We start from the raw sequence: 247,520 nt of genomic DNA, 5'->3' as shown, positions 1-247,520 counted from the left end.
ACACACAGAGGGACATCACACACAGAGAGACATCACACACAGAGGGACATCACACACAGAGGGACATCACACACAGAGGGACATCACACACAGAGGGACATCACACACAGAGGGACATCACACACAGAGGGACATCACACAGAGGGACATCACACACAGAGAGACATCACACACAGATGGGCATCACACACAGAGGGACATCACACACAGATGGACATCACACACAGATGGACATCACACAGAGGGACATCACACACAGAGGGACATCACACACAGGGACATCACACACAGAGGGACATCACGCACAGAGGGACATCACGCACAGAGGGACATCACGCACAGAGGGACATCACTCACAGAGGGACATCACACACAGAGGGACATCACACACAGAGGGACATCACGCACAGAGGGACATCACGCACAGAGGGACATCACACACAGAGGGACATCACACACAGAGGGACATCACACACAGAGGGACATCACGCACAGAGGGACATCACGCACAGAGGGACATCACGCACAGAGGGACATCACGCACAGAGGGACATCACACACAGAGGGACATCACACACAGAGGGACATCACACACAGCGAGGGAACATACAGAGGAACATCACACACAGAGGGACATCACACACAGAGGGACATCACACACAGAGGGACATCACACAGAGGGACATCACACACAGAGGGACATCACACACAGCACACCGAGAATGGCAAACTGCACGGAGGCAAATACAGCAAGATGGGAGACGCGAAGTCAGCAAACCTTAGAAACAATGCGATGCAACCCAGTCGGCCAACAACACAGTTAGACACTAAACCTGGTTGAACACGTATTTCAAAAGACTGCTAAATCTTGTGTTCATCTTCTAGGTTGAACACACCAATGTAAAAGGAGGATAAGGACTCGTGAACAGACACGAGCTACAAGGTAGCAGAGATACACAGAGAAGACACAGGGACACAACGAACAACACCACACCAAGAGACATACACACACGGAGAGGCAGGCACAGAAAGACGCCCAGAGGGATAACGTCCAGGGACTTATATAGGCTGTAGAGGTAAGGGAAGGGTAACCGTGCATGGACATGCAAATACCAATGCAGGCAACAAATCGGGGGAAACACATGGGAAACAAACGAAAACGGAGACGAAGCAAAATTACAACAAGTAGAGATACACAGAACACAACACAGGCAATGATGTTTTGGACAGAATTGTAAGGACAACCTCTTTGTAGAGGTGGATGAATCTAGTTTTATATTTCTAAGGTTTGCTGACTTCGCGTCTCCCATCTTCTTGCTGTATTTGCCTCCGTGCAGTTTGCCGTTCTCGGTGTGCTCTGTGTGTGATGTCCCTCTGTGTGTGATGTCCCTCTGTGTGTGATGTCCCTCTGTGTGTGATGTCCCTCTCTGTGTGATGTCCCTCTGTGTGTGATGTCCCTCTGTGTGTGATGTCCCTCTCTGTGTGATGTCCCTCTGTGTGTGATGTCCCTCTGTGTCTGATGTCCCTCTGTGTCTGATGTCCCTCTGTGTGTGATGTCCCTCTCTGTGTGATGTCCCTCTCTGTGTGATGTCCCTCTGTGTGTGATGTCCCTCTGTGTGTGATGTCCCTCTCTGTGTGATGTCCCTCTGTGTGTGATGTCCCTCTGTGTGTGATGTCTCTGTGTGTGATGTCCCTCTGTGTGTTCCCTCGCTGTGTGCTCTGTGTGTGATGTCCCTCTCTGTGTGTGATGTCCCTCTGTGTGTGATGTCCCTCTGTGTGTGATGTCTCTCTGTGTGTGATGTCCCTCTGTGTGCTCTGTGTGTGATGTCCCTCTGTGTGGGATGTCCCTCTGTGTGTGATGTCCCTCTGTGTGTGATATCCCTCTGTGTGTGATGTCTCTCTGTGTGTGATGTCCCTCTGTGTGTGATGTCCCTCTCTGTGTGATGTCCCTGTGTGTGATGTCCCTCTGTGTGTGATGTCCCTCTGTGTGCTCTGTGTGTGATGTCCCTCTGTGTGTGATGTCCCTCTGTGTGTGATGTCCCTCTGTGTGTGATGTCTCTCTGTGTGTGATGTCCCTCTGTGTGTGATGTCCCTCTCTGTGTGATGTCCCTCTGTGTGTGATGTCCCTCTGTGTCTGATGTCCCTCTGTGTGTGATGTCCCTCTGTGTGTGATATCCCTCTGTGTGTGATGTCCCTCTGTGTGTGATGTCCCTCTGTGTGTGATGTCCCTCTGTGTGTGATGTCCCTCTGTGTGTGATGTCTCTCTGTGTGTGATGTCCCTCTGTGTGTGATGTCCCTCTGTGTGTGTCCCTCGCTGTGTGGTTTACGACATTTTCACCTGAAGACGAGCGCTTGTGTTGCGTTCGAAACGTCGTGATCATTTTTATTTTATTTCTACATACGTGACTTTACCGAAAGAACCAATGAGTATAGTAATTCCTGCAGTCACGAATGCTTCAATCCTAGATTAAATAAATAAAAAAGTTACCTGAGAAATGCCACCTTCCCCTCCCCCACATGACATTGTACAATGGGGAATTAGACCATTATTTATTAACATAAAATACGGATTTATTTATTTTTGTATTATGGTCGCTGAGTACAGGGCTCAAAGGCCAAAAATTACAAACACCGATTCGCACGGTTGGCTAAGTACGGTGCGAAGGAAGTTCAACATGCATACTACTGAATGTGTCAGCAATTTTTTAAAGTACTTTTTCGTGGATTGAGCAAGGTTGTGAGAACTTGGGAAAATAAACCATGGGAGGGAATTCACAAGTCGAGCAGTGCCAAAAAACTAAACTAAAATTTATCAGGTTAAGCTCACTTAGAGCTATGAGCTATTGTTCAGAAGCAACCTGGCCACACGTGTTGATAGCTCATCAAAGTGGCTTATACCTTTATATGTGGGAATGTATAGTAGTATCAGCCAAATAATCTAGACGCGGTTTTATAAATGTGGAGGGTACAACCCGGAGGACCTGGACTAAAATCCACACGACCTTGAGGAGAATTTGTAAACTCCAAATATACAGACATCGCCAAGGTGCGGATTGAACAAACCCACGATCACCTGCATACCATGCGAGGGAGATAACATCTGGACTTAATTATTGGTTCTTTCGGTAAAGTCACGTAGAAGGGAAATACGTGACTTTACCGAAAGAACCAAGAATATTAATCCCTGCAGTCACGAAAGCTTTAAATCGAAATCTGGACCTAACCTTGTTATCGCCTTGCACCCAGCTGAAAGAGAAGAGAGTTTGACCTGCAGTGTGGTGAGTGGGTGAGTTGCAGTATGATGGTTAAAAAGCATGCATGACATGAAACAGTCCTGGACATGGGTGGAGGAATCGATTGAAGTGCATTGGGGCCGTCCATAAATGACGTCACGCACCTCGGGGGGGGGGGGGGGTCAGACATTAGTGACGATGTGACGAGGGGGGGAGGTTGAGAAATGTGACGTCACATCAAAATGGGCAACTTTAAATAGATAGACAATACGTTATACTTAATTAAATAGACTTTTTAATAAATGTTTTTTTCCTACAACAGTGCAGTGCCACATTAAATACGCACTACAATAACAATAGTTTAAAGCGATTTGAAGCATGTTTTATATATTTTTGGGGGGGGGGAGGCAGAGCTTTGTGACGTCATATTTGAGGGGGGGGGTCTGAATTTTTGTGACGCCGTGTGACGAGAGGGGGGGGGGGTCAAAAATCGTCCAAAATCGCGTGACGTCATTTATGGACGGCCCCATAGCAACATAAACCATGGTTACGTGGTCAGATTTTCAAATAATAATAATGTTCAAGGGAATTACAAAACGAGTGTTATTTTAACGTTAACATTACAATTTGGGCTCAACCATTCACAACACTTAATAATGATCCCTGCCTAGATGACGTTTGTGTTGCATCGGAAACCTACACTGGAAATGGCTGCGGAATGAGTAGCGGGGTCGATGCAGATGCAGCGGCATTGTTACGCGCAACACGTATACTTACCTGCGTAGCAGTATTGCGTGAGTCACGACTACAATAACCGGGGTGAGGGGGCCACAGCCCACTGAGGGAGGGAGCTGGCGGGGGCCAACGGTTGGACCCAGGCCCTCTCGAGAGACAGGACGCTTGGGAGAGGAAGGATTTAAAGGGCAGCAGCAGCAGCAGCTCTCCCAGCGTGGGTCAGTCCGCACTCACCTCAAGACTCAAGACATCGAGATAGTTGCCCCCTGGGACTTCCGACCTCCGGCCCTTGTCGGTGCCAGGTCCGAACGTGCCCAGTGGCGCGGTGCCCGTTAGGCAGAGTATAGTGTGAGGAGGGCACACTTGAGTGTGAGGACGTATCATCATCTAGGCTATCGGGTGGGAGAGGCCGTGGCCTCTCTGTGTTAGGGGCGTTCTCTGACGTTAGAGTAAATAAACAGCGTTGCCTACGAAGAAGTCTCTGCTTCCCTTGTCAACACTACACAAGGATGCCAGGAGGATGTCACGCTTCCCGTTTCCTCAGTATATTGTCGCACGCGCTAACCCAGACATTTTCCGTCGCCTCTCGCCAAGTGTGCTTATATATAATAGGCGACGTTTTGGGCAATGCTTCTTCATGTCACAGAGGCCTGAGGGACCGTGAATTCGAGTTGAAGACTGCACCGTACACCATGGGGCCTGATGAGAATTGTTTTAATGTTTCCTGTTGAACAGTTAAATTGGCATATGGATAATTACGTATTAGATCATGAGTAACCGACAAACGTTTCGATAATAAAAAAAATGTATCAATACATAAACGCATTTTTATTAAAAGTAATATTGTCAAATGTTGCTGGCAGTGCATTATGGGTAACGTTATTGCAATGTGGTCTCATTATGTACTTAACACAATTTCAAAAAGCATAATCCACTTAGTGATTCATTTCTGGCAGCATTTATTGTTTCAATCAGATTAAGATTAAAGAGGCTCAAGAAATGTGTGGATCAAAGGGGGCTTTCAATTGGTTTACATTCCTTAGTCTTGTAAGGATTAAATTTTGATTTAAAGCTTTCGTGACTGCAGGAATTCATGTTCTTGGTTCTTTCGGTAAAGTCACGTAGAAGGGAAACAATGAAATAATAGTGAGAATTTTATTGTTTTATATTTTTATTTTATTGTTCCCCTTCTACGTGACTTGTAAGGATTGTCTTTTTAATAGGTCTCGTGCCATTTTACTTTGAAATCCGATGTGTTGCCAGGTCGCTTCTGAAAAAGAGCTATATAGCTCATTGAGCCTTACCTGGTAAAATAAAATACAAATTATAGTTTATTTAGTTTTGTAAACAAATGTGTGCCACGGTGGTGAGATGTTAACTACCTTGCCTGGTATACAGGAGGACATTTGTTCGATCCCGACCCCCGACGCCTGCTGTATATTTTGACTTTGCGTGTCTCTCTCCCCATGGTTGTGTGGATTTTTCCCTAGATCCTCCGGTTTACCCCTCCATATTTAGAATCAACATCACGCATTTAGAGTATTTGGCTGCTTTAAATTTCCACATAAGCCACTTCGTTGAGCTGTCATTTGTGGCCAGGTAGCTTCTGAAAAAAAATCTGCATAGTTCAGTGGGCCTTACCTGGCAGAATAAAAAATATAGTTTAGTTTAAGAACCTCATACAGTACAAGCTTTATACTCTTTGGTTCTATTGGGTAAAGTCACGTAGGTGAAAATAAAATAACAAAACATAACATTTATTATTATTTTCACCTACGTGACTTTACCCAATAGAACCAAAGAGTATGGATCCTAGCAGTCACGAAAGCTTTAAATCTAGAAGTACAAGATTTGTCGAGAACTCGATAATAAAACATTTTGAGACCAAAAAAATGAACAGAAGGCTGCCTCTCATACCGAATACCGTTCATCCGACAAGACTGAATCCTCACCCTCACTTTGTGGTGGCTTTGCACTATGAGAATGGTACGAATGCCAAATGTGCTGCTGATCTGGTGTGTGTACGTACGCACTTGCCGCAGCGTTGGTGCTTAAGTTCTGCTGTGGCCAAAGAGATACTGTACACGTCACACACCCAGTGCAACTACTCGCAGCCAAACGATAGAGCAAATCATGATTAAAATAAATCTCAGTGCTGTGGTTTATCAGTTGTGTTTTATTTAAAATATTTTCAAGTGCTGTGAATATACGTTTTTGTTCATTGCAGCGTTACATCATGGTGTCGATCATACGTAACATTAAAAGACAACATAAAAGGAAGTCGGTGTTAATCCAATTAACTCTTCACACACTACCCTATCTTATAGACATGACACCTTCAAATGTCAAGTTTATTTTGAGTAACTAGTTGAGAACTAAAAAGACCAGGAGCGAGTCGTTTAACAGAGTAACCTGAGTCGCCAAAATAACCGATGCTGCTATTGGTACGACCAGCCTGGACCCTGCTTTGTTCTGATTGAACAACCGACCCAGGTCACTCTCTGTAACTGACCCTACCCTGGTTTCTTGGGTCACGCCTGGTTTAACTAAATAAACGCGATATAAGTAAAAATGGCGTTTTATAATTGGCTAAGATTTCCAAGTGGCAGGAACAATTTGGAGTGTGAATGTCAGAAACGTTTGGGTGAAAAGGTCCGACCTGCGTAGCCAAGTTCTACCCCGTCTCAAATTTAGGATGTTTTACGCAAACACAACAATCCCCCGGATAGGTGTAACAGACTGCTGGGGCAAGTGCTCTTAGCGAGCATCTATGAAGGCCAGCATGGCACACGAGGGGGTGGGTGGCCAGCACCACGCCTGGCCGTCTGTCTTCCGAGTGGCGATGTTTACACACCGCACCAGGTACTCATTTGAGGCTGAGCCGACCTAGGGGAGGCCCAGGACCGGTTCAGATAATCACCACTGATGTTGGCCATGAGCAGGAATCGAATTCGGGTCGTCGGATTCGTAGCGCAATTCGCTAACCACTACACCACCGCTCCCTTAGCCATAGTCTCTCTACCAACTGCTGCCATCTCCACCCTTGCCATGTTTTACTTTTGCAATGTGCTATATATGTTTTAACGTGCTATAGATATTTAGGGTGGAGCAGTGTACTCGATGAACCAGAGTTAAAAGTCGCAGGAATGGTCTGGCGGGAAGTTTGGGTCAAAAACCACCACGGCCAACGAGGTGTCTCGGGTGACCTTCATGCTATTGTGGATTTACGAAGGGTTTTAATGATATTTTTAACGCATATCTATTTAACAGTACCAAGTATGCATTCATATAATTGTACTCGAAAAATGCAAGTCAATTGCCTCGTAGTTCCCCTGCCCAGAGGGATTTGTAGTGTGGGAAAAAAACTATTTAAAAAAAATGTTTTCTTGAAAGGCAGTAGTCTCTTGTTAACCACGCACGTCTTGCCAGGTGGAGGAAGGGACAAGAGCTCCTTGTGTCCTCCTCCTCCTGTGCCGCTGCCTGTGGCATGAATTACATTGCAGGAACACGTCTTTCTTTTCACCTGCCCTTTTACGGTTGGCTGCTTACCTGGCATTTATTTGACGACTATTTCTGATAGGACATGAACGCTTGCCATTCTCTTTAAAGATGCTGCCTGTATGAATCACACGTGCCTACTAAAAATAATAGTAAAAGGGGGACTGTTTTAGAAAAAAATAGCTTTTCACCCCTAAATCGACTTTCAAAGCTCATCGTATCACGTGGGATATTTTTGGTGGGAACAAAAAACTTCGTCAGCAATTTTCTGCTTTGAATATCGGTGTGCGGTAGAGCATAGAGGTTTAACACATCCGCAGCCTACCACGTGAACGGGCATAGCTGACAAGTACGTTTCATGACGGTTATGTGCACGTCGCATATGAGCAAATGAATGCAACTAGGCCCGAGGCTTCCTGCAAGGCTCCGTGAGCTCTCACATCTTCACACTCAATTTACTCTCGGCATGAGCACAAACTCTTACAGCTCCGCGTGGTGGCAGTCAGAATCACAATTCAAAACCTGCGTGGTCTAATGCAGCGTTGCGTACTGTGCCTCAGCAGTTCCTTATCCTCGCGTGTGTACGTGCGTATGTGTGTTGAACTTCTTTCGCACCGCATGTAGCCAACCGTGCTAATCGGAGGTTACATGTGAATCAAGCAGGGCAGATCACATTGCTTTCAAATGGGTCCGTGAACGAATTGATGCAGCTTCGTATCGATTTGAGCGCTCACGTCACCGCGGTTTAAATATGCAAAGGTGTACTATCGTGGTTTTCATCTTTGCCGACGAGTGCAGAGCGTGGTTCACAACACTTGGTGCTTGCGGCTTCGCGCGGCCGTCGCCTTTTCCCTGCCTTCAGCTGCGCGCTGATGCAACAGATCAATCAAGGCACTGCCCACCGCCAACCCTGCGCGCGCACACGGACAGAGAAATCACACACAAGCGTTGGAACCATCAAAACTAAATCGGAATAAAACTCTAATATAAATTTATTTGTACCAAGGCTCCCACAAGGCCATGCGGGAGGGCGTACGGCACAGTTTGGTGCCAGCTATCGAAGATTGCGGTCGTGTCGCTACAGTTCTCTGCGGTGAGTACAATGTCTTTAAAAACAACGACGCTATGCCTCTCTTGCATGTTTCGATATTCAGCGGTGAACGGGAGCCACACTGCAACTTGCAAACATCTGGGGAAAAGGTGAAATAAGGCATCTGGCACTGGCAAGTGCCGATCACTGAGCCTTAACTTCAGTTGAACAGTTCAGATGAACGTTGGCATGCAAAATTGCTGAGAACATGACCAAAAGGATCATTTGGAGCTCTAGCAGCCACAACTGTTGACAGCTGCTGCAGGATTTTCTGATGAATACTTGACCCAGTTCTTACATGCTTGTGCACATGTGCATTAATTGCTGTAAGTTCATGCATGGTACAGTGTCGCTTATCCAACCTTCGCAAGTCGGCCCAGACCAGTTAACCTGCTGAAACGAGTGAAGTGTTTGTGCATTTTCTAGAGGTGTTCACAAGTCCCACCTTTTCACAAATATTCCCATTTCTCAGTCCCCAGTGAGTTGAATATGCAACATGTCCGTATGTACGTTGAACTTCCGCACCGTACGTAGCAATCCGTTCGAATTGGAGGTGCGGGGGAAGGACAACAAACTAAACACAAAGAGCAGTTCTAAAGAAATGAGTTTCCAATCTAGATGAAGGTGCATAGTGGCTTCCTAATGAACGAGCATTCCAGACGGCACATCTGAAAACGCGTGATGCAGTGACCGTCTTTGTTCGATGGCGAGCCAAAAACATTGTGTGTGTGTGTGTGCACGCTCCACAGACCCGACTGTCCAGGGGGAGGTGCATTGTTGAGTCCGTGTGGCAGCATTATAGCGATGGAGACGATGGTGGCGCGGTTGTCGGTACATGGCTGCAGGGCGATGGGCTTTGGCAGCATCTGTTGGTGCAACAGCAGCAGTGGCGCATGCGTTCGAACGCACCTGTGTGGCATTGTGTCTGTCCGATTAGCACGGTAGGCTACATATACGGTGCCAAAGAAGTTCTGCATACATTCAGCATTATAAATGTATTGTGGGAGCAGTCAAGCAATTCACATCCAAGTGTCTAGCATGACAATGCTTATTACCATTAATTTGACCTCAGAATTAAGCACCGACGCTAAAATCTGTGGTGGAAGACTTTTTTCCAGGAGCAACTGATCAACTCATTCCACACCCTGGACGTCGCAGGGGTGTTATAGGGTTGTGAGAGACGAACCGGGAATGGCTCCGTGAAGGTGAGGAATGGCTCTTCCCGCAGGGGCAGCACCAGGCTGACAGAGGCAACAGGGCGGCTTCCCATCTGCTGCTTTTCACGCACCAGCATCTGGACCAGCACACACATACGCGCTCACACGCTGGATCTCACTGTCACCTGTGATGACTCATGCCGCTTTCGAATGTTTTCTAGGCTGTGTACCGTAGGTAGCTCTAGCACACTTCTTGCCTGCTCTGCATTCCTGTCAACCTGTATATCCCCCATGGTGCTCTTGGGAAACCCATGAGCTGTAATTTTCTGCAAGGGTATACAGGATTGTATGGCCATCGAATCATCTCGATCTTGCCCTCGCTTGGAAAAAAAAATCATCACTCATGACATCTCCCTCCCACTGGCGTCAAATCAACTTTCATAAATTACAAGCGGTCGCCCTCAGCATTGCGACAAAATACACGGACTTTCCTCCACCTGTCTTTCCCATCTCATGTTGTGCCATCCACTCCAGAATGAATTCCTTCTGTTGACATCCCCCGGGGGCGGCCTCATACCCTCCGATGCTTTATTTTCAAATCTGTCTCTAGAACGCAATTTGAAGCTGATCAGGATACAAGGCATATTAGCGATCAATATGCTATGAATGCAATGGATTGTAAACTGAGTAGACAGTAGAGAGAGGGATATGAGTAGGCACTGAATATGAACTTGAAACATAATTTTTCAAAGTCAATACAAAGATTCGTATTTATTTTCAGTATTAATGACAATCATTTTATGCCAAAATCCTTGTCATTAAACCACCAGTGCATCACTGCTACGTGTTCACTACCTAATAAGAGCTCACACACGGGTTAAGCCAAACATCGCCACGTGACGACGACGATGATGTTGTTGATGAATTCAAGTCGTGACAAATCTCGTCGCCGGTCTGCTTCTTTCATATGACGGGAGGACAATGGGACGCGTCGAGTTTTGGCGATCCGTGCTCGGTGGCTTCCCGAGATGCCGAGTGGGCAAATTAAGCTCCTCCCGCAACCTGTCTCAGTGCAGGGCCGGTCGATATGATAAGTTCCACGCTCCGATACTCGGGGGCCACAGTCGCACTTGGAGGTCACATCCCTCGTCGTCCGCTCGTGAAGCCGGGGGGCCCACTGCGTCATGCCCCCCCCCCTCCCCTATCGGGTCCTGTCCCTCCGTGTGGAGTCTGTTAAGTGTTTGTCTGTTGTCTTGGAGGGAGGTCAAAGCCAGGGAACTCTGATGTTAGGTCAGCGACAAGTTGTTGGTTTTTCGTGTTGCATGCATCCTACATGCTACGATTCCATCCCACGATTCTTAAGTCACAGGTGACGAGCTGGATTGGTTTTAGTTTGATTAGTACTTTGGGACGTAAAAATGTCTTTATAAAAGGGACAATGTTGTCGGATCATGGATTCATGACAATAATTTCGGCATAAATTAACCACATGGGTTAACCCAACAAATATGGATCATTTCTAAATGTTCTTGTACTGTTACTACCATTTAAAAGATAAATTATGTTACCAGGTAAGGCCCATTGAGCAATATAGCTCTTTTTCAGAACCAACCTGGCTATCACAAATAATAGCTCAACGAAGTGGCACATCACGTGGAAATTTATAGCATACTCTTTGGTTCTTTCGGTAAAGTCACGTAGGTAGAAAATAAAATAAATTAACTCACGACATTTTGGGCGCAACACAAGCGTCCGTCATCAGGTGGGACAACCACAGCAAGAAACAATTGCTGAAGTGGCAAAAGGGCTGCCGTGACAAGAGGCTTTATAGGTAAGAGGGGGGGAGGAGCCAGGGAGGACAGACAGAGAGGGGGGTGTGGGGTAGGGGCAGTGAAGACGTTGCTAGAGGGATTAGGAAACGAGCAAGAACAAAATGCCGGGGGGTGGGGGGGGAGTGGGCGGGGCTGGGAGTGGGAAGCTGAAGTAGCTGGAGATGCGGAAATGAAGGCAACACCATAAAGCATTTAAGGTTTAACTTAGTTAATAACATCCTTCCAATTATTATAGCAGCCAAATACTCGTCAAACTTACGTTACACTCCTTACCAATGTAACTCGGCACGCCAGCACACATTTAACCCTTTCGCTGTGTACCCATCATTCCCATCGTGGCACCTCTAATCCCCCTCTCTGTTCTCAAGTTCCCCAATGGGTACCTCTCTTCTGTGGGATGCCCAGCAGCTGTGCTTGATCTTCCACACAACGGCTGCTAGCAGCAGCAGGGAAAGGAAGCAGCTGCAACAGAACGGTGTGTGAAGCACAGCATCGTTAATAATAATATTAATACGACTTTTTATTTTATAGCACGGCATCATTCATGACAACAGCATCCCACAACGCTGTACATTGATCATATATAAAGACCAAATCCCACACGCGGTTGGCTACACACGGCGTAAAATAAGCCCAACACACACACACACCAAGCAAATGAAAACACTATTACCAAGAAAAATCAAAAATGAATAAAAAATTCAGAAATGGCACCAAAACAAAAAGCACAAACAACAAAAAAGTGATAAAATCACAGTCCCAACCTGCCAACCTCGCCAGGAAACATTCACAGGAGGAGCGGCGGTGGAGTGGCCAAAAAGTTACGACTCGATAATACCAATCGGTCCACTGTCCAAAAAGCGATTTCCTATTTTTCACCGTATGCCTCGATGAAGAATAAAAAAGGCCTTTAGTTCAGATGTGAATAATGATGTAGAGACGGTCATAGGGTCACTGTGGCGTGTGCGCCATCTAGGGTCACAAGCCGGTCTCTCTCTGGCACTGGCGTAGGTAGGGCAAAGAAGCGAGCCCTAGAGGACATGGCCCCGTTGATGGGTAGAGAGAGGACACGTGAAGACGTGACCTTGGGGTGATCCCGAGAGGGCACGTGACCGGCACAGGGTAGCAAGGGGGCCCAAAAGGGGGCTTGAGAGACACGTGACACTGACCCCAGATCCTTCGGGAAAGATCCCGAGGGGGGCGTGGCCGGAGACGCGGCAAAGCCACGCCCAGCAGGATAAGAGGGCGTGGCCAGAGAGCAATCGCGGCTGTATTGTGGAATCAACTCGACAGCCCTCGCTCTTCGGTCTTCCGGCGTCGGTCCGGTCTTCGGTTGTCGTCATGTTGCTGGCCTGACCCGGTTATCTAGTTACTCCGTTAAAGTGGATAAAGTGTGCGTTATGTAGTGACCCTGTTGGGGTCTAGTTAGCTACGTTCTAGCCTGTTCGGGTCGTTAAATAAACAGTGTATGCCTCCATAGATCACACTACAATAATAATAAGATGGAGTTGATTTGTCGGATGTGGAGTCGGGAGGGTATTCCAGACGGCATGGGCTGCGCGTGAGAAAGCTCGTCCACCGATGGTGTTAAGTTTCATTTTTGGGGTGGAAAGCAGAACCCGGAAAAGCTGAACTTAGGAACCCCGGGGAGGGGAGCACCACAAGCGCACTCCGGAACTAGAATCAGAATACTCCGTGCGGTTTCATTGTGCGCACAGGTGGGGTTAAGGTCAAGTTTGTTTTGTTTTTTTTACCAAGTGAGAACTCAAAAGAGACCACAGGAGTCTCACTTGCAGGTGACCTGGATCACCAAAATGACAATGTGAACATTTTACAAAACAAAGCACAGCAGTGAAGTAAGGCAATCAAAACAAAAACAATGTCAGCCCCAGTGGAATAACAGCATGAACATACTGGGACCAAGAGCAGCTAACAGCGGTTACAAAATAAACACGTGGCTATATGTGGCCAACAATCATCAATATCCTTAAGTACATATGTTGCCATTTCCGCACCTCACATCGTCAACCGTGCTCATTTGAGGTGCGGGGGAAGGACAACAAACTAAACACAAAGTAGTTCTCAATAAATGAGTTTTCAATCGAGATTATTTGAAAGTGCATAGCTTCCAGTGGCTTCCTAGAATTTAAAGCGCACGATGCAGTGACCGTCCTTGTTCGATGGGTCACCAAAAGCAGCTGCGAGGATGACTGGAGTTCACGTGACGATGGTTGATGCTCCTTGTGTGCAATGAGTGCGACCTTACAATGTAATTCATTCGGTAACCGGAATCCAATGCAGCTCGGCGAGCACTGGATGGGCATGGATCTTGCAGTACCCGTCACGACACGTGCCAAATAATTTTGTACACGCTGCAGCTTGCTAATGTTTTACCAAATGTCCCAGAGAATGGTGAGTTGCAATATCTGAGCCTTGTCAATACCCATGCTACATGCCACCGTGTTGGCAATGCCACGAATTAAAGCAGTAGTGGCCAATAACGGCATTGACAACGCATGCCTATTCACTCTATCCATGTTTATGCTTACGATGGTCGTACATTTTTGTAGTTTCTCATTAGAAACACCAGCTGGATGCCTCCTCGCAAAGTTCTGACAAAGTTCAAACGATTCTCTCGTGCGGCCAGAATAACCTAGCCGCCAGAGTGTGTGATTTACAATCACGAAGCGCACACTCTGTCTCAGCCAAGGCAACACAATGTCTTTCCCGAGCCACCGTCTGGTGCCGTCCACTTTCCAGAGGGTTGGTGGCCACGTGGCGCCTCACTCTGCCCTCCCACTTTGCAACGTCGGCCCCAAACTGGCAGGTTCCACTCGTCTGTGAAACGTAGCGCTTTCGTTTGGGCCTCGTGCTTTGATAACGGAGCGGGCACCAATTGTGATTTATATTATTACGACTGCAGGCGCTGGCGTGGCCTTGGCTGCGTGCGAGGATGCGATGCTGGGTCGCGTCTTCGTCTGGCACCATACCTGAAGAAAGTGACGAAGAACTGAACCAGATCCATGAAGTTACTCCGCTGGGAGAAGGAAATCTGAGAGAATGGAAGTGTGCTGAATTAATCAATGAAATAACATTAGTTTGTCAATCACATGTACAGTATGTATGAATGTTGAACTTCTTTCGAACTGTACGTAGCCAACTGTGCTAATCAGAGGTGCAGGGGATGGACAACGAACTGAACACAAAAAGCAGTTCTAAAAAAAAGTAGCTTTCAATCTAGATGATTTAAAGTGCATAGCTCCAGTGGCTTCCTAATATCAGAAGGAAGAGCATTCCAGATAGCCGCAAAAGCGTATTTGAAAGCGCGCGATGTAGTGACCATCTTTGTTCGATGGCTAGCCAAGAGCCGCTGGGAGGATGACCGGAGTTAGCGTGATGGTTTATGCTCCTTGACTAGATCAGCGAGATTTTGTGGTTCATTTGTGGCAAGCACTTTGCGTGGAATGAGTGTGAGCAAAACACCCCGAGTAAAACACCTTACAATGAATTCGTTGGGCAACTGGAAGCCAATGCAGCTTGGCGAGCGCTGGAGGGGCACGGTCGGATCTCGCAGTACCCCATCACGGCACGTGCCGAAAATAGTTATCCAAAAGTCCGACCACTCTTTTGTCTCCCAACAATTTTGAGGATTATTTTTGACAGACAGCTGTCATATTCATTTATTTGCGCCTCAACCTAAGATAACGGTGTTAAAAACCGATGTTTTTCACTGCGGGCACAAACGCGCGTGGCACCTGGATGGAGATGGGGGCTGTGAAGTTGCTGACGTAGACGTAGAAGGTGATGTTGGGGTTATCCTCGAAGTCGTACTGCTCGTCCGAGAAACTGTCCTCGTACTCCTTGATGTTGAAGAGAGAGACCACCACCACCTCCTCTCCGCTCTCTGTCGGACAACAACGTTCACGAACACGCACGCACGCGCACGAGTTTCCATGTGGGTAGCGCAGGTTCTTGAACGTCGAAATCGGTTTACAAACGCGGCGGTGATGAGATATTAACTGCCTCGCCTGGTAGGAAGGTCGCGGATTCGATCCCGACACTGATGCCTGTATATTTGGAGTTTGCGTGTCTCTCTCCCACTAGTCACGTGGACCTTTCTCCACGTCCTCCGGTTTTCCCCTCCACATTTAGAAACGTGCCTTTAGAGTATTTGGCTGCAATCCATGTTTACACAATGAGCACCTTTGTTGTTGAGCCATCATTTTTTTGTCCAAGTTGCTTCTGAAAAAAAACTCTATAACTACCAGGCCTTACCTGGCAAAATAAAAAAAGAGTTTTCAAGAAATAGTTTTAAATAAAGCAGTACCCCAATTTACGTCTCCCCCTTTTACGCCGTTTCGCAAATACGTCGTCACTTTATTAACACCGCTACCCGATTTGCGTTGCCTCAACCCACACAGGATCATCGTCCGTCCTTATCTCGTTATCCGTCGCCACTCGGCCTTCGTCTCCACCACCTACCCTGTAAATCCCTTTGATTTAGGTCGTTTCAATATTCATCGGCACATCTTTCACGTAAACCAGGGTGTTACCGTAGACACACAACTATAATATATAACAACACTCAGTGGGAAACGCGTAACAAGGGAGAGCGTGCGTGATGCAGAACCCTCAAAGGGTAGAACAAAAAGAATTGTAAAGGTTCAGCCCTGCAATTGCTCTGCTCACACAACTGCTATAGAGCAAATTTTCCTAGGCATTGGGGCTTCTCTTCCACATTGACCAGACGTATTTGAATGGATCCATTAAAAGGCGAGGCCTACCAATATTTTACCCCTCCACACACGTGACCTGCCAATTGATTGACTTGCTGAATCCATTTAGACTGCTGGGTGGATGGAGGCGATGGTGTTGGGGGAGGGGCGGTATGACGAGGTCGCGAACAATCTGCATGATTTGCGAACAGACACGGGGGTACGTACTTTGTAAACAAAAACTATTCTTTGAAACCTCTGAGGAAGACGGCATTACGTGGGGTTCATTCTACTCGCCGCTGCTCACCCCTCCTGTAGAGTAATCCCTTCTGAGGTTCACACAAACGTACGAACAGGGCACGGCGACCTTACCGGAGGAACGCGAGGACCACGTGATGTTGAGGTTGAAGCTCTTCGATGCATTGATAAACATGTCCATGTCTCGGTTCTGCCCAGCAATGAGATGAGATCATAACCATAGCACAGTGTTTCCTTCATACCCAAAAATCCACGTATGCTTAGACATTAACAAATACTCTCAAACGCGTCTACATGAAATTTTATCATTATTTAAAGTTTGCTACAATCTTATTCGCAGGGCTTAAGTTCAAGTCGGGTATGTCCGAGTCAGAAACCCATAATATATTTGTATGCCCAGTGGCACAAAGACAAAGATCCCCCGTATAGCCTTCACAGACTGTTGGGGCAAGTGCTGTTCGCGAGCACCTACGAAAGCCGGCACGGCACTCGAGTGAGTGGGTGGTCAGCACCACGCCCAGCCGCCTTTGTTTCCCCAGCGACAATGTTTACACATCGCACCAGATACGCATTTGAGGCCGAGTCGACCTAGGGGTGGCCCAGGACCGGTTCAGATAATCGTCACCGGTGTTGGTGGCCATGAGCGGGAATCGAGCTCGCGTCGCCGGGTTCGAAGTGCGGCGTAGCGCTTACCGCCGCGCCACCGCTCCCCACCCGGTGGGACACCGACATCCACCCACACGTCTCACGACTCCCCTTGCCGCCCGTCTCATTGCCACCTCCAGTCTTGCTCACGACCAGCAACATATTCCGTGGGAATTTAAGCCCAGTTTTTCGGGTAATCTTTACACGTCTAAAACATTGTTTGAGGAAACCCATTTTAGCAAAATGTTCCTTGAAAGAAATCCCAGAGTTTCAGTAAAGCCATGGAGTTTAAAAGCATTATTACAAACGGCAATGCGTATTGTGTGGCGAGCTCTCTCGCGGCAGCAGAGCTGTGGACGCACCTCATCGGGGTTAGCCTTGAAGTTGATAGCGGTGTAATGGCTGTCTTCCTCCAGAGAGAGGCTGAATGTGAACTGATAGTCGACCATTAGATTGTCTGTAACATGGGGCACAGACACGCAGGTGTAACGCACAGTGCATGCACGTGTGCTTGCAGGCAGACCGCCGTACGTTAACGAAGAGAGTTTATGAAGCGCCGAAGCATGCGAAGGCCTGAACCACACAGAAAACCACCGATGATCTCAACGTCCATTAATGACGGTCTACATTTACAGGGCAGAACGGATTAATTCATGCCACGCGCCCAGATGACATTTTACCTTTTCCCGTTCCGATGACGAACACGTCATCGGTTTTTGTTCCGATCCGTTCTACAAAACCGGAAGAAAAACTCACTTTATCGGTGCCGAGGCTCCCATAAGGCCATGCGGGACAGCCTATGGCACAGTTTGGCACCGGCTATAGTAGTGCGGTCGTGTCGCTACGGTTCTCTGCGGCGTGTATAGTGTCTTTCAAAACAACGACGCTACGCCTTTCTAAATAAAATGAACGCTAATAACCGCTTGCGCGTTCCGAGATTCAGCGGTGAACGGGAACAACCCTGCAACTTGCAGAAATCTCGGAACGGGAAAGGGTTATTAAGGAGCCTCACGTGGTAAATGGTGCCTCCTTGATGTCTCCTTGCACGAAATACTGTTCACGTTTAAATAAGTTTATTCATAACACAAACGTAAAGCCAGAATGTACATGTATACTATATCAACGGCATTCGCTCACTAAGCCCAATGTCACCAACATCACCTCTAACTGTGTCGTTGGCCGACTGGTTTTGCATCACGTAAATTTTTCTTAGGTTTGTTGAATTCTCATCTCTCATCTTCTTGTTGTATTTACCTCCGTGCAGTTTAACGCTCTCTATGTGTTGCATTGATGTCACCCTATGTGCTATTTGTGTTTTACACCTGATGAAGATCGCTTGTGTTATGGTCGAAACGTCGTGATTGATTTATTTTATTTTAATATAATTTTATGGTATTTCTACATACGTGACTTTACCGAAAAAAACAATGAGTAATTTATGCAGTCACGAAAGCTTTAATTATTTATTATCACCTCACCTCACTATTGCTTCCTCCCTTCAGTGATATCCTGCAACTGTTGTGCATTAAACAGCCATCTCTTATTTTTTCCCTGGGCTCCAATTTAAATACAGAACTTATATCCGTTTATTCTCCCGTTACAACAAAGGGCAAAACTAACTTGAGGCTGTCCATTCACTCACCCCACAGGTCACGTGACACCATTTAAGTAAAAAAATATTTTTTGGGGCTCAGCTGTAGCGCATTAGCTGGCGAGCCGCCCTGGTTAATACTGCGGGTGAATTACCCATACAAATGTAGTCCCGTCTGCTTCACCTACGATTAGTGCGGTTTGGCTATGTACGGTGCAAAAGAAGTTCCACATGCATGTATTCACAGTGGACGTTCAAGGTCCCCTGTCGTCATAAAAAAAATCAGGCCATCGTGTGCTGGCGTCATAGTCCAAATTGGCCAAATGACGCTGCAGATCACTTAAATGGGATTACACATCGTAGCAGGATCGCTCCGTATTGGCAGACGATACCCGTCTGTGAAATGTAACGCCTTCGTAAATAGCCCTGCGCCATTATGAGAACGGTGCGAATAGTAAATGCACTAAAATTGTATCGTGAGCTAATATAATGATTGTTTAAGAGTTCACAAATTTACAGTGCCCTATTTTTGTTTTCCATGTCCTTGTAAGTATTCTCATAGCTGTCAACCCACATGGTTTACCTGTATTCTTGTACAGGGAAATTGGGTTTTCAAGTCCATACAGCGTACAGCTATTTCAATATGGGCAAAAACATTATTTGTCTATTTGTTTGTGTTTCTCCCTTGTGATGAGACTTTGTAGGATGAACGTTGAGATGTATAAGGGCACGGGGTGATGAATAAGGTCTGAATTGGTCTGTAATAAGGCAGGGCACTGATAATGGGTTGACAGGGATGTAATCTACACACATCACTGGGTTTGACAGCAGGTCACGGAGCAAGTACTCACAGTAGCAGGTTCCCTTCAGGGAATTGCCCAGGTAGCGGTTCTCGGTCTCACACCTGAGTACACCAAACAACAAGTCGCCATCACTCTGAGGTGCTTTTAAATTTGAACAACTCTTAGATGTTGATAGTGCGACGATGCACGTGGTGAGACTATCCAAGCGCCAGAGGAGAAAAGGGGACATCGTGTGGTAGTTGTTGGGCAGTCGGTTGAGAATGCACACTGTTGGAGAGGGATGTTTGTTCGAAGAGAATAAGATTATTACATGAAAGCTATATATGATAAACACATTAAAGGCGTTTGCAGGCAATGATCGACACTTGGGTGAAGCTGAGCAGGTGTGTGGCAAGCCAGTGAATAAATGGTAGAGGCACAATGTGGTCTTTTTCAGGTGATTAAACAAACCACGAATTTGAGTTAATTTGTGCGTGAAGGTGCATGAGTGCGATTGTGTGAATAGACGTACACTTCACACTGGTCTCCACGGATGCCTTTGGTAGTACAAAAGCACTTCCCCGTCAGTGGGTTGCAGTTGGTCGCATGCCCGTTGCAAAAACACTCTGCAAGAGCAATATCGGCATCGTCAGCATCGCCATCGTCATGACCACAATATTCCACGCCATTCACTCCACAAGCGTGGAGTACATAGAATCAGAAGAAAAACTAAAATAAAATAACTTTATCGGTACCGAGGCTTCCAGAAGGCCATGCGTGAGGGTGTATGGCACAGTTTGGTGTTAGCTATCGTAGAGTGTGGTTGTGTCGCTACGGTTCTCTGCGATGAGCACAGTGTCTTTAAAAACAGCGGCGCTACTAGGCCTCTCTAAATAAAATGAACGCTAATAACCGCTTGCGCGTTCAGAGATTCAACGATGAACGAGACCCTCCCTGCAACTTGCAAACGTCTCGAAACGGGAAAGGGTCAATTAATTATCATTATCCTTGTCTGTAGCAGTAGTACTAACATGCCAATAATCACAGTCGCCCATCTATTTTGTGTGCATGCAATCGGTGGATAACTGCCACACGCATGAACCCCAGTGATCGTACAGCAGCCGTACTCTGTGCCAACGCAAAACGAACATGACCCGAGGGTGGAGTGTGTACCGTGAGGGGCAGCTCTCATCACGTATTCGTGGAGTCACCCTGCTCTCCACACTTACCAGTAAACTAAACAATTATTTTATTTTATTCTACCAGGCAAGGCCCACTGAGCACATGCCACGGTGACGAGATGTTAACGACCTCGCCTGGTATGCAGGAGGTCGTGGGTTCGATCTCGACCCTGATGCCTGCTGTATATTTGGAGTTTGCACGTCTCTCTCCCCGTGGTCACGTGGATTTTTTTTGCTCCGGGTAACTCCGGTTTTTCCCTCCACATTTAGGATCAACATGCATTCGGAGTATTTGGCGGCTATAAATGTCCACGTGATGCGCCACTTTTGTTGAACAGATATCGATTGTCATCGCCAGGACGCTTCTGAAAAAGAGCTACATAGCTCAGTGGGCCTTACACCTGGTAACATAAAGCATCGTTCAGTTTGGTGCGTGCGTGCGTGCGTTTCTCACCCTGACATTTACCCCCGTTGGTGGCGTCTCCGTAGTAGCCGACGATGCAGGTCTCGCAGTGCTTGCCCGTCGTCAGCTCCTGGCAGCTCTCACACAGGCTCCCGTTGACACAGTCGCTGTGTCCATTGCACTGGCAGGCTGCACACGAAGACAAAGACCACCCCCCCCCCCCCCTTCATGTAGCCTCAACAGACTGTTGGGGCAAGTTCTGTTAGCGAGTAGCACCGATGAAGGTCGGCACCGTGGCACACGAGGGGCTGGGTGGTTGGCACCACACCCGACCGCTGTGAGCGGGAATCGAATTTGGTTTTTGTTCGCGCAGTGCACGAACGGCTGCACTTTCCGCTCCCCCAGGCTGCACACACACACACACGTATGTATGGTGAACTTCTTTTACACACAACCGTGTTAATCAGACACGCGGCACACACGCGTATGGCATCTGCACAAATGGAAAATTAAAAACTCTCCAGGAGAGTGCGAATGTGGTCATCCTGAACAGAACGTACAACGCATAATGACGCAATGCCCGATCCACAATTACGAAGGAGACATCACCACAGCGATGATGCACAAACTCCGCTGCTCCTGACGCGGTTGTCTGGCTTGCCCACCTGAGTGTTAAATTGTAGTCGTTGCTCTGTTCTTCAGGAACTGCATAGAATTAAGACTCAGTTCCTTGCCGTGACGCACAAAGTATTCCCGCTGAACCACGCTGATGCTCAATCTATTTAGTGTTTATGTTTTTAACGCAACCTAAGATGCATTCTATACATGTGTAGGGGTGCTATGGGGAATAAACACATGACACGGGAAGGTGTGGTTCACCCACACCTTGGTGGCTACAACAACGTCCGCTAAGGCTCCAGTGGGTATAAAGTGCGGGGAGCCAGGGAGCTCGGGGCAGAGTGTGGGGCCCGAGGCTGAAGCAACCAGTGAAGAAAGAAGGCCAGCTAGGTGAGACCCTGGAACTCCTGTGACCGCTGCCCTTTTCAGGGCCGGCACAGCAAGCCAGTGGTGCGGCCCCAGAGCCCCAGAGTCAGAGTCCTTCTAAGGGCCGGTCTGGTCGGCGGGGTGCCGAGATCTGTGCCTAACCAGGGCCGGATCTGATAGCCTCCCTTAGAGCCCTACCAGGAGGAACTGGGAGCCTAGAGCTTAGGCCAGAGAGCCTGGGGTGTGTTCCTGAGTTATACGGGTGGAGGGGCCGCTACCCCTTCTAGTGTAACCCTTGTTAAGGTTTAAATAAATAGTGCTGCTTCTATTCTGCCGTCTCCGTGTCCTGGAACCCACTACACATGCGACGTTGTACAACAAAACTTTGCCAACCGCTGGTTTTCCCATTGCAGATGTTTGGCCATTCGCGGCAAATCTAGTGAGGTAGTTTGCCGCTCCGCGCCCCTGAAGCTCGGACATTCGCGGCTGACCGCGAGATTCCCGTACACATCGTAAACAAGGACCGTATAACTATATTCCTGGTTCTTTCGGTAAAGTCACGTAGAAAGGGAAAACAATAAAATAATTAAGTATATATAAACAATTAAATTCTCACGACGTTTCGACTGCAACACCAAGCAATCGTCATCAGGTGTGTGAAAAGCGCCACTTTTTTTTCAAATTTTCTTGCTGTGGTTTTCACACACCTGATGACGATTGCTTGGCGTTGCAGTCGAAACGTCGTGAGAATTTTATTGTTTCATACGTATTTAATTATTTCGTCGCTTCCCTTCTACTTGGTGACTTTACCGCGTGAACCAAGAATATGAATCGCTGCAGTCACGAAAGCTTTAAATCTAAATTTAATGACCGTACTCTTAACTGCGCTGCTCGCGATGATGCTGGCACACGAGAATACGCACGCAACATTGTCTCCCACGAAGCCCATCGCGATTCACGTGTGCTTCCAGCATCCAGTGAGGCAGTGAGGTTCAGCCACACCATTTCTATTATCGTAGTGTATGTGCAATGTAGCTGAATCAAAACCTGTGCACGCATACCTGTACTAATGTATTGTATGTATGTTGAACTTATTTTGCGCCGTACGTAGCCAACTGTGCTAGCCGTGTGTACGTGTACAGATTTTGGTGTCTCTGCTTACATTACTCAACGCCAAAGTCCCGCTATTGGGCAGCCTGTCAGAACAGGCTCTCTAAGCTAATGGTTCTCAACTTTTTTTTGGCTATGTGTTACCCCAACTTTTTCCCATGTTGAATGTTGTTTCAACCGAATTACCCCTCCTTACCTGACCCAACGTGGTTCTGAGAAATACATGTGTCGCCCGTGTATGAATAATGAACGTCAATATTTGAGCGAATTGCCCATTTTGTGAGGTTATCCTAACTAGCTGGTAACTGCAAGAGAATAAAAAAATGCACCGGACGCTCTGCACGCGTGAGGAAATTTGTTCGCACTCGCCGGTTACTCTTGGAAACCGCTTTGTTTACTATCAATGAGTTTAGAAGGGCCTTTTACATCGTTCGAGGCCACCATATGGATTTAAATGTTATCGTAGTTATTTTACATTGGCAGATTCGTACGTGATTATTCACCAATGACTCTCATGCACGATATAATCTCACACATGTATAAATCACCTCACGGTTAAAGACTCACACTGCCCTGAGGCAAAGTGGTTCTTAAATCACCTCACGGTTAAAGACTCACACTGCCCTGAGGCAAAGTGGTTCTTAAATCACCTCACGGTTAAAGACTCGCACTGCCCTGAGGCAAAGTGGTTCTTAACCTTCACTGCAGCCTTGCACCCCTTGGGTTCTCAATCGTAAAAAAAAATGTAGAATGTTAATAAATAAATACGTAGGGTTCATGAAACAAAGTTATTACGTGCCCGTGCTTAATTTGTGTTTTCGATGATTTACCTTCTAAAAAAATCCGGCCACGTCTCGCACCCCCAGAGAGGGCAATCTCGCACCGCCAGGGGGTGCGTGATGCGCCCCTAGATTAAGAACCACACTGCTCTCACGGAAACCCTCCCTGCCGTGGGGAATGCAAGCGAAGACTCACGTGGGCACTGTATGAAGGCCCACTCGTGGCCGTGGTCGGCGCGGCACAGCGCCGGGTCCACGGCGGAGTCGGCGCCCGGGGCGCTGCCCAGGCGCAGCGGGCCTCGCGACGAGCCCTCCAGGCACAGGCCGCGGCCCGTGCGGCTCGCGTCGTTGCACCAGCCGCACCCCGGCTCGTCGAGGCAGCGGCTGCACGTGCGGTGGCCTGCGCAGCTCTCCGCTGCACAGACGCGCCGATCGGCGGTTTACGCGAGGGCACAGGGCTGAAGCGCTTTTTTTTTTGTGCAATCAACGAAAAAACGACAACGATCACCAACAAACACTATTTGCCGTTCAGTGGTAGTTTAAACTTTTAATATTTTTTTTTATTTTACCGGGTAAGGCCCGCTGAGCTATAACGCTCTTTTTCAGAAGCGACCTGGCTATCACAAATCATAGCTCAACGAAGTGGCTTATCACGTGGAAATTTAGAGCAGTAGCCAAATACTCTAAACGTAATGTTTCTGAATGTGGAGGTTTCCCTCCATATTTTAGGTGGACCCGGAGAAAAAGTCCACGCGACCACGGGGAGAGAGACATGCAAACTCCAAATATACAGGCGTCAGGGTCGGGATCGAAGCCACGACCTCTTGCATACCAGGCGAGGGAGTTAACATCTTGCCACCGCGCCACGGCACTTGTGCTGAGTTAGGTGCATATTGAGGTCATGTGTAGTAGCGGAGGCTCGCTCGGTCACGGGACAGATCCGGATATCATGTGTGAACCACTCAACTCTCATACGCAGAATTCCGAAGTTTATTTGCGGAGTGAAGCTCAATGAGCTACAGCGCTTTTATTTCCGAATGCGTTTCGGCCAGGAGGCAACAGCGGCAGCAAAATGTTGCACACCATGAGCGCCACTCCTCTGCCTCACTTTGAGCCCAGCAGCTGCCAGCTACCCAGGAGTACCTCAGTCTTCCTTCACTGTGGCCAACCTGGAAAACCGCTGGTACCAACAATCAGCAAGGTCTGACTCGGGCTGAGTGTTTAGATAATGGCTGTAAAAGTGTATATAATGCGTTCGCCTTAAATAGGGACAAAATGTGAACCATGTTAGATGACAGTTTGGGCAAAGGCTCTCCCATTGGAGCAGAGATGACCTCATAGTAAATATGATTTCTATGCTATGCCCATTATATATTTATTCATGAATGTGTTGCGTATTTATGCTTGTGCACCACCGCCAATGCAGTATCCCGAAAAGCTTTCTACATTTTGCAAGTGGCCTGTGGAAATTAATATTTCTCCTTTAAATGGCTGGCTGGCACAGAACACCCGCCCCTCCGCCAAGCCCCTCCCACACGCCCCCCCCCAACCCCCACCCCCCGGAGCCTGCAGCTCACGTGGGCACGTGTTGGCGGTGTTCCACTCCATGCACTGGCCGTAGGGGAAGGACGGCACGTAGGCGTGCGACTCGACGCAGCGCTTGGCGTTGCTGCACCACATGCACTCGGAGCCACTGCTGGTGCACTCCCCGCAGGTGCGACGCAGCGCGCACGGAGGGCGGCAGCGCAGCGACGAGAGAGTTGGATGCACTGCCGGGGGGGGGGGGGGGGGCGTGGAGTGGGGGAGGATTGGGCCGGGAGAAATGCACCGCGGATTTGTCCTTCGCCCGCCACCTCCGATTAGCACAGTTTGCTACGTACGGTGCGAAGGAACTTCAACGCACATAAATACACATTACAAATAACATTTGTAGCATGAATTAAAATAAATATATACAACTATATGTGTGTCTTTAAAAATTACTCACACTGACACGTTTTAACAAGTCACCTGCTTACACTTTATTCACCTGTTCTTGCACCAGTTGTAGGCACTCCTATAACTATCTGTATGGTCACTTAGGTTTAACTCCTCCCCTCGTATCTACTTTACACCTCACTTATCCTGCACTCGGCAGCTCTGCTCTCAGCGACTCCGCACACAGCGTAGTCGCACACAGCATCTCTGCACACAGCGTCTTCACACACAGCGACTCCGCATACAGCGTCTTCACACACAGCGACTCCGCATACAGCGTCTTTGCACACAGCGTCTTCACACACAGCGTCTCTGCACACAGCGTCTTCACACAGCGTCTCCACACACAGCGTCTTCACACACAGCGTCTCTGCACACAGCGTCTTCGCACACAGCGTCTCTGCACACAGCGTCTTCGCACACAGCGTCTCTGCACACAGCGACTTCGCACACAGCGTCTCTGCACACAGTGTCTTCGCACACAGCGTCTCTGCACACAGCGTCTTCACACACAGCGTCTCTGCACACAGCGTCTTCGCACACAGCGTCTCTGCACACAGCGTCTCTGCACAAAGCGTAGTCGCACACAGCGTCTCCGCACTCAGCAGCTTCACACACAGCAGCTCTATAACTCCACCGCTGCCCTCACCTACGCTCCCTCAGACCCGCTCACCCGTGAGGGTTGAGGTTCGATGACGGCTCGAGCGGCAGCAACGAGATGTCTTCACTCTTGTCCCCAGCAACAACTCCCCGCTCCGCTCACGCACACGCCCTGACATCCCCCTGCCAATTATCCGAGACCCCTCGTGCGTCTCTTTAAGCTCTCGCCAGGCTGGCGCCTGTTTGCCAATAAATAAACCCTTATCTCCCGTCTCCCTGGCAACACCTCCGGTTTTGACTTGCACTACCAGTCGACCCCGTTTGCACCTGCTTTGCCCCTTAACAACTGGCAGTTTGTCCGTGCAAACCTAACGTTTGCACCCGCGCACCCATTTGCCCTCAGTTGCCCTCGGCTAACTGTGCGCACCGCGTATTTCATTCCTCTACACATACATGCGGAACCGTACCAAGGGTCTTCTGGCACACAGCGCCAAACACCTTGCTAGTGCAGGGGTGGGCGCGGAGCCCAGCGATGGTCGATTGGTCCAAATAGGCACAGAATCCAGAGTCGCTCGGTTCCCTCGGGAGCCACTGCAGACTGGAGTTGGCAAAAGGTGACATGTCGTCCCAAGACCAGTAGGAGACGTTAATCTTCCGCAGCCCCACCCAAGGAGTCAGCTGTGGAAACACAACAAGAGGACCAGTGCGGAGCGGTAAGGTGGTGAGAGGAACATTCAAGGGTATCCGCATTGGTGTAAATACGGAGTGGGGGACACAATGAAGGGGAAATGGCATTCTAAATTAATTCATAGGCGATATTGCAGAGTTGAGTGCCAGCGAAAAATTGGCAACTTACTTATCAGTTCTCAGACAATTACGCTACTTGCATAGGGCGTGGTGAAGCCGGTGCTTCTCCAAGATCTGATGGCCAAGGCCAGGCGAGGCCCTACCACTTGCCATTCCACGCATAAGACGCATCACGAGACACAGTTGTTTTAGTTATAATTTTTATTTGTTTTATTGCTGCATTTTATTTGCTTTGCTTTTGTAAGTTTTGGTGACCCAAGGTCGCTCTTGCAATTGAGACGATGGCGATCTTTTGAATTCTCGCCTAGCTAAACAAAGTAAACGTATCCCCTCTACCTCTGACATTCAAAGTCAACTTCCTCCCAGCCCAGCTTCCCCTCACTCCCAACGGTCGAACCGAACCTCCTTTGCTCCCGCGTGCCCGCCAGCATTGGTTGAGCCTCGCCCTCTAACTCTAAACACTCTAAACACATGTTTCTAAATGTGGAGCGAAAAACCGGAGGACCCGGAGAAAAATCCACGCGACCACGGTGAGAACACGCAAACTCCAAAAAAGCATTACGAAAAGAGGGTCAAGTCGTTTTTGCACGAAAATTCTCAAGACGCACGGAAAAATGTGCACAACGTCAACGCAGGAACTTTCGCCTCACGGGAAGCTTGCCACCTCTAGCCGTAGGACGCTGCCCGCGGGTAATACCTGCGGATGGTCCCGGCGTAGGGACGCGAGCAGGAAGTCGACGTGACGCTGCGAGGTGAGCGACGCGAGCGCCGCGTGCTCGTTGTAGCACTGCAGCTTGGCGTTGTCGTTGCTCACCGCCTCGGGCAGCACGCGGAGGCACTGGCCGCCCACGCGCATCCAGCGCTCGCCACACAGGTGCGCTGCGGCACGCGCGCACATTAACGTGCAGGGAACAAGACGGAGAGATATCCACCCCCACTCCCCACTGCTTACGACGAATATGATGGTCATCATGAAGGAGAAAGAAGAACTGGATTGGATATTTAAACTAAACTATTAAACTGTTTTTAAGTTACCAGGCAAGGCCCACTGAGATACGTAGCCCAACGAAGTGGCTTATTACGTGGACATCTATAGCAGCCAAATTCTCTAGACAGATGTTGATTCTAAACGCGTAGGAAAAAAACGGAGGACCCGAAGAAAAATCCACACAACCACGGGAGATAGACACTGCAAACTACCCACAACCTCCTGTATACCAGACGAGGTACTTAACATCTCACCACCATGGCACATTCTACGAGGATTGGGAGGTCGTGGGAGATGAAGTGAGGGGGCGTTTGTGGAAACGGAGAGGAGGCCAGAGAACAGGATGGAGAAGATGACAGCCAAGGACCTGCTTTTGACACAGAACACCAAGAGAACAAGTTAAGCTTAGCAGGCTGTTGGTGCTGTTAGCGAGCACCTATGGGGGCAACATTGTTTTGTAGAATCCGAATTGAGTAATTTGCGGCGTATTATTTTCGGCGCTGGCATGTTTAGGACAATGCCAGTGACATTGTGTGTTGTCTTAGCTATGGGGAAGAAGCAGGAGAAACCAGAGTAAGCCCGTGAAAGAACAGAAGGAGAGAGAGAATGTAGAAGCTTCACACATAAAGGTGCCCGAGGCAGGAATCGAACCCAGGAACTTGTTGCTGTGAGGCACAAGTGTTACTGTGCCACTATGCTGCCCATCCAGGAGCTGGGCGAGACCCCACCAAAATTAGTATTTATTTAAATAATTATATTTATCGGAGAAAATACTTTGGGAGTTTTCTTAGTGATGAGTGGAATCCATTAGAGTCCTCCCTGCAGTGTGAGTGGAGTCCGTTAGAGTCCTCCCTGCAGTGTGAGTGATTAGTGTAGTCCATTAGAGTCCTCCCTGCAGTGTGAGTGATTAGTGGAGTCCGTTAGAGTCCTCCCTGCAGTGTGAGTGGAGTCCGTTAGAGTCCTCCCTGCAGTGTGAGTGGAGTCCGTTAGAGTCCTCCCTGCAGTGTGAGTGGAGTCCGTTAGAGTCCTCCCTGCAGTGTGAGTGGAGTCCGTTAGAGTCCTCCCTGCAGTGTGAGTGATTAGTGGAGTCTGTTACAGTCCTCCCTGGAGTGTGAGTGGAGTCCGTTAGAGTCCTCCCTGCAGTGTGAGTGGAGTCCGTTAGAGTCCTCCCTGCAGTGTGAGTGATGAGTGGAGTCCGTTAGAGTCCTCTCTGCAGTGTGAGTGGAGTCTGTTAAAGTCTTCCCTGCAGTGTGAGTGGAGTCCATTAGAGTCCTCCCTGCAGTGTGAGTGATTAGTGGAATCCGTTAGAGTCCTCCTTGCAGTGCGAGCGATGAGTGGAGTCCATCCTCCATTACAGTATATGTCATTCACAGGAATCCGTCGGTCTTCCTTCGTTATCATTCGTCGTTCAGTTGAGTTAAAAGCGTACGTCGTTCTGTGGACTGAGTGAGTCTCTTGCACCGTGTCCGGGACTTCTCTACACAATGACGAATCCTATTCGTCGGATTAATCACCCGAGTCTAGTAACGTGGATAAATATGAATGCACCGTCCCTGTCGCGCGAGTACCTGCAATGGTGGTGCACTCCTGTTCCTTGGCATCCCACTGGCAGTTGGACTCGAGCAGGCAGGTGGTGCAGCTCGTCAGCTTGTTGCACACTTCCTCCGTGCTGGGCACGCACTCTGTGAGGTTCATCACCGCTTCACCCTGGACGGGCACACGGGGTCAGGAGACACACGGCACAAAGGAATGAGAGGCATTTGAGTGGAATATTATTATTATTTTTTTCAAAGTTCATTACACGCCGAGTGCTTGCCACTAATCAAGCACACGATACCTCGCTGGCCTGGTCAAGGAGCGGAAACCATTGTCACGCGAACTCCCGTGGTCATCCCTCGCAGCAGCGGCGGCGGCTTTTGGCTGCTCGCCGTCGAACGAAGACGGTGGTCATCGCATTGCGCGGCGCTTTCAGATGCACTTCTGCGGCCGTCTGGAACGCTCTTCTTTACACTGGGAACTGTGCACTTTTAAATCATTTAGATCGAATACTTATTTCTTTAGAACTGCTTTTTGCGTTAAGTTTGTTGTCCTTCCCCCGCACCTCTGCTTAGCACAGTTTGCCACGTACCGTGCGAAAGAAGTTCATCATACATATATACAAAGTAGGGGGCAATGATTGCTATGCAGATTCCAATTAAGTTATTTTTCACTGGCAAAGTGATCGTGCCACCAGGGTGCAACGCAAAGGAGTCAGAATCAGAATATTTATTTATATTGGAGGAATCCGAAAGCTCTTTTTAACAGATGTCCAAGAGTATTAACGGTGATCATCAAATGCACATACTTGTTTCAATATCTTAACTACTACCTCCTGTATTTATCGATGCTTTCAATCGCCAATTATCGATTATTAAAAAAATCCAAGGAATCGCTGGAATTAAGAAGGGCGAGAGTGAACGTGGACAAGGACAACCTCTGTGCAGTTGCTGCTGTCCGAGATGCACTGGTCCTCGCACCACAAGCAGCCGTTGGTGTTGGAGGTGCAGCTTGCGCAGTCCGTGTATTTGTCGCACCGCTCGTCGTCCAGCGCTGGAGTAGAGGGGAGCGCAGCAAGTGGCACGAGGCCAAGGCAGGTCAATCGATTGCATAGTTGGACTACATAGTTCGTACAATCGATCACATAGTTCGTACAATCGGTTGATAGTTCGATCACGTAGTTCGTACAATCGGCTGATAGTTCCATCACGTAGTTCGTACAATCGGTTGATAGTTCGATCACGTAGTTCGTACAATCGGTTGATAGTTCGATCACGTAGTTCGTACAATCGGTTGATAGTTCGATCACGTAGTTCGTACAATCGGTTGATAGTTCGATCACGTAGTTTGTACAATCGGTTGCATTGTTCGATGACATAGTTCATACGATTGATTACATAGTTTGGTAATTGTGCAATTCAGTAAGGATCCACCAAAATGCACCAAACAGTTTACAGCCTCCATAGAACCACACGCTGATTTCGGAGATGATTCCCTCAGTTTCCCCCAGCACTGTTCACATTCTTCTATAAATTCAATTGATCCGTTCACAGTGCTTAATCTCAGCGAGAAGAGTCTGGTAACCTGTTCCGGCAAATTATTTTTGGCAGGCCACATCCACCTTGCTTTCGGCATGCCTTGTACACTCTGACGGCAGTGCCTTACGCCGATAATCCCGACTCCAACCAAGCCCCTAGCAGTCTTCCAGAAAAGTATCAAGTGAGAATTCAGCACCGCCTGTTCAACATTTTGAAAGACCAATGAAAAGAATAGGACCTGTAAAACACGTCTGAGACTTCCACCTGTCAGAGTCCCCAACGGGCAATGTCAATACTTAAACTTGCACGTTGAAAATGTACTCTGGGGACTCATATTAACTACCTCGCCTGGTATTCAGGAGGTCGTTGGTTCTATCCCGACCCCGACGCCTGTGTATTTAGAGTTGTCTCTCCCCCCGTGGTTGCGTGGATATTTCTCCGGGTCCTCCGGTTTTTCCATTCACATTTAGAACCAACATGCATTTAGAGTATGTGGCTGCTATACATTTCCGCATGATAAGCCACTTCGTTGAGCTATCATTGACGATAGCCAGGTCGCTTCTGAAAAAAAGAGATATTTCGCTCAGTGGGTCTTACCCGGTAAAATACAAAATACTTTAGTTTAGTTTAAAGTTTAGTTTATCCGTTTCAATATCCACACGGCCGAGAAGTGAAATGAAACTCGATATGCCGCTGCGTCGTACATGGCCGAGTGTGGTTGATGCGGTACAGCTGCTCGGGCGGTGCGCTTGCGTATCCCTCCTCCCAGGAGACGCAGCGCTCCTGCAGCCAGAGGCAGCGCACGCCGGGGTGAGTGGACAGGCACGCGTGTTGGCTGCGTCGCGCCCCACACCCAGGGGGACGGTACTCCAGCACATCGCCCAGCATCAGGCTGTTGAATCCACCAAAGATGTACATGGACCTGCCAGGGAAAACACGTGGGATAATAGAGCAGGGTACGTGGGGCTTTTACACGTGGGATAATACAGCGGGGTAGATGGAATTTTGGTGCACAGGACGTGAGAGGAATGGGCCATAATGGGCAAAGAATACATGGAGCATTGGGCACCAAAAGCAGAGGGCACATGGACACAGGGAAATGAGTCACCGTGGTAAAAACTGATCATAGGACATTGGGATCACAATGCATGTCGGAATGCAAAGAACTGGGGAACAGGACACAAGGCATAGATGGCCTGCGATGACCAACACATGTTTTTCACATCTGAAGAGGCACACACTTAAAATGCTCTTTGTGAACACCAATTGTGAATATATGTGAACACCAATTTAAGTGTAGGGACGTCGAAAGACGTTCCTTATGAATTGTATGAATGATGCAATCCTTCAGTGTCTAAACTCACCAGCGTTGATGCTCGAACTGACCACAGAGAATCTTCAGAATCAGCATGTTTATAAATAATGGAGGAATCCAATGAGCTATAAAACCCTTATTCACAGATGTACACCACAGAGCCAATCTTCAATTGGCTCAGCGGCAGCCCAGACTTACTTCGATTGGTTGAGTGCGGCCAATCAAGTCTAAGGAAAAGACCCGGCCAGTGGCTCTCTCCATTTGGCCGGCGATTCAAATTTGAGGTGGGCCGGTGAGATTCAAACTCAACGGACTGTGGAGAGTACGAGAGGAGGGAGGCCCAGGGAAATATGAGGAGGAGGAGGTGGCGACAGGTATTCGAGGTTCTCTGGCACTTCACACTTCGCATCTTCACGCTTCCTCTCCCTATGCGGTGTTTCTGTCTCTCCGAGGTGGAATCAATTACCCACTGCCTGCGTCTGCACTGCGTCTTCTCTCCGCAAGTCACAGTCAATATATTGGTGGTGATGCGGTGGATCGCCAATAGGCATCAGGGCTGCTTATAATTCTCGGGTGCCGTTCGTGAATGTTTTTCACCTATTGTTCCATATCCTCGTGGCAGATTGATGAGTTCTATGTTTAACAAGTCATGGATAGAACGTTCCTATTGCAGTCAAGTATGACTGACATGAACTAAACTATTTTTATTTTACCAGGTAAGGCCCACGGAGCTACATAGCTCTTTTTCAGCAGCGACCTGACCACAAATGATAGCTCAACGAAGTGGCTTATCACGTGAACATTTATAGCAGCAAAATACTCGAAAGTCGTGTTTATAAATGTGGAGGGAAAAACCAGAGAAACCCCGAGAAAAATCCAGGGGAGAACATGCAAACTCCAAAAGGTTGGGATCAAACCCATGACCTCCCATATACCAAGCGAGGCAATTAACATCTCGCAATCGTGGCACCCTTATGCACATCACGATATTCCGCGTGCGACATGGCGCTGTGTACCGATGCTGCAGTTTACCCGTTGCTCACGACGGCAGAATGGCCGAAGCGGTTGACATCACGATGCAGGTTGGGCTTGGGAAGCACGGTCCACTCGTCAGAAGCTTCACCGAGCGCCACATGCACCGCCACCGCCGTCACCGCCAAGGTAAGCAGCCACAGAAGAAGTGCAACATCAGCGTTATTGAAGAATGTTGAAGAGTTTCTGTTGCTGTTTGTGCTTGTGCACCACTGCCAACATCAGTCATCAGTTCAACTAGGAAACAGCAGCAAGAACAATCTTCATGAGCAACAATTAGGGTCACCTTCTCTGGAGATGTTAACTAACTCGCCCCATGTACAAGGAGGTCGTGGGTTCGATCCCAACCCTGACGTCTGTATAAGTGGAGTCTGTATATTCTCTCTGTGGTCGTATGGATTTTTTCTCCAGGTCCTCCAGTTTTTCCCTCCACATTTGGAAATATGCCTTTAAGAGTATTTGGCTGCTATAAATGTCCACATGATAAGCCTCTTCGTTGAACTATCATGTGTGATAGCCAAGTCAGTGGGGCCTTATCTTGTAAAATATCAAAAGTTAAGTACAAACAAATCTGTGATGTCTCATGGGAAGAGGAATCTCTCACGACCAGCGGAAGAAGAGAGAACTCCACGTGAATGCATTGACCAAAACCGACAAGGTAGCGAGGCCTTTCGTCCTTCAGTGGACCGACAAATGACCGTGAATTCCTGTTGCTACGACCGGTTGCCATAACGTGAGAGCAGGTTGCAGGTGCCGCCACTAATCCATCACCAATGTCGTAGGCCAGGAAGTCGGCGGAGAAGCAGCGCGCGCCGTTACTCATGGACGTGTCGTTGTGAGCGTTGCCTCCGAACAGCAGCACGGTGCCTCCAATCACCACGGACGAGTGGAGAAAGCGGAAGAAGCCACTGTCCTTGAGTACCGTCCTGCGGTCGTAAAAAAGAGGACATCTTAGCAGCACGCTGGTCAGTGCGGGTTCGTGAAGGGGGCCACAGAACTGTTTCTCATCTCACCTTAACGTAATGTATAAGCTAAACTATTTTTTTTATTTGACCAGGTAAGCCCCACTGAGCTATAGAGCTGTTTTTCAGAAGCGACCTGGCTATCACAAATGAAAGCTCAACGAAGTGGCTTATGATCAGGTGGCAATGTATATAGCCAAATACTATAAATGCATGTTTATAAATGTGGAGGGGAAAACCAGAGGACTCGGAGAAAAATCCACGCGACAACAGGAACAGCATGCAAACTCTAAATATACAGCAGGCGTCAAGGTCGGGATCAAACCACGACTTCCTGCATACCAGGCAAGGGAGTTAACATCTAGCCTTGACCAAGGCATTTTACAGAGAATTAACAATGGTACGTATGAATGTAATGGTGAAGATGAGGTGAATAAAATAGATAAGAGACAGTAATGGGCGAACCTGTGGTGCGTCAATTAAATAAAAACAAAATGGACGTTAGCGAATGATGATGAATGGATTGGATGGTTGGGGAATGAGTGGAAGCCATGGAGAGAGATTATAGAGGGGGAGCAGGAACGGTGTTGGTTATAAGGGGGAGATTGAGGGGTCGCGGGGTGAGCGAGGGAAAAAAATAGTTTTGAGGAAAGGAAGCTAGTGAGCAAAACAAGTGGTTCAGATATCGATCACAACTGATGTTAGCCATGGTCAGGAATCAAGCGCAGGTATCAGGAGTTCAGAGTGCAGTGTGTTCATCGCTGTATCACTGCGCCTCCCTGTTATGTACGATGTATGATTAATGTGCCTTAAATATTTTTCTTATTATGTTTAATCAATTTGCATTTGGATACTGTGAATCCCAAGAGAGAATTGTATAACTGACTGGAAGTTCCACATTCATTATTCTAAACTCAACTCCGACAATGAGAAGTAAATGCTGGCTATGTTGGTCTTTAAAAAAAATCATCATCATATTCACTTCATGCATTGGTGGATAAAGATACAGCAAAATGCTGAAGGGAAGTTCATGCCACTCCATTGCAATACTGTGTCTCAGAGACTTTTACTCAAGGTTTTATTTTGTTATTAAATATGGTAAAAACAAATAACTAAAAGACTGTCTTAAACCGCAGGGTACAATTGAGAATGGAGATGTTTATTCTGTTTAGTTTTTGTACTGCATTGACTCATATGTATGTTGAACTTCTCTCGCACCGTACGTAGCCAACCGTGCTAATCGGAGGTGCGGGATATGTGTGCCCTCCCAAAGTGCACGTCCACATCCCATACCCTCCCACCGATGCCGTTGCCTCTGCCCACACACCAGGTGCGCGTGTCGACGTTGTACTTGTAGAGGTCGTCGACCAGGCCGTATTTGTTGGGACTGAACGCCTTGTAGCCCCCGTGGATGTAGATGGCGTGCGTGCTGGGGTCAAAGGCACTGCTGTGCCCGTACATGCCCTGCACCCGTGCGCCACTGCACTCCAGAATACGCCAGCTACCGCTATCTGAGAACACAAGGGGCAAGTGCACGTTTACTGAAGGAGGGCGCGCGTACGAATGCACGTGCACGCAGACAGGCAAATGACGCTGCCATGGTCTCATGGTTAGTGCGCTGGACTTGCAATCCAGAGGTGGCCGGTACGATCTCCTGGCACGGCCATTGAAACAGTGGTGCAAGTTCCCTAGCCCTTTCCATTCACCGCTGAATCTCGGAACGCGCAGGCGGCCCGGCGTTCACTTTATTTAGAGAGGCGTAGCGCCGTTGTTTTTTAAAGGCACTGCACTCGCCGCAGAGAAGTGTAGCGACACGACCGCGCTCTACGATAGCTGGCGCCAAAGTGTACCACACGCTCTTCCCGCATGGCCTTGTGGGAGCCTCGGTACCAAAAAAGTTATTTTATTTTAGTTTTTCATCATCGGAACGGAGTCTGAAGAAAAGCTGATGACGTACTGTGCGCAGGACAGCCGGAGTATATAGACGACACCCATGAATGGAAAAGCTGTGCCCAAAACGTGACAGGATTTTTTTACACTGCTTTTAATTCGTTTTTTTTATAAACGCTAGTTATTGTCTCTCCTGTTTGCACGAAGTTCTGGCGCACGTTTCATGTAAAATACTACTTTTGCTCTTGTTAGTTTGCACATTCCCTCCCTGCATTGTCCTGTAACTACCGCCACTACTGACAGTCTGAGCCTTACCAGCTGAAATAATAAAACCCGAGACACCTATTCATCCCACAAAAATTGGTGCAAGTATGTGTTCATCGTTTGAGTGTAGTGGCATTTTTCCGCAAACAGGAAAAGCTTTACTCGTGAATTAGAACTCCTGGTTACTAGTACAGCGGCTGCGACAGTCAAGCAAACAACGCTTTCATCGCGTGAGTGCCCATGGGCGCCATCAAACGTACTCCGGTTACACTCCTGCACAAAGGTGATGTAGCCACAAGTCAAGCAAATGACACCCTCATCGCGCGCGCGCGCGCGCCCATGGGTACTCTCTAACGTACTCAGGTTGTACTCCTGCACAAAGTTGACGTAGCCGTGGGTGGGGCAGTGTCCGAAGAAGACGAGCATCACGGATGTGCCGGCGCCCAGCGGCACGATGTGTGCCGAGTGCCCCACCACGGCAAACTGCTGCCGGCGGGGCCCCGGCGCCACCTGAGGCACCAGCCGCGTCCACGCCAGCGTGGCGACGTCCAGCCACCACAGTTCGCTGCTCACGTTCCCGCTCGATGCTTCCACTCTTCCCCCGTACATGTAGATGCCGCTCTGCACGGACGTGAATTTGTTCGTGATAAAGGTGTTTTTGGGTTAGGTCACGTAAATGTCATCTCAGCCAGTCAACCCGTGGCACCTGGGTCTGTCCCATGACCTCCGACACTTCACGTGGCCTTAAAGCGCGCGTAGCCTGGCACAAGTGCCGTGGTGAAGTCCCCCCACCACTTAGTGGCGAATGGCGGTTGTTGTTGTTGTGAATGTGTGTCGTTAACCCACCACACCACCACCATTAAGGCTTGCCCCGTGAACAAAATTTGCCAATTAGCGATTACTTCAGCACATCGGTGTAATGGCGAGTAAGCCCAGGACATTTACAATTTGAGTACGGCGTTTCGCTGGTGATTCATCAGGCGATTTGCCAGTATCATGAATAAGTCTTCCGTGTTAAATTGAATGTGAATTTGAGGCTGGTTGAGGTGCATGTTGTGTGAGTTGAGCAGGAAGCTAGCGTACAGTTTCAGAAGTCACTCTACGTAAGCAAGCATCATGACTTTTCATTCGGTGTGTGCGTAAATTGCAGTGGATCGGCTTTCATGACGCACCACCTGTCAGTACCCGTTTTATTATTTTTTTATTGGGTGCAATTGTGAAAAATAGCCACATCAGACATTAGTACATCTAATCGGCATAATCATTGGTTCACTGCAGCTCAAAGACTCCTGCAAGGCATGTTCACACCGGGGAAAATAAATTATCCCTCCAGTGAGCCAAATTCTTAGAATTTTTATTCAAGGAATCTCTAATCCCCATTGCCACCGACTACTCAGCATGATGATGTTTAGGCATAGTGGGAAAGTTGAAACATGGGCCTCTGTTGAAGCTGAGAAGAGCCTGGTGTATATATACCAAGCTGGGGTCATTATGTTGAGCACAGAACTTGGTCACTGGTTCGGTATATATGTGGCTACAAAGCTGTTGAAGGCCCATGCGCATTAACTGAGAAGGGGGCTGTAGGCCATGCAAGGAATCTTTGGACACGATTTTTGTTTATTTGAATGCCGTATAAACTTCCTTTTACGAAGGTTTGGAACCGTTTTCGTTTTGTTCAATCAAAGCAATATGATATTTTAATGGGTCACCTGATGGGAAGCAAGAGAGTGTCCATAGCGTTGGCTAGGGCCTGTCTTCCTGTCAGGAAGAGGGTCCCACATGTGCTTCCGAAGATTGTACCTTTGGAACACACAAATACAACAAAACAATCCCTTTCTGGCCTCGCTAAGGCTGGTCCACACCTGAAGGCAACCAAATCGCGCAACTCAAATCGCCTGCAACTTTCTTTGTCCACATCTCGGCGAGCGGTCGTGCGACCGCGAAACTGAATGGCGCATTTAGGATTGCAGCAATCAACCGTCGCCACGAAGCTCTACAGTGCAATCCGTAAAAAAGAACCTCGATGCAGCCGTGTCTCACCTGGTCACCATGTGGAAGGCAGTGTAGTTGAAGGTGTAACCGCCCACAACCCACATGTAGTCGCCCAGCACCACGGCCTTGTGCGAGGCACGTCGTGGCAGTGGGCGAGGTGGCGTCACGTCCGGCATGAGCCAGTACGCCTCCTCCGAGGGGTCTTCCAGGGAGCAGTCTGGGCCTGGTAAGAAACGTCACAGCCATACATCGGTATTGGACCATTTGAAAAAATCCACTCCCAGCAGTGTACATCAATGCTATGGGCAATACGTGTGCGTGGTACAAGGATGTGGAACTGAGTGGACTTGCCGAAGACCGTTACCAGCCGTGTCAAGATCGGCCTCTGTGGAGGAGGCTCGTGAAGGACGCTACTGGGCAGTTGGAGGCAGTCGCCCTCCAACAATGGAGGACGGAGGAGCGACGCTCACAACAACGAGCTTAGGGCTGGGTGGCTAAAACGCAGCAAGTTGGCACAGCAGGGAGCACAGCTGGTGCATCAGCCAGTCATCTCTGTAAGTCAACCCATGGCACCTGGGTTTGTTCCGTGACCTCCTGCCGGCAAGCCTTCCGATACTTCACGTGGCCTCAATGTGCACCTAGCCTGGCACACGAGCCCTGCGGTGACATCACCACCACTTAGTGGCGATTAGATGTCTGAGCGCGTACTGCGTACCTTGCCATCCAGGCTGGCACACGCAGCCTCGCTGGTTCTGCCGCTCGCAATGGCCGCGGTGCGGGGCTCCGCAGTCCTTGTTGCAGTAGGGGAAGTCACAGGCCTCACCCTTCCAGCCACGCTCGCACTGGCAAGTCACTCGTCTCTGGGGCCCATATGCCACGCACCGTCCATGGCCTGAACAATTGTTGGGGCAACTGTTCATCCTGTGACAAGACACATCAAGGTCACCGTCAACACATCAGAACATTTCAAATAACACTGCCAGCTAAGGCCCAGTGACAGCCAGGGACTATCTCGACAGTAATTCTTAGAGCCATTTTCGAGGGCCCAATGAATGAAGGGTTACCTAACCGCCCTGAAGTGGCAAAGAATCCTAAGAGCATCATAAGGTTTGGAAGCTACAGCGACATCAATCTCCGACGTTTCGATCACCTGAAGACGGCCGCTTGTGTCGTGTTTTATTTTTTTCTATCTACGTGACTTTACCGAAAAAAACAGAGCTTTATACAGTGAGGGAAAACAGTATTTGATCCCCTGCTGATTTTGTACGTTTGCCCACTGACAAAGAAATGAACAGTCTATAATTTTAATGGTAGGTTTATTTGAACAGTGAGAGACAGACTAACAACAACAAAATCCAGAAAAACGCATGTCAAAAATGTTCTAAATTGAATTTCATTTTAATGAGGGAAATAAGTATTTGACCCCCTCTCAATCAGAAAGATTTCTGGCTCCCAGGTGTCTTTTATACAGGTAACGAGCTGAGATTAGGAGCACACTCTTAAAGGGAGTACAAAATCAGCAGGGGGTCAAATACTTTTTTTTTCCCTCACTGTAGCTCGTCGGATTCCTCATGCAGTCTAAATATTCTGATTCTGATCGTGCAATGAAACACTGTTGTTTTAAACGCCGCGGCGCTGCTGCTGCTGCTGCTGTGTCGGGGAGCTCACGAGTAGGAGATGTTGAAGCCCGTGAGGTTGTAGGCAGCGTCACTGAAGAAGTGCAGGAACACGAACCCCGAAGTGGCCACCACCTCGGGGACAGTTTCATTGCGCCGTGCCTCTGGTACAATTAGTCCGCTGCAAACACAAAGACAAAGAGCCCCCCCCCCACCCCCCGTATAGCCTCAATGGACTGTCAGGGCAAGTGCTGTTGGCGAGCACCTATTAGGTCTGGCACGGCACACGAAGGGGGTTGGTGTTCAGCACCGTGCCCGGCCACCTTTGTCAACCCAGTGCTGATGCACGCACACCGAACCCGGGTGCTCGTTTCAGGCTGAGTCGACCTAGCGGAGGTCTAGGACCGGTTCAAATATCCCCTCACCAATTTTGTTCGTGAGCAGGAATCAAACCTGGGTCGTCGGATTCATTTTACAGTGCGCGAACCACTGCACTACCGCTCCCCACGACATAAACATAACTCGTACACACACACACGAGGGGTGATCCTCTTTTTCGTAATGTTACATTACCAGGACAAGTGACATTAGCAAAGACTCATTATTCTAGAGTCCAGGGGTCGGCAACCTGCGGCTCTTTAGGGGCCGTCCATAAATGACGTCACGCGATTTTGGACGATTTTTGACGTCACACGGCATCACAAAAAGTCAGACCCCCCTCAGCTATGACGTCACAAAGCTATGCCCCCCCCACCCAAAATAAAACACGCTTCAAATCGCTTTAAACGATTGTCATTGTAGTGCGTATTTAATGTGGCGCTGCATTCTGATGTTGTAGGAGATAACATTTATAAAAAAAGTCTATTTAATTAAAAGTTGCGCATTTTGATGCGACGTCACATTTCTCAAACTCCCCCCCCCCCCTCCACGTCACAATCGTCACAAATGTCTGACGACCCCCCCCCCCCCCCCAGGTGCGTGACGTCATTTATGGACGGCCCCTTAAGCACCGCTTCATGACGTTGATTATTAAGGACCACCGTCTCGTATTCACATGCATTGCGGCTCCTGGCCGAATTCAAAATAAATGTCTCTCCATGTTATTCCGGTTGCCGACCGCTGTTCTCGACACAACCCTTGGGGAGCAGACGAGCAATGGTGTCGGGCACGTGCAGCCCCGCTATCTCTCGCTCGATCTACCGCTGGCAGCCAGGCCCTCCACGGCGGGCAGCAGTAGAGAGTCCCTCTAGAACCAGCGATGGGCAACCCAGACGAGTCGGTGGGCCACGTGGGCGGCCCTCCTTCACCGGGGGTCGGCAAACTTTCAAAGAAGAAGAGCCACTTTTTTGTTTTTTTTGCCTCTGACCAAAATAGTTGGAGATCTGCATCACACGCAAAGCTACTTGTACACACACGCACAGCAGTGGGTATACAGCAGACGACAAACACATTATGACTTAAATAAACTAATATAGGTGATGGAATAAACTACGTTTAATTGGTTTTCCCCCTTAGTTATTCTTTAACGATGCAGTTTGACTGTACATTCAGTTGCCACCAAGGCATTCCACAGTGACCCATTCCCTGTCATATTTAATCAGTAGATCTTTGCGTTAAATCATGTTTAAGATTTACGCTTTAAAAAAAGAAATAAACAGCTTGCCCGCAAGAGGGCAGCCAAAGAGCAGCAAGGGAGGAGGCCAAAGAGCGGCACGCGCCGCAGGTGCCGACCACTGCTCTAGACACACTTAGACCAAATTTAGATTTAAAGCTTTCGTGACTGCAGGAATTAATATTCTTTGTTCTTTCGGTAAAGTCACCACGTAGAAGGGAAACAATAAAATAATAAAAATATAAAACAATAAAATTCTCACGACGTTTCGACTGCAACACAAGCAGTCATCATCAGGTGTGAAAACCACAACAAGACAATTTGTTTCCCTTCGACGTGACTTTACACTTAGACCAGGCCACCACAAGGGGCTCTACGGGATGCATGTGGCCTGCAGGCGGCAGGTTGCCCACCACTGCTCTAGAGGGTATTTTCGACCTCTTCCACACTGGCCATAGAACTGTGGGGGTATCCACACTTTACCCCCACCATACACGACATTCCAATCGACTATGGTGTACCCGTTTATACTACTGGATGGACAGAGGCAGGGGCATGTTCAGTAACGTGCCCCATTGTTTCGACTGCCGTGCCTTGGAGGTCGACAATCTCTGGATTGCAAGTCCAGTGTGCCAACCATCACATCACAGCAGCATCAATTAAAAAAAATAACGAAAAAATATTTATTCAGACGACACAGCACAAATACGTTTCAATTAAAAGGGGAGGAGGTAATTGATTTATATGCCTCAAGTGGCCTCCTCCCCATCAAGCCCGTCTCTTTAACCATCTGAAATTCACTCCCTCCTCTCTCACTGCGCTGCACATCGGTGTCCGTGTCATCCTTCTACCAGAATCTGAAGACTCCTCTCTCTCTCTCTCCTGTTCTATATATATATAAAACTTTACTCTCCCGCGCCTCTGAATATCCTTTTAAAGTTCAACTTGCAGCAATAAATGGAGGTCGTTCGTACTTCTTGCACGGGCATGCGTGGCAGTGGGCAGCACCTGAACGCAGCGAGCAGCGGGGAGTAGATGGAGTCCCCGTCGTACACGTACATGTGGTCCCAGCTGCACTCGGTTGCAAAGTGGTTGAAGCGAAGCCGCAGAACGGCGTTCGGGCTGCACGACGACCCCAAAGACAAAGAATCCCCCACGAAGCCTTTTAACAGACCGTAGGGACATGCGCCGTTAGCGAGCACCTATGAAGGCCAGCACGGCACACGAGGGGGTGGGTGGCCAGCACCACGCCTGGTCGCATTTCTCACCCTAGTGGCGATGTTTTACGCACCGCACCGAGTATTGATTTGAGGCTGAGTCGACCTAGGGGAGGCCCAGGACCGGTTCAGATAACCGTCACCGGTGTTGGCAGTGAGCGGGAATCGAACTTGGGTCGCCGGGTTCGTAGCGCTGCGCCCTGACCACTCCACTTCCACTCCACCAGTGCGACACCACAAGTGACCCCAATCGCTACCCCGCACACGCACACCGAGAAGTTCTACAAGATAACGTGGCAGAACCTTTGCGACACAAGATTAGTCCCCAGGACAATTAGAGTGCCCATGACTAAACACCGCATAAATAACTCGACATTTCTCTTTTACATAATATATGTTACGATATTTTATAATTACATGGAGTACAAAATGACATTTTCAAATGAAAATAAACCTCGTGGAGTGTGTAGGTTAAGTTATTTCATGATCTATCGCAGTGGCTGAAAATTTCAGTGGTTAACATAATTGGTTCTGCTTAAAAAAGCAAATCAGAAATGCAATGTTCTATACAAAGTGGATATTTACCATAAAATACTTTCAAAATCATATTTAGTGTTATGGCTGATATTTATACATTTTGAAACTGTGAGGGGAAAACAATGGTGTCTGAACTTCATCTGGGGATGCCACGGTGGCGAGATCTTAACTACCCCGCCTGGTATACATGAGGTCGTGGGTTCAATGCCTGTATATTTGGAGTTTTCATGTTCTCCCCGTGCTCGCAAGGATTTTTCTCCGGGTCCTCTGGTTTTTTCCCTCCACATTTGTAAAAATGCGTTTAGAGTATGGCTGCTTTAAATTTTCACGCGACAAGCCACTTCGTTGAGCTATCATTCATGGCCAGGTCGCTTCTGAAAAATACCTATATCATTCTTGACTTAAAGCTTTCGTGACTGCAGGAATTCATATTCTTTGGGTCTTTCGGTAAAGTCACGTAGATAAGTTCAAAGAAAATAACAAAAAAACTACTTGTATAGCCCACTGAGTCTTACGTGGTGCAATAAAACATAGTTTAGTTAATTTATTTTACTGCTGGTGGCAACTTCCACTCATCACACTATCTTTCCAGATGATGATCCAACGCAGAGTGAAAAGTTCTGCCTCTGCTTATCAGTCCTGCCCTCATTTTGACTGCCTATAATGCACATAAAAAATGGCAATACGGTATTAATATTATATCTTTTGGATGGATTAGTATCACCAGTTGAAATTCAAGCACAATCTAATTTTATCATACTCGATTGAGCAATTATCATTAACACGTTAAAACCAGGACACGAGAAGATGAAAAGACAACCACACCTGGTAACTGAACTGGTTTTCTATTAACTTGAGAAAAACAAACATGATAATGTTTTCAATTCACCTGCAAATCATACAGAGTACGGCTGAACTGGGCAACACAAGTGGATATTATCTACATGCCCTCTTAAATGACATCACCAGTATTGCGCCGTGCAAACACACATCTGCGCCAGGATACCAATTCATCTGACAGAGAGGGCAAGCATTTCCCATGGGACAGCTATTTCGACGTATTTATAAATTAGACTTTCCTCACTGGACTTTATATTTCGCAAACGTTACACAGGTGCAAGAAGTTGCAACTAAGCGCTGGCCCTGTAAATTCAAAGGTCCTGCCTCATGTTTAATGTCTCTTGCAGGCGTTATACAATCGAAGAAACGGCCCCGATCGTGTCCCTGAGCAATCAGCGCTTCTGGTTGTGTGGATAACTGGAAGAATCATGTAGGCCCCCACAGACAACATGACTCAATAATTAAATACTTACTACATGGCCAGAACATTGTGGCCTAATTCTGATATCTCAGCCAATTTCCTCCGAACGGCGCAGTAACAAAATCACCGTTTATACGTATGTATGTTGAACTTCTTTCGCGCCGTACGTAGCCAACCATGATAATGCGGGAGAAGGGCAAACCAAACACAAAAAAGCAGTTCTAAAAAAAATGAGATTTCAATCTAGATTTCAAAGCGCATTGCTCCAGTGGCTTCCTTTGACAGGAGAACTCCTCGCATCCACTTGAAAAACGCAGAGTGCCGATCATCAACGCAGTTATGCTTATCCGTGACTCCACTGAGCGGGTTTTAATGTATAATCTGCGAGAGATGCTCACACTACATCACATGTGACATGAAGCGTGCGACGTGGCTCTGCGGCCCTCACTCACAAGCCCTCGATGAGCCAAGTGCACTTCGTCTTGTATTTGTATTTGTTGGGGCCGTCTGTGATCATCCCCGAAGGCTCCGTCAGTCTGGGATATCCACAAGACACACAGCACAGTCCCAACATTGCCTACCGTTGTATCATGCACGTGTGTTGAAGTTCTTTCGCACCGTACGTAGCCAGACGTGCTAATCGGAGGTGCGTGAACTGGAACAAAGCGGATGTCCTCTGAAATGCACGCTTACATTTATCAATATACCTATCGATATTATCCGCCTTATTGCCTACGCTCTCCGATCTCGTCAGATCTCGGTGGCTAAGCAGGTTGGAGCCTGGCTCGTTGCTTGCATGCGTGGCCATACCGAGGCGAAAGAGTGGCACCTCCTACTTGAACATGTTAGTTGGTGCTTTCTTCAAGGAATCGCAGTGCGACGTCCCCGCGGCGTTCGTGCCAGGCTAGGTGCATCTTGAGGCCGTCACCTGGAAGGCTGTCGCTTGTGGCAGGTCACGGGACAATCCCACGCCTAATGAACTGACTCAGCACTTACCAAGATCCCACCCTCCCCCCCATATAACCTTGCACAGACTGTTGAGGCGGCCAGTTCTGTAAGCAAGCACCTGTACAGGACGGCACGCGATGGGTGGTCAACACCACGCCCGGCCGCCTTTGTCTCCCCAGTGGCGACGTTTACTACACACCGCACCAGGTACTCATTTGAGGCTGAGTCGACCTAGGGGAGGCCCAGAACCGGTTCAGATAATCGCCATCGGTGTTGGCCGTGAGCGGGAATCGAATTTGGGTCACCGGGTTCGTAGCGCTAACCACTGCACCACCGCTCCCCACAAGCAGCACCACTAACATTAACCAAGAGTCACCATGGCGTCTGTGCCAGGCTAGGTGCACTTTGAGGCTACCACGTGACGTGTCGAAGGCTCGCTGCTGACAGGAGATCCCCGCCACACGTCCACACACACAAAAGACAAGGATGCCCACTATAGCCTCAACAGACTGTCTGGGCAAGTGCTGTTAGCGAGCACCTATGAAGGACGACACACACACGCGTACACACGCGATCCCACACACACAAGCGCGTACAAGTACACACGCACACATACATACACACGTACACACACGTATACACACACACGTACACACACGTGTACACACACACGTAGACATACACCTACACACACGCGCGTACACACACATGTACACACACGCGTGTACACACACACACGTGTACACACACACACGTGTACACACACACACACGTGTACACACACACACGTGTACACACACACACACACGTGTACACGTGTACACACACACGTGTACACACACACACACGTGTACACACACACGTGTACACACACACATGTGTACACACACGTGTACACACACACACACGTGTACACACACACGTGTACACACACACACGTGTACACACACACACGTGTACACACACACGTGTACACACACACACACACGTGTACACGTGTACACACACACACGTGTACACACACACACACGTGTACACACACACGTGTACACACACACATGTGTACACACACGTGTACACACACACACACGTGTACACACACACGTGTACACACACACACACACGTGTACACACACACGTGTACACACACACGTGTACACACACACACGTGTACACACACACACGTGTACACACACATGTGTACACGTGTGTGTGTACACACACGTGTACACACACACGTGTACACACACACACACGTGTACACACACACGTGTACACACACACGTGTACACACACACACGTGTACACACACACGTGTACACACACACGTGTACACGAGCTCTCACTTGAAGCGCCCTGCGCAGTGCTGGCACTGGTCTCCCACCCAGCCGCGGTCACAGACGCACGCGTACACACACACACACGTGTACACACACACACACACGTGTACACACACACACACACGTGTACACACACACACGTGTACACGAGCTCTCTCTCACTTGAAGCGCCCTGCGCAGTGCTGGCACTGGTCTCCCACCCAGCCGCGGTCACAGACGCACGCGCTGTTCACGCAGCGGCCGTAGATGCACGCGGCGCGCGGACATCCGCGCGCTGCGCCTCCCGCCGCCCCTGCCGAGGGGGGGCTGCTGCTGCTGCTGCTGCTGCCCGCCGCCTGCACCCCCAGCGCCAGCGCCAGCAGCAGCAGCACCAGCGGCGGGATGATCGGCGGCCGCGACATCGACATCGCCAGTGAAAAGCTCCCCAACACCTCCGCCCCGGCCCCTCTGGTCTCTTCCTCGCGTTGCGGCGGAGCAAGCCGAGCCTGGGGGGTTGCGAGGTGGGGGGGGGGCGGCGGTCCGCGCTGAACGACCTCGAACTGACGATTGCACCACCAACACCACCGCCACCACCACCCCACTTCGATGGTCAGATCACGGCAGCAGCGCAACGCCGTGGGGTCTGTGTGGAGTGATGAAAACGATGATGATGCAGCAGCAGCAGGAGCAGCATGCGTCAAATGTCACAGTGGTGGAGGTGCGTGTGGTGGTGCGTGCAGGAACCCCCCACCACCACCACCACGGCACTGGCCGGCCGAGCCGGTGGATGAGCAACGCAGGGCCCCCCCCCCCCCCCCACTGCAATCCCTTCGGCTCGCCGCTTTAAGCTCCGCCCGTGCGTCTGTAACGGCGGCCCCGTGCCACTGTGCAGCTCGCCTTAACCCGTGAGATGCACGCGTCTCTCGCTGCTCTCCGTCTCTCTGTCTCTGTGTGTGTGTGAGAGATGTGCCAGTGGGGCAGCGTGCGACTGCGGTCATACGGAGGCAGAGGCCGCGCTGCGACGGACAACGACGAAGACGAAGACGCCGCGATCCACGAGTAGTGAAGAAGAAGACGTCGCAGCGACGAAGACGAAGACGCCCCCGGTAGTCTGCTGGTTTGGCCACCTCAATGTGACATTGTAGCTGTTTGCTGGTCAGTAGCCTTGTGTGTGGCCTTAAAGAGGACAACAATATCATAGGCGACGTTTCGGGCAAGTGGCCCTTCTTCGTAGCGTATAGGTGATGTTTTTTTTGGGATATCGCAATTCATAGCATGTGAAAAAGGGGCATTGCCCACAAAGTTGCCTAATATATGTTTTACGATACAGTACACGTTTTATAATGTTTCCTTTAAAGGCCACAGTGTTTATTGGTGAATGTGTCGAGTACCGTGCAATGTTTGCCTGTGCATCACTATCAACGCAGTAGGTATGGTTAACTTATTTCGCACCGTGCGTAGCCAACCATGCTAATCGGAGGTGTGGGACCAATGCCACCAATAAGCATAGAGATGCAGTGTGACCAATCCGTTGTTTGGTGAGAGTTTGCGGTGCTGTAGAGTGTGGGATGGATGATTTATTCAAGCCATGGCCAGGTGTTGAGCTCTGTGTGTGGTATGTATACAGGGCAACCTCTACAACTACCATTCGGGTGTTCATTCCACGCGTTTTACACTTTAAAGATTTCACAAAAATGTAAATGCAGAAATGTCAAGTCTCATGCATTTGGCAAATAACGTTGTCGTGCATTTGGCATGACAGGAAAATACCCAGGACTCAGTTAGATACGTGCAGGTACTACTATACATTGTGTCTTCAACCAGCGGTAGTGCTACGTTTCTTTAACGCGGGCACAATCTCTGCGGAGGCCGGAGGCGTCAGGGGGGTAGGAATGCAGGGCGGGAAGGTCACATTTCAGAATAATCAAGAATAATAATATAAACGGTGAAAGTTACATATTAGTGAATATGCGTATGAAGTGTGAACTTTCGTGTGTGCATGCACATCGGTGGCCTGGAGAGATCTGTCATGGAGGAGGCAGTCATCTGGTGTCATCCCAGATTTCCTAATCCTACAATTCCATTCATTTAGACAACGGCTTACCTACCCACCCACCCCATTCTCCTGATAGTAAAGAAGGTATGGAAAATTGCTTTTATTTATCTGATTATATTACATATTTCTTACATATATTTTAAAGATCTCATAATATTGTTTCTGAATTAAAGAGGATATATATACCCCCCAAAAGATGTGTGATATAACCTTTGTGCGTGTACTTGTATGCCTAGATTGGTGATGTAGAGGTTTAGTACATGGTACTCTATCAGAGCCTCAGGTTTGATCTCTGGCCATGATCATCGGTGACAATTATTATTTTAACAGGGTATAGAGCTCCTTCACTGCACCTGAAGCTGAGATAGTGGAGTGTTGTGTGTGAACATCACACACCACACTGGACGTCTTACTGGACATATGTGAAAAAGAGCTTCATAGCTCATCGGATTCCTCCAGTCTGATTCTTCTGCTCAGCATTTGGGATGTGAAGCATGCTGTGCTTGTTTCTGGCCACCACTCATGTGTGTTTTGTTGGCCTTAAGAAAAAGTGTTCCTGAAAGGGATTTGTCTAGACAGCCTTTAGCCATAAACGTGCAGTATATAAAAAGGGATTCTGCCGTGGTTAGCTAACTGGACTTGCAAATCCTGAGATCGTCAGTTTTATCTCTCAACGCAACAGTTGAAACGCTGAACAAGTATCTTAAATCCCCCCTGCCTCTGTCCAGCCATCATAAAACTGGGTACATCTCAGTTAATGACAACTGGTCTGCATGGGAGGGGGCGGCCAAATTCTCTCTAGAAGGGCATCTCTAGAGCCTCCTCTATAGGAGGCCCTTTTTCCAGCAGTTATTCATACACAACATGTGAGTAATATTGGTTGTATTCACACAACAACAAAATTACGAGTAAAATTGACGTTGTACTCTTCGAAAGTACTGCACGCTTTAAAAATAAATCCCCCGGCTCAGAGAGAAGTAAACCAGAGGTCACATTTTTGAGAAGCATGTAAGCCCATTTCAGAGGTTAATTCATAATTGGTACATGACTTGGCATTCATTAAATGCCGGGAGGCGGGGGGAGAGCTGAGTTTTTCATTAACAAAGGCAATTTGTTTAGGGTCCAAATAGCCGTTAAAGTAAATGTTTAAGAAATTACATTGCGTATTTAATTAATTAGCCCAACACTGCTGAAATGCTAACATTTTATTGAGGGACTGTGTGTTGTCTTGGTGTGGTTTGGGACTGTTTTGCTGTTATTTTACTGCCTTTCCCAAGCTTAGGAATTGAGGTACTGTATTGCACCAATGCAATTTGAACTTACATGCTTTATTTTTTGTTTTGTTTAAGGAGTCCCAGGGTGGTGTGATTGTATCTTTCTCGCCTGGTGTCCAGGAGGTTCTATCCCGACTAGTGGTGTAACTATATTAGCAGCTCAGGGGGTGCTGTAATCTGTCAGGTGGGTCCCCACTATTTGATTTGTGCAAATTGTGGAAGCCAATCGTTGCTGCTCTAATTTAATTAAAACGTGTAACGTAAATGAAACTATTTTCATAAAATAAATGAAAGCCGCGTTTGAAATCAGTTTGTGTTATGTTTCACTGTTGAAAACATATCTCATGGTGGTTGTTTCGAGGTATTATTGTGCATCTCCCATGCTGTTAGCCGGTGGTATCGGACACGTGCCAATAGGGGGCAGAAGAGGGCCTGAACCCCAGTGTTAAGGGACTATGGCCCATAGGGCCCAACGGTAACCCCTATGGAACTGCATGACCAGAGGTGCAGACCCCAGACCCCAGGAGGGGGCTGGGGGATGACATCACCCCCAGGTCCTGCTGGAAGGTTCGAGATAGAAGGTGTGGCCGGGGCGGAGTAAGCCACGGCTCTGTATGAAAGCCGGGCCTCTGAACGGTCCCGGCAGTCGTCGCTCGCCAGAAGATTGAAGAAGCCTCCTGAAGAGAAGAGCCCAAAGGGCAGAGCCGTACCCCTGGCTAGGGTCGGCTCAAGCTTATACCAGTGAAGACCAAGCTGCACTCGTGAGAGGTTTACGTTAGCCAGTGAGAGGCGCATTAGTCCGGAGGGGCTACCTCCCTAACATATCGGGTGTAAGAGGCCGTTACCCCTTTGTGTTACGCAGTTATTGTTAAGTGAAAACGTGTTGCCTCAGAGAACTCTCCTCTAGTTATTTACCCATTGCAATTGCAAAGGGGGCCTAATTCGTAGCGTTGGCCACCAGCTAGTTCCGCTACTAATCCGACCATGATGCCTGCTGTATATTTGGAGTTTGGGCGTCTCTCTCCCTGTGGTTGCGTGGATCTTTTTCTTTGGGTCCTCCGGTTTTTCCCTCCACATTTAGAAACATGCGTTTAGATGTTTAAGATTATTTCTGCTGCTATACATTTCCACGTAAGCTTTGTTGAGCTATCATTTGTGGCCAGGTCGCTTCTGAAAAAGAGCTGTACAGCTCAGTGGGCTTTACCTGCTAAAATAAAATATCTTTAGTATTAGGATATTTATTTTTAGTGATTTGCTTATCGTTCCGATAAAGTAGTTTACACTCCTTTGGTTCTTTTGTATTCTTTGTTGTTAAAACTTTCTGACCCACTCGTCCTGGACATCTGTGAAAAAGGGATTCATAGGTTATCGAATTTGTCCAGGATAAGTAAAGATTCTGACGTTTTCACTTGAACAACTGTATCATCTGAGTTTGTTTTTTAGCAAACCAGTGCATTGAAAATGAAGCAAAAGTTGATCATTACATGCTATCTTCTTGGTTCTTACGGTAAAGTCACGTAGAAGGGAAATAATAAAATAATAAAAATAAAACATAATACATTAAAATTCTCACGACGTTTCGGCCACAACACAAGCAGCCGTCCTCAGGTGAAGAAACAGAACTGTCGGGAAGACAACGCTCCAATAAAAACTGCTAAGCTTGGCAGTGTATTTTAAGCTGGCTGGGAGGAGCAGAGCGCCTTGACAAAGGAGTTTACATATAAACAGAATAATCTAGCATTGAAGTAGCTATGTTAATGTGAGAAATTAGCAGGATGTTACAGTCAGAAATTAGCATGTACTATACACTACCCTATACCTTAGATTATAATAACATTAGACTTGTAATATTACACTTCGTATTATTCTACCAACCCTACTGTATACCACACTGCTGTATATTCACTATACAATTATGATACTATATATTACCTTATAAATAATATTAAACATTACACTGTTATACTATTTATTATTATACAATATGCTATAAACCATACCATTGACCGTCGCGTGAAAGGTATGAAGAGGCAATGCCAGCGAATGGACTGCGGTCTGAAAGTCACCGTAAAAAATCAATCAAGAACCGAAATGGTTTATCACGTCCTTCCAATGATTACTGAGCCAGAATCCATTTTCTCGGTTGAAATTGTCTCTGTTCGTCCCATTGTCTCTACTATCAACTCCCCCACCTACAAACTGGCTCGTTTTTTGTCTGAAATCCTGCAGCCTTTTACTGGAAAAACCATCTCTGCGGTACTAAACTCTACTCACCTGGTATCGACAATCAAGGGTATTTCCCTGTCCCCAGACGACCTGCTTGTCAGTTTTGATGTGGTTTCCTTATTCACCAAAGTTACTGTACCTGACACCATCCCAATCATTGAAGACTTGGTTAATCAAGGACTGCATACTGATGTACCCCCCCTGGTGAGACACTGCTTAACCAACACATACTTCATCTGGAATGGAACTTTCTACAAACAAATATTATTATAGTCTAAAGTATTGGGTAGTGTATAGTAACGCAGTGTATAATTCAATGTTGGGGTCTGTCTATGGCAGTTTATAATACGGGGTATAGTCGTGAGATGTAAGAAAAAAGATTAGTTGGAGGCATATTATAATAATTTTTGCAACATAGAAGTGTAATGTATAATGACTTATTGTTTGTAGCTCAGCTTATTGGAGAGTATATTGAGTATATTGATGTAGTTTATATTTTAATTTTGTATCGGTTCACTATATGGTAGTCATTATATAGTGTAGTGTATACCCAGTTACTTAATGTTAATAGCTCAACTTATTGGAGAATATATTGAGTACATTGATTATATTGATGTAGTTTATATTTAGTTCTTTCACATCGGTTTATTGTATGATAGTTGGGTAGTTGCAGTTCTTTAGCGTTAATATAATAAATGCCTCTGTTGATATGTAAACTCTGACTTTAACATAGCCACTTCCGTGACCAGTTACATGCTAATTCCTCACATTAACATCATGCTAATCTCCCAGTTACATGCTAATTTCTCGCCTTAACATCCTGCTAATCTCTGAGTACCTTTCAGTGTAATGTTTAATATTATTTATTTGGTAATATATAGTATCGTAATTGTATAGTGAATATACAGCAGTGTGGTATACAGTAGGGTTGGTAAAATAATACATAGTGTAATATTACAAGTCTAATATTATTATCATCTAAGGTATAGGGTAGTGTATAGTAACGCAGTGTATAATTCAATGTTGGGGTCTGTCTATGGCAGTTTATAATATAAAGATTAGTTGGAGGTATATTATAATATTTTTTGCGACATACAAGTGTAATGTATAATGACTTATTGTTAGTAGCTCAGCTTAGTGGAGAACATATTGAGTACATTGAGTATAAGAACTGCAATATACTTAATGCCTCTGTTGATATGTAAACTCTGACTTTAACATAGCTACTTCCGTGACCAGTTACATGCTAATTCCTCACATTAACATCAAGCTAATCTCCCAGTTACATGCTAATTTCTGACTTTAACATCCTGCTAATCTCTCATATTAACACAGCTACTTCAATGCTAAATTATTCTGTTGATATGTAAACTCCTTTGTCAAGGCGCTCTGCTCCTCCCACCCAGCTTAAAATACGCTGCCAAGCTTAGCAGTGTTCATCGGAGCGCTGTCCTTCCGACAGTTCTGTTTCTTCATCTGAGGACGGCTGCTTGTGTTGTGGCCGAAACGTCGTGATAATTTTATTTTATTATGTTTTATTTTTAGTTTATTATTTCCCTTCTACGTGACGTTACCGAAAGAACCAAAGAATATGAATTCCTGCAGTCACGAAAGTTTCAATTAATTGCACGCTAGGTTTCGCAGATTACAACCCAAACAACTAATTATGAATCAGATTCGTCCTGACAGCCTGCGTATGAAATTAACAGTCAAGTAAATTCGGGAAAAAAATGCAGTACTATATACATACAACTACCAAGTTCAACACATTCGTCCATTACACTGCCTTATAAGGAAAACTGTAATATACGACGTTTCAGGCAATGGCCCTCCTTCAAAGTACATAAATAGGGAGGCCAAAGAGGTAATACGAGTTGAACACTGTACTTTACACCGTGGGGCTTGATGAGAATTACATTTAAAATTGTTTCCTGATTGAAGAGTTTTTAAATTGGTGTATTAATAGTTACATATTAGTAGTTGTTGAGAAACAGACACACCATTCAATGATCAATAATAAATATTGCAAGACAAACTCAATTTCCTTTGAAAGCTAAACTCATGAAATGTTGCTGGCGCATTGCATAGCTGCGTGTAACTGTATTCTGGTGTCCGCTTTACTGGTAGGAACCTCCTGGTGACACCAGCCCACAGGGGATTGTGTCCGTCCGTCGTGCATCCAAAAATGGGAGGGGTGGGGCTGGGTGGGGAGGGGAGGGTGGGGAGGGGTTAGGTGGGGAGGGAGGGGCTGGGTGGGGAGGGGAGGGTGGGGAGGGTGGGGATGGGTGGGGGGTGGGAGGGGTGGGGCTGGGTGGGGAGGGGCTGGTCACCCCGTGGTGCCCTTATAAAACTCAACGTTTAACCTACTCACACCGGCTTGTGCCCGCCCTCACAGTCGGGCATATTTGCGGAATACACCACGCCACCGTTGACCCTGGCCATTGAGCGAGCAACCCAACGCTCCTATCAGCTCCCTCCACAGGAATGTGTTATTTCAACTTCAAATCTGCAGTTAATGGAGCAAAAGTAAGGGTTCTCAAAGAGATTGTTGATGTAAGTGTTCTAACACTAGATTAGACTATGTTGATTCGCTATGCAATTCAGTTTATGCCTTTAAAACATTTTTACGTTGTCTGATTATATCATAGCTGCATTTAAGTGTATTCTGATGCTGTATTTCATAATAGATTTGATTCTGTGAAGTGTCAGATCTTATATTAAAATCCATTCAGTGAGTACACAAACGACTATTATTTTTCTGATGTCTTATTTCGTTTCAACTTGATTCTGTGTAATACTTTATCCAGTGACTAAAGCAAGGCTGCATGCTGATGTCCGATTGATCTTTGCCATGGATCAGTGTATTCCGAATCCAGGTTCATTTTTAATTCATTTTAAATGTCTTTCTTTTTTCGTCCGATCTTGTACAAACCTTAATTCACTGAGTGCACGCAAGACCATTGTGTTGTGGTGTTATTTCCTTTCAAATTGATCCTTGGAGTGTTCCATTTTATTTTTAATCAGTGAGTGCATACAACACCATTGTATTCAGATGTGAACTTTTTATAGTCATACTCTTTGGTTCTTTCGGTAAAGTTACGTAGGTATCAAATAAAATAAATCACGACGTTTCGATCGCAACACAAGCGGTCATCCTCAGGCGGAACAAATATAATCCAGAAGTGGAACTGCTGAACTAGCGAGAGAGCTGTTACAACAAGAGGTTATATACGTGGCGATGAGCAAGCAAGCGGGGTCTGAGCTGGAAAGGAATTCCATCCACGGACGTAAGTACGTCAATTGTGTTAATGGAGGAGATTCGGGAGAGAGGGATTAGGGAGGGAGATTAGCATGAATGAGCTTCCGTCGCCGCATAAGAGTATCATGCCCGCATATGCGCACAACAGCAGTGTTAATGAGAGATTAGCACCATGAGAGTGCAATCCAAAGGACGTGAACATGAGAGTGCAATCCAAAGGGCATGTGAGCATGAGAGTGCAATCCAAAGGACATGTGAGCATGAGAGTGCAATCCAAAGGACATGTGAGCATGTGAGTGCAATCCAAAGGACATGTGAGATATCTAAGAGAGAGGCATAGAGAGAGAGACACACACACAGAGTCGGAAATAACAGCCGACATAGGCACGTAGGATGGAAACATCACAGTAAGTTAAGACTTTACCTGGTTAATAATGTCCTTCCAATGATTTCTCAGTTTGTACCCATCTTGTTTCGGTTGAAGTTGTGTCTGTGTTTATATATCTGGATGGCTTCATGAACAAATCTCTGAAGGTAGCCGGTAGGTTTGCAGAGTACCTCCCACTTCGATAAATTAATTTCGTGTGAGCCCACTGCGTTATAACAATGATCAGCCATGGCAGAGGTATTGGTTCTGCCGTGTTTCAAATCTGCCTTGTGTTCGCGAACACGGTCCGAGACATGTCGTTTCATTTCCCCAATGTAACTGCTGCCGCAGACGCAACTTAGTTTGTAGACACCAGGGTATTGCATGTCAGGAATAACATCCTTCACAGATGGGATCAAATAATAGATTTTGTGTACTATATTGAATCGGACCTGGATCTTGTGTTTGTTTAAGATTTTGGAAAAAAAATTGGTAACCCCTGCTATGTATGGCAAGGTGATGGTTTTGATTGGGTCCTCAGATGGTTGTCTCCCCATGGTTGGGGCTACAGCTTTGCGGATTGTGCGGTCTGAGTATCCATTCATCTTGAGGGCTTGGTGTACGTGCTCCAGTTACCTGGCTAGGTGGCGCTGGTCGGAGATGCAGTGGGCCCTATGGTGTAGTGTTTTGATAAGGGAATTCTTCTGCGCCGGATGGTGGTGGGAATCAGGCTTTAGAGAGGAATCTGTGTGGGTAGCTTTCCTGCAGACGGAATGTCCCAACGAGCCATCAGGCCTCTTCTCGATCAAAACATCAAGGAATGGTAGCTTGCCATCATTTTCCACTTCCATAGTGAATTTGATGGATGGGTGTATGGAATTGATGTGGTTAAAAAAATGGTTCAGTGCTGGCTGGCCATGTGGCCAGATGACGAAAGTGTAATCTACGTTTCTCTTCAGGGAAGGAGATAGGGTGGATGTCAGGATGGCATCTGATTCAAATTTCTCCATGAAAACATTGGCTACAACTGATGATAAGGGAGAACCCATAGGGGTACCTTCATTTTGTTTGGAAAATGTGCTATTCCAGATGAAGTAAGTTTTGGTCAGGCAGTTTCTCGCTAAAGTTGGTACATCAGGATTCAGTCCCTGTTGAACCAAGTCTTCAATGATTGCTATGGTGTCATGTACAGGTACCTTGGTGAACTGTGAGACTACATCGAAGTTGAGAACAAATAATCTGGAGACATTTTGAGTTAAAGCTTTTGTGACTGCAGTAATTCATATTCTTAGCTCTTTCGGTAAAGTCACGTTGAAGGGAAACAATAAAATAATAATATATATAAAACAATGAAAATTCTCACGACGTTTCGACCATAACACAAACGGTCGTCATCAGGTGTGTTGGTTTGCATTAATGTATTAATTTTTAAACGGCGCATTTATTTATTTATTTATAAATAAAAAACACGTCAGCGCCACGCGCAGCGATTTGGCAGTTTATTTAGAAGGACGAGTCCATCTATGTTCTGAAAAGAGGAGGGGGAGACGAAAAATTAATGTATGCTGTCTGAAGGCCACTGTAAGCGTGAACAATCAATTAAGACCTGATATGGTTTATCAAATCTTTCCAATGATTGCTAAGCCAGAATCCATCTTCTCGGTTGAAATTGTCTCTGTGCTTGTATATGTGGATAGCCTCATGAACGAATCTCTCATGGTAGCCAGATGGCTTACAAAGAACCTCTGTCTTGGAAAGTCAATGTCATGTGAGCCTACTGAATTATAACAATGATCTTCCACGGCCGAGGTGTTGGTCCTACCGTGTTTAAGGTCTGCTTTGTGTTCACGAATGCGGTCCGAGACATGGCGTTTGGTTTCTCCAATGTAACTACTACCACAGAGGCAACTTAGTTTGTAGACACCAGGGTACTGTATGTCCGGAATCACAAGTAGACGTTGCTCTCAGGGGCCTGGGTCACATCGCTGCAGACGTAGCAAGATCTGAAATCGCTTCAACCCTCAAAAACGCTAAGATGCCAGCTAGCAACCTCAGCAAAGATGAGCGTTTTGAATTATATAAATTAAAAAAGAGGGATGATATTGTAGTCCTCTCAGCTGACAAGGGCAATGCTACTGTCATCATGGATAAAATAGAATACAACAACAAAATTAAATAATTACTCGACGATGGTAGTTATACAAAAATGAAAAGAGATCCCACCAACAGCCTCGTCACACAAACCAACAAAATAATTTCTGATTCAACCGCATTAATTGATCAATCTAAACAGTTTTCGTTGAAACCTTCTGCTGCCAGGCCACCAAGATTATACGGCTTACCAAAAATACGTAAAGTAGATACACCCCTTCGTCCCATCGTCTCTACTATCAACTCCCCTACCTACAAACTGGCTCGTTTTTTGTCTGAAATCCTGCGTCCTTTCACTGGATAAACCACCTCTGCGGTACAAAATTCTACTCATCTGGTATCAACAATCAAGGGTATTTCCCTGTCCCCAGACGACCTGCTTGTCAGTTTTGATGTAGTTTCCTTATTCACCAAGGTTCCTGTACCTGACACCATCGCAATCATTGAAGACTTGGTCCATCAAGGACTAAACACTGAGGTACCCCCCCCCCTGGTGAGACACTGTTTAACCAATGCATACTTCACTTGGAATGGAACTTTCTACACACAAACTGAGGGCACCCCAATGGGCTCCCCCCTATCTCCGGTTATAGCTAACATTTTCATGGAGAAATTTGAGACTGACGCCATCCAGACTGCCACTCTGCGCCCAACCTTATGGAAGAGGTACGTGGATGACACTTTTGTCATCTGGCCACATGGCCGGCCTGCTCTAGACCAATTCTTCGACCACATTAATTCCATACACCCAGCCATCAGATTTACCATGGAAGTCGAAAAAGATGGCAGGCTACCTTTTTTGGGTGTCCTAATTAAAAAGAGACCTGATGGTTCAATGAGCCACTCTGTCTACAGGAAAGCTACCCATACGGATGCTTATCTGAAACCGGATTCCCACCACCATCCATCTCAGAAGAATTATCTCATTAAGACTCTGTATCATAGAGCCCAATGCATATCCGACCAGGAACACATAGGCAGTTAACTCAAGCACGTACACCAAGCTCTTAAGGCTAATGGTTACTCCGACTATACAATCCGCAAAGCTATCACTCAAACCATGAAGAAGGACCCTCTTTTGGAGCCTTTCAAAACCATCACTTTACCCTACATTGCGGGGATCACAAAAAATATCTCCAAAATCTTGAATAAACACAAGATCCCGGTCCGTTTCAACACATTACATAAAATCCGTGATCTGGTTCCGCCTGTAAAAGATGTGATTCCGGACATACAGTACCCTGGTGTCTACAAACTAAGTTGCCTCTGTGGTAGTAGTTACATTGGAGAAACCAAACGCCATGTCTCGGACCGCATTCGTGAACACAAAGCAGACCTTAAACACGGTAGGACCAACACCTCGGCTGTGGAAGATCATTGTTATAATTCAGTAGGCTCACATGACATTGACTTTTCCAAGACAGAGGTTCTTTGTAAGCCATCTGGCTACCATGAGAGATTCGTTCATGAGGCTATCCACATATACAAGCGCAGAGACAATTTCAACCGAGAAGATGGCTTCTGGCTTAGCAATCATTGGAAAGATTTGATAAACCATTTCAGGTCTTAATTGATTGTTCACGCTTACAGTGGCTTTCAGACAGCATACATTAATTTTTCGTCTCCCCCCTCCTCTTTTCAGAACATAGATGGACTCGTCCTTCTAAATAAACTGCCAAATCGCTGCGCGTGGCGCTGACGGTTTTTTAATAAATAAATGAATACACCGTTTAAAAATTAATAAATTAATGCAAACCGACACACCTGATGACGACCGTTTGTGTTATGGTCGAAACGTCGTGAGAATTTTTATTGTTTTATATATTTTATTATTGTATTGTTTCCCTTCAACGTGACTTTACCGAAAGAGCTAAGAATATGAATATGGAAACAGTTTTATTTTATTTTTCTACCTACGTGATTTTACCGAAAGAACCAAAGAGTATGGATTCCTGCAGTCACGAAAGCTTCAAATAAAGATTAATATTGTCATTAATAACTTTCAATTTCAGTTAAGCAAAAAATGTCATTAACATTTTTCCAATTCCGCGGGCGATTTCATTATGCGGAATATAATAAAACAGCAACAGCAACATGTCATCAATGCCCAACGAATCATTCGTGGATCGAGATGGTCATGTCGTGGTTAAGTGGCACTCACCCCCTTTTTCATTGATTGGCTAGGTGCCGTTTTTATTATTAAAAGTCAGCTTTTATCGTACGACATAAGCAATTCATCAATTAGTTATTTTGTTTTCGGTGCTCTGTGTAAAAGTCACGAGTGAAAGCATTCCACTAAATAATTTGCATTGCATTATCATACCTGTCAACCCCTTATCAGTGGCTCCCTTATTCGACCAATTCAGACCTTATTGATCACCCCGTGCATCCTACAAAGTCCCATCACAAGAGAGAAACACAAATAGACACACTTTGAAACGGCTTTGCGCAGTATGGACCTGAAAACTCAATTTCCCTGTACAAGAATACGGGGTAAACTCTATGGGTTGGCAGTTATGCTATACACTACACTACTATACACTCCACTATACACTACGTTATACACTACGTTATACACTACACGATATCATGAATAATCTTGATTTGAAGCTTTCGTGATTGCAGGAATCCATACTCTTTGGTTATTTCGGTAAAGTCACGTAGGTAGAAATAAAATAAAATGAATCACGAAGTTTAGAACGCAACACAAGCAGCTGTCGCGACTTATTTTCTTTTATTTCTACCTACGTGACTTTACCGAAAGAACCAAAGAGTATACCATGAATGTCAACCCCTTATCAGTGCCTACCTTATTACAGACCAATTCAGACCTTATTGGTAACCCCGTGCCCCTTATAAATCTCAACGTTCATCCTACAAAAATTCCCATTATAAGGGAGAAACACAAACAAATAGACACATTTTGTTTTGCCCGTGTTGAAACGGCTGTACGCCCTATGGACCTGACAACTCAATTCTCCTGGACGAGAAAATGGAGTACACCGCGTGGCCTGACAGCTCGGTTATGGGCGCAGTTGTTTTGCCGTTAACGCCAAAATTGAACTTAACAAGATGGCCGCTAGCCATTTCAACACTCGGCCTCGGTTGTTGCACTGCACGTGCTGCAGCAGGCTGTCTCATAGCTCCTGTGGCTACGTGGGGCTGACGCCCACTCACGACATAACTCTTGAGTCGGGTGCAAACGTAACAAACAAAATCATTTGCATTACATTGTGGGAGCAGCTGTTGCGTCAACTACAAAATTGAACTCAACAAGATGGCCGCTTGGCAACCAGACCCCCTTCAGCCCCGGTTGTTGTTGCCATGCACGTGCTGGAGGAGGAGGCTGTCGCATGGTGGGGGGTGGTGGGGGGAGGTGGGGGCTGGTGGGGGGGGGCTGGTGGGGGGTTGGTGGGGGGTGGTGGGGGTGGGGCCATGGCCGTGACGTGTGGGCGAGGCGGCGACGCGACCACGTGCCGGGAAGTGAGACCGGCGCCGACTTCCGTCCTCACGACAGTGGCAAATCGCTCGCTCGAGCGGTGTCCGCGCTCTCTCTTGGCCGCTCTCTCTCCCCACGCTCTCTCCCCACTATCTCCCCACTATCTCCCCACGCTCTCTCTCCGCTTTCTCCCCACTATCTCCCCACTCTCTCCCCACTCTCTCTCTCCGCTCTCTCCCCACTATCTCCCCACTTTCCGCTCTCTCTCCCCACTATCTCCCCACGCTTTCTCTCCCCACTATCTCCCCACTCTCCGCCAGTGCTCTCCGCCTCGGTCACACCGGGAACCCCACTCTGCTATTGCCACGCTCCGCGGTCAACGCCGGTGCAGCATTCAGCTGTTCGCTCTCAAGGTTCGGACACGCGCCGGGCACAGACACCCCTCACTCTCTCTCTCTGTCTACCACTCTCTCTACATCACTACATCTCTACATCTCTCTCTACATCTCTCTACATCACTACATCTCTCTGTCTACCACTCTCTCTACATCACTACATCTCTACATCTCTCTCTACATCTCTCTACATCACTACATCTCTCTGTCTACCACTCTCTCTACATCACTACATCTCTACATCTCTCTCTACATCTCTCTACATCACTACATCTCTCTCTGTCTACCACTCTCTCTACATCACTACATCTCTCTCTACATCTCTCTCTCTCTACATCACTACATCTCTTTCTACATCTCTCTCCCTACATCTCTCTGTCTACCACTCTCTACATCACTACATCTCTTTATACATCTCTCTCTACATCTCTCTGTCTACCACTCTCTACATCTCTACATCACTACATCTCTCTCTACATCTCTCTCTGTCTACCACTCTCTCTACATCTCTACATCACTACATCTCTCTCTACATCTCTATCTCTACGTTTCTCTCTCTCTACATCACTACATCTCTCTCTGTCTACCACTCTCTCTACATCTCTCTCTACATCTCTCTGTCTACCACTCTCTCTACATCCCTCTCTCTACATCTCTCTCTGTCTACCACTCTCTCTACATCTCTCTACATCATTACATCTCTCTCTACATCTCTCTCTGTCTACCACTCTCTCTACATCTCGCTCTACATCACTACATCTCTCTCTACATCTCTCTCTGTATACCACTCTCTCTACATCTCTCTCTACATCTCTATATCTACGTTTCTCTCTACATCACTACATCTCTCTGTATACCACTCTCTCTACATCTCTCTCTCTACATCACTACATCTCTCTCTACATCACTACATCTCTGTCTACCACTATCTCTACATCTCTCTCTCTCTGTATACCACTCTCTCTCCATCTCTCCCTACATCACTACATCTCTCTGTCTACCACTATCTCTACATCTCTCTCTCTCTCTGTATACCACTCTCTCTCCATCTCTCCCTACATCACTACATCTCTCTGTCTACCACTATCTCTACATCTCTCTCTCTCTGTATACCACTCTCTCTCCATCTCTCTCTACATCACTACATCTCTCTCTATCTCTACGTCTCTATCTCTACATCACTACATCTCTCTATCTCTACCACTCTCTCTACGTCTCTATCTCTAACTATCTCTACATATCTATATCTAACTATCTCTATCTCTACCACTCTATCTACGTCTCTATCTCTAACTATCTATAACTATCTCTACATCTCTATCTCTAACTATCTCTGACTCTCTATCTAACTATCTCTATGTCTCTATCTCTAACTATCTCTACGTCTCTATCTCTAACTATCTCTAACTATCTCTACATCTCTATCTCTAACTATCTCTAACTCTCTATCTATAACTATCTCTACGTCTCTATCTCTAACTATCTCTACGTCTCTATCTCTAACTATCTCTAACTATCTCTACCTATCTCTATCTCTAACTATCTCTACGTCTCTATCTCTATCTTTAACTATCTCTAACTATCTCTAACTATCTCTACGTCTCTATCTCTAACTATCTCTACGTCTCTATCTCTATCTCTAACTCTCTATCTCTAACTATCTCTAACTCTATATCTCTAACTATCTCTACGTCTCTATCTCTAACTCTCTATCTCTAACTATCTCTACGTCTCTATCTCTAACTCTCTATCTCTAACTATCTCTACGTCTCTATCTCTACGTCTCTCTCTAACTATCTCTACGTCTCTATCTCTAACTATCTCTACGTCTCTCTAACCATCTCTACGTCTCTATCTCCAACTATCTCTAACTATCTCTACGTCTCTATCTCTACCTATCTCTATCTCTACCTATCTCTATCTCTAACTATCTCTACGTCTCTATCTCTAACTATCTCTACGTCTCTATCTCTATCTCTAACTCTCTATCTCTAACTATCTCTAACTCTCTATCTCTAACTATCTCTACGTCTCTATCTCTATCTCTAACTCTCTATCTCTAACTATCTCTAACTCTCTATCTCTAACTATCTCTACGTCTCTATCTCTAACTCTCTATCTCTAACTATCTCTACGTCTCTATCTCTATCTCTACGTCTCTCTCTAACTATCTCTACGTCTATATCTCTAACTATCTCTACGTCTATATCTCTAACTATCTCTACGTCTCTCTCTAACTATCTCTACGTCTCTATCTCTAACTATCTCTAACTATCTCTACGTCTCTCTAACCATCTCTACGTCTCTATCTCCAACTATCTCTAACTATCTCTACGTCTCTATCTCTACCTATCTCTATCTCTAACTATCTCTACCTATCTCTATCTCTACCTATCTCTATCTCTAACTATCTCTATCTCTAACTATCTCTACGTCTCTATCTCTATCTCTACGTCTCTATCTCTAACTATCTCTACGTCTCTATCTCTAACTATCTCTACGTCTCTATCTCTAACTATCTCTAACTATCTCTACGTCTCTCTAACCATCTCTACGTCTCTATCTCCAACTATCTCTAACTATCTCTACGTCTCTATCTCTACCTATCTCTATCTCTAACTATCTCTACCTATCTCTATCTCTACCTATCTCTATCTCTAACTATCTCTACGTCTCTAACTATCTCTATCTGTACGTCTCTATCTCTAACTATCTCTAACTCTCTATCTCTAACTATCTCTACGTCTCTATCTCTAACTATCTCTACGAACCCGGCCGCCCGAGTTCGATTCCCGCTCAAGGCCGACACCACGCAGTGACAATTGTCTGAACCGGTTCTGGGCCTCCCCTAGGTCGACTCAGCCTCAAACGAGTACCCGGCGCGCTGTGTCAACATCGCCACTGGGGGGGGGGGGGGCGGGGAGACAAAGGCGGCCGGGCGTGTTGCTGGTAGCCACCCACCACCACCACCCCCTCGTGTGCCACGGCGCCGGCAGCCTTCACAGGCGCTGCCACTCGCTCACGGCACCGCCACCCCTACAGTCCCCTGTCACAGGCTCCACGGGGGAGGCTCATCGCTGCCTCTGTGCTGCAACGAGCCGTCATTGCGGCCACCCATCCGTGTCTCGGCAAGTTGCCATGTATGAGGCATGGAGAGCCATGAGAGCCACGCGGCTCTCGAGCCGGGTGCAACCGCAACAAACTAAAATATGAACAGGGAAACTTCTTAAAGCGACGACGCGCAACAGAAATATCCTGGGATGAACCGGCAAATCATCCAGAAACACCCCCACACCACACACCACACCACCGTATTACAACTCTGTGTGCTAAAATCCCAGTGTGTGATGCAAGTCAAACTGGGGATTGCTGAATTAATGAGTCCCCCTTCCGGTGTCTGGCTATGTGACCACGCTTCGTAGTACTACAGACTGTGTACTGCATCTCTCTTAACTATCTCTACGTCTCTATCTCTACACCACTGCATCTCTATCTCGATACTCTGTACTACAGACTGTGTACTACAGAGTAACGAGGTGCGTTGTGTTTGCGTTGCCACTCGCCGTTCCCCCATCCCGTCTTGGGCTGCGTTATTAAGGAAGGAACCCACAACCTCAAGGGGCAAAGCGACAACGTCCATGGATGATGGACGGGTTCGTGCCTTTGTGGCTCTCGAAGTCGGTGCACGCTGGCTCCTAGCCGGCGTAAGACGTAAGGTTTAACCCCGCTATTGTTGTACGGGGAAAAGTGAGTTCTCATGTTCCAGACGTTTCAATGCGGACGAACGAAACGCGTGTTTGTGTTTCTCCCCTGCGATGAGGCCTTTGTTGGGTGAGCGTTTGAGATGTAGAAGGGGGCACGGGGTGACCAGTAAGGTCTGAATTGTTCTGTAATAAGGTAGGGCACTGATAAGGGGTTGACAGTTATGGGTTAGTGTATAGCATGGCAGTCAACCCATACGATTGACCTCGTATTCGTGTACAGGGAAATAAAGTGTTCAGGTCCGTACAGCCATTTCAACACGGGCAAAAAACAAATGCCAATTTGTGTTTCCCTCTTGCGATGGGACTTTGTAGGATGAGCGTTGAGATTTAAAAGGTTACGGGGGTGACCAATAATGTCTAAAATTGATCTGTAATAAGGTAAGGACACTGATAAGGGGTTTACATGAATGAATACGTCTTTCTGGTAACGCTTTGACGCTCTAGTTATGGAGTTGACTTGGTCGTAATGTCACTGCAAGCGACTTATCATACAAAGGGCTTTTGCATTTGGTGATGCGTTTTCGGTTTGAGGATACGGTTTCGATTTGTGTTCTGTAGAATGCTACGCGGTTAAGCGTTATAGCTTCGTTTATAGATGCTTGTGGTATGTTTAAGCGCTTGCTGGCATCCCCGATTGTCGAGTATTGAATTGCAGCGAGAGAGCAGAACGGCAGTGGACCAGAGACCTCTGCTGACTCCTGTTAAAGACAAGTCACGCGAAATGATAACCAGTAGTAGGCTTGGACTCCCAAGGGCTTGGTTTGCCCGATAGTCGAGACTAAAAATGGTACTTGCGGGACCGTGGGGGAGATCGACGGCAGAGGGTTGGCGAGATTTCCATCCAGCAGTAGATTGATCGGTGATTTACTTACTTATCTCTGGCACGTGCGTGTGTGGTGTGTGTGTACCGAGCCACACGCAGCATCAGCAGCAGCTATCGTCATCTGCAGAGAATGCAGTGAATGTGAAGTTGGGTCTTCAACAATCCCCGTCTCTTTGTGCACGACCGCTAAACACGGTTCAGGTCATCGCTCAGAAGCCCGGGACACTTTGCAGGCTCGCTGGCACACGGCAGCAGCAGCATCAGCAGCATCAGCAGCATCATCAGCAGCAGGCCTTGGCCGGATCTGGACCTGTTTCAGCAGGGGGGGGGGGCATGCCACGGGACCAAAGATCAAACAAACCCCGGGCGGGTTGATCAGAATCCGAAAATGTATTCATACTGGAGGAATCCGATGAGCTATGAAGCTATTTTTCACCGATGTTCCAGCAGGTTGCTCGTTGACGATGAGAACCGCTCCCCCCCTTGCCACAGTGCCTCCTTGTTGACTCGTCCTGGCGTGGCGCGATGGTCCACAGTGGTATAGGTGGGTGCCGTGATGACAGACGGGCCCAGCTCAAGAAAACTTTTATTTTACCTGATTAGGCCCACTGAGCTATGTAACTCTTTTTCAGAAGCGCGACCGGGCCACAAATGAGTGCTTAACGAAGTGGCTTGTCGCGTCGAAATTTATAGCAGCCAAATACTCTTAAACGCGTGTTTTAAAATGTGGGGGGGAAAAAACCGGAGGACGCGGAGAAAAACCCACACGACCACGGGGAGAACACGCAGACTCCAAATATACAGCAGCAGCAGCAGGCGTCAGGGTGTGGATCGAACCCACGACCTCCTGTCACCGTGGAATCGCACAGCGGCAGACTTGCGTCGGCTTTGGGGCGCCAGTCGCAAACTCCCACCGTGGTGGCGAGATGTTGCCTCCCTCGCCTAGTATACCGGAGGTTGTGGGTTCCATCCTGATGCCTGATGTATATTTGGAGTTTCCATGTGCTCCCCGTGGTCGGTGTGGACTTTTCTCCGGGTCCTCCGGTTTTCCCCTCCACATTTAGAAACATGCTTTTACAGTATTTGGCTGCTATAAATGTACACGTGATAAGCCAGTAAGTTGTGCTATCATTTGTGGTCAGGTCGCTTCTGAAAAAGAGCTATATAGCTCAGTGGGCCTTACCTGGTAAATATATATTTTTTTAAGTACCAAGATTGTGTTCTTTGGCTAATGGATGTTTCAAGCATGACTTGTGTACCTTTTTAGCATCAATCATAGAGACTTTACACTTCTCATAGGTTTTGGATGAGGGTGTTATTTGTGTGTTAGTCAGGGCCAGGACCTTGTCTTTTGGAATGAAAGGTCGCGTCGTTAAGTGGCATGTTCTTCTTACGTAAATGTAGAGTTCAAGTTCAATTCTTTATGCGCACTTTGAAACGTAGTTCAAGAAGATGGGGACTTAAGCGGCCATGCAAAGTACTTGTTTAGTTGTAAACGACGGCTGTAAAGATTAAAATGCAATGCAACTCCACTCATCTGCCATGGTGTGCGGGATGAATGTTCTGGCAAAGTTTTCATTGCACATCTCAAATCTGTGATGTTTCTAGTCCATCTCCCTGCACGTTTCCTTGTGCATCACGACGGTATCTCCCATACATCTCCAATGCATCACTAATCATCTCTGCCTTCCTCTTCCTGTGTGATTTGGTCTTTCCTGCCCACGCTGGATTTCTGTGAAATAAGGGCTTCATAGCTCATCGGATTTTTCCAGGATATATAAAACTATTCTGAGAAAATATCCTGATTATTTCATTCCGCACACCTTCCACCATTCCTCTCAGCCCCCAGCTGCGTATCTTTGCCAGGCTTTGCTGTGTCTCTCTTAGATCTCTCTGCTTGCTCTTTGGGTCTTTCGGTAAAGTCACGTGGAAATAAAATAAATAATGGAATACGACGTTTCGATTGCAACACAAGCAACCGTCATCAGGTGCGAATGAATGCAAGCTCGGAGAGAGACATACATACAGATAGAGAGACAAACACAGACACGGAGAGAGACACGTACACAGAGAGACAAACACAGAGAGAGACAGAGAGAGACACATGGGGGAGAGACACATCGAGAGACAAACACACAGAGAGACACACACACAGAGTGAAACACAGAGAGAGACATGGGGGAGAGATACAGAGAGACACACACAGAGAGTGAAACAGAGAGAGAGAGAGAGACATGGGGGAGAGATACAGAGAGACACACACAGAGAGACACAGAGAGAGTGAAACACAGAGAGAGAGACATGGGGGAGAGATACAGAGACACACACGCAGAGAGAGACACGCACAGAGAAGCACAGAGACACACAGAGAAACAACGCCTTTGTGACGAGGCATTATATATTGGGGGGGGGGGGGGGGCATAGAAAGTAGCATGTCAATGCGAGCGGTAGGGGGAGAAACGGCGTACCCCATTATTTATTTAATTAATTCCCACGTGACTTTGCCGAAAGAACCAAAGAGTAATTCCTGTTTGCACGAAAGCTTAAAATCTCTCTGCTTCTACCATTTGTATTATTTCCCCCACGCCTCGGCTACTGCTTCTGCATCCTTTAACTAATTAATTGCATGCTGACTGTTGCACTTTTGTGTAATCCATTACACTGTACATTTTTATTTTTTTTGGTGGAGGATATGCGCATCACATTACCCCCATGCTTTCAGTGGATGCAGGGAAGCCCAGCCATTTGAATTGGTCATTAACTGATAAAAAAAAAGTCTGCTCCATTCACATGTTCATTACCATTATTGGCAGGCACATTGAAGGTTCGTATTGCTTAAAACAATATGCATCTTAATAATAGGGTTTTTCCCCTTTCTTCTGGCAACAAAACTGAAACCTTTTTACGAGGAATCATTTGTGCATTAACCACAATACTTGTGGCAAAGGAGGTCTAATGATGTAGATGCTTACCCCGAGCCCTCATTACTTTGATAGTGCATTGTGTTTGAGCTGTACGCCCTTTGGCGTCCTCTGGTCTAGCACCAATTGAGACTAGGCTCAAAAGAAAGCTGTCTCTGGTGTGGACCAATCAGTTTCAAGGACAATGCATCATATATTATCATAGTGTGTTTTTTGTTTGCATTTTTACCAAAAGTATTGTGGTTAATGCAGACATAATTCCTCGTAAAAAGGTTTCAGTTTTGTTGCCAGAAAAAAGGGGAAAATCCCTATTATTATATTTTGCTACTGGCAAAGGAGGTCTAATGATGTAAATATGCATCTTCTAAAGCAGAGGTCGGCAACTTGCGGTTCTGGAGCCGCATGCGGCTGCTTAAGCACTACTTTGTCACGTTTATTTAGGACCGTCTCGTTTTGTCGTGCATTGCGACTCTTGAAATATTCAGTTTTTTTACCGAATTCGAATATAATTCCTCCTCTTGTTATTTTGGTTGCTGACCGCTGTTCTAAAAGGTGTGTTGATAAACAGTTCCTGATCGGTGCTCTCCCAGCTGCATTGGCTTCCAGTTGCCGAACGAATACATTATAAGGCTGCACTCGTTACACACAAAGTGCTTGCCACGGATGAAACACAACACCTTGCTGATCTCGTCAAGGAGCATAACCCATCACGCGAACTACGCTCATCATCACAGCGGCTTTTGAATAGTCATCAAATATATACGGTCACTGCATCGTGCGCTTTCAGATGCGCTTCTATTGTCATCTGGAACGCTCTACTTTCCGATATTAGGAAACCACTGGAACTATGCACTTTAAAAATCTATATTTAAAACTCACTTCTTTAGAACTGCATTTTGTGTTTAGTTTGTTGTCCTTCCCCCGCACCTCCGGTTAGCACGGTTGGCTACGTACCGAGCGAGAAAAGGTCAACGTGCAAACATCTGTGCACATTCTGTTGGACAGAAAGGGATTAGTATGAAGGCCAAGGTAACAACGGAGATTCTCAGGCGCTTGCGCAATGCCATGAAGGACGTCCACCTGACAGCGGAGCCTCTTCAAGCACTCATCGTGCCATCGGGAGATGCACATCAGGTACCCAGTGCAAATTTGACGCTTGCACACACGTGTGTGCCTCCTAGGGTTGTTTTGCCCATTTTGAATCGATGCAACCAATCTGAAAATCTGGCTTAGGTAAGTAATATTTGATGATCCAAAAATCTTTGTTTTCGGAATTATCAGAAGGTATAACATCACCGGAAATCGTCACATGTTTTACGTCACTTCCATGCTTTTTCCATCAAAAGTGCCGTCACATGGTATCAACTGACACCACTAATCTTAGTACAAAGACACGATACTTTATTATGGAAAGTAAATTACCTATAAAATTAAAAAATATATGAAACGTTTTAATCATGCCTCGTACCTACATATAGGCACGTGGTAGTGCTTGCATACACATTATGTGGTGACTCTACAAATTTGATTTGTATAGTAGGGACACCATGGTGGCTACATGTTATAACTACCTCGCCTGGTATACAGGAAGTTGTGGGTTCGATCCTGACCCTGACGCCTGCTGTATAATTGGAGTTTGCGTGTTCACTCCGTGGTCACGTGGATTTTTCTTCAGGTCCTTTGGTTTTTCCCTCCACATTTTAGAAACATAAATCATTTAATTGAGCTATCACTTGTGGCCAGGTCGCTTATAAAAAGGAGCTATATAGCTCAGTGGACCTTACCTGGTAAAATAAAAATAGTTTAGTTTAAATGATGTAAAATAGGAATAGGCTTTACCCTTCTTGGCAATACAAAAGGCGTTAAGATGTTCAAACACCGAATTGATGCCTATTTCAAGGCATCAAGTATGCATTAACGACACGTACTTGTGGCAAAACATGCAAACAAACACGCTCTGATAATATATGCATTGTCTTTGAAACTGATTGGCCTACACCAGAGACAGCCTTCTTGATAGCTGCTCAACCCAAGCCATTCATACCCTGGTGCTTGCATTGCCTTATGTCCTAGTCTCACTCGTGTTAGACCAGAGAATGCCAAAAGGTGAACCGTACAAGGGCAATGTATCAAAGTATACTAGCTCAGGTTGAGCAGTTATATCTATGGGACCTTTTTACCAGTATCAAAATGAGTTCATTTAGTCATTCTTATTTTTTATTCTAAGTTTTAAAAACAATTATTGTTTAAAATTAGATATTATATAAAATGTAATAGCTGCATCTTTGTTTCCAGGTTTTGTGCATTTACATAATACACTCATTCACGTAAAAACATACACATATATAAAGACACAAATCCCGCATATAGCCTTTAACAGATTGTTGGGTCTGCACTGGGTACTCATGACGAGCTTGAGCGAAGTGTCAGCTGTACGTGAACACTGGACTTGCGGACTGAAACAAAATGCATATCAGAGGGACACAGATCTACACGCAGCAGTTCCGTAGATGTGTAATAAAGCAGATTAATATTTACAACTCTTTGTGAGTCTATTGCTGGATGAAGGCCTTCCCGTGCAGTGTTGGCTATGGGACGGTACTTTGCACTTTTCCCTGTGGGTTGGTGAAGGACGGAAGCCCAGGGACAAGTTCGGACATCACTCACCACTGATGTTACCCATGGCTGGGTATTGAAACTTGGTCGGTGGTTTCAAAGCGCAGCGCGCTAAGTGCTGTCCCGTGGCTCCTCCCTATAGTGTCTACTTAGGTTCAGATAGACTCCTGCATCAAACGCAATTTTTGTAGGGGTGTCCATTGTCACTCTAGAATACGTCTATCAGATGAAGAAACAAAAACGGAAGTGTATCGATGAAATGTCAGAAGCTCATGTGATTTGACAATGTTTAAGTTCTTGGGGTGCATGCAAATATTATTGCCGACCAAAACTATCATTCTGTTGCATTCAGAAACGACATAAGCCCGTATTGGAGGAAAAAAATAATTACGCGGAAGGAAACCTACCCCAAAAGGCTCATTAAAAATGGTTCCCTGATTGCTCATCCTTGACTTCAATTAGAATAAAAGAATATTCATCCAGAATATAAAAAAATCCACAAATGGATCTTGCGACATAACAAACGGTCTTGTTCTGATTTTTTTTTTGTTTAAGAATGTTCAATTTGGACACTGGTTGGGGAGATGCTTTGTCTCCACATTTTTATGGCACAGAAAACATTGTTGATGACGGTACAGGAGCAGGACATTGAGTACAAGAGGAACACGTCTTTTATGTAACGAGAATAAGCGTGGTACATCGGTAAATGTGCTAGTCTCCACTGCATACTGCTTATGTAATGGCTGTGCTCTCCTCGTTGTTTTTGCAGAGTGAGTACGTGGCCGACTGTGACTGCCGTCGCGCCTTCATCTCTGGTTTTGACGGCTCTGCAGGTGGGTTGAGTCTTTCACTTTAATCAGAATGAAAAAATAACAATCGAAAGCTGTGCTGACAGCGGTAAGAGCTGGTAGAGGCGCAGCCCTCGAATTGCTCGCTCGTGCCGCTGCTGGCAGAAGGGGCCTCTACTTGGGGGAAGCTCTTGAGAACCCCCTGTAAGAGGGTATTTTGCCTACTCTTCCGAGTTGGCCAGACATCTTGGAAGAGATGGCAGGGACCCACACTTTATCCCACCGCGTGCAACCCGGCCAATCGACTGACTGCGGTGAACCCATCTATACCGCTGGGTGGACAGGCGGTGGGGATTTGAGAAACTTGTGCCATTGTTTCAGATGCCACGCGTCCGCCAAGAGGGGTAATCGCACCAGCGACTGATGGGTTGCAAGTCCTGTTTGCTGGCCATTACATCGTGGCAGTGTTCCGCTGAGAGTTGTGTACAATTACAAATAATGAGAAGCTAGCCACGTTCACTTAGCACAATTTGTTTTAACAAGTAAAAATACATTAGGCCTTTGATAATGCCCCCCCCCCTCTTCAGAGTTACGAAAAGGGCAGAGAGGTGGACTCGTTTATCGTGGGATTTATCTTTTGTTGTCTCGTCACGCCTAGATATGGACACGTATCTCTCTTTATTACCGCTCATAACTTAATCGCACGCAAGCAAGCACCTAATTTTGAAGCACCCGACGCAAAAGATTCCTGGTTTTGATCTTCCATGAAGCTCATGAGCCACCCTAAACCACATACACTCCACAAACCATTGGCAGCACATGCGGATACCCAATGTACAAATGAAAAATGTAAAACTCTCCAGTGTGCGACTGTGGTCATCCAGAACAGACCATATAACGTGTGACGACGCCATGCCCAATCCACAAATACGAAGGAGACATCACAGCGATGATACACTACTCTGCTGCTCCTGACTCGGTTATCTCGCTTGACCACCTGAATGTGAAATTGTAGTCGTTGCCCTGCATCTGCATCAGCCGTACGAAAGATGAAAATGTAATAGCAAATGGTATTATCATCCATAGCGTGGGACTCGCTAGTATAGCGTATATTATACTATTACCGGAGGTGGATGTGCCTCCAGGTGGCTTGCGGTATGCACAAATGTTGGGGAGCAAAAGTCACGACTCCTTTGTGCCCATAAAGTTGGCACCCAAGGCGAATACTGCTATTTATATGTACTGTATATACGCTTACAGTACATGCATGCGTGTTTGTGTGTGGGGAGCGCTAGCGTAGCGATTAGCGCGCTGTGCTATGAACCCGTCACTGATATTGGCTCCGCGCACAACCAATGTCGGTGACAATTATCTGAACCAATCCTGGGCCTCCCCGAAATTTACTCTGAAGAGTGCTAGTTGCGGTGTGTAAGCTTCGTCACCTGGGAAACAAAGGCGGCTGGGCGGGTGTGGTGCTGGGCACCCACCCCCTCATGTGCCTTGAAAACTAATTTCTCTAGAACTGCTTTTTGTGTTTAGTTTATTACGAATTTTTGTGTTTAGTTTGTTATCCTTCCCCCACACCTCTGATTAGCACGGTTGGCTACGTACGGTGCGAAAGAAGTTCGACATACACACAGAGTACATAGGTGTTACTCCCTAACAGCACTCGCCCGGGGGGTGGGGATCTTTGTGTTTGCGTGCAGGTATGGCGGTGGTCACAGAGGCACAGGCGGCTATGTGGACAGACGGCCGCTATTTCCTGCAGGCCGCCCAGCAGATGGACAGCAACTGGACCCTCATGAAAGTCGGTGCGTTTCCGCTCGCTCCTTTTTCCTCGCCACGACAACTCGGGGTGTTTGACTCGGTACCATTCTGTTTTGTCAACTGGGTGAACATCTCTACTGCCGCACTCATTACACACAAAGTGCTTGCCACAAATGAACCGCAATATCTCTGTGAGAAGTCCCGAATGGGTTATCACTGCAGAAGCCACCCCTTGGCTCCCACCACTGTTTAGCGTTTTAAAATGTAGTCGTATTAGGAAACCATCCAAAATTGGATGAGTTGGCGATCCCATTCCAGCAGGGGAGGGGGTACTACTTTACATAAATCATTAGGGCCGTGCCACCCCTGGTCCCCTGTGGCAATGCCTCTGCTGTGAGTGTGGCATCCGCAGTGGACGAGAAGACAGCCCGGTTGTCTTCATGTCATCCTGGTACCAGTTATCTTAATTTACTTGAATGTGTCACGAAATAAATTGTTTTTTCTGACGATGAATGGGCATAAAAAATATATGTTAGTTTTATTCGGCGTCGTTAAATACAAATTGCATCTCGCAATCGCTAAGGAACCGCAGACAAGCTGGAAGGCAGCCAGGCGGTGAGCCGGCGCTACCAACAATTGCCAAAGTTCTGCAGTCCTACTCTTTGGTTGTATTCAGTAAAGTCACGTAGGTAAAATCAAATAAAAGAAAACATTTAAATCACGACGTTTCGGAGGCAACACAAGCTTCCGTCTTCAGGTGGAATAGTCACAGCAGAATATCTGTGTCAGGAGCACAGTTCAGAGACGACCGGGATTATATACAGGTTAAGGGGCGGGGGGAGGAGTCATTAAGGGGCGTGGGTGGGTGGGAGGGCTGGGCTAAGCAGCCTTTTGATAAACTGCAGGGGGTTCGGGGGGAGGGGGTGGTGCACTGCACGAGAGCGGGTAAAACCCACTTTGCACTGCACCTCTGCTCACCTTGAGCACCTCAGTATTTCAAGAGGGACAATGGAACATGAATACGAGATGGTGGGTCCTTAATAAATAACGGCACGAAACGGTCCTTAGAAGAACCGCATGCTGCTCTGGAACCACAGGGTGCCAACTCCTGCTCCACGGTAAACCGGACTCCCATGGTAAACCGGACTCCCATGGTAAACCGGACTCCCATGGACTCCCATGGTAAACTGGACTTCCATGGTAAACTGGACTTCCATGGTAAACTGGACTCCCATGGTAAACCGGACTCCCATGGTAAACCGGACTCTCATGGTGAACTGGACTCCCATGGTAAACTGAACTCCCATTGTAAACCAGACTCCCATGGTGAACTGGACTCCCATGGTAAACTGAACTCTCATGGTAAACTGGACTCCCATGGTAAACTGAACTCCCATGGTAAACCGGACTTCTATGGTAAACCGGACTCCCATAGTAAACTGGACTCCCATAGTAAACCGGACTCCCATGGTAAACTGGACTCCCATGGTAAACCGGACTTCCATGGTAAACTGAACTCTCATAGTAAACTGGACTCCCATAGTAAACCGGACTCCCATGGTAAACCAGACTTCTATGGTAAACCGGACTCCCATAGTAAACCGGACTCTCATGGTAAACCGGACTCCCATGGTAAACCGGACTCCCATGGTAAACCGGACTCCCATGGTGAACTGGACTTCCATGGTAAACTGGACTCCCATGGTAAACTGGACTCCCATGGTAAACTGGACTCCCATGGTAAACCGGACTCTCATGGTGAACTGGACTCCCATGGTAAACTGAACTCCCATTGTAAACTGGACTCCCATGGTAAACCGGACTCCCATGGTAAACCGGACTCCCATGGTGAACTGGACTCCCATGGTAAACTGAACTCTCATGGTAAACTGGACTCCCATGGTAAACTGGACTCCCATAGTAAACCGGACTCCCATGGTAAACCGGACTCCCATAGTAAACCGGACTCTCATAGTAAACCGGACTCCCATGGTAAACCGGACTCCCATGGTAAACCGGACTCCCATGGTAAACTGGACTCCCATGGTGAACCGGACTCCCATGGTAAACCGGACTCCCATGGTAAACCGGACTCCCATGGTGAACTGGACTTCCATGGTAAACTGGACTTCCATGGTAAACTGGACTCCCATGGTAAACTGGACTCCCATGGTAAACCGGATTCCCATGGTAAACCGGACTCTCATGGTGAACTGGACTCCCATGGTAAACTGAACTCCCATGGTAAACTGGACTCCCATGGTAAACCGGACTCCCATGGTAAACTGGACTCCCATGGTGAACTGGACTCCCATGGTAAACTTAACTCTCATGGTAAACTGGACTCCCATGGTAAACTGGACTCCCATGGTGAACCGGACTCCCATGGTAAACCGGACTCCCATGGTAAACTGGACTCCCATGGTAAACCGGACTCCCATGGTAAACCGGACTCCCATGGTGAACTGGACTTCCATGGTAAACTGGACTTCCATGGTAAACTGGACTCCCATGGTAAACTGGACTCCCATGGTAAACCGGACTCTCATGGTGAACTGGACTCCCATGGTAAACTGGACTCCCATGGTAAACTGGACTCCCATGGTAAACTGGACTCTCATGGTGAACTGGACTCCCATGGTAAACTGGACTCCCATGGTAAACTGGACTCCCATGGTGAACTGGACTCCCATGGTAAACTGAACTCCCATGGTAAACTGAACTCTCATGGTAAACCGGACTCCCATGGTAAACCGGACTCCCATAGTAAACCGGACTCCCATGGTAAACCGGACTCTCATGGTAAACTGGACTCCCATGGTAAACCGGACTGTCATGGTAAACTGGACTCCCATGGTAAACCGGACTGTCATGGTAAACCGGACTGTCATGGTAAACCGGACTCCCATGGTAAACCGGACTCCCATGGTAAACTGAACTCCCATTGTAAACCGGACTCCCATGGACTCCCATGGTAAACTGGACTTCCATGGTAAACTGGACTTCCATGGTAAACTGGACTCCCATGGTAAACCGGACTCCCATGGTAAACCGGACTCTCATGGTGAACTGGACTCCCATGGTAAACTGAACTCCCATTGTAAACCGGACTCCCATGGTGAACTGGACTCCCATGGTAAACTGAACTCTCATGGTAAACTGGACTCCCATGGTAAACTGAACTCCCATGGTAAACCGGACTTCTATGGTAAACCGGACTCCCATAGTAAACTGGACTCCCATAGTAAACCGGACTCCCATGGTAAACTGGACTCCCATGGTAAACCGGACTTCCATGGTAAACTGAACTCTCATGGTAAACTGGACTCCCATAGTAAACCGGACTCCCATGGTAAACCAGACTTCTATGGTAAACCGGACTCCCATAGTAAACCGGACTCTCATGGTAAACCGGACTCCCATGGTAAACCGGACTCCCATGGTAAACCGGACTCCCATGGTGAACTGGACTTCCATGGTAAACTGGACTCCCATGGTAAACTGGACTCCCATGGTAAACTGGACTCCCATGGTAAACCGGACTCTCATGGTGAACTGGACTCCCATGGTAAACTGAACTCCCATTGTAAACTGGACTCCCATGGTAAACCGGACTCCCATGGTAAACCGGACTCCCATGGTGAACTGGACTCCCATGGTAAACTGAACTCTCATGGTAAACTGGACTCCCATGGTAAACTGGACTCCCATAGTAAACCGGACTCCCATGGTAAACCGGACTCCCATAGTAAACCGGACTCTCATAGTAAACCGGACTCCCATGGTAAACCGGACTCCCATGGTAAACTGGACTCCCATGGTGAACCGGACTCCCATGGTAAACCGGACTCCCATGGTAAACCGGACTCCCATGGTAAACCGGACTCCCATGGTGAACTGGACTTCCATGGTAAACTGGACTTCCATGGTAAACTGGACTCCCATGGTAAACTGGACTCCCATGGTAAACCGGATTCCCATGGTAAACCGGACTCTCATGGTGAACTGGACTCCCATGGTAAACTGAACTCCCATGGTAAACTGGACTCCCATGGTAAACCGGACTCCCATGGTAAACTGGACTCCCATGGTGAACTGGACTCCCATGGTAAACTTAACTCTCATGGTAAACTGGACTCCCATGGTAAACTGGACTCCCATGGTAAACTGGACTCCCATGGTAAACTGGACTCCCATGGTGAACCGGAGGTAACGTTTTGGAGAAGCTCCCCCTGTTTCCCTCTGATAAATAGAATCCATCGGTCGTCCACTCACCTCTGCTCACCTTGAGCACCTCCTGAACTCGTGTCCAGTGCGAGGGCATGAGTGGTTCACACTCGCTTTGCCCTGAAAGCCACCGGCTGGATTTGCAACATAGACCACGATTCATCGTGACCACTCGGCTCGTATCAATACGACAGAAAGAAGTTACCTACTTTCATAATTACAGTTTAACATGATAAAGAGTAGAGTGTTTTTCCTCTTTCATAAGATGGTTAATTTATTTGTACTGGTAGGAACGAAGTTGTAAACTGAGTGTACCAGCCTGCAATAGATTAATGTGTCCGTCCGTCCGTCCCCTTTCAATACTTTAACGAAGTGAAATCTCGTGCTGTTGGGTGTAAAATCAGCAATATACAGCGCAGAGACTTGTCCTACCAGCCCACCCTGCAGGGACCTGTTATTAAATTACTTTTACATCGTTATAGTGTGTTTGGGCATATATATGTGTTGAGGTGTAAATGACGACTCGGAGGCAGATCTTCATGTAGGGGCTTGCGCCAGCTGTTTTATTAAAGACTTGTCTTCGGATACGACTCCGTGTACTGCCCCCTCACTGCCTATGCTCCACACCCCAGGGTAAGGGTACTGGGGAAGTCCCTAGCACCCACAGGCTACCCTAGCCTGGTGCCAATTTCCCCCTACCCTGGGTCCCAACTTCCAACTTCACCCGTTCCTGGCTCCCCGCAACGACCCTGAACCCGTGACGGGTTCCAGCTTAAATCCCCCAGGGGGACATGACGTCACTGTCCTGCCCCCTGTCCATGATGTCACCATCCGTTACGTCATCGTGCCAGAGGGCACGCATGACATGACGTCACTAACTCCTACTCTACATCTGTATTGCCTTTGTAGCAATTCTGGCAGCTAAGCATTTGCTGGAAAACTTATCCAAAGGCTACTTGAATGTTAGATCACCGAGTTTAATACCGGGATTTGTAATGAAACCTGCATAACCACTATTCTGTTCTCTATTAAATAAGGATACCACTTAATTAATTTTAAAAAGTCAACACATGCATCAATAACATTGGCCCAAAAGGAAAACATTAATAATTGTTTTTTTTTTGCAATAGCCCTACTTCACAGCACATAGAGTGGAAGATAGACCGTATCTCTCTGGCCCGAAATTTCACCTATTATTATATACTTTTCCTTTTGGGGCAGTGTTAAACGTACATTTGTTGAGTTTGTGTTGTTGTTTTTGCTTGTGTACCACCGCCAATGCAATATCACCGGGTGATGTGTTCACGTTTTTACGAGGTTATCTCTGTCTCAAGTTTGACAGAGCTGTAATGTAGCGGTGGTCATATCAAGGTGTCCTGTCCCTATCTTGTGATCCCGAGCAGCGTCTTCTCCTTCACATACCAGCCTAGGCAGTGGTTTACTTACTCTCGCATGCTTAATAGAATCTGAGAAATCTAAAATATGGACGAAGGTCCTTAAGGGATAAAACTCAACAGAAATTGGCCGAAAGGTCAAGAAATCGCTGGTGCACCAGCCCTGCTTAATTTTACGCCATGTACACTGTGTTCTCAAAATACGTGCACACACACGCGGACACTCGCCAAACAAGATGACAAAAATGCATCATTTGCATCACTGGTCAGTTTTAATTTCGAAAAAGTATTCATGAACCAGACCAATTACCGTATTCTTCACAATATAAGATGCACTTTTGTTGCCCCTGTATTTTAAATCAAAGGTTGGAGGGTGTGTCTTACAATTGAGTAGGTGTGTAATGTATGTGTTTGTGTGTGTTTGTCTTTGTATGTGTATGTGTGTGTATGGGTAGCAGTCGCGTAACGATTAGGACGCTGTGCTACAAACCCGGTGACCTGAGTTTCATTCCCACTCTTGGCTAACACCAGTGACGATTATCTGAACCAGTTCTGGGCCTCCCCTAGGTCCACTCGGCCTCAAATGAATACCTGATGCAATGTGCAAGCTTCGCCACTGGGGAGTAAGAGATGGCCGGGAGTGGTGCGGGCCACAACCCCCCCCCCCCTCCTTGTGTGCCGGCCTTTGCATATACAGTAAAACCTTGGATTGCGAATAACTCGGTCTGCGATTGTTTTGCAAGACGAGCAAAAAATGTAAGTAAATATTAATTTGATAAACGAGCGAGGTCTTGCAATACGAGTAGTACAGTTTTCAGTTTATTGGTTTTTATTTTGGTATAGCCCTGTGAGCCATTCGGCTCTTGAATCGGGTGCAACCACAACAAACAAAAAAACAAAAACACGAACAACGTATACGCTTTGTACTGCCGAGCGTCACGTGATCACAACTGATATACGAGTGCTTTGATATACGAGTGCTTTGGATTACAAACACGTTTCCGGAACGAATTATGCTCGCAATCCAAGGTTTTACTGTACTCGCAAACAATACTTGCCCCAGCAGGCTGTTTAGGCTATACAGGGGATCTTTGTATGTACGTCTATGTATGCGTGTGACCAGAGTTGTGTACGACTTTATTGATAACGGGCACAAGTTTGGGCTTCGTCTTACTTTCCGGAGCGTCTGTTCACCTGGAGAACGGGTGTACAATTGCCGTGAGCGTGGGTTGATTTGTATTTGAGCGACGCCCTCCAATCTTTTGCCCCCGTGGGTGTGTGTGTGTGCGTGTGCTGCGTGGCACTGCCCGCAGGCATCCAGGACACGCTCACGTGGGAGGACTGGCTGCTCAGCGTTCTGCCCAATGGGTCGCGCGTGGGCGTCGACCCCTTCCTCGTCCCTGCCAGTGAGTCCGCCGTCTCCTTCGTGGTGGGGTGTCGCGCCCGTGACACACTCCTCACCCGTGACACACTCCTAGCTTGTGACACACTCCTCATGCCTGTGACACACTCCTAGCCTGTGACACACTCCTAGCCTGTGACACAATCCTCACCCGTGACACACTCCTCACCCGTGACACACTCCTCGCCCGTGACACACTCCTCACCTGTGACACACTCCTCACCCGTGACACACTCCTCACCTGTGACACACTCCTCACCTGTGACACACTCCTCGCCCGTGACACACTCCTCGCCTGTGACACACTCCTCGCCTGTGACACACTCCTCGCCCGTGACACACTCCTCACCCGTGACACACTCCTCACCCGTGACACACTCCTAGCCTGTGACACACTCCTCACCTGTGACACACTCCTCACCCGTGACACACTCCTCACCCGTGACACACTCCTCACCTGTGAAGCACTCCTCACCCGTGACACACTCCTCACCCGTGACACACTCCTCACCCGTGACACACTCCTCGCCTGTGACACACTCCTCATGCCCGTGACACACTCCTCACCCGTGACACACTCCTCACCCGTGACACACTCCTCGCCTGTGACACACTCCTCACCCGTGACACACTCCTCGCCCGTGACACACTCCTCGCCTGTGACACACTCCTCACCTGTGACACACTCCTCGCCCGTGACACACTCCTCGCCCGTGACACACTCCTCGCCCGTGACACACTCCTCACCCGTGACACACTCCTCACCCGTGACACACTCCTCACCCGTGACACACTCCTCACCTGTGACACACTCCTCACCTGTGACGCACTCCTCACCCGTGACACACTCCTCACCCGTGACACACTCCTCACCTGTGACACACTCCTCACCCGTGACACACTCCTCACCTGTGACACACTCCTCACCTGTGACACACTCCTAGCCTGTGACACACTCCTCACCCGTGACACACTCCTCACCCGTGACACACTCCTCACCTGTGACACACTCCTCACCCGTGACACACTCCTCGCCCGTGACACACTCCTAGCCTGTGACGCACTCCTAGCCTGTGACACACTCCTCACCTGTGACACACTCCTCGCCCGTGACACACTCCTCGCCCGTGACACACTCCTCGCCCGTGACACACTCCTCACCCGTGACACACTCCTCGCCCGTGACACACTCCTCGCCCGTGACACACTCCTCACCCGTGACACACTCCTCGCCCGTGACACACTCCTCACCCGTGACACACTCCTCGCCCGTGACACACTCCTCGCCCGTGACACACTCCTCACCCGTGACACACTCCTCACCTGTGACACACTCCTCGCCTGTGACACACTCCTCACCCGTGACACACTCCTCGCCTGTGACACACTCCTCGCCCGTGACACACTCCTCGCCTGTGACACACTCCTCGCCTGTGACACACTCCTCACCCGTGACACACTCCTCGCCCGTGACACACTCCTCACCCGTGACACACTCCTCACCTGTGACACACTCCTCACCTGTGACACACTCCTCACCTGTGACACACTCCTCACCTGTGACACACTCCTCACCTGTGACACACTCCTAGCCTGTGACGCACTCCTAGCCTGTGACACACTCCTCACCTGTGACACACTCCTCGCCCGTGACACACTCCTCGCCCGTGACACACTCCTCGCCCGTGACACACTCCTCACCCGTGACACACTCCTCACCTGTGACACACTCCTCACCCGTGACACACTCCTCGCCTGTGACACACTCCTCACCCGTGACACACTCCTAGCCTGTGACACACTCCTCGCCTGTGACACACTCCTCACCTGTGACACACTCCTCACCTGTGACACACTCCTCGCCTGTGACACACTCCTCGCCCGTGACACACTCCTCGCCCGTGACACACTCCTCACCTGTGACACACTCCTCGCCCGTGACACACTCCTCGCCTGTGACACACTCCTCGCCCGTGACACACTCCTCACCTGTGACACACTACTCGCCTGTGACACACTCCTCGCCTGTGACACACTCCTCACCTGTGACACACTCCTCACCTGTGACACACTCCTCGCCCGTGACACACTCCTCGCCTGTGACACACTCCTCACCTGTGACACACTCCTCGCCTGTGACACACTCCTCGCCTGTGACACACTCCTCACCTGTGACACACTCCTCACCTGTGACACACTCCTCACCTGTGACACACTCCTCGCCCGTGACACACTCCTCGCCCGTGACACACTCCTCACCTGTGACACACTCCTCACCCGTGACACACTCCTCGCCTGTGACACACTCCTCGCCCGTGACACACTCCTCGCCTGTGACACACTCCTCACCTGTGACACACTCCTCGCGCGTGACACACTCCTCACCTGTGACACACTCCTCGCCCGTGACACACTCCTCGTGCCCGTGACACACTCCTCGCCTGTGACGCACTCCTCGTGCCTGTGACACACTCCTCACCCGTGACGCACTCCTCACCTGTGACACACTCCTCGCCTGTGACGCACTCCTCACCCGTGACACACTCCTCGCCCGTGACACACTCCTCGCCTGTGACACACTCCTCGTGCCCGTGACACACTCCTCACCTGTGACACACTCCTCGCCTGTGACACACTCCTCACCTGTGACACACTCCTCACCCGTGACACACTCCTCGCCTGTGACACACTCCTCGCCCGTGACACACTCCTCACCTGTGACACACTCCTCGCCTGTGACACACTCCTCGCCTGTGACACACTCCTCGCCCGTGACACACTCCTCACCCGTGACGCACTCCTCACCCGTGACACACTCCTCACCCGTGACACACTCCTCGCCTGTGACACACTCCTCGCCCGTGACACACTCCTCGCCCGTGACACACTCCTCGCCCGTGACACACTCCTCGCCCGTGACACACTCCTCGCCTGTGACACACTCCTCACCTGTGACACACTCCTCGCCTGTGACACACTCCTCGCCTGTGACACACTCCTCACCTGTGACACACTCCTCACCTGTGACACACTCCTAGCCTGTGACACACTCCTCGCCTGTGACGCACTCCTCACCCGTGACGCACTCCTCACCTGTGACACACTCCTCACCTGTGACACACTCCTCACCTGTGACACACTCCTCACCCGTGACACACTCCTCGCCCGTGACGCACTCCTCACCTGTGACACACTCCTCACCTGTGACACACTCCTCACCTGTGACACACTCCTCACCCGTGACACACTCCTCACCCGTGACACACTCCTCACCCGTGACACACTCCTCACCCGTGACACACTCCTCGCGCTCGCCTTGGGAGTTCCAGCGGCGTTTAACCCCCGGGGTGCTCTCTGCCGCTGACATCTGGTGACGCAGCGAGGGAAGCGTTTCAGAATCGGAATCTTTTAGAATCGTCAAAATGTTTCTTTTTTATCCTGGAGAAATCCGATGAGCTTATGAAGGTCCAGTTGGGGCGGGTCGGAGAGTTACAGCAGCAAACAAAACAAAAACACGATGGGAGTGCAAAGTATAGGAAAGGAAAGCAAATCACTATAAATAAATACATACAATAGATCAAGTATATTTAAGTTCTAATTGCATAAGTTCACCAATTCCCAAGCTTGGGCAAGGCAGCAAAAAACAGCAAAAACAGTTCCACACCAATACCACGCCACAGTCCCTCAACATAAAAATGTAACTATCGATGCATAGGTAAGTATAAAAGTTGCTTTCACAAATGCTGCTGCTGCTGCTAAATAATATTGCTCTGGAAAGCCAATGGATTAATGGACTAAAATATATTGCATGTACATATGGAGATACAGAATAGAGTTTTGCATGTAAATGTTTTCATACTTGTGTGGAGATGAGGGAAAAGTAATACAATTTTCTTTAAAAAAATCACAGTTACTGAGCACAGGTCTAAAGGTTCCAAACACTTAAGTAGCCACAAACAATCAAGGTTGAACATGTAACAAACAACGGTTCATACTAAACTGAAAAGCTAAATTATTTAGTATTTTACCAGGTCAGGCCCACTGAGCTGTATAGCTCTTTTTCAGAAGCAACTTGGCCACAAACGATAGCTCAACAAAGTGGCTTGTCACGTGTGGAACTTTATAGCAGCCAAATACTCCAAACGCATGGTTCAAAACGTGGAAGGAATCACCGGAGGACCAGGAGGAAAATCCACACGACCACGGGGAGAGAGACGTGCAAACTCCATATATACCGGCATCGTCCGGGTAGGGCTCGAATCCACGACCTGCGTACCAGGCGAGGTCGTTAACGTCTACGCCACCGTGACACCCCCGATGGCTCTCCTGACACCTTGGCAGGCACCTGGAAGTCCAGTTCGAAGCAGCTGAAGCGAGGAGGAATCCAGTTGGTGTCCACAAACACCAACTTGGTGGACGCCATCTGGGACGACCGCTCCGCCCAGCCACAGAGCCCCCTTCTCGTGCTGCCTCTGAGTTACACAGGTGAGCTGCGTAGCCACTGGAGCTATTGTGAAGCAGCTGGAGCGGTGTGCTTTTAAATCGAGATTGAAAACTCATTTATTTAAGAGCTGATTTTTTGCGTTTAGTTTGTGCCCCCCCCCCCCCCCCGCACGCGCCTCCGATTATCACGGTTGGCTACGTACGGTGCGAAAGAACTTCAACACGCATATGTACGGCGACATTTGTGAAATATAATGTGAAAACTCTTCTCTTAATTTCTACTTCGCCTGGAAATAATATGGGCGACAATTTCTGGTTCGCCGTAACATTGCAAACCATTTCAGCCAGTACAAGGGCTATATGTCCTTTGACATGTATTACTCCTATGCGACCATCTTTGCCAGTACTCTATTAAGGTTATAAGAAAAATGCTATTCCTTTTTATTGCATAAATACAGGTGTTAAGATGTTCAAACACCAAACAGACACCTATTACATTTCTGATACGCTGTAACATGGCAAGTCATTCCATCCAATACAAGGGCACTGTCTCCTGTGAAAGGTATTACTTTTGTCTTATCACACGGATGTATTTTGGCATTCGAGTTGGCGTCTGTTCCTGAAAAGTGTTTTATCAAATGCATCAATATCCACGTCTGCTCTACGCTATAATACAGCTCTCTTGACCGTACAGCCCGCTGTGCTGTACACACTGCTGCCAATGTGCTCGACGGGATATACGTAAGATCTATCTGTACTTGGTGAATTTATTTCGCCACATGCAAGCGGCCGTCATCATACCGCTACATAAGATGGAATAAAAATAAATGACGCGGTGATTGCGAAAGGAATGATTTTCTCGAGAATTCGAGGGACAGCTTTGTTTCTTGTGTCATCTGAATGCATTCTGCCACTTTCAGAAGAGCCTTCCAAGAGTAGGAAACATCCGAGGATATACAGGGAAGACTGTTTTGTAGAATTTAAGCAATTCTGTGATTCTGTTTGCAAAGGAGAGCCATAGGTTTTTGCTGACGATTCGCCGGTAAGTTAAGATGACTGCTTAAGAACTTGGATGATGGAACTCGGGCTTGTGTGCGGTGTTTGAGAACCGTATTACTGTGACTCAAGTGATAGCTATTATAAATGAAGGCCCAAGTTTATCATCAGGTCAGTAGATTGTTGAGCGACAACACTTACTGATGATGTGATCCGCAGTTGGGCAGCTTGAAAGTCGCAGAAAGGATGTTATTTGATGCTTTACTTGTGCAAGAGGTAACTGCGTCTGCAGTGGGACGTTCTAATGCGAGACTTTAATGTGAGCCACAGTTTACGGGAAATGGAAAGACTATTGTTTGACAGTTGGATCATAGAGGGGTTGTGCTTGTTTGAAACATCACATGTAGCCTGCATTGCTCGCCAGTGTCCATAAGGTGTGGACGCGTGTGGGCGTGTGCGTCCTCTCCGCGTATTTACAAAAATGTGCATCTTTTTTTTTGCACGATTTTTCTACTTGTTCCATTTTGTTTGTCATTGTCTATGCTTCTGATCTGGCATTGCTTGCAGGATTCGCCCAATTAAAACATTGGTTTTTTTCAGGCACATTACTCTCCTGCTTCGTATTATTAAAAAAAAAAATTCACGTTCATATAAAGTGCCCATATTTTGTTTGTCCAAAGTGTACTCCTAGCAGTGACCTATGAATAACACAAGTTCACACGAGAACTTCAATCCTTGGCACACATCATGTTACAGGTGTTTTTTTTGCAGACCGTGTGTCCTATACCTCCATCTGTCCTGTAAAAACTATCATCCAGCCTTGGTCGCTCTTCTTTGCATAATAATCATTCACCGAGCCTCGCACAGTTGCTGCAATTATGTCACTGCCCCTTGGTAGTGTTTTGCAGGATGTTCCCGTCACTTGTTCGTGTGTGAACCGTATGTCCACTCTGCGTCGCTGTGCCGTGCCCTGGTAGGACTGAGCTGGCAGAGCAAGGTGGAGATGCTGAGAGCCAAGATGCAACAGAGGAAAGCGGCTTGGATCGTCATCACTGCCCTGGATGAAATAGCCTGTACGAGACACATCTCCGCTCAGCCACACAGAAATAACATCTACACCACTGATTAAATCCACAGGGGGCAACACTGCCAGGCGTAGTGGCTCACGCCTGTAATCCAGCACTTTGGAGGCAAGGGTGAGTGGGTCATGCAGGATTGTGAAACTCGCAAACACACTAACACACAGCGATGCGAGATGGCAGGGGATAACCACGTAAACATTTTTTTTTTACAAACATCACAATGCGGGATCTGCTTGAAAAAGTCTTGAGATTCACTTAAGCTTTCCTGGGATAAGAGACATTAAGATGTGGTAGATGGCAGGAGTTGAGAAATGTCTAGGCAATAGGCAGAAGTAGTGGAAAGACAGTAGAAAGCCATGAGATAGAGGTGTCGTGAGATGAGAGAAATGTTCGGGATAGGTATGGAGTGGTAGAAGACTTTGATACAGTGAGTTAACAGAGCTCCATCTCACCACATAAAATCAGATGCTTTAGTTCCATAGCGTAAAGGTTTTCCAGACTAATATTACGCAGCAGTATTTGTTTAAACAAGCACACTGAATCCTTTTTGACATTTTGAGTTTCACCATCAAGGAAGTTATTCAGATAATTTAGCTGCTATACATTTCCACATGATAAACCACTTTGTTGAGCTATCATTTGTGGCCAGGTTACTTCTGAAAATGCATTTAATACCACAGTGGGCTTTGTCTGGTAGGATGGGGATTGTTTAGTTTCATTTGTATGTTTTTGGGCGATTTGTTTGCCTTATCTGTACTTTGGACTCCTATAATATTTTTGTATTGTTTGTTGTTGTAAAGTTCTTAACCGCCCTGACTAATCATCTGTGAAAAATATCTTTATAACTCATCGGATTCCTCTAGTATAAATACATATTCTAATTTTGTCTGCACTGGACTTGCAATCCAGATTCTGAATGTTTCACTCGGTAATCCACGACGGTTTGAACGTATTAAATGTGTGCAGGCAGTGGTGCAGTCATGGCTAGGGACCTCTCCGATTAGCGCAGTTGGCTACGTTATGGTGCGAAAGAAGTTCAGAATACACGCTTGCGTAGGGACGCGTGTGTGCCGCATGCATTAGGGAGTGCATGGGCTGCTGGGAGGGACGAGTTTGTAAGTTGAGTAGGACGTGGCTTTGTCAAGCGGTAGAGTGAGCGGCTCACAATTCAGAAGGTCGTGAGTTCAAATCCTGATTTGGGGGGTGGACTCGGCCCATCATCCATCTGGCCTGGGGGGGGGTCGATAAAACAAGTGCCAATTTGTGGGGGAATTTAACAGCGGTTGTCCTGTGGATACACTCGCCCCGCCATAGAAATGCGGAACTTCCACCACGGGCTAAGGGTTATAAACACGATATGAGCACAGCCTCAATGCTCACTTGAGCAGGACACCACGTTTGCTTTGTGGCTTTGCGGAAAATGAACGTTCGCTTAAAATAAAAAAAATTCTTTACTTCTCGCAACACCCTTGTACAATGGAACGCTCTCCGTCTAATTTTCTTCGTCAGAAGTTTTCACGTTTAATTCTCTCGCCTGGCCGTGTTTTGTATTCACTTGTTCCAGTGGCCCCCTTAATCGCGCGCGCGCGCGCGTGTTCACAAAACACCCCCTCCACATTGTGTCTGCGCTTCCAGGGCTGTTCAACATGCGTGGTGGGGACGTCGAGTACAACCCTGTGTTTTTCGCCTATGCAATGGTGGGGCTCGAAACCATCAGGTAATGCCCGCTGGTTTCCTCGCAGATCTCTGGGGGGGGGGGGGGAAACACGTACGCAATGTGTACATGCGTGCATTTCGAATTCTGTATTGCCCACCCCTCAACTTGGTCACGAAGCTACTCGAAGAAGGGTTTAGTATGTGTGTACTTTGAACTTAATTCGCACCGTACATAGCCAACCGTGCTAATCGGAGGTTGTCTACCGATAGCTCTGTTTCCAGAACTGACCACTGACATGTTGCGTGACCTTTCAACGTCATCCCGGCGTGTACTATTAACTGATGATATGGTTCCACATCTTGGCATCAACATGCAACCCGTTCCCTAAGCTTGACCTGAAATGTCATGTTCTCTCTGTGTGAATGGCTATGCTCTCCGTGCTGTCTGGTTGTGCCGCGTGTTGTCGGGGGTGATGTCTGACGTTCCACTTCCCACTTGCTGGGGAGAGCTTTTTAAAGAAGCAATTGGCTTTTGGAATTTAGGAACTGAATCGAGTTGCTGAAGAAATGTTTAATCTAGATTGGAAACTGATTTCTTTAGAACTGCTTTTAGCGTTTAGTTGTTATTGTCCTTTCCCCGCACCTCCGATTAGCACGGTTGGCTACATACGGTGTGAAAGAAGTTAAACGTACAGTGAGGGAAAAAAATATTTGATCCCCTGCTGATTTTGTACGTTTGCCCACTGACAAAGAAATTATCAGTCTATACTTTAATGGTAGGTTTATTTGAACAGTGAGAGACAGAATAACAACAAAAAAATCCAGAAAAACGCATGTCAAAATGTTATAAATGGATTTGCATTTTAATGAGGGAAATAAGTATTTGACCCCTCTGCAAAACATGACTTAGTACTTGGTGGCAAAACCCTTGTTGGCAATCACAGAGGTCAGACGTTTCTTGTGGTTGGCCACCAGGTTTGCACACGTCTCAGGAGGGATTTTGTCCCACTCCTCTTTGCAGATCTTCTCCAAGTCATTAAGGTTTCGAGGCTGACGTTTGGCAACTCGAACATTCAGCTCCCTCCACAGATTTTCTATGGGATTAAGGTCTGGAGACTGGCTAGGCCACTCCAGGACCTTAATGTGCTTCTTCTTGAGCCACTCCTTTGTTGCCTTGGCCATGTGTTTTGGGTCATTGTCATGCTGGAATACCCATCCACGACCCATTTTCAATGCCCTGGCTGAGGGAAGGAGGTTCTCACCCAAGATTTGACGGTACATGGCCCCGTCCAACGTCTCTTTGATACGGTGAAGTTGTCCTGTCCCCTTAGCAGAAAAACACCCCCAAAGCATAATGTTTCCACCGCCATGTTTGATGGTGGGGATGGTGTTCTTGGGGTCATAGGCCGCATTCCTTCTCCTCCAAACACGGCGAGTTGAGTTGATGCCAAAGAGCTCCATTTTGGTCTCATCTGACCACAACACTTTCACCCAGTTGTCCTCTGAATCATTCAGATGTTCATTGGCAAACTTCAGACGGGCATGTATATGTGCTTTCTTGAGCTGGGGGGCCTTGCGGGTGCTGCAGGATTTGAGTCCTTCACGGCGTAGTGTGTTACGAATTGTTTTCTTGGTGACTATGGTCCCAGCTGCCTTGAGAGCATTGACAAGATCCTCCCGTGTAGTTCTGGGCTGATTCCTCACCGTTCTCATGACCATTCAAATCCACGAGGTGAGATCTTGCATAGAGCCTCAGGCCGAGGGAGATTGGCAGTTCTTTTGTGTTTCTTCCATTTGCGAATAATCGCACCAACTGTTGTCACCTTCTCACCAAGCTACTTGGCAATGGTCTTGTAGCCCATTCTAGCCTTGTGTAGGTCTACAATCTTGTCCCTGACATCCTTGGAGAGCTCTTTGGTCTTGGCCATGGTGGAGAGTTTGGAATCGGATTGATTGATTGCTTCTGTGGACAGGTGTCTTTTATACAGGTAAAAAGCTGAGATTAGGAGCACTCCCTTTAAGAGTGTGCTCCTAATCTCAGCTCGTTACCTGTGTAAAAGACACCTGGGAGCCAGAAATCTTTCTCATTGAGAGGGGGTCAAATACTTATTTCCCTCATTAAAATGCAAATCAATTTATAACATTTTTGACATGCGTTTTTCTGGATTTTGTTGTTGTTATTCTGTCTCTCACTGTTCAAATAAACCTACTATTAAAATTATAGACTGATCATTTCTTTGTCAGTGGGCAAACGTACAAAATCAGCAGCGGATCAAATACTTTTTTTCCCTCACTGTACAATACGTAGGAAGCCGTCAGCACGAAGCAGCGTGCGGCAAAACCCAAAAACACGTCGGAGAGCTGTGCAACGCGACCCGTAAAACTACTCTCGTGCGCGCATTCACAGCTACCTTTACATGCGTGCGTATCCGTGTGTGTGTGTGTGTGCGCGCGCACGTCCGCGAACGCACGCATGATTGCGCGCAGGCTGTTTGTGGACGAGTGTCGGCTGCAGGATGTTACCGTGCGTGCGCACCTAGAGCTGGACTTGGCGGCGCCGTCGCATGCGGGCATGCGGGTGGAGGTCCTGCCCTACGCGGCCGTGCTCGCCTCGCTGCAGGAGGCGTGCACTCAGCTGGCCACGGGGCAGCGCGTGTGGATCAGCGACAAGTCCAGCTTCGCGCTCACCGCCGTCATTCCCAAGGTTTCGCGTTTATTCGAGGCTATGCATACGTACGTCGTCGGAATGGAATCGGAAGAAAAACGAGTGTAGAATAACTTTATCGGTACCGAGGCTCCCACAAGGCCATGCGGGAGGGTGTGTGGCACAGTTTGGCGCCAAGTATCACAGAGTGCCGTCGTGTCATTTCGGTTCTCTGCGTGATTCCATTGTCTTGAAAAATAATGGCGCCACGCCTCTCTAAATAAAATTAACGCTAACCGCTTGCGCGTTCTGGGATTCAGCAGTGAACGAGACACCCACTTTGCAACTTGTAGACGTCTCGGAACGGGAACGGCTTAATGACGATTTGGGTAACTCGATTAATTGCGATTCTACCCGTATGTTCGTGCTGTGGTTAGTTGAACAGTTTCGGGTTTGGCGAATTGTACAAAGTTTACATTTCTATGAGGATTGTTTTGTTCTGGTACAGGGGAAAAAAGCTTGCCCCAGCTGGTCTTCCTTAAACCCAAAAACAAAAAAAATGTCACGTGGCCGGACGTCTTCCAAGCCCAGCATGGCACCGTTGACATCCTAGGGTCGAATAGAGGTGCCTTCCCTTTATTGAAGCTGTTTTCTTAAGTGTTATAAGAATAACGATGACAACTTCTACATCGCCCTAACGCGGCAAGCCCATTACAAGGGCGCCGAAACGAGTTTATTGTCACAGTGCGGTCGGCAACTGGCTGCACACAAAACCAGTCCCGTCGTGAAAATTCGATTTTTGAACTCTGCTTGGCGCTTTGCATTTGGGGTGCCGTTCATCTACTCACGCGCCGCGTCTGCGCGTCTCAGTCGCAGAGAATGCAGATGCCCTACACTCCAATCTGCCTGGCAAAGGCCGTCAAGAACAAGACCGAGGTGGAGGGCATGAGACGAGCTCACGTATGTTGCACAGCCACGCGGCACCATCGCACGGCGGACGAACCAATAGGGCCTGCCATACTCGCGGCAGCGCTTGCATTTGTCCATTCTATAATTGCCTACTTGCGCGTCGGATAGAATTGTAACGGTTTAATCTCGGCGAGTAAAATAAAAGCAGCTGGCAATATGTCGAGCCGTGCAGCATTGGTGGTACATGTGCTTACACGTTCCTGCTGTACATAATGAAGGTATATGCTTTGACTTGATGCCCTTCCGTGCATCAAGTCGTTGTACGATTTGTAAAAAAAGGTCTGCTTTTGTTTAGTTTTGTAATTGTTAAGTTCGGGAATGATTTGTTTGTTGTGTGGGCCGTTTGATGTTTTTTTGGCAAAATAACATTGGGTGTGTTGTGTAAATAAAACCAGCCCGATTTGCACTGAATACATAGCCCAGCTTAAGGCGTTTATCATGATATCAATATTGTAGACGCTACTTAAAGAGCCGATAACACCTTCGTATGTAGAGGACCGCAGAGCTTGGGAGGGAATTTGGCACCGGCTGACGCGCGTGGCTGCTACCTCCCCCCGCTCGTCCGTGGTTCCTCCTCGCTCCTCTGAGTCGTTAACTCGCTTCGAAATAACGCTCTGCAGCGCGTTACAGTTTGCAATTGTTATTATTTAATATGATTAATCGTTACCAACGTTAATGAACTACTACTTGAACTGTTTTTATTTTACCAGGTAAGGCCCACTGAGCCACACAGCTCTTTTTCAGAAGCGACCTGGCCATCACAAATGATAGGCCAATGAAGTAGCTTATCACGTGGACGTTTATAGCAACCAAATACTCTAAAACGCACTTCGATTGTAAATGTGAAGGTAAAAACCAGACCCAGAGAAAAATTCATACAAGCACGGGGTGAGAGAGACAAACTCCAAATATAAAGCAAGCGTCAGGGTCGGGATTGAACCCGCAACCTCCTGTATACCAGGCGAGGTAGTTAACATCTCGCCACCACGGCACCCCAAAAAAATAATGTGCTGTGTCCCCTGTTTTTGCAGGTGAAGGATGCCGTGGCCTTGTGCGAGTTCTTCTGTTGGCTGGAGAAAGAGGTGAATAAACTCTGCGTATGGCCCATGCTCAATCAATCAATCTTCATTTAATGCGCCAATATTGTCCTGAATAAAGTAGGCACCGGTGCACATCACAACGGAACAGGAATGGTACAGGGGGCATGGAGCAACAGGAATGAAAAAATAAACCTGTCACGACCTCAGCGGCTAACACCGACTGGGCAAAGTAAATTGCAACCGCGACCAATATAATGACATCACAAGTGTGTCTGCTGCCAATGCATCGTCGAATCAACTGCCATCCTAGATTTGACGTTTGCGGACAATTTGGTGTAACATAATAATAATAATAACAACGCGTATGAATGAAAAAGACCGATGACCACTTTCATGTGCTGCAAGTTATCAGTGTGGAATGACCAAAATCAAGAGAACGTAGCGGTGACTTGACCATTTTTCTGATATTGATTGGCAAATAAATCTGTCTTGACAATCCACAAATTGTTACGAATTAATTTTGATATTGTTTGCAGGTTCCAAATGGCGGTGTCACCGAGGTGTCGGCTGCTGACAAGGCAGAGTTCTTCCGCAAGTAAGGGCATAGTTTGTGTTTAATTTTAACCCTTTGCCATTCCGAGATGACTACAAGTTGCAGGGTGGGTGTCCCGTTCATCGCTGAATCTCGGAACACGCAAGCTGTTCAGCATTCATTTTATTTAGAGCCATAGCACCGTTGTTTTTAAAGACATTGAACTCACCGCAGAGAATTGTGGCGACCGCACTCTATGGTAGATGGTGCTGAACTGTGGCACACGTCCTGCCGCATGGCCTTATGGGAGCCTGGGAACCGAGTTATTTTATTTTAGTTTTCTTCTGGTTCTGTTTAGATAATGTACACATACATATCGGAAGAGAAACTGAATGGGAAAGTGTTAAGCTGTGTTTTCTACACACTCCTATTAATTAGAGGTTTATTCGGAGCTTAGAGCAGCCGCAGAGTCTCGTGGATGCCGGTGAAGTGGCAGATTGTGAGGATTTGTGGTCAACATTCTGCATCTGCTGATGAATGTAAGGCTCAGTTTTAATTGCAAGACTCTTCTCTAAATTTTAGTTTTAACTGTCTCTGAAAATACGGGGTCCTATCCTGTTTTTTCCCCATTTTGTCTCTCAAAAATAGGAATAAGATTTTATCCATGTAAAAAAAAACTGTGACATATTTAACGAATGCTGGTAAAGTATTGGGCATGTTTTATGATTGCCTTTCTTCACTCACGACTGCAAGTCTCTTGGTTTATTGGGAGCTAAGTGTCAATATTGCTACTCATTCCAGCAGTGGCATGATTAAATAGTGTGTACAGGGTCACAGTTTTTTGTATTTTAAAAGTAAAAAAACACATGAATCTTTGTCCTTCTCGCGTCTCTTCCAAGGCAGCAAGAGGACTTTGTGGAGCTCAGCTTTGCCACCATTTCAGGCTCTGGACCTAATGGGGCCATCATCCACTACAAGTATGTCCTCTCGACGCTCTCGTGCTCTCGTTCGTTCAGTCCTTTCTCAGAGCTGTGCTTCAAAATGTTTTTCAATGGTTATTAAGTCCTGGGATATTCATAGGTTGGACATTGCTTCAAGCTAGGATTTGGATCGGCTGCAGTCCTTCTGCATGCGATGCCAAAGACGCCTTCTTGGCATGCGATGGTTCGACTTCGTCAGAAATGTCAGCGTTGCATCTGCGACCGGTCACCTAGCGCCCGAGAGCTCAGTTCGAGAGGGGGAGACGGCCATCACTTTTTGGTACACGTCCACCCGTCTCGATGCGCAAGCTCAAGCAGATTGCGCACTTCAGTGGGCCGGTTGACTTTCGAAGTGAGAATTGCGACCCTCAAAGGAGTGGCGTCGCCCTCCATGTGGTCACCCCCCGCCCCCGCCCCCCCCCCCCCCCGCGATCCATGAATCAAACAAATCACTCGAGACACGCCGGTGTATGGCAGCCAAGAGCAGTTTATGCGAATGCTGTCGCTAGAGGCCGCACGTTTGGCGACTACGGTCCTCGCTGACTGTGCATGATGAATGAATGAATGATATTCCGAGGCTTAGAAATGCAATTGACCGTCGGGTTTGTAATATGGGAAAGGTGTTCTAATTAAATAAGTGCCTATACGAGAGTTGTTGCATTCACGTCTGGTGAGACTGGGGTCACGTTGGGTGTGGCCAATCCTGAATCCGATTCGGAGCCGATGGGACCTGAGCCGCGTTTGGATCTGAACGTTCACCAAGAGAGTTTGCTTCCGAATGACTGAATAGTGTTGTAGGGTTTTATTTATTTTTACCGATATAGACTTGAGTTTACTAAGGAACATATTTTTCCCAGTCTGGTATAATCATTTCATTTTATAGAGCGTCATTCATGAAATTGCATCCCAAACACTGTACATCAATTAGCCAGTTCCTTATATGGATAATACAAAAACAAAACCCCACTACTTAGCAAATAAAAAAAATGAATACATAAATAACGAGAAAAAATTACACATTCCAAGACAAGAATAACAAAAAATATAATCTCAGAGAAAATAAATAAATTCGTTCGGTCTCCATACCCCAGACCACAATCCCAACATTCGCCAAACCTTCACAGGAGGGGTGGTGGAGTGGCCAAAAAGTTATGAGCCAGGTGGACAATAACTTTTTCTAATGTGATATATCTAATCTGGTATATATGGTATATCTAATACTTTGTTTTCTTAAAAAATGTAAAACGTACAAAAAACGTTGATACCTCTGTAACACAATGAGAACATTAATCAGAGAACACGGCACCAAAGTGAATTAGGATACCAATAAACAATGGGAGCAGCAAAAACATAATTGACTGACGTCATATATCACAAGTGTTAGCTACTAGGAGAGAAAAATAAAACCAAGACGCATGATAGAAACAATTATACGAGTGGAAGGAATTTTATACAGGCGTGTATAGCAAAGTATGTATATTCGACAGAGTAAAAACATTCTCAGGCGAGGATAATATCCTAACTTCCACACATAAGTAACACACTACCCATGTGTAATGGGTTCCGGAGACACTTCGTATAGGTAACTTCTTTATTACAATACAGCACTCCAACAGTCCTGATACACCGCTACAGCCTAGGGACACGGCCTACTCCTAGCGTGCCGTGACACTGGCTACGCTCTCGGCTCCTCCGCTATGATCACCCTAGGGGAGGCTACCCTGACCCCACCCAGCCAAGGTGCGGGTCTACACTCTGGCGTCCTCGGACCTCGCCCTTATAAGGGCGTGGGGCCGGGAGTCCCAGAGTCCCACCACTGGCCCAGAGTCCCACCACTGGCCCAGAGTCCCACCACCGGCCCAGAGTCCCACCACTGGCCCAGAGTCCCACCACTGGCCCAGGGTCCCACCACTGGCCCAGGGTCCCACCACCGGCCCAGAGTCCCACCACCGGCCCAGAGTCCCACCACTGGCCCAGAGTCCCACCACTGGCCCAGAGTCCCACCACTGGCCCAGAGTCCCACCACTGGCCCAGAGTCCCACCACTGGCCCAGAGTCCCACCACTGGCCCAGAGTCCCACCACTGGCCCAGAGTCCCACCACTGGCCCAGAGTTCCACCACTGGCCCAGAGTCCCACCACAGGCCCAGAGTCCCACCACCGGCCCAGAGTCCCACCACCGGCCCAGAGTCCCACCACCGGCCCAGAGTCTCACCACTGGCCCAGAGTCTCACCACTGGCCCAGAGTCCCACCACTGGCCCAGAGTCTCACCACTGGCCCAGAGTCTCACCACTGGCCCAGAGTCTCACCACTGGCCCAGAGTCCCACCACTGGCCCAGAGTCCCACCACTGGCCCAGAGTCCCACCACTGGCTCAGAGTCCCACCACTGGCCCAGGGTCCCACCACCGGCCCAGAGTCCCACCACTGGCCCAGAGTCCCACCACTGGCCCAGAGTCCCACCACTGGCCCAGAGTCCCAACACTGGCCCAGAGTCCCACCACTGGCCCAGAGTCCCACCACTGGCCCAGAGTCCCACCACTGGCCCAGAGTCTCACCACTGGCCTAGAGTCCCACCACTGGCCCAGAGTCTCACCACTGGCCCGCACAGCGTCCCGGCCCTTACAAGGACAGCGGGTCGAGGGGGTCCAGGGTCCTATCTAGCTGCTGGTCTTCGGTTTCGGTCTTCAACTGGTCCCAGATCGGCTGGGGAGGTCCCCTTTTATGCCCCTTGCCCATTGAGGGGTGGGGCTGCGTGGGATCCCAGAACCCCCAAGCCCCCCCCCACCCCCCGTTGGGGGCGCCAAGGGGCTTAGCTGTCTGGGGATCCTGAGCCCCCCAGCAGCCCCTCCCCTCTTGGGCTGGTGCTGCAGCCCCTTCCCTGACGGTACGAGGTACCGTTCCATCTATGGTGCTGCACATGCAGTGTGAAAAAAGGAAAGCTATTGGACCAGGTGAAATAACGTCGGGACATCATCAAAGAAGTGCGACCACCTGACGAAACTTAGTAATTAATCCTCAGTCTTATGTTACCTACCCTCGTTACCTACCCTCCGATCGTACACACATTGCCCACGCAGATCTGAGTTCAATGCTTCTGCCACAGCTTGGGCAGTACAACCAGCTGCCGTGAGCGTGTGCCTGTGTATCCACTCGTGCATTTTTCAGACCATCCAAGGACTCGGACCGACCCCTTTCCACGAATGAAGTCTTCCTTTGTGACTCGGGTGCTCAGTACAGGTGAGAATACCACGCTGTGACTCAATTGGGAATGGACATCACGCGTTTAGAGTATTTGGCTGCTATGTATTTCCACGTGATAAGCCACTTCGTTGGGCTATCATTTGTGATTGCCAGGTCGCTTCTGAAAAAGAGCTACATAGCTCAGTGGGCCTTAGCTGGTAAATTAAAAAAAATATTGCATAGTTTAGTTTAGTAATTATACATAATATGCCTCGGGGTTTGAGTAGTGGCGCCGTGGTTGGCGCACTATGCTGTGAATCCATGAGACGTGGGTTTGATTTACATCCAGGGATAACATCGGTGGGAAGTGATATCTGAACTTGTCCTGGGCACCGTCCCCTTCACCAACCCACACTGACCGGCGTGGTGAAGCATGGAGGAGGCCCTTACCCTCGTCTTTAAAACGGAGTCGGTGCTCTTGTGTACTTATAATGCCCCTTTTGGATGTAATTGCACGCCCTGTATATTATTAATCGTAAACAATAATCTTATTTTACAGGGACGGAACAACCGATGTAACCAGGACTGTGCACTTTGGAACCCCCAGTGCATATGAAAAGGTAAGCGCTCCATCTATGCGGTCATCCAACTCTGAGCGGCTCAGTTACTCTTCGTATTGCCGCAGTGTACCCCTTAGGATTGCAGAACAGCGCTTGCGTAAACACGGGTGTTCAGGAAGGGGCTTGGTTGGTCGTGCATTATAGACGGCTCTTTTGGCGAGACCTTCTTATACTTTTGCTATCGGCACTGAGATCGTACATTGTACTTCAGCCTTGTTAACGACCTGGTGAGTACACAAGCCGCTTGCAGGCTTGTATCGCATGATTAGAAACATGCCTCTAGATTATTTCGCTGCTATACATTTTCACGTGATAGGCCACTTCGTTGAGCTATCATTTGTGGCCAGGTCGCTTCTGAAAAAGAAGCTAAGAGCTCAGTGGGCCTTACCGGGTAAAATAAAAAGTTTATTTTTAATCGTATTTTTTAAAGTGATTTGTTTACCTTTCCCATACTTAGCACTCCTATCTTGTTTTTGTATGACTTGTAACGTTCTGACCCGGTCCCTACTGGACATCTGTGAAAAAGAGCTTTATAGCTCATCGAATTCCTCCAGTACAAATAAACATTCTGATTCTGATTTAAAGCTTTCGTGACTGCAGGGATTCATCTTCTTGGTTTTTTGTAAAGTCACGTAGAAGGGAAATAATATAATAATAAGACATAATAAAATCGGAAAGAAAGCGCTCCAAATGGAGCGCTTTCTTTCCGACAGTTCTGTTTCTTCACCTGACGACGGCCGCTTGTGTTGTGGCCGAAACGTCGTGATAATTTTATTATGTTTTATTTGTATTATTTCCCTTCTACGTGACTTTACCGAAAGAACCAAGAAGATTCTGATCCTGATATTCTGCAGCTGTGCCAGTTATGCTATAATCAAACTTGGCGTTTTGAATAGTTGAGTGGCCTTGCAGAGGCAGTTATGCCGCAGAAGTGATTGTGCCAGTTGTCACTCCTACTGCTTCACTTGACTCTGAAGCTCAACACCACTAGGGCTACGTTTTCTTGTTTACCAATCAGCGCCATGTGTCCAATGTTGCGACGTAGTCATTTAACAAGTTTGAGCAAAGCACATTCACAGCGGGTGAAAGTAAAATGTGAGCAACATTCAAGGGTGGCAAATAAACTGATTTCCAAACCACTTGCGTGCACACGTTCGTAACAAGGGTGCACAATATGGCACGTGTGATAATTTTATTGCTTTTATTTACTGTAAACTGTGAAATACAGGTGGTGACACGCTAAAACAGAAAAACACGACCAAGGAGTGCTGCATTTATTATTTTGTTTCATTTGAACTCAAAAACACATCCAACTAAAAAAATATTTCATCGTGTTGTGCTTTGCCTTGTGAAGTTATATCTAAGCATTGAACGGTTTTTAATATTTCTATTCCAAGTGTAATGCAGACGTAAATGTTAGAAGTCCCGAATGGGTTATCACTGCAGAAACCACCCCTTGGCTCCCACCACTGTTTAGCGTTTTAAAATGTAGTCGTATTAGGAAACCATCCAAAATTGGATGAGTTAGCGATCCCATTCCAGCAGGGGAGGGGGTACTACTTTACATAAATCATTAGGGCCGTGCCACCCCTGGTCTCCTGTGGCAATGCCTCTGCTGTGAGTGCGGCATCCGCAGTGGACGAGAAGACAGCCCGGTTGTCTTCATGTCATCCTGGTACCAGTTATCTTAATTTACTTGAATGTGTCACGAAATAAATTGTTTTTTCTGACGATGAATGGGCATAAAAAATATATGTTAGTTTTATTCGGCGTCGTTAAATACAAATTGCATCTCGCAATCGCTAAGGAACCGCAGACAAGCTGGAAGGCAGCCAGGCGGTGAGCCAGCTCTACCAACAATTGCCAAAGTTCTGCAGTCCTTTCTATATACCAAGATGTTTTCAGCTAATGAATGAACGTTAATATATGTGGGTGGAAACTGGAACACCCACAATACCTCGCTTATCTCGTCAAGGAGCATAAACCATCACGCAAACTCCGGTCATCCTCACAGCGGCTTTTGGCTCGCCATCGAACAAACACGGTCGCTGCATCGCGCGCTTTGAGATGCGCTTCTGCGGCCTGTCTGGAACGCTCTTCCTTCCGATATTAGAAAGCCACTGGAGCTATGCACTTTAAAATCATCTCGATTGAAAACGAATTTCTTTAGAACTGCTTTTTGTTGCGTTTAGTTTGTCGTCCCTCCAACCCGCACCTGCCGATTAGCACGGTCGGCTACGTACGGTGCGAAATAAGTTCAACATACATACAACAAACAGACATACACCCGGAGAAAAATGTACATGGAGGCAACAAAAATCCCATACAGAAGGGAAAGATGATATTCGTTTTGCTGTGCCGCCTTCTCCTGGCAAGCCAGGGTGTGGAACCACCTTGACATGCATGGGAAGGGCGTTTTGCAGCATTAGTGCGATCCACCAATCCCCGCCTCCCCAATTGCTGGATTACAGGCCACGTGCATCGCGACCACCGCGAGTGTGTGCCTGTGTGTAGCTCAAGAACTGTGCGCGCCGTGTGTTTCGATGGTGTTTTACAGGAGTGCTTTACCCGGGTGTTAAAAGGTTACATCGCGGTCAACACAGCAGTCTTCCCCATTGGCACCAAAGGTAGAGACAACGATACAGGTCACCGCCGTATAGCATGCTTCTGCCGCCTCAAGAAGAGTGACTCCCCTTTGTTCATAGGGAGATTTGAGATGTAATTCTGCCCTGGTTAAAGAGGGTGAGAATATTCACACTGTAAATCGTCACAAGTAATTATAACTCATCGACATGTTGCAGGAAGCTCAACGTCACAGCTGATGGCGTACACGTTACGTCATCAGAACGGGAAAGGGATAAGAATGTATATCTTGCTCATATTTACCACATTAACATGGTCAGGTGATTCTAATGGAGTTAAGTGAAATAACATTACCATGACGATGTCTGATAGTGCCATGGTCGTGCACATTTTATCGTTGTCAATTTTATGTTATTCATTCGTTTTTTCTGATAATTTCAGTTAAGTACCGTCTTTTAACAGTCTCACTCAAATTTTTATTTAAAGCTTTCATGACTGCAGTAATTCATATTCTTAGCTCTTTCGGTAAAGTCACGTTGAAGGGAAACAATAAATTAATAAAATATATATATAAAACAATAAAAATTCTCACGTTTCGACCATAACACAAACGGTCGTCATCAGGTAAAAACCGACACACCTGATGACGATCGTTTGTGTTATGGTCGAAACGTCGTGAGAATTTTTATTGTTTTATATATATTTTATTATTTTATTGTTTCCCTTCAACGTGACTTTACCGAAAGAGCTAAGAATAAGTCTCACTCAACTTAAATACCTCTGGGCAATTGGCATGCATTTTCCATATGCTTTTACTGTGCGTGTTGTTAAGTACCTCTTGTGTATATTTACAAAGTGTGTGTATGTGCGCGCATCTATGTTTAATCTATTTGCTGTGCATGCACGCTTAGCATTGTTCATGTTGTATGTGTGCAGCGTGTTGCATGCATAATGTGGGGAGCAGTAGTGTCGTGGTTAGCTCTACGAACCGGCGACCCGATTTCGATTCCCGCTCATGGCCAACACCGGTGACGATTATCTGAACCGGTCCTGGACCTCCCCTAGATCGACTCAGCCTCAAATTAGTACCTGGTGCGGTGTGTAAAACATTTCCACGAGGGAGACAAAGGCGGCCGGGCGTGGTGCTGGCCACCCACCCCCTCGTGTGTCATGCCGGCCTTCATAGGTGCTCGCTGACAGCACTTGCCCCAACAGTGTGTTAAGGCTATACGGGGGGGGTCTTTGTCTTTGTTTGCATGTATAAAACAGAAGTGCAACATGGTTCCCATTGGAGTTGCTGTAACGTCACTGTTAACAATACAATATCATATGTTGCAGCACAATGATTATCACAATATAACTTTTTTAATAGCTTTTCCACATTTTTATTGCACTGTCCACGTGCTTTGTTGTACATCTGTGTAAGTGAAAACAACGTCTTCTAATCGTGATAACTTTTACAATCCATGACGCAATGAATGCACATTCTGTCAGTTACACACAAAACAATGAAGTTATTACATAAATGTATAATTGCCGTGTCATAAATGACTCCGGGAAACGTTTTGCAAAGCAATAATTTAACGGGTAATATCCATTTATTTACAACTTCAACGATTTTGTTATTTCGTAGACAATTAGTCGGGGAAATACGGCTTCTGAGCAAAACAAAAAGAGCAACGATAATCAGGATGTGATTGGTAATGTTGCAAAAGAACCCCGACGATACAAACAATTATCGCGGCCCTCATGCTGTCCCCCCCCCCCCCCCAGTCGTCTCCACCACGGTGTGCAAGGTTTTCGTTGCCTCCGCTTGCGCGTTGCGCAGGGCACCTGCTGGACACGCTGGCACGGATGGCGCTGTGGCAGGTGGGCCTCGAGTACCTGCACGGCACAGGCCACGGCGTGGGCTCCTTCCTCAACGTGCACGAGGGCCCGTGCGGCATCAGCTACAAGACCTTTGCGGACGAGCCCCTGGAAGCGAACATGATCATCACAGACGGTAACGACACCGCGTGCGGGGACGGCAGCAAGAGCATTGCTGGCTTACGAGGACCCCCCCCACCGCCCTCCAACTGCCCCCCCCCCCCCCCGCCACCACGAGCTGAAGGCTCTGGCCCTTCTGACTTCTTAGCGAAGGCTAAACAAGGTGCTGCTGCACTGCAGCCTTTCCTCGTGTACACACAGCGGATGATGTGGAGCCGAATGCACTCTAGACAAAAGCAACTCGCATTGTTCACTCGCGCTGTGTCGCGATTAACGTTTAACGGTTGAGGTTTGTTTAATATTGATGGTCGTGCCTCCACCACCCTCTGAGTTTTTGTATGGGGCGCCCTCCTTTTAGAACGAGGTCACGCCCGCAGGATTGGTTCCGTGCCCGTTGTTCACTCGAAGAAAGTCTGTGGCGCGTAACATCACTCATATTTGTTTTTATAATTGCACTCTGCTTATTTTAAAGCGCATGCAACCTCATTATAAAAATGATAAAGTACGTGATTTAATTTTAAATATGACCAACCTAGGGTCGGAGCAGTGGTGGTAACTTGTGTTTGCTTCCCAGAGATAATAAAAATAAGACTTACATTTTATATAGCAGTGTCATTCATGCCAACAGCATCCCACAACACTGTACATTAATCATATACAAGGACCAAATCCCACATACGCGGTTGGCTACGCACAGTGCACACACACCAAGCAAATGAAAACCCTACTACTACCAAGCAAACTACAAAAATAAGCAAATAAAGATATGGCACCAAAACTAAAAGCACAAACAAAAGTTAGGCCTACACATCCCAGACCACAATCCCAACTTCCTTGCTTGGTTGAGAAGAGATGGATAACACTCATGGCGAGCAGCATCTGAACCAGACCTGGGCCTCCCCTTTATTATCCCCAACTGACCAGCGTGGTAAAAACTGTACTAAACTAAAACTTTTTATTTTACCAGGTAAGGCCCACTGAGCTGTGTAGCTCTTTTTCAGAAGCGACCTGGCCGTCACAAATGACAGCTCAACGAAGTGGCTTATCGCGTGAAAATTGACAGCAGCCAAATACTCTCGACGCATGTTGTTTATAAATGTGGAGGGATACAAAACCAGAGGACCCAGAGAAAAACCACGTGACCACAGGGACATCGTGCAAACTCCAAATATACAGGGGTTGGGATCGAACCCACGACCTACTGCACACCAGGCGAGGTAGTTAACATTTTGCCACTGGCGCCCTGGTCAAATAACTTCTATGATGGACACAGCATGGAGAGACCTTGATCCAGCAGTGCACTGACAAAGCTTTCAATTATAATTTTGATCCCATTTTTAAACCTTAGGTAAATCACATTTTTTTACATTAACAATCAACTGAGTTCAATCTACATGGCTACAAATTTCTATCATATACGAATGTCTGATGGCGTTGATGAAAATTGTTATTCATTTGGAGTCTGTTGGTCACCGCCTCCCTCTTCCTGTGCCCCACAGAACCAGGCTTCTATGAGGAGGGTGCCTTTGGGATTCGCATTGAAAATGTTCTCCTGGTGATCCCAGCCAAGACTCGGGTACAGCAAGCTCGTACACTTTCTCATATTGACTCCATCATTGCTTGGCTTGGAGAAGAGAGGGCATCGTGAACAGGGTCATTCAAGGCAGATCTTTACTACACACAAGTGAAATTCACCCACAATCTTACGTGGCTTTTAAACACATTTCTCAGTTAATGATGGATAGGACCGTAATTGTATATTTTATGGCAAATGTATAAATGAAAGCTTTACATTATCTTTTGATTTAAAGCTTTCGTGACTGCAGTAATTCATATTCTTAGTTTTTTCGGTAAAGTCACGTTGAAGGGAAACAACAAAATAATAAAATATATATAAAACAATAAAAAAATTCTCACGACGTTTCGACCATAACTCAAACGGTCGTCTTCAGGTGTGTTGGTTTGCATAAATTTATTTTTAAACGGTGCATTTATTTATTTATAAAAACGTTAGCGCCACGCGCAACGATTTGGCAGTTTATTTAGGACTAGTCCATCTATATTCTGCAAAGAGGAGGGGGGAGACGAAATTTTATAATGTATGCTGTCTGAAAGCCACTGTAAGCGTGAACAATCAATTAAGACCTGAAATGGTTTATCAAATCTTTCCAATGATTGGTAAGATAGAATCCATCTTCTCGGTTGAAATTGTCTCTGTGCTTGTATATGTGGATAGCCTCATGAACGAATCTCTCATGGAAGCCAGATGGCTTACAAAGAACCTCTGTCTTGGAAAAGTCAATGGCATGTGAGCCATTTCAGGTCTTAATTGATTGTTCACGCTTACAGTGGCTTTCAGACAGCATACATTATAAAATTTCGTCTCCCCCCTCCTCTTTTCAGAATATAGATGGACTAGTCCTAAATAAACTGCCAAATCGTTGCGCGTGGCGCTAACGTTTTTATAAATAAATAAATATGCCGTTTAAAAATCAATTTATGCAAACCAACACACCTGAAGACGACCGTTTGAGTTATGGTCAAAACGTCGTGAGAATTTTTTATTGTTTTATATATATTTTATTATTTTGTTGTTTCCCTTCAACGTGACTTTACCGAAAAAACTAAGAATATGCTTTACATTATCTTCAAGGTTTTTGCGTGCGTATATGGTGTTCCTATTGGCCATTAAGTAATATGAGTTTCAGCCCCAATTGTAACACGGTACAAATTGATTGTATAGTGCTAGGGGTCTGTAACCTGTGGTTCCGGAGCCCCATGCGGCTCTTTAAGGATTGTTTCATGACGTTATGTATTAAGGACCACCGTCTCTTATTCCCACACAGCGCATGGCGGCTCTTTAGGTATTTAGTTTTTTACCGAATTCGAAAAAAATATTGTTCTTCTTGTTATTTTGGTTGCCGACCCCAGGTGTAGAGTATCTACTTTAACTGCGTCTTAAAACGCTGTACAAAATAGGTGTACATTCACATGACGGGAATCTGCAAAGCGAAATGCAGTTGCATTGCAAACGACAGTGGCAAGAAAGTGAGATGGTGGTATGGTCGGGAGAGGTTAAAGGCATTTCAAGAGACGGTTTTATCAACTGTGGACAAGAGGAGAGTCTTGATCCTGGACTTGAACCACGGGAAGGATCTGAACAGTGCCGAGGTTTGGGGAGGAAACTCCAGGCCACCGAAGTGGTGGCAGAGAAGGAATTACCTCCACTGAGTGGTTATTTGTATAGTTAAACCTTGGGTGCTGAAGCAGAGAGAATACAAAGGAGAGCAAAACAAAGTGAATGGGCAGAGGTAGGCAAGAATTATTCTATGGAGACATTTTAAGAAAATGAGGGCATTTTGTAAATAGGATGGTATAGGGTCTTGTAAGAGGGAACCTTTTTAAAGTCAGACGTTGATGTTCAAGGTTCCTTCTTAGAGATTTAATTTATTTTATGAAGATAAACCCCAACACATTTGTAAAAACGCTGCCTGAAATGTTTTCATATATAACAGGCAGAATTTTGGACAATGGCCCTTCTTTATAGCACTTATTTAATGTTTTTCTTTATTTACAAGTGTGAGGAGTTTTGTTATTTGTGCTTGTGCACCACTGCTAAAACAGCATCGCCAAATAATTTGTGAAATGATGGGATCTTCCAGAAGTAGGAAGCAATGAAAAGGCATGGTGACGTGAATGACGACCTCTTGACCTTGCCATGGCCCAAAAATGATCTGTAATAAAACATCAGAAACTACTGTTTCTTTCTGGAATCATAATCCTGGGTGTTCCTCACGAGACAGTTTGTATCTCAACAAACCTTAATGTGGGCCTGCACGTACATGTGTATGTTGAACTTCTTTCACACTGTACGTGGCCAACCGTGCTAATCGGAGGTGCAAAGTTTGAGCCTTCCTTCATGTACCGATTTTTCATCCCAAGTTCAATTTAGCTTAAATTGTTCCAACAGTTTGTGTAAGATCTGACTAGGTATGAAAAATAGCAAGCATTGTCTTGTACTGATGGATTGCAGAACATCTGGCATGGTCCCGTATCATTGTGTAAACCTAGTTCCTATGCATACCCGATTTCTGACAAGGCACAAAAAATAAGACATTTAATCATGGGCATTGTTGTACAGTGGATTGCAGTTTAACTCTGTGTTTTTTCCACAGTACAACTTCAAGGACCGAGGCTCACTGACCTTTGAGCCACTGACCCTGGTACCGATTCAGCTCAAGATGATCGAGAGATCATTGCTTACAGAGAGCGAGGTGAGGCGCTCGCTGTCAATCAGCGCACCAGAAGCATTCATCGCACACGTGTTCATGTGGGTATATGTGGAAACAGAGAAACGAACTTCCGCTTATATATGCTTTATGCACTGAAGAATGCCCCATAATTTTATGGAGTGCCCTTGCCGATAACATATGGTAATCCAGCATCCTTTGTTTAACAAACCTGACTCTGCTGATGAGAACCAGAAGGTTGAAACCGTTTCAGATGTTGCATGCTTAAATAAATTCTGCTTGATAACATTAGACTGGAAAGCCAATAGGCTGATGGACTAATATTTCTATTTGTGTGGAGACACAGATATACTTTTGAATATGTATGATTATATATAACTAGATTTGAAGCTTTTGTGACTGCAAGGATCCATACTCTTTGGTTCTATTCGGTAAAGTCACGTAGGTAAAAAATAAAACAACAAAAATCACGACGTTTCGGCCACAACACAAGTAGCCTTCTTCAGGTGAAGGAACAGAACTGTCGGGACGACAGCGCTTCAATGAACGCTGCTATTGATTCGTAGCGTCTTTTAAGCTGGGTGAGAGAAGTGAGGCACCTTGACAAAGGAGTTTACATATCAAACAGGATAATTTAGCATTGAAATAGCTGAAGGATTAGCTTGTGAGTGGTCATAGAAATAGCTATGTTAAAGTCAAAGCCTACACAACCCACAGAGGCACCTAGTACATGGACGCCAAAGGGGCTGCACGACCCAACTATAATACAGTAAACCGATGTGAAAAAACTAAGTCTAAATTACATCAATATAATAAATGTACTCAATATATTCTTCAATAAGTTGAGCTATTAACAGCAACTGGGTATACACTTCGATGGTGTGAAAAGGGAATTTTAAGAGCTGCGAAAGTTTGGGGTACCACTAATTGAAAAAATATACTGTACCATTGAAAATTAGTTTAATGTTTGGTTCGATTTAGAACATCTTTCCAATGGTTGCTTAATTTGAAACCATCTTCTCGGTTGAAATTGTGTCTGTGTTTGTAAATCTGAATTGCCTCGTGAACAAATCTCTGATAAAAACACGTGGGTTTGCAAAGAACCTTGGTATCGGAGAAAATTATATCGTGATCACCCACAGTGTTGTAACAGTGATCAGCTACAGCAGAAGAATTCGTTCTGCCGTGTTGCAAATCTGATTTGTGCTCGCGAATTCGGTCAGAGACATGTCGCTTCGTCTCCCCGATATAGCAATATTAGCCACATCACGCTGGGCAGGGCTCTCCAGAGGGGGGGGGGGAGTGGTTTCCTTTCCTTCGGGAAGAAGAATGTCCAGGTGCCATTTTTAAAAAAGACTCAGAATCAGACTCAAGTAATTGACCACAAAGTAATCTGGTATAGGTCATAGTGGAACAAGTGTTTTATCCACTATGACCAATCGTGCCGGTTCGAATGAACACCCTTCAGGATTGTTACGCCCTGAAGTGTTCTGCTTGTAGCTTTGGCCAATTTGTGCCTCCACTCTACGTGGTTCGTGTTCTATTGTAAACGGTGACGTTTCTACCGTTGTGTCCACAGATCTCCTGGGTGAACAAGTACCACGAACACTGCCAGGAGGTGGTGGGGGCTGAGCTGAAGAAGCAGGGCCGAGAGGATGCCTTAAAATGGTTACTTAAAGAGACGAAGCCTTTTTAGATTTCACTCGAGGCGTATACAAAAAAAACACCCGTCTGGACAATCGTCTAATCCAGCAGGCAGTGAGTCATCCCAACCAATATCTTTTCAACCAGATTTTTAAATATCGCTGACCAAGCCAATAAATCAGCCAGCCATGCAGAATAAACCACTCTGTCTTGGCCAGGAAAATAAACATCAGGAAACCTGCAAGTTATGAGTGGAAAGTCCTTTACAGACTGGCTGTGAGTCATCGTAACCAGCTAGCTTGTCAGCTCACCGATTAAAAATCAAGCCAGATAGCCAACTTACAATCCAGACATTCAAGGATGTAACCTGACACTCAGATGGTTATCGAGTCATAAATCCAAGTGGCAACAGTCTTGTGCCAAATTCAAACCAAAAATGTCCTTGATGTACGCTCCACTTTACCCCTGAAATAAAGTTTGAATGTGAACTTTTTACGAATATATAACAATCCTTACATTGGTTGTACTGTGGCAAGTTGGAATAAATGATTTATTAATCTTTGATCACTTTTGTCTCTTTAGCATCTGGGTGTTACAACCACAAGATGAATAATGTTCTGTCATGGTATAAAAACAGCCTCGTAGTAAAATTGGATTATGTAATCACATGGAGGTGTGTGTTTAAAAGAGCTGATGAGTATTCTGAACATTAGGATAATGCATTCAAAAATGAAATGCAGTTTTTACAAATATGCGTATTTCATTTGTTTTTTTTCAATTACTGTTTTATGTAATTGATTTGTATTGTCCTTTAAAGAAGGGTGATTTTGTTTTGCAATGCGTACTGTATTTAATATACGAAAACACCACAGATGTGCTTCTGCGGCTATCTGGAACGCGCTGATATTAGGAAGCCACTGGAGCTATGCACTTTTAAATCATCTCGATTGAAAACGAATTTCTATAGAACTGCTTTTTGTGTTTAGTTTGCTGTCCTTCCCCCGCACCTTAGCTTAAAGCGGTTGAATATGTATGGTGCGAAAGAAGTTCACCATACAACTACATTCACGAATAGAAATGCTTAACTGGGGACTGGACTGAAAATATCGCAGAGCCTATGCACAGCTATCCACCCATCCTTCACACTGGATGACGTATATAATTAAAAAGCATCTTTATTATTTTACAAATATCCCATTGCCCCTTGGGTTGCCTACTAAAACCTCAACGAACGTCTGCGCTGCCTCCCAAAAACCTGGGCCCGTGAGAAAGCCATTATTGAACAATTAAACTCACGTGGGAATGTACCACTACCTGTATGTGCAATATCCATGGCCACTCCACTATATTGCTCCACCTTTAGCTTCAAAAATCCCTTTCAGACTCCCATTGAATACCCATAATCTTAACACCAAGGCTAACTTCCAGGCTTTGGGTTCATGGTTGGTCCATTAAATTATGGCCAGATGTGTTTCCGAGTTGTGTGCGGGTTTTTATATTGTCTGTTTGAAACATTCAGGCTGTCATGCCCATCCTGGGTTTAACCAGGTTATGAGATGCCCTGGAAAAAAGAGACTTCCCACATTTATGCCCCGGCATCATGAAACATACGCACGTTCATAATATTGTACAACATCTAAACACAACTGCATCTCAAGACACAGGACAGAAACTGCTGGCTTATGACGGGGGAGCCATAGGCAAAATAAAAAAAAATATCTAGTACCTGGGCACGAACAGGGCCATGGAGTTTACAGTGGATGGTTGGGGAGAGTTTCCATACCTGTCAACCCCTTATCAGTGCCTCACTTATTACAGACCGATTCAGACCTTCATTCAACAAAGTCTCATCCGTGAGAAACACAGACAAAAACTTTTTTTGCCCGTATTGAAACGGCTGTACGCCGTATGGACCTGAAAACTAAATTTCCATGTACAAGGATATGGGTAAACCGTATGGTTTGACGGGTATAAGTTTAATAATATTGGAGCATATGAGCGAATGTTAACTAGGGGATTACAAATCCTTGGTTGCTGGAGCATATTGTGTGTCGGGAAACACATTTCGTTGTGCCCATTAACTGCCTGCAAGCCTTCAACACTTCACGTGGTCTCCGAGGGCACCTCGTCTGACAAACAATGGTGATGTTTGTGGTGGTGTACTTGAATTTTGTAATTCATTTCAGCTATACCTTTACACGAATTTAATGCACCCTTTATGTCTGATATGCCCTTACACGAATGCAAATCTTGTGTAGATATACCAGAAACGATTGAGATTTTTCTTCATGCAAATGTGCACCGATCATCAGCATGGTCACAAAACCTCCAGACAGTGAATATAAAAGAGAGAATTTGAATATACGAGAAAAGCATCCTGGACTTGAGAAAAAAAACTTTCAACACTGCACAGGAACGCGTTAAAAAAAATGTTAGTCACGATTTAGTGCACAACTGCGTGCGATTGTAAATACCTGGCTCAGGCCAGGGGGACCCTGTCACGTGGCCTATTAAACTCGAACTTTTATGGGGATTTTTTTGTGGGCGTCAAATCGCACGCCGTCTTGACCACTGCTGTAACTCGACTGCTGTGGGCACGACTTCTCTGGGGTTTCTCCCTCTGGTGATGTCACTATTTTTCCCCTGCAGTATGGATATTCTGAGCGAATTTGCATCCTAGATTTTGTGACCTTTGTGGGCTTTCCCCGGGCGACAGCATTTTGTTAATCCGCCGTAACGGTTCGGCACAAATTGTAGCGATTCTCTGGGACATCGTTCAGAATTAGGAGCGATTTCCAGGTGCGTATCGAGCATCCCGTATCATCAGTTCACGGCGTGTCACAGTCAGTCACTATTGTTTAATGACATGATGTGCAATTAAGAAATCTCAGCTGACGATATATTCTTATTTCCCATTGGTTGGGAAGCTGGGATTGTAATCTAGAATGAACTCATTTTCTGTGATAACTTATTTTGTTTTGGTGCTATTTCTATATTTATATAAAAAAATATATTTTGTTTGGTAGTAGGCTTTTCATTTGCTTGGTGTGTGTTGAAATTCTTTCACGCCGTACGTAGCCAACCGCATATATGGGATTTTGTCCTTATATATGATTAATGTACAGCGTTGTAGGATGCTGTTGGCATGAATGAATATACAATGAAAGTATTCATATTCTTGGTTCTTTCGGTAAAGTCACGTAGAAGGGAAACAATACTTTACCGAAAGAACCAAGAATATGAATCCCTGCAGTCACGAAAGCATTAAATCAATAATGAAAGTATTGTTAACAATTGTAAACTGTCGTGTTGGGGGCCGTCCATAAATGACGTCACGCACCTGGGGGGGGGGGGGGGGGTCAGACATTTGTGACGATGTGTGACGAGTGGGGGGGTTTGAGAAATGTGACGTCACATCAAAATGCGCAACTTTAAATAAATACTGTATAGATAACACGTTCTACTTAATTAAATATACTTTTTAATAAATGTTTTCTCCTACAACATCAGAGTCCAGCGCCACATTAAATACGCACTACAATGACAATAGTTTAAAGCGATTTGAAACGTTTTTTTATTTTTTGGGGGGGGGCAGAGCTTTGTGACGTCATATTTAAGGGGGGGGTCTGACTCCCTTGGCAGTATAACACGAAGGCTTATCCATAATAAAGGTAGTTTGGGTTAGATCGCGTAAATACAAAAGTTTCGTTGGACAGCCACTTAGTAAGATTTGTCACGCAAACAACTTCAGCGGCAGACCGGGCGCGTGGTTGGGGCAGTTAAAAAATTTTTTAAAGCGCCGCACAATTCGTGGTGGCCAGGTTTGATGTAGCGACACCTAGCGGCTGCAGAACGTGGCGACTCCTTGACTCCTTGCCTCACTCGTCTCTGTCGCTCTGAGGCCACCAGCAGCCCCCTCTCGCTCTTGTGGTCGACGAAGGAAGGGAGGAAGGAGGAGGCTTCTCGTGGATATCGCGCTGCGCTCGCATCACGCAGGACACTTGCCGGACGAAGAAGATCAACGTCTGTGGGGGGCCCTCGGCTCTCCGATCGATGGGCACGCCGCGACAACGAACACCAGCTTCTACTACAACGTCTTCTACTACTACTACTGATGTTGTTGCTGGTGGCGGTGGTGACGGTGTGACTTTTTAAGCGGCGGTTTTAAAGTTTAGGCTGCGGGGTTGGGGCGGCGGCGATAGACAGCGGGGAGCGAGAATCTTGCGCGGGGAATAATATCTCCGTCCTGTAGCCGGGAGGGAGCGACATCCTCGTCATCCTACGTGCTGTGGGTGTGTGTGTGGGTGGGTGCGATGGGCGACGTGGCGGCCGAGTCTGCCCCGAGGAGGAGGCAGCAGCAGCAGGCCGGCAAGCTGTCGGCGAGCCTGCGCGGCTACGAGACCCTCAACGTGCTGCTGCACGAGGCCCGCACCGAGTCGGGCCTCCTGCAGGAGCGACTCGCCCGGGCCCAGCTCGAGCTGCGGGCCGCCCAGTCGCGGCTCGCTCGCTACGAGCCCTGCCGGCTCAGCCTGGACGCAGCCGCAGCCTCCCCCGCCGCGGTAGCAGCAGCCGCCGGCGGTGGTGGTGGAGGAGGAGGAGGAGGAGGAGAGGCCGTCACCGTCACCACCACCACCGACGGCGGCAGCGGTGGCGGTGACGGCGCAGGCGGTGGGCGGTGGGCAGGAGGAGACCCGCCGGTGGTGTTCACCGTGCCGGGCGGTCGTCCCCTGGTGGAGAGCCTCGCCCTGGAGGTGGCGCGGCTGAGTTCGCGCCTGGGCGCGCCGAGGGAGCGCGGGGGCTGGGACCGGGAGCTGTCCACGGGCCTCGGCCCCGACGAGGTGAGCCGCGGGGAAACCACGCGGGGCTGACGAGGTGGGAGGCCTCCTCCTCCTCTTCCTCCTCTTCCTCCACCTCCTCTTCCTCCTCCTCTTCCACCTCCTCCTCCACCTCTTCCTCCTCCTCTTCCTCGTCTTCCTCCACCTCCTCTACCTCTTCCTCCTCCTCTTCCTCCCCCTCTTCCTCCTCTTCCTCCTCCTCGTTCGTCCAGGCACGGGCGCAGCCGCCAGCGGGAGGCTGCGGGGGAGTCCCCGCTCAGAGGGTTCCCGAGTGCGGGGGCTACTTTGGTCTCCTCTTCCCCACGCTGGTCGCTTGCCTCGCAAGAGGTTCCAGCGCACTTGGGGAGGCCGGCGAGCTGTTGGTTGGGGAGTTTATACCGATGGTGGTGCTGGTGGTGATGATGTTGGTATTGCTGGTGATGATGATGGTGTTGGTGGTGATGGTGGTGTGTGCGGTGTTTTGTGAATTTTAAACGTGTAGTGTGCAGTATCCTTGTGCTCTCTCTCTCGTGTTCAGAAAGAGAGAGTTGGGGTGGAGGAGGGGGAGGCTCTTTCGCCGACAAGACATCACCGCTGGGACGAGGATCCCACCACACATTTTAAACCATTGGGGGTTTGACAGCAGCATACCCCAGCAAGTCAACTCCTTATCAACCCCTTACCTTATTACAGACCAATTCAGGCCTTAGCGGTCACCCCGTGCCCTTATAAACCTCAACATTCATCTTACAAAGTCCCATCACAGGGGAGAAACACAAACAAATAGACACGCGGTTTTTTTTTTGCCGTATGGACCTGACAAGTAAATTTCTCTGTACAAGATTATGGGGTAAACCGTATGGGTTGACGGCAATTATAATGTCGTGTGCAGTCGGATATAGGAGTGTGTAGGGAATACCTGTCACCCCCTGGTCAGTGCCTTATTACAGACCAATTCAGACATTATTGATGAACCCAGGTATCACGACGGGGGTCCTCACTCAAGGCGACCACTCGGCGTGGTGTCCTCGTCACACAAAGACAAAGATCCCCCGTGTAGCCTTAACAGACTTGGGGCAAGTGCTGTTAGCGAGCAGCACCTATGAAGGCCGGCACGGCACACGAGGGGTGGGTGGCCAGCACCACGCCCGACCGCCTTTGTCTCCCCAGTGGCGATGTTTACTACACACCGCACCAGGTACTCATTTGAGGCTGAGTCGACCTAGGGGAGGCCCAGGACCGGTACAGATAATCGTCACTGCGGTGTTGGCCGTGAGCGGGAATCGAACCCGGGTCGCCGGTTTCGTAGCGCTAACCGCTGCACCACCGCTCCCTCCACTGCTGGATGAAGACTCTCCATCCGATCTCACGATCCATTCTTGTACCGTCACCTGTCTCTTCTTTACATTTGAGTTTGTGCCTCTGTGTTTACCTACGTACAGTTTGTGCATCCTTAGATGTACTGAACATGACGGTACATAGTTTGGGGTTTTGCGTGGCCACAATCGCCCCAACTGTGGCTTGTCTTTGGGGTCGTCCATAAATGACGTTACTATGTGTGACGATAGGGAGGAGGAGGAGGGGGTTTGAGAAATGTGACGTCACGTCAAAATGAGCAACTTTAAATAAATATAGACAACACGTTCTACTTAATTAAATAGACTTTTTAATAAATGTGTTCTCCTACAACATCAGAGTGCAGCGCCACATTAAATACGCACCACAATGACAATAGTTTAAAGCGATTTGAAGCGTGTTTTATTTGGGGGGGGGGGGGGGGGGGGCAGAGCTTTGTGACGTCATATTTAAGGGGGGGGGTCTGACTTTTTGTGACGCCATGTGACGAGGGGGGGGGGTCAAAAATCGTCCAAAATCGCGTGACGTCATTTATGGACGGCCCCTTTCATGTATCTCTGAGTCTGGTTCTCTTATGTATATCTTTGAGCATCTGCCCCTAAGGGAGCGGTGGTGTAGTGGTTAGCGCTTCGCTGTGCTACGAATCCGGCTACCCGAGTTCGATTCCCACTCACGGCCAACACCACAGTGACGATTATTTGAACTGGTCCTGGGCCTCCCCTAGGTCGACTCAGCCTCAAATGAGTATCTGGTGCGGTGTGTAAACATTGCACGGAACAATGCTTTGTTTATAAGTCCATTGTCTCTCCTCCGGCCGCTATGGGCAGGAATTCCACACAACTCTCTCATTGTTGATTTAAAGCTTTCGTGACTGCAGTAATTCATATTCTTAGTTCTTTCGGTAAAGTCACGTTGAAGGGAAACAACTAAATAATAAAAATATATTATATATTTTATTATTTTATTTAAAAATATATATTATATATTTTATTATTTTGTTGTTTCCCTTCAACGTGACTTTACCGAAAGAACTAAGAATATCTCTCATTGTTCTCTACCTCCCCCCTCACTCTCTGCCCCCCCCCCCTCTCTATTTAAGGCCTCGACACAGAGGCGTTGTCTTTCTGTTTGTCTATGTGTGTGTCTCTATCTGTGTCTGTGTGTCTCTCTGTGCGTCTCTCTGTGTGTCTCTCTGTGCATCTCTCTGTGTGTGTCTCTCTCTCTCTGTCTCTCTCTGCTTGTGTGTCTGTCTGTGTGTCTATGTTGTGTGTCTCTCTCTGTTTGTCTCTGTGTTGTCTCTCTTTGCTTGTGTGTCTGTGTGTCTATGTTGTGTGTCTCTCTCTGCTTGTGTGTCTCTCTCTGCTTGTGTCTGTGTGTCTATGTTGTCTCTCTCTCTCTCTGTGTCTCTGTGTGTCTCTCTGCATGCGTGTCTGTGTGTCTATGTTGTGTGTCTCTCTCTTTGTTTGTCCCTGTGTTGTCTCTCTCTGCATGTGTGTCTGTCTGTGTGTGTCTCCGTGTCTGTGTTTTGTCTTTCTCTCAAATTTAGCAATCTTTGTAAGAACGTAATCAACCTGGTGGGGTGTTGACTGTTGTGTTGACCGACTCTCTGTGTTGTGTTGCATTATATTTCTAGGTTTACTCGGTTTGTTTTCTCATTGGTTCTTACCTGATGATGGTTGCTTGTGTTGCAATCGAAACGTCGTATTCTATTATTTAATTTATTTTCTTTCTGCTTGACTTTACCGAAAGAACCAACGAGTAATTACTGCAGTCATCAAGTGGTGATAATAGTTTTTTATCCATAATAAAGTGTTTTTGTAGCATCGCGTATGACTACATTAATGACATATTTACGCGATCGAACAAACAAACAAAAACCCCTTTATTATGGATAATATTGGTCGCGAAAACCTACTACTGCGTGTTAAATGGCTTTCATGCAAACAACGGCCTGCATGGGATGCATTTGAGGAGTTTTGGTTCCGTTTTGCAGGTTCAGTCTTGTTTGTGTGTTGGTTTGTGGGTGTGATGTGATGTGTGTGTGATGCCTGGGTGTCAGTCATCCCATAACAGCTGGGTCCGCCTCGTGACCTATCAGCGACAAGGTCCTTCGACACATTGGCCTCAAAGTGCACCTAGCCACTTATTACCGAATGGCGGCTGTTATATGAGTGTGATGTGTGTGGTTGTCATTGTGTCTGGGTGTGATTGTGTGTGTGATTGTGTGTGGGTGTGTGGCTTGTCTGTCAGCATAGAGCTGGGTGACCTGAGAAATCTGTTGGACAACCAAATCGCTCTCGAAATCACGCAACTCGACCACCTGCGACTGCTTTGTCCACCACATCTGAGCGGGTAGTTGCTCAGCGGCCGAATTAAACGGCGCGTTCAGGATTGCAACAACCAATCACAGTTCACAAATGCGCAACGCGATGAAGTCCATCACGAGAAATCGCTGAGCGGATCGTTGCTTGAAGGTGGAGTATGCCTCTGCTGTGAGCAACCGGTTGGGCAACCGCTCGCAACTTGTCGCAGAGGCGTCCGCATGTGAGCAATTCAGATGCACGTTCAGGATTTGGGATGGTGGGTGGTAGCTAGTCGGCGTCCAAAACGTGGTGCTGCCGGGTGTGTGGTGTCACGAGGTCAGTGAGTGACCTGACGGTCCCGTGCTGACTACGACAGCTGATTGCGTTAGGGCATATGTTACGTACGTGTGCTGAACTTCTATTGCACCGTATGTAGCCAAACGTGCTAATCGCAGGTGCGGGGGGAAGGGCAACGTAAGGCAATGTTGGCTAACGAACGTAAGTAGCGGATCGTTGCTTGAAAGCGGAGTAAATATATTTAGTTCACTGAAAAATGGATGCGTGTGTCACACATCGAAGATCTAAACTGTCACACATCGATGACTTCATTTGAAAAACTCGTATCGCAACTTATGTGCAACTCAGGAACCACCATTACCACACAATGCAATTGCAAGCTGGGAGATGCACTGGTGCCGAGGTTTATTTTACAGCAGTGTAATATATTAGTCGAAATAAACACATGGATGTAGCAAGCTTGAGCATTTAACATGTTTACGATATAGTTGTCGTGGCATCCAATGGAAAGCTTCGGTAAGTGATTGAAGAACTGTATAAAGAAGCCCTAAAGTTGAACCGAGTTATTCATGAACAAAACAAAAGTCGTGCACAGGTTTGCTAAGGGAACTAGAACCTGTGGAAGGGACACAACTAGAAAACAACAGCGCACATCATCGTGTCCACGCCCGTTCGCTGCGACCTTGAACTGACATCGCACGGTCACGTGATTTCAATAATTTGCGGTCTCTGTACCACTTGTTATGCGTGGACCCTGGTGTATCGTGAGTGCCGATTTACGCTGCATTGTGTGTGCAAATCAAGTATTCTTCCCTCTGGGGATGCCGATTTTAAAGCGGCGTGTCGTACGGATCGTTCAATTGATCCCAGAGCGATTACTCCCAAGCAACAACTTGCATTTTTGAATTAATGCTCCCATTTTCAACTCAATTGTGGAGCAAGAAAGTGTTTTGTTTAACGAGTGTTATGATAGGACAGCTTCAAGTTGGTTTGTTTTTAACCAAGGTGCGAACTCAAGAGAGATCAGGATGAGTCATTTGCAAGAGTGACCTGGGCCACATATATGACACCAGAAATGAAGTGTTCACGGGATGAAAACCACATCAGTCTGCGTGACTTTCATATATACAGCACGTTGTGCCAAAACTTATCCCGCACGCACGTAAAGGGAAGTTGCCAGCGTGTAATGGCGATTGGCGCGTCGGACTTGCAGTCCAGCGGTTGTTTGCTCGATCTCCCAAGCGTGGCTGTTCCAATGATGGGCCAAGTTTCTTGTCAGATGGTTGCGAGCTGAAATCCTACCTGGGGTACGACTGAAGGCCATTGTTGTCCCTCCAGGGTTCGTAAAATTGGCACTCGTTTGTCATGCACAGTCGGCGAAGGAGCGCGTTGCGTCAAATGTGACAGCATTCGCATAAACAGCTCTTGGCTGCCATGTATCGGCGTATCTCGAGTGATTTGTTTGACCCGCGGGGGGGGGTCGCGACCATGGGGAGGGTGGCACCACTCCTTTGAAGGTCTCAGTCCACTTGGAACGTCGACCGCCGACTGAAGTGCGCAATCTGCTGGAGCTTGCGCGTCAAGGCGGGGCGACGTGTCCACAAAGTGACGGCTGTCTCCCTCTCTGACTAAGCTCTTGATCGCGAGGAGGACCGGTCGCAGATGCAACGTTGACGTTCGTGACGAGGTCAAGCCATCGGATGCCAAATTAGTCCCGTTTTGTGGAAAGTCTCAATTACTCTCTGGGGAGAATGTCTCTCACCAAGGGAATGTTCTATGTTTACCCCTCATCGGTCATGGCAGCCACCCCATCGCTTATTCCAGCTGAGAGTTCACATTGTGGCAGCGTACCGTGGGGTCACTGAAGTGTGAAATGACTGCTTGGCATGGTGGTGCCAATATCACCGTTGCTGGGAAAACGAAATAGTGTGACAATGTTGACTGCTGGCTCTACCAATTATTGTTGTTGTAGTATAATTTATCATGTAGGCTTTCGCGACCAATATTATTCATAATAAAGGTTTTTGGGTTAGATCGCGATCTAACCCAAAAACCTTTATTATGAGTATAATTTATTTTACGAGGAGATAAAATATATGCTTTACTGATCGTCACAGGTGCTTACGAGCACATTTGCAGCAATATTCTAACCAGATGAATAAAGATAGAAGTGTATATTGTTACCCGTGTGTTTATGATTTGGGGGCAAGTATCCACATTGCACTAAGAGTTTGATTTCTGAGCCCGGATGATAATTATGATCGGTAACAAGTGATTATCTGAATCGGTTCGGGGCCCCCACCTTCACCAACCCGTGCTGACCGGCGTGGTGAAGTATGGTCAAACAGCCTCCATGACCAACAGGGCGTGGGGGAGGCCTTCATTACAGTTCATGCATTGACAAGGGGCTGTAAATGATACTAAATCTATTTGTGATTGTGTTGGTGTTCTTTTGGTCTCCTTGTCTTCATTTTCACGTGCGTGTGTGCGCGCGCGCGCGTGCTTATACCTGTACAGCTGTTGGATGTGATCCTGGTGCTGGAGCGGTCTCTGTCGGAGAAGGAAGCCGAGCGGGCCGAGGCGTTGAAGGACGGGGCGGGCGAGGACCCGCCGGGCGATGGGGCCACCAGGGAGCGCGGTGACGTGCCCGCTCACGAGCTGCGCGTGCGTCTCGCTGCTGCCACCGAGATGTGCCAACAGCTCAGCCGCAGGCTTCGGCAGGACGGGCCGGGCAGCACGAGAGTTCGGGACGCCGTTAAGGAGGTATAATAACCGCCCCCCCCCCCCCCCGTTGTGCCCAACGCGGCGATCGTCAGCGCGCGATGCCTGCCGTAAGTTGTCTTGCGTCGATGCGGCGCTTTGGCGACCTGCGGCTCCGGAATGCCGCGTGCCGCCTCTTCACCGGCTGCTTCGTGACGTTATTTTAGAAGGAGCACCGTCTCATATGTACATTGCATTGCGGCCCTTGAAATATTCTTGACATGTATACCGAATTTGAACAAAAAAATCCTTGTTATTTTGGTTGCCCGACTCTACAGTAATGTACGGTCCTGCCATGGTGCAACGGTGAGCGCTTTTGTAACTTTTTGACCCCGCCCCTACTAGACATGTTTGGAAAAAGAGCTTCATAGCTCATCGGATTTCCTCAGGATAAATAAAGATTTTGATTCTGCTTGTACTGGACTTGTAATTCATAGGGTCGCTGGTTAGATTTCACGATGGACTGGTGAGCACACTGGACTTGCAATCTAGAGGTTGCAGGTTTAGGGGACGAGATGTTAACTCCCTCGCCTGGTATGCAGGAGGTTGTGGGTTCGATCCCGACCCTGACGCCTGTTGTATATTTGAAGTTTGCCTTTTCTCCGTGTCGTCGTGTGCATTTTTCCCCGGGTCCTCCGGTTTTTCCCTCCACATTTAAGAAACACTGCTATTTCCACGTGATGCTAAGCCACTTCGAACGAGCTATCATTTGTGGCCAGATCGCTTCTGAAAAAGAGCTGCATAGCTCCGTGGGCTTTACCTGGAAAAAAAAAGTTTAAGTTTGTTCTCCCAGCACGGCAGTTGAAACGATGAGCAAGTATTTAACGCTTAGTTTTTACCACGCACTGCTGCGGACATCTTCATCTCATTCGGCAGTGCGTGGTGAAAGATTGTGAGAGGATACTCTCTAAACGTGGCCTAGCATGGAAACAACAGTAGTTTGCGTAAAAATGTACTTTCAATTTCGAATCAAATATTTAACAAGATTTTGCCGTTGCTACTGTGTTCGCAGGTTTGCAGAAACCAACAGGAGCGGTGGGGCCTCGCGTGGAAAACCGGTCTTTGCACAAGTGCAATAAAACAAAAGCGGTTACTCGCATACCCACGTTCGCCTTGACTTCCACCCGCGGCCTTGCTGATGGTGTTTGTCATTAAGAGTCTAATCGGGGGTGAAACCGGAGCCTTGTGCGTGCGTGAGACAGGAGTTGTCAAGGGAAGTGGACCGGCAGCAAAAGGCTTGCCCACCTTCAGCCTTGACTTCCACCCGCGGCCTTGCTGATACTCTGTTTGTCATTAGTCAAATCAAGGTTAAACGGGAGCCCTGTGTGCGTGCTTGCGTGAGACAGGAGTGGTCAGGTGAAGCGGACCGTCAGCAAAAGGCGTTGCAGCGATTGGCTCGACTGGAAGAGGAGAACGAAAAACTGCGCAGCGACCTGAGTCACGTAAGCACAAAACGCCGCGGCGCATGACGCCCACCCTCAGCTTGCCGGGGTGCCGAGTTGAAAACCTTACAGGGCTACGTGAGGAGGCCTCGGTGAACACTGCAGTGTGCGTGCAGCTCCGCGGGAGATGTTCCGCGCACAGGGATTGACGACGCAGGTCTTGCGGACGAGGTGCGAGCGGGGACTTTTACAGGTCATTGTCGCCGAGAGAGACGAAGGCCGGTGGTTGAGATTGAGCGATCGCGTCCAATAGGACGTGGAGATGACGGAGCGATGAAATTGGCTCGCGTGCATGCGCTAGATTGATTGTTACGTTACAGGGGTGCTGAGGTGGCGAGATGTTCACTACCTCGCCTGGTATGCAGGAGGTCGTGGGTTCGGTCCCGACCCTGACGCCTGCTGCTGTATATTTGGAGTTTGCGTGTTCTCCCCGTGGTTGCGTGTTTTTTTTCTTGGGTCATCCGGTTTTTCCCTCCGCATTTTAGAATCAACATTGCCACGTGTTTAGAGTATTTGGCTGCTGTACATTTCCACGTGATCAGCCACTTCCTTGAGCTATCCTTTGTGGCCAGGTCGCTTCTGAAAAAGAGCTTCATAGCTCAGTGGGCCTTACCTGGTAAAATAAAAATAGTTTAGGTACACATTTAAGATAAAACATTGTATTCATGTCCGATTTAAATATTTTACTCCTCTGCATACTCTCTGCCAACGCTTGGCACGTTGTCGTTAAGAAGTTCTTCGTTACTTTTGCCAACGCGTCTTTTTGTACCGCCACACGGCCCACGCTGCCCCGGAGCCAGGAGCGGGAGGAGAACGTGCGCTGGAGACATTACGAAGCCTCGCTGCAGGAGTGCATTCAGAGCCTCCAGTCGCAGGTCTTGGGGCTGCACGGCCAACTCGCCGCCGCGTCCGGCGAGGGCGGCGGCGCGGCGGCCTCGAGCGACCCCGCGGACTCGCGGCACGGCGGCGAACCGGCGGCCTCCGCAGCGCCGTCCGGAGCCGTGTGGGGGACGGGACGCTCGCCCGCCTCGCGGTCTTGGCGCCGGCCGGATCACGCCAGGGCCGTGCCGGTGGAGGCTCCGGACTCGAGCCAGCGGCGAAACCCCGGGGAGGCGACGTCCGTGCGCTGCGGGGACGCCCTGCAGCGGCACTTCGACGTGGAGGAGCTGAACGCTCTGCGGGCGGAGGTGGCGAGACTGAAGGGCATGCTGGAGGAGATTCTCGGAGGCCAGGATGTGGAGGAGCTGGCCTCGCTGAGGGCCTTCGTGGGATCCCAGGAGAATAAGATCGCCGGGCTGCAGGCGGAGCTGCACAGGAAGGAGGCTGCTCACAGGGAGCTGCACGCAATATTGCGGCAAGTCGAGGTGGAGCGCGCGGATGAGCGCAAGTCTTCAAAAGATTACAAGGAAAACATCGACTTGCTGAAGCAGCAGGTGAGTGATCCTCGTAGCTGGAGCATTCGCGATCAACGATGATAGTGGTGCTCGTTTTGATGAATGTGCTGTAATTGCTTAGGTTATCTGTGCTTGTGTAGGGTTATCCGTGGTTGTGTAGGTTATCCGTGGTTGTGTAGGTTTTCCGTGGTTGCGTAGGGTTATCCGTGGTTGTGTAGGTTATCCGTGGTTGCGTAGGTTATCCGTGGTTGTGTAGGTTATCCGTGGTTGCGTAGGGTTACCCGTGGTTGTGTAGGGTTTTCCGTGGTTGTGTAGGTTATCTGTGCTTGTGTAGGTTATCCGTGGTTGTGTAGGTTATCCGTGGTTGTGTAGGTTATCCGTGGTTGCGTAGGGTTATCCGTGGTTGTGTAGGGTTATCCGTGGTTGCGTAGGGTTATCCGTGGTTGTGTAGGTTATCCGTGGTTGTGTAGGTTATCCGTGGTTGTGTAGGGTTATCCGTGGTTGTGTAGGTTATCTGTGCTTGTGTAGGTTATCCGTGGTTGTGTAGGTTATCCGTGGTTGCGTAGGGTTATCCGTGGTTGTGTAGGGTTATCCGTGGTTGCGTAGGGTTATCCGTGGTTGTGTAGGGTTATCCGTGGTTGCGTAGGGTTATCCGTGGTTGTGTAGGGTTATCCGTGGTTGTGTAGGTTATCTGTGCTTGTGTAGGTTATCCGTGGTTGTGTAGGTTATCCGTGGTTGTGTAGGTTATCTGTGCTTGTGTAGGTTTTCCGTGGTTGTGTAGGTTTTCCGTGGTTGTGTAGGTTATCCGTGGTTGTGTAGGTTATCCGTGGTTGTGTAGGGTTATCTGTGGTTGTGTAGGGTTATCTGTGCTTGTGTAGGTTATCGGTGGTTGTGTAGGTTATCGGTGGTTGTGTAGGTTATCCGTGGTTGTGTAGGTTATCCGTGGTTGTGTAGGTTATCCGTGGTTGTGTAGGTTATCCGTGGTTGTGTAGGGTTATCCGTGGTTGTGTAGGGTTATCCGTGGTTGTGTAGGTTATCCGTGGTTGTGTAGGTTATCCGTGGTTGTGTAGGTTATCCGTGGTTGTGTAGGTTATCCGTGGTTGTGTAGGTTATCCGTGGTTGTGTAGGTTATCTGTGGTTGCGCTGCTGCTGCGTAGCTCGCCGATGTGTTTTCAAGTCGTCCCGCCTGTTTGGCACGTTGTCCAACGTTTCGCTCCACGTGCCGGCGGCTGCTTCAACACGTGGAGCGAAACGCCGGACAACGCACGGCACAATGGAAAAGCACAATGGAGGGCTCATGTAATTTCCTCTGTTTTGATGCAACAAGCCGGGTTACAGTGGCCACACGGAATGCAGTGTGTACACTATCACGACGTTTCGATCGCAACACAAGCGATCGTCCTCGGGCGGAAAAAATAATCCAGCAGTGGAACTGCTGAACCAGGAAGAACACGGCGAGAGAGCTGCTACAACAAGAGGTTATAGATGTTGGCCAAGGGCAAGCAGGCGGGGTCCGAGCTGGAAAGGAGTCCCATCCCCGCACGCAAGCACATCAGTTGTGTTAATGGGGGAGATTAGGGAGAGAGATTAGCATTTCAAAGTAAATGAGCTTCCGTCGCCGCGTAAGAGCACCGTCGCCGCATATGCGCACAGCAGCAGTGTTAATGGCAGAGATTAGGCAGAGAGATTAGGGAGATTGGCAAGTTAATGTCATGTCTATGTGTAACACAAGCCGCCAACTGCGCTGTGAGAGGCAAGCGCGTCAACGCAAGAGAACCACCGCAACTTACTAATTAACCATGTCAGTTCGTGGCAGGTTTAACGACACATCTATATTTAAGCGATTTAACCCAACAAAAAAAAAACCTTCTGGATGACGATGATGATGACGACCACCTCTGCCTGCCCCGCGTGCTGACCGTGAGAACAGATGATCATATACCAAGAGGACTTCAGGTCGGAGAGGAACGACCGCGAGAGGGCGCAGGCGTCTATCCAGAAGCTGCAAGAGGAAAACGCGAAGCTACGCCAGCAGGTCCTCGTAAGAAGCCACCCCACACCCACCAGAGCCGTGTTCTTCACTGATGTCTCCTTGCTGCGTCACCGCTTCTCTCTATGTACAGTAATGTATGTGTAGTGACTGTGAATGTCACTGTGTGGATGCCGGGCTTGCGAGGCCACGGCAGATAATGTGTTATTATGTGTAGCCCGCTTGCTGGGCGTAGTACCGGCCCTAGCGGGGCTTGGGTGAGCGCTGGTCAGCGCCGAGGCACCGCGTACAGCGTGCGGTGCGGGCTCCCGGTGAGGGAGCGAGAGGGAGCGTCAGCCAGACAGGGTTACGTTGGGGCATGATACGCTGGTTGACCTGCCGACATGTGACTGGATGATATTGGAGGGGGGCCACCGGTGGACGTGGGCCGCTGGGTGGTCACGTGGTATAGAGGAGCTCTGGGGAGCTTTCGGGAAAGAGCTCGAGTGATCTAGAAGGTGGGGGGGGGGGGCGAGAGGCGGAGCCAGCCCCAGCCCGGGCCGATATAACGGGGGCCCCCGTGTGGGGCTCGGGGTTCTTGACTGTTGGTGAGTGAAGATCCACGTCGGGTTGAAGAAGCCTCTAGCCACGCCGTCCGGGACCCAGCTCGTGGTCCGGACCGGGATAGCGGGACCGTGTCTAGCTCTGCCGTAGCGTGGTTAGTTGGGTGGTCACCACCCGAGTGTAGGTTACGTTATGTTGTGTTGAGTTGGTGTGATAAATAGTGTTGCTCCCAAGACAACGTCTGCGACTCAGTTGAACTCACTACATATGCAAGAGGTCCGCATACTTACTGGTCTGTTCGACGATAATGCGCAACTCTGGCTTAATCCGTCTGAGGTTCCAGTTCGATTTAAAAAGTGTCAAGACATTAACTTGTACGTATGCATGTTGAACTTCTTTCGTGCCGCGCCAATCGAAGGTGCAGGGGAAGGACAACAAAAACTGAATGCAAAAAGCAGTACGAAAGAAATTAGTTTTAAAACTAGATTTAAAAGTGCATAACTCCAGTAGCTTCCTAATAGCCAGTGGCCTCTGTGTGTTGCTGCGTCTTTCAACGCAGACAGCTTCCATCCCGATTTAAAGCTTTCGTGACTGCAATGATTCATCTTCTTTGGTTCTTTCGGTAAAGTCACGTAGAATGAGAATAAAATAATAAATTGATAAAATAAAATAACACAATAATATTCTCACGACGTTTCGGCCACAAGCCTGAGGCTTAAAGGCCGTGATCTGAACGTGGCTCTTTCACTCCAGCGCTGTCCTACCAGACAGTCTCGTCCCTTCACCTGATGAAGGCCGCTTGTGTTGTGGCCGAAACGTCGTGAGAATATTATTGTGTTATTTTATTTTATCAATTTATTATTTTATTCTCATTCTACGTGACTTTACCGAAAGAACCAAAGAAGAGCTTCCATCCCGTCCAGCATTTGATGTCTGATGTCCATTCAGACAAAAATTGTTTGATTATTTTACCAGATAATGCTCACTGAGATGTATATATCTTTTTCAGAAGCGACCTGGCCACAAATTATAGCTCAACGAAGTGGCTTGTCACGTGGGCAATGTATCGCAGCCAAATAATCCAAACGCATTTTTCTAAATGTGGAGAGAAAAACTGGAGGACCCGGAGAAAATTTCACACAACCACGGGGAGAGAGACACGCAAACTCCAAATATACAACAGGCATCAGGGTTGGGATCGAACCCACGACCTCCTGTACAGCAGGCGAGGTAGTTAACATCTCCTAGCCATCGTGATGATGAGAGAGACAGACACGCAAACTCCAAATATACAACAGGCATCAGGGTTGGGATCGAACCCACGACCTCCTGTACAGCAGGCGAGGTAGTTAACATCTCCTAGCCATCGTGATGATGATGAGAGAGACAGACACGCAAACTCCAAATATACAACAGGCATCAGGGTTGGGATCGAACCCACGACCTCCTGTACAGCAGGCGAGGTAGTTAACATCTCCTAGCCATTGTGATGATGATGAGAGAGACAGACACGCAAACTCCAAATATACAACAGGCATCAGGGTTGGGATCGAACCCACGACCTCCTGTACAGCAGGCGAGGTAGTTAACATTCTCGTCCCTCAGCACCTTCCACTGTTCCTGCCATCACTATCCCCTGATCACCTGTCCTAAATTTTGGAGTTTTGTGACCTACTGGCCTTCAGTCCTTGTCTGACGTTTCCAACGTTAAAGCATTATAATTTGCCAAACATTTAACCTTCATGGCTTTATAGTTGCACGGTGATCGTGACTTTGCGCCTGGTGAAATGTAGTGTGAATCGGCAATCACCCAGCAGTATAGATGGCTTCACTGGCCACTGTGGAAGAGTGGGCCAAAATACCCTTCTGCCAGCAGTGGCACGACAAGGCCATTGCAGGGCTGCATCTTTTACTGAACGTCAATGTTTTAGGCGGTAGTGTGTGCGAATGGCAACGAGGTACAGTGGTACCTCGGTATACGTCGTTAATTTGTTCCAGAAGGTAGGAGGACTTATACGAAAATGACGATTACCAAACGAATTTTTCCCATAAGAAATAGAGGGAAATTAAATAATCCGTTCCAGAGTATAATAAATTATATTTTATATGGCACATTATACATTCATGGGGTTGGATAAAATCATTTAGATCACTACTTATTACTAAAATGCATAAATAGAAAATAAAAATAAAATGTAACGTCACTTTGCCTTGCTGAGAGGACGATGGTGGTGAGGAAGGGGAGGAGGAGATGTTATTTTTTGGAAGGAGAGTCCCCTTCCATTAAAATTTCAGGAAGTGATCCTAACCATTCTCTTTGTAGCTTGGCTTTTCTCACTGACTTTCTTAGGACCCATCTTGAATGAATTCGCAAAAAATTCACGTTAAAACGACAAAAAAACACCACGTGAAAATTCACAGAGTTACAGCAAGGGTTGTGCACTGAACGAGATCTACTGTACAGGCAGACTGAGGAGCGGCGCTTTGTTTCAGTCGCGAACGAACGGGGTCTACGCGGCCACGCGGTGACTCATCCCGACCCATACAAGTTCTAGCAAGCGCGTCGTATCCCAAGCAAGACGTCCTATCCCAAGACATTTTTTTCTCGTCAAAACACGACGTACAGTATACCAAATTCGACGTATTCCAAAGCGGCCGTATACCGAGGTAACACTGTATGTTTGTGTGTGTGCTCTGCAGCGGCAAGATGTTAACTGCCTCGCCTGGTATACAGGAGATCATGTTTTCGATCCCGACCCTGATGCCTGCATATTTGGAGTTTGCAAGTCTCTCTCCCCGTGGTTTCGTGGATTTTTCTCCGCGTTGTTGGTTTTTCTCTCAACATTTAGAAACGTGCATTCGGAGTATTTGGCTGCTATAGATTTCCACATGATGCTAAGCCACTTCGTTGAGCTATCGTTTTTTGGCAAGGTCGCTTCTGAAAAAGAGCTGTATAGCTCAATGGACCTTACCTGGTGAAATATTTTTTTTTCAAATAGGTTTTCACTCTGCCTATGGATGTGTTTGCGTGCGTTTGTGTTTGCGTGCGTGTGGCCTCATAAGAGCTTCGAGAGGATGAGCCCCAGAGCTATGGAGGGCGGCGGACCCCATCGATCGGACAGGCTCAACCTTGACATCGAGCCGGCTGAGCGCGTGGCTGGGCAGGCGTCTCCCGAGGGCGCCACGCCAAGACCAAGAGATGAGGCGCTGGGCTGGCAGGGCGCCCGGAGGTATTGAGGCTGAGCTGTTGGCCCAGCCTCAGCGAGTGAGGATGCGCGAGCGAGTTCATGTTCCGCCCGTCTTGAGCGTTCGAGGTTTGCAGGTTCCCAGCTTCCCAGTGGCATTCGGGTCGTTGGACAGCTTCGTGGTCCATCCTAAACCGCATCTGCTGCACAAACCGTGGCAGCAGCGTGCGACCGAGGTCATCCAGAACAGACCGTACAACGCATAACGATGCAAATGCCCGATCCACAAATATGAAGGAGACATCACAGCGATACAACTCTGCTACTCCTGACGTGGTTGTCTGGATTGACCATCTGAATGTGAAATTGTAGTCGTTCTGTATCTACATCAGCCGTACGAACGAAGAAGACGTCCAGGTTTTGCTCCACGTGCTGGTTAAATCCGCAATGAGAAAACCCGCGATGGGAAAAGTCTCAAGTGTCCATCGTGTTACATATACTCCTGAAGTGCAGTGTATCGTCCGCACACACAAACAATACTTAATGTTTATATAATACACTAGCTTTACTACCCGGCTTCACCCGAGACTTGGATTCTTGTCTTGGATTAATACACGGCCTCCGCGGAGGGTGGGTGATGCGTGACGCTTCCGCATGCGGGTGACATCACAGATGTGACGTCATCGCTCACTTGCCGTGCAAAATATATCCATTATTGCGCCCCCCCCGCCAAAATATAAATGTCTATTTTTATACTTTTTGCATTGTGTACAGTCTGGAAGCTACCCACATGCCAATTTTCAAGTTTGTAGCATTTTGGGAAGTATGCTAAACATTTCGAACAGACGCACATTCACAAATTTCCCTTTTATATATATAGATTATGCTAAACTATTCAGATATATTGTGTGACATGTATCGGAAGGCCAACCATGTCCTTTGGCCAGCAGCAAACATAGTAGCATTGCATTTCATCCCTACATTTGCTCAGGTTTAAAAAGCACGACACTAATTATATATGGGTATAAAATCTCTCAAGTTCGACTTTGTTGCGGAATGGAGCCCCAGGGGAACTCATCGGCAGATCTTAAACTCCGACGCAGTGCCCCATCACCCCCTTTGTCAAATTTGGATTGAAATAGATATTCTTTCAAAAAGAAGCATCATCAAATGTATGGTTTGAAAGACATGTTTATTTAAGTGATTTTACAAACTTCAATGTAAAAAAAAGTAATCTTTTAACTTTCCTCTTGGCATATAGTTCATGCTTGTTTTGCACGTTGTAATTTATGTTATGATGTGTACAGTATTCCCTCGTTATTTGCGAACTCGCTATCCGCGATTTTGACTATCCGTGAATTGCATCTCGAACTCTACACGACTACTGCATCGAGAGAAAGAGATAAAGTGATGAGATAAAGTGATGAGAGAGCGAGAGAGAACTTCTCAAAGTTTTAGAAGCGTCTGCAGATGTTGCGTGTATGATAACCATAGGCCAATATCGTTTACCGCGATATTTGCTATTCACAAGCATCTCTGGAACGTATCCCTCGTCGTGAATAATGAGCGAAAAGCTGTACTCAAAACACCATTGTGCATTTTGATAAAAGCATCCAAATTGGGGTGTTTTTTTTAGTTTGTGCAATATCTATATTACTACTCTTTGGTTCTTTCGGTAAAGTCACGTGGAAAGAAAATCAATTAAATCTACGTGACTTTACCGAAAGAACCAAAGAGTAATTCCTGCAGTCACGAAAGCTTCAAATCTATAACATTGCTGCGGATCTCTTCAGAACGTGCGCTTGGAGTACTCGGAAGGAGCTGTTATAATTGGGCCCAGTCCAGGCCTGCTCAGGGCCCCCCGTGGGCGCGAGAAATCCGCCGCCATCGCCCGAGGCCACGCGTCTCGTTGGACGCTGCGGTCTCCGTCGACTTTTTATTTCCGATGATGATGATGATCATAAGCAATTTATGTAGAACTTATTTTGCACCGTACATAGCCAAACGTGCTATTCAGAGCTGGGGGGGGGGGTGGCGAAGCAGCAGCGGGTCATCTTCAAGATCAAGGGCATTATTATCGATGAGTTGGAGTAAGTTCCTGTTGTGCTCACAAACAAATGGCCAAATCACAGAATCTGATTTGGTTGTTTCTTGATTGAAATTGTATATTCTTTTCCTTCACGAAATTATATATCAGATGTTTTGGTGGTAGCCCCTCTTCAGATGAGGGGGACAAATCGATTTTGTGGTTGGAGATCACACTTCAAGTGTGGCAGCATTGAGAACGTTACAATGTTAAAGATGGCTGTCAGAGGAGCACATGCCACCCACGCCTCTGCAATTCACCCGTACACGAGTGGTTCTTTATCCCGATTGTAGTAATCTGTCTTATTCATAATATTAAGCTTTATTACTTTTAAGTTATATTACCTTAGTTACATTGATGATATTTTAAACAAAATGGCTTGTATTCTGTATATTACAAGTGTTGGGAATTTATCTAAATTAGACTTTATGTAATATGCTCAAATATTCCTCCACTGACGTAAAGAGTGGTGTATAATAAAGATTGTTTAATGTTTGTAAATGATGTGAACACCTTTTAAGACATTTGGTAGCAAATAAATCGTTAAAAAGTAACATTGATGCGTGACGAAATATATAACAAATTTCATTTTTTTAAATGTTCTAAAGTGACTACCCATGAATTAGTCACCAGGAATGCACTTATACCATCAGATCAGGAGCTAACCTGGATAGTGGTTGGATGGTCGACCACCGGGCACAGATCCCCCATATAGCCTTCATAGACTTGTGGAGCAAGTGCTGTTAGCGAGCACCTGTGAAGTCCGGCACGGCATACGAAGGTGTTGGGTGGCCAGCAAAGTCAATGCCACCGTCGTCAACTCGTGGGGAATGGGGAGCCATCGTGTACGTTGTCCGTGTGTACATCAGTGGGGAGTGGTGGTGCAGTGGTGAGAGCACTACGCTGTGAACCTGGCGACCCGAGTTGAATTCCCACTCACGGCCAACATCGGTGACGAATATCTGAACCGCTTCTGGGCATCGGCCTTAAAATAAGTGCCTGGTGTGTAAATGTGGAGGCCGACGTCCACCCCACCGCCCACGCCGGGCAGGTGGGGCGCGACGTCCGCCCCTTCCACTCCCTCCTCCACTCCCTCCACTGCGTCGATCGGCCCCCGCCAGGCCCCCGCCGACCGGGTGATCGGACCCCACTGCGTTAGCGCCCCCTTTGAGGGACATCGCTAAATCGCTGGCTCACCGCTGCGCGGGGTTATTCCACACACGCACACGCTAATGCTACAGCGGCGGCGAGCATGCGCGTGCCCCTGCCGGCGATCAGATTCTAAAATGTACACGCCTCACAGTTAACACGTGCGCACCTGCAGGCGATTTTTCCAACGAGCGCCTCAGGCTGCGGCTCTGCCCTCACTCTCGGCCGCTCGTCCGCCCACGCCAGCTGTTCCACACACACACACAAATCACACTGCACCGATGCTCTGTGCTAATGTCTTTATTCGCGGCGCAAAAACTCCGCACTGCCCGGAGGAAATATTTCGCGAGAAGAGCCGAGCCTAACTCTGCCCTCCGCACCCAAGCACTCAAACGTCCTACCAATGTACCTCGAAGCTGTACTCACGGCGTCGCACGGACGCTGTGAGAGTCGGAGGGAGAAGGACGAGAGAAATCTTCACCTATCACTGCCTCGTAAGCAGCACTCGCTGGCATCCCACGGATGCTGCGAGCAGCTCGAGGAGGCAGGACGGCAGGGAGTGGGTCTTGATGGCCCGGAGGTTGAAGACAAGAGACTCAAAATCGTCCTGGGTCACTCTTTTGATTCGTTAAACTTCAAAGGCCCAGGGTGACGGTCTCACCGCGCAGCCAATCGTGCGCTTACCTGCGCTGTTGCGGCTTTGTAGCGTCTTCTCCCGTGGCCTAATCCCCTGACTTCAAAGGGCCGGGATGGCGTTTGTCCCATGCGACCAATCGTGCGCCTGCCTGTGGTTACCGTCCCCTTGTTACCGCGTCCTTCCTCGAGTGCCGCGGCGCCGGTCACCCATTGTCCCGGCTGGTGAACACAAACCCCGCAAGAGTGTATTCAGTATGGGGGCCGAGATGGGGGGGCGGCGGTGGTGCGGCGATTCTCCTGACCTTACGCTCTTCTTGCTTAATATTCCACCCTCAATGTTGTAACTCATGGCGGTTAGCCCAGTGAACCTTTTCTGGCTGCACCCATACAATTTTGAGGCAATTTTATGGGCACCGCAATGTAACCTGTCCTGCGAGGGTCGGCCAATCTCCTGGCACCGGGAAACCATGGGACTTCCCCTCTAGGGGCCCTTCGGATTAAAACCCAATGTGCCAGGCAACCCCCTGGCCAGGACACTACGTGTGTGCGCTGCGTGTGGGTGTGTGCTTAGTGCAGGGGCCGGGAGTCACGGCGCTTGCGGAGTTGCTTCACGGTCGTGGCACCACATAAACATCAACACTGGGGAGACAACGGCAGCCGGGCGTGGTGTTGGCCACCCCCATCCTCCTCGTGCCGGCTTCATTCGTTACGCACTTACCCAAAGAGTTTAAGGCTATAGGAGGAATCTTTGTCTGGGTGTGTACGTGCCTTAAGTACGAACCCAGGAACTCGTGGGTTCAGCCATGGGGTACAAGGTGCTGCGGGTTTGAGCACGAAGTCGAGCATTGGGTTTCAGGCGTTGCGGTTGTTTGCAATCGATGCAACGATAATAATGCAGCGATCAGGGGGAATCCACGCTTCCCATTGGCATGCATGCACAATGGCACCCATACATCATGGACTAACTCTATCGAGCCACAGCACCTGCATCCCCAGCTGCCCAATGCTGTACCAAGCAGCATGCAAAGCCCAGCAGTTGGTACGGCGATGGCTAGGAGATTTTAAATCGCTGTTATGGCTGCTCTATATTTTGAGTTTGCACGTCTCTCTCTCCCAGTGGTCACGTGGATTTTTCTCCAGGTCTTCCGGTTTTTTCCTTCCACATTTCTAGACATGCATTTAGAGTATTCGGCTGCTATAAAGTTCCACACGATAAGCCACTTTGTTGAGCTATCGCTAGTGGCCCAGGTCGCTTCTGACAAAAATAGCGATATAGCTCGGCGGGGCCTTACGCGGTAAAATAAATAAATACATTTATATAATGGACCACTGCATGGTGTCGAGGTGCACCCGGAGCCTAGGTATAGCACATGGGATTCCAATCCCCACTTCCCTCCCGTGATCCTGCTCCACCCCAGCCCCTGGCTCGCGTCCATCAGGCCGGCTCCCACAACACGTCCACTAAGGGGGCGGCTTCCTCGCGATCCTCGTCGCTTTTCCGCCCCCCCCCCCCCACGAATCCCACTCGCAATGTACAGGAACGAAAGTTCAGCGAGAGGTCCAGCAAATTGAAAACCCATTGGCGCCGGGGTTGGCCCAGCCAATCGCTGCTTGCCGAAGGATCGGCCCTCCTAAATGTAGCCAAATCTATTTAAGACACGAAGTGCAGTATTCGTGACAGGGTTAGACAACACAAATTCACGCTTAAATTCAAGTTAAATTAACCGACGGGCTTCGCAGGGGGCCAAAAGCTCCAGCTGAATGCATGATAAACACCGATATAGTAAAGCCACACAGTCCAAATACTTTGTCAAGATTCTGCCTTCAGCTGTTTTGTCAAAACCAACATCTGCTTCTATGACACCACGGTGATGAGATGTAAACTACCTCGCCTGGTATACAGGTCCGTGGGCTAGATCCCGACCCGAACGCCTGTATATATGGAGTTTGCATGTTCTTCCCGTGGATTTTTCTCCGGGCCCTCCAGTTTCCCCTTCACATTTAAGAACATGCATTTAGAGTCTTTGGCTTCTAGAAATTTCTACATAAGCTATTTCGTTGAGATATAATTGTGGGCAGGTCGCTACGAAAAAGAGCTATGTAGCTCAGTTGGCCTTACCTGGTAAAATAAAAATGGTAGTTTAGTTTCTTCTCATTCAGTTAAGCATTTTAACATGTTTAAAGTTTTACATTTAATGTGTCGTGAGTTTTTGTATGACCCCACCTCCCACCATTTAAATAGAGTCATGCTCCAGGGATTGCACACTCTTGGAGTGGCTTGTCACCGTGAGTGTGAACCGATTTGAGGTGTACATTTTAAACAAGTTGTGCCAAGCAAAGTTGCAAGACAAACTTTGTTTTTAACCACTCTTGTATGTTGAGATTTTTTCGCACCGAGTGCGTAGCCAACAGTGCTAATCGGAGGTGCGGGGGAAGGACAACAAACTAAACACAACAAGCAGTTCTAAATACATGTTTTCAATTTAGATTTAAGAGTGCATCCATGCATGCCGTCTATGGACCTGAATAGTTTGTTCAGTAAAATACTTTTGGAAAAGTGCACAGCCCCAGTGGCTTTCTAATATCGGAAGAGCATTACGGAAGGCCGCAGAAGCACATCTGAAAGCGCGCCATGCAGTGACCGTCTTTGTTCAATGGTTGGGCCAAAAGATGCCGCTGCGACTCTTGAAATGTGTTTTTCCCCGATAGTGTGCTTGGCCTTGCGGAGGCTATGTATTCACTATCCATGCCATGCAGCAGCTACTCGGTAAACACAAACCGTGCACGAATTGCGTTAACAAAAAGGCAAAAACACGTTGATATTGTACAACAAATTATATTACAGCATATCAAGTTCTCCAATTTACTGTATTTTACTTTTAAAACAATAGTTTAAATGTATACATTTGTACCAGAACAGAATTGTTGACTTATGGTTTATTCGGATAGGAATTATAATTTTCATGAGATTAACGCACTAATTGGAGCGAAGGGTAACTTTTAAGCCTCTTCTGCAAAGAAAAAGCAAACACAAGTTCACGTTCTTCTGACCGTAAGCGGTATAACAATGTGTTGTGATTTATCCTGCAGGGTGTCCATAAAGGTTCCTTTCATGATTAAATCATTACAATTAGACAGAGGATTATATTGTAGTGTCAATCACACCTGAGATGTTCTTAAACACCAGGAGCTCTCAAATATCAATTCCAGTTCACCAAATGCTTGAGTTGAGATGTGACGGTTAAGATGGAAGTAACGGCTTTAATGATAACACATTCGAACGACCAACTGCGTGAACAGAATTTCATCAACTTGGATAAAACAGTTGTCTAATTATAATGCTTTAATAATGCATATATATGGACACCCTGTATATTTAAAAAAATCACATTTCAAACGAGCATTGCGTGCAGAAATGCCAAAATATCACCTGAATATTTAGACAAAATATTTTCAAGGGGGGGAGGGCAAAAGAAAAACAAAGTGTTACCCAGAAAGTGTAATGTTGTCATAAATGTTGACAAACAGTGGGTGGAAAGGATTTTCAATTTTGGCACAGGCATTATGTAACGGATAACTTAAACCTACTGTTTAACAGCAAAAGAGCCATCGCCAATGCAAATGTTAATATGCACAGTTGTGGGAATGATCACTAGCAAAAACCACTGTGAACTCCAATGAAATATCTGGGGAAGGCACCTATATCAAACACAATAAAAAACAATATTTTGTAGGAAGCCTTGGGTGTTTCCCACTGTTTAGCAGAGCATGTAATGACATTTCAACCACTGCATTAACATCACGCAATTATATTCTGCGTCTAAAGCACAGGAGGCTGTAAAAGCCATAAATAGAAAGCATCGCTTCCAACCAGGTCCCATTACGTCCCATTCAATATATTACACTGCGTGGTCCTTTCAAAACAAAGTGTAGTCGCTTAATATTACAGCGCCTAGACCTTTCAAACTGGGTAATCTTTCTAATCGGAGTAATAGTTGTCTTGCTGAGGTGCAGCCAGACAGTAGTGCAGAATCAACAGGTCATCCTGGAGAAGAGAAACAGCTGTGTTAGTGACAGAACAACCAACAAACATGGAAACTTGACATTGTGAAAAATAATCACGTTTAGCACCAAGCGCGTTACGTGCGCACATCACCGAACACATCCGTGTGGTTAGATGTAAGATACAATAGGCTGGACATCAATCTACTGCAAAGTTAGTTGTTTTATAAATGTATAACGGTGTTATTGGGCTAAGATGCGCCGTTCCCATGCAGTTGCCGGCAGTACCGGCCACATGCCCATAGGGGGCAACAGAGGGGCTGAGCCCCAGTGCTGAGAGACTATGGGCCATAGGGCCCAACGGTTACCCTATGGGACGGTATGTTAAAGCGACAGACCCCAGACCCCAGGAGGGGGGCTGGGGGATGACATCATCCCCAGATCCTTCTCGAAGGTTCAGGAAGGAAGGTGTGGCCGGGGCGGGGCGAGCCACGGCCGTGCATAAAAGCCGGACCCCCGAATGGTCCGGATCAGTCGTCGTCAAGCTGAAGACAAGAAGCCTCTCCTGAAGGGAAGAGCCCAAGGGCAGAGCCGTACCCCTGGCAAGGGTCGGCTCCAGCTTGTATACCAGTGAAGATCCAAGCTTCACTCAAGGAGGACTCGTAGATTAGCCAGTGAGAGGCGTATTAGTCTGGAGGGGCACCCTCCATAGTGTATCGGGTGTGAGGGGCCGTTACCCCTCTGTGTTAAGTGTTAAAAAAAAAACTGTGTTGCTTCAGAGAAGCTCTCTTCTAGTTATTCAACCCACTACAAATGTAATGAAGGGTCATAAGCGAAGTGGGCGGGGCTAGTGAAGAAATTTGCATGTAAATGTAAGATCGGAGAGCTGAGCTACCTCCACGATGACGAGGCTGCGGAGGTGGCCATTGTATTGTGAGAGATTAGCATGTCAATGTAAGATCGTCGAGCCACTGCCACATCAAGGAAAATGAGCAACGGTGGCTGTGTTAGTGAGACATTTAACCTGTTAATGTAAAGACATTTAAACTGTTAATGTAACACCAGAGAGTCGAAAATAACTACTAAACATCACAGCCAGTTATGAATTAACCTGGTTAATAACGTCCTTCCAATTATTGCTCAGTTTGTACCCATCTTCTCGGTTGAAATTGTGTCTGTGTCTATATATCTGGATGGCTTCATGAACGAATCTTTGCTGATAGCCAGTGGGTTTGCAGAGTACCTTCGTCTTGGAAAAATCTATTTCATGTGTGCCCACAGCATTAAAACAATGATCAGCCACGGCTGAGGTATTGGTCCTACAGTGTTTAAGATCTGCCTTATGTTCACGAACATGGTCCGAGACATGTCGCTTAGTTTCCCCAATGTAACTACTGCCGCAGACACAGCTTAGTTTGTAGACGCCGGGGTATTACATGTCAGGAATCACATCCATCACAGATGAGATCAGATCACGAATTTTATGTACTGTGTTGAATCGCACCTGGATCTTGTTTGCTCATGATTTTGGAAATCTTTTTGGTGACCTCTGCAATTTATGTAAAGGTGATGGTTTTGATAGGTTCCTTAGATGGTTCTTTCCCAATGGTTGGGGTGATAGCTTTACGGATTGTGTAGTCTGAATATCCATTCATCTTGAGAGCTTGGTGTACGTGTTCCAGTTCACTGGCTAGGTGGTGATGGTCATAAATACATCGAGCTCTATGGTGTAGAGTTTTGATGAGGGAATTCTTCTGGGATGGATGGTGGTGGGAGCGACATGTCTCGGACCGTGTTTGTGAACATAAGGCAGATCTGAAACATGGTAGGACCAATACCTCAACCGTGGCTGATCATTGTTTTAATGCTGTGGGCACACACAAAATTTATTTTTCCAAGACGAAGGTACTCTGCAAACCCACTGGCTATCAGAAAAGATGTGTTCATGAAGCCAGATATATAAACACAGACACAATTTCAACCGAGAAGATGGGTACAACTGAGCAATCATTGGAAGGACTTTATGAAGTCATAACTGGCTGTGATGTTTAGTAGTTATTTTCGACTCTCTAGTGTTACATTAACAGGTTCAATGTCTAACACAACCACCGTTGCTCGTTTTTCTTGATGTGGCGGTGGCTCTACGATCTTACATTGACATGCTAATCTCCCACAATACAATGGCCACCTTCACAGCTTCGTGATTGTGGAGGTAGCTCAGCTCTCCGATCTTACATTTACATGCAAATTTATTCACTAGCCCTGCCCACTTCGCTTATGACCCCTGGGCTACACCCATCTCAAACCTTTATAACATCCTGCCTCAGCAGCTCTCTCGCTATTTTTTCACCTGAGGACGATTGCTTGTGTTGCGATCGAAACGTCATATTTTTTATTATTTTTTTCTATCTACGTGGCTTTACCGAAAGACCCAAAGAATATGAATTCCTCCAGTCACGAAAGCTTTAAGTCAAGGTGTGTATATATATCATAGTACTGACCTCACTGGTGTTTCCAGAATACTGAAGGCCGCTTAAAGTGCAATCCTGATCCAAAACGCGCTCTCCGCACGTGATTTTGACCTGCATGGTGTGGACAAGGACCACGACTCAGTGAGCTGACAACACCGTCGCAAATGAAGCCGATTTACAGAGCAAAGGCCACACGGGCAACCTATCAAAAAACGCATATTCAAAGTGCACCACAAAAAACAACCCATATATTATTCAGTACCGTACACTACAATTACATGAACACATAAGTATAATATTGTTTTTACCAACACTTATTTTGCAGGTGAGGGCATCTTGTATTCGTGTTGTTACGACGTGAACCCCATTTATAAACCATGTTAACTTGTAAAACGGTACAAACGTTGCTGAAAACGTTTTAATAAGCCACTGTGGCACTTTGTGAAATGGTTAGTAGCAATGTCTGGTAATAGTTGGCATTGTGGTTTGAGGTTCTCGACTTAAAATCAGGTCATCAGTTGAAATTGCAGTTGAGTCAATACAGCCCATCATCTCACTGGGGTGAATAAAAACAATGATGTGATAAGTAAACAGCCACCACTCATATGGTGACCAGCACCATACGAGAGGTGGCAGGGTGTGTGGTGACAGGGTGTGTAATGAGTAGTGGCAATTCTTGAGTAAAGTATTTAAAAGTTTAAATATTGATTAACAAATTATGTATAGTTACCATTTAAGTTTATTTGAATACAGCACATTCCAACAGTTATGTTACATGTTTGTTTCTAATAAAAAAAAAATGACATTGCGAAAATATCTTCAATGCCATCTTGGATTTGCAACAGTAACATTGCGGAACTGATGTGAAATGACGTGCGCGCGCCGCTCACCTCGCAGAAGGCATCCAGCCCAAGTTTCTTCCTTAGGAAGGCTTCCACGTGTCGGATCGTGGCCTCTCCAGACACCCGCACATACTTCTTCTGAAGTGGCTGAAAGGGACAAAATACCGGCTTTTAGACCTTCGGAACTCAGGAATCACCTGAACACAAAGTGATCGCATTTGAAACAATAAGCATATTTACATATTAGACGTAATTTTTATTAAATGCAATGTTTTCTCATCAATATTATGATTTATTTTAAGCCTACAATGCTTTTCCAATTGACAGGCTTTCGTTACATTATGGGACTCCTGATCATGTCCCTTCTGAACATAGTTTATGTAAAAATAATGTATTTACTTTGACAAACTTCCACTTCATGAGGATGCAGCTTGTGTTCTTCACAAAGCTACCAACATTTATAGCAGACTCAAGCAGGACACGGAGCAAGCTGGCACTTTTAAAAAGTCACGCCTACTCAGTTACGAGGACCATCCATACAGCAAACAATCTCACTCTATGTTGTTGGCCCCACCTACTTGCTCATAAGCCCTTCCTACTCACATTCACAAGGATAAAGATCCCCCGTATAGCTTTCAACAGAGCGCCTATTAAAGCCAACGTCACGGGCACACGAGAGGGTGGTAGGCCAACACCACGCCCGGTCACCTTTGTCTCCCGAGTGCTGATGTTTACACACCACACCAGGAAACTCATTTAAGGCTGAGTCGACCTATGGGAGGGCCCAGTACCTATTCAGGTATTCGCCACTGTTATTGGTTATTGGTTGTGAGCAGGAATGGAACTCGGTTGCTGATTTTGAAGCGTAGTGCGCTAACCACTACACTACTGCTCTCCACACATCCACACACACCCTGACGAACAGGGTGTCCGACAACATGTGGACTTCCAGGCAAAAGTGTTCCCGAACCTTGGGCCTTCTTGCTGTGAGGCATTAGTGCTACCACTGCAACACCCTTCCGCAAACAGCTTTATTTTGTAAATAACCAGATTATGACCATGAGTAATTCAGCCACTTCTTTATGGGTAGTTATGTTTTCAAGTTCCTTATTTTAGGGTCTGAAATGATGGGTGGCTCAGAGTGTTGTTACTAAACTAAAGCTCAACCTTGTATTTTACCAGAATGCCCACTGAGCTATATAGATCTCTTTCAGAAGTGACTTAGCCATACATGTTAGCTTGAATAAAGTGGCTTATCATGTGGAAATTTATAGCAGCCAAATGCTGTAAAACGCATGTTTCTAAATGTGGAGGGGAAAACTAGAGGACCCAAAATCCACATGACCACAGAGAAAAAAATGCAAACATCTCACCACCTCAGCACCCCAAAGCACAACCAATGACATCCTGTGTTGAAATCTAAGCAAACAGTGATTATTTTAAACTGGGATCTTAAGTGTAATGAGTGAATGTTATCAGTCCAGTCACCAATGAATGCTCAGGAAACCCATCATATTACATTTGGTTTGTTGCTTAGTTCAGATTATTTTTGCTGTTTAAAACAAACATTGGCTTCGTCGCAAATGACCATGCGACAGGCACTTTTTTTTAATTGCACCCCTGGGTATGAATAACGTTCAAGGGAATTATGAAGCTATTCTGATGCCATATTCAAGGGATGTTCTTTGACACAATGTGATGCACTGCTATCTGTGCTAGATCCGATATAACTTCATAATCATAATTGCAGATTTTGTTTTGCTAATTGCATCCGCACAACACTGTACAATAATTACATGCATAATCATATGAAGGGCGAAATTCGAATTCATCTCATAACATGACACCAGCATCAGAAATAAAGCACCATTGGATAATGGGGAACAATATGGTGTAACAATGACCCATTGCTGCATTTGTATACGTCATGTGGTGCCAAAAGCTTCTGGTACATTCTGCGCAAAAAGTCATTTCATACCTGATAGTTGAGGATCCCAGCCTCCACCCTGTATAAAAGAAAAGCAGAGATCAAGTGTCTGAAGAACAAGTCAGAGGCATTACAGCAACCTCTGCTTGTTTAGTTATCATTATATATTGCCATAGATGAATAGCTAAGTTTGGGCTAGGACAGATGAATAGCTTAAAAATCAAAGTTTTGTTAATAAGCTCTAACCTATTGAATAAAAGGCACCTATGTGGCACTGATGTAAGGAGACTAGGCTAAGATAATGGTACAAGATTAACATATACGGCCGAGACATTAAACACTTTCCAACAATGTGTTACAGAAGTTCTTTGCAAGCCATCTGGCTACCATGAGAGATTCGTTCATGAGGCTATCCACATATACAAACACAGAGACAATTTCAACCGAGAAGATGGATTCTGGCTTAGCAATCATTGGAGGATTTGATAAACCATTTCGGGTATTAATTGATTGTTCATGCTTACGGTGGCTTTCAGACAGCATACATTAATTTTTCGTCTCCCCCCTTCTCTTTTCCGAACATAGATGGACTCGTCCATCTAAACAAACTGTCAAATCGCTATCTGTGGTGCTAACGTTTAAAAATAAATAAATACAAACCGCCACTTCTTTCAAATGTTCTTGCCGTTGGTTTTCACACCTGATGATGACTGCTTGTATTGCAGTCAAAACGTCGTGAGAATTTTATTGTTTTATATATTTTATTATTATTTTATTGTTTCCCTTCAACGTGACTTTACCGAAAGAACCAAGACTATGAATCACTGCAGTCACGAAAGCTTTAAATCAAAATTTAATTCAAAATTTAAAATGTCTTACAGACTACACGGATGGAATGAAAAGTAGAGCCGGGACGGTTTATCACCGAACTCGATCACTGGACTAAATATTGCAGTTGACTACTTTTTTGTGATCGATTACCAGGGCCCCTTTAAAAAAATGTGGCAGCCCTGACTACCTTCCCCACCTCCCCAAAGGCAGGAAACCCCCAATAAGCCACACCCAGCGCGACATAGCTCACGATGCCGGTGACATCACCAAGGCCCGCCAATCATCTCGCGTCCAGCGGCACGTGCATGGTGACACCCGTGACTTTTTTTTGTCAAGCAATTTTTGTCCAAAAAATCGAGTAATCGAACTGAGCGTCATCGATTCAAGTAATATTTACTATATTATTTTACCAGGTAAGGCCCACTGAGCTATATGTATGCATGCATGTATGTATGCATGTTAAACTTCTTTCACACCGTACGTAGCCAACCATACTAATCGGAAGGACAACAATCTAAAGGCATGTTCCTAATCGTGGAGGGAAAAACCGGAGGACACGGAGAAAAATCCACACGACCACAGAGGGAGAGAACATGCAAACTCCAAATATACAGCAGGCATCAGGGTCGGGATCGAACCTACGCCCTCCTCCTGTATACCAGGCAAGGTAGACGGCCCAGCTCGAATGTAAAGTTAACCAAACGAAGCCCACCAGACGTTGGGACAACGCACCGTCCGCACTCCAGCACGAGCGAGACGCAAGCGAGCGTGGCGCTGGGCTCTGTGAAGCTGAGGCCCTTGCGCTTGTCCGCTTTCTTGCCTCGTTCTCCGGGTCCTGCCGCCACGTAGTAAACCGCTGCAGGGGGACACAGGGGGACGTTGCGGTTACAAAGAGGCAGCATATGAGAGAGACCGAGACATCAGGAGATATTTAAAGTATCATCTCCTCTTCCATGTGCATGCATGTTGAACGTCATGCGCCGTACGTAGCCAAATGTGCTAATTGGAGGTGCGGGAGAAGAACTAAACACAAAAAGCAATTCTTAAGCAATGAGTTTTTAATCTAGATTTTAAAATGCATAGCTCCAGTGGCTTCCTAATATTGGAAGGAAGAATGTTCCAAATGGCCTCAGAAGCAGATCTGAAAGTGCGCAATGCAGTGACCATCTTTGTCCGATGTCTAGCCAAAAGCCGCTGCGAGGATGACCGGAGTTCGCGTGATTATGGTTTATGCTCCTTGACGAGATCAGCAAGGTGTTGTGGGGTTCACTTGCGGCAAAAACTTTGTGTGTGACGCTGGACAAGGGGGCGATGGGCGAGGCCCGACGACCCCATTGACACCTTCGGCCGCGTCAAGCTGAGGCCTTGTCTTGTACAGAGGCCACGGATGAAAAAGTTATTATAATTTGTAGTCAATTCATGGGCTTAACCGATTGATCGCCCCAGCCCTGGAGCCAGGCAATGTGTGAGGGTGCACGTGATAAGGCAGGAGAGGATGTGAAGTGTCGGGGGTTGGCACAGTAACAATACAGAGGGGGGCAGGAAGGGTGATTAGGGAGAGAGCAGCAGCCGGTGACTCGCGCTCACTGAAATGTGTGGGTAAATAAGATAAGCAATGACCAGGTGTGGTAAGAGCAATGCTGTTTCACCATGGCAACCTCTTGAGTGTGCTTGTGTTTGAGTGTGCACGTGTGTTTCTGGGGAGCAGTGGTTAGTGCGCACTGTGGCACTGTGCTATAAACCCCGGGACCTAGATTCGCCCACTCGCACCCAACATCGGTGACGAATATCTAAACTGGTCGTGGGCCTCCCCTAGCTCGACTTAGCCATAAATTTAGTACCTTTTGAAGCGTATCAGTACTGGGAAGACAAATGCGGCCAGGCGTGGTGCTCGACACCCACCCACCCCCTTGTGTGCCGTGCCTGCCTTCACAAGTGCTCACGAACAGCACTTGCCCCAACAGTCTGTTAAAGGCTACACGGGCAGATCTTTGTGTTTTTATGTGCACTATTATGTGGTTTTGAGTGTACATGAATGTAGGTTTGTGTACTACAAGGCTGTTTCAATATGCAAATACGTGTTTGGTAATACATGTTTATTAATATACATGTAGTGTTCGATTGCACTCGGACAACTTCTGTCTTTCTTCGAACACTAATTTATTTACAACTCTCAGCATGTCCTCCACATTCCACAATATCCAGGTCGCCGTGCTTCACTCGACTCGCTCGCCACCTTTGTCTCTCCACTCCCCACGATTACTTCGCTTGCTCCGCACTCAGCGACTACGCACACAGCGTCTTCATCTTCGCTATCGCTACGCTCTCTCCACTGCTGGCTATTCTCGTCTCCAGCTCCGCTATCGCTACGCTCTCTCTCCACTGCTAACTACTTCTCTTCTTCAGCTCCGCTCCACACTCTGTTTCCAAACTCCGTCTCCAACTCTGTCTCCAAACTCTGTTTCCAATTCCTTCTCCAAATTCTGTTTCCAATTCTGTCTCCAAACTCTCCTCCAAACTCCACGTCTTGCCTCGTCCAGCTCCCCACTCCAACTCCCCGACTCTCTGTGTGTCTCCCCATTTTATCTCCATTCTCATTACCCATAATTAATTGGCCCGCGTGCCTCCCCACAGCACCTGTCTTTCTCCAGACATCTCGACGCCTCCTCGCCCTTGACAACAGCCCCAGCCAATCACCGCCATCACTGGTCCTCTGGCTTAATTGGCCCAACCATTACCTCATCATCCCAGCCCTTGCACCTGGCTGCCCTAACATGACCTGCACTGTATTTGCCTTCGTTACAGGCTGACCCAACATAACCCGCACTGTCTCTGTTTCCATGCAATATGCACCTTTCTACTCCACTACATACATGTTGCTATAGATAGCTCTCTGCATACAGAGGATCTCATAGGTACCTTACCAAGCTTCAAATCTGTTGTTTGTGTAAAGGGAAGCGTTTATTGAGGACTAGCGGGAAGTACCCGGCGTTTCCCGGGCGAAAAAGACACACACATCGACGTACACACACACAGAGACTCGCACAAACACAGAGACTCGCACAAACACATCGACTTAAACACATACATAGACTCACACACACATCGACGGACACACACAGACTGACACACACAAACTCACACGCACATCGACGTACACACATACATCGACCCACACACACACATACATCGACCCACACACACCGACGTACACACACACAGACCTAAACACGCACATTGACTCTCACACATATACACATGGACATACACACACACATACATCGAATCACACACATACATACGACTCACACACACATCGACTTGCACACACACATAGACTCTCACACATTGACTCACGCACAAGCACACACACACACACCGACTTTTACACACGCACTAATTTTTAAATATTAGTTTTCTACACACACACATTATTATTTTAATATTTACCAACTTAATTTTTAAATATTAGTTTTCTCTGTACGTGACTTTAGCGAAAGAAGCACGAATATAGTACTTAACAGTGCCGTGGTGAGGCCTAGTCCTGTGCAGAGCCCCCGGCCTCGCCAAGATTGCCCAGCCAGCCAAGATGGCACCTTGGCAGGCTGGGGCTGAGCCCCTACCCCCCCCCCCCCACCATACTGCCACCCGCTCTACAGTGATAGTATGCAAGCTCTATAATATTAGTATCTACTGACCATATAGTAGTAATTGCACACATTGGGGTGGAGGGGGAGAAGAGGACATCACACTTTGAAGAATGAAGAATATACCTCAGTCTTGTGTGTATTTTTTGTTGCATTTTTAACGCAAATGCCACCCCCCTCCCCCCTCCACCGCTAAGGGTGCGCATGCGCAGATGGTTGCTTTGGCGCGTGCTCGGAGATGCAACGTAATAGATAAATAACAAAAAACAGCACTAAATCGCTAATAAAAGTACTTTAAAGGTGATAGACGTTAAATCGGAATAGCACTGGCTCACCACGGGGCTTATGCCGTGCTACCTGGGTACTTTTTAAAAACGTAAACCCCACGGTTCGCGAACAAAATCCCTCGCAGACGGACAGATAAAAAATGCCTTTTATAGGTTAGATGCACCATCTTATCTAGTCCTACATGCAGTCCATAGATGGTGAGATTAAATGATTAAGCAATTAGCTCCCAATTGTCCTGCAATGCACCTCCGGCTGGATACATAAGGTGTGAAAGAAGTTCAACATACAAAGGTACAATGCTAACTATACATCAATTAAAGCTTGGAACAGGATCGCTGTATACACAATACTGATTACCGTTACCTGCAAACAATGGCTGTTTTCTTGTAAGCACTTGAACTAAACTAAGCAGGAAGCAATGAGCAGACGACAGTTACCTGGTTTTGGAAGCTCCAATCCCCTTGAAAGATAAAAATCTCTCATCCTCCGTTTCTCATCTGAAAAGCAGACAGCATGTCCTTCTTAGCACATCCAGGGACATGTGCGACCACTGTCGCATCCTTTCGAGAAACCGCAGGGCTAAAAAGAATGTAAACCTCCCGTCATGTTTTTTGTCCTTTTCCATCATTTCATCCAAATTGTGCTATCGATGTCGCGTGAAGAGATTAATTATCCGTGCAGATCACTCGCGCAGCACGGCCCACGGGAGCAAATGTCACCGAATTCCTTTTGAGCAGACCACTGCTCCACAAGTTAGGAGGGGCAACGCTTGCTCAATCGGCCTGCCACTGAGAGTAATGTTCGCCACGTTGATGAATGAACTAAAAGCGCAACAAAATTTAGCGCCGTGATTTTTTTTGTGCAAGCATTTGGGTGACCGGGCTGAGACCATCAACTCGAGATTCTTAAGCGCCGCCTTTTAATCTAGTCGAGCACCAATTGGGTCGAGGCTCAAAAGAAAGCCGTCCCTTGGTGTGGATCAATCAGTTTCAAGGACAATGCATATATTATCATAGTATTTTTTGGTTTGCATTTTGACTGCAGGTATTGTGGTTAATGCAGACATAAATCCTTGTAAAAAGGTTTTAGTTTTGTTGCCAGAAAAAAGGGGAAAAACCCTATTATTACATTTTGGTACTGGCAAAGGAGGTCTTAATGGCGTCTCTTTTTAATCACCGGCAGTGCCTTGGTTTGAAAACCCAGGATCCTAGTAGTGCCAACTCAGCCCTCTGAGTTATGAGCCACCCAGCTTATGGGTGAAATATATAAAGCGGGACGTGTTTTATGCAATGTGGCTATCAGCCTTCAAATGCCAAGACAAAATTCAAATCACAGCGGTTTCTTAAGCAGCAACAAGCCGATTGTCAAAAGAATACATTTATATTACGTAACTATATATCAATTATTATTTTTATGCCAAAACAAAGTATTAGACTTACTAGGAATACATATTATTTGGGTCTTACGGTAAAGTCACAGAGATAGGTTGAAAGAAAATAACAAACAAAAAACAACTACGACGTTTCGATCGCTTGTGTCGTGATCGAAACATCGTAGTTTTTGGTTCTTTTTTTGTTATTTTCCTTGAACCTATCTACGTGACTTTACCGAAAGACCCAAAAGAATATGAATTCCTGCAGTAACGAAAGCTTTAGGTGAAGATTCACGAGGAATACTTTGAAATGGAAAAAAGTTTAAATCAAAAAACAACTGTTCTACGAAGTAACCCTATAGCCACATGTAAAATGAGTCTTGGGCAAATTAAAACAAATTTCCAAAGAACTACTCTGCATAGTAATTTCTTGTAACACACGCACACTTACTTTCTTCCAGATTCGGCACCAACTTGTACACGATATCCTGCATAGTTCCATCCGACCTGTGACAGAAAGCAATAAAAGGTGCACCATTGAGGTTATCAAAGTATAATCAACACATAAATCATAAAGTTAAGGTCACATAGCACTTAAAAATTACAACCATGTTACCTATGTTTACCTATCCTGCTTTCCATAACTACAATGCACTAGTTACAAGACTAGTGAGACCAAGCTTGATAATTTTATTTGTATTAATTGAAAAGTGCACAATGTTCAAGTTGTATATTCATTTTTAAAATGGGCTGAACCGGGGTTCATATTTTACATAGACTGCTGTAGCCAATAGCATTTCGCAATTCAGCGGCACTTTGTATATAACACGCCGGACTGCTGATTGTATTCTGGCATGTGGCAATATGTCCAGAAGTTAAATGCCAATTTTGCAGTCTGATAATCATGAGCGGGCTTCAGGAGTGAATCCGTGTAGCTTTTCTATTCCTCCATTGAAGCAAAGACTACAGTGGTTTACTATAGGTAAGTAAAACCCAGTTTCATATAGTGCCATCCATACGAGGCGTCACAGCGCTTTACAACACAAGTAAAAATATCCTTAACATTAAAACGAAGAGACAAACAACCTAGGTTTGAAGCTTTCGCGACTGCAGGAATCCATACTCTTTGGTTCTTTCCGTAAAGTCACGTAGGTAGAAAAAAATCACGACGTTTCGATTGCAACACAAGCAATCATCATCAGGTGGGAAAACCACAGCAAAAAAATTCTGGTGGGAAAACCACAGCAAAAAAATTTATTGCTGTGGTTTTCCCACCTGATGATGATTGCTTGTGTTGCAATCGAAACGTCGTGATTTATTTTATTTTATACCTACGTGACTTTACCAAAAGGAAAACAACCCTACAGAGACAGAAACGCAAGAGAAAATAAATGTGTCTGGTCCATAGTTTGGGTTTGCATGGTGGCTGTGTGTATTTAATTTTCCAGGTATGAAGGAGATGTGGTCATCAGCCTGCTGATGTTTTGATGCGGTTGATGGTTCCACCACCGGTGTCTTCGAGAGGCATCAAAACCAGGTGGTGCGATGTTTGGGTCTCAAACTAGGTGACTATTCCGGACGTGCGCATTGCTTCAATGTTTTCCAACGTACTTCCAGATCTGGGTGAAATTCTAGAATGGCGACAGCAGCGCGAACACAGAAGCTGGATAGGGACTTTAGTCGGTGGAGTGGTCTTCGTTGATGTGTAGGTTGTCAATGGCAAGAAAATGTGTAACCTGCGGATATTTGGCAGCAGAATGTTCTCGCCAAGGGTTTGGTGTCCGGTTTCAGTGTTCTGGTTACAATGCACATCTCATTATTCAATTATGTATCTAGCAGTTTCATGTATAAGCTCCCAGACCAGGCTGGAGCGCAGTACTCTGCTACCACGTAGATATAGCGATAAGGCTGCAGTTCACAGAAAATCAGTCGAGGCACCTCAGGTCGTTCCTGCACGTTTCTGTAGCATGGCGATAATTGGCCTGTAGCTGGAGTGATATTGGTTTGCAGCTGGAGGGACATTGGCCTGTAGCTGGAGGGCGAGTCTTGCGTCTTTCCAAGTTTCATGGCTTTGACTTTGCTTGTTTCCATGCTTTCGGGATTTTGCCTAACCTGCGCAGAGACATTTACAAGCCATTATTTTCCATACAGTCCCAGGTTCTTAAGGAACCTGGGATGCAGGTCATCATATTCTAGTGCCTATTTGGATTTTGTGGCCTTTGAGGGCCATTTGCCCTTTAGTGACAGTGCATGGACTAGATAGATCTGTCACTTTTGAGAATCGGCTAAAGGTGATGGAAAGTTGTTTCTGGACATCCTGTTTGGTGCGCTATGTCCACTGGGTGCCGTTGAGCAGGAAATCGTAAGGGAGGCCACAGCAATTGCTGTGGTTTTTGATGATCAGTGCCCCGTTAGTTGAGGCATCTAGGTTCTGGAGGAGCTGCCAGGTTTTGTCGTGACAATCTTCCCAACGTTTTTCTTTGTGCATAATTCAGGGACGCTAGCAGTGAGGTTCTCTCTTCTTGGGCACTAGTTATTGTGAACTTTTGCATGAGTTGTTCTGTTTCTGGTTGCTAAGATAGCGTGTAGCTTTTCCAATACAACTTGGGATGTTAGTTTTTGCTCAATAAATGTGACAATTTTAATGATTGAATGTAAAAAATGTTTAGGCTTTGGCTCCCGGTTCTTCATTTGGGTTTCGGTTTATTTTTCCCAGTTGGACCAATTGGGGTACTGAAGGTCCCCAAAAGTGGCTGTGGTTTTGAGGTTATGACCGGTAACAGTAATACAACGTTCGTGACTGCTCGTCTTTCTTGGCTCTTCAGAAAATTCCCCAGAGCAATTAGCGGCTGTGCGTTCTTGCCCTGTGAGATGAGCCATAAAGTTTGGGATGGAGTATTTTTTTCCATCGTGCCAATTGAAAATGTGTCCGGCTGTTTAAGGTCATGTATAAGGAACATGTCTTGTTGCCGACGACCATTCTCCGGGTTTCTCTCCGGCTTCACCACTTTCTGAGCAGTCCCACCTGTGTGGTGGTGGTTGCTTAAGTCGTCCATAAATATAGCCGGGTGAGCGGCTGCTGGCAGAAGTGGTGATGGCCATTCCTTATTCAGGAGTTTATATAAGTTGATGATGGTCACATTACCAACTGCCTCGGTTTTCATCAATGTGACCTTGCTTGTGGTGTACTAGGTAGACTTGGCCTCAAATGAGTACCTGGTGTGGTATGTAAACATTGCCACTAGAGAGACAAAGGCGGCAGGGCATGGTGTTGGCCACCCACTCCCTCGTACTGTGCCGGCCTTTATAGGTGCCCGCTAAAAGCACTTGCCCCAACAGTCTGTTCAGGCTCTAAAGGGGGTACTTTGTGTATTTGAAAGCATAGCTCTTTAGGCCCTGCCTGATGAATGTGTCAAGGCAATGTCTAGGGTGGTAGACGGCAACAAACAAGGATATATCCATTTATTTTGTAACTCGCCGTCCGAGTGTTGTCCTCAATGTACTTTTCCTTTAAAGCGATGACGTCAGTGTTAATTTCCTTCAGGTTTCTGGCCAGGAAGTCACATATAAGTCTTGAAGAGTCCTTCAAAATGTAGTTGGAATACTAGAAAGCCTCGTCCGCATTGGTTTGTGACCCGTAATCAGGGCATTTTTTTTGGCATCTAGCTCTACTGATCACATCTTCGTTCAAATTAACGATGTCCATTTTTCCTCAATGACGGTATTAGTTGTGTTTAAGATGACATGAAAACAAGGATAAGGTGGGGTGTGAGAAGGCTACTGTCTCCCACCCACTCTCTGCCAATGAGACAAGAATATGCTTGCTCTTTTTTAATAATTGTCTGGAAAGCTAATTGACCGACTAAAAATCTCTTTTCGCTGGGACAAAGAATGGAGTTCTGCTTATATTTGCTTTCACCGATAATACTCCATGGCAACGCTTAATGAGTTTGTGTACAAGTTATTTTCCTGCCATTTCCCACTAAATAACTCAACATTTTCGATATGCTTTACCTTTCTGAACAATCCAAGCCGGATGCAAAAACACTCACTTTAAAGGCAAGGATGAGCGACAAGAGGCAATGATGGTCGTGCATATTCAACGACGACATAAAAAATTTAAAGATGCAGACGATGTTTTTTGTTCAATGTACCCATTAAGAGAGATGAATCATTTAAACAGAATGTATGGCCTATAAGAGACATCTGTCCTCTGTCAACCAACTAGTTTTAAAATGTATAAAAGTCACAGTAAAATATAAACTTAATCAAGATGAAATGTTTGTCAAAACTAAAATAATGCAGGCCTACATATATATTAGGATACACGTTTAATTACAATGAGTGACTTCTGTATAGGTACAAAAGGAATCCATTGTGGCTTGGAAGTGTCGAACAGCAATTCTTCACAAACCATGAGGTAGGAGGAGTAGACCAATGACAAATTGTTAAAATAAATTCTGATTTCTATTAAAAAAAATATATAGAAAAATCAGAAAAGATAAACTTGGTTTTTTTTAACGTTGGTATATTTGCGAGAAATATTTGCTGTGAACAGCATTTTAAACAGAGGGGATTGGAAGCGGCCACGTGGCTCAGAGGTGACAACAGTGAGCCGACACCACCGAGATCCAGGATTTGAAGTCAGACTTCAGCTGCATGTTATTAAACCGGCTTCTCCAATGCAGTGAGTTTATGATCTCAACGCGTTTCACCAACAACTGCACAAAAGTAAAGCGTAACATAAAATCAAGTTCTGGACTTAATGCGTCTAAATTCCAGCTGTCATAATTACGTTGTAAGAAATTATCAGTATGGACGATCACCAAATATTTCTCTCACACGCAGATTGGGCGGCAAAGCGCTGCCCCCTCTACTGTTTGGACGAGAAGTCACTTAAGTCTCAGCAGCAGCTGGGGAAATATCCACTTCCATGGGTACTTTTTACTCACACAAAGGGTTGAACTGCTCTGTGAGATATCTGATTGGATATTGTCTCTTAAACATATGCCGACAGCGATCGGAATACCGTTTGAGTGAATAATAAAATAATAAAGGGATTGAGTTTTCCATACGGTTCTTTATATCTAGTGTTTATTCATAGGAATAGCAACAGATACTCACCCACCAAGTCAGACACGATGACTCCCACTTCAGGAGAGACTGGCAATAGCGTTTACGTTATATACGAAAGTGAAACAGTCAAACACTGTGCGTACAGGTAACTTCAGACAGCAGAAAGCCTACAGCTTGTCTCACAGGTTTGAGGGGAATCGCTTAAAATGTCAAATACGTTATTTTGAAGCTTCTCATTACCACGTAAATATTTAAAACCTATAAAGCACTAAGATGGGCCTACGCATTTTCATACTGGCATTTAATTACAGGGTTAAACCCATTTGAATGCCCGCACGACATGAATTGCGCATTAAGGCCTCGACATCCGCGAGGGTTCGGTGATTGAAAACTTGCGCGAAAGTAGCATTCGCGAATGTAAATAAAGTGCAAGTGTGTGTTTAAATGGGAAAAAGGGGCTTGCGTTCCAGTGTCCGACTGAAAATACGGGAGAGAATGTAAATGTTTCATAACATGAATCCTGTACTGTACACATAAATAGTATCCATATACTTTAAAATTGTACACTACAAAGAGAACACAAATATACAACAAAATAGAGTAAAATAAAGCATCAATAAATTATACTGTCAATTTGGAAACGTTATTTTCCTCGGATGATGGGGGTGTGATGATGATCGTCAGCAGACCCACGATCACCACAAGCAAGTCTATCCAAATCACTCCACCTTTTGAGCTAAACTCATCACTGTTTTCTGTCTTTTGCTCTTTCACTTCCTCCACTCACTTGCCTCTTAGACCCCACGATCGAAACAAAAAAACACCGCTATTCTACTGCGCCAATACGCCTCCCCATGATGTGATGCTGTCACATCGCGAATAGTGGCAGGGAAAAAAGGCATGGAAGTTAAGCTGGTATACAATATAAAATCGTGAATAAACGAATTTCGCAAAAGCAAAATCCGCAAAATAAACGTTTCACTGTATTTGAGTCTTTATTCTGTTTGATCTAGGACAGTCAAGATGTTGTCTTGTCCCCCCCCCACCTCATTTCACTGCCACATTGCTTTTTGAAACCCCCATAAGGTCACATTATGAGACAGAGGACTGTGGCTCTGGCACAAAATAAAGGCCAGTGCGTTTTGCATATTAGAAAGAACACACTGATGGAGTGCCAGACATTGATTGGAAATGTTTAATCCCGGCTAAAACACAAATGTAATTGTTCAGTACCTCTGGTGTTTATTGAGATGAAACAGGAGGGGATTAACGACCATGGAAATTTGTCATAAGTATGACAACCGTATGGTCAATCACATTATGTTACAGGAGAGTAATTGCACAAGTTAACGTGGTAGATGCGTCGTTGAAAAGCTCCAAGTAAAGCAAAAATATGTTCACCAAGGAATTATTGTACGGAATCCCATTTGAATTGTAAAATCAGCCTGCAGTCATCCCATGGCAGAACAAATAACTGAGATATAGGTACGCCGCGTACTGTATCATTCCGCGAACTATATAATGAAGCAGCTCAAGGTAGTAGTTCGTCGTAGACCGCTGAGAAATCGCTTTATAATAGGCGCGTTCCGCATTGTGCGAAAAGTGCTCCCAATTAGAAGAACTGTGTTTATAGCGAAAACGCTGTTGTGTGAAAGCGCATTAATCAAAGTTAGATATGGTGAGCCTCGGTACCCTCGAAGGTTGCACGCGAGCTGTGCTTGTGTGGTTTGCACAAAACGGAATGCTGCTCAATCCAGGAAAAATCGGAGGTTCTGCTGGTCGGCACTCGGGCTCAGGCAAAAACATTTGTGGGAGGATGAGGTGTGGCGGTTGCAAACTGCAAGGATTCAGTTTTCAACTCATCTAGAGCTTCCGCACAATACTTGACCAGAATGTCGTTTGATCACCACGTGCAAAATATAGTCAGGTCCTGCAATTTTCATATCAGAGCTCTACGACACATTTGGCCACTATTGAGTCATAGCCAACACGGTGGCGTGCAGCATAGTATCGACAAGGCTCGATTATTGCAACTCACCACTCTACGGGACGTCTGGCAAAAACATTTGCAAGCTGCAACGTGTACAAAAATATTTGGCACGTGTCTTGACGGGTACTGCAAGATCTGACCATGTCTCTCCGATGCTCGCTGAACTGCACTGGCAGCAAAAAAGTGCTTATCCATAAATGGAACCACAATACCTTGCAGATTTCGTCAAGGAGTATAAACCATCATGCAAACTCCGGTCCATCCTTGCAGCAGCTTTTGGGTAACCATCGAACAAAGCCGGTCACTGCATAGCGCGCTTTCAGATGTGCTTCTGCAGCCGTTTGGAAGGCTCTTCCGTCCGATATTAGAAAGCCACTGGAGCTATGCACTTTTAAATTTAGATTAAAAACTCATTTCTTTTTAACTGATTTTTGTGTTTAGTTTGTTGTCCTTTCCCCATACCTCTGATTAGCACGGTTGTCTACGTATGGTGAAAAAGAAGTTCAACATACATTTTCATTTTTTCATGTATTAGGTGTAGCCCTGTGAGCCATGCGGCTCTTAAGTCGGGTGCAACCGCAACAAACTAAATTTGAACAAAGAACATCCCAAAGCGACGACGCGCAACAGAAACATCCTGGAATTCAACCAGCAAGTATTCCACACAAAAAAACTTATTAAAACGCTGTGTGCAAAAAATCACAATGTGGTGCAAGCCAACAACAACAACAACCAGCGAGGACTCACCGTACTGCAATTATACACAGTACAATGAAAATATGAAGGGTAAAGGTTGTAAGAAGTAAATAGAGGGAATGGGCACAGGTTAAAGCTGGTGAGGACATGAGATAATATACAGCAAGCATACATATGACGTACTTCTATTCGCAAGAGATGCACTGTAGAGTTGTGCGAGTGCTCATAAGCCCATTGCAGTGTGCATAATCCAAATTCATATCTGCAGCTTCACAAAAACTTAACATGACTCAAAGTGAAAGCTTGAAGGGCCACAGTGCTTCTATTGTGGTGGAATGTGAGTTGGAAAAAAAAATCCACAATAACTCCAACAACAGGAAATGGGTTATCTGGATTATAAAAGTTGCCCAAACGGACTCGGATGAAAACTGGCGGATTGACAATGACGCAAGGATGATAGTCTCACGACAACGCGTTGCAGTATCACGAATGCTTACAGTTATCCAAAATGCCTGAATAACATTTAAACTTTACGTGTGAAATGTAATCTTATTAGGCTTTGACAAATTACCCAAAAGAGGCCAGCCAATAAGTGTTGAGTGGGGGTTCCTCTCATTGCCTACTCTGTTGAGCAGCACAGATTAAATTAAACTAAAAATATTTTATTTCACCAGGTAAGGCCCGCTGAGCTAGAAATCTCTTTTTCAGAGACGGACCTATCACAAATGACAGCTCAACGAAATGGCACGTCATGTGGAAATCTATAGCAGCCAAATACCCTACTTTCTCCGGCTGTCCATCATGAACGTTGACGACTGCGGAGAACAGCTAGCATTTTCCTGCGTGCTGTTGAGATGAGAGGCCAGCTCTTGAGAGGCCAGCTCTTGAGCGGAAGCATCGACTGCACTGTGGGCAGGAGTTGCTCGACTGCCAAATGGGATGTGTTGTGCCGTTGCTGGTGTCGATGCCGAGAGGTTTTTTTCCGTTTTTTTCTTCAAACCTCTTGAACGAGTCGGCTAAAGCACTTCTCCCACCGCTTACTGTTGGCACAAAATATCCTTCCATGTGTTCACATTGATATTGCCCGTCTTAATGTGTATTTTAAGGAAGTGTTCGTAGCACAAAGACGTCCAACTACGCACACGTTTCTAAATGTGGAGGGCAAAACCCGGAGGACCGGGAGAAAAATCCACACGACCACAGGGATAGTCACACAAGACTGCAAATATACAGCAGTTAGGTTCACGATCGAACCCACGACCTCCTGTGTACCAATCGAGGTAGTTAACATCTCCGAGCCAACGTGGCGCCCCAGATACACACCTGATGTTGTAGAGTGGCTGAGTCTGATGCACCACCACGTTGCACTGCGGGCACCTATTGCTGTAGTCAAAATGCTTCACGATGCAGCTCTTGCAAACTATTATTTTGTAAAGTACATAAAAACACAGAATTTGTATTAATTAGAACGGGCAAAAAATACTCAAGTTATTGTTTTAACGTAGCCTTGTTATAAACTGGTACCAAAAACATTCAACATAAATTTTGACTTAAAACTTTCATGACTGCGGGAATTCACATTCAACATAAATTTTGACTTAAAACTTTCGTGACTGCGGGAATTCATATTCTTTGGTTCTTTCGGTAAAGTCACGTAGATAGAAAAAATAAAGTGAATAAAAATAATAAAATAAATTTAAACAAAAAACACATCGTCTTCAGGAGGAGGGCGACGGTTGCTTGTGTTGTGATCGAAACGTCGTGGTTTTTGTTTGATTTTTATAATTTGTATTCACTTTTTTTATTATTTTTCTATCTACGTGACTTTACCGAAAGAACCAAAGAATATTCAACATAAAATACATTTCATGGGATGAATATCTACTTTAGTAGTAGGATGAAATACAGTCGAGGTGCTAAAGTGAGTATGCAACCAAGTCAGTGTCGGCCAATGTTACAAGCAACAGTTTAAAATTTTAATAAATTAATTAAAACCTTGCAATTAGATTTCAAAAAGTAGAGACTTTCAATGATCATGTCAGCACAGCCCCCATCCACATTGTATTTTATGGTTGTGCCGCGCGTAGTCCGACACGATGTCCGACATCTCGCCGGCAGCGTCAGTTCCCATAAAAGCTTCCAGCACGTAGAGCGAAACGTCGGACATCATGGTGAACACGGAGCACAACCCCAGAAAACACATCAGAGAGCTGGACAGCACAACCACCAAGTAGCACGATCAGTGCAATTTTGGCAAATATTGCAATGAAGCAAGCAATGCCCATGGAGCCGGCCTTTCCACTAGATCGCAGACATATCGTGCGATGGCACGCATGTAGAACTACACACTGGATAGACGTTATAAAAATGTCGTCTTCCGAGGGTGTAGACGCAAGTGACATTTATTGAAGAACAAAGCTGCAATGTGGAAACGAATGTATGAATCACCACTGGTTCTGGCTTCCTGGCGGTGGCTCATTTTAACATACAACACTCTGGGAGCTTAATGTCATTATAGTGCACCTATGGGGAAAAATAAACATACATGCAAATATCACCTGTTCACACAACTATCTGCCAATACAACTACGACGCTGTAAATGAATTTCTTAAAAGTTACTTTTGCAAAAATTAAGCTATAAAACAACAAACTGTACAAATTTTGATTTAAAGCTTTCGTGACTGCAGGGATTCATATTCTTGGTTCTTTCAGTAAAGTCACAATAAACAATAAAATAATAACAATATAAAAAAAATATTTTTTATATATTTTTTTAAACAATATTGTTTTATATTTGTATTATTTTATTGTTTCCCTTCTACGTGACTTTACCGAAAGAACCAAGAATATAACTGTACAGTTTCCGTAACCTTCACTCGACTATCAGTCCTTGACGAACCCCACAGTACCTTACTTTTCCTGACCTTTCTTCTGAGTCGTCACATCATTACCACCCATCGCCACTCTTCATCATCACCATCATCATCACAACTCTTTACCATTGTCACTATTGCCTCCTCTTTCATGCCAGTTCTGTACTTTGGTTCACAGGTCGCTTCATGTTTTGTTGACCTTTGTTTTATTTGCCCGGTGTTTCCTTCATCTTCTGTCTCATTCACACTATTGACCCCGTGTCTTGTGTGCTTCACCTCATTTATCCCAAAAATCATTTGCTTCGTCTATTACTCACCCAAAACTTCGGGATACTAATTATCTACTTTATGAGGTAGAGATCATTCTGATACGAGCAAGCCATCTGGAAGCATCGAGGACATCACACGTACAAGCCTCTGACATCATCAGCTTGGTTTAAAAGCCTTATTTATCTCCGATTTTCATTATCATATTTGGGGCAACCCTTCGATCACTTTTGCTGGTTTCTTACAAAGTAATTCCCTAAAACACCAAAACTTTACACTAAATTGTTATTTATATTGGATAACTTCACGAACGTTAACTCTGCTTTATGTATTTAGGTTGGTGGCAAGACGTTAACTACCTCGCCGGATATCCAGGAGATTGTGGGTTCGATCCCGACCCTGATGCCTGTATATTTGAAGTTTCCATGTTCTCCGGCTGGTCGAGTGCATTTTTCTCCAGGTCTACCAGTTTTTCCCTCCACATTTAGATGCATGATGTTAGAGTATTTGGCCGCTATAAGTTTCCACATAAGCCACTTCGTTGAGCTCTCATTTGTGGCCAGGTCACGTCTGAAAAAAAAACATATAGCTCAGTAGGCCTTACCTGGTAAAACATTTTTTTTAATACTTCAGTTTGTAGTCCTTCCCCCGCACCTCCGATTACATACAGTGCGAAAGAAGTTCAACATACATACACCGACACCTCACTGCATAGCGACGGACAAGCAGAACGACATAACCGATGCAATAATGCTTTCAACCTTAGTTGGAAGACTTTCAACGAAAGATACTCACAGGTGTGGAGGCATTCGGTTATGGTGGTTGCGTCAACTAGGTATCCCTTGCACAGGTAACAGGTGATGAAGCTGTTCACGTCCACCAGGCTCACCACCCGCTGCAAAACCCACACGGCAAAAATTACACAACGCAGCACGCGCCCGCAATCATCACATCGCACGTAAACCAGACAAATAACCCCAAAGACATTATTTTGATCCAAGTCTATCATTTGACTTGGAATCGATCCTCATGCCTACATGCATCCTGCTTATAAACTAGTTCTGCTATTCCTGTGAAATAATTACTGCATGTTTTGCCTGAATTATGCCTTTACAAGCCACTGCATGGAAGGTTTGAGTGTCTATCAAGTATGGGTGGAGTGGTGGTGCAGTGGTTAGCACATTGCAAGTGATATATCTAAAATGTGTTCTGGGGCCACCACACCAACCATTACGACCTAGTGTGGTGAAATATGGTCAAACAACTCCCATTACCTAAAAGCAAGGGTAGACCACAAATCCAGCATCGGTTTGCAGTGCTGAAAATGATAATTTCTTTCAGTGAGCATTGTAATCAAACTGTATCACCGAATTGTTAAACCAGCAAATGCACATCAAACATTGAGTGTGTACATAAAGTTTAAGGTTCTAAACAGGTATGTGAACCTGCTAGTACAACGAATAGATGTAAACTCCCTCCAAAGTTCCAAGAACCTGGCTTTCTCTCTGCTTCACCGTCAGCTGCCCAGTGTCAACTATTTGCTTCCTATTTTTTGGAGGTTAGTCCAATCAGGAATGGCTTTCTGGTGCCCAACTGGTTCGAGACAGATTGATGTCAACGAGGCTGGTCAATCACTTGTTCCCCTACGATCATCGATGCTGTCACTCCTGTACACCCCGACTCCTGATTGACACCATTAACCACATGCCATTCTTTTCGAACGTCTGCATAACTATGTAGGTATCTCCAACACACGTCCTCTCGGTCAAACTGCTCTCCATCAACGTTTCTATTAGCAATGTTGGCTACGTACGGCGCGGAAGAAGTTCAATATTCCTACGTACAACTGATATTTCCTCTCCAGGAAACCCCTATGCTCCAGTGTGCCACAAGGCTGGAACGTTGGCAATCTATCACCTCAGCCCTGACAAAATCAACTCCGTGCTTCACCGATAACCAGTTCCGATATTTACATTCCATCTCCTTCCAAATGCCATCACATTTGCTTTATTTAAGGCCGGAACAAGATAGACCGCTAGACAATTCTGGCAAACCGCCTGATGAAGGCGGTTGTAATCACCAGAGAAATGCCACGGCACTCAAACTGTAAATGTTGTTGGTTTACTCTCAAACAAACCGGCGTGCTGAAGTAGTAATTACCACGTTTTGTTCACGTGACAAATCTTACTAATTGGCTGTGTCGGGTGGTGGCGGATCTAACAACACATTAATATTTACGCGATCTAACCCAAAAACAACCTCTTATGAATAACATTGGTCGCGAAATCCTCCGACTACGTGTTAAACTCCTTACATCTAACGAAATTATTTATAGCTGAAACAGACCGCGAACGTTTGTGCCGATGACGCCCAGCTCCAACATTGCCATTGACCCCAAAAACAACTGACTTCACTGTCCATTCTCGTGTGGTGTCGGTAGCGTTTCTCCATTTCAAGTACGTGGCCCAAAACTGAAGTCACCTCGATTGACAAGTCCATTCTCATTAAACGTCTGCACCACGAGCCCATGCCGGCACCTCCCTCCTGACCCTTACTTCGGAGTCCATCACCCATCGAGCTCTCTCCCCCCTAACACCTCTCATCTCTCTTATACACACGCAAGGTCCACATATGTACCTTTACACCACTCCATAATTCTACGTGTCAAGTCAAAATAACAGGTGCAAATCTTTGCGTATGAACGGTCCTGTTGCACACACGCACAGTACATGGACACCACGTTTGTCAATAATCTGCTAGATTGCTAGATTACTAAACTATTTTTTTTCATTTTACCAGGCAAGGCCCACTGAGCTACACAGCTCTTTTTCAGAAGCGACCCAGCCACAAATTATAGCTCAACGAAGTGGCTTATCACGTGGAAATGGAAAGCAGCCGAATACTCTAAACACGTGATGTTGATTCAAAATTTGGAGGGAAAACCGAACCAAAGAAAAATCAATGTGACCACGGGGAAAGAAACACCGCAAACTCCAAAGATAAAACAAACATCAGGGTCGGCATTGAACACACGACTTCCTGTATACCGGGGGAAGTAGTTAACATCTCGCCACCGTGGCGGCCCATGACGGATCCCCCCGCCCCTTGCACTCTGGTCAGGTTGGTGAAGGCAGCCTATACAGTGAGGGAAAAAAGTATTTGATCCCCTGCTGATTTTGTACGTTTGCCCACTGACAAAGAAATTATCAGTCTATAATTTGCATGGTAGGTTTATTTGAACAGTGAGAGACAGAATAACAAAAAAATCCAGAAAAACGCATGTCAAAAATATTATAAATTGATTTGCATTTTAATGAGGGATATAAGTATTTGACCCCTCTGCAAAACATGACTTAGTACTTGGTGGCAAAACCCTTGTTGGCAATCACAGAGGTCAGACGTTTCTTGTAGTTTGCACACATCTCAGGAGGGATTTTGTCCCACTCCTCTTTGCAGATCTTCTCTAAGTCATTAAGGTTTCGAGGCTGACGTTTAGCAACTCGAATATTCAGCTCCCTCCACAGATTTTCTATGGGATTAAGGTCTGGAGACTGGTTAGGCCACTCCAGGACCTTAATGTGCTTCTTCTTGAGCCACTCCTTTGTTGCCTTGGCCGTGTGTTTTGGGTCATTGTCATGCTGGAATACCCATCCACGACCCATTTCCAATGCCCTGGCTGAGGGAAGGAGGTTCTCACCCAAGATTTGACGGTGCATGGCCCCGTCCATCGTCCCTTTGATGCGGTTTAGTTGTCCTGTCCCCTTAGCAGAAAAACACCCCCAAAGCATGTTTCCACCTCCATGTTTGACGGTGGGGATGGTGTTGTTGGGTCATAGGCAGCATTCTTCCTCCTCCAAACACGGCGAGTTGAGTTGATGCCAAAGAGCTCCATTTTGGTCTCATCTGACCACAACACTTTCACCCAGTTGTCCTCTGAATCATTCAGATGTTCATTGGCAAACTTCAGACGGGCATGTATATGTGCTTTCTTGAGCAGGGGGACCTTGCGGGCGCTGCAGGATTTCAGTCCTTCACGGCGTAGTGTGTTACCAATTGTTTTCTTGGTGACTATGGTCGCAGCTGCCTTGAGATCATTGACAAGATCCTCCCGTGTAGTTCTGGGCTGATTCCTCACCGTTCTCATGGTCATTGCAACTCCACGAGGTGAGATCTTGCATGGAGCCCCAGGCCGAGGGAGATTGACAGTTCTTTTGTGTTTCTTCCATTTGTGAATAATCGCACCAACTGTTGTCATCTTCTCACCAAGCTGCTTGGCAATGGTCTTGTAGCCCATTCCAGCCTTGTGTAGGTCTACAATGTTGTCCCTGACATCCTTGGAGAGCTCTTTGGTCTTGGCCATGGTGGAGAGTTTGGAATCTGATTGATTGCTTCTGTGGACAGGTTTCTTTTATACAGGTAACAAGATGAGATTAGGAGCACTCCCTTTAAGAGTGTGCTCCTAATCTCAGCTCGTTACCTGTATAAAAGACACCTGGGAGCCAGAAATCTCTGGTTGAGAGGGAGTCAAATACTTATTTCCCTTATTAAAATGCAAATCAATTTATAACATTTTTGACATGCGTTTTTCTGGATTTTTGTTGTTGTTCTGTCTATCACTGTTCAAATAAACCTACCATTAAAATTACAGACTGATCATTTCTTTGTGAGTGGGCAAACGTACAAAAACAGCAGGGGATCAAATACTTTTTTTCCCTCACTGTAACAATGGATTGTGTTGCTCTGCCCTCTACTGCACACAACGCATACAACACCTGTCTGGTCTCTCCGGCACGGCGATCACCCATACACATGCGTTACCCCTGCTTGGCTTCCACGATCTGGCGCATTGGTCAACCCAAATAATTAACACTTAATCCGTATCAGAAGGCCACAGATACAGCACTTGTTAATGTGCACTGCACCGCGATGGAAATGACAACGGATGTGCACATCACGCAAGTGCACAGCTTCGCGTGTGCAGTATGTAGAACTTCTTCTTTGGTTCTTTCGGTAAAGTCACGTAGAATGAGAATAAAATAATAAATTGATAAAATAAAATAACACAATAATATTCTCACGACGTTTCGGCCACAACACAAGCGGCCTTCATCAGGTGAAGGGAGCGCTGTCCTACCAGACAGTCTCGTCCCTTCACCTGATGAAGGCCGCTTGTGTTGTGGCCGAAACGTCGTGAGAATATTATTGTGTTATTTTATTTTATCAATTTATTATTTTATTCTCATTCTACGTGACTTTACCGAAAGAACCAAAGAAGATGAATCATTGCAGTCACGAAAGCTTTAAATCGAAATATGTAGAACTTATTTCGCACCGTACGTAGCCAAACAGGGGGCCTAATCAGGAGGTGCCAAACGATCCTTCGCACCGAAGAACCTGCTTGGCACTGCCACCACACAAGCACCACACAACTCACGTGCACCTCCGGCATGAAGCAGTCGTCCAGGAGATTGTGGACGCGCAGCCGGTGGCCTTCTGGGGGGCTCCCCCCCTCCTTCGCGGATTTGTCCGGGAACTCCACCTTAATGGAGGGAGGCGAGGAGGAGCTGTAAAAGTCGGCGGTGCCGGGGAAGCCGCCCGGCTGCTCTTCCAGGGACGAGAAACCCCGCGGCGTCGCCTGGCGTGGGGCATCGTCGACGTCCTCCTCCTTGGCGGGCGCTTCGCCGGCGCTGTCGCCGCCGCTGTTCACTTCTACTTCCTCCATCTCCTCCTCTTCCTCCTCGTCCGGGATGTCAATGTACAACTCGTCGCCCGACGACGACGAGCAGAAGGACAGGCACGAGGGGGATGCGGACCGCGGCGGCACCGGTGTCTCGGTGGGAGACAGGGCTGGGTGACCTGGCCCCGTGACATCAACATCATCCTCATGCTGCTGCTGTTGGCCAGGAAGAAGGGCTTCCAGAGACCTGGTCGAGACCGTGGGGTACGCGGGGCCCTGCATCATTACGGTGGTGGAAGGCCTCTTTTGGCCGCTGAAGTCGAGGGTGGCCGAAGCAACCTTGGTAATTATTTTCCCAGAAATGCCGTGAGATAGCGTGAAATCTGGGAGATATACTACATGCTGGCGCTCAATTGGGGCCCTCTGTGGCAGCATTCGGACGCACGAGGTCTCCGGGAATCTGCCTGAAATTCGGGAGAACGTAGGGACCTCGGTGAAGATCATCTCTGGGATCATCGCTCTGGTCGGTACCTGCGAAATGACTTTGTGTTGCACCCCGCCGGAGGCAGAGACCTTGACGAGCCCAAGTTCTGTGGGTGAACCGAACCAAAGTTTGGTTGGGTTGGCCATAGCGACGTTGCCATCGAATTGTCCCTTTGCCTTAAACATATTCTGCATCGAAAATTGGAAAGTGGGCACCGGCATCTTCAGGACACCCGGGTTCAAGTCGAACTTCTTATCCTCCTGTTCCAGAGACAACTGCTGCCGATGCTGCACGCTGGTGATGGTAGCAGCAGTGGCAGCAGCCACGGTGGTGCTGGGCTGTGGCGGCCCGGTGGCGATGATGGTGAAGACGCACGGAGGTCCATTATCGGGCTTCCTCGGCGGAGGCATGAGGGTCGGCATCTTCTTGCGCGGCTGGTACTTGTAGTCGGGGTAGTCCGCGTTGTGCTTGCGACGCAGGCGCTCCGCCTCGCACACGTACGGGGCCTTGTCGTTGGCGCCGAGCTCCTTCCAGCGCTGGCCCAGCAGCTTGGAGATGTCGGCGTTGTGCGCCGCGGGCACCGTCTGCATGATCTTGCGACGCTCCATCTGCGCCCACACCATGAAGGCGTTCATGGGACGCTTGATGTGGCCGCTCTTGGTCATGCACCAGGCCGGGTCGGCGCCCCGCGGCGCGTCACCACCGCCCATGGCCAGTGGGTCCTCGCTGTCTTCCGTCATGAAGTAGGAGGAGGAGGAGGAGGTGGTGAATGGTGACGTACAGGATGAGGAAGTGAATGAGGACGGGATGGGTGAGATAGACGACGGGACGGATGACAAAGCAATGGATGAGGTGATGTCTGTTGGGATGGATGAGGTGATAGCGGAGGAAGTGATGGATGAGGTGACATTTGAGGATGGGATGTAAGGTGTCAGGGATGATGGGACAGACGTGATGTTTGACTGATTTGAAGAGGCGTTGATGGATGAGGTGGTGATGGATGAGGATGTAATGTCAGTAGTAGTGATGGATGAGGGGACAGATGAGGATGGGATGGAAGATGTGGAAATGGAAGGGATGCATGATGGACTGGAAGATGTGGTGATGGATGTGGATGATATGGTTATTGTAATGGATGAGGTGATGGTCGATGGGATGGATGAGGTGATGGTCGAGGATGAGATTGATGAGGTGATGGTCGATGGGATGGATGAGGTGATGGTCGATGGGATGGATGAGGTGATAGTCGATGGGATGGATGAGGTGATGGTCGAGGATGAGATTGATGAGGTGATGGTCGATGGGATGGATGAGGTGATGGTCGATGGGATGGATGAGGTGATGGTCGAGGATGAGATTGATGAGGTGATGGTCGATGGGATGGATGAGGTGATGGTCGATGGGATGGATGAGGTGATGGTCGATGGGATGGATGAGGTGATGGTCGAGGATGCGATTGATGAGGTGATGGTCGATGGGATGGATGAGCTGGTCAACGGGATGGATGAGGTGATGGTCGAAGATGGGATGGATGCGGTGACGGTCGAAGATGGGATGGATGAGGTGACGGTCGAGGATGAGATGGATGAGGTGATGGAAGCGGAGATGGTTGAGGAGTCTCCGCACGCATCCTCCATCTCCTGGGGTGGTGGTGATGCTGGTGGTGATGGTGATGCTGGTGGTGATGCTGGTGGTGATGCTGGTGGTGATGCTGCTGGTGGTGATGCTGCTGGTGGTGATGCTGCTGGTGGTGATGCTGCTGGTGGTGATGCTGGTGGTGGTGATGCTGGTGATGCTGCTGGTGGTGGTGATGCTGGTGGTGATGCTGGTGGTGATGCTGGTGGTGATGCTGGTGGTGGTGATGCTGGTGGTGCCGCCACCGCCACCATCGTGCCGCTGCCGCAGTCGCTTCTACTTGGAGCGGCGTTCGCCATTCGGAGTCGCGACCCGAGCAGCTTAGGGGGGCAGCCCACTCCTCCTGCCACGACGACCCGCGGGCGCCCTGGTGGCCTCCACGACCACCGACCCGCGGGGGGGGGGGGGGTCCCCACGCACGCAGCGAGGCGCCAAGGAGGGCGGCTTCAGCGGCGAGAAGGCGGCGCGGCCGACGGTAGCGAGGCCTGCATCGCTACTGCGCAGCAGCAGCAACAACCACCAGCAGCAGCAGCGACACGATCAGCAGCCGAAACGTTGAGAGAGATCGGTGTGTAACGTCGCCAGAGGTCTCTCTCTCCCTCTCTCTCTGTGTTCGCTCTCTCTATCTCTCTCTGGGCGCGATGTAATAATCAGCGACACACTCGTCCACACACACAAAAAAGACCCGAGCGAGGAGAGTACCACACTGGTGGTGGTGGTGGCGGCAGCAGCACCAAGTCCTCAGAGACGGCGGCGGCGGTAGCGGTGACGAACAGAAGAAACGCAACAATGAGCCTTCGTGGGGAGTGGTGAGACAAAGGCGCTCGTGATCAGGGTGCCGAGTTGCGCCACACTTGGTCGTCTTCGATACTTTTTCTTTTAACCCCCCGGCGCGCGATGTCCGCAAGGGGATGAGGAGAAGGTGGCGGGTGGGTGGGAGGGGGGGGGCGGCGGTTTCGCTTCGCTTGGAGCTCCTCCCTAGGGCTTTATGATGATGGTGGTGGTGGTGGCCCCCCTTCACTCACCGCACGCTGCCGCCACTGCGGCCTCGTGAGGTCGCCGCGTGAATGGCCCGGGCCGACCCCCCCCCCCACCTCTCGGGGCCCCGCCCACCACGGTGACGTCGAATTTTGCGCGGCAACGTCGTTTTGCACGCGGCGACGTCGGGTTTTTTTTGCGCGGTGACGTCATTCTTTTACGCGGGACGTCATTTTTTTTGTTTATTACGCGGGAGACTTCGTTATTGCGCTGCGACGTCACCGCGTAGACGACGCGGTGACGTCGCCGCGCCACAAACGACGTCACCGCGGTGGGGTCTTGCAAAACGACATGTCGCGGTGTACAGTGTGCGCCACTTGAGCACTGTACACTGCACCGTGCGTGAGCGCCACAGGAGAGAGGGGCGCTTGGCTGGGCTGTAGCCGCGTGAAATATAAAGGCGTCCTTAAACACCGCCGTCGCCGCGGACAATTAGTGAAGGGGTTCGTCACGTTGGAGACGAAACCCCACAACTACAACATTTACAATTCGAGTAGCCCGCGAGGTACAACTCCCAGCAGCAGTAGCAGCAGCTTCATCAGGCAACAGTGTTGTTGGAGTAATGCTCCTCCTGTGTCGGTCTTAACGAGGGTATTCACTATTAATTACTCGTCTGTTCACAATCAAGTACTGTACATTGTGACTAATATTCCCTTGTCAAGTACTCTACATTAATGCAAAATCTTTTTCACTTTTACGTACATTCGCTATCGAGTACAATGCATTAACTGTTAAGAACCTCGAAACGTCGTGATTGATTTATTTTAATATTTTATATTTCTACATACGTGACTTTACCGAAAAAAACAATGAGTAATGTATGCAGTCACGAAAGCTTTAATTCTTTATTAACCTCAGTTGGCTTTGCCTGCAAGGATGGAGATGGTTTAATTGTATGTGTCTGGGTAATTTGTTCACCTTTGTACTTTGCACGACTATCATGTTTCTGTAACCTTTACCGAAAGAGCCAAGAATAAGACGAGTGATTAATAGTGAATACACTCGTTATGGTCGAAACGTGAGGATTTTTATTGTTTTATATATATTTTATTGTTTCTCTTCAACGTGACTTTACCGAAAGAGCTAAGAATATGAATTACTGCAGTCACGAAAGCTTTAAATCAAAATTGTTTTATAGCTTATCGGACTCCTCCAGTATACATAAATATTCTCATTCTGAAGGACTGTATGTTCACTTTCAAGTATATTCACTGAGGTATATTCACCATCTGCTAAACTATAATCACTCAAGTATATTGATGTCAGGTCGAGTGTGGTGGGGTAAAGTGTGGGTACTCTTACCTCCAACGCGTCTATCCAGGGTGGAAGAGAAGGCCAATTACCCACTATCGATTAGTTCTGAGCACGCCACTCACCGTCAGCAGTGGCGTGAGCAAGCGATTGCAGGGCTTCGCCTTTACTTTGTATACCAATGCGCATGTCATTTGCATAATTACGTAAACAATTAGCACACACAGAGCCCTCTCGAGACTTGCACGAGGCGGTAACTGATAACGCCACAGCGGCTATTACAATCGCCGTTAAACTGCAATAAATAACAACACTTTGCACGCTTAAAATATGTTGTGTTTTTTAAAGACTTAAATTATCTTTCAGTTCAAATGTCCAAACACATTCCAATCTGATTTCGTCCACCTGTTTATGTCCTCGCTTGTGATCCCGGGGGCCAACTGCAATAACTTCCTGCCCAAGGGATGCGCGCTCTGCTGTGCCTGCCAGTTGTTTAACTTTATGGGTGTATTGCTACTCTTAGGGGCCGTCCATAAATGACGTCACGCGATTTTGGACGATTTTTGACCCCCTCTCCTCGTCACACGGCGTCACAAAAAGTCAGACCCCCCCCAAATATGACGTCACAAAGCTCTGCCCCCCCCCACCAAAACCATATTTCCATTTTTAAAATAAAACATGCTTAAAATCGCTTTAAACTATTGCCATTGTAGTGCGTATTTTATGTGGCGCTTCACTCTGATGTTGTAGGAGCGTTATAACAATTAGTGTTGTTATAACAATTTTATATTTAAAGTTGCGAATTTTGATGTGACGTCACATTTGTCAAACCCCCCCTCCCCTCGTCACACATCGTCACATGTCTGACCCCCCCCGCAGGTGCGTGACGTCATTTATGGACGGCCCCTTAACACGTCCTTGACCTAACATTTCTCAATTATTGCAGCCTTTTGCCTAAATAAATATCCAGTTTGCAATCAGTACATATTGCCTGCGATGACCTGGATCGTTCCGTACATGGACGTTTGACACTAAAACAATTGTGGGGAGAAATGTAATCAGTTTTCTTACAGAACCGTGTCCAACCAGCTCCACAACCGAGCAATCCGTTGTGCAACTTGATTGCATGCAACTGAATCGCACGTGGACGTATCTCACCGGTTGCGAGCATTTGCAACTGCTCACAGCCACACGCAGGTGTCGATACGCGCTGTGATTTGTTGAGCACGCACATTTACAACCCTGCGGTTGGTTGGAACAATCCTGAACGCATTACCTCGCCGCACAACTACTCGCCCAGAGACGTGGACAAAGCAGTTGCAGGTGATGGTTAAGTTTGCGCGACTTTTGAGAGCGATTCGGTTTCGCAGCAGATTTGCACAGCCGTGCACCCGGCTCTAATGCTGAACCCTCACGAAGCTAAATTGACACATCTGCATTGGTGAATTTCTCAGGTTTAGTGTTAAGGCGCAAAGCTCAGGAAGCCAGGTTCAGGCACAGTTATAGCCCGTGTGTATCATTGTAATTGCGTCATCTTAACCTTGTTTTTAACCATCCCCTCCCCTTCCCAAATCCTCAATATCGAAGTGACTAATTGAAGCCAATTATGGGGTGTTGAATTGGCAGCTATGGTCATGTAATCGTTGAGTTATTATATCCGCGAAAAATTGTTCAAACCAATTCCGAACATTCCTACAGCTTCTTAGTTTTTTCGGTAAAGTCACGTTGAAGAGAAACAACAAAATAACAAAATATGGTCGAAACGTCGTGAGAATTTTTTTATCGTTTTATATATATTTTGTTATTTTGTTGTTTCTCTTCAACGTGACTTTACCGAAAAAACTAATATGAATTACTGCAGTCACGAAAGCTTTAAATCAAAATTCCTACAGCTATTAAAAAAATTGCTTTTGGAAATACTGTCAGTTGTATGTCAAGGTTAATAAATGCATTTAATGGGTTTCATGAGATGTGTAAGCTATGCAGGGTTATATCTTCTCTTCGGTGGCTCTGTTCACGTTCTAATTCAGGGCCTCTTGTAATAACTTACGCCTGGAAATACTAGAACGATCACTTTTTACTCAGAATCAGAATATGTATAACGGAGGAATCCGATGAGCTATAAAGCCCTCTTTCACAGATGTCACTCACAACCGCGCACCGACACAGAAGAGGCCATCAGCCCTTTAATGTCTCCACAAGTCATAAAGTCACAGTTCAATAGGTGCAAACGCTCCACTGCGACCTATGCAATTGTACCTGGAGGTGTGTGCACATTCAGTCGAATAAGCGGGTGCATGCGTGCAGGTCAGCGCGGCTGTGTGTCTCGAGGTGCGAGCATATTTCTGCGTGCGAACGTGTGCAGTTTGCGAACGGTAGTCTTATATGCAGACGCGTGCAAATGTGCGCATTTAGGTGGGATTTGTGCAACAAGGTTGCTAATGCTGTCATCATCTCAGCGACCTCAGTGTGATTCTCAGCAGAGGCTAACTGCAGTCGAGTGATATCACAACTACTTCTGGGCCCTCCCTAGGTAACAAAACGACTCGACCTTTAATTGATTAATAAAATAAACAGTAGCATTATCAGAAGAGGATTTTGTCTACGTTGGTGTTTATATAATTTATAACAAGATAAATTATTTCATGGGTGAATATGTAACGTTATGTTACCCTTGTAATGCTATTTCCTTTGTAAATGTAAGTCTTTACACGAAGCATATTGACACGACAAATGAGACATCTTTTTGCTGTTGCCGTATGAATTCGTTCAACTGTCAAACGGATAGTTGGGGTGGACAGAAGTCCTGCAAGACAAAACACAAAAAACATCGTATCAGTATTAGTGCATGAGGATTCATATCAGCATTCGGCAAAGTGGAGAAATATCACTAAATGCACGCAGACCACGTTGGAGAGCGTAACGTGGGGGTGGGCCAACCTATAACAGACCGTGTGCTAAAGAGTGCCCATGATGTCTGCAAAGAGCCAAGTATATATGTGTATATATTGATAGTTTTCGGCACAGCACGGGGGACATTCTTCACTGCTGTGCTAGTACGTTCCACGTTATGCCCCTTCAATAGAGCCACGTGTGGGTGGATTAAAGAGCCGCATTCTGCTCGGGAGACGCCAGTTGTCCACCGCTGGTCTAAGGAATCGATTCTAATGTTGGAGGCAATGACCACGAAGCACGGACATTTTCACACGAAGGCATTCCCACCCGATTTTAATCCCCACCCCACGTGAAGGCGAGCTGCCGGGGTGGAAGAGCATTTTTTGTGCGGCAGATCAATGATCCCTTCACAGAGCTGGGGGCAGCTTGCAGGGTTGGGACAATATAGTGTAATGGCATCAGGACGTTCGGCAGATTTGTAAGGCAATGCAAAGATCTAGATTGAAAACTAATTTCTTTAGAACTGATTGTTGTTGTGTTTAGTTTGTTATCTTTCCCCCGCACCCCCGATGAGCACGGTTGGCAACGTACGGTGCGAAAGACGTTCAACATATATCCATACATAGATGGATATAGCATCGCAGTTCTGACTTTGGTGTTTACAATAGGAGTACGTTTTGTTTATTTTGCTCGACTTTTCCCACAATTTCATCCCATCCGCGTAGTGCCGCGAGACGGAAGCGTCGATTCAGATCTCTTGCAGCGCAATACTCGACCGGTGTCACAGAACGGTCCATGGGGAGGGGAATACCACAGAGCTCCCGCCGAGATCGCTTCATGTAACCTCTGGTCTACACGCAGAAGGGGGCAGCACTTGACCACTCGGTCTGCCGCCAAGAGTAGCAATGCTCCCATAATCCAGGTTTTTTTGGGTTAGATCGCGTAAATATTAATGTGTCGTTAAACCCGCCACCACCCGACAGCCAATTAGTAAGGTTTGTCACGAAAACAGAGCGTGCCAATCCGTTACTAGTACAGCACACCGGTGTGTTGGAGAGCAAATCCACGACATTTACAAGCTGAGAACGAGGCTTCGCCAGTAATTACAACTAGCATCATCAGGCGATAGCCAGATTTGGCTTGATCTAACCCCCAAAAAAACCCCTGTATTATGGACGATATTGGTCACGAAAGCCTGCGTGTTGACTAGCAATGCCCGTCGCATAACAGTCACAACGATGTATGCTTCATACTGTACACAGAGCTGGAATGTATTAAGTGCTGAACCACATTTTATGTAATGGGTTTGCTTGTGTCTGCAGAGTAATCGGCGACTGCGCTGAGACTGATCAACTCGCTACATTTGAGAAGTAATTTTAATTAACAGGTCTGAACACCCCAGCCACTCACATTTAGAGTGAGCAACTAATAGTGAGCAAATAATAGTAAGCAAACAGTTATAGCAGCACCGCGAGAGCGCCTTGCATCAACACGACAGATAACAAATCAGCGCCAGGTGCTTGATGATTTTTCTAGTATCTGCTCATCAATTGTGGCAGTATATGCAAGAAAATGAATAGTATATGCAATGTTAGGCAATTCGGGCAATTGCACACCTAAAGATGTACATGCTGCACTGTCAAATAATAACACTATTTAAAGTGGAAGATTACTCAATGGTTATGTAAATTGTGGCGTATCCAATTAAAATCGTGGGTGGACAGCGTTGTGGTGGGGGGGGGGTGGGCGATTTAAGAAACTTGCTGATGATTTAAACAGCGGGAGCTGGGAGATTGAACCGGCGACCTCTGGATGGCACTGCACTGTGATTACCATTCTACCGCGGCAGCTTCATGAATTATATCGCCTCAAGCTTATATAAACGAGAAAAATACACTTTTTTATTTTACCAGGTAAATTAGATTTTTCTTAAGCAACCATACTTTCTCGCTGATAACAAATACACAAAGCGTATCGATGTATGCATCAATTATCTCTGTGTACGTAATTTTTACGATACTTTACGCCACTGTTGCTTAAATTATTTAAATATAAAATATGCATAACATGTAAAGATACGATATATTGTTTCAGCTGGTTGATTAAAGATATCAGTCACTTTTGTGTTTGTTGTGATATAAGCAACAGATCCTTGCATTTACACAGGTCGGTGGGAAGGCAAAGGGCAACTTCTAATATAAGCACACTACTTCAGATATAAGGACAGCTGCGCTTGATCTTCACATCAGGTTTCTAGTGTGTTCATTGAACACTCTGAACATCCTATCGGTGGAGCGGGGCACGGGGGGACCTCAATGGCAGACAAGCAAAATCACAGACAAGCAGTTTCCATGTGACTCCTCATGTCTGTCAAAAATTGATTACAAGGAAGGTCACGCCATGTTCCGTGTTATCTGTCTCGTTAGCTACGGCAAGGACAAAATGACGTCTTTTGAAACGTGGCAATTCCCTCTCGGCGATTTAGCATTGGCTTGAACCTAACGACAGCCTAACAACAAAGCTTCCTCCGAAACGTTCAGTTTACACGGTCGCGGTGTTTCAGCCCCCCCACCCACCCCCTCAGGTGTTTATTCTGGATAAATTTCAAATTAAAATTTTTTGGGATATAATATTAGGATTTTAGGCCCAATTTTCTGAACACGTATATCTCCGGCTTCTCAATCCACGTCTCAAACGATGTGCCCCTCTTCACTTCGCCTGGTATGTAGGAGGTTGTGGGTTCAATCCCAACCATGACGCCTGCTGTATATTTGGAGTTTGCGTGTTCTCCCCGTTGTCGAGCGGACACATTTATAATCAACATTCGTTTAAATTATTTGGCTGCTATAAATTTCCACATGATAAGCCATTTCGTTCAGCTATTATTTGTGGCCAGGTCGCTTCTGAAAAAAGAGATATAGCTCAGTGAGTGTTGCCTGGTAAAATAAAAATAATTTATAAAATAATAAAAATATAAAACAATAAAATTCTCACAGCGTTTCGACTGCAACACAAGCAATCATCATCAGGTGTGAAAACCGCCACTTTTTTCAATTTTTTTGCTGTGGTTTTCACACCTGATGATGATTGCTTGTGTTGCAGTCGAAACGTGAGAATTGTATTCTTTTATATTTTTATTATTTTATTGTTTCCCTTCGTGAGTTTACCGAAAGAACCAAGAATATGAATCCCTGCAGTCACGAAAGCTTTAAATCAAAAATAGTTTAGGAGTTTAGCTCCCCCCACTCAACACATCTCCCACGTTGCATTGGGGGTTGTGACACAACCCATCACCGTTTGTTCCAGAGATTCGCAGTTCCAACTTGACAGAACCTCCGGTTAATACTGCAGGTGTATTAACCGCAAAATATGCAGTCTGCTTCACAGTGGGCGGCGTTCAAGATCCCCTGATGTCATTTGAAATGCGTATGCTGACGTCACGGTCCAAATTTGTCACATTTTTTTTAAAGGTTAATCAACTGATTATACACGCAACTAAAGTGAGCCCCTCTAATGAAACTGCTGCAGACTATGGCTGTGAAACATAGCACCTTGGTGATAGCCTTGCACGATGAGAATGACGTGAATGTAAATTATTCCCTGCTCCTCTCGTTCCCCACTGCACCCGCCTCCACCTCAGTCGCAGCGACGCAGCGCTCGCTAATGCCACGGCCAGAGGGACGTGGTGCTGGTGAAAGGCCGGCCCACGGAGATGGACGTGGCGTGGAGATTTGTCGAGCGAGAGGCAAGAGATCCGTGGAGTGAGAGAGGCAGAGACGTAGTTCGGGAGAGGCACGGGGTGCGAGGAGCCATGGCCGCGTCTCTGTGCAAATGACGTCTAACCGTTGAGCGAGATAATGCCACCACAGTAGGGAAGGGCGCATTGCGGTCTAAAAAAAACCTCGCAACATAAGAAAGAGTTAACACATTGTATGGTGGGGAAAACGTCCCGAGGGATTGCTTGGGGCAGAATAAAATTAAATTCTGGCGATGTGAAACGTTTTGGGGCTTTAAAAAATGTGAGCTAGTTGTGTAAAAATGACCGAAACGGACACACGGTAAAGCGATGTATTCCTCAACTTACTCTACAGCTATTACATGCCAACATAGTTTGCATAACTTACGTGGTTGTGTACAACATGGGCATAAGCACATGTAATGTGAGTGAGTTCAGTGTAAACAATATTCAAATTTGCACAATAACATTAGTCTCATAACACCAGTATGCTGCAAACAAACAGTCCATATGTATTACCTAATTTGACACTTGTGGGTGACTATTGTACCACAGTAGAATGTATGAATAATATTACATAATGTTGATGTTATGTATACCGCAATTTTATTCTAAAGTCACTTCATAATAAACACAACTTTCACGCATCTTCCACACCTCTAATATTCGAGTTATGTCCAATTACTCGGATTCCGTATACTGTCATTGACCACACAATTGTGGTATCGTTTGAGTGAAAGTAACAAAAGAGTCAAGTTCTGAGGCCTGACAATCAAAGGAGGGCAAGATTTTCTCAGTAATCTTGGGATCAAATTTGATCAAATCTCTTGTCACTGGCACCAGTCAGATGGGCTGGTAGAATAATAATAATACGAATAATTCATAATTATTTCAGAGTTGTACCGTGCACTGTATTCTCTCGAAGACAGAACAACTCGGAGGTACGAGGAGTAACCACAGACGAGTGTGAAGGTACCAGCAGCCACGTGGTAAGCAGGTGGCAAATTCCCCCCCACCCCAAGATCTGCGGTCCTCTATATATGAAAGCTTTATCGATCAATTAATGGGTGTTTACATATGGAAGGAATCCGGAGACAAACCACGGGTGCAAGTGCAGCACACCGTCTCTTACAGATGGAACAGGTGGAGTCCAAATTTGCTGGCGAGTTTCTAGCTGGAAAGCCAGAGTATGGCGCCTCCTCGACTTCCATGGGAAGGGCGTTTTAACAACATTTGGAAGCAAGTCTAGACTACGGCCGACGTCAAAAATAAACATCACATACAGTGACCCTACCATCGATGCTCACGGTTTCAACCTTCCACGCTGCCAATGGTCGACCATCAACCGAATCAGGACCGGGCCACTTGATGGTGCACAAATTGCGCATCAAAGATTCGGTGGCGTGCGAGTGTGAGGCCACGAATCCCAAACCATCGACCTCATCGTGTAAACACTTTGCCACTGCTGCCGTCTTCACTCCTTTCAAGGAGGAACGGAAGAGATCCACTCTGCGTCTGAACAGGCAATTGAGTGGATAAGAACATCCAAAATGACATCTTTAATCTGCTGCTATTAATCCACACGAAAGAAGAAGAAAACGCGCGTGTGATCCATCAACCCTCACTCCCCCCACAGTGCTGGATTACTGACTGGCGCCGCCACCACCGTCCTGGCTGAAAAAGGGGGCACACGAATGCTTTGGGTTTTAAAAGGTGGCTGTCGAGGCGCTGCCTTACGTGGCAGCGTCCCAGTCACAGGCTCGCCAGTCCCTCCGCAGGCCTTGCAGCTTCTTCGTGTCCTCCCCGTCCAGCGTGAAGCCAAAGCTCTGCAGCACAAAGCAAGATGGCAGCAGAAATACGAAGGTCAGCCATGATTCGGGTCAGAACTTGAGACGTACTCTGTGTACAAAGGGACATTGTTGTGTTTTTAATGGAAAATGCAAATTACGATATCGCACTGTTGCGTAGGTTTTCGCCGCTGGAAGGAATATCTGTCTCGCGTGATTTCTGGTTGCACCCTCATTGTGTTGAGCATGATAGCAACAGCAGTGGGAGCTTCGATCGTTGACTTAAGCCTGTGCATATCTATTGCTGGGTAGACAGAGGCAACTCCCAATTAACTTCTAAGAGTTTCAGTCAGCATGGTTATATCTGGATTGAGAGTCCAGCATGGTAACGTCTCCACCAGTGTATCCCAACCTGTTCTGGGTAAACTTTCCACGATAAACAGAGGAGATGTGAAAATGCACCCCTGGAAAGAAGAAGCTGCCGTGTGATGACAAAGAGAGATGCAGAAAGTCAGTCAGAAAGAAATAGATTCACGATATAGAATCTTGATTTGAAGCTTTCGTCACTGCAGGAATCCATTCTCTTTAGTTCTTTCAGTTGTCCTGCTGTATCGGGTCCGCCTGAAGACGGTCGCTTGTGTTGCGATCGAAACGTCGTGATTTATTTTATTTCTACCTACGTGACTTTACCGAAAGAACCAAAGAGCAAGATATAGAAGTAGAAAAATAAAGCCATTTCCAGAGAACCAAAAATAAAACCAGCCCCAAGTTAATAAATACACGGTGGAAAATCATGCATAAGCATGGTACTGTAACGCTTTCCAACGTACGATTGTCCTTGGGACGTATTTTGTAGAGCACCTGCAGTATTCTGGACCACCTTACGTGGCGTATCGATCAGCAGCGTGGGCACGAACGGAGGCCGCGTGGAGTGTGCAAAGAATGGAAAGTGTGCAATGAAGCATGGAGAGGTGCAATGCGTGGAATTACAATGGCAGAGAGGAAGGAGTGGATCTGAGAACACGTGTGTAGGTTTAAGTCATAATTAAAACCATTGAGCGAGTCTGAAAGGACATCCACCCAGGAGATGGGGCCGATGAAGTCAGCACATGTGCGGGTGCTAAGCGGCTTGTTCCATTGCAGAGCCATGAAATATGGTGATGGCTTGAGGAGGCATTCGTCCAGCAGTGGATTAACCACAGCTGATGGTGAGCAAGTTCAGACATAAAAAAAATATATTCACAAGATGTTAATCTAAAAGCAAGGCAGTATTATTGCATTGGGCTAAACAATTTACTCCTCTTTGTAATGGCTTCACGCTAGATGGTCCCCGATCGAAGACGCCTGGACCCTGTGGAGGATGTATGTTGAACTTCTTTAGCACTGTACGTAGCCAACCGTGCTAACCGGAGGTATGGGGGAAGGACAACAAACGAAACACAAAAATCAGTTCTCAAGACGTACATTTTCAATTTACGTGTGCTATAGCCAAGGAGCCTCCATTCTCGTTCCAATCTATTTTTTTCTCTTCAAATCTTATTCCCACAGTTCATCCCGACTGCGCTATCGGAGTCATGTGGTTAGACCAAGTATCCAATCGGATCTCTCGCACACCATTGCCACCCATCATATTAGAGAATGACCCACGGAAGCGGACATCACAGAGCGATCTCTGAGGTCGTTTCCAGTGATGTCTGGGAAACAAAGTAGGAGGCGAGAGGTCCTCACCCACTCTGCCATTGAGAGTAACTAATCGGAGGTGCTAATCACACCTCCGATTAGCACGGTTGGCTACGCACGGTGTGAAAGAAGTTCCACATACACGCATAATGCTCGTCGCATGGCAGTCAAAAAACGGTATTTTAATTCTCAGATGTAGAATTTTGCCAAATTATGTGCCGAGCCAAATTTAATTTGGTGGCTTTTTTTGTTTGTTTTGTAATGGAGCGACTTCCGAGACACGTCGTGTAGAGGGCTTATTCTTATTTATTTCTCACACTGGGCACAACACAGGCCGATATATAAACGTCTCCTCATCTGGGCACAACACTGGGTCATATATATACAGTACATCTCTATTGAGCTACACACAGCCGACCTCCTACACAATCCCATCGCTGGATGGCTGGTGTGACGATGACGGCGCTGGGAGCCGTGCAGAAGAACTTCCTTGCGGCCGGACGACGGAGAGAGATGACGGCGAGCAGCGACGCAGTCAGGACCCGGGACCCCATCGTAACAACCCCGACACTAGGGTCCGCTCCCCCTTGTATCCCTCCAGGCACGGCCGGGCTCCGCCTCTGGCCACGCCCCCTTCCAGAACCTTCCAGCAGGTTCCCGAAGCTTCCCGACTAACCCCACCTTTAACCCAGATACGCCTCCCTTCTGATGAGTTGTTACATAACCATGCCCATGCCCGTGATTAGCCTACCAGCAGGTGTCACCCTGTCATTACACTTTCATGCAGCCAATGGTGGCTGGGCTGTGACCATCAATTCACGATACATCACAGGTGACTGAAAGATTTAAAGCTTTCGTGACTGCTAGGATCCATACTCTTTGGTTCTATTGGGTAAAGTCACGCTGTCCTCCAGACAGTCTCGTCCCTTCACCTGATGAAGGCCGCTTGTGTTGTGGCCGAAACGTCGTGATTTTTTGTTATTTAATTTTCACCTACGTGACTTTACCCAATAGAACCAAAGAGTATAGGTCACTGAAACATGGATTCAAACCAAGGATCATGGCATGGTTGGCTATGTACGGTGTGAAAGAAGTTCAACATACAGGATGCATCCATACACCTGAGCAGTGCCAGCTCAGCGCTCTGACCTCTATATCGCTGAGCTGCCCGGTCACCTCGTTGTTTCAAATCTCTTTCCGTACACACGAATGGTGAGAGTTTATCTTAGGCCACCTCCAGTGACGCGAACTCGTGTGTGTGTGTGTGTGTCTGTGTGTATGTGTCTTTTGTGGTGTGGGGAGCGATAGTGTAGCGGTTAGCGCACTGCGCTATGAACCTGGCGACCCGGGTTCGATTCCCGCTCACGGCCAACACCAGTGACGATTATCTGAACCGGTCCCGGGCCTCCCCTAGGTCGACTCAGCCTCAAATGAGTACCTTGTGCGTTGTGTAAACATTGCCACTATGGAGACAAAGGCGGTAGGGTGTGGTGCTGGCCACCCACCCCCTCGTGTACCGTTCCGGCCTTCATAGGTGCTCGCTAACAGCACTTGCCCCTACAGTCTGTTAAGGCTATATGGGGGATCATTGTCTTTTGTGGGGAGAGGTAGTGTAGCGGTTATGCATTGATTGGCTACTATTTGCGGAGCAGATATAGGGTTCAGCCCACTCCTCCCAGCCAATCGGTGCCAAACTACGCTCGCAAGTGGAGTGGCATGACATGAGAGTTTTCACCGGTGGGGAAAAAAAAATTCAGGCTCCCTTTGCGTGCAGAGGATGAAAATAATTTCACGGTGAGAGAGAAATATAACTTTAAAGTTAGGCAGATGGAATGTGGTAGGAATGCATTGTAGAATGTGATCGGTAAGAGGAGGTTGTGATTGGTGGGTCAGGTGCAGAAGATGGAGGGAAGGTTACAGGGACAGTCCCTCAGGTGGGCACGCAGAGGTCGGTAAAATTGATAAAAGATAAATACAGATGGCAGCATACTGTAAAAGAGGCCCTTCATGGGGCGCCACGGTGTCTAGGAGATGTTGTCTCCCTCGCCTGGTATACAAGAGGAGGTTGTGGGTTTGATCCCGACCCTGATGACTGCTGCTGTATATTTGGAGTCTGCGTGTCTCTCTCCCCGTGGTCGTGTGGATTTTTCTCCGGGTCTTCCGTCTTTTTCCTCCTCATGTAGAGTATTTGGCTGCTCTAAATGTCCACGTGATAAGCCAGCTTCGTTGAGCTTTCAATTGTTGCCGGATCACTTCTGAAAAAGAGCTATATAGCTCAGTGGGGCCTTGCCTAGTAAAATAAATAAAGTTAATAGTTTTATAGGTTGCAACAGCGCATGCGTTTAAGAATTGTTGAGATGTGGTGGCTTGAACAGTATTCGTCACGATGGTATATTGGGCCTGTTTGGGTCTCGTGATTCAATTGGAACAGGGGTATATGTGGATATTGTGGACCTTGTTTCTGATTATGTTGCTTGTAAAGGGTATTTAATGAGGGTTATCCCATCACAGATGGTGGGGGGTGCATACCCAGGGTGTCAACCCACCTGGGCATTCTGCACAATCCGCGATGGAGTGATACTCTTTGGGATCACCACGATGTTTCTTTGAGTGTGGTAACGAAGCAGAACCTGAAAGAGAAAGAACAATAATTAGTATCCAGAGTAACGATAACTAGCCAGAATGACTACAACTAGCCAGAGTAACTACAACTAGCCAGAGTAACTACAACTAGCCAGAATAACTACAACTAGCCAGGCAGAGTAACTACAACTAGCCAGAGTAACTACACCTAGCCAGGCAGAGTAACTACAACTAGCCAGGCAGAGTAACTACAACTAGCCAGAGTAACTACAACTAGCCAGAGTAACTACAACTAGCCAGACAGAGTAACTACAACTAGACAGAGTAACTACAACTAGCCAGAGTAACTACAACTACCCAGAGTAACTACAACTAGCCAGAGTAACTACAACTAGCCAGCCAGAGTAACTACAACTAGCCAGAGTAACTATAACTAGCCAGAGTAACTATAACTAGCCAGGCAGAGTAACTACAACTAGCCAGGCAGAGTAACTACAACTAGCCAGAGTAACTACAACTAGCCAGCCAGAGTAACTACAACTAGCCAGAGTAACTATAACTAGCCAGGCAGAGTAACTACAACTAGCCAGAGTAACTACAACTAGCCAGCCAGAGTAACTATAACTAGCCAGAGTAACTACAACTAGCCAGGCAGAGTGACTAACTAACCAGAGTGACTACAACTAGCCAGCCAGAGTAACTACAACTAGCCAGAGTAACTATAACTAGCCAGAGTAACTACAACTAGCCATAATAACTATAACTAGCCAGCCAGAGTAACTACAACTAGACAGCCAGAGTAACTACAACTAGCCAGAGTAAATACAACTAGCCAGGCAGAGTAACTACAACTAGCCAGCCAGAGTAACTACAACTAGCCAGCCAGAGTAACTACAACTAGCCAGACAGAGTAACTACAACTAGCCAGAGTAACTATAACTAGCCAGACAGAGTAACTACAACTAGCCAGAGTAACTACAACTAGCCAGGCAGAGTAACTACAACTAGCCAGAGTAGCTACAACTAGCCAGCCAGAGTAACTACGACTAGCCAGGCAGAGTAACTACAACTAGCCAGAGTAACTATAACTAGCCAGACAGAGTAACTACAACTAGCCAGAGTAACTACAACTAGCCAGACAGAGTAACTACAACTAGCCAGAGTAACTACAACTAGCCAGAGTAACTACACCTAGCCAGAGTAACTACAACTAGCCAGGCAGAGTAACTACAACTAGCCAGAGTAACTACAACTAGCCAGCCAGAGTAACTACGACTAGCCAGGCAGAGTAACTACAACTAGTCAGAGTAACTATAACTAGCCAGACAGAGTAACTACAACTAGCCAGAGTAACTACGACTAGCCAGACAGAGTAACTACAACTAGCCAGAGTAACTACAACTAGCCAGAGTAACTATAACTAGCCAGAGTAACTATAACTAGCCAGACAGAGTAACTACAACTAGCCAGAGTAACTACGACTAGCCAGACAGAGTAACTACAACTAGCCAGAGTAACTACAACTAGCCAGAGTAACTACAACTAGCCAGACAGAGTAACTACAACTAGACAGAGTAACTACAACTAGCCAGAGTAACTACAACTAGCCAGAGTAACTACAACTACCCAGAGTAACTACAACTAGCCAGAGTAACTACAACTAGCCAGCCAGAGTAACTACAACTAGCCAGAGTAACTATAACTAGCCAGAGTAACTATAACTAGCCAGGCAGAGTAACTACAACTAGCCAGGCAGAGTAACTACAACTAGCCAGAGTAACTACAACTAGCCAGCCAGAGTAACTACAACTAGCCAGAGTAACTATAACTAGCCAGGCAGAGTAACTACAACTAGCCAGAGTAACTACAACTAGCCAGCCAGAGTAACTATAACTAGCCAGAGTAACTACAACTAGCCAGGCAGAGTGACTAACTAACCAGAGTGACTACAACTAGCCAGCCAGAGTAACTACAACTAGCCAGAGTAACTATAACTAGCCAGAGTAACTACAACTAGCCAGAATAACTATAACTAGCCAGCCAGAGTAACTACAACTAGACAGCCAGAGTAACTACAACTAGCCAGAGTAAATACAACTAGCCAGGCAGAGTAACTACAACTAGCCAGCCAGAGTAACTACAACTAGCCAGCCAGAGTAACTACAACTAGCCAGACAGAGTAACTACAACTAGCCAGAGTAACTATAACTAGCCAGACAGAGTAACTACAACTAGCCAGAGTAACTACAACTAGCCAGGCAGAGTAACTACAACTAGCCAGAGTAGCTACAACTAGCCAGCCAGAGTAACTACGACTAGCCAGGCAGAGTAACTACAACTAGCCAGAGTAACTATAACTAGCCAGACAGAGTAACTACAACTAGCCAGAGTAACTACAACTAGCCAGACAGAGTAACTACAACTAGCCAGAGTAACTACAACTAGCCAGAGTAACTACACCTAGCCAGAGTAACTACAACTAGCCAGGCAGAGTAACTACAACTAGCCAGAGTAACTACAACTAGCCAGCCAGAGTAACTACGACTAGCCAGGCAGAGTAACTACAACTAGCCAGAGTAACTATAACTAGCCAGACAGAGTAACTACAACTAGCCAGAGTAAATACAACTAGCCAGGCAGAGTAACTACAACTAGCCAGCCAGAGTAACTACAACTAGCCAGCCAGAGTAACTACAACTAGCCAGACAGAGTAACTACAACTAGCCAGAGTAACTATAACTAGCCAGACAGAGTAACTACAACTAGCCAGAGTAACTACAACTAGCCAGGCAGAGTAACTACAACTAGCCAGAGTAGCTACAACTAGCCAGCCAGAGTAACTACGACTAGCCAGGCAGAGTAACTACAACTAGCCAGAGTAACTATAACTAGCCAGACAGAGTAACTACAACTAGCCAGAGTAACTACAACTAGCCAGACAGAGTAACTACAACTAGCCAGAGTAACTACAACTAGCCAGAGTAACTACACCTAGCCAGAGTAACTACAACTAGCCAGGCAGAGTAACTACAACTAGCCAGAGTAACTACAACTAGCCAGCCAGAGTAACTACGACTAGCCAGGCAGAGTAACTACAACTAGCCAGAGTAACTATAACTAGCCAGACAGAGTAACTACAACTAGCCAGAGTAACTACGACTAGCCAGACAGAGTAACTACAACTAGCCAGAGTAACTACAACTAGCCAGAGTAACTATAACTAGCCAGAGTAACTATAACTAGCCAGGCAGAGTTACTACAACTAGCCAGAGTACCTATAACTAGCCGGGCAGAGTTACTACAACTAGGTGTAGCGCCGTTGTCTTTAAAGACATTGTACTCACCGCAGAGAACTGTAGGGACACGACCACCACACTCTACGACAGCTGGCGCCAAACTGAGCCACACGCACGGCCTTTGACTTCTGATTCCATTCAGAATCGATTCCGTTCCCATGGCGTAAGCGTATGTAATTGTAACGTCATCAGGACAGGAAAGGGTTAATTCTATGTTTCGTTGAATCTGGTAATCTAGCTCTTGAGGATAAAAGAAACTAGCTGAAATGTTGTGAAACATCTCATTTAACGTGTTTTTTTTTTTCCTACGTGGCCATTGGTAGCCTAGCTGAGACCATCAACTCACTACGCTTAACGTGACGTGAAGGTAGGCCACTACACTTGAGACTGGTTTGGCTGTCGCGCGAAGGGGCGCAGCTTGTGGGAGAGTGCGTTCCCAACCGTGTAACTGACACACGCGGCACTATTAGAAGTTTTTACAACTGCTGCCAAAAGCGATCACTTTCCACGGCGCGTTCTCTGACACAAGGGCAAAACAATGCCGGGATATTTCTGAGAGATTTCGATTCTTCATCTCAAAATTCACGATGCAAATACCACAATTTTAGTATATATATTTAAAAAATCGCCTTGAATTTGGGATCTAAATCTGATTCGAGGCTATTCATTTTGTGCGTGTATTTCTGTGGGCCGGGTACCTGGGCGCTGGTCTTGCCATGTTTGCTACCGATGGCCTCCACGACTGGGTCCTGCAGGAGGTTGCACGGGTCATTCTTCTCATTCTTACTGCACGCAGCACGCCACACGTCCACACAGCAATAACCACCACCGTCCACCACCAAGTGGCGGTGACGTCACCGCGGCGATTATGCCAGGCTAGGGCCCCCCTGAGACCCCGTGAACTGTCGTCGAAGGCTCGATGGCAGGAGGTCACGGGACAGGCCCAGGTGCCATAGGTTGACCGACTGAGATGACTGGCAGGTGCACCACCTGTGCTCCCTATTGTGTCTGGTCAGACACGGTGACACACACACACACACAATGACTCCCGTATAACCTTAACAGACTGTTGAAGCAATTTCTTTTAGTGAGCACCTATGAAGGCTGGGAGGGCACACGAGGCGGTGGGTGGCCAACACCACCCCCTTTGTCTCCCTCGTGGCGATGTTTACACATTGCACGAGGTACTCATTTGAGGCTGAGTCGACCTAGGGGAGGCCCAGGACCGGTTCAGATAATCGTCACTGGTGTTGGCTGTGAACGGGAATCGAACCTGGGTGGCCAGATTAGTAGTGCAGCGTAGCGCTAACCGCTACAACACTGCACCCCATTCCCCACACTGGGTCACGCACACGCTTGGCTGGCATTCAGTGGTGGCCGGTGCGTAAATATATTGGTGGGGCATGAAACCTCATGGTAGCAGGGCAAGTAAGGAGGAGGAGGGGAAGGAAGGGGGTGGGAGAAGGAGGGTGGTGTATGCACTCTGAAATCTCTATACAGGGACTCCTACACTTACGAACATTCGACTTACGAACTTTAAGAGATGCGAACAAACCTGTCCATATGTCCAGTTGCCTGTTCAACCAAACCCAATCGATGAATCATTAGTTCAACTTCTGCGCAATAGATGTCGGTGGTGGTATCTACATCTACAGGAGATTATAAAACTTTCAAGGCCATTCCCCCTCTTGAGTGTACACGCCGTACAACATGTTTGGAATCGACAGGAGTACAGTTGGACTTGTGAACAAATCGACTTACGAACAGACATCTGGAACCTAACTCGTTCGTAAGCAAAAGAGTCCCTGCAATGAGTCAAAAACTCGCATTCGTCAACGAGTACAATATACATTATAAGATGCGACGTTTTGGGAAATGGCCCTACGTTTTTTTTACTTTTAAGGCATTGACGTGCTATGAAGAAAGGCCACAGCCTGAAATGTTGCCTTTTATAGGTTAGATTGTCCTTTTAAGGCAGCAGTGTTACTGTTGAATGTGTTGAGAGTGTTTCATTATTTGTGCTTTTTCTACGAGTAGGGCCCTGTCTCGATGACGAGCCACGACCACTGCTCGTATCCAAATACACCTTGTGAACCGAGCTGCTAGAGCAGGTGAGTAAACTGTGATGTTTATATAGAGTACGACAATCTACATCAGGGACTGTGTGTTGTCTTGGTGTGGTCTGGGACTGTGTTTGTTGTTGATTTTGCTTCCTTGCCCAATTTTGATAAATCGAACTTATACAATAAATATATGCATTACTTATTTATATTTAGTAACTTTCCATTTGCTTTATTTTGCACTTCTATCGTTGTATCGTTTACTGTTGTAACTTGCCGACCTGCCCGTACTGGACGTGTGAAAAAGAGCTTCATAGCTCATCAGATTCCTCCTCCAGTCTAAATAAAGACTCTGAATGTTGCTCTCAACCTGCCCAATACATCTCTTCATAAAGGCACTCGATACCAGATAAAGATGGCTATGGATCTCTGTCCTCCATACTCCTCCTTGACCTCCCTGTCGCTTTCGACTCCACTGATCATTCCATCTTACTGGAATGCCCGCACAACTCTGCAGGCATGTCTGACACTATTCTCTCCTGATTCCACTCTTCCCTTTTAAAAGTACTACTACGCCTGCATGTCTCTGCAAGTGGTTATCTTCCCACAAACCCATCCGCTCCGTTGTGCCACAAGGGATGATCCTCAGCCCGTTTCGTTTCTCATTCCGTCTCCCTCCACTTGACAAAAAGTATTTTCACCTTTACCAACGACCCTAGTTTCATGCTCGTGCCCACTAGGATCCACACATTCATTGATCATAGACTCAACCTCACTGTCCACTCTCGCATCCTGCCCTGAAGGGGTCTCATCTCGGATCGGTTCAAATCTCTTCCAGCTAGACATTTCCAAAACCAAATTAACTTCGAGACATTCCCAAAACCAAAGTCATCCTCGTTGGCAAGAAGTCTGCAGCGAAAAGAGATTCAAGTTAAGTGTGCTCCTCCTAACTCTGATATTACGCTGGCAAAAAGTATCCGAAACATGTGTAGTGACATGGAATGAGTCACTATTGAGCATAGTGCTGGTTGCTGACAGAGAAGGGGATCTGCAGTTGCAGCAGCCCTGTCTGTCAGCAGGTCACATGATAAGCAGAGAGGGTTGTAGGGCAAATGTGATAGAGGGGGCACGTGAGGTAAGCCCGGGAACCCGCGAGTAGGTTCTAGAAGGGGGGCGTGGCCGGGGCGGAGCAAGGCCACGCTAGGAGGATAAAAGGAGACCCCGAGGGAAGGTTCGGGGCTGTTACTTGGAGTGGAATCCCGACGGGCTGCTCAGTCAGGCAGTCTGTGAGCTGTCCTGACTGAGAGTGTAGTTACCCCTTGTACCCTGTGAAGGCTATAATAAATGGAGTGCCTCCTACTCCCAGTGTCTCTGAGTGTTTCACTACACATGGAAAAGATCTCTTGCAATTTCGAAACCAGACAATGAACAAGCGAAGATGTGAGCAGCTTAAGAGACACCAATTAGGGCAGCACTCACAATTCCCTGTCAGGAGAGCCAAACGGACTGTACGCTGTCAGCACGACGTTGTTCGATTGGCAAAACTCGATCAGTTCCGGCTGCGGCAGATACGGATGCAGCTCCACCTGCGCGGGCAATAAAACGCACACGAGTTTGGAAAAAGCACGCGTACGCATGGATTCTGCAACGCTTTCCACCGTGCGCCTGTCTTCGGCAGCAGCGATGGATCGGTGCAGAAGCCAAAGGGCAGCTGTCAGGGAAAAACACGTTGGCATTATTTGCAAATACCAGCACAGTACTTACAAGCTTTGATTTGTGTCTCCAAGTTTAGGGGCCACCCTTTGAACAATTTGGCCAGTCTCCTCAAGGATAAATAGCTCATAGCTGAGGAACGTTATGCTAAAGTCATGAGAGTCCTTGTGGCCCCATGCTGCAGATGGAAAGACGGACATAGAGAGCTGACGCATCAATGCTTTCAACCGGGAGTTGGAAATTATTACAAAACAGAGCAGTCTTCAAACACAAACCGTTGACCCCATTGAGCAATGAGAATATTAAGGGTCTGTCCTCGAGAGAAAAGGTGCAGTGCGTTACATTGTAAAAAGTCAGAATATTGTGCTCGATTTCGCAACTTCACTTTACGACTTCAAAAAGCCAATTGACTTTTGTACCTCTGGGGCTCCAGCTATGACCACGTGATGCTGTATTCATGTGGCCACCGGTAACTGGACTCCAGAAAACATTTCAATGGCTACATCACTCAGAGCTGTTGTTGCACTGCATCGGCGGCCACGTGAAATCATCGTAATTGGACTCTGCCAGCCTAGGACCAGTCCAGAAAAATATCACATGAACATTGGCTCAGGTCCCTATGTTCAATAAGCAATGAAGGGTCCGTTGGTCCCTCAATGTAAATGTCACACCCCCCATCTAGGGTTGCCACCTGTCCTGCTTTTCCCAGGATCGTAACCTCTTCGTGAAGGTGGCTACGCTGGGAAATCTGTACGTATTCCCAGGACAGTAAAAGTCCGGGTTTTTGTCAACTGCGTAAATAATACACCAATCAAGACAATGCATTTACAGGCGGCTGATGGGATGTATTTTTCACGTGGACAGACGAATATGTGAAGGAGAAGTGTTGTCCGCCTAATTATTTTGTCATTTACACGTAGTTCTCCCATCTTCTGTAATTGTGAGATTTTCTTCTCCCTCCCGGTACGTCCCCGTTGTTTTACACTTCAGGGGCGGCAACGCCGCTCATCACGTGGCGAGTCGTAACTCGCGTTGTATTGACGACTCCTCAGCCTCACCTGGTTCACCGCGGGCTTGATCGTGGCCACTGAGAGCAGCCGCTGCAGCTGCGCGATGTTGAAGTTGGAGACGCCAATGGACTTCACGAGGCCTTCCTTCACAAGCACCTCCATTGCCTGCGCACACCATGACCACCTCCTTCAGCACATGCGCTGTCGACAGCCGACGTGATGCCAGGTTGCTAGATTGTGTGATATCGGAATCAGAATATTTGTTGATACTGGATGAATCTGATGAGCTATGAAGCTCTGTTTCACAGATGTCCAGTAGGGGCGGGTCAAAACGTTACAATAACAAAATAACACAAAAGCACGTTAGGAGTGCAAAGTATACATAAGGTAAGCAAATCACTAAAAGAAATACAAATAAAACTAAACAATTTTTATTTTACCAAGTAAAGCCCACTGAGCTATTGGCTTCATTTTCAGAAGCGACCTGGCCACAAATTGTAGCTCAATGAAGTGGCTTGTCACATGGCAATTTATTGCAGCCAAATAATAATCGAAATATCAGTGAGTCTACATCTCTGGCAGAGCAACATGTTGCATATCCGACTATCACATACCTGCCTCGACCAAGAAGGAGCTATAGAACTCCATCAGCACAATTCCTGCAGGAATCGCGATTCTTCGATGCGTGATTCCCATGTTACAATCTTCATTGAGATGAACAGGATTCTGGCAGGGATTTGCCATGAAAGACTTTTGGATTCTATTGTAGTTATATTGCAAATACAGCTTCGTTCAGCTTTGCCTATGCTTAGCTTAACCAATCATTGGCAAATTTAGCTTGCAAGAATGGGAAGTCAGGTTGATACCACGTGGCCAGAATCATCATTACAAGGCATTGCCAATGCTTCGAGTGTGAAATTGCCTCCATTCCACCCATATACCTGCGTGGCATTCAGGCAAGCAGGGAGGGCACCATGAGGCCTAGACAGCCTAGCAAAGGCCGACCCAGTCACAATCCTTAACCCGCACCCATCCACCAACATACATATAAAACATATCCTCGTCACAGGTTATATCAAGAAAGCCCTGCAAGGGATGTTGGCCTGTTTCTGTTCTGGTTATTAGAGTTTAAGTAAAGAGTCCAGATAATTAAAGCAGGGGAAAATATACCCTCACCTTCCAAGTGTCCACATAATCCACATCTGCTGCCAGAATTTTTCCATCCTTAATTGGCCAGAGGTCATCACCTTCATTCTGCAGACACAGAAACCAACGTGCAACATCCACTCCACACATGTAAAGCATCACACGGTCCTACGTTGAAACACATGTATCAAACGGTTGGGAAATATCACCCATTTGGCAGCCAGGGGCAGCTGAATACCATAGCGAGTTTTGTACAGAAGCCATCACGAATACTCAGGACAGCGTTAATACTGAACAATAACTTAGCGGTCAGACATAACAAACACAGTCAAACTTTTGAACGCAAGAATTTTATGTGTGGGTCAAAATTTTTTTTACAATATAATTATGAAAAGAAATCTCATTTAGCCATAATTTTTAATGTAAAAAGTTAAAAGGTGCAGCCCTGCAATTTCCTGCTCAAGCCACTGCTGGCAAAAGGACCTCCACCACAGGGAGCTGCAAAAGCTCCTCTAGAGGCGATTTGGGTCTATTCTATGCTGGGCAGACGTCTTGAAAGAGGTGGAAGGACTCACATTTTACCCCACCACACACGACATACCAATCAATTTGACTCCAATGTATCCATTTACACTGCTGGGTGGACAGAGGCAGGGGGATTCATGTAACTTGCCCCAATTGTTTCAACTTCCGTGCCAGGAGATTGAATTGAACAGGCTGCCTACTGGATTACTCGTGTCCAGCGTGCTGACCATTTGGAATGTTCTTCCTTCCCATGGAACGCTCTTCTGATGTTAGGAAACCACTGGAGCTTTGCACTTTTAAATCTCGACTGAAAACTAATTTCTTTCAAACTGCTTTTTGTGTTTAGTTTGTTGTCCTTCCCCCCGCACTTGCAATTAGCACAGTTGGCTACGTACGGTGTGAAAGAGATTCAACATACATACACATTATACCACAGCAGCACCACTATTGGGCTCAATACCGAGAAAGCTACTGGGTATCGGAGCAAGCCACAGTGAATGACAAATAGCTCACCTGTTGGGTTGTTTTTTTACCTATAAAAATGTATGTCACAATAATAACAAAAACGCAACGAAGATAACGAAATTCAAACATTTTTTTTTAATTCATGAAGACAGTGAGAGAGAGAGAGATGCGGTCAGATTCGAGAAGGCAACGTTTTACGAATGAAGAACAAGACATCATTTCCACAGTCGCGAAGGCGACCGCACCTCGACAACGATTTCTACCCTGCTGCTGCACAGGAGACGCAATAGATCCACACCACACTGACAGAGAGAGGTGCTCAGAGGGAGGTGCTCACCTGAAATGCCATGGGGGAGTGCATCAGAAAAAGGTCCAGGTAGTCAAGCTTCAGGTCCGTCAGGGTCTTCATGAACCCAATCTTCACGTCTGCTGGGGCATGATACTTGCCCCAGAGCTGCATAACACATGTACACGTGCGCACACACAAAGGCTAAGATCTCACATGTGGCCATACAGGCTATTTGGGCAAGTGCTGCTAGCGAGTAGTACCTATGAATGGCAGAATGGCGCATGAGAGCGAAGCGTGGTGTTGCCAGCACTACACTCAGCCACCTTTGTCTTCCCAGTGCAATGTTTACACACCGCACTGGGTGCTCATTTAAGGATGAGTCGACGCAGGGCCGGCCAAGGACTGGTTCAGATAATCGCCACCGATGTTAGCCATGGCCGGGATTAGAATGCAGGCAACCAGGTTTGTAGCGCAGTGCGTGAACCACCAGGCAACCGCTCCACCCCACCAAATGAAAACAAAGATCCCCCGTACAGCCTTAACAGACTGTAGGGGCAAGTGCTGTTAGCTAGCACCTATGAAGGCCGGCACGGCACACGAAGGTGTGGGTGGCCAGCACCACGCCCGGCCGCCTTTGTCTCCCCAGTGGTGATGTTTACGCATCGCATCAGGTAATCATTTAAGGCTGAGTCGACCTTCGTCACTGGTGATGACCCGAGTTCGCTCCACGTCCTCCTGTACCACATCACTCCATCACTTCTCTAGCCCATGCCGCGCCCGTTTAGCCTCCTCAATCCGGCCGAACAAAAGCTGTTTCGGCATGCGGTGGCTGGGCATGCGGGCTACATGACCCAGCCATCGCAGCCTTGCCCGCCGGAGGAGCTCACCGATGGGACCTCACACAATCCGGTCTGGTTAAATCCAGGATGGATCGTAGGCAGGCCAGCCTAAATGTTTCTAACCGGCGAAGATGTTCCATTAGGGGGGTCCACGTTTTGCAAGCGTAGAGAAGGGAGGGAATGACCGTGGCCGAGAAGACCTGAAGCTTAGTGCGGAGCGACAGACCAGGTAGCTTCCACACAGCGTTACGCAACCGATGAAAAGATATTGCCGCTCGACTGATTCGGAGTGAGACCTCTGCTGTTAAACTGGAGCCGGTCATAAGCACACTGCCCAGGTATGGGAAACTCTCCACTCTCTCCACAACTGCCCCATCACCGATTGGGAGTTGTGGGCGTGGAGTGTCCGATGGTACAAAATACCCAGGCACACGCACACACAAACACACATGCGGTGACATGGGCAGGCTCCGCTTCTCTCTGCCGTGAAACCAAATGGTCTCGGCTCAGCTCGCGCCCCCTGCCCGTGGGCCACACCGTCACCTTGCTGACGACGAAGAGCTGCTCCCTCGACGCGACCCTCTCGGCGAGGCAGGAGGCGACGCCGGCCCCGACCTCCGCCTCGTTCCCGTAAACGAAGGCGCCGTCCACGTGGCGGTAGCCGGCGGAGATTGCCGCCTCCACCGCAGCGCGCACCTCCCCTGGCTTGGACTGCACAGCAACAACAACAGCAACACGGGGAGGGGAGGGAGAGAGAGGCGGGGGGGGGCTCTCCGAATTTCGCCATCCGATCGCTCAAAACTAAATTGTGCGGTGGGCGATGCCGATGCTGCCCTCGCTGCTGCGTTGGCGGCGCACGCTTAACGCCAGAGTGAACACATTCGTCAAGGCCACCGCAGCCTTAAAATGGGACAAAATATTTAATAGTCGACGCTTTGGGCGATGGCCCCCCACCCTCCCTCCCCCCCCCCACTTCATATACTTTGCATTTGTGCGTCATGTCAGAGCTGAAGACTCACTGACGTACACAGTCTCTTGCAAGTGGGATACGCGACTTTGTACAGTGCGACGTGACGGTAATTAATAGACGTGGGGTTACCTGTCCCGCAGAGGGCAGGTGCAGCAACAAACTGTTGTACTAACTTCCAGTTTCTATGCTCCCCACCCCACCTTCAACAACCTGCCCTGCCCACCATGGTGAAGTATGGTCAAACAACGACCCCAGAAACCCTCAACCAGAAGTGGATGGACACAAGGACTGTGTGGTACGTACGGTGAACTTCTTTTGCGCCGTACTTAGCCAACCGTGCTAATCGGAGTTGCGGGGGAAGGGCAACAAGCTAAGCACAAAATTAGTTTGAAAGGAATGAGTTTTAAATCCTGATTATGCAGTACGGGCAGTAGAATCTATATCCATCAACTAGCGAATTTTCCCGCATATAACCCGCAGACGCATATACCCCGCAAAAATAGCGTTTTGTGTAAAACAAATTTCAGATAGCCCGCACCTCCATATACCCCGCATGCATTCATATACTTAACGTCCTTACCGCAGCTTAATTCCATCATATTAATACGAAGTTTACATCTGTAATACATTCCACTATCAACTGTTAACATTAAAACATAACGTGCACAAAGAAAACAAACTAACCGGAAACGAGTAAACTTAAAACAGTAAATAAGTAACAAAAGTAAATACCCAAAAAATAAGTAACACATAACTGGTAGATAAGTAAGTACAGTTTTAGCACTGGCAGATTGCGCACTGCGCAGATAATAGCGGCACTACGGCGACGCCGTCGCCTCGCCCCCAACCCCCCCCCACCTCTCTCTCCCCCCAGCTGCCCCACCCCCCCAACCCCCACCTCTCTCCCCCCCAGCTGCCCCACCCCCCAACCCCCACCTCTCTCTCCCCCCAGCTGCCCCACCCCCCACCTCTCTCCCCCCAGCTGCCCCACCCCCAACCCCACCTCTCTCTCCCCCCAGCTGCCCCCACCCCCCAACCCCCACCTCTCTCTACCCCCAGCTGCCCCCACCCCCCAACCCCCCACCTCTCTCTCCCCCAGCTGCCCCACCCCCAACCCCCACCTCTCTCTCCCCCCAGCTGCCCCCACCCCCCAACCCCCCACCTCTCTCTCCCCCCAGCTGCCCCCACCCCCCAACCCCCACCTCTCTCTCTCCCCCCAGCTGCCCCACCCCCCAACCCCCACCTCTCTCTCCCCCCCAGCTGCCCCCAACCCCCACCTCTCTCTCCCCCCAGCTGCCCCCACCCCCCAACCCCCCACCTCTCTCTCCCCCCAGCTGCCCCACCTCCAACCCCCACCTCTCTCTCCCCCCAGCTGCCCCCACCCCCCAACCCCCCACCTCTCTCTCCCCACAGCTGCCCCCACCCCCCAACCCCCCACCTCTCTCTCCCCCCAGCTGCCCCACCCCCCACCTCTCTCTCCCCCCCAGCTGCCCCCACCCCCCAACCCCCACCTCTCTCTACCCCCAGCTGCCCCCACCCCCCAACCCCCCACCTCTCTCTCCCCCAGCTGCCCCACCCCCAACCCCCACCTCTCTCTCCCCCCAGCTGCCCCCACCCCCCAACCCCCCACATCTCTCTCCCCCCCAGCTGCCCCCACCCCCCAACCCCCACCTCTCTCTCCCCCCAGCTGCCCCCACCCCCCAACCCCCCACCTCTCTCTCCCCCCAGCTGCCCCCACCCCCAACCCCCACCTCTCTCTCTCCCCAGCTGCCCCCACCCCCCAACCCCCACCTCTCTCTCCCCCCAGCTGCCCCACCCCCAACCCCCACCTCTCTCTCCCCCCCAGCTGCCCCCACCCCCAACCCCCACCTCTCTCTCCCCCCAGCTGCCCCACCCCCCAACCCCCACCTCTCTCTCCCCACCAGCTGCCCCCACCCCCAACCCCCACCTCTCTCTCCCCCCAGCTGCCCCGCCCCCCAACCCCCACCTCTCTCTCCCCCCAGCTGCCCCCACCCCCAACCCCCACCTCTCTCTCCCCCCAGCTGCCCCCACCCCCCAACCCCCACCTCTCTCTCCCCCCAGCTGCCCCACCCCCAACCCCCACCTCTCTCTCCCCCCCAGCTGCCCCCACCCCCAACCCCCACCTCTCTCTCCCCCCAGCTGCCCCACCCCCCAACCCCCACCTCTCTCTCCCCCCAGCTGCCCCGCCCCCAAACCCCCACCTCTCTCTCCCCCAGCTGCCCCCAACCCCCACCTCTCTCTCCCCCCAGCTGCCCCACCCCCCAACCCCCACCTCTCTCCCCCCAGCTGCCCCACCCCCAACCCCCACCTCTCTCTCCCCCCAGCTGCCCCACCCCCCAACCCCCACCTCTCTCTCCCCTCAACTGCCCCACCCCCTAACCCCCACCTCTCTCCCCAGCTGCCCCACCCCCCACCTCTCTCTCCCCCCAGCTGCCCCACCCCCCAACCCCCACCTCTCTCCCCCCCAGCTGCCCCACCCCCCAACCCCCACCTCTCTCCCCCCCCCAGCTGCCCCACCCCCCAACCCCCACCTCTCTCCCCCCCCCAGCTGCCCCACCCCCCAACCCCCACCTCTCTCTCCCCAGCTGCCCCACCCCCCAATCCCCCCACCTCTCTCCCCCCAGCTGCCCCACCCCCAACCCCCACCTCTCTCCCCCCCCAGCTGCCCCACCCCCCAACCCCCACCTCTCTCCCCCCCCAGCTGCCCCACCCCCCAACCCCCACCTCTCCCCCCCCAGCTGCCCCACCCCCAACCCCCACCTCTCTCCCCCCCCAGCTGCCCCACCCCCCAACCCCCACCTCTCTCCCCCCCAGCTGCCCCACCCCCCAACCCCCACCTCTCCCCCCCCAGCTGCCCCACCCCCAACCCCCACCTCTCTCTCCCCCCAGCTGCCCCCACCCCCCAACCCCCACCTCTCTCCCCCCAGCTGCCCCCACCCCCCACCCCCACCTCTCTCTCCCCCCCAGCTGCCCCCACCCCCAACCCCCACCTCTCTCTCCCCCCAGCTGCCCCACCCCCCAACCCCCACCTCTCTCTCCCCCCAGCTGCCCCGCCCCCAAACCCCCACCTCTCTCTCCCCCAGCTGCCCCCAACCCCCACCTCTCTCTCCCCCCAGCTGCCCCACCCCCCAACCCCCACCTCTCTCCCCCCAGCTGCCCCACCCCCAACCCCCACCTCTCTCTCCCCCCAGCTGCCCCACCCCCCAACCCCCACCTCTCTCTCCCCTCAACTGCCCCACCCCCTAACCCCCACCTCTCTCCCCAGCTGCCCCACCCCCCACCTCTCTCTCCCCCCAGCTGCCCCACCCCCCAACCCCCACCTCTCTCCCCCCCAGCTGCCCCACCCCCCAACCCCCACCTCTCTCCCCCCCCCAGCTGCCCCACCCCCCAACCCCCACCTCTCTCCCCCCCCCAGCTGCCCCACCCCCCAACCCCCACCTCTCTCTCCCCAGCTGCCCCACCCCCCAATCCCCCCACCTCTCTCCCCCCAGCTGCCCCACCCCCAACCCCCACCTCTCTCCCCCCCCAGCTGCCCCACCCCCCAACCCCCACCTCTCTCCCCCCCCAGCTGCCCCACCCCCCAACCCCCACCTCTCCCCCCCCAGCTGCCCCACCCCCAACCCCCACCTCTCTCCCCCCCCAGCTGCCCCACCCCCCAACCCCCACCTCTCTCCCCCCCAGCTGCCCCACCCCCCAACCCCCACCTCTCCCCCCCCAGCTGCCCCACCCCCAACCCCCACCTCTCTCTCCCCCCAGCTGCCCCACCCCCCAACCCCCACCTCTCTCCCCCCAGCTGCCCCACCCCCCACCCCCACCTCTCTCTCCCCCCAGCTGCCCCACCCCCAACCCCCACCTCTCCCTCCCCCCAGCTGCCCCACCCCCCACCCCCACCTCTCTCGCCCCAGCTCTCCCGTCGCCGGTAAACAGTGGGGGCACTTAAAACATTGTCGTTTAATTGTACAAACAATTCATTTAAAACGTGACATGGCCAATTTTAGTGTGAGTGGTTTATTCAGCAGAGCTTTAGTCAAAGGTAAGTGTTGCATAGTGGATAGTCCTACCATGAAAACATTTAACGAGTGTCAAATATTTTTGGCATAGCCCGCACCTCCATATACCCCGCAGGGTCTTGTTTTGTTTGTATAAAGTGGTATACCCCGCGGGTTATATGCGGGAAACTACGGCACTAAGGACACCTACGCTCAGTCTTCATCAAGTAGGGAACAACACAACGATCATCGTGCTCTTTTGTTCTTGGCCTCTGGGCATCTTAGTCACCGTGCTCAGCAAATCTTATTTAAATAAACAGATATTTTACTCGTCCAACATTACGGTACGTAATCAGTTTTATTTTAGGTTATCCCTCCACCACCGCACAGAGTCAATCAAATCAAGTTGTCACGTGGGCAAACATCCCAGTTTATTTATCAGAAGAAAAAAACTAGCAATGATGAATAGCAAGCATAAGTTGTAAAAAAATAATAATAATGTAATCGTTACTTTAACAACGGCAAGACGGCAGGTTCAAACCTTGGCCGTGCTACGATTTCGGGATCTGGCATCTCTCTGCCGCAGGAAAGTGCGGTCTCAAAAAAAGGAACGGGGTAAAAAAAAAGACAAAACTCGCACCCAGCTAACTTTCTGCGTTAAAGAGTTGCAAGCGTTCTGCCTCCACAATCCCTTGCTCCGTTCAAAAGCTGTGACAACCACGCGTGCATGGGGCTCCATCCCGACGGCGAGAAAACCTTGCACGGCTTAGCACGTGGACTTTCGCGACCAATGTTCTCTCCATAACACATTTATTTTAGGTGAGATCGCATGAATATAAATCCGTCGTTAAAACCCGCCGCAGACAAGCGGGAAAGTTCAGCACACCGGCGTGTTGGAGAGGGAAAAAGCCACGACCTTTACCGTTCGAGTACGACGCGACAAACCTTACCGATTGGCGGGTTTAGCGATACGTTTATACTGGAATGGAAGCTTTCGTGACTGCCGGAATTACTCTTCGGTTCTTTCGGTAAAATCACGACGAAATAAATGGAATTAGATAATAATAGAATACGACGTTTCGATTGCAACACAAGCAACCATCATCAGGTCAAAATGCCTGAGAAAACCTAGTAAACTTATAAACACAATGCAACACAACACAGAGAGTCGGCCAACACAACAGTCAACACCCCACCTGGTTGATTGCGTTCTTACAAAGATTGATACATTTGAGAGAGAGACAAAACACAGACACGGAGACACACACAGACAGACACACATGCAGAGAGTGTCTCTCTGTTTGTCCATCGGTACCTTCCACGTTCCGAGGCCGAGGAGGGGGATGTCCACGCCGCTGTTGAGCCGCGTGACGGCTGTGGTCACGCTGTCCATGGCCACGTCGTGCAGAGAGAGAGAGGCGGGCGGAGGGGAAGTCCATCTTTTACTAAGGGGCCGTCCATAAATGACGTCACGCACCTAGAGGGGGGGGGCGGGGTCAGACATTTGTGACGATGTGTGACGATGGGGGGGGGGTTGGGAATTGTGACGTCACATCAAAATGCGCAACTTTAGATAAATATAGACAACACGTTCTACTTAATTAAATATACTTTTTAATAAATGTTTTCGCCTACAACATCAGAGTGCAGCGCCACATTAAATACGCACTACAATGACAATAGTTTAAAGCGATTTGAAGCATGTTTTATTTTCAAAATGGAAATATGGTTTTGGTGGGGGGGGGCAGAGCTTTGTGACGTCATATTTGAGGGGGGGGTCTGACTTCTTGTGACGCCGTGTGACGAGGGGGGGGGGTCCAAAATCGCGTGACGTCATTTATGGACGGCCCCTTATCCCGGCACCTTTAACTCACTTGTGGGGTAAGTCAAATGGCGAGCAACGCTCAGGGGTGGCCTGGTAACAATGTAACAATGACTCATTGTTTTTTTCGGTATAGTCACGTATGTAGAAATACAATAAAATTATATTAAAACAAAAAAAAACAATCACGACGTTTCGATCACAACGCAAGCGATCTTCATCAGGCGTCAAGAACAAATCACGGAGGTAAATACAACAACAAGATGAGAGACGAGAATTCAACAAACCTGAAAAAACATTACGTGAAGCGTCATGTTTTTCAGGTTTTTCAGGTTTGTTGAATTCTCGTCTCTCATCTTTTTGTTGTATTTACCTCCATGATTTGTTCTTGACACCTGACGAAGATCGCTTGCGTTGTGATCGAAACGTCGTGATTGTGTTTTGTTTTAATATAATTTGATTGTATTTCTACATACGTGACTTTACCGAAAAAAAAACAATGAGTAATTTTATGCAGTCACGAAAGCTTTTATACTTTATTAATGTAACAATTTTCTGAATCGTCTTCAATGCGAACAACCACGGCAGAGCTCCGCCCTTCACCGGCTCCCAAGGGCGGCAGTGCTCGGGTGCTGCTTGCTCGGAGCACGTGGCCCAACATCCTGTTAAAGGCTACACGGGGGATCTTTGGCTTTGTATGACACGCAGCGGTGGGGGGGGGGGAGCGGTGGTGCAGCGGTTAGCGCGCCGCTCCACCGACCCGGCCAGCCGGGTTCGATTCCCGCTCGCGGTCCGCTCAACACCGGCGACGATGATCCGAAGCGGCCCCGGGACCTTCCCCCCTAGGTCGACTCGGCCTCAAGAATGAGTATCTGTTTGTGGTGTGCAGTCAGCATCGGGGAGACAAAGGCGGCCGGGCGTGGTGCTGGCCACCCCGCCCCACCACGTGTGTGCCACAGTGCCGGCCCTTCACGAGGTGCTTTGCCACTTGCCACTCTCATCACTTCTTCAGTTTTCATTTATTAGGTAGGGCCCTGTGAGCCATTGAGGCTCTTGACTCGGGTTCAACCGCAACAAACATAATCATGAACAAAGAAACATCTTAAAGTGACGTTTCGCAACAGAAACATCCAGGGGGAAAAAAAACCCGGTAAAATCTTCCAGACAAAAAAAATCACCGTACATCATCAACGCTGTGTGCAAAAATCCCCGATGGGATGCAAGTCGAACAATAACAACCGTAAGACAATTTAGATACAATTATCAGGCGAACTCCGTCCTTCAAACAAAAACAAACATGGCTTAACCACGCATTTTCGAATATCACCAAAATAAAGCTATACAAAACAATGTAGCAGTGATCATACGAGCTGTGATTACAATTTAACAGTAAACGATATACTTAACATGTTCGACCAAACTTCGCAGCCATAGCTGGCAGCTTGAGTTACTCCACTTGGCCAACGACAGCCTTGTTGAGGCCCTAATGGGACACCGGGGGAATCCTTTTACCAGCAGCTCCCCGACTGGAAAATAAGAATAGGCTTTTAGCCTTTCTGGCAAAATAAACCGGAAGGTGTTAAGATGTCCAAAACACCACAAAAGACACCTTATAGAACAATACTAGGCGTGAAGTCTGCATGAAGCACGCGTGCTTCTTGTGGCAAAACATGCCAACAAATATGCTGTGAATATGCTCTGGTGATATCTGGCATTGTCTTTGAAAGTGATTGGCCTACACCTTAGACAAGCTTCTTTATAGCTGCTCAACCCGAGCTATTCATACTCTGATACTTGGGGGACGTTCATAAATGACGTCACGCACCTAGGCGGGGGGGGCGGGGTCAGACATTTGTGACGATGTGTGACGAGGGTGGGGGGGGTTTGAGAAATGTGACGTCACATCAAAATGTGACGTCACATCAAAATGCGCAACTTTAAATAAATATAGACAACACGTTCTACTTAATTAAATAGACTTTATTATTGGTTCTTTCGGTAAAGTCACGTAGAAGGGAAATAATAAAAACAAAACATAATAAAGTTAAATTCTCACGACGTTTCTTCACCTGAGGACGGCTGCTTGCGTTGTGGCCGAAACGTCGTGAGAATTTTTGTTGTATTTTTATCATTTAATGATTTCCCTTCTACGTGACTTTACCGAAAGAACCAATAATATGAATCCCTGCAGTCACGAAAGCTTTAAATCGAAATTTAAATAGACGTTTAAATAAATGTATTCTCCTACAACATCAGAGTGCAGCGCCACATTAAATACGCACTACAATGACAATAGTTTAAAACGATTTGAAGCATGGTTTATTTTTTTTTGGGGGGGGGGAGGGGGCAGAGCTTTGTGACGTCATATTTGAGGGGGGGGGTCTGACTTTTTGTGACGCCGTGTGACGATAGGAGGGGGGGAGGGGGTCAAAAATCGTCCAAAATCGCGTGACGTCATATATGGACGGCCCCTTGCATGCCTCTGTACTGTTCGCCTTTAGGCGTTCTCTGGGCTGACACTGGTGGCGAGACTGGGCCCTAAAGAATGCGGCTGTCTCTCTGCTGGTGGCCAAATCGTTTCAAAGACAACGCCCATCGTTACCAGCATATTTTTGTTTGCACGTTCACCACGAGCACAAACTGTGTGTGGTTGATGCAGACTTGATTCCTTGCAAAAGGGTATCGATTTGGTGTGGAATTTCTTAACACCTGTTTTATTTTGTTGCCAGACAGGGTAAGAACCTTTTTTTTAAAAAAAATTGATACTGGCAAAAAAAAGGTCCCATGATAATTCTCGTTCACTAACTGCTGCTGCACGTCACCGCATCCTGATGATGATGTTGTTGCGGAGATCGATGATCGTCGATGTTCGAGTCGCCCTGTTCATGGAATTCGTCACTCAACAGAGAGGGCCCGCGTGAAGGCTGCCTGCCGACCTTCCTCGGCATCTCGATAAACCGTGTCGAGTGCCACAGCTGCCCCCACCTGTGTTGTTGTTGTTGTTGCGGCAGCACGCAACTTGTGCACGGTCCGTGGACGAGGAGGCTCGTAAAGGACACTGCCACCGGACAGTTTGGAGGCAGTCGCCCTCCAGCAACGACGGAGGGCTGAGGAGCGACGCTCACAATAACGAGCGGAAGGCTGGGCAGATAAAGTGCAGCAAGTTGCATCTGGCAGTGATCTCAGTCAACCTGTGGCACCTGGCTCTGTCCCGTGACCTCCTGCACCTAGCCTGGCACAACAGTCAACCCATGGCACCTGCTGGGTCTGTCCCGTGACCTCCTGCACCTAGCCTGGCACAAGTCAACCCATGGCACCTGGGTCTGTCCCGTGACCTCCTCCTGCACCTAGCCTGGCACAGCAGTCAACCCATGGCACCTGCGTCTGTCCCGTGACCTCCTCCTGCACCTAGCCTGGCACAGCAGCCAACCCATGGCACCTGGGTCTGTCCCGTGACCTCCTCCTGCACCTAGCCTGGCACAGCAGTCAACCCATGGCACCTGGGTCTGTCTCGTGACCTCCTCCTGCACCTAGCCTGGCACAGCAGTCAACCCATGGCACCTGGGTCTGTCCCGTGACCTCCTCCTGCACCTAGCCTGGCATAGCAGCCAACCCATGGCACCTGAGTCTGTCCCGTGACCTCCTCCTACACCTAGCCTGGCACAGCAGTCAACCCATGGCACCTGCTGAGTCTATCCCGTGACCTCCTCCTGCACCTAGCCTGGCACAGCAGTCAACCCATGGCACCTGGGTCTGTCCCGTCACCTCCTCCTGCACCTAGCCTGGCACAGCAGTCAACCCGTGGCAGCTGCTGGGTCTGTCCCGTGACCTCCTCCTACACCTAGCCTGGCACAGCAGTCAACCCATGGCACCTGGGTCTGTCGCGTAGCCTCCTCCTGCACCTAGTCTGGCACCCATGGGACCTGGGTCTGTCCCGTGACCTCCTGCACCTAGCCTGGCACAGCAGTCAACCCGTGGCAGCTGCTGAGTCTATCCCGTGACCTCCTGCCAGCGAGCCTTCGACACTTCACGTGGCCTCAAAGTGCACTGGCCTGGCACAGGTGCCGTGGTGACGTCACCGCAACTTGGTGCTGAATGCTGGGTGGTGTCGTTGGCCCGATTTTGCTTCATCAGCCACGGTCATTTCACTGTTAAATGAGGCTCTCAAACTTTTCGCCATCTCCCACGACCATGTGCTGCTAAAGTCCACTCAGCACGCAGCACTCCGTAAATATAAGATACTCACCTGCACACAAGCTGATTTCATTGCTCCATCTCCACCGTGAATGTCACCTCCAGGACGAATTGTACTATCAGAATATGTATTTATACTGGAGGAATCCGATGAGCTTTGAAGCTTTTTCACATACGTCCAGTCGCTCCTCTATCCTCTGGCTGCCATTCCCTGTCACAATCAACAACCGTCGGGGTCCATCGCTTCTGGCCATGACCACTTTTCTTCAAGTGATGTTTCTAACCTGCGTATGTTGCCAATACCTCCATGCGTTAACCTTTCTCTCAGTATCATTCCCAGCATGCACATCTCCAAGCTTCTCAAACTTTTTGCTGCGTTATCTTCGTGATGCCGGGGCATGGTGGCTATGGGCGCCTGTAACTCAGCACTGTGGGGGCAGCGAGGGTTGATGGATCACACAAACGTCGTGACGCTTGCTTCCCGTGGGCGTCGAGGCCCCTAAGTAAAGATCCATGTATAAAAAAAAGTATTCATGGAGTTGGTCAAATATCCCAACAATATAGGGCCACAGAGCTTGGGCAATTGATGGCGCCGGTTCTGGCTGCCTTCCCACTCGGCTCGTTTCCTAGAATCACGAAAGATAGCGGCCTCTTGGAGGAAGCCTTCATCTAGCAGTGGATTATGGTTGATGATGTAAAGAAATCCGTTTTTCAGTAGAGGAAAACAAATCACCACGAAAGTCATTAAAGCCAACACAATCGTGGATGACACTGTCTTACAATACATATACACGGTTGACTGTATATATTGCCATTAGCTTCTTTTATCAACAAACACGGAATGCCACTTGCTTGAGAATCCAGCCTCTTGCTGGGGCCGCCGCTCGTCGTCACGCACACACACGAGGCCCAGAGCGCCGTGACCCCACGTGCTCTGGGGGGGCCTTAGGGCTCCCAGGCGTGGACGTGGTGCTGCGGTGGCCCCGGGCCTCGAGGGCATTCAGCAGACAGCACGTCATTTTATCGCGGATATTACAGCCGCGGTAAAATCGTGTCATTCGCTGGATTCGAACCGTGAACCTCTGCAACAAGCGGTGAACGTGCTAGCCACGGGGGAAGGGGGGGGGGTGCACTACATAGTGCTGCACATGCCATGGTATTTTTTATCTGGACATGGATATTTTGCATTCTAATACCATGTATGCTATTGCTGGCCTTGCGTCAATAATCATAAATTGTGCTCCACTGCAGGTGGGGGCACACACTCTTGGTGGTGATTGTCAAGGCTCATGGCAAAAGAGAAACCTGCCAAACAATTACTTTGAATCATTTTGTTCTTCCTCCAAGAGGAGATTCAGTTATTGGAAAAATTCACCTGGTGAAAATCTGAGCAAAAATCCAAGAGGATACGATAATTGCATGACGATAGAATGGACAGCGGAGCGGTAATATGTACAATCAATGGAGATATGGAACTGGTTTGCAACCGGCATGGCAGTAGTTGTATATTAAGAAATTAAGAGGCCCAAGACTTAAACCTTGTGGAACACCAAAGTCCAGTGGTGGCCGATACACCAAGCAGTGGGATCCATTTTTGTAGATCTCAATGGGTTGCGCTATCCACCAGAAAGTCCTGGCCAACATGAGCCGGAATTAACCCTGGAATGGCTAAGCATGTTTCTGTTTTTTTATGAGATAAGCTACTTTATGTAACTAGAGCCCGTTTCTTGTACAACGTTTTCTCATGCTCTTCTACAATGTACTGCATATTAAAAACTTTCGCGGGGGATGCTTTTATAAACTGGATAAACATTAAATCATAGTTCCTACAGATGAATATACTACAAGCGTCATATATTGGTTATTTTTAAGTAAATTAATGCAAGTAATTTTTTTCAATGTAAGAATTCCTCGTCGCAGATTTTTCATTTGCCATCAGCCGTAAAAACAAACTGCTGTGCGCTTATGTACGTTTGGTCCGGGTATTGTCTCCAGACATTTTATGGAGACACGAGGCTGTGCTCTTAGGATTACAGCTCCGCTCAAGCATGATTTTGAAGTGCCAGGGACACACCAGCACGGCTCTGTCAGGAGATGGCCCTCCATGAATTAAACCTGCTGCCGAAGGTACGTACAGACAAACCATTCATTGTGCACAAATAAGGAGAACGCCAAATGTTTCGTCAAAGCCACAGCTATGTACATTCGTATCCATGACTTTGAAAATGCACATCTCAACATCACGTACTGTTTCTTAACTTTGGAATACTCATTCTCATTGTACAAGTATCTTAACAGCTGCAACAATGTTAAGTCTACCAGTAAGCCAAGTAGTTCATATTACACGTAGGGTTAATACAGTATCAATCCTTCTATAAATATTGTGCAACTTGAGGTAATTATATCACAGCCTGAGTGTTTAATCAATCGCTAGGTTTGCAGCTTTTCCTTTACTGTAGATGCACATTATCCTCCAATAATCCGACAAAGTTTATAGCCGTGTAAATAGGTTGCCAAGTAGATTAATCAACCGTGAGTGGTTCTCAACTCCAGTCCTATGGACCTAAAAATCACTATATATCCCCGTTTCAACCAACCACCTAAATGCAAATACAGTATAGGTAATGTATCAATTGGGTGTGCGTGGCGAGCAATATACAGTACCGTATACCCTGTGCATTTGTTAAGAGCCACAGTAGGTTAAACACGTGTATCACAGTTGAGTCGTGATGACAATTTGGGCAGGCTGTTTTGACACACGACACTTGGCCGACGTTATTTTGTGCTCAGTGAGATTTCCCCACATGGGCAACATGCGCAGAGCGCCCCCCAGTGACCCAAGTGTCGGCGAGGTTTGATTAAACACGCAGATACGACCGTGCAATGAGCTGGAGTACAGGCTATGGTAAGAAAATATCAAGTACATTTGCATAACACAGTACAATGAATTGTGTTCACGTTAGCTCAGGATGAATCTAGATACAAGGACATCACCTTGTGGTAAAATCCTGTTAAGATTTATGCTCAATTTCCAAGTCCTTTTTTTTATATAGATTCAAGACAATAACTTAAAACACTGATTAAAAAATAACTAAGGCATTTTCATTGAACACAAATACAGTGGAAGAAAATACAAATGGATCAAGGCATGGATATCGGCAACGTACGATTATTCTGGATCTAACGTTGGCCATACATTGAGACACCTCGGTATTATATTTTTTTTATATAAAGATAGGCAAACAGGAGAGTAAATGTTCATTTTGCCTGGTTCACTTTTCATTGCTTAAGACTCCAATTGGCAGTTATCCCACATCTTCGCAACAAAGTGTGAATTCTGTCCTCGCCTCAATCCCTCATGTTTAATTGTTGAACTTTGCCTAGGCTTCAGGCTCCACCAAAACTTGGGAGTGAAACTGGGCACAAAAAACTGGGTCGCATGTTGCACGTGCCCGACTAAATTAGTACACGATTGCCGAAACACGTTTTAAAAACCTTTAACAGTTTGCTTGCACGTATAATAAATATATTAAGAAACCTTAATATAATTATTACATAGCTAAATATTAAAAATATATCTTTTTCAAATATCTCGCTGTGCAATCGCAGCTGGAAACATTTTTTTTACAAAAGCAGTCTGCTTGTAATTCACCAAATTAAATAAGTGTCATATCTGTCAGGGTGTCTGATAATGAAGTGAATACTGCGCAAAAGAGGCGATTTATGGCAGGCAAATTTTGAGTGGCTTACAAAACGAGTGACTCTTCCATCACCCAGGAGCCACTTGGGCCTTATTGCCCCCAATGTGTGGCTGACTTAAGCAAGGTAGGCACCATGAATATGCATAATATGCAACAGATTGTTGTACATTGTGTTCAAGGTTTTGCACACGTTGTTACAGTACTTGAGCGGCTTGATATATGCACGGTATGCTGTGGTGCTGTGAAGACCCCGACGTTATTAATAGCCCTGGCTGTACGTGCTGTGCACGGGAGGAGAAGCGCTGTGTTCGAAGCTGACTCTGTGTCGAGCTTTCGCGTGTGCAGTCGGGCTATCCTCGGCGGGCGCACGCAGCTTGGCTTGCGTCTGCGCCTGCGTCTCTCCCACAATCTCGCGCAGGAACTTGAACTTGGAGAGGAAAAGTTTCCACACCACATACCACCCTAAGTGAGACAACATGGAGACGCAGAAAGATACGTTTAACTGACGCATTCATGCACGAATTTACACCAAAACACACGCGCAAACAACAATGTACGGTAGAACCTTGGAGATCGAACGCACCAGAACTCGAACAAGTCGGTGTTCGAACGATATTTCCGAACATTTTTTGCCCCGGAAACCGAACGAAATTCGGAGGTCGAACGGCCAATCACGACTTGAAAGAACCTGTACGGCTGAGACGCGTATGGCCAGCAGCGTGCATGACGCTTGCCCAGACAAAGGGGACTCCCGTTCCAAACAATAACACCACCTCCTCACCACCTTCCACTCAAGCCATCAACTCTCCTTACTACAGGTAAAGTGAAGTTCAATGTTCATTTATTTCATTTATTCCATATATTTATTCATTTATTCCATTTATTTATTGTGTTTCTTGTTTTTTTGTATGATTTTATGCATGTAATTACTGTAAACTTCGTGTAAAAATGCTTTATAATGAGAGATTACTTGTGTCTGGAACCAATTAATGTCATTTACATTAATTATGGGGAAAATGAATTCGGTGTTCGAGCAAATCGGTGTTCGAATGGCCTTCTGGAACGAATTAAGTTCGATCTCCGGGGTACCACTGTACATGCACTTGTTTAGTTAGACCGTAACATCAACAGTACAAACTAAACACCAAACCACGGATATGGTAGCCAATAAATATTTCCAATACTAATGAAAAAAGCACAGATGCATACAGATACTCTGCAAATATACACATGACAATGATATCCCGACTACATTTACATGAAGGACCATTCAGGTAAACTTTGGAAGAAGCCAAACATTTACATCAAAAGCTTTCAACTAAAAACTGTACAGAACCCAAGTACAGAACCCGTGTTCTCCCCGTGGTCACGTGGATTTTTTTTCTCTGGGTCCTCCGGTTTTTCCCTCCACATTTAGAAACGTGCATTGATATTACTTAGATTTTGCTGCCCCAGACCCTGGGGGCATCAATAGCAAAGACCCTTCCTCCGGGTTTTGTACAGCAATAGGGAATGTGAAGCTGGTAAATGAGCGAAGACCTGAGGTCAAATTTGTTCTTTGAAACAGAGAGGAGATCCAGCAGGCAGTCTGCGGATTTTTTTGTAAGTACATCGTGAATAAATAAGATCTGGTGCACAAGCCGTCAAACATTAAGAGATGTTAAATTTGACCCAATGTAGAGATCACAGTGGTGAGTCCTATATGGGCAGTTCAATGTAAATCTTAAGGCCGAGTGATAGATGGAATCAAGCTTCTTCAGTACAGTACTTGGGGCTGATTTATACACGATGTCACAGTAATCAAGTAGAGGCAGTATGGTAGCTTTTATCAATTCCAATCGGAACATAGGGGGGAAGCAGTGCTTGTGTCGATACGGAAAACCAATTTATATTTTTGTCTTTTTACCAATATAATCAATGTGATCTTCAAAATTCAGTTTTGAATCCAGGATGACCCCAAGATACTTATAGATCTTGACTTGCTCTATTTGATAATTATTTAAGGAATGTAATTGGGGAAAAATAACTTCCTGCTTTAGTCCTGGTGAGAAGCATATCACCTTGGTTTTGGAGGTATTGAAGACTAGTTTAAGAGCAACTAGCTGATGTTGTAGTTTGCTGAAATCACCCTGGAGCTTAGCAATCAAGCGGCCAGCAGTAATCAGTATCGTGTCATCTGCAAAAATATTTACCCTGGAATGATCCAGGTCAGTGCCCAAGTCATTGACATAAAGAAAGAACAAAAGGGGGCCGAGGATGGAACCCTGTGGAACCCCTTTTGTTATCTTAACACTGTTTGACCTCCAACCATCTGTGAATACAATTTGGGTGCGAGAAAAGAGGTAATTTTGTAACCATTTTACTACGTTTTTGGTCTACTGTATCAAAAGCTTTGGAGAGGTCAAGAAAAAGACAGGCACAGTACTACTTATTATCAAGGCTACTGTATATGTGATTCAGAGAGTGTAATGCAGCAGATGTGGTGCTGTATTTTTTTTCGGAACCCAGATTGTTTTAGATGTAGATTTTTGGTGGACAGGAAACTGTTAATTTGGTAGTTCAATAATTTTTCAAAAATTTTCATCAACGGGGACAAAATTGAGATAGGTCGGTAGTTATTTGGATCATCTTTAGTGCCCCCTTTGTGAAGTGGACGGACATAGGAATATTTCTATTCTAGAGGAACTGTTGCTTCTTTGATGGACAGGTTGAAAATATGGGCTATAGGTTTGTATATTAGGTGACCAACAGTTAGTAGAGCAAAGACGGGAATACTATCTGCTCCGGTAGAGGACCCTTTGAGGTAGGACAGTTGTTTCAGAACATTACTTTTGTGGATTGGCTGGAAACTAAATTCGTTTAATGTTTGGACAGGGGTGTAGGAATTTGCATGAGCAGGGGTGACTCCCAATACATTATCAAAAAGATTACCAGCTTCAGAAAAATGAAGGTTAAAATTGTCAACTATTTTTTTGGGATCTGAAAAATATTCCCCATTTCGGTTAAGCTCAACAGGCAGATTGTCTGTTTTGGATGCCTTTTCGATACATTTGATTGTTTTCCAGAAAATCCTGGCATTTCCATGTGATTCCAGGAGAGTGGAGGAAAAGTAGGCATTTTTTGCATGCCGTATTTTTTTGACGCATCTATTCCTTAAAATCCTGTATTCTAGCCAGTCATTGACCAAATTACTTTTCTGAGCACACGCCCAAGCCTTGTCCCTAGTTTTCATGAGCTTTGTAATCAAAGGATCAAAAACCATGGTGGGCAGTTGCCTTTAGTTTTAAATCTAACCAACGGAGCATGTTTGTTAAGAATTTGGAGAAACGTGTACCTGAAGGTCTCCCAAGCCGTAGTCAGGTTGGAGATATCACAGACCTTGTCAATATCCGATTGAAGCACATCATTAGTAAATGCCTGAGTGCTGAAGTGTCTCATAGAGTGCTTCTCAACCAATTTAGGGGGGGCTTTGGGATTTGCCTGGTAGGTTAAGGATGATTTAGTTTTATTTGTATGTGTGTTTGGGTAATTTTACCTTTCTTGGACTGTGGACTACTGTCATGTTTTTGTATTGTTTGTTGTTTTAACGTTCTTACTCGCCTCTACTGGACATCTGTGAAAAAGAACTTTATAACTCATCTGATTCCTCCAGTATCAATAAATATTCTGATTCTGTTATTCTGAGATAATGTAATAAATCGTGTCTAGATGCCACTTTATACCCGTATAACCATGTTTCTCAAACTTTGGGGTCCGAATTTTGGCCAATAATCAATAAAAGTGCCAAGGCTACAATATGTCCCTTCCCTCGCCCCTTTACCACGATGTTCGGGTGCATAAAAGGTTCCGAGTCTAAAGTTTGATAACCCCTCATTGAGTCTAAAATACCGACTATAATCACCCAGGAATGTCTGTCCTTAACGCTCGTGACGTCACTCCTCATCGACCAGCCCCCCTCATTAATATTCATGAACAGGTTGTCCTCCACATGGACCCCCCCTCATTAATAATCATGAGCATGTGACGCAACTCCACATCGAACAGCCTCCCTCATGAATAATCATGAACAGGTGACGGCCTCCAAATGGACACCCCCCGTTCATAATAATTAACAGCTGACGGCACTCTACATGGGGGGCCGAGGTGCCTCCTCCCCCTTCCTCGACGTCAACTTCCAACCCTCACTACAAAGGCAGAACCCTCACATCACATGAGTTCAGATTTACTGCAATACACCTGTCCTTGGACGGGCAAAGGCTAGTAGTGAAAGAATTACAAAAACATTACTTTGATTTGTATACGTCATCTTGTTGCTCCAATAACAATACCTATATTAAGTGATGTACAATCAAAATATAATTTACTTGTAGGCTGGAGTCTATTTAGATATTTGGGATGTCGCCATGCAAAGTGTTGTTGCCACAATAGGCAATAATGCACAAACAAAAAAGCTAAAGTGATTTGAGCATTGTAGCAGGCTTATCTGCTGTTTACAGCCCTGAAGCAGTCGTAGAAATTCCACATTCCTATGGAGGGCAAAAGTTAATACATATTTATGTTGAACTTTTCGAAAAATACGTAGCTAACCGTGCTAATCGGAGGTATGAGGGAGGGACAACATACTAAACACGTGCGACAACCACTGTTAACTTCGCCACAAAGTGCTACCCACTTTATCAACCCCCAGAGGGATGATGGGCTGAGTACACCGCCAACCAGGATTTAAATTCTCAACTCTCTGACTGCGAGCCACTCGATCTACCTGGCCATGAAAACACATTCCCAACAAATGCTAAATAACTTATATATATAAAAAAAATCCTCGTAAAGAATGATCACGTACCGCACAGCATGAACGCAACAACACACGAGACGGTCAGTAACAGTGACAGCGCCACCAGCAGCCAGTCTTGCCACATCGCCACAGTGCTTGACACCTTCATGTGACCTTTCGTACACCGACAACCAAGAAGAGGCAAGTCCATCACCATGACATTATAATGTAATCGTGCCATTTTTCCAAACTTCACTTTTGTCTTTTTACTCTTAAAACAATGTTTGGTATAAATCTTTACTTAAAGCTATCGTGACTGCAGGAATTCATATTCTTTGGGTCTTTCGGTAAAGCCACGTAAATAGAAATAATAATAAAAATAATAACAAAATCACGATGTTTCGATCACTTCAGGGATTGGGTCATTCCAGTCAATCTGTGGCAAGCAGTCGATTTCCAACTTTTGACAAGAGGAAATGCTATGATTTAAATAAGAAATATTGGTACTGGGCCGAAGACCCCGGCGCCGGCTCAGGACGCTCTGACGGGGCTATGTCGCTCGGCTGGCGTTGGAATGCCTGGGAATTCCCCAGGAATTCCCCAGGAAGAGCTGGAGTCCATCGCCAGGGAAAGAGAGGTCTGGACCGCCCTACTCAACATGCTGCCGCCGTGACCCTCACCAGGACAAGCGGATTGAGAAACTAACGAACGAACATTGGTAGTAATGAGCCCTGTTGAGTGCCTTTGGAATACCAGCAACTCGAAAAGCAGAACACGGGCAGGCTTTATTAAAGTAGGCCGTAGCTACAGCTGTCACAAAACATGTCACACTCTGCTATGCTGATACATTTGTTCACAACTTTGAGTTGCTTGCTGCTGTATATGATCATGACCGCTTCTGGAAATGGCATTACTTTTATAGCTGCTCACTGGCATTGTGGGATTGGCTTAAGAGGCCCACAGTCCCTTATAGGTTTTTGTACGAGGTATAATACGCATTCGGTTTATGAGCCATATACTCATATATAAATAAAATTGTTTGACTGAGCATATAGAATCCGCAATCATATTAATTCTGCTGTGGGTAATGGAAATGCTTTCATGGAAAACTATGAAACGTCTAGGTTTAATGATGGAGGCAAAATTTAACTGGGTTAACACGAGCGCTAAAATAGTTATGTACTTTAGAGCGGAGTTTCCATTGGAGAAGGATTTGCTGTAAGGAAAACTATGTGGGCATGGGCAGGACACGCCGTGAGGAGGTGTGATAGCCGGGGGTCAAGACTAAAGTCTGAGCGACAGCCAAAGAAGAGAATACACCTTACTGGACTTCCACTGCGGAGCAATGAAATCAGCTTGTGCGCTGGTGCGTCCGCTTTGCTAGGGAGGTACAGTCTGTTCTCCTATAACGCGGTAGTTGTGTTCCTTAAGAACACCACTTTATGGAAAAATCGCGTTATAATAAATAATATAGATGTAAAGCACAATTCATAATAACGCGTGAGATGCGTACGCAGTCTGAACAAAGACTGAGGCACGTGGGTAGCATCTAGAAGCATCCAGCAGCATCCCGCCTTGTGCAATGATGATGCTACGCCGAGGCAGCCGTACAACCGCTTATTCCTACTCGTGCGACGTAGTTCTGTTCACTCAATCGCGTTATATCCAACTCACATCCGTGTTACAAACAATGTGTTCCCTAATACATTAATCGCGTTATATCAAATTCGTGTCATGAAAACACGTGGCATTATAGGAGAACAGACTGTACGCAGGTGAGCAAGCAACTGAGGTTGATTAACATTGAATAAGTTTGGTCAACATTGGACGAGTTTATTTTTTTACACGCAGCAACAGCAGGCATTACATCCTACATTACACGATGCAGATGTCACAGAGGCGTGGTGATGCCGTGCCACAGGTAAATATGGCCCGTAGTTTCATACAATCCCAGAAAATCTTCTCAACCATTGTGTGTGGATGAGAGTATTTCTACTTAAGTGTTCAGTAAGATGTGAAAAACTAAAAATAACACAACAATGTACAATACGTAAAGCTAACTTACCTTTTCAAAATTACAATTTGTACGGCAAGCGGTGACAGGACGCAGCTTTGGCAGCGAGAGGTTCCAGCCGCAAGTGTTTTACCTACAACAATAAAAAAAAACAAAGATTATTAATAGATATTACACCTACCTGTTTACGCATGTTGTGTGTAGGTGCCAATTAGCACACTGGACTTGCAATCCAGAGGGCCCAGGTTTGATCTCCAAGCGTGGGAGTTGCAACAACAGTCAAAGTCTCTTGAATCTCCACACCTCTGTCCATACAATAGTATATACATGGGTACACCAAAGTTAGTCGTGTAGTGGGGTATGGGTACTCCCACCTCGACCAAGATATCTGTCGATTGGAGACGAGTAGACCAGAATACTTTAGAGGGGAGACACCTTCACATTTTGAATTTGCTAAAACTCTAAGGTTACTGAAACTAATATGAAGACAACCAAGGTCATGGGAAGCAGTATATTATGTCCATTCAAAATATATCTTCACAATTTTATTCCTACACAAAACTGCATATGCAAAAAAAATGAATTTTAAGTGATAGTAAAACCAGTTATTCGTGATGAATTGCAGGGATATTGTTATTTGTACACATCTGTGGTTTACAGGGATTCTCTTACCATTATACTGTACAGACTTCTCTACTTACGAACGAGATAGGTTCCAGAGGTCTGTTCGTAAATTCAACTTTACTCCGGTCGATTCCTGAAATGTTGTACGGCATGTACGCTAAACACGGAGAATGGCCTTAAAGTGGTACAATATCCCTGTAGATGCCACTGGTTCGTCACGTTCTGCAGATGTAGCTGCCACCACCGCCATCTATTTCGCGGGGCGGTTGCACTTTCGACTCTCGGACCAAACAGGAAACTGGACATGTGGACAGATTTGTTCGTTTCTCTGAAAGTTCGTAAGTGTAATGTTCGCAAGTACCGGAGTCCCTGTACTAGGCCGGCACGGCACACGAGGAGGTGAGAGTGGCCAACGCCGTGCCAGGCCACCTTTGTCTCCCCAATTCTGACGCTTCCACATTGCACCAGGTACTCGTTTATTTTCTTGGCCGAGTTGACCTCGAGGAGGTCCAGGATCAGTTCAGATATACACCACCGATGTTGGCAGTGATACTACAGCGGACGTCCAGGATCCCGTGACGCCTTTCCCGAGAGTGGTGCCATTGAGTGCCGGGATCAAGGTGCAAATCTGCCACGTTTATTACAAAAACCCCATCTCGTCCACAATGGGATATATTATCACGTGAGTTTCAGCATCCTGGCTACGTTTTGGACAGCAGTGCAAGGAACACATGTTTGTACTGTACACGTACGTGCTTTAACCTCCATGGCTCCCACGTCTAAAAGCTACCCCCCACTTCCACCAACACGCAGCGGACCAGGCGTGGTGAAGTGTCGTCAAATATCCCCCCACTCAGCAGTGCTGTAAATAAATCAATCATTGGATTCGTCCCGTCAAGGTGCCCGTAGCCTGGTGTAATTATGACCGAGACACTATCCACCAGTGGTTAAACTACAGGATTACAGCTCATGCGTGTTGTTGATGGCCTGAGATGGCCATCAAATTAATACGAATCAGAATATTTATTAATACTGGAGGAATCCGATGAGCTATAAAACTCTTTGTTCAGAGATGTCCAGTAGGCGGGGGCGGGGTAAGAACGTTACACTTGTTAAAAAATTTATTCGCAAGACATGCCAGCCATCTGAACTCCCACATTGTTTCGATTTAAAGCTTTCGTGACTGCAGGGATTCATATTCTTGGTTCTTTCGGTAAAGTCACGTCGAAGGGAAATAATAAAATAATACAAAATAAAACAATGTATTTCCCTTCTAATACAAAATAAAACAATGTATTTCCCTTCTACGTGACTTTACCGAAAGAACCAAGCATATGAATCCCACATTGTTGTTTCTGCGCTGTTCGTGTTATGTACATTCGAAGCGCCGGTTGAGTGTAAACTCAGCAGCGTTCCTATTATTGGTGAGGAGTTATTAAAAGGTCGGAATCGAACACATCCCCGAGACACCCAACAGCAACAACCACATAACCGTGCAGGTTGACGATGATGCATTACATTTGGGAGCGGTGGTTTAGTCGACTGCGGTGTGAACCTGGTGACCCGAGTTCTATTCCCAATCAAGGCTAACGTTAGTGGCGAGTAATATCTGATACGGTCCTGGGTCTCCACTCCCTTCACTCTCCCACACTGACCAGCGTGAAGCATGGCGAGGAGGAGAAGGAGTTGATGAGAGAACAATGGGGAGAGAGGAGCAGGGAGGAGAGGACAATAGAACACGGAGTGAGGATAAACTGAAGACGAGAGAAGTCAGAGAGTAAGATTAGGAGAGAGGCGGTTGCCAGGAGAGAGGAAGAGAAAGTGGAGAGAGTAGAGGAGGAGAGAGGAACGAGAGAGTGAAAGAGAGGAGAAAGTGGATGAGAGGAGAGAGTGGAGGAGAGGAGAGAGGAACGAGAAAGTGGAGGAGAGGACGAGATAGTGGAAGAGATAGAACGAGAGTGGAGGAGAGTGGATGGGAGAGAGTGAAGGAGAGTGGATGGGAGAGAGTGAAGGAGAGTGGATGGGAGAGAGTGGAGGAGTGGATGGGAGAGTGAAGGAGTGGATGGGAGAGAGTGAAGGAGAGTGGATGGGAGAGAGTGAAGGAGAGTGGATGGGAGAGAGTGAAGGAGAGTGGATGGGAGAGAGTGGAGGAGTGGATGGGAGAGAGTGAGGGAGTGGATGGGAGAGAGTGGAGGAGAGGAGAGTGGATGGGAGAGAGTGGAGGAGAGTGGATGGGAGAGAGTGAAGGAGAGTGGATGGGAGAGAGTGGAGGAGAGTGGATGGGAGAGAGTGGAGGAGAGTGGATGGGAGAGAGTGGAGGAGAGTGGATGGGAGAGAGTGGAGGAGAGTGGATGGGAGAGAGTGGAGGATAGTGGATGGGAGAGAGTGGAGGAGAGTGGATGGGAGAGAGTGGAGGAGAGTGGATGGGAGAGAGTGGAGGAGTGGATGGGAGAGAGTGGAGGAGTGGATGGGAGAGAGTGGAGGAGAGTGGATGGGAGAGAGTGGAGGAGAGTGGATGGGAGAGAGTGGAGGAGAGTGGATGGGAGAGAGTGAAGGAGAGGAGTGGAGAGCGTGAAGGAGAGTGGATGGGAGAGAGTGGAGGAGAGTGGATGGGAGAGAGTGGAGGAGTGGATGGGAGAGAGTGGAGGAGAGTGGATGGGAGAGAGTGGAGGAGAGTGGATGGGAGAGAGTGGAGGAGTGGATGGGAGAGTGGAGGAGTGGATGGGAGAGAGTGGAGGAGAGTGGATGGGAGAGAGTGGAGGAGAGTGGATGGGAGAGAGTGGAGGAGAGTGGATGGGAGAGAGTGGAGGAGAGTGGATGGGAGAGAGTGAAGGAGAGGAGTGGAGAGCGTGAAGGAGAGTGGATGGGAGAGAGTGGAGGAGAGTGGATGGGAGAGAGTGGAGGAGAGTGGATGGGAGAGAGTGGAGGAGTGGATGGGAGAGAGTGGAGGAGAGTGGATGGGAGAGAGTGAAGGAGAGTGGATGGGAGAGAGTGGAGGAGAGTGGGTGGGAGAGAGTGGAGGAGAGTGGATGGGAGAGAGTGGAGGATAGTGGATGGGAGAGAGTGGAGGAGAGTGGATGGGAGAGAGTGGAGGAGAGTGGATGGGAGAGTGGATGGGAGAGAGTGGAGGAGTGGATGGGAGAGAGTGGAGGAGAGTGGATGGGAGAGAGTGGAGGAGAGTGGATGGGAGAGAGTGGAGGAGAGTGGATGGGAGAGAGTGAAGGAGAGGAGTGGAGAGAGTGGAGGAGTGGATGAGAGAGAGTGAAGGAGAGTGGATGGGAGAGAGTGAAGGAGTGGATGGGAGAGAGTGGAGGAGAGTGGATGGGAGAGAGTGGAGGAGAGTGGATGGGAGAGAGTGGAGGAGAGTGGAGGAGAGGAGAGTGGAGGAGAGTGGAGGAGAGGAGAGTGGAGGAGAGTGGATGGGAGAGAGTGGAGGAGTGCATGGGAGAGAGTGAAGGAGAGTGGATGGGAGAGAGTGAAGGAGTGGATGGGAGAGAGTGAAGGAGAGTGGATGGGAGAGAGTGAAGGAGGAGTAGAGAGAGTGAAGGAGGGGAGTAGAGAGTGAAGGAGAGTGGATGGGAGAGAGTGGAGGAGAGTGGATGGGAGAGAGTGGATGGGAGAGAGTGGATGGGAGAGAGTGAAGGAGAGTGGATGGGAGAGAGTGAAGGAGAGTGGAGGAGAGGAGAGTGGATGGGAGAGAGTGGAGGAGTGGATGGGAGAGAGTGGATGGGAGAGAGTGAAGGAGTGGATGGGAGAGAGTGGAGGAGTGGATGAGAGAGAGTGGAGGAGTAGATGGGAGAGAGTGGAGGAGTGGATGGGAGTGAAGGAGTGGATGAGAGCGAGCGAACGCCGCCCGTACCGCGCGCGCTTCACATCTTCACAGCGACTCCTCTTTCTCGGGGGGAAAATAAAAAAAAACACATCTCTGTCGACGGCGAAGCAAACAAGAGCAGCCCCACGGAGTCGTCTGCACGACGGAGCGGTGTGAGCAGGGTGCAGGGAGGTTGTTGCCGTGCCGAGCGACGAGCGGGGCGCGCACTGAGCGAGAGAGCCCGCAGAGTACAGTGCGCGGTGACCCCGCCGGGGGGCGTGGCTCGCGGGGGTCACGGAGTTGCGGCCACGCCCAGCGCCTCGACCGCGAACCGGTTACCGGTCTCGAATCGGTTACCGCAGTGTGAGTCACCGATTAATTGTTTTTAGAGGAGGGGGCTCTTTAGCCGACAAGACATCACCATTTTAAACCATTGGGGGTTTGACAGCAGCATACCCCAGCAAGTCAACTCCTTATCAACCCCTTACCTTATTACAGACCAATTCAGGTCTTAGCGGTCACCCCGTGCCCTTATAAACCTCAACATTCATCTTACAAAGTCCCATCACAGGGGAGAAACACGACGACAATAATTTAGTTTGCCCGTATTGAAAGAGCTGTACGGCCAAGTGGACCTGCAAACTCAATTTCCCTGTACAAGAAGAATACTGGGTAAACGGCATGGCTTGCCAGATATGTAGCAGCACAATGGTGATGATGGTGGTGGCTGTTTTCGCTTGTTGTTTATTATCGGTGGGGGCCGTCAGTGGCCCCCTTGGTGGCCTCGCAATGAAGAAACCTCGGCGTGGCTTGCTCGTTCCTCGGGCAAATACTGTGGGGTAGAGGCGCAGCCCTGCAATTACTTCCCTGGCCACTGTTGGCGGAAGGGTACTCAACTCGAGGCAGCTCTAGAGAAATATTATTTGGCTATAGTTACCCTTGTTGAATTTTTTTTCTCAACATTATTTGGCTACAGTTAGCCTTAAATTTTGATTTAAAGCTTTCGTGACTGCAGTAATTCATATTCTTAGCTCTTTCGGTAAAGTCACGTCGTGAGAATTTTTATTGTTTTATATATATTTTATTATTTCCCTTCAACGTGACTTTACCGAAAGAGCTAAGAATATACAGTTACCCTTGTTTAAATCTGTTCTCAACATTATTTGGCTACAGTAACCCTTGTTGAAATTTTTTCTCAACATTATTTGGCTACTGTAACCCTTGTTGAATTTGTTCTCAACATTATTTGGCTACAGTAACCCTTGTTGAATTTGTTCTCAACATTATTTAGCTACAGTAACCCTTGTTGAATTTGTTATCAACATTATTTAGCTACGGCAACCCTTGTTGAATTTTTTCTCAACATTATTTGGCTACTGTAACCCTTGTTGAATTTGTTATCAACATTATTTAGCTACGGCAACCCTTGTTGAATTTTTTCTCAACATTATTTAGCTACAGTAACCCTTGTTGAATTTGTTATCAACATTATTTAGCTACGGCAACCCTTGTTGAATTTTTTCTCAACATTATTTAGCTACAGTAACCCTTGTTGAATTTGTTCTCAACATTATTTAGCTACTGTACCCATTGTTGAATTTGTTCTCAACATTATTTGTCTCTATATACTTAGTTCTTTCGGTAAAGTCACGTTGAAGGGAAACAATAAAATAATACAATATATATATAAAACAATAAAAATTCTCACGACGTTTCGACCATAACACAAACGTTTTTTGTTATAAATAAATACACCGTTTAAAATAAATAAATTTATGCAAACCGACACACCTGATGACGACCGTTTGTGTTATGGTCGAAACGTCGTGATAATTTGTATTGTTTTATATATATTTTATTATTTTATTGTTTCCGTTCAACGTGACTTTACCGAAAGAACTAAGAATATGAATTACTGCAGTCACGAAAGCTTTAAATCAAAAATTATTTGTCTCCTGTAACCCTTGTTGAATTTGTTCTCAACATTATTTGGCTACTGTAACCCTTGTTGAAGTTTTTCTCAACATTATTTGGCTACAGTTACCCTTGTTGAAATTTGTTCCCAACATTATTTAGCCACAGTAACCCTTGTTGAATTTGCTCTCAACATTATTTAGCTACAGTAACCCTTGTTGAATTTGTTCTCAACATTATTTGGCTACAGTTACCCTTGTTGAATTTGTTATCAACATTATTTGGCTACAGTAACCCTTGTTGAATTTGTTCTCAACATTATTTAGCTACAGTAACCCTTGTTGAATTTGTTCTCAACATTATTTAGCTACAGTAACCCTTGTTGAATTTGTTCTCAACATTATTTGGCTACAGTAACCCTTGTTGAATTTGTTCTCAACATTTGTCTACAGTAACCCTTGTTGAATTTGCTCTCAACATTATTTGGCTACTATAACCCTTGTTGAATTTGTTCTCAACATTATTTGGCTACAGTAACCCTTGTTGAATTGTGTTCTCAACATGTCTACAGTAACCCTTGTTGAATTTGTTCTCAACATTTGTCTACAGTAACCCTTGTTGAATTTGTTCTCAACATTATTTGGCTACAGTAACCCTTGTTGAATTTGTTCTCAACATTATTTGGCTACAGTAACCCTTGTTGAATTGGTTCTCAACATTATTTAGCTACAGTAACTCTTGTTGAATTTGTTCTCAACATTATTTGGCTACAGCAACCCTTGTTGAATTTTTTCTCAACATTATTTAGCTACAGTAACCCTTGTTGAATTTGTTCTCAACATCATTTGGCTACAGTAACCCTTGTTGAATTTTTTTTTCTCAACATCATTTGGCTACAGTAACCTTTGTTGAATTGGTTCTCAACATAATTTGGCTACAGTAACCCTTGTTGAATTTGTTCTCAACATTATTTGGCTACTGTAACCCTTGTTGAATTTTTTCTCAACATTATTTAGCTACTGTAACCCTTGTTGAATTTGTTCTCAACATTATTTGGCTACAGTAACCCTTGTTTGATTTTTTTCTCAACATTAAGCTACAGTAACCCTTGTTGAATTTTTTCTCAACATTATTTGGCTACAGTTACCCTTGTTGAATTTGTTATCAACATTATTTGGCTACAGTAACCCTTGTTGAATTTGTTCTCAACATTATTTAGCTACAGTAACCCTTGTTGAATTTGCTCTCAACATTATTTAGCTACAGTAACCCTTGTTGAATTTGTTCTCAACATTATTTAGCTACAGTAACCCTTGTTGAATTTGTTCTCAACATTATTTGGCTACAGTAACCCTTGTTGAATTTGTTCTCAACATTTGTCTACAGTAACCCTTGTTGAATTTGCTCTCAACATTATTTGGCTACAGTAACCCTTGTTGAATTTGTTCTCAACATTATTTGGCTACAGTAACCCTTGTTGAATTGGTTCTCAACATTATTTAGCTACAGTAACCCTTGTTGAATTTGTTCTCAACATTATTTGGCTACAGCAACCCTTGTTGAATTTTTTCTCAACATTATTTAGCTACAGTAACCCTTGTTGAATTTGTTCTCAACATCATTTGGCTACAGTAACCCTTGTTGAATTGTGTTCTCAACATGTCTACAGTAACCCTTGTTGAATTTGTTCTCAACATTTGTCTACAGTAACCCTTGTTGAATTTGTTCTCAACATTATTTGGCTACAGTAACCCTTGTTGAATTTGTTCTCAACATTATTTGGCTACAGTAACCCTTGTTGAATTGGTTCTCAACATTATTTAGCTACAGTAACCCTTGTTGAATTTGTTCTCAACATTATTTGGCTACAGCAACCCTTGTTGAATTTTTTCTCAACATTATTTAGCTACAGTAACCCTTGTTGAATTTGTTCTCAACATCATTTGGCTACAGTAACCCTTGTTGAATTTTTTTTTCTCAACATCATTTGGCTACAGTAACCCTTGTTGAATTGGTTCTCAACATAATTTGGCTACAGTAACCCTTGTTGAATTTGTTCTCAACATTATTTGGCTACTGTAACCCTTGTTGAATTTTTTCTCAACATTATTTAGCTACTGTAACCCTTGTTGAATTTGTTCTCAACATTATTTGGCTACAGTAACCCTTGTTTGATTTTTTTCTCAACATTAAGCTACAGTAACCCTTGTTGAATTTTTTCTCAACATTATTTGGCTACAGTTACCCTTGTTGAATTTGTTATCAACATTATTTGGCTACAGTAACCCTTGTTGAATTTGCTCTCAACATTATTTAGCTACAGTAACCCTTGTTGAATTTGTTCTCAACATTATTTAGCTACAGTAACCCTTGTTGAATTTGTTCTCAACATTATTTGGCTACAGTAACCCTTGTTGAATTTGTTCTCAACATTTGTCTACAGTAACCCTTGTTGAATTTGCTCTCAACATTATTTGGCTACTATAACCCTTGTTGAATTTGTTCTCAACATTATTTGGCTACAGTAACCCTTGTTGAATTGTGTTCTCAACATGTCTACAGTAACCCTTGTTGAATTTGTTCTCAACATTTGTCTACAGTAACCCTTGTTGAATTTGTTCTCAACATTATTTGGCTACAGTAACCCTTGTTGAATTTGTTCTCAACATTATTTGGCTACAGTAACCCTTGTTGAATTGGTTCTCAACATTATTTAGCTACAGTAACCCTTGTTGAATTTGTTCTCAACATTATTTGGCTACAGCAACCCTTGTTGAATTTTTTCTCAACATTATTTAGCTACAGTAACCCTTGTTGAATTTGTTCTCAACATCATTTGGCTACAGTAACCCTTTTTTAAATTTTGATTTAAAGCTTTCGTGACTGCAGTAATTCATATTCTTAGTTTTTTCGGTAAAGTCACGTTTGGCTACAGTAACCCTTGTTGAATTTGTTCTCAACATTATTTGGCTACTGTAACCCTTGTTGAATTTTTTCTCAACATTATTTAGCTACTGTAACCCTTGTTGAATTTGTTCTCAACATTATTTGGCTACAGTAACCCTTGTTTGATTTTTTTCTCAACATTAAGCTACAGTAACCCTTGTTGAATTTTTTCTCAACATTATTTAGCTACAGTAACCCTTGTTGAATTTGCTCTCAACATTAGCTACAGTAACCCTTGTTGAATTTGTTCTCAACATTATTTGGCTACTGTAACCCTTGTTGAATTTGTTCTCAACATTTGTCTACAGTAACCCTTGTTGAATTTGTTCTCAACATTATTTGGCTACAGTAACCCTTGTTGAATTTGTTCTCAACATTATTTAGCTACAGTAACCCTTGTTGAATTTGTTCTCAACATTTGTCTACAGTAACCCTTGTTGAATTTGTTCTCAACATTTGTCTACAGTAACCCTTGTTGAATTGGTTCTCAACATTATTTGGCTACAGTTACCCTTGTTGAATTTTTTCTCAACATTATTTGGCTACTGTACCCCTTGTTGAATTTGTTCTCAACATTATTTGGCTACAGTAACCCTTGTTGAATTTGTTCTCAACATTATTTGGCTACTGTAACCCTTGTTGAATTTGTTCTCAACATTTGTCTGCAGTAACCCTTGTTGAATTTGTTCTCAACATTTGTCTACAGTAACCCTTAAATTTCGATTTAAAGCTTTCGTGACTGCAATGATTCATCTTCTTTGGTTCTTTCGGTAAAGTCACGTAGAATGAGAATAAAATAATAAATTGATAAAATAAAATAACACAATAATATTCTCACGACGTTTCGGCCACAACACAAGCGGCCTTCATCAGGTGAAGAGGGCGAGACTGTCCTACCAGACTGTCCTACCAGACAGTCTCGCCCCCTTCACCTGATGAAGGCCGCTTGTGTTGTGGCCGAAACGTCGTGAGAATATTATTGTGTTATTTTATTTTATCAATTTATTATTTTATTCTCATTCTACGTGACTTTGCCGAAAGAACCAAAGAAGATACAGTAACCCTTGTTGAAAATTTTTTTCTCAACATTATTTGGCTACTGTAACCCTTGTTGAATTTGTTCTCAACATTATTTAGCTACAGTAACCCTGTTGAATTTTTTCTCAACATTATTTGGCAACAGTAACCCTTGTTGAATTTTTTCTCAACATTATTTGGCAACAGTAACCCTTGTTGAATGTGTTCTCAACATTATTTGGCTACAGTAACCCTTGTTGAATTGTGTTCCAACCGAATAATACCCCCCCCTTGCCTAACCCAACATGATTCTGAGAAATGTATGAATTATAAACATCAATATTTTAAGCAATTGTCCTTTTTGTGAGGTTATCCAAGCTACCTGGTAACTGCAAGCACATAAAAACAATTCACCGGACGCTCTGAATGCAAACCACATTGTTTACGATCAACGAGTTTAGAACGGTCTCTTATATCGGATTTCAATTTGATAAGTTATTTAATTTTCGATTTAAAGCTTTCGTGACTGCAGGGATTCATATTCTTGATTCTTTCGGTAAAGTCACGTAGAAGGGAAATAATAAAATAATGCAAATAAAAGAATAAAATCCTCACGTTTCGATTGCAACACAAGCAATCATCATCAGGTGTGAAAACCACAGCACACTTTTTTCAAATTGTATTGCTGTGGTTTTTCACACCTGATGATTGCTTGTGTTGCAATCGAAACGTCGTGAGCATTTAATTGTTTTATTTGTATTATTTCCCTTCTACGTGACTTTACCGAAAGAACCAAGCGTAAGTTATTTAATATTGGTGTGGCTACGCCCACTCTAAATCCCTCCCCTCTCCCCACCCCCTTTGAAAACAGACTCCACGCAGCTCTACTCCTGCCCGCTATTTCTCTGCCCTCGCATCCCTGACATCTTGGCGCAGTCAATCTTCCTTTCCCTTCTGCAAAGCGCTTCTTCTTCCTTCCTGCTGCTCATCTTTAGCCATGCCCTCCGTGACCGTCATGGGGACTTCCATGGCGGTATCCCGTTCCTCTTGCTCTTGTTCCATACAGTACATGTATCTACATCATGAGGCCTCCTTTGCCAGTACCAAAATATAATAGGTTTTTTCCCCTTTTATTATTATATTTTGGTACTGGCAAAGGAGGCCTTTCGTGTGCGCTGTGCGGGCTACTCGGCACGCAGCCGTCTCCCTCGTGTAGTGCGCCATTATTTTTGGAACGCATCTAGTACCGCATAAATCAGTGTTCTTCACTAATTTTCAGAGGGGGGGGGGGGCACTTTTGCCGATAAGACATCATGAGTGTGTGGACCGCCACACGTTTGAAACCATTGGATTTGACAGCAGCACGATGATGATGGGGGGTGTTTTCACAATTTGCGTATCGTCAGGTGCCGCACTAAAGGCCACCAGTGGCTCGCGGGCCTTGCAATTAAGTGGCATAAAGTGAAGGAAACCTGTAGATTCGTTTATGTCGCTCATCTCTCTTCTGGATCAATAATCTTCTAGATCCCTATGGATCATATACATGTTGCATACATAGATGTATTCTTTATCTTACATCACTTTATCTCGTCTTGCTAGCCCGTCTGTCTTCCTCTCATTTAACCACACCCAAATCTCATCTATCTCGATTTTATCACCTCACTACACCTCTGAGGCCAGTAATAAACATTACAAGTGAACATCTATCGCATGCAAAGTAGGTTAGTTATTCGGCATGCCCGTAGCATGGCGGTCAATGAGGCACTTTCAGTGATGCTTTGATGCCCCTGCAATTGGCTACTCTGCTTTCAAATGTTCCACGGCTTTTAACCACAACATACCATCGACAACATAACAACCCACAATCATTCATTCATCGTGTGCTTTATAGGTTTGCACACACACACACACATCTCGTCAACCAAATTAAAGCAGAATTTTCTGTCAACTGTAATGATGCACACATCGGTAAACAGAGACATTACGCTGATATTAAGTTGCAGAGATTGGTAATTTGCGAAGTTGTCGACATGATGAATTCAACTGCTATGTTCAGGTCGTGTTTAATAAAGCACGTATTTGTATCAAAATACATTTTTTGGATTCGAAGACACTTTGAGTCGATAAGCGCTAAAGACTGACTACCAAATGTAGTTCAGTTCAAGCTGTAACAATATTAACGTCTTGCTATAGACAATGAGAACCTCTACATTCCAGTTTCAATTCTTCAGTTCACTTTTTCAAAGTACTCCAGTGAGTCTTGAGGGTTTGGCTTGATCTGAAACACACACACACACACACGTGGATTTTTACGGCAATACTTCCTTCCAAAGTTATCTGTATATCATATAGCTGAATCTGGTAAAACATATGCTTTTGTTTTTTTTATTATTATTGCATGTTATCTTACCCCTGAGTAGTATGGTGATCGATAGGGTAATCATCACAATATATACATTACTGTAAATATTTGTGTGCCTAATATGTGAAATGCATAAGGCCTTCTTTCCAATGTAACAAAACGCTGAAAAATATACATTTAGATGTAGCCTTCTCATGAATGCGCTTACACCAAAGTTAATTTGATGCAATGAGTGAAGTCTTCTTAGGCTACATAATTCCATTCTATGTTGCTGTGGAGTATTATTAGTATAAGCAAATAACAGAGCTTCGTTCTGTATCTGCACATGAATGCAAATGTGCTTTAGTCTGTCAGTCTATTGGCTTTCCAGACCAATGTCCAGCAGCATTTGTTTAATCAAGCAAACTCTGGTCTGGTTTCACCCTTCTGGGTCTCAGAGTGAGGCTTGTTGCTGGATAAAATTGGTCTGGGAAAAAAAAGCCATGGATAATATTGGTCTCGAAAGTCAATTGCCTGATGGACAAACAAATACTTTGTATTTGTGTTTTGGAGGCTACACCAGAATAGATTCAGAATATTTATTTGTACTGGAGGAATCCGATGAGCTATAAAGCTCTTTTTACTGCATATTTGTCAAAATTGACCTCTGGTATTCCAGCGATAACGTCCGCGAGCGTGCGTTTTTACCGTTGGAGCTTCGGGAGTCCAGTTTGCCGGGCACACCTCCCCGTGCTCCTCCACAAACTGGAAGGCCTTGACGAGACGCAAGGTCTCCTCCACGGAGCGGCCAACGGGCAAGTCATTGACGCTCGCGTGCCGCACTACGCCGTTGGGGTCGATGAGGAACAGGCCCCTGCGCGCGGTGACCAGCGACAAAGCGACCACGGCAGTCAACACGGCGCCGCCGTAGCGCCGCGCTCACAGAGGCGACCCTCGCATTTGTGGCAAGCGTGCGCTTTCAGATACGCTTTTGCGGCCGTCTGGAACTTATGTATGCATATTGAACTTTTTTCACACCCTACGTAGCCAACCGTGCTAACTGGAGGTGCGGAAGGACAACAGACTAAAAAAAGCAGTTCTAAAGAAATTAATTTAAGTCTTCCTTCCGGCATTAGGAAGCCACTGGAGCTATGCACTTTGAAATCTAAAATAAAAACTAATTTCCGGAGAGCTGCTTTTTGTATTTAGTTTGTTGTCCTTACCCCGCACCTCTGATTATCACGGTTGGCTACGTATGGTGTGAAAGAAGTTCAACACACATACATATACAGTGAGGGAAAAAAAGTATTTGATCCCCTGCTGATTTTGTACGTTTGTCCACTGACAAAGAAATGATCAGTCTATAATTTTAATGGTAGGTTTATTTGAACAGTGAGAGACAGAATAACAACAAAAAAATCCAGAAAAACGCATGTCAAAAATGTTATAAATTGATTTACATTTTAATGAGGGAAATAAGTATTTGACCCCTCTGCAAAACATGACTTAGTACTTGGTGGCAAAACCCTTGTTGGCAATCACAGAGGTCAGACGTTTCTTGTAATTGGCCACCAGGTTTGCACACATCTCAGGAAGGATTTTTTCCCACTTCTCTTTGCAGATCTTCTCCAAGTCATTAAGGTTTCGAGGCTGACGTTTGGCAACTCGAACCTTCAGCTCCCTCCACAGATTTTCTATGGGATTAAGGTCTGGAGACTGGCTAGGCCACTCCAGGACATTAATGTGCTTCTTCTTGAGCCACTCCTTTGTTGCCTTGGCCGTGTGTTTTGGGTGATTGTCATGCTGGAATACCCATCCACGACCCATTTTCAATGCCCTGGCTGAGGGAAGGAGGTTCTCACCCAAGATTTGACGGTACATGGCCCCATCCATCGTCCCTTTGATGCAACTCCATGAGGTGAGATCTTGTATGGAGCCCCAGGCCGAGGGAGATAGACAGTTCTTTAGTTTCTTCCATTTGCGAATAATCGCACCAACTGTTGTCACCAAGCTGCTTGGCAATGGTCTTGTAGCCCATTCCAGCCTTGTGTAGGTCTACAATCTTGTCCCTGACATCCTTGGAGAGCTCTTTGGTCTTGGCCATGGTGGAGAGTTTGGAATCTGATTGATTGATTGCTTCTGTGGACAGGTGCCTTTTATACAGGTAACAAGCTGAGATTAGGAGTACTCCCTTTAAGTGTGCTCCTAATCTCAGCTCGTTACCTGTATAAAAGACACCTGGGAGCCAGAAATCTTTCTGAGAGGGAGTCAAATACTTATTTCCCTCATTAAAATGCAAATCAATTTATAACATTTTTGACATGCGTTTTTCTGGATTTTTTGTTGTTGTTATTCTGTCTCTCACTGTTCAAATAAACCTACCATTAAAATTATAGACTGATCATTTCTTTGTCAGTGGGCAAATGTACAAAATCAGCAGGGGATCAAATACTTTTTTCCCTCACTGTATCGTGCATGGCCATTAGTGGCTGTCAACAGTGTACCGCAGGGACGCACAACCCCCACCATGTGTGTCAATGCAGCAGGCCTGGGTGGGTTCGATTGCACTTGAAATTGCACAAGTCAAAATAAATTGAAACCACAATTTCAGACGACAACGCTGTTGTGATCGTAGAGTATAATGTCGCATATCCAACTTGCTATGGACTGACCTTTTCATATATCTGTAGTCAGATATATGAAAAGGTCGGATTTCAGAACATCTATTAGAAAATGTCGGTTACATTACACGCAACAATTATGGCACTGGGTGTGGGCGGATAATCGGACAAGGCAGATATGTGATGCAGCACTGTACTTATAGGGACTGGGCACCACAAGCCATCAAGCCATTTTCCTTTCAGTGGCCGAGCCCAGCGGTGCACATAACCACGAGCTCTGCCTTGGTAGCGTGCGTGCGCTGCCCGACCACATGTTCCTCCAGCTTGAAAAGACGTTGCCGGTAGGAGGCTGGTAAATTATCCCAGCGTGAAGTCTAAAAGAAACGTTATAGGCGATGGGCCTCATTTATTTAGCCCACCGAAGCAAGTCACTGGTAGAAGTGATGTGGAGCATAAACTAATGCTCCCTGCAGCTACGTGTATGACATTTAACGTTGACGAGCAGCAGGCTTGTCCTTTTTTTGGACAGTAATAATTGCCAACTTTAATAATTTGTGATGTTGGATGACACCGTGGTCAGAGCGCTCAAATCCCAATCGGATGGGGTGTGCTTTTGCATTTGGAAGTTGGTTAAGGATGCACTCATGTTTTAACCAAAGGCTGCTTCAGCCATATATGAAAACCATGACATTGAATACCAATTGCAATATTAACCAAAGTGCATTGTTCTGCATTTTATAGGCACGACCTTCGCCTACACAAGTGGCGCTGGCACTTATACCGACAATATTTATTTTGCAAGGTCAGATATACCGTGGCCGAGAGTAAATGGTGCTGCAGTGGCTACTCTGTGGGCAGGAGAAGACATGCCAAGGTAGACAGACGTGTTGTTGGTTCGGCAGGTGGACAGGCACAGGAGGCGGGTATGCGACATTCGTACCGGAGAGCCACGCCAGCTTCCTCGAGCAGCACGCCGTAGTCCTTTGAGATATTCTTGCTGAAGTCGGAAAGGAGAGGGATGTTCATGTGGCCTAAGCCACCAGCCTGGCAGAAGGATGGCACAAAGTAAGAAAGCCACCACACAATTGGGGGTTACACTCGTGCAATCGCTTATTGATTCATTTAATGAATCTACAAAGTGCCATCATAAAACATAAACATCACGACTTAAAATCCTTGTAGGCAACATGATGTCCATCTTGTCACTGAGAGTTTACAAATAATAGGTTTTCTATGGGGGGGGGGGGCACAGTTTGAATCTAATGGGATCCGATCATGTGCCAAGTCCAATCGCAAGCAAAATCTAATTTGATCTGACCGAATGTGATCCACAAATTATGTTGATCCAGCCACTCGACAGAAATAAATACAATTTCCTAAATGTGTAGTCAATCAGCTTTCATGCGTGATACGGCATGGGGAGGCCTCCATTCAGCAGTGGATTAATAAAGAGCTGCATATTATTATACAAGTCGTGCAAGGCGATCACAAAACGTGAAGCTTCAGTGTGAAATGCATAAACAACTCTGCGCCAAGATGTACTGTACACATAGAACTAATACTTATTATGTGGCTCCCGTGGTGTTTCCTCGTTAAACAAATATACGAGACAAGAATTGAATCTTACCACATGAAAATATTTTTTTCCCTTAAATCTAAAAGCCTTCCAAACTCTTTTTTGAGCAGCATTTGTTTAAGATGGCAAACTCTGGACGGAGATGGGACATTTTGGGTCTAATCAGCACACAACTGCTCCCGAAGTTGGTAGATCTTATGCGCAAGAGGATTGCACATGTTTGTTCAAAAACAGGATGCGTCGTGAAAGTGGAATGTTCTTGCATATAACATCTAGCAACCCAGAAGCAGCTAACACGCCACAATCTGCTCATGAGACGTAGAAAGACACAAACTAAACTATAAACGAGAACACTATTTTCATTTTACCAGGTACAACCCACTTAATTATATATCTCTTTTTCAGAAGCGACCTGGCCACAAATGATAGCTCAACTAAGTGGCTTATCATGTGGACATTTATAGCAGCTAAATGCACTTTCTATATGCGGTGGGAAAACCAGAAAAAAATCCACACGACCACGGGGAAAGAGACGTGCAAACTCCAAATATACAGGCGTCAGGGTCGGGATCGAACCCACAACCTCCTGAATACCAGGCGAGGTCGTTAACATCTCACCACCGTGGCGCCCACAAATAAGTAACACAGTTTTCCCGCTTAAGCAAATGCTGCGATAAAACATCACTTTGAAAGACCGATACGTCTCTTTATTATTTATACAGAAGTTGGGCACCTTGCGCGGGGTGTTGATCCAGGCCAAGTGGCTGAAGTGAGAGTCGACAGATACGCCCACCACCTGGCAGTTGATTTGGTGAAATTCGTTGGCCTTCTCGCTGAATGCGATTATCTCTGTGGGGCATACGAACGTGCTGCCGGGAAACAACCCCGTTAACGGACACGTAAAACTCCACCTACATCGGCAATGGTTCCAGAAATACATTTCTGGATTTGCACGTTTCCCGAGAGCACATAATGCAATGATGGGCATTTTGGAAATTCTCCATTTTGCACCCAGGTTGTAGTTTTCAATTAAATCCCGACAAATATAAACATATCCCAGGACTTTCTTTATTTCTACAACCGGGATGACGTTTTTCTCCTCAATATTGACTGTATAATCACACGCCAAATTAAGTGCTGTAAGCCCTTGTAAACAATGGAAATGATGCACGTATATACATATGTAGTGTGAAAGAAGTTCAACATTCATACATATAGAAATAATTAGGAATTCTCACATATGTTATTCACCATTAATGTCAATATAAGAAATTACTAAGAACCATGCATGACATACGGTACATCCAAGCCAAATAAAAACAAAGAACTCTAACAAGACAACCCAATAAATAGATGGAGCGATTGAAATGAAGACACGCAAAATCAGCTCGTGAGACAATATCTGTCTCACGGTTGGCTACGTACGGTGTGGAAGAAGTTCAAAATGCACACATACAGTCTCCCCATAGACTCAACACTGCACCTCCGATTAGCACGGTTGGCTATGCACGGTGCGAAAGAAGTTTAACATACATGAGAGTCTTGCCATTCATAGAAGACTAATAGTTATGAGATACTGACGCAAATGTTAAGACAGCCCTCGACGTTATAGTCGTGTGGTTTGCGGCATAGCTTCACTCATTGAGCGGGTCACAATGATGTGCAAGGGCCGAGGGAAGGTGGGAGTTCCATCGCATGCAGTGTCTGGGGTCTGTGTGCTCTTGCTGCACTTACAAATCGAGAGGGTAAAAGAAGAGGACCAGGTACTGCCCTTTGAAGTCATCGAGCGACAACTCGCGGAACTTCCCATCATCCACAGCTGTCGCCTTGAAGTGGGGTGCGGGTTTTGTCACAGCAGCAGCCCTGAGGTGGCAAGCTGCAGTGGTCGGGGTGAGGGGCATTGTGGAAGATAAACAAGAGAGGGGGTTCATACTCTTTGGTTCTTTCGGTAAAGTCACGTAGCTATAACATAAAATAAATTAAATCACGACGTTTCGGGCCCAACACAAGCGTCCGTCATCAGGTGGGACAACCACAGCAAGAAACAATTGCTGAAGTGGGTAATGTGTTTACATAATGAGATGAAAGACACGTAAGGTTTTGCAGCCAATGTTACGATTCTCAATACATTTTTGGGTTTGGCCACGTAACGATCTGACCAAATCTGTTTAAAACTAAATGTTGTATATTCTGTGATTGGCAATATTGGTTGAGGGGATTGTTCTTCAACTCACGGGTGAGGTAAAACAATAATTGGGGCATTACACGCTTGTACACCACCTGGTAATTCGTTTGTTTGGCTGCGTCGGGTGGTGGAGGGTTCTTAACGACACAAATTTGTTCAGATAATTACGTGGCCTAACCCAAAAAAATCAATTATAATAAAAACAAATTTGGTGACTAAATTGACTTGAGGACAAGTCTACTGTCTTGATTTTTTTTGCAGAAATTTGCTCCTTTTAAGAATACAATGTTTAGGATTTCCAAAAAGTGAAAGTGTAAGCAAGGTTTAATGAGCATGAATAAGTTCACGACTGTGTTACACTTGTGCTAAACCCGGTGTTGCACGGCTTCAGCTGCTTACGAGCCAACCACAATTTCTGTAACCGAGAGCATTTCGCAACAAAGCGTGCTTGCATTTACCAATCGACGACCTCCACCGCTCAACCGCGGCGCGTCACGTGGGGGCGCGAATGTGTCAAGCGAGGGGTGCCCAGAAAAAAAGGGTCAACGGGTTTCCCGCGCTTCACGCGGTAGTAGATGCGTTCCAAAGCGAAAACCCACGAGACAGGTGCCTGTCAAATAGCACGTACAGTGCACAATGTTGTCCCACGTCCGATCGCACAGCTGCATGCGAGTGAATTCAAACCGCATACACAGTTTCAAATTATGGGTAGAAAGAGGTTACGCAAGTTCAGCTTTTTTTCACACCGTGCGTAGCCAACCGTGCTAATCTGAGGTGTATATACGCAAAATCGCACAAACCGAACCCGCACAAAGCGAGGCAAAGCTGAGACATTTGGAGTCGCGCTCATCGCTGTGGGCCGTTCGCCGAGACAGCCTTTGGGAATTCTCATGAGTGGCCCCCTTTATCTACATAGAACCACACTTGAGGTCCCACAACCCTGTTTCATGGATCCCCGAGAGATAACACTGTGCAACAACAAAACATTGTTCCTGGGTAGTAAATGTTATTTTCCCATTGCTTATGCCTCAAAAGTACAGAAAATGGCTATTATTCCTCACAAACTTTGCTTTTGTGAGCAGGACAGTGATATTTTGAAATGTACCGATTTTCAATGAGAACACGTGGTGTGCGTTTGTGTCATTCCTTCACGTAAAGTCCTGGTCACAAAAGCAAAGTTTGTGGGGAATAATAATAGCCGTTTTCTATACTTTTGACGCATAAGCAATTAGAAAATAACACTTACTACCCAGGGACAAAAATCGTGTTACATTGTGTAATTAGCCGGGTTGACAACCAACCGGTATTTGAACGCGCAACCCTTAAGTTCTGCGTATGTTGCGATACTAAATAGTGCCACCCAGAGAGATGCACATGTTTCTTTCAAAGTGTAAAATAGTATGAATTCGGTCGTGTAATTCACAGCACTACTGTGTACGTTTCATTAACCACGTCGGTCGGTGTTCTTCATGGCAAGGCCCGCGGGCCACTGGCAGCCCCTGGTGGCCTTTAGTGCGGCCGCTGAAATGCGGCCGCCGACAATACACGAATGTCAAAACACCCCCCCCGCCCCATCATCATCATCGTGCTGCTGTCAAACCCCAATGGTTTCTAATGTGTGGCTGCCCTCACACTGATGATGTCTTAACGTCGAAAGTGGCCTCCTCTGAAAATAAACGTTCTGCCAATGTATTGCAAGATAAACGAACTTATAAAATAACTCTGCAATAACACTTTGCATGCTTATGCTGAGGCATCATTCAGGAATTATTGACTTGCACTCCAGGAGAATGCACATCTGTAGAGAAGACACCTTTGACCGGCCACTTGTCTCCCTGCTCACACGAGGAATTTCCAGTCGCTGCTGGAAATTCCACGTTCCCCTGGCAAACGTTTGCTCACGGCACACGCGCGCACAGCGGTTACACTAAACTGGCCGACTTGTAACTTCGTGCATAACGAGGCATCGATTAATATTCATTGTCCAAGTTCACGGCGCCTCCATTTACCAGCGAGTTGCTTGGAATTTTTGGGATTCGCGTGTTGAAACGGATTTCGCCGTGACCCTCGCAGCCGCTAGAGGCCGCTACATCCAACAGACGGTAGCGACCTCCGACGGCTGAAGTTGTCAAGTGACGGAGTTGCGTAAGACGCAAAGCAGCTCGCCACTGCTGCGCAACACAACTGGACGGGTGGAATGCACAGCGGAGCTGAACCTCTGACTGAGCGACATTGCACATTAACCCCCCTGGCTGTGACACGTGGTGGTGTGGGTGGTGTTGTGGTGGGTGGTGTGATGGTGGTTGGGTGGTGTGGTATGATGGTGATGGTGGTTGGGTGGATGGTATGGTGGTGGTGGGTAGTGGTGGGTGGTGGTGTGGTATGATGGTGGTGGGTGGGTAGTGGTGGGTGGTAGTGGTGGGTGGGTGGTGTGGTATGATGGTGGTGTAGTGGGTAGTGGTGGGTGGTGGTGTGGTATGATGGTGATGATGGTGGGTGGGTGGTGGTGTGGTGTGATGGTGATGGTGGGTGGTATGGTGGTGGGTGGTAGTGGTGGGTGATGGTGGTAGTGGTGGGTGGGTGGTAGTGGTGGGTGGGTGGTGGGTGATGGTGGTAGTGGTGGGTGGGTGGTGTGGTGGGTGGTGTGGTATGATGGTGATGGTGGTGGGTGGTGGTGGAAGTGGTGGGTGGGTGGTGGTGTGGTGGGTAGTGGTGGGTGGGTGATGATGGTGATGATGGTGGTGGTGGGTGGTGGTGATGGTGGGTAGTGGTGATGATGGTGATGATGATGGTGGTGGGTGGGTGGTGGGTGGTAGTGGTGGTGTCTCCCCCACCCGTGCTGATCGCGGCCCGGGCCGCCCAAGGCGCTCCGCTCGGACCGGGCCGCAGTCCCCGCGTGACCGCCAGCCTCGCCTGCAACACAGCAGCGAGCAGTCAGCAGCAGCAGCACGCCGTGCTGTACGTAGAACTTCTTTCGCACCGTACGTAGCCAACCGTGCTAATCGGAGGTGCGGCGGGGGCAGATGCGGAGGAGGGGGGGGACAACGAACTGGACACGCGACGAGCGCTCGGAGCCAAGTGAGGTTCCAGGTTCCAAGCGAGCGCAGCTCATTGCGCTGTTGTGGACCGTCTGGTGGCGGTGGTGGCGGCGACTCACCGCGGCTCCGCCACGCCGCAGCAGCTGCAGCGGCGATGCGAGTGACCTTGCCAGCATCGCGGCCATGGCTCCCTGTGCTGGTGGTGGTGGTGGAGGTGTCGCAACGACGACGACGACGAAACGCGAAGCTGCCGCGGTGAGTCGCCAAGTCGGCACCCGTAGGCGGCGCGTGCTCGCGGCGCGCCCTCTGGTGGGCGCACTTGGGGGTGGGGCCCCCTTGGGCAGCCACCACGTGTCACGTTGTCAACGACGACGACTGGGAGGAGCCTCCTGGTGACACCAGTAGCCCACAGGGGATTGTTGTGTCCGTCCGTCGTGCATACAAACATGGGAGGGGCGGGGCTGGGTGGGGAGGGGAGGGGAGGGTGGGGAGGGTGGGGCTGGGAGGGGAGGGAGGGGCTGGGTGGGGAGGGTGGGAGGGGTGGGGCTGGGTGGGGGGAGGGGCTGGGTGGGGAGGGGCTGGTCACCCCGTGGTGCCCTTATAAATCTCAATGTTTAACCTACTCACGCCGGCTTGTGCCCGCCCTCACAGTCGGGCAAATTTGCGGAATACACCACGTGGTGCCGCCGTTGACCCTGGCCATTGACCGAGCAACTCAACGTTCCTACTACCAGCTCCCTCCGCAGGAATGTGTTTTACAACTCGGTTTAATGGAAATGCCTTAACTTGCGTTCCGCGTTCTATTTAAATGTAATTACAGCGGTGAGGTTATATTGCAAAGAGGCACTACTACGGAGCTGTAGCGGCTGCATTTATCGAAGATGGAGCGGCCCCTATAGCGCTAAATGTTCGAGACCGTGAGCGTAACGACGATGATGTGAGGAGGCCGTGATATCGGACAGCGGTCCCCAACACTTTAGGCACCAGGGACCGGTTTCGTGGAAGACAATTTTTTTCATGGACCGGGGGGGGGTCTTTCCCCCTTTTAAAAGAAGCTCTCCAGCGACATTTGCTTGTTACTCATTGTGGCTACTAGGGGTGAGCTTGTGGGCTTACCAACACTGTGACTGAGACTGAGTGCGCAGTGCGGGAAAGATGCACGGACGGAAGTCGTGAATAATAAAGTAATGGGGGCGGGCCACGTGCGGACTCATCGCTCACCTCCTGCTTTGCGGCCTGGTTCCTAACAGGCCACGGACCGATATCGGTACCCCTGATATCGAATAGCCTCTAGGTGCGAGACAAATCACAATATTGGGGCCCAGACCCCCTGAGCTGATAATGTTGTCTACGCCACTGTTTGTTGCGCTTCAGAGTCGACGCTCAGTGGAGTGGACTCCTCATTGGGTGGATCACCCCCACTCGGCAGCCTCGGGCTAGGTTAGTTAGGGATATGTCTTTATTTAGGTGGACTCGGCCCTAAATGAGCACATGGTGCGGTGTGTAAATATGTATCAGGAGAGAGGAGACACAGTCGGTCGAACGTGGTTCTGGCCACACCACAGGCCTTAATGAGTGCTCGCTAACAGCACTTGCCCCAACAGGCTGTTAAAGGCTACACGGGATATATTTGTATTTATGCGATGTTATGTACAATACTGTATATGGTATGAAAGCAGGGCCATTGCCCGAAACGTCGCCAATTATATATTTTCCTATTAATGCCACAGCAATGTTACTGACGAATGTGTTGAGTGTTGTGTTCGTTGTGTGTGTGCATCACTCCCAACGCAGCTGCAACATCACCAGCATTGCCCACAGCTAACATCAGTTCTATCTGAACCGGTCCTGTGTGGATAAGTATTGTACCGCGTGGCCAATCGTGCGCTTACCTGTAGTTACCGCCCCTCTCGACCGTCCCTAACGTGGCCTAATCCTAGTCCGCGACAGTGGTCGCCGGTCACCCATTGTCCCTCGTTGCCCATTGTCTGGAAGGGCGCTTGCGCCTTTTCTTGCCTAATATTCCGCCCTCCGTCCTCCCCCCGATGTTGTGAGTAGCTCATTGCGGTTGGCCCAGGGAACCTTTTCTTTCTGCGCCCATACAATTTTAAACCAATTTTAGGGGCATCGCAATGTAACCTGCCCTGCGAGGGTCGGCCAATCTCCGTGGCACCGGGAAACCGTGAGACTTTCCCTCTAGGGGCCCTTTGGATTAAAACCCGACGTGCCAGGCAATCCCCCGCCAGGACACTACAACGTGGGTGCAAGTGCTGCGTGTGTGCTGCGTGTGCTCGGGGTGGGGGGTAGTGGAAAATCGCGGCGCTTGCGGAGCTGCTCCACGGTCGTGGCACCACATGTACGCTTGTGTTGAACCAATGCTGCTGATGAGATGGCACTCACACTTCATGTATCACGTGGAGAGACGGGTGGGGGCACAAGGTATTATTTATTCAGCTGTGATGATGAGACGTCTTCAGATGTAGCTATAGCTGATACAGCTGATACAGCTATTTTGCTGTGACTGTTCCACCTGAAGACGGAAGCTTGTGTTGCCTCTGAAACGTCGTGATTTAATTTAGTTTTTTCAGGGGGTGCCTTGCCCTCAAAGATACAAGTTGGGTCCCCCTTGACAACTACCATGAGATATTTTTTCAACAATGGACAAAAACGTATGTAACGATATATCATAGCCCAGGTGCGACCGTGCGAGACAAATCAATTATTGGGGCCCCACCTGACCCGATGCCGCACCCCCCCACCCCACCCCCAGCTGACAATTCCGTCACTACGCCACTACGTTGTATAGTTGTGTATTTCACCACGCAGGACCAGTTCAAATAATGCAGCGACACCGAAACAATTATCGAAAGTTATCAGGCAGGAATTCGACAAGTCGCGAGGTGGGATGATGGCCAGCGGTCGAGAACGTTGATGGAGTGGTAGCCAAAGGAGGGACCTTGTCCGCGAGTATTCTACCAAGGAGATTCAATCAGCGCTTGTGCAGGTGCTGGATGAATGTTACAGGTATGCGTGTACGTTGAACTTCTTTTGCACCGTACGTAGCCAACCGCGCTATTCGGAGGTGCATCTTTAGAGATGGCGACGACTCGTTGAGGCTTTCACCCAGCAGTGAATTGATCATGGCTGACGATGATCGACACGTAGATCGTCTAACTGTAAAAATCCAGCCCTTGTGTTGTCTGTTGAAACGTACCACGTGGCGAGCACCGTGCAAGTTGAAGGTTCGCGCATTCCTAAAACTGCACCGAATCAGATAATCAATTCTAAGACTTGGGAACCGATCATCGTTGTTATGCTGGCTGACCCCGCGAAGCCTCACTGAAGCGAGGGTCCTTGCTGAGCGTTCGCAGTAGGGGGCGATGATTACTGTGGACCATGACGACGGCACACAATGGCCTGCTCTTGTGACATGATGCCACGGGATCTTCAACGTCCACTGTGACGCCAAACGGCGTGTATCTATGGTGAATAACACGAGCGCGGTCGGCTGGTTTCGAACTGCGAACCTCTGCAACACATCGCGAATGCGCTACTGCTCGGCCATGTCACCACTCCAATGTGGCTGGGTGCCTCTTAGGGGTCAGAGCAAGCCGAGAGAGACTATATTTATTGGTCGAGCGATAATCGCTTAACAACCACAATTCATATACAGCGGAAGCTCCTCTTATCTACAGCCCCAATGGTCAAATGGTGCCTGCGGCGCTCTGCAATTTATCCTTTTGCCCCTAAGATGCTTGCAGCAACAGACATACCGTATATTATTTGTGGGCTGTTTTGATATCGTAGGTCTCGTGTGGCCAAGGTCCCATCTCATGGAGTCGTGGGCCGTGTCTGGCCCTTGGATTGTAGGTTCCCACCACCGATGTAGTGTTTACTGACAGGAGCAATGTAGTTAACGGGGCTGCATGTTGCCTGGAGCAGGATAGAAGCCAGTGCAGTAATAGCCCGCAAATACGTCGTCACTTTATTATGTATGTTGAACTTCTTAACCAACTGTGCTAATCGGTATTATTAACGCCACTGATTTGCGTCGCCTCAACGCACACTTACGTCGCTGGCAGCATCGTCGTCTGTCCTTTCTCGTTATCCGTCGTCGCCTCTCAGCCTTCTCCTCCACCTCCCCTGTTCACAAACCACTTTGAATCACGCATAAAGACATGTACTGTAGAGTAGTACATGACATTATTCAGTATCTTGGCGATTGTTTTTTCGTGCACTGCGTTTTATTGTACCCTGTATAATTTGTGATAAAGCGCACCGCCGTACATGAGTGTTGAAGAAGCAGAAGCTGCGCACACGAACCCGGGGTCACCGCACGACCCCGGGGTCACCGCACGGACCCGGGGTCACCGCACGACCCCGGGGTCACCGCACGTACCCGGGGTCACCGCACGACCCCGGGGTCACCGCACAAACCCGGGGTCACCGCACGACCCCGGGGTCACCGCACGGACCCGGGGTCACCGCACGACCCCGGGGTCACCGCACGACCCCGGGGTCACCGCACCAGCCCGGGGTCACCGCACGACCCCGGGGTCACCGCACGGACCCGGGGTCACCGCACGACCCCGGGGTCACCGCACGACCCCGGGGTCACCGCACCAGCCCGGGGTCACCGCACGACCCCGGGGTCACCGCACGGACCCGGGGTCACCGCACGGACCCGGGGTCTCTGTTTGGCTCTCGTGAGAGGATTTTTTATTTGATTGATGTCGTTTCGATATTCGTCGTCGCGCCTTTCAGCAACGCACCCCCACGGCGTAAACCGGGGTACACTGCTCTCTATTTAACGAACTCTTCCTTTTGTTATGGGTGCGAGAAGACGTGCAGCAATGCGTCTCGCAATTCAGCATTTCTCACACGTGGCAGCGGTCTGTGGTGAAGCAGAGAACATTCAGAGTCTCGTGTTTATCATCTCAGATTATTTACTCAGGAAATACTTTTTGCCGAGCCTGAAGGGCCTTTTTTCTCGTTGGATTTCTCGCGAACACAGCGTTATTTTATTTTTAAGTCCTGAACTAACTGAAATTACATGCAGGTATTGTGACATGTCAAACATAAATCGGAATGCCAGGAGAAAACTCCACGCTGAAAATGGATAAATCTACATTCTACCAATTCTTCATCATTCTTCATCTGGGGGTTACATGGCAAATCACTCACACCTCGCCATCGCACAGGTAAGAGTCTCGTGCACGCTGTGTCCGCACAATCCACCAAAACTGTCTCTAGAATGCTGATTAAGAGGAGCATGCTCGTGTGACTGTGAAGCCTTGCGTATTGAGGTGTGCGTGGTGAGCAAACTGTGGGCAGTCATTCACAATGTAACGTGACAATGTCACAAAACGGCACAGCACCCCCAACGTTGCGTTTACAGCGTCAGATTCGGGGCCAGCACCCATCTAAAGTCTTACGTCCCCAGTGGCCCTGGAATACATTCCGTGTTGTTGCAATTCGTTAGAAGAAGAAAAAAAACCAAACCCCTAATATGTGCAGCAAGCACTTTCCAAGCCTTTGTGTCATGCCCTCCAACTCGGGTTGAAAACTCCCAATGCATTAAAATAGGGTGTCACGATCATTTCCACAGATGATGCAACAACTTGAGTATAAGGTCGTGTTGCTATTGGAGGCTTACGCGCGAGAAAACCAGTCGGATTGAGCAATTCTTCGAAGCAAAAAACCAGCGCCAAAGGGTTCCCGCTTTGGGCCTAATGGCAGACGACGTCATCGCGTGTAACGTCTCGCGGCGTCGTCGCACGCTGTGGGACATCATGTCGCGGCGCGGCTCACAACGTGAAACATTTGTTGTCGCCAGCGGAGCACCTCGCGAGGCATCGCAGAGACCACGCACGTGCGTGGTCTTGTTGTTGTTGTCGTTTGCCTCTTGCGAGCGGAGTTCGACGCCAAAGCTTCTCTGCAGCTGCTGTTATTGTGCCATCGGTGTTCGCGGGCGATGCCTGTTACATAGGACAACATAAAACCCCTTTCACCTGCAAACTTGCTTCATTTCGCAAACCTTATCCATTTTGTTGCTTGCTACGTCTTTGTGGATAAGGAACGCCTCGACGTGCAGGCGCATAGGCCAGGGCCTTTTGGCGACTTGAATTCCACCACTCCACCGGAATGTTTTGGCAGCTCGGAAGCCCCCACAAGTATAGCCATACTAAGTCAGCAATTGCTGCACGCGTCCGCTTTTTGGCAACACGATCAAGCATCGTCCACTCATAGAACTTTGTACTCAGGTTTAACTTTTTGCCCGATTGATATTTTTTCATTAAAATTACAGGCGATAGGTCTTGCCAACCGAGTTCGAGTCCCACTCTTGGGTCATGGCTAACGTTGAGCGGCAAGTGATAGCTGACCGAGTCTCTGGGTCACCCCTTTCACCGACCCACAACTGACCAGCGCGGTTAAGTATGGTCAAACAATCTCCGTGACAGACACTGTATGGGGGGAGGCCTTATTCCAGCAATGGATTGACAACGGGCTGTTTATTATCAATATAAACATTTGTCAGAAGAGACTAAATGGTTTCAATGGTCATAATCGTACAGAGTAATAACACACAAACAATGCGTACATTCATGTGTAGTATTGTTTACGTATTAAACAATTTAAACCTTTTGACCTACCAGATTCCTCAAGAACTCCCATAACCCTGCTGAGATCACAGTCTACACCCTTTATTGCCCCGGTGACCATGTTCGGTTTAGACTCTACAAGTCTATGTAAGGCCAGAGGGTTTCTATGTAAGGCCAGATGTTTCTCCAACAGCTTTAAACGTGATCCAGATATGGTGGCACAAGACAAGAATGTGTACCTTGTATGTTCACAGCCTGACCAAAATGTAATTGGTTCAGACTAACGCTCGTCATGAAGATTATATCGGTAACAGCTGCGCTGTGGTGTCAAAAGTGTAATAAAGCACTTGTAAATAATACAAACAACAAATATGTTGTCACATGATGTACCAAGAAAAAAGGAGTGCTACTGTGTTTCAGACATTAGCTGATTGGAAGAAAGCAAGTGCAACTGGTCATGCATTATAATAATAATAATAGGGTTTTTCCCATTTTTTCTAGCAACAAAACTGAAACCTTTTTTACAAGGATTCATGTCGCTGCATTAACCACAATACCTGCAGTCAAAATGCAAACAAAAAACATACTATGATAATATGATGCATTGTCCTTGAAACTGATTGGTCCACACCAAGGGACGGCTTTCTTTTGAGCCTCGACCCAATTGGTGCTCGACCAGATGACGCCAAAAGGCGTACAGCTCAAAGACAATGCACCATCAAAGTAATGAGGGCTCGGGGTGAGCATCTACATCATTAGACCTCCTTTACCAGTACCAAAATGTAATAATAAGGTTTTTCCCCTTTTTTCTGGCAACAAAACTGAAACCTTTTTACAAGGATTCATGTCTGCATTAAACACAATACCTGCAGTCAAAATGCAAACCAAAAACATACTATGATAATGATGCATTGTCCTTGAAACTGATTGGTCCACACCAAGGGACGGCTTTCTTGGTGTGGACCAATCAGTTTCAAGGACAATGCATATATAATCATAGTATGTTTGTTTTTTTGCATTTTGACTGCAGGTATTGTGGTTAATGCAGACATGAATCCTCGTAAAAAGGTTTCAGTTTTGTTGCCAGAAAAAAGGGGAAAAACCTATTATTATATTTTGGTACTGGCAAAAGAGGTCTAATGATGGTCATGCGTTGTATAAAAACAGAGACGGTGCAGTTTTAATTGATGAAAATGTTTTAAATAATTTTAAACCAGACGCCGTGATACGTCCGTACGTTGTGCCCCCTGCGGTGTTTGGTCTAGCGAATGCAGTGGAAGAGTTGAGGGCCTATGCAGCCAAGTTGAAGCAGTTGCGTGGACAATCCACGAGTGCGATATTTATGGAATTAATTTTTTATACTTTTCGGAAACATACAATGTTGACTGCACTGTGGGTTAATATTTGTGTTAATTTTTTGAGCGTGAATTCTTTTTTTTTGTTGTAAATAACTAAAAAAAATGTCACTCGCTGGCCAAGACGTCTGGCTCTTACACCTTTCTCTTTGTACCGTGCGGACGACTCATGTTAGGACTGCGATTCCACATTCTGCGCGTCGAAGCCCGGAGGAGCAGCTCTGTTGTTCTCCGTGCTCTCCGCAGTCGCCGCGTCCCCCGTCGACGAGCCCTCCGTGCCGTCAGATTTGTCCGAGTCGGCAGGCAGCGACGACAGTGCTTTCTCCAGCGGGCCCCCTTCCTCTGGAGGGGGTTCCGTCGGCCTCTGCGACTCTGGTGCCTGCTGTCCATTGGCTTTTTTTACATCCGATGAATTGTTTGCGTTCTCGTTGAGGGTAGCGTCCACTATCTCCACCACCTCCGGCGCCGTGACTGTACACACAAAGTTCACAAGCTCTTTCTCGGCCAACTCTTGTCCCGGTGCTGCCGCCGATGGCGAGGCGTGGGAGTTCGGAGGGTGTGGAAATTCCACAATCACCTCCTCGGAGGAGGCCTTGCCAATCGCCTTGCTTCCATCCTGCAGCCGAGCCAGACCTTTGTTTTCGTGGCCGTGAGAGGCTTGCTTTGCGACCGCGTGCAAGTCCTGGGGTTTCTCTGCCTGCCCCGGAGCGCCTGCCGGCGTGTGAACGACCCTGGATTCGAACATTATTGATATCTGCAACACATTTGGCTGCAACTTTG

The 247,520-nt window shown here is 47.0% G+C and overlaps 8 protein-coding genes across 32 annotated transcripts in view; 2 read left to right on the top strand and 6 right to left on the bottom strand.

The window, feature by feature from the left end:
• Positions 1–6,124: 6,124 nt before the first annotated feature.
• Positions 6,125–47,969, bottom strand: LOC116941191 (attractin-like protein 1). Of its 5 annotated transcripts, XM_032951946.2 has the most exons (29): positions 47,588–47,969; positions 45,590–45,673; positions 43,131–43,244; positions 40,563–40,691; positions 39,610–39,815; positions 38,943–39,117; positions 38,612–38,702; positions 37,262–37,523; positions 36,076–36,259; positions 34,558–34,712; positions 33,787–33,871; positions 32,144–32,361; positions 30,839–30,954; positions 29,934–30,072; positions 28,075–28,256; positions 27,038–27,248; positions 25,571–25,762; positions 24,190–24,408; positions 21,172–21,309; positions 20,069–20,162; positions 19,606–19,658; positions 17,526–17,620; positions 16,633–16,708; positions 15,301–15,449; positions 14,536–14,597; positions 11,929–12,007; positions 9,743–9,850; positions 9,308–9,422; positions 6,125–8,376 (listed from the first exon to the last, which is right to left on the bottom strand). In XM_032951946.2, the coding sequence occupies exons 1-29, from the start codon at positions 47,830–47,832 to the stop codon at positions 8,273–8,275; spliced, it is 4,080 nt and encodes a 1,359-aa protein (XP_032807837.1). In that variant the 5' UTR covers positions 47,833–47,969; the 3' UTR covers positions 6,125–8,272. The 5 variants fall into 5 exon arrangements, 4 of the variants coding, with proteins under 4 accessions (XP_032807837.1, XP_032807838.1, XP_032807839.1 ...); XR_004402654.2 differs by lacking the exons at positions 6,125–8,376; positions 9,308–9,422; positions 9,743–9,850; ... (4 more) ...; positions 17,526–17,620; positions 19,606–19,658 and having other exon boundaries at positions 27,069–27,248; XM_032951947.2 differs by lacking the exons at positions 6,125–8,376; positions 9,308–9,422; positions 9,743–9,850; ... (10 more) ...; positions 27,038–27,248; positions 28,075–28,256 and adding an exon at positions 28,264–28,735.
• Positions 47,970–62,204: 14,235 nt separating this feature from the next.
• XPNPEP1 (X-prolyl aminopeptidase 1) lies at positions 62,205–111,442 on the top strand. 2 transcript variants are annotated; one of them, XM_032951952.2, is made up of 20 exons: positions 62,205–62,589; positions 71,085–71,213; positions 73,465–73,528; positions 75,190–75,294; positions 82,185–82,277; positions 86,615–86,758; positions 88,690–88,785; positions 90,430–90,511; positions 92,938–93,154; positions 93,965–94,054; positions 95,095–95,145; positions 95,640–95,698; positions 96,535–96,612; positions 99,781–99,852; positions 100,355–100,415; positions 102,973–103,042; positions 104,827–105,000; positions 106,484–106,560; positions 109,160–109,258; positions 110,814–111,442. In XM_032951952.2, the coding sequence occupies exons 2-20, from the start codon at positions 71,097–71,099 to the stop codon at positions 110,928–110,930; spliced, it is 1,866 nt and encodes a 621-aa protein (XP_032807843.1). In that variant the 5' UTR covers positions 62,205–62,589; positions 71,085–71,096; the 3' UTR covers positions 110,931–111,442. The 2 variants fall into 2 exon arrangements, with proteins under 2 accessions (XP_032807843.1, XP_032807844.1); XM_032951953.2 differs by lacking the exon at positions 71,085–71,213.
• A 3,030-nt stretch (positions 111,443–114,472) lies between these two features.
• On the top strand, positions 114,473–133,602 carry LOC116941194 (uncharacterized). Of its 2 annotated transcripts, none has more exons than XM_032951956.2 (6): positions 114,473–115,716; positions 122,166–122,411; positions 123,755–123,850; positions 124,651–125,283; positions 127,175–127,279; positions 130,841–133,602. In XM_032951956.2, exons 1-6 carry the CDS (start codon positions 115,192–115,194, stop codon positions 131,012–131,014), a joined length of 1,779 nt encoding a protein of 592 aa, XP_032807847.1. In that variant the 5' UTR covers positions 114,473–115,191; the 3' UTR covers positions 131,015–133,602. The 2 variants fall into 2 exon arrangements, with proteins under 2 accessions (XP_032807847.1, XP_032807846.1); XM_032951955.2 differs by having other exon boundaries at positions 127,175–127,285.
• Positions 133,603–137,653: 4,051 nt separating this feature from the next.
• LOC116941195 (uncharacterized) lies at positions 137,654–169,879 on the bottom strand. 2 transcript variants are annotated; one of them, XM_032951957.2, is made up of 10 exons: positions 166,551–169,879; positions 161,912–162,011; positions 159,299–159,395; positions 150,665–150,720; positions 149,279–149,338; positions 145,639–145,762; positions 144,127–144,154; positions 142,197–142,295; positions 141,337–141,417; positions 137,654–138,878 (listed from the first exon to the last, which is right to left on the bottom strand). In XM_032951957.2, exons 1-10 carry the CDS (start codon positions 169,209–169,211, stop codon positions 138,813–138,815), a joined length of 3,372 nt encoding a protein of 1,123 aa, XP_032807848.2. In that variant the 5' UTR covers positions 169,212–169,879; the 3' UTR covers positions 137,654–138,812. The 2 variants fall into 2 exon arrangements, with proteins under 2 accessions (XP_032807848.2, XP_032807849.2); XM_032951958.2 differs by having other exon boundaries at positions 166,557–169,879.
• Positions 169,880–173,367: 3,488 nt separating this feature from the next.
• Positions 173,368–201,656, bottom strand: LOC116941196 (aldo-keto reductase family 1 member B1-like). The gene is made up of 10 exons (XM_032951960.2): positions 201,521–201,656; positions 195,769–195,936; positions 194,435–194,551; positions 193,138–193,215; positions 192,010–192,126; positions 190,718–190,824; positions 187,877–187,964; positions 183,846–183,929; positions 179,570–179,658; positions 173,368–174,007 (listed from the first exon to the last, which is right to left on the bottom strand). The coding sequence occupies exons 1-10, from the start codon at positions 201,596–201,598 to the stop codon at positions 173,971–173,973; spliced, it is 963 nt and encodes a 320-aa protein (XP_032807851.1). The 5' UTR covers positions 201,599–201,656; the 3' UTR covers positions 173,368–173,970.
• Positions 201,657–208,399: 6,743 nt separating this feature from the next.
• SMIM13 (small integral membrane protein 13) lies at positions 208,400–221,427 on the bottom strand. Of its 2 annotated transcripts, none has more exons than XM_032951962.2 (4): positions 221,191–221,427; positions 216,762–216,841; positions 214,766–214,870; positions 208,400–210,384 (listed from the first exon to the last, which is right to left on the bottom strand). In XM_032951962.2, the coding sequence occupies exons 3-4, from the start codon at positions 214,863–214,865 to the stop codon at positions 210,182–210,184; spliced, it is 303 nt and encodes a 100-aa protein (XP_032807853.1). In that variant the 5' UTR covers positions 214,866–214,870; positions 216,762–216,841; positions 221,191–221,427; the 3' UTR covers positions 208,400–210,181. The 2 variants fall into 2 exon arrangements, with proteins under 2 accessions (XP_032807853.1, XP_032807852.1); XM_032951961.2 differs by having other exon boundaries at positions 216,762–216,843; positions 221,194–221,427.
• A 7,463-nt stretch (positions 221,428–228,890) lies between these two features.
• Positions 228,891–239,040, bottom strand: PRDX3 (peroxiredoxin 3). The gene is made up of 7 exons (XM_032951963.2): positions 238,903–239,040; positions 238,580–238,658; positions 235,295–235,436; positions 234,294–234,429; positions 232,925–233,028; positions 230,072–230,237; positions 228,891–229,300 (listed from the first exon to the last, which is right to left on the bottom strand). Exons 1-7 carry the CDS (start codon positions 238,966–238,968, stop codon positions 229,250–229,252), a joined length of 744 nt encoding a protein of 247 aa, XP_032807854.1. The 5' UTR covers positions 238,969–239,040; the 3' UTR covers positions 228,891–229,249.
• A 6,236-nt stretch (positions 239,041–245,276) lies between these two features.
• Positions 245,277–247,520, bottom strand: part of LOC116941200 (regulator of G-protein signaling 14-like) — a 173,273-nt gene continuing 171,029 nt past the window's right edge. For all 17 annotated transcript variants that reach the window (XM_076066391.1, XM_076066393.1, XM_076066390.1 and 14 more), the window contains one exon: positions 245,277–247,520. This exon is cut by the window's right edge and continues 327 nt beyond it. In XM_076066391.1, coding sequence (XP_075922506.1) covers positions 246,913–247,520 — 608 coding nt within the window. In that variant the 3' untranslated portion in view covers positions 245,277–246,912.

This window comes from Petromyzon marinus, chromosome 11 (assembly GCF_048934315.1).
Source record: "Petromyzon marinus isolate PM22_M1 ecotype Great Lakes invasive population chromosome 11, UKy_Petmar_22M1.pri1.0, whole genome shotgun sequence".
Classification (NCBI taxonomy): domain Eukaryota; kingdom Metazoa; phylum Chordata; class Hyperoartia; order Petromyzontiformes; family Petromyzontidae; genus Petromyzon; species Petromyzon marinus.
The sequence above is the reverse complement of the archived record's forward strand: the minus strand, read 5'-3'. Positions and strand labels throughout refer to the sequence as shown.

Coding starts and splice junctions, on each gene's coding strand:
- LOC116941194 (XM_032951955.2), top strand. CDS start 115,192: ATGGGCGACGTGGCGGCCGAGTCTGCCCCGAGGAGGAGGCAGCAGCAG. Junction 125,284..127,174: donor TCGACTTGCTGAAGCAGCAG/GTGAGTGATCCT, acceptor CCGTGAGAACAG/ATGATCATATACCAAGAGGA. Junction 127,286..130,840: donor AGCTACGCCAGCAGGTCCTC/GTAAGAAGCCAC, acceptor TGGCCTCATAAG/AGCTTCGAGAGGATGAGCCC.
- LOC116941196 (XM_032951960.2), bottom strand. CDS start 201,598: ATGGACAGCGTGACCACAGCCGTCACGCGGCTCAACAGCGGCGTGGAC. Junction 194,552..195,768: donor AGCTCTTCGTCGTCAGCAAG/GTGACGGTGTGG, acceptor TGTGTTATGCAG/CTCTGGGGCAAGTATCATGC. Junction 193,216..194,434: donor ACTCCCCCATGGCATTTCAG/GTGAGCACCTCC, acceptor CTGTGTCTGCAG/AATGAAGGTGATGACCTCTG.
- XPNPEP1 (XM_032951952.2), top strand. CDS start 71,097: ATGAAGGCCAAGGTAACAACGGAGATTCTCAGGCGCTTGCGCAATGCC. Junction 96,613..99,780: donor GGGGCCATCATCCACTACAA/GTATGTCCTCTC, acceptor TGCATTTTTCAG/ACCATCCAAGGACTCGGACC. Junction 105,001..106,483: donor GAACATGATCATCACAGACG/GTAACGACACCG, acceptor TGTGCCCCACAG/AACCAGGCTTCTATGAGGAG.
- LOC116941191 (XM_032951946.2), bottom strand. CDS start 47,832: ATGTCGATGTCGCGGCCGCCGATCATCCCGCCGCTGGTGCTGCTGCTG. Junction 16,709..17,525: donor TCAAGGCTAACCCCGATGAG/GTGCGTCCACAG, acceptor ATTGCTGGGCAG/AACCGAGACATGGACATGTT. Junction 15,450..16,632: donor GTGGTCCTCGCGTTCCTCCG/GTAAGGTCGCCG, acceptor GTTGTCCGACAG/AGAGCGGAGAGGAGGTGGTG.
- PRDX3 (XM_032951963.2), bottom strand. CDS start 238,968: ATGGCCGCGATGCTGGCAAGGTCACTCGCATCGCCGCTGCAGCTGCTG. Junction 230,238..232,924: donor GAAGCTGGCGTGGCTCTCCG/GTACGAATGTCG, acceptor CACCGCGCGCAG/GGGCCTGTTCCTCATCGACC. Junction 229,301..230,071: donor GGACTCCCGAAGCTCCAACG/GTAAAAACGCAC, acceptor TGTGTGTTTCAG/ATCAAGCCAAACCCTCAAGA.
- LOC116941195 (XM_032951957.2), bottom strand. CDS start 169,211: ATGGCGAACGCCGCTCCAAGTAGAAGCGACTGCGGCAGCGGCACGATG. Junction 162,012..166,550: donor GCTTCATGCCGGAGGTGCAC/GTGAGTTGTGTG, acceptor TGGGTTTTGCAG/CGGGTGGTGAGCCTGGTGGA. Junction 142,296..144,126: donor CTGGGATCCTCAACTATCAG/GTATGAAATGAC, acceptor TGTCCCTTTCAG/CCACTTCAGAAGAAGTATGT.
- SMIM13 (XM_032951962.2), bottom strand. CDS start 214,865: ATGAAGGTGTCAAGCACTGTGGCGATGTGGCAAGACTGGCTGCTGGTG. Junction 210,385..214,765: donor TGTTGCGTTCATGCTGTGCG/GTACGTGATCAT, acceptor TGTCTCACTTAG/GGTGGTATGTGGTGTGGAAA.